Source organism: Asterias rubens, chromosome 3, assembly GCF_902459465.1.
Source record: "Asterias rubens chromosome 3, eAstRub1.3, whole genome shotgun sequence".
NCBI lineage: Eukaryota > Metazoa > Echinodermata > Asteroidea > Forcipulatida > Asteriidae > Asterias > Asterias rubens.
In genome coordinates this window covers 19,062,588-19,350,945 of record NC_047064.1, presented here as the reverse complement: position 1 = coordinate 19,350,945, position 288,358 = coordinate 19,062,588, and the positions used below count along the sequence as shown (strand labels likewise).

The 288,358-nt window shown below is 39.1% G+C and overlaps 11 protein-coding genes and 1 non-coding gene across 16 annotated transcripts; 6 read left to right on the top strand and 6 right to left on the bottom strand.

Moving 5' to 3' along the window:
- The first annotated feature begins 19,307 nt into the window (after positions 1-19,307).
- LOC117287731 (NAD(P)H-hydrate epimerase-like) lies at positions 19,308-22,676 on the top strand. Its single transcript, XM_033768236.1, has 3 exons — positions 19,308-19,527; positions 21,262-21,520; positions 22,362-22,676. The coding sequence occupies exons 1-3, from the start codon at positions 19,375-19,377 to the stop codon at positions 22,577-22,579; spliced, it is 630 nt and encodes a 209-aa protein (XP_033624127.1). The 5' UTR covers positions 19,308-19,374; the 3' UTR covers positions 22,580-22,676.
- A 4,060-nt stretch (positions 22,677-26,736) lies between these two features.
- On the bottom strand, positions 26,737-33,247 carry LOC117288535 (kelch-like protein 29). Its single transcript, XM_033769431.1, has 2 exons — positions 33,134-33,247; positions 26,737-31,105 (listed from the first exon to the last, which is right to left on the bottom strand). The coding sequence occupies exons 1-2, from the start codon at positions 33,147-33,149 to the stop codon at positions 29,127-29,129; spliced, it is 1,995 nt and encodes a 664-aa protein (XP_033625322.1). The 5' UTR covers positions 33,150-33,247; the 3' UTR covers positions 26,737-29,126.
- Positions 33,248-38,101: 4,854 nt separating this feature from the next.
- LOC117287771 lies at positions 38,102-63,730 on the bottom strand. Its single transcript, XM_033768287.1, has 11 exons — positions 63,563-63,730; positions 61,072-62,668; positions 59,355-60,668; positions 48,569-48,988; positions 48,172-48,254; positions 47,178-47,352; positions 46,633-46,738; positions 44,181-44,227; positions 42,035-42,671; positions 39,395-39,556; positions 38,102-38,554 (listed from the first exon to the last, which is right to left on the bottom strand). Exons 2-11 carry the CDS (start codon positions 62,585-62,587, stop codon positions 38,383-38,385), a joined length of 4,632 nt encoding a protein of 1,543 aa, XP_033624178.1. The 5' UTR covers positions 62,588-62,668; positions 63,563-63,730; the 3' UTR covers positions 38,102-38,382.
- Positions 63,731-68,703: 4,973 nt separating this feature from the next.
- On the bottom strand, positions 68,704-74,767 carry LOC117287770 (CREB/ATF bZIP transcription factor-like). Of its 2 annotated transcripts, XR_004518840.1 has the most exons (3): positions 74,691-74,767; positions 72,177-72,257; positions 68,704-71,497 (listed from the first exon to the last, which is right to left on the bottom strand). XR_004518840.1 is itself a non-coding variant. In XM_033768285.1 (2 exons), the coding sequence occupies exon 1, from the start codon at positions 74,525-74,527 to the stop codon at positions 73,526-73,528; it is 1,002 nt and encodes a 333-aa protein (XP_033624176.1). In that variant the 5' UTR covers positions 74,528-74,684; the 3' UTR covers positions 68,704-71,497; positions 72,177-73,525. The 2 variants fall into 2 exon arrangements, 1 of the variants encoding a protein (XP_033624176.1); XM_033768285.1 differs by lacking the exon at positions 74,691-74,767 and having other exon boundaries at positions 72,177-74,684.
- Positions 74,768-79,347: 4,580 nt separating this feature from the next.
- LOC117287769 (cullin-1-like) lies at positions 79,348-98,628 on the bottom strand. Of its 2 annotated transcripts, none has more exons than XM_033768283.1 (20): positions 98,439-98,628; positions 96,237-96,631; positions 95,177-95,342; positions 94,070-94,237; positions 93,439-93,489; positions 92,665-92,755; positions 91,925-92,088; positions 90,474-90,636; positions 89,735-89,865; positions 88,586-88,693; positions 87,957-88,112; positions 87,106-87,237; positions 85,907-86,101; positions 84,553-84,684; positions 84,213-84,305; positions 83,292-83,339; positions 82,254-82,321; positions 82,020-82,125; positions 81,206-81,319; positions 79,348-80,521 (listed from the first exon to the last, which is right to left on the bottom strand). In XM_033768283.1, the coding sequence occupies exons 2-20, from the start codon at positions 96,380-96,382 to the stop codon at positions 80,441-80,443; spliced, it is 2,313 nt and encodes a 770-aa protein (XP_033624174.1). In that variant the 5' UTR covers positions 96,383-96,631; positions 98,439-98,628; the 3' UTR covers positions 79,348-80,440. The 2 variants fall into 2 exon arrangements, with proteins under 2 accessions (XP_033624174.1, XP_033624175.1); XM_033768284.1 differs by having other exon boundaries at positions 98,443-98,628.
- Positions 98,629-98,943: 315 nt separating this feature from the next.
- Positions 98,944-99,015, top strand: Trnaq-uug. The gene has a single exon. It is a non-coding gene; the product is annotated as a tRNA-Gln (tRNA).
- Positions 99,016-102,848: 3,833 nt separating this feature from the next.
- Positions 102,849-104,533, bottom strand: LOC117288428 (forkhead box protein C2-like). The gene has a single exon (XM_033769288.1). The coding sequence runs from the start codon at positions 104,250-104,252 to the stop codon at positions 103,110-103,112; it is 1,143 nt and encodes a 380-aa protein (XP_033625179.1). The 5' UTR covers positions 104,253-104,533; the 3' UTR covers positions 102,849-103,109.
- A 4,348-nt stretch (positions 104,534-108,881) lies between these two features.
- Positions 108,882-145,732, bottom strand: LOC117287809 (dolichyl-diphosphooligosaccharide--protein glycosyltransferase subunit STT3B-like). 2 transcript variants are annotated; one of them, XM_033768329.1, is made up of 19 exons: positions 145,411-145,732; positions 137,245-137,353; positions 135,706-135,815; positions 134,751-134,839; positions 130,221-130,309; positions 123,952-124,017; positions 123,333-123,432; positions 122,528-122,626; positions 120,910-121,056; positions 119,782-119,830; positions 117,989-118,143; positions 117,380-117,606; positions 116,844-117,028; positions 116,115-116,286; positions 114,987-115,160; positions 114,491-114,604; positions 113,797-114,003; positions 113,245-113,364; positions 108,882-109,161 (listed from the first exon to the last, which is right to left on the bottom strand). In XM_033768329.1, the coding sequence occupies exons 1-18, from the start codon at positions 145,725-145,727 to the stop codon at positions 113,245-113,247; spliced, it is 2,529 nt and encodes an 842-aa protein (XP_033624220.1). In that variant the 5' UTR covers positions 145,728-145,732; the 3' UTR covers positions 108,882-109,161. The 2 variants fall into 2 exon arrangements, with proteins under 2 accessions (XP_033624220.1, XP_033624221.1); XM_033768330.1 differs by lacking the exon at positions 108,882-109,161 and having other exon boundaries at positions 111,765-113,364.
- Positions 145,733-152,655: 6,923 nt separating this feature from the next.
- LOC117288199 (RNA polymerase II degradation factor 1-like) lies at positions 152,656-157,704 on the top strand. The gene is made up of 2 exons (XM_033768945.1): positions 152,656-155,641; positions 157,666-157,704. Exon 1 carries the CDS (start codon positions 153,906-153,908, stop codon positions 155,613-155,615), a length of 1,710 nt encoding a protein of 569 aa, XP_033624836.1. The 5' UTR covers positions 152,656-153,905; the 3' UTR covers positions 155,616-155,641; positions 157,666-157,704.
- Positions 157,705-162,026: 4,322 nt separating this feature from the next.
- LOC117287859 lies at positions 162,027-191,692 on the top strand. Its single transcript, XM_033768417.1, has 2 exons — positions 162,027-164,505; positions 191,654-191,692. Exon 1 carries the CDS (start codon positions 162,497-162,499, stop codon positions 164,477-164,479), a length of 1,983 nt encoding a protein of 660 aa, XP_033624308.1. The 5' UTR covers positions 162,027-162,496; the 3' UTR covers positions 164,480-164,505; positions 191,654-191,692.
- Positions 186,958-191,331, top strand: LOC117287860. The gene is made up of 2 exons (XM_033768418.1): positions 186,958-188,838; positions 191,296-191,331. The coding sequence occupies exon 1, from the start codon at positions 187,080-187,082 to the stop codon at positions 188,814-188,816; it is 1,737 nt and encodes a 578-aa protein (XP_033624309.1). The 5' UTR covers positions 186,958-187,079; the 3' UTR covers positions 188,817-188,838; positions 191,296-191,331.
- A 35,906-nt stretch (positions 191,693-227,598) lies between the features above and the next one.
- Positions 227,599-260,602, top strand: LOC117288233 (divergent protein kinase domain 2A-like). 2 transcript variants are annotated; one of them, XM_033769006.1, is made up of 6 exons: positions 227,599-228,197; positions 237,312-238,130; positions 245,297-245,438; positions 254,020-254,329; positions 255,698-255,913; positions 257,920-260,602. In XM_033769006.1, the coding sequence occupies exons 2-6, from the start codon at positions 237,397-237,399 to the stop codon at positions 258,072-258,074; spliced, it is 1,557 nt and encodes a 518-aa protein (XP_033624897.1). In that variant the 5' UTR covers positions 227,599-228,197; positions 237,312-237,396; the 3' UTR covers positions 258,075-260,602. The 2 variants fall into 2 exon arrangements, with proteins under 2 accessions (XP_033624897.1, XP_033624896.1); XM_033769005.1 differs by lacking the exon at positions 227,599-228,197 and adding an exon at positions 230,654-230,831.
- Positions 260,603-288,358: the final 27,756 nt, after the last annotated feature.

The following is a 288,358-nucleotide window of genomic DNA, read 5'->3' as shown; positions in this document are numbered from 1 at the left end:
TAGTTACGAAATGTGTCCACTGCCTTTAAGACATACATAATTCTGTTCAAGCTCTGGAAGCCTTGATACATGCTGGCAGCCCAGCGGCGTGTGTGTCATGAATAATCGTCAGCTTGCCCCGATCCATGCATAAAACCTGATCTGTTGTCTAACTCTTAGACACCCTTACTCAGAGGGCACCTACCCTGTTTAGTGTGAGAATTACCGATCGGTTACGACAGCTTCTGAATGAACTGGGGCATCAGGCAGGCGCTGCTCAATAGTACAAATCAGGCATGCGTTACACGGGGGTGTCTCCGTCCAGAATATTTATGAGTTTGCCAAAAGAGTTTAGTATGGGCATTGGGGGACCTCTGGCCGTAATTCTTGCATCTTGATGTTTATCTCAGTTTACGAGGGATGAGTTTGAGTTAGTTATTGGGGAGTTTGTTTCTCCAGGTGTTTTTTTTTTTTGCGATGAGGCACATCAATATAATTAAAAAGTGGATAAAATATGCCAATAAAGTAAAGACACATATCAATTGGGTGTGAATCTTTTAGCAGGCAGTCTCTAAATGCATGGAGTGAGTGCTTGATGATACATGACAGTATATTGACATCTGTAACCTTTGAATGCGCACAAACAGGACCGCACATCAGCCTGCACTTTGAGGCTTACATCAGTGTTTTGGGGGAAATAGTAGAAACTTCATTCTCCTTCTAGTTTTCAAAGGGCACACCATAAAAACAACCTTTGAAAATTGTCTAAATACGTTTGCTGAAAATAGTGCAAACTGGTTTTGTGAGGGATTTTGTGCTTTGAGTATCAGTAGATCCCCAGTGCCCAGTTATACAGAAAAGCACAACTGTACCATCTGAGACTTTTATCCCCTGCGCTTAGCTACCTTTATGTTTAAGCATACCCTGGGCACCTACCCTGTTTAGTGTGAGATTTACCGACCGGTTACGACAGCTTCTGAATGAACTGGGGCATCTTGATGTTTATCTGCGTTTACGAGGGATGAGTTTGAGTTAGTTATTGGGGAGTTTGTTTAAAGCCAGTGGACACTATTGGTAATTGTCAAAGACCATACTTCTCACTTGGTGTATCTCAACATATGCATAAAATAACAAACCTGTGAAAATTTGAGCTCAATCGGTCGTCGAGGCTGCGAGATAATAATGAAAGAAAAAAACACCCATGTCACAAGAAGTTGTATGCTTTCAGATGCTTGATTTCGAGACCTCAAATTCTAAATCTGAGGTTTCGAAATCAAAATTCGTGGAAAATTACATTACTTCAGAGGGAGCCGTTTCTCACAATGTTTTATACTATCAACCTCTCCCCATTACTCATAATAAAGTAAGGTTTTATGACAATAATTATATTGAGTAATTACCCATAGTGTCCACTGCATTTAAGCAGCTCTATGTTTAATCGTCCCATGTGGAATAGCGTCACTAATCACATGCTTCCAACTTTGCCATTTTGGTGATCACCTCCAAGCCTAGTGACCTCACTATAAGAGAAAAATTTGATATTCAGAAATTTCGTGAATATTTTTAGTTTTAAAGAAATATCTCCATGTCTCAGACCTTCCTTGGTTGCTTTTAATTTGATTATAAACTCTATTCTCTCTTTCGCATGGCTATTTTCAACCAAATGCATAGGTCATGGAATGCTCTCAGAGTCAAATCACATTATCAAATTTTATTTTTGTCTTCTTCCTCTTTGATTAAATGAAACACAAACATACCCCCCCCCCCAAACAAAAAATAAAAAGACTGACCATTATTTTGAGACATAGACACAATCACAGTTTTGAATTAAATTGAGATGTAGAACAAGGAGCCATTCCAACAGCTTTGTTCCACATACTGCTTCTTTTTGGAACTCCCTGCCTGGTGCATGTTTCCCTCCACCCTACAATCTAGACTGTTTTGAGGCATATCAATTCCTACCTTCAGCTCCCCTGAATTATTTTCACATTAAATATTTTTTACTTCTTGTAGTAGCCCTATACCAAGAGTGGCTTTCAGCCTTGTTTGGGGCGAACTTGCATTAAACAAAAATTAATAACTAGGTACCCACAATTCAATCACTGTTTTTTCCACTTTTGTTCTAACCATTTAAACCGCCATGGAGGTAGCCCCAAGTCTTTCAGATATTCTCTGCTTTTTGTGTGTGAAGCACTTTGTAAATAATTAAAACTTGAGGATTGAACTAAATTTGCTCTCAACAAAACAAAGCTTGCAATAGCAGGCCTGGCGTCCCCTTGAAATGTTGATTTTGTTTTTACATTTTCCTCATAGGGTGTTTACCAACGGAAAAAAAAATGCCTTGGTGCCCCTGGCCCCTTTAAAAAAAACCTAAGCATCAGGCCTGAATATATCAATTTTAGTGTGATACATAAAGTTTTGACCAACTGCTGCACCCATTTCACAAACTCATATGTGCTAATTTCAGGGTAAATTGAGGGTTTTTTCAATTTCAAAGTTTCAAAGGCATGCTATGTCTGGATGTGATTATAACATGTCAACTTGTATTTTTTTGAAATTTTTATACCCATGCACCGATTTGTGTTAGCACTGTATACTCAGTACTTTCCCGAGTCCTGTGAAAACATATAACAGGCATGTTACTCGGGTGGGATTCGAACCCACGACCCTTGCAATTCTAGAGCAGTGTCTTACCAACTAGACTACCGAGGTTGCCTGGTCGCTAAAGGCAGTTCGAATCCTATGTTTTGGCAGCGGGTACCGCAGCGATATCAGAGATGTTAAATTTGCATCGGGATAAACAATATTATTTTGTTATTTTATTTTTTTACCCATGCACCGATTTCAACTTGTCTTTACATTGTGTATTGTTTTTATGGCAACACAGCTTTATCCCTGCACTGTCTTTTCTCAGAATGTAATTTTTTCGAGTTAGGCTGTTACTGATGCCATAAGCCTTTTGAGGTATGGCGCACGTGGTTGAGTGTACTGTTTGGTTTGGGTGTAAGCATACAAATTTACCCAAACCTTATAATCCTTTTTGAAGTATGGCGGACGTGATACGCGCGCGTCACATGCGGCGACTGATGCCACGCTCACTATGTTGGTGGTCATTAGGTTTATGTGTAAACGCCGCGTCGCCTAAAATGCGCACTTCACTGAATAACATACGTTCTATTTCTATGGTCAATACGCACAAATTTACCACAACTTTACAGTGTTGTAGCATTGTGTCCGCCATATCTCAAAAAGGCTTATATAGTGTTGTAACTGTGTCAGCCATAAAAAGGCATATGGAAGGGCCGTGCAGCTTTAAAGTTGTCTGGATTCAGAGAGAAAATTGCAAGGGGACTTGGAGACTGTTTGTTGCCAACACGAATAGAAGAACTTGACTCTCTATAAAAAAAAGGTCAAATTATTATGCTCCAATCGACAACACTGTGTACTGCACGGATGTACAAAATGAACTCTGTATGTGTGTGTATAATTGAGAGAATTGTAATGTATTGTGTGTCATTCAACATTGAATCACTGACTATGTTTACTCGCTGGTTAGTGCTATCATCAACTCAGCCAATTTAATTTGCTTCGCTTATCGATTTCGTGGAGAGCTGAAATATTGGACTTGTACTGTATATATGTTGTTAAAGTGGATGATTTTGTTTTATTTAGAAGCTGAAGTATTGTAGGTGGGAGCATATAGGGCTATCAAATAATGTGTGGGTATGAGAGAGATTTGTTTGGTATTTGAAAAGAATAATGGTATACTTAAAGGTGGGGTTGTACTTTGGTAAAGACCCAGAAAAGAAATTGTGTAATGGTAGTAAACATCCTGCAATTGTTTTTTGTCTATTTAATTAATGTCATTTTTTATTTAAATTCAGTATTGAACAAATTGGAATCGTCAAAGATCACCCGCCGACGACTTTTTGGAGGGGGGGGGACGGTCATCATGTGTGCCCCCAGCACATACGTTGCGCTACTGTACAGAGCTTTTTAGGAATATTGTCTTTGATCCACACTGAAGAGCTTCAATTATCCCAGATTCTGCAGGCAGTTTCCTGAAAACAAACAAATCTTTCCATATCAGGATGAACAAATTTGAAAATCTCCCTGGTTATGGAAATCTGTTTCCCTATTATGTTGCATACATGTAACTCTCAAAATCTGTTGGTAGCTCTGCTTCACTGGTGAACTTGAGCATATAATTCAGCTGCAGACAGTCATGATAACAGTTCTCTTCAGCGCCGGTAGTTTCAGATCAAAGAAGTGGGTGGAGGTTGCTCCCTCATTGTGAATGGGCAGGATGTGTAAATATGGAACGGACAAAACCAGGTCAGTTTCTCTCTCCCTGGAGAAATTGCCATGTAAATTGAGGAACACCCCAAACAAAGGGGTTACTTAGGAGTCTTAAAAGACTCGCATGGAAATGAGGAGTTGATGTTTCGACCACATCCTGGTAAATAATGAGACTGGTGAGCTGTGTGGATCATGGTTATAGGCCGGCTGCTTAGCACCCCCCGCCTGACCGGGAAAATGGCCACTTACTTTTTCAGCTTTCATGCTGTTGTTAAAGGGATTTGGTTGAAACATATGGCGATTTAAAACAGTTAAACTACACTTTCTTTGCTAGGCAGTTGTCAACGGCTAACTCTCTTCTTTTTGTTCAGAATTTAGTAACAGTTGGCTCTGAAATTAAGTCTATTATGTTGTAAAATTCCAATCATCTATAGTTTCTTTGGCTGTTTTTGTTTCAAAACTAAGTTGTCATTATTAACAATCATTGCTACCTCTATACGGCAGATGGTTTTTGTAAAAACCTTTCCTTGCAATATATGCATAAATCGAAAGACTCTTTTAGTTTTATGTATCACCTCTCAATACGATACTTGACATCCTGTCCCATTATAAATATCGTCATCATCACAGCATGAGCTCAAAACAGACAGACGATCATCTGCAATCTTGGATGATGAACTCCATCTCGGATTCCGTATCGTGACGATACCCAATCCGCATCATTTTCTCTGACAGAGTTTCCTGCGCCGACAGAGCAAATACTCACACCCGGCGAGATAACATGCCTCAAGGGGAAACTCTTACCGTTGGATTCCCATCCTTAACATAGCGGTATTTTATTTCTGACTCAATCCATCTTCCTCTGTCTCTCTAACTGGGTCCTTATTTTTCTTTCTTACTGAGACGCCTGTTTAAAGAGGGCGACACATTTCTTTGAACTTGATCATTGACTCGGATTCTCACCTGCAGTGAGTCATAGAATCTTTTACTGCAACCCTCCCCCCGGGCTGTTTGTTTTAACCGAGGCTGTACCTATCAGAGAAGCAGTGAGGAGCATAATTTACAAACCATGAGATCTCATCGTGTAAATTTTAAGAAGATTCACACTTTGAGAGAGCTATGATTGTCATCAACTGTTCTCACCTTTACTAGATCCTCCTCAACTCTATTGGAGCATCAGCAGCAGTGGGCGTTATCCTGCAGATGAGCAGAGCACACTAAACAAGACAAGACATTGAGAGTTTCTCATTTCCTCTCAGAATCAATGTTTTTCTCAAGATTTTATCTCGCATAATAACTATTACCCGCATGTGCAAGTCTTGTGCGTTTTCAAAACAAAAGTTTGGAAGTTGGTTTCTTTCACACATTAAAGCAATGTATATGGGACCAAAGCAAATTATGCTCAAGACTTGCACACAGTCTTATCGCAATCTTAAGATCTTAAGTGTCAACATTGTGATCGGCAAACTTAGAGTTTTGCTATTTAGTTTAGAGTCAGTTTGGTTGAAATTCAAAGGATTTGAGAAGTACAATGTTTTTTAATTTAAGAGGAAAGAGTTTTCTTCCAATATCAATGGAGAATAGCTCCGAACAACCCTGTCAAATTATTTCTCCGTTTGACTTTAGGATCTGTGTTTGTTGAAGTCAATGATCAGAGTGAACGAGCTCTAATATGAGCCTCCAACCTCTAATTCTTCATCCGTCGTCAAGCTTTAAAGCACCCCCAGCCCCAAGTGTTCCGATTTAAGGACAAGCGATCGAAAAAAACAACTTCCTACACGGTGTGTTCTTATCTTTTAAGTGCCCCTCAGCACCTTATGAAAACCTAAATAATTTTTTTCAGATTTTTTTTATTCCTGGCCACGTAGGAAGCCTTCATGCTAATGCTTTCCGAAACGCTTTTTGTGATCTCGCAACAATTTTGATGATGAAATTCTGCCGGTGGCTAAATTTCTGATTACTCAAACAGAGTTGGAAGTGCTACAGGTCATCGAACTCACTCAAGTTTCCTGAATATAAAATTGAGAGATTTTCTGTTGATTCTCTCTCCTCCAACAGTGTAATCTGTTTTTACTCTATCCCCTTTCCCTTCTTATCTCCAAATCGTTTACTAAAATCGTCTCCGTCTTTCTTCCTGTCGACTAAAATCATCAGTAGATAACTCATCTTCTCATCCGCCCCTTGCAGGCCTGAAAGCTGACTCCCAAAGGGGCAAGGCTCTTGTTGTCATTAAAAGCGCCCTCTATTCAATATCGTAATGTGTTTGATGCAACAAGGCCAAGACTAGGGCAACAGCAATCTTGAAGTCTATTCCATTATTTTCATTCATTTAATACTTAGTGTGACGGAGACTTCTGCCTCTGGAAGAGTGATGCCAGAGCAAGGATTAAGCCGCTGGCGGAGTTGGACAATGGGATTTCTTCTGTTGAACTCTTTGTAAACTGTTCAGTGATCTGACGAACTATCGCGCGCAATTGTTGATGTATAACATTGTATATCATATTGATGGGAGATTATCCAGGTACGCAGACCGGATGTGTTGTTTTGGCGCCCTTTCTAGCAATGTAATGTGTATGATTAATTTGTGTAGACAGACCAAATGCTGAGTTCAGTGAGTGAGCGTCCAATAAGTTTTTGTTCTCGAAGAATAAACAAATCAGTGTGTTTCATATTTTGTTTTCTGCTTGCGATTGGCTACAGAGCAAACCAGGACCTCTTGGCAGTACATTACACTAGTAATGGTCCTACATGTAAACCACATAATTTGTAATTTTTTCTTTGATCAACCCCAACCCAGTCAGTTTCCTTCGTGGTATGTCTTTTTTTCTTGATCAATCCCAAATAATTTATAAATTGGCATTATATAAATTATTTCTAAGACACAAAATCTCCCTTTACTACATGTTCAAGGCTATACTAAAAAAAAACACACTATTTTTTTACCATACAAATACAAATTGTCAAACGGGTCATACAAAGCACTGATTGAACAACATGATTCCCTGCTTGTTCAAGGAATTGAGTTTGTCTTTTATAACTGGGCAAGCTCAACAATTTAATACCTAAGATATTTTTCAAAAGGGTATAAGTTTGAATTCTAGCATGAAGTGAACGACGACACCATATTAATTTGAAAGTGCCAAATGTTTGGAAATAATTTGGTGCAAAATATTCTCTGTTTAATCAGCTGACCTTGCGGCAGTCTTGCCTCGACTTGGAATGAGTTTTCCCGCTGCATGCATCAATCTCAGTGTTATTGCCTATCTTAGATGCCACACTGTCATCAGTGACACTTGTAATGTCAATAAACCTGAGGGGGTACCACGAGAGAAAAAGATAAAAAAATCATGACGGTTCTCTAAAACATATACTCAGTCAACATGAGTTTCATGATGTTCATAATGGCCCGGGAATATGAGAGAGAATGGGCCTCTAGGGGGTCCTGAATAATTCTCTCTCAAGTCGGGTTCTTCATCATAGCGTCCTTCGGCAGCGGCAACCATTTGTTTCATGGAATCAAAGACAGTTCTCCTGTGAATACCCATGACCCCCCTGAACCATCGCTCCGGTATGGTAAAAACCTGGGGCATTTTCCTCCGCCCTGACTACACTGTAAGACAAACTCAATTGTCTATCTTGTCTATATACCCTCACAGAATAGAATCAACAGCAGCCATTAGCGGCTTGAGGAACAGAGCAATTGATCACAAACACATTTAGAGGGTGACAGTTAAACTTTTAGGGGATCTTGAAACTGATCTGGAAGCTGGGGGTGCTCATCTTAGAGGAACTGGACACTATTGGTAATTACTCCAAAATATTGTTAGCACAAAAACTTTTGGTTACAAGCAACAGATAGCTGTTGGTTACTATAAAACATTGTGAGAAAGGGCTCCCTCTGAAGTGTTGTACATGTACATGTAAGAAAGAAGTAATTTTCCACTAAAACATTTGACTTTGATTTCAATACCTCACCTCAGAATTAGATTTTGAGGTCCCGAAATCAGCATCAGAGAGCACACAACTTCGTTTGACAAAGGGTGTTTTTTCTTCCATTATTATCTCGCAACTTCAACGACCAATTGAGCTCAAATTTTCACAGGTTTCTTATTTTGTGCATATGTTGGGATACACCAAGTGAGAAGACTGGTCTTTTACAATTACCAATAGTGTCCAGTGTCTTTAAAGGGATGGGCATTGTTTGGTTCTTGGCCACAGGTTGAATACAGTGTCATCAAAAACTCCGCTCTGTACAGGCTGTCGCCTCGCTAAACCTGGATAGATGCAGAGTTTTTGATGACACTGTATTCAACTGAAACCAAGAACCAAACAGTGACCATCCCTTTAAGATAAGGTTTTGATGGGAGTCTCTCTCGAAGCCTTCGAGAAAGACTCTGCTAGGGTTAAAAAGTCAAGCCATTATTTGTTTGTATCTTTCTAACAACTAGGCTTTTGGATACATAATTATTGTACTTTTTTATATTACCAAAGTATGACCTCTCAGATGGTCTGTATAATACTTGGGAGTTAATTACCAATTAAAACACACTCGGCCTAATTTCTGACTGTGGTGACATCTCGCTACATCCTCAATTAGAACTAGGCTTTTCAACATAATTATTGCACTTTTATCTGGGTCATACGACCCTATTCTATGATTGATCAAAATATTAATCTGGATTGCTGCTTTGTTTGAGGTTTTTTTTTTAACTCGGGAGATAATTACTAATTAGCACACGCTCAGCCTAATGTCTGACTGTGGTGACATCTCGCTACATCCTAAATAAGAACTAGGCCAATAGGAGACTTTCCAACGCTAGGTGGCAGCAGACATACCGGGTAAATTTCCATTGTTTACGTAGTTCTGAACATACGCATAATTCTGAGAACAATGGATTTACCCGGTAAGTCTGCTGCCCTCTATCGTCCCAGAAAGTCTCCCATTGCTGATCCAAGGAGTGTAAGACTAAAGATGATCATTTTGTGCGCTCTGTTGATTTCCTGATTGTCCAACCGGAAATGTCATTTGACATCATCACAAATAATATAGATACATTTGCAATATTTTTCACAATGAGAGCATGTGTGAACCAGCTTTACAAGCGTGAAGATAATTTTTGTGTGATGAAAAAGAAGTCAAACAAACTGTTTTTGCCATTGTTAGTATTATTATTACTACTATCTATTTGCGAAAAAAAAATAAAGTTTAATGTTCTCTTCATGTTTTTTTTTTGTTTGTCATCTAGCCTTCGAGGCAGACTCTGCGAAACTTTTATTAACTATTTTTTGCATTTATACCTTAGGTCCTTTTGGTTTGTAAGCAGTTTGCAACAGCTAATTTTATTTTCTCATTATTATCTATTTGGTCAATAATACAAGAAAACATCATACAGCAGGCCTAAAATTAACACATGGAATCCACAACAATTTTTCCAAGGTGGTAGAGCGCCGACACATTTATCCATAGGTCCCAGATTCAAACCCTGCTCTAGTTAACTTTTCTTTATTTAAAGGCAGTGGACACTATTGGTAATTACTCAAAATAATTATGAGCATAAAACCTTATTTGGTAACGAGTAATGGGGAGAGGTTGATAGTATAAAACATTGTGAGAAACGGCTCCCTCTGAAGAAACATAGTTTTTGAGAAAGAAGTAATTTTCAACGAATTTGATTTCGAGACCTCTGACTTAGAACTTGAGGTCTCGAAATCAACCATCTAAACGCACACAACTTCGTGTGACGAGGGTGTTTTTTCTTTCACTATTATCTCGCAACTTCGACGACCGATTGAGCTCAAATTTTCACAGGTTGGTTATTTTATGTATATGTTGAGATACACCAAGTGAGAAGACTGGTCTTTTTTTGAAAATTACCAATAGTGTCCACTGTCTTTAACCCCTAAATAAATTCATTTCGTTCAATTCAATTCATAAACACATTTATTTCCAAATTTCTGTGATAAAATAACAAAACAAGAACCGTTAACATCTATTCACCCAAATACAAACATATGGGGTAACCAATAAGCAAGGTAAATAATGATAAATAGAGCTTTGATGTTTTGAGTGGGTATCCTGGAGTAGCCACCAGCTGTGCACAATTGCAATAGTGATGAGGCCACTCGTTGCAGAGGTAGATTTCTCAAGCTTGGAAAAGTTCTACAGTGGCAATCTGTGGCACTGATGATCACACGTACAGATATAGTGACAGGTAAGTGAGTAACGTTAGTTACTCCACTGTCGTTTTGTAAAGCATATGGGAGATTTTGAAGTATACGCCTCGTAAGGCGCGACGAAGCACTCACTGGTTATAATGTCTTCATGCTTGTGCATATTCTATGACGATTAATGAATGGCTTTGGGAAAGGAGCATCCATTTGCCTCGCCTCCAAACTAGAGTATGTTTCTTCAAATCATTTCTGACATGTTGTCAATTTCATAGTGATGACTATTTGTGGGGGCAGACAGTGTTTTAATCAGAGGGGGGGGGGGGGGGGGTTGTAGCCTGTAGGAAACTTGTTATGATGGTTGATAAACTCATTCTGGTAAGCATAATTTTGTTGTGTGCTTAAAGCCATTGGACCCTTTCGGTAAACAGTGTTGTCCAAGACCCACACTTTGTGTACCACAACTTCTATATCAAATAACAAACCTGTGAAAATTTAGGCTCAATCGGTCATCGGAGTCGGGAGAAAACAACGGAAAATCCCATCCTTGTTTCCGCGCGTTTCGCCGTGTCATGACATGTGTTTAAAATAAATCCGTAATTCTCGAGAATTTATATTGTTTTGCTGTTTTCTCAAAAAGTAAAGCATTTCATGGAATAATATTTCAAGAGAAGTCTTTCACCATTGCCTTCTGTAAACCCTGTAAGTTATTTGTAAATCTGTGATTTTTTTTTTTTTTCTGAACCGAAAGGGTCCAATGGCTTTAAGCTACTTTTTGTGCTTTATGCTTTTCTATAGATTTTGTTTCAGTAGTGAAACCAAGGATAACTCAATAGCAAACTTAATCATTGTCACTTGAAACAAGGCCCTAGGAAAGCTGTAAACAAGGGTGCTTGCAAGAAACCAGAAACACTTTGGTAAACCCCTACTCTTCCCCAATCACTGTCTTGGATTTCCCACATGCACTACCTCTCCTACCAACGGCTTAATGTCCCATCTGATGGACAACTTCAGCAGCTTTGGTAAAAGTGTCTTTTCACTGGACACAAGAATATTGGCCAATCAGAGCCCAAGACCTAAGCTACGTAATGGCTGATTTTCCTGCATGAGTTTCTATTTCATAGCACCGCTAACTGTAAGCACACAAAAAGGTATACTAATCTTTTTGCCCTTACTGTATGTAAATGAATAAAATAACAATGCGAATACATAGTTAATGTGCAAGATGGCCATCTTACTCTTGCTTCCCTGTGAAATAGCAGGCTTAAGCAGCAGTAGGCTTAGATTTATGCCCACGCCCTATGAATTTCAAACACTTTAAACCGCTCAGGTACATTGTACACTTTAAACCGCTCAGCCACGGCCCTTTTCCATTTATATCATAATCCACTGTGACAGAATGTAAGTGGGAGGTACAAGATGAGATTTGTAGATAACAAGACTTACCGAAGACTCAGAACGAGATACATTAGGGCCCTTTGCGAAACCACCACTTTGGCTTTTGATTCGGCTTCGGGCTCACGGATCCTTTCTCTCGTCTAAAGCCCTGAGTCTGTATACGCAAAGCACGCGCAAAATGTCAAACCACTCACGTGGCCTAGCTAGCCTGAGCCGAATCTGGAGCCGAAGCCGTGGTTTTGAAAAAGGCCTGTGTCAGAAAGGAATTAGTTGACTCCATGTTTTGCGCATCACTTGCCCGTTAGACTTCATTGTTAAAAGGTCATGGTAATTTTCACCCTTGCAAATTGCATTTCTGTTCGAGAAATATGTCAATCTCTATCGGAACCTCACAAGATGTACAATGGAAAACCGTGGCATAAATAGTTGCACTTTAAGCAATCCTTTTTGGTTATAATTCAAGGTTCTTTATCTGGACAAGGACGCTCAGCACAATTTTGTTTTCTTGTCCTTTTTAAGAAAGTCAAGGATAATTCCTTGATGTGTACACAAATGCATCCTCTTCTGAAGCATTTTTTTGTTCTTTCCTTTGTTCCTGCACTTAACAGTTTCACATAGACTTAATTTTGTAAACAAATTTCCTCATTGAGCATTCCAATCTTTAGAATTCCCCTTTGAAGTCCTCTTGTTTCCCTTTTTTGATTTGTCATTGGTCTCGTTAAAGGCAAAGGGGTCGATTTCACTTTTTGTGAAATCCTAGGAGATAGGATGATGAGTAACTCGTCCTAACTCGAGATAAGCCTGTCTTAACTCTTTATGAAATCCACCCCACCTTTTATAATGGTCAAAGATCAGTATTCTCCATTGATCATCGAAGTTGCAAGAGCATAATGAAAGAAAAACGCCCTTATTGCACAAATTTGTGTGCTTTCAGATTCCCAAAAAGGCTTCAGGCCTGATTAAATATTTGAGTGAGAAATAACCATCTTCTCAAAAACAAGTAAGTTTTTATGCTAACAACTATTCTGAGTAATTACCAGTAGTGTCCAGTACCTTTAAGATATCAAAAATCACCACCAGTGGACAAACATGTTTGTTTATTGAGTTTGTGTATGTGTGTGATTTTCCTTAGTTAATCACCACAAATCCCAGTCAGATTACTCTGAATTAACATTGGAAGCTTCCATCCAATATTTGTCTTCATTTCTAGTTGCATCAGACATTCATACCGGCACATTCATCTCACGCCACGTCTGCAGCCAACATCTTATTTCACCAATCGAATCCGGATGGAGACAGTGTGTCATTTTAATACTTGAACGGAATTTTTGATATTTTCCCTCTAATTTCCCAGTGCCATATAATTACAACACTCACGCACAAAATCTCTGACAATTTCAAGACAATAATCTAGTCAAGACCCCAGAAGCCTCTTCTTGCTGTTTCTTAACCTCTTCATCGATCCTGGTGCCCATTATCCTCCCAAAGAGAGTATACGTCAATACAATTAAGGAGCCCGGAAGAAGAAAAAGAAGAAGAAGAAGAAGAGATTGGTGGTGTTGCCCTTATTCTCAGTGGGTTTACATCAGTCGAGCTTTGTGGCTTGTAAATTGCTACAGTGTTAATCAGCACAGAGTTCATGTGATCTTAGAAAGTAAGAAAATGTTTCAGAAAACCTTACAGCTCCAGTTTGTTTCTAGTTCGGAATGTTTTTGTTTTCTTTCCCAATACAAGGAATGCACAAGCTGATAAGCGATACGGCATGATGATTGTATTTTTTAGATACTGACGTAAATCCTGAGCAAATATTGTCCACGCAAGAGGAATAATCCCTATTAAGGAATACACAATCTGAGAAGCGATTCTACATCTCGGTTTCAAAAGGTGGTCATGTTTTTGAGATGTTATCGAAAGTCCTGGCGATTATGTCCATGCAGGAGAAATAATCCCTTCGAAGGATTAGACAATCTGAGAAGCGATTTTTATTTTATTTTTATAATTTGTTTTTATAGATATAAACGAAAATCATGAGCATATAATAACTTCCACGCAAGAGGAATAATCCCAATAAGGAATACATAACTCAGATTCAAAAGGTGGTTACGTTTTTGATGTCGCCGAAAATCCTGAATATAATGTCCACACAGGAGGAATAATCCCTAATAATAAGGATTACAAAATCTGATAAGCGATACTGCATCTCAGATTCAAATTTTGGTGCATAAAAACTGATATCTTTATACATTAGCCACATTACTCCACAGTGGAATTTTCTCAACATATTACACTATCAAAAGCTGCTGTAGGCTTCTTAAGGCCCGGTCCCACTGCAGCGATAACGAGAACGATAACGATAACGACGCAAAGAGAACGCATTCCATTGGTTGAATGAGCGTGTGCGTATTTTGCGTAGAGCAATTCAACCAATTCAATGCGTTCTCTGTGCGTCCTGATCGTTATCGTTGTCGTTATCGCTGCAGTGTGACTCGGCCTTTAACCAACAGTTTTTATTTCCATTAATTTTAAGAGTTATTTCCAAATGTGTAACTTCCCTTTAAGCCTCAGGCAGCAAAAAGGCAGAAATAACTAAAGCCAAACCAAACTAACATCTCTTATAAAACCAACAATCATTTTGAAGATGATTTACACGTGCACAAAAACTTAACTGCAAAGTATAATCACGCTTCATTTATATCAATTTATCAATCCATGCACACTCATCTAAGCAAAAAAACAACAGGCCACAAACAGTTTCATTCCGTACACCAACACTTTCCTCCGTAACTATGGGCCGGGCTCAGACTGACTGACGACTGTCGATGAGTCTAATGGTGGACTGGCGGGCGGCTTTTGATGAATGTATAAAACGTACGTGTGCCGTCATATCCAATCAGAGACATGCTCACAAAAATCAACTATTTGATGGAACTTAAACAGTACTCTAGGTGATTTTAATTGAATGCATCAATGCAATGTGAATTGTTTTCATAATTTTGAATGACAGATTAGAAATAAAATGCATCTTTCTTTTTACTCTTTTTAAAATTCCTAAATTCAAAACAGCATTATGAAAAATTAATTGACTAATTGATACACAAAAATTAGTGAATCAATGGAGATCTGGGCCTAATTTCATAAACTTGTTTAGTAGAAAAAACTTGGCAAATTTTGAGTGGGGCGCCAGTCATGACTACAAATGTAAACTAACTTAAAATATAGCTTTGGCTGGGTTTCTATTTCTGTTAAGCAATACTTTTCTGTGCTTAGCAAGTTTTTGTGCATATACATGGCTCTGCTTACCACCTTTCTTCGCTTACAGGGCAAGCGCTGATTTTCTGTGCTAGCTTTGTAAGACACTTTCAAAAACAGTATCCATAACATCTGAACAGTGAGGTGATGTTCACCATCGAAGATATCCATTACATCTGTGATTTTTTTTTTCCAGTTTTGTTTTTTCCCCCCCGAGTATGGAGCAAACTAATAAGTTAAAAGTAGCACGTATCACGTCTGCAACTACAGCTTGATGCAAACACAGCTTATACTGAAATGAGAGAATGGTGCCTTTTTAACAACGTAATGTCTCTCTTTTAAGTGGGCGAGGATGGCAGACTGCAAGATGATTTATAAGTAATAACCATATCATCTTGTGGCGGATTGAAGATGGGCTATAACATGTCAAGATTTCTTCTTAAAGGGTTTAGGGTACTTTTTGTACGACACAAAAAAGAATGTTCACAGATTTACATACAACTTACGCGGTTTGAAGGTAATGATAATAGGAGGCTTCCATTAAATTATTACTTGCTGAGTTGCTGTAGTTTTTGAGAAATTGGTAAAACAAAAACACCAAAATAAAATCAAAATTTGGTAATCATATCCGCAAAAGAAAATTTGAGTTAGCTAAAGAGGTCTAGACTTCATCATGAAAAACCCCACAATGGATTTCCACAGGGGACATCTAAAGAGAGGGACGCCCCACAAGGCATTTTGTATAATCATCTGCAGTTATCATGGTGTTTGATCACACTTGACTGGCGTCAAAGCTCTCATTATTTTTTATGATACAGAGCAATGTTTGCATTATGAGACCTACATGTATTTACATATCTTCTTGTTTAGATTTTTATAAGGTAATGCGACGCACTCTGCAGCCAAACTGCTTCTCTTAAAGCCATTGGACCCTTTCGGTAAACAGTGTTGTCCAAGGCCCACACTTCGTGTACCAGAACTTCTATATCAAATAACAAACCTGTGAAAATTTAGGCTCAATCGGTCATCGGAGTTGGGAGAAAACAACGGAAAAACCCACCCTTGTTTCCGCACGTTTCGCCGTGTCATGACATGTGTTTAAAATAAATCTGTAATTCTCGCATCGAGAATTTATATTGTTTTAATGTTTTCTCAAAAAGTAGAGCATTTCATGGAATAATATTTCAAGAGAAGTCTTTCACCATTACCTTCTGTAAACCCTGTAAGTTATTTGTAAATCTGTGAACTTAAAAAAAAAAAATTCTGTTCCGAAAGTGTCCAATGGCTTTAACGATAAGTGTACTGCTGGGTTCTTTAACCTTACGAAATACACAGTTTTTAAAGCCCTTTCACATGACAGCTATTTAACGAGGGTCACTTGTCTAATTTTTAGCATGGTTGCAAAATTTTACAAAAATGCACCCTGTGTGTAAGGACAATCTGTCAATTAGGTATGGACATTTTGAGAAGATGTCACGGACCTTGGACAGTCCAAACATTGTTTTCCTTTCACACAAAGTGCAACTTGTACAATTTTACAACCTTGCTCAAAATGATTATAACCCCTGATAAATTGCTGTCACTGTAGAAAAGAGCTCTATAGGTTTACGCCCCATCCAAAGTTAGAAACTATGATACGTGTCTTGCTCAATTACACAAGTGCCATGACCAGGGGTCGATTTCACTAAGAGTCCGGGCTAGTCTTATCTCGAGTTGGGACGAGTTACTCTTCCTAACTTAGGACTACCCTTAAGTTTTTAATATCTCCTAGGACTAGTCCTAAGTCATGACATCACCATAGCTTGAGTTCGGTGCGCTTATCTGCTGAGCTATGGCACTATCTCACAAAGTTGTATGGGAGAAGGAAAACATATAGTAGGATGAACACTTCAGGTTGTTAATTTTTTTTTCCCCCACTTGAGGTTGTGTTTGTCTTTGTTTGTTTGCTTGATTGGGGGCGTCAGGGGAAATATTTTGTTTCTTGTTCTGAAAGAGATTTTTATGATCCGGGTACAGTTTCTTCGGCTCTACTTTTCCTAAGTGAAACATACTCGCATAATGGAAACATTTGTCAAACAGGTTAGCAAGGAAGATTTGTACTGTATGTGCGTACTTCACATTAATAACAAGAATTAAATATATAGGATTTGAGGCATTGCATGGTGAGGTATCAATGTATATTTGGTTCCCTAAGAACAACTCTACCTGGCAAGTAGATACACACATGGTGTTACCGCAAACCAAATATACAAGAATTAAATATTTAATACTACGCACATGTCCGAGTCCAATCACACCCAAGGTGCACAAAATTAAAATAAAAAACTGGAGAACATGAATCAGATGCAGACAACAGATGAAGTGTCTCTAGTTATGAGAAAGATTTCTTGAACGGAAAAGTCTTCAACTAAGACTTGAAGCTGTGTAGCATACTCATATTACACACCGTGTGCAGAAAGATTTGGCTTCAGCCCTGTATAGCGGAGAATAGTGACCGTAATTGAAGAATGCTGCGGTAAGGGGAGCCATAAAATTGGGCGCCAAAAAGGGATGAAATGTACAGCTGTTGTAATTGTTTTCATAAATTCAATGTACACATTGCCTCAGCTTGAATTTGAGGGAGAAATCTATAAGACCTCAGAGTTTGTGGCTCAAAGTGTCTACTGGACCAGAATTTAATGGGAGACTTTCTGGGACGATAGAGGGCAGCAGACTTACCGGGTAAATCCATTGTTCTCAGAATTATGCGCATGTTCAGAACTACGTAAACAATGGAAATTTACCCGGTATGTCTGCTGCCACCTAGCGTTGGAAAGTCTCCTATTGTACGAGACCAGATTCAAAGTATGAACAAAATTCCTGACACAGTTAAACACGCAATTAAGTTTACTGTTTTTTATTTGGTTTTTTTTACCAAAGGTTTTAAACAAATTGTCATTCCCCATGAATGGGGAGAATAATATACTGTTATATTTTTGTTTGTAGCGAGGAGGGGAAGTATAGTAACTACGTTTAACGACGTTGTTGTTCATAAATAAAAGATTATCATCGTAAAAAAAAAAAAAAAAAACTGTTTTTATTTGAAGGAGTGCTGAGAGATGTAAGGGGGATAGATTTCTATTAATTTTTGGTTTTATACCCATACACCGATGTGTGTTCGCACTGTATACTCAGTACTTAATTCCTGATTCATATGAAAAAATATCACAGGCATATGTTACTCGGGTAGGATTCGAACCCATGGCCCTTGCAATTCTAGAGCAGTGTCTTGTCAACTAGACTACCGAGTTCCCGGTAGCTAGAGGCAGTTCGAATCCTATGTTTTGGCAGCGGGTACCGCAACGATATAAGAGATGTTAAATTTGCATCGTGGATAAAGAATATATTAATAAATTTCATTTGTCTTTATGGGTATTAAGTATACCTCATTTGATTGAAAGGTACTTTATTAGACTGACAATAATAGTAAAACACCGTTCTTATTCCACATAAGAAGTCCGACATGTGGCATGAATGGCTAAGGTGGATAAAGGCACAGTACAAGTTTGGTAGTTGTCAAAGACCAGTCTTCTCACTTGGTGTATCCCATCATAACCATAAAATACCAAGCCTGTGAAAATTTGGGCTCAATTGGTCATCGAAGTTGCGAGAAAATGATGAAAGAAAAAACACCCTTGTTGGACGAATTTGTGTGCTTTCAGAGAGGAATAACTAGAAGTCTTTTAATATTTTACCTCTTTCTCAAAAACTATGTTTCTTCAGAGGGAGCTGTTTCTCACAATGTTTTATACTATCAAAAGCTCTCCAATGCTCGTTACCAAGTCACTTTTGAAGTTAATATTTGGTTTGAGTAATTACCAAACATTAAGCGCTCGCCTCTCATCATCAATGTGGCTCTGGTTAGATTCTTGACTATAATGCCATATGAGGGTAGAGTTGTGTGCCATGATCTCTCCCATGCCATGAAAGTTTTTCTGCCCTCCGATTTCCTTCCTCCAGAAAATTCAAAGACTTTTGATGTATGGCTGTGTTCTGTGGTACTAGGCTGATGTTGCTGGCTGCCTAAAGCGTCTGTATCATGCCTGCTGCTCAAACACCGTGAGACACATCCTTTGCAATTTAGTTTCTCAGTTGTTAGGACGAATAATTATCCTCCCATATTAAAATGAAAATGAAAATTAAAATGTTTCTTTTTTAATTTTTTTCTTCTTCAGCCAAAAGGAAGCAATTGCAATAGATGAAGAACTCTTCTCAACGTACTGCTACAGTCTAGATCAACTGATGGAGCTAGCGGGACTGAGTTGTGCCACTGCCATATCAAAAGCATACCCCATCAATAGTCTCACCAAGTCAGAACCTACAGTGTTAATATGCTGTGGACCAGGCAACAATGGTGGGGATGGGCTGGTCTGTGCTCGACATCTCAAACTCTTCGTAAGTGAAAACACGAATAGCTAAGAACCATAGAGTTATTTATAAGAACTAGAGGGCGCACTGGTGTTGCTGTGTGCACAAACGCAAAGGGACCGCAAGAGGACACGTGCGGCATTTGAATATGAAGTAGGCATACACGTCGGTGTGTGTATGATAAATACACGCTATGTGTTAAGAGTGGTGTTTTAGCCTTGTTTGGAACAAACCGCATTAAACAAAATTAAAATAAAATAATAATAGTGAGCTTTGGCTTTTCTGGTTATGCCCCCATTTTCAATTCTCCTCAATACTGTTCTTTGTTATTTTAATTTTGATTATCTGTTGGAATGGAAATAAATGAATACCAAAAATGCTCATACCAAGATGTGTGAAAAAGAGAGAATTACTTGATTGACTTAGACGGATATTTGCCATACAGTCAAAATGACTGCCGTATGATTTGCCTCTCATGAGACATCTAGGCACTCAGTTTATAGCCTCCACGTTATTATGTTCTAAAGGGCGTGTCCAAAATGGCAGCTGCAGCTATGGGCCTCCTATGCTTCACGGCATGATCAAGCCGTAGCGGTAGTGACCACTTTGGACATGGCGTTTGATTGATCAAATAAGTACCTCATCAATCATTTTGTTAATTTCATTTCCCTGTTTTTCTTTAATTATGCTCTCTAGAGACGATGTAACCTGTGACATCACATGTTTACAAAAGAGCCACAGAGCCTGTGTACACAGCCTAATGGAACAAATTATAATTACTGTTCAATTCTTATCAACTTGTCCAGCTTTTACTTTCATAATTCTTGGATTTATGTGGAAATTATGACACACAATGTCAACTTTCCCATATGACCTGTGTGCAGTATCCTGCTTGCCAGGATACTAAAAGAATGCACAAGGTCACACTTATTGTAAACTAAGTTCACATGGTCTAAAATCTTGCAAACAATTGAAAGAAAGACTACTTTCCCTTCCTCTCCCCAAGTTTGCCAAAATAAGCAAAATCAGTTTGGTTTCATTGTTTGGAGGAGAACAAAAATAAACTTCTACCTTTACCTAGGTCGAACTACTGTTATCTTATCAATCTGTCGCGATATGCAACGAAGTGAGTCTAACCTGGGCTATAGAGTTCTACCCGCCATACATCACCAAGCAAGGCTGCGCTAAAGTAGTGATGAGGTTTGCACAGTTTACAATCCACTCTCATTTAATTCACTCAATTACTCGCTTACACTGACCCTGTAAATGATTAACAGGCTTTCAGGATGTCCAATAAGCAAACATCGCAGCGGGAGTAGGCGAACATCATAAATGCAAATGGTCGACATTTACGTGTTTGTCTTCACTCTCATCTCTCGATCCTGGAACACTACTCTACATCTACAAAGCTCTCAATGATCTGTCGCTGGTCTATCTGAAAGATTGCATTGCCACCCATGTATACCATCAAGGGAAGGCCTACGATCGAAACCGGGACGTTACTCGTCTTACCATCCTAAAGAGTAACAAACAGATAGGCGATGGATCGTTCAGTGTTTCCGGGCCGACTCTCTGGAACCAATTACCACAGACCATAAGATCCTCACCAATAGTTGATGCTTTCAAACGCAATCTCAATACCTATTTATTCTAGTGTGTTATAATTGCTAATGTTGTTTTTTGTTTGTTTGTGAAGAGCAACGATCATTTTTGGAACTGCGTTATATATTTAAGACCTGTTATTATTCTCCCAATGCTCAGGGTTACCTGCCATCCATCTACTACCCGAAACAACGGGACGCCCAACTCTTCAAAAGCCTCAGCACACAATGCAAGTACATGGATATCCCATTCCTATCCTACCTGCCCTCGAGCAGCCTCATCGATATGAGTTACAACTTTGTCGTCGACGCTATATTCGGGTTCAGTTTTTCGGGTCAAGTGAGGGCGCCGTTCGATGATGTGCTCAAGTTACTGAGAGGCACATCAATTCCTCTTTGCAGTATTGATATTCCGTCAGGTATGTTGAGCCGGACGCTCCTTGGTGGCATAAAGCCAAGTTTTATCATCTTTGTTGGAGATTTTCCGAGTCCACTCAATAGAGTATACTGAAATTTCAATGATTGCTTTAAACTAATTATTTAACGCTCTTTATAGTGAGGCAAATAAAACGGGGGTTCCCCCCTCTAACATGAAGACCTTTCTCAGTGGCATTCTCTGTGCCTGCCTCCTCCCCCCTCCCCCCAAATACAATACTTTATTTTTTCTAGAATTTGTATGCTGGATGTTTTCATTTGTTTTGTATTAATCCCAGCAGAAGATATCCCCCCCCCCCCCAAATAAAAGGCGATATCCTATTTGTGTTATATTACACAAAAATATGCTTTTAAAATAGATGTTTTTAGTTCTGAAAGTAAGAGATGCTGAATCCTACCCCTGATCCTTGTTTTCTTGTCCACTTCTTTTCCCAATTCAATGAAAATTTGTTTGATGTTGTTCCCATCAATCTGCTTACATTCCCAAATTAATTCTTACTTTGGTCTCACTCTCTTTATTTCCCTCCATCTCAACCCCTTGTTTTCTTTAACCCACTCATCTTCCACCCTCACCTCCCTACCCTCCTGTCTCCTCACCATCATTTCTTGTTTATTGTCCCCATGTAAATTGAACGTTGATTTGCATAACATTGATCCCATCAATCTGCTTACATTCCAAAATTAAATCTTTGTTTTATTTCATTCCCTCCTCTAAATCCTCCCTGCTTTCTTAAACCCACTCACCCTCCCCTCCCCATTCCTGTCTCCTCACCTTCATCTCTTCCATCAATCTTCTCCCCCCCCCCCCTCGTATTTCTCCCCCAGGTTGGGACGTCGAGAAGGGAAATGAGGACGGCCTGAAGCCAGACTTCCTGATCTCGCTAACCGCTCCCAAGAAAGCAGCCGAACACTTCAAGGGAAAGTACCATTATCTAGGCGGACGTTTTGTACCTCCAGAGTTGGCCCACAAGTATCAACTATCACTCCCGAACTACCCAGGGGCAGACTGTGTCGTGGAATTGACAACAAAGTCATCAATTTAACAAACAAGAATATTCAATTAAATTTCCCTGTGTAAATATTTTCTAATTGTAAAAGTAGATCCTCTCTTTCAATGCTAGCCATTATGACATGAATTTAGTGTCAACATAACATAGTAAAAGAAAGGTACAACTTTTGAAAAAAGACAAAACATTCCCTCAAAAACAGGCATGGAATTTCATCTTGGGAGGGCAAGGCCATTTTCACACTTCCATTGGAAAATCTAGAAGTCTGCGGAAAACTTTTGAAGGGGCACCAAGTCCAAGAACAGTGCAAGTTAAGACATGGCCTCTGTGAAATTCCAGGCCTGCAAAAATATAGATGGTTCCCGTCAACCTCGCTACCATGGGCAGCGCGCCGTATCACGCCAGCTCTGCGTACGTCTCTAACCCCTGGGAGGGAAACTCCAATCTGGGTCTTTGATTGGCTGTCATATGCGCGCAAAATTTGAAACGCTGTGCGTTTTCAAAAAGCTCTATACGCCAAAACGCGTGCGTATATAAAGATGTGCGTGTTCACGCAACACTGAACGCCAAGGCAAGTTTATGACTTTTATTACACACAGCGCATCCAGCGTGTGTGCGACTAACGCCCAACACAGAACGGATCAACCACAGGACTAATTGTAATATCCCTTATATTTGGATATTTTTGAGTTACACTTCCAGGGGTTACGATCAAGCAGGGCATGCTGGGAAAAAAATGGCGCGGCGAAATTGATCACCCCTGGGAGCGAGGTTGGGTTCCCGTGTAACCGCAGTGTAAAGTCCGCCACCTTAACAGTAAAATCAGACATGTTATTGTGCACAACTATGCTTTAAGGGTTAAAGGCAGTGGACACTGGACACTATTGGTAATTACTCGAAATAATTATTAGCATAAAACCATACTTGGTGACGACTAATGGGGAGAGGTTGATAGTATGAAATATTGTGAAAAACGGCTCCCTCTGAAGTGACGTAGTTTTCGAGAAAGAAGTAATTTTCCACGAATTTGGTTTTGAGACCTTAGATTTAAAATTTGAGGTCTCGAAATCAACCACGCACACAACTTCGTGTGACAAGGGTGTTTTTCTTTCATTATTATCTCGCAACTAGACGACCAATTGAGCTCAAATTTTCACAGGTTTGTTATTTCATGCATATGTTGAGATACACCAAGTGAGAAGACTGGTCTGGAATCCAGGCCTCGTTATTGAAATGATGGCAATTCCACCTTTTGACAACCCCTGGAGTTATAGAATCCATACAAGGAGCTTTAGGATTAGTATGCTCAGCACTAAATAAGTACACCAAGAGCATGACTTATTTTATCTGGAGAAAAGTACAGCAGTTTTTTGTTAACCAGCAGACTTGAAAAGTCTAAATTCAGATAAAAGTCTGAAATTTCTCATCCCTGCCAAAACCAAAACCCAAGCTGCCCGTAAAGATGGCGTCTATTGGGAACTATCTATTAACCTTTCCAGAAAAGTGCAGAGATCCAATGCTGAGCTCCGCTGCTCACAATATGTGTCCGTTAATGTCAGCTACGATTACAACCCTATGTTCCGACAACTCTATTCGCCCCTATGTTCCGTCACCCTTTGATTGTATGTTTCTAAACCCTAACCCCAACACTTGTGTAAGAATCACAAGTTTGTTTTTTTGAGAATCACAAAGTGTTTTTTTTTTTTAAGCAGAGGAGTATCGGAATATAGAGCAGTCGCCGTCAGCTTTCCGTGAGATTTCTAGACCATTGGTAACAAATCATTTTGATACACAGCCAAACTGGCTGCATGCATATTTCCCTCACGGCAGACCCAGTTCTTTTAAGACAGTTTGAGCTCATCTGCCGCATAATGATAATGATAGTCCCTCAAAGTCTAGATTTGGAAGCCTGTGGCCAGACACAACTCAAGTTTGATTACTTCTTATTGAATCCTAATGATTTGGAGAAATTACATTGTAAAGGGATGCAAAATTTGATAAATATTCTGGACATCTCTTTCTGAATATATAGACAGAAACATTTCTGTATCCTGCCACCACCATTTAATTTGTTATGAAATCAATTAGTATCTAGTTTACTCAAATTTGATAAAAATGAGAGAAATATTGGTGGCAGGATATGAAAATCTTTCCATATAGAAATTATAAATGTACCAAAGGTGTCTCCCTGTCTCATAATTTCTGCGAAGAATTCAACAAAGTTTTAATTTCTTTTTCAAATGGTTCTTAATGGGTTAAATTGTAGCATACATGTAGATGTGTCGAGGTTTTCTTTAATTACGGTGTAAAAATAGAGGGCTTGTTGTGGACATTTTAGGTGAAGGTATAAAACATTTATGAAATTCTGTAAATTTGTAGACTCATGTACTGTCAAAATAATATGTACATGAACCATTTTATTATGATCGTTTTGAGAACATTTTATTTTGTTGTATACACCTTGGTCCAAAAACATCAAAGAGTGGGAGTAAAATATGTCTGGTCTCCTCTTTACCTTGAGGTGAAATTATGTCGAGAAATTGATGCAGTCTTTTAAGAAAGTCCAAAGAAACTTTTGTCATTGCTAATATCCATGTTAGAGTAATATGTCAGTTTACTGTTCAAATCACCAGTAAGTTGAAATGTAAACAAATTTGTTTTTACAAAGTACGTATGGCAAGTCTCTTTTCCAGGTATTCTATCCATTGATTAATGTAGTAATAACTTTCTTTTTCAGAATGGAAATGGAATCAAGGTATTCAGGATCCTCAAGATCGGGGCAAAATTTCATGGTTCTGCTTACTGGCTAAGCAAAAAATCTGCGCTTATGGAAGCAGGGAATTCCGCGCTTACCTCTATAGCATATTTTACAGGTTAGCAGGACCTATGGCTTGTGCTAGGCATTCTTTGCTTACACAGCTACTGCAATTAGGCGCATGCACCGTAAGCGGAGATTGGTGATTGAAGCAAAGTTATCGGCAGTAAGCAGAGCCATGTAATTTGGCCCGGTTCTTGGCATTGGCATAATATGGGGACTCTTTGGTTAAGGTGGGGGGGGGGGGTACAGATAGACGTGTACTGTTAATTTGACTGACATTTTAAAATAAAGAAAAAACACGAATACCAATTGGTAATACCAAGTACAGTGTTTGTTTAACTTTCCTTGTCAAGTGTTTTTTCTTCTTGATGTGCCCAAGTCATCCTCGCTGTTTTGCCTTAATTTTGGAGGGCAGTTGCCCCTGGTACGCCCCATTTTTTCTTCTGTACAGGATCAAACCAAACGGTTCTCTTCAAACTTTAAATGCAATCTAGTAGCTATTTGCACTTGGAGTGTGCACACAGCTTTGCTAATATTAGCTGAGAACTTGATCCAGCCGTAGCTCTGATTCAGCCGTAGCTCTGATTCACATGTTTACGACAAAACGCCGCTGTGTGAACAACAATCGGAACATGTACCCAGCTTTACTGAAGTTCTGGTTATTAACTTGATGGGAGATTCAAACGAGTAGGAGAGTAAAGTGCGACTCATATTTAATCTTTCTTTAAGCAATTACTACCTGTGTGGCAGGAGATTCTGTCTCTATTTTTGCCAAACTTAAAAATTTGCCAAAATTTGACAAAAATGCTGGACTTACCCCTTATGATTTTTTCAATTTTTTGCCTATTTTTCAAGTATCAATATTTCCCAAAATAATTTGAAGTCAAGTTTTATAAACTGGCATCAGTAGAGCATACTGCATCATTTTAGAGACTAAAATTTAAACTTAAAAAATTGCCAAATTTGATAAAAATGCTGGACTTGCCCCTTAAGATTTTTTCAATTTTTGGCCTATTTTTCAAGTATCATTATTTCCAAAAATACAGCTTAAAACTGAAGTCAAGTTATATAAACTGGCATCAGTAGAGCATACTCCATCATTTTAGAGACTAAAATTTAAACTTAAAAAATTGCCAAATTTGATAAAAATGCTGGACTTACCCCTTAAGATCCTTTTCAATTTTTGGCCTATTTTTTAAGTATCATTATTTCCAAAAATACAGCTTAAAACTGAAGTCAAGTTATATAAACTGGCATCAGTAGAGCCTACTGCATCATTTTAGAGACTAAAATTTAAACTTAAAAATTTGACAAAATTTGACAAAAATGCTGGACCCCTTATGATTTTTCTATTTTTTGGCCTATTTTTCAAGTATGATTATGTTTTTTTTCTTCAATTTTTGGCCTATTTTTCAAGTATCATTATTTCCCCCCAAAACAGCTTAAAACTGAGGTCAAGTTATATAAACTGGCATCATTAGAGCCTACTGCATCATTTTAGAGACTAAAATTTACACTAAAAAATTCGCAAAAATTTGCCAAAAATGCTGGACTTTCCCCTTATGATTTTTTTCTATTTTTTGGCATATTTTTCAACTATCAATATTTCCCAAAATACAGCTTACATCTTAGGTCAAGTTATATAAAAAGGCAACAGTAGAGTCTACCGCATCATTTCAAAACATAAAACTGAAACTTAAAAATTTGCCAAAATTTGCCAAAAATGCAGGACTTACCCCTTATGATTTTTTCAATTTGTTGGCCTATTTTTCAAGTATCAATATTCCCCAAAATACAGCTTAAAACTTAGGTCAAATTTATATAAACTGGCATCAGTAGAGCATACTGCATCATTTTGGAGACTAAGATTTTAACTTAAAAAATTGCCAAATTTGATAAAAATGCTGGACTTACCCCTTATGGTTTTTTTCAAATTTTTGGCCTATTTTTTAAGTATCATTAGTTCCCAAAACACAGCTTTAAACTGAGGTCAAGTTCAAATAAACTGGCATCAGTAGAGCCTACTGCATCATTTTAGAGCTTAAAATTTAAACAAAAAAAATTGCCAAATTTGATAAAAATGCTGGACTTACCCCTTATGATTTTTTTCAAATTTTTTGCCTATTTTTTAAGTATCATTAGTTCCCAAAATAAAGCTTTAAACTGAGGTCAAGTTCAAATAAACTGGCATCAGTAGAGCCTACTGCATCATTTTAGAGCTTAAAATTTAAACAAAACAAATTGCCAAAAATTGATAAAAATGCTAGACTTACTATCCCTTATGATTTTTTTCAATTTGTGGCCTATTTAGTACAGCTTAAAACTGAGGTCAAGTTCAAATAAACTGGCATCAGAAGAGCCTACTGCATCATTTTACAGCTTAAAATTCAAACTTGAAAATTTGCCAACATTTGATAAAAATGTTGGACTTGAAATATGGCTCAAATCATACATGTTGGTCAAGTTATATAAAAAATGCATACTGCATCATTTTAGCATTTTTTTTAGTTTTTTAATCTTGCAACATTTCAGATGAAACAATTCACAGGAAATTTATTCCGACATTAGTTTCACACACAATGTTTTGAGAAATAAAATTAAAATTTTTTTAATTTTTTTTATAAATCAGAACAAATATGTATCACATCTTGGAAAAACCCCAATATTTACATTTATGTATAAACGATGTACTAATCAGTACATTATTTAAAAAGTGAATAAAAAAAATAGTTCCAAAGCTAAATTGAATGATTTGTGTAGTGTTTACAATTTGTTACTGAATATTCATTTCAATTTTGTTTATCCTAACGCTGATGTGTGTTAGCAAAGTAAACTCGATACCTTCTAGTAGGTTCTGCGAACAAAATCACAGGCATATTACTCAGGTGGGATTCAAACCCAAGTTCTTTTTCGCAATTCTAGAGGAGTGTCTTACCAACTAGATCACAGCGATTGCCCGATAGCTAGAGGCAGTTCGATTCCTATATTTTAGCAGCGGGTACCGCTCGAAGAGTATACAGTGCTATTACACACATCAGGGTAAAAAAAAAAAAAAAATTTGGTTTACTTTGAACAATATTTCACCAAATAAAGGGTCAAAGGAATTTGAAATTTTTTCTTTTTCCCCGATGTTAATTTAACAACTCTGAAATTATGATACTGATGTTAAACATCAACTGGCTAAGGAAATGGTCCTCTTTATTTGGGGTTTGTTTGTGAGGTTAATAACGCCAATCCAGAAAGAAGAAAAAAACTGTTGGTGAAACCAACCACTATATATCCCTACAGTTGTAGGTAGGTTAGGCACTTTCGGCCTGTTACAAGTCCCATGCCAAAAGTGTCCTTTTTTAAAACTAATGATGGAGCCTAACCTGACGCTATGGTTTTGAAAAGGGCCGTGAAATTAGCCAGAGACACTGGGTGTCTCGGGCCGTATTTGATTTGTCCACTAAAGCTACAGCTACATTTGTTACTAAGGAGGTTCTATACTTCACTGCAAGACAACACAGAAATCTAGCTGTAGCCGAAGCTGTAGTAATTCGGACTTGGCATGAGAGTCTTTTCCACCGCCCTGTTGTGAAAATGAACTCACTACTTACCTCAGCAACCAGGTGTTTGTATAGCCCTCCCACACAACTCCGAACCAGCAATTGAAAGATGCAAGTATTAACCATTTGAGAATGCTTAAAAAAAAAAGACTTTGCCAATGAGTTCAAACTGAAGAAACTAATTATGTAAAAACACTTGAACAATAGCAATTTACGGCTACTCTTGAGACACCACGATGATATCTGTTTCCCCTCTTCCTGGAGTTCTTGGAGTACCCACAGCATCTTGGCTGGCCTTTGGTTCCTCTGGTTCATTGTAGGGCGGTCCTAAATACTTCCTCACACCTACACACCCATGGAAGCATAGACCTTTTGGCATGGAAGATACCATGCTCCATGAATTAGCGACTGCATCAAAAACCTCCACCTTGTCCAGATGGTGTCTCAGCTCCCCACCCGTGACATAAAGACGACGCCCGACAACAGCAACGCTCGGCGTGTTGCGTTTATACCGCATCGGTTCCGCTTTGGCGGACTGGTAAGTGTCTGGATCGTAAATCGCAACCTCTTTGATTCTGCTTCCTCCGAGAATGTAGATGGCATCTTGGAAGGCGACGACGGGAAAAAGTTGCCTGTTGAGCCCCGAGCAAGGCTGTATCATGCATTGTTTGGTTTCGAGGTCAAAGCATTGGACAGCACACATTAATCTAGTATGCACCAACCAGCCAATTATGTACAGTTTGTGATTTAGACCAGCCACAGTCAGGTTACTCTCCGTGGGGTTGGCTTCACCAATGATTTCCCATACGTTCTTCAGGGGATCATACCTTTCAATCTCGGTGACCCCAGCCTCGTCTGTTTCCCCGCCAACTACGAACACTGCTCCATCTAGACCGATGGATGTGTGGTTGAACCTCGGAAGTTTGAGGTTTGGGAGTTGGAGCCATTTATCCTGTGCCGTCCTGTAGCACCAAACCTCGGACGTTGCATCACCCTCTTTAAAACCGCCACTGATGTAAATATTGTCGTCTAGTGTAGTGACGCTGTAGTCAGTTTGCTGGAATGGAAGACTAGTCAGTGTCTCCCACGCGTCAAAGCGAGGGTCGTAGTAAACGACATCCTTCACCCAGTGCCTGCTAGTCTCCATTCCTCCCACTACGACCAACAAGTCACTCATCAGTGACGGACGTGGCTTAAGTGAGTCATTGTGCATCTCTTTCCCTTTCAGTGCCGAGTCTCGTAGATTTCTAGCCTCCTTCACAAGCTGTCGACACTTATCACTGTTGATAAGGAGAGGGTTGGATTCAAGACTGCTTGAGAAGAGTCTATCACTGAGGAGAGGTAATCTAAGATGCTGTAAGATCCTAGGTAGATCCGATGCTCGGTTAATCTCATCGTGTCTTACCCATCTCATAACGGCCTCATAAACTATGTCTTCAACTGTTACATTCAAATCGTCGCATGATATATACTCAACAAGTTGGTCGACGGATATCTCCAAGAACTCATCCTGGGCGTAAACGTCAGTTGGGGATTCGAGGGCAATCCCCCAAGCGGACTGATGGAAGTCGACGCATCTGCATTCCAAGGCGAGATGGGAGAACCCTAGACAGTTCCTCGGGGATATTGCTTTCTGGAGAAAGCTGGAGCACAGTTTAATGATAGTTGGGTATTCCAGCATGCACGCCGCTCTTAAAACACTAGGTGCCGTTTCCTCTCCGAGGTCGAGCCTTGACGTATACACAAAATTAACAACTCTCTGAAGAGCATCAGGCTTCAGATTGTCCAGGCAAACCCGATTGTCACTAACTTTGCATTTGGAGATCACTCTGTCAAAATAGGGACTACTGGCTGCAAGGACGCATCTATGACACAGAAATATAACGCCATTACATTCAAGAGAGAAATCCACAAATTTACTCTCTGCTCGCTGTCTGTTAAGTTCTGAAAGAATAAAATTACTTTGGTCGTCCTTTGAGGTGCCAAGAGTGGTCACCTTTCCCACTTGATATACTTCTGATGCTGGCTGGATGACGCCAACTTGTTCAGTGGTGGAGGCGTTGGTCGTTTCTTGATCGTCGAGGTCAAGTTGAACCAGACTGGTATCAATGTCCAGATCTGGATCGGGTGCTTGAGGGGTTCGAGGAGAGATTTCCACTAAATCATCCATTCTGTTGCTGAGTGCATGTAGACAATCTATGAAGGAAAATAAGTCAGAAGTTAATATTTGAGATTTAGAAATATTGATCAATAGTTTAGTTTGGGTAACAATAAGCAAAGTATTCTTTTTTTTTTAAGGTATAGAGCGTGCTTAAAAACCTGAGAAAAAAAAACTTTATTCTTTGTTTTGTATACACTGTCCCTTTTGTGGGTGTTGCTTTGTTCAGTGCACTTAACATATTTTTCAGCACTGAATCATTGTTCAAGATTTCTGAGGGTTGGTGTAACTGTTCACGATGATCACCTACAGTCTATCATCCATCAGATCACAGATAATAGTCAACAGTATTAAATTCACTCTGTATGTGATTGAAACAATTGATAATCCATCCTTTTTTATATTAAAATGACCCGTAATTGACGTCGATGATGATAGTACCATGACGCCAAACTCTTTAAAAGTTCGCACATCTCCAAATCCGTATCAGTATCAAACCCCCCCCCCCCCCAGGATTGATATTCAGCCCAGGTAGTGGTAGGAAGTATTGACCTATTTTGGGAGTCAAATTTCCCCTTGTGCCATACAGTTTCCATCAATGCTGTGTTTACAATGCTGTGTTTACAAGGTTACCATACATTTTAAATGCAATTTGACTCCAAAAATGGGAAAGCAAGGTAGACAGATATTGAAAAAAAAAAACATTGTTGCAAGCTGCGATTGAGGTTTAACAAACTTTGACAAAATTTGTATATTATAACTACCATAACTCTTGCACCGACCTGGTCACACGCGGCTACTGTCTGTTTGCCTAGCTCATCATATTAGAAGTCAAACAGCACTTCAAAAATTATGGTAAGCTTTTAAACTCTGCATTACAGATTGAAAGAAAAACCCTAGCCCTACAAAAGGCACAGACAATATGCTTGTCATGTGTGGACATGACGTGACTATGGAAACCCTTACAGAGAGAAGATCAGGTTGATACAAAATAAAAGCACAGTGAGTTATTCATCTGTGATAATTTTTGAATAAGTTCTTTTCTTTCCCCCGCAATTTAATAGGTCTAAATGTATGGTCATTCAATATAGCTGTACACCAGACGCACAAGAACCATGAACTATAGCTGGCACTTTTTGTGCTTTGTGTACAAAACATATGTCCACGCGTATGGGAACCACGAAGCTCGCACAGGGTACCAGTATGTGTACACTTTAGATCTAAGTGGTTCCCGGACGCCTGGACATGTTTTGTACACAAAGTACGGATCGGGTTCTTTCCAGGACGAACGTGTGCAGATAATTCTCCACGTACATGCTGGGGAAAAATAATACACCCACGATTGCACGTGTAGTGAATTCGCGATGCGTTCGGGGGTTCGTAGTGTAGTGGTAAAACGGAATAGATGGGGACTGAATTACAGTATTAATTTTTAACAATTTTTGAGATTGCGGAGTGATTTTTGTGTACCTCGTCCTAGGTCAATGAGAGTTCAAAGAACACGTAGAGCCTAATTTGGGCGAGATTTGATTTTAAAAAAGAGAGATTTTATTACCTCATTATCGAAATGCAAAAAAACCCTCGTTTTTGTTGTGAGACATGTCAAGTCAACCTATGCTGCTAGATGTTCGTGGAGATGATAGCCGAACGAACCTCTCATAGTTCTAGCTAGGAGTACTACCACTTTTACCAGGGCTAAATTCGAATCAGATTCAGTGGCACTGGGCCACTATACACTAATTTAGTTTTATAGGGCAGATAAATTGGTGGCGAGGTGCGGGAAATTATCCCAGTGTGGCAATTGGAAAACAATGACCACACTAGTGAGTAGTGGGGCTACAAAAGCCACCAACCAAGGGTTAGAGTTAGACCGCAGAGTCGAGAAATGTAAACAATCAACAAACAAAACACGCGATACAACGATACAACAACTACGAGTACGACTCGTCTTACTCTTAAGAATAAGAGTCTTAGTCTTACGTCACACACAATTACAATATCATCAATAAACAAGTTAAAAATATCACAATCCAAACGTGAATATATTATGAAAATGACAGACATACATGGAACAGCTTTCATACGACATGCACCTTGCAGAATGCTTGAGGTTGGCTGGTTATTTTGATGTCTTGACGAGATTTGCACGGAGGTTTCATTAATTTCAGACAGAGTCTACCATTTTGTTTAGTTTCGTCTGCTATAAGTGGGTAGCGCCCTCTACAGTTTGGTATTTATACACCACAATCAAACTTTCAGCCACACAGGATCGGAGAGTACTATTTTGATAATGTATAGGGTAGGGAGGCATGGATGGACATGTGCATATTGGGGAGAACAGTTGATTTGCCAGAAATTTTACAGATTTAAAGAATTAACGATTGTAATATGGGGTAAAACATGCCTTCGCCCCCTTCTGTTTCTGTGGAATTTTTTTCTTCTTCTTGCATTCTGTGCCAGAACTTGTGTTATACCCACCTAGATTGTTCGCCTGTGTAGAAGAATTGTTTTTGAAAGTGTAAAGGAAGAAAAGAATGTAAGAACAAAGCAAACAACTAGTCAATCACCATTCTGTTGAGGGAACAGGGGGGGGGGGGGGAATAACAACAATAATGTACCCCTATGAAAGAAACTTTGCCACTAGTTTTTCACAACTTTTCCCCAAGAGAAAAATATCATTTGAGTAAATTAAACACTAATTCGTTGAAATTTATTTCCACCTCTTCCCTCAACTTATTTAATAACAAATGAAAAAGTGGTGGCAGGATACAGATTTGTTTTCCTGCTTTGCATATTAAGAGAGCTCATAACTTAAGAAATAACTACTCCTACAAACAATGGTTTTAGGTTCTGCTACATTCACTGTTTTATTTCCACTGAGTCCATTCCTGAGATCTGTCACCATTTCATTTCAAATTGAATCCATTCTCCTGATTACAAAGTTTAAAATGTTACATTTTTTTCACATTTTATGTTATGACAATAATCTACACTCTGTTAGCTCAGGAGCAGACAGACACAATACAAAAATAATAAGAAAATAATTAATGACAACCCTAAAATCTTTCTACAGTAGCTTTCAATCTTGTCCCTTTTAGCTTTTACACTAATTGCATTTACATTCACTTTGTGAGCTACAATTCTACCATCGTTAATTTTAACCAAAATAAGTTATTGAATTGGCTATCATTAATGGTACTTTTCCATCACAACCAATTTGCACTTACATACATTTTTAAAATCCACTTTTGTGGCATGTCGTGGTCGAGTGATCTATAGTCCATAGGACTCAAGCTCCGGTGCCCAAATCATCACGGTGTGGGTTTGAATCCCGGTCACTCACTGTGTCCATGACTAGTCTTCACAGTTGGTGTATCTCAACATATGCATAAAATTTGAGCTCAATCGATCGTCGAAGTTGCGAGATAATAATGAAAGAAAAAACACCCTTGTCACACGGAGTTGTGTGCTTTCAGATGCTTGATTTCGAGAACTCAAATTCTCAATCTGAGGTCTCGAAATCAAATCCGTTGAAAATTACTTCTTTCTTGAAAACTACATTACTTCAGAGGGAGCTGTTTCTCACAATGTTTTATACTACCAACCTCTCCCCATTACTCTTCACCCAGAAAGGTTTTATGCTAGTAATTATTTTGAGTAATTACCAATAGTGTCCACTGCCTTTAGCTTAACTTCCTGCTCTTCACCCAGAGGTAAATGGGTACCTGTTAGGGCAGGCAGAGGTGGTTCTACTGATTGATTTAGCTTGGTGTGCTACTCATACTGTATAATTCCCAGGGAACTGAGATGGCATGAGGAATAAAAACAAATGGCCCAATGCAAAGTTAAAATAATTGAAGAGCTATTATTATTTTTATATAAAAAAACAAAAAAACAAAAACGAACCCGATTGCAACTTTGCATAACTATACTGAATTGGCCAACCACTCTTCAAGTGACAAAACCAAATCAGTGAACAGCTGTTGCATAATAATTAGTGAACCCAGCCCCCAACTGGGTATTTCTTGAAATCTTGATTAATAATGTCCCATAATAAACCCTCCCTATATTTCTGCAGATGGTAAGTAAAAACCCAAAAAACCAAAAACCACTACAGTCACATTGAGCATTCAAACAAAATAACATACAACTCAATGTGGAGTTAGTTTTGGCGGCTGAACCCAAAAGAGGTTTTAGGTTGGGCTTAATTATAGTTAAGTTTCAAGAACCACGAAATTGCTTTTGGATCAACTGCCAATATGCACCCCAGTGGCGAGGTCACAAAGATAGCAGACGATGCATTGGTATGATCAACACGTCCTGATTTACAGAAACTAATTTACATGTAAATAACTATGTAAGATCTGATTTAACTGTACAATTCTAATTTACAATTTTACACAAATCCGGGTGGTTACCGTGGATGTTTGTCCAATGGAGAGACATTTGAAGCAATTAAGACTACTTAAGCTGTGCACGTTTCTCCTTCAAACTAATTTGATTTTCAAATTGTTTTTTTTTCTTGTCTAGTACTGGACTAAAGGTTTCTTCACTGAATTGATATTTTTCTCACCAGGGGTCAAATCAGCTGTTAATAAGCTGATTTTGTGCTTACTGTGGGAGTTTTCATTTCATATCGTTGGAAACTGTAAGCACAAGAAAAGGCATGTTACCTTTGGTGCTTGTTGAGCTTCTTTACAGAAAATAATTCTCGACAACTGATGGGCCAATTTTATAGTTAAAATTATTGCACTTGTGTAGTTTTATGCAGAGAAATGTTTAAAAAGGATGACAAATAATACTTCTACCTACCACAAAGTCATGGCATAACGAACTTTCAGCAATACATGTATAGGAAAACCATTACTTGTATTAAGATAAAACATCATAAAAACGTTAAACGTTTAAAGTATTTGATCTAAAATACTAGATTGAAGGGGTTTTTATAGAGCGAAGTTAATTGAATTGATTTGGTAACATTGATTTGAATGGGAGAGAACAAAGATGTCTGCAACATGATCAACTTCAAAAAGCTGTATCTGTATTGAAGTGTTTGTTTGGTGGCAGCAAAGTGCCAGAAGTTCACAGTTTGTTTGCTTGTGACCGAATCATAAATAACATTCAATCATGCCAGTGCCCAAAACACCCTGTACTGGCTTGAAAGCAGCACTTTACAGAATGAAATGCGCATTTATATTGCCACTTATCATGGCTCAAAACAAAATAGATAAATGCATTTCAAAATGTCACAATCTTGCACATCGTCAAAGGAATGCCAACATCATTAATGGCCTGAATCCATTGAGAAGTACAAGTGTGTTAATCTGTTCTGATGTCGATCCAATTTCAGAGCTTGATCTGGTTTCAAAAAGTCGATGAGCAGAATTTGTTTTCAAACAAATTGATTTGCTAAGCACAACGATGTAGCAGAGTACCAACTAGTCACAATATTATGGATGTCTAGGTATTTTGCCTGACAAGCTATTCCTGTGCTAAGCATATTTTACTAAACAGCTTAAAGATATTGGTTTGGCAGAAAATATTGCTTAAAATACTTCAAATTCAACCTTTCGTTTTTAGATGACTTTGGAGTATTGAGGCAGTAGGGATCCTACATAACTCAGTGATTCTTGAATATTGGGGCTATTTCCTGCAGATACAAAGCAAAGAGAAACTCACAAATAACATGCGTCATGAGAGACATTATATTTAGCTGTAAATATTTGAAAACATTTTCAGAAACAATGGGTCCATGGTTGCTTGTAAAGTTAGTAGTTTAAGTCAGACGTGTAAATATTATATTACTTTATAAATAGATTACATTGTTATGAATTGGGTTATTTTACACTGTGCACTATAATACAGTGTGTGTGAGTTAGGAATACTTTACAAGGGGTGAACAATGTTTAACGGCTAGCAGATTTTCTTGTTAGTACACTCAGGTTAAAATTGATCAAACTTATTATAGTTTTCAAAGTATTGTAAGTCTGTTTTTAAATACTACTGCAGACAATCAAACTTGAAAACTGTAGCTCATGCAAGCTTTTTTGCACATCCACACTGTTAAAAAGCAATAGATTAGAACAAATGAAGTCAGTGGTAAATACATGTTTAGTAGAGTGTTTTAACATTACAGATACAACAAGTCCTGTCATTACATATCCCACAAAGTGAGAGAAATTTGCATATATTCGTACCGACCAAATCTTGAATACCAAATCTAAAGCTCTCAATCTATTGGATAGGAATTTAAAAAATTGCTTTTTAATTTTTTTTTAAAAGAAGGGCAAGGAATGATTTGGCTTTAAAAACCTCCTACTAGTAAGTAACTGAAAGCAGGGAACCAGTTCCATGCATTACATGCCAACTTCACTGGTACCCATTTATTCTATTAAAGCAAAAGTGCTTGTCTATGTAAGTGAATGCGGGTTAAAAAGTATCTATTCTTATGCAAGTTTGTACGACTCTTTGTTCATGGTAAACGAGATACTAAAGATAAAACCTTAGAAGTTAAAAGTGCTTTGCAGTTATTTAGCATGCTAATGTTAAACAATGCCTTTCACATTATTTAAACTTTTCTAAGAGATTCATGCTCTTCTAAACTTAGAAAAAAAGGACAGAACTGAACATGTGCCACCAACAATCTTGCCAGAGTAGAGTTTCAGGCGAAGTTAAGAAAAATAAATACTTAATTTCCCCAAGTACTTCAGTAAAAGCCAGCAAAAACTTTAAACGTCCGTATTACCCATTTCATTGCTCATGCTACTTTTACAAGTCTTGAAAATGCAAAAAGTCCAGAGTTTAAAATTCTTGTGCAAAAGATCTCCAGTCAAACATGTCTTCTTCCATACCTCACAAAAACATGAATTATTTTCCTAGTCCCGTTTTATTTTCAACATTGAGGATCTTTTTAAATTTATAACATCACACACATATGCAACTGTATGAAGGGTGCTGACCAATGGGAGACTTTGGAATGCTAGGTGGCAGCAGACTTACCAGGTAAATGTCCATTGTTAACGTAGTTCTGAGCGTGCGCACATTACCAAGAACAATGGATTTTACCTGGTAAGTCTGCTGCCACCAAGCGTCTCAAAAGTCTCCCATTAACCGTCAAATAAAAATCAGGTGACTATCAACTACTTTCATCAGACAATAACAAAAGCGGAGCCAGTTTGTGTGGCTTACAGTAAAGTTACGTCACACGAACAGGATAGCTATTTTTATGACACAACTAAAATAACAAAATGGCATGTCTGCAATACTCCGTTTGGTAATAAAAAAAATAAAAAAAGTCTAAGACATTGTGAAGAGGTTACTCCATTCCTTGGACATAGTCGATGTGAACGAGTCCTGATTGGTCGCCCTGTGAACACATCAGCCAATCAGGGTCCACCTGTTCTTTCACCGTCATGATGGAGCCTTTGGTGAAACTGAGTTCGTCTTCGGACATGGTCACATGATGGCACCGCGCTTTAACTGGACTCCTAAGATTAAAAACACATAGTTCCAAAATGAATTATTTATTTATGTATTCATTCTGATTGGTTGAAAGGATATCATGTTTAAATGTGCAGGGTTGGATTTCACAAAGAGTTAAGACTAGTCTTATTTTTCGAGTTAGAACAAGTCACTTGCCTTACTTATGACTAGCCTCAAGTTTTTAATATCTCCTAGGACTAGTCCTAAGTTAGGACTAGTTAAAACTCTTTGTGAAATCAACCCCGGTGTGGATTTCACAAAGAGTTAAGACTAGTCTTATCTCGAGTAAGGACAAGTTACTCGTTTCACTCTTTGTGAAATCGACCCCAGTACATTTATAAACACGGTGAGGATTGTTTAAGCATAGCCTGAGGAATCAAGTCAAAAGAAGGCACTACAAGATGATGATTACACAGAGTCGCAAATTTCACGTCCCAACTTAAGTTGGTAGTTGCCTATTTGGTCTAGATTTTTAGGCCATAGTTTTAAACTAACACACAAGTTTGTAACTTAAGCACCTAAGTTCAGAACTTCAGAGCCGATGCTAAACTTGCTGGTTCTCAGCATTTTAAAGGCTTTTGGATGTTTTTTAGTGGAGATATTCATGAACAGGAATAAAAGAGTGGTGACTCAGTCTTAAATGGCGGTTTAAAACCTTGCAGTGGTCAGGGCCAAGCGGCTCGGTAATTTATCCAACAGCCACAACCATGTCGGTTTTAAACGTCCGGTTAAGACATCATCACCTACTGTTTTTTTCCCCCTTATTCCAAACTACAGTGGATGATATTAATTAGTCACACAGTAGGAGGGTTAACAGCGACTCTTGAATCAATACTGGTTCTTACCCAGGACTAACAGGACTCGCCGGTGATCCCATCTTCCTTGAAGAATCTTGTCGTACCAGGGAAACCGTCGGTTCTTTCTCCGGTGTTCTGTTAGGTGAATTCGGCTGGGTCGAACTCTGAGACGTAGAGGTGTTACTGATGCGGTCCAAGGCCTTAGACAGACTGGAATCGAATGAGAAAGGAGGGAAGTGATAAACATGGATTATTGGTTCTGTTGGAGGAGACATGGTGAGTTTCTCTAGTAGTAGTACACACGGCATCATTAGCAACCTCTAATCCAAACTCATACGCACAGTACCAGATCACCCAATGAAAATTGTTATCCAAGACCTTTTTTGCATACAAGGCATACTGTTTTGAAGACAGGATGTCTTTTTCACCACTAGAGGGCGACAGTGGACCGGCCGGGATTTATCTTCGCAAAGCCGGAGTTGAAATTACCATACTGGAAATTAGCACTTCAACCCCGTCTGTCACAAACCATAACAGAAACTTGAGATGCATTCCTTCATTTTAAGGATGGAAATATGATTGCCTTTGCACGTGTCAAGGCTGCAACCAAGCCAGCCCGTAGGATGTGTCAATTTTTAAATATTTTCACTGCCAAGAGTGGTTAACCATCTCATAAATCTGGAAGGTTTCGATGGCCTATGATGACAGGTGAATTCTTTCTTTCAGTTAAAGGCACTGGACACTATTGGTAATTACTCAAAATAATTACTTGGTAATGAGTAATAGAGAGCTATTGATAGTATACAAAAAGTGTGTAAAACAGTTCCCTCTGAAGTTATGTAGATTTTAAAATCACACAAATTTGTGCAACAATGGTGTTTTTTCTTTCATTGTTCTCTTGCAACTTCGCTGACCAATTGAGTCAAAAATTTTCACAGTTTTTTTTATTTTATGCATATCTTGTGATACACCAAGTGAGATTACTGGTTTTTGACAATAACCAAACAGGTCTACAATTGACTCAACATGGATGTGGTTTTTTAAGTGAGCATAGGACTCATCAATCAACTAACTGGAAAATGTTGCCACGGGACGTTCGTTTTATTCCCACTGGAAGCATCAGTTCTTGTCTCCAATTTGTTATTGGTTTATCTGTCAACTAAGCACAAAACCAACAACGGCTTTGACGTCAGACAAAATTGAGTCATTCAAAACATTGGATATGACAACTTTTGTAATTTTGTAATACATGTTACAGGGGTGGGGGTAGACTTTTCGTACTGCAGTAGCATGATTTCATAACAAGCATAATATTTTTTCAAAAGTGAAACTAGACTGAGCTGTGATGAGTGACTCTCCAGTGAGACAAAACATGCCTGCATGTCAACTGCCGTAATAAATGGGTGTTTCCGACAACTACTGACTGATACAATCTACACTTATGAAATCTTAATACTCCTAACAATGATGTTGCCACTTAATCAGTCTTAAAACATTTCCCTTTCAATTTTGAGTACGGAATTGTTTTTCAAAGTGCCTTTATTTAAATATAAAGGTGCGAGTCTTGGATATCAGCCTCCTTGGCCCAATTTCATAGAGCTGCTTAAGCAGAAAATATTGCTTAACATTTTTCTGCTTGGCATAACTAAGCATAATACCAGTTACATTTTAAATATGTATAGGTATTTTAGCTGGTAACCTTAATCTGGTAAGCATAATTTTGTTGTGCTTAGCATTTTTTATGCTTAAGCAGCTCTTTGAAATTGAGCCCTGATCATGGAAGTGTTAATTATGGAGCTTGCTAACAATATGTCTCCATCGCCCGGACGGGATTCTTGATCATGTTTGTTGTTTCAATTATCGGAAAATTATAAACAATCACTTTAGATTTTGCAACAGTCCAGTTGAACTCTGTTATTAAAATAAAAGAAGGGGTCTCTAAATTTAAAAAATGTTGAGGAAGCCAAGAACATTACCAATGTACATAATTTGTCAATTGTTGGCACTTTATCAAGTTCTGTTAACCGTTTAGAGACCATAGCGGCCAGAAACGGCGTGTACCAAAATTGCCCATTGCCATGATAGCAACCGTAAATGATTGCAAGATCTGACCAACGGCAAGGCTCCCCACTATACTTCTGAACTACTTCAAGTTTACACTCCGTCAAGAAATCTTTGATCAAGTTCCATGCTTGCTTCTCCTCATTGAACCCAAGTCTCGACACTCCTGGGATGACAGGTCTTTTTTTTCAGCTGCGCCACGCATATGGAACTCTCTACCACTTAATCTTAGATCTTGTCTTTGTACCACAAAATTCAAATCTATTCGCAAAACTTATCTTATGTCACAGGTTTTCAAGGACTAATTTTGTTGTGTCTGGTTTTTTATTCTTTAGTTTTTTTTTTTTTACTGCGCCTTGAACACCCAGCAGGGTGGATATGTGCACTATACAAGTAGGGGTGTAGGGGTGTTCTTATTATTATTATTATTATTATTATTAATAGTATCTGTTTCTGAAAACCAAAAATCTGCTTCATTTTATTTTTTAAAAAGAAATTTTTCTACAAGAACAAATTGAATTGAAAAATCAACATTACTGGCCATATCTGGACGTACAGAAATGAATGGTCTCTGAAGGATTAATGGAAAAAAAAACTAATGCCTTGTAATAAAACTGCATAAATTACCTGCTGCCAAATCTGCTCCATGAAGACCCTGACGATGTCATGATTTTGCTACTGCTCACCCCCGTGTAAGAACTGGTTGCGTCCGTAGAGGCTGCCACAAATCCTTTGATCCAATCAAGGGACCAGTTGTTGGCCGCCTCCTTGTTCATTGATAAGTCTTTGGTTGATTCCACACCTCGAGTAGGGGTGGTATTTTCATCAGTCTTCAACAGCCCAGGATCAGGCTGTCCTGAGGACCGACTATTTTTAGTTCTCTCAAATGACCTCTGATCTTTGGAGGTCATTGCCCCTCTCAAGGTAGGCTCTTGTGTCTTAGGTTTGTCCGTCATGCTCTTCCACAACAAGTTGGCTGTTCCTTTCAGCCAACTTCCACCCTGTGGTGCATGGCTCCTTGTCATGAGTGTGCTGCTGCTACTGCTACTGCTTGCCTTTCCAGAGTACAATTCCATCAGTTGTTGCTTCTCCCTCTGTTGGATCTGCTGTTTCTCTATACCCTGGTGTTCAAACTTGTAGTCCAGATCAAAGGGGAGAAGCGTGAGTGGCTGAACAGCGAGCAAGAGGCTGTTGAAGAACGTCTTAGTGGCACCGTTGCATAGACTCAGGAAAGCGTTCGGTTCATACAGACGCCGGACGATATCTGTGATCAGAAAAAGGAGTAATTAATTGTGAGCAAAAAGGTCATGATCCGTTTTGTTTTTTAGACATCTGGTCTATTGATAATGAAGTCTTGAACTGGCTCTGATTCAGTTCCCATTCATGAGTAGAAAAACAAATTGCTAACTGGCACCGCTTTAGTTGAACTGCCCAATTTTTCACCAAAAGACCAAAACAATTAGAATCTCTCATGCGAGTGAATTTAGACAGATGATGTTTCAAAAACACAATTTATTTTCTTGTATGTCACGCTGAATGCACTTTTTACATGCAAATTGTTTGTACATGGCTACTGCATGGTAAGGTGTTTGAGATAGCGTGTGGTTCCAAAAATAACCAATTTGTATAATCTTAATTACAGGTTGAATGACTTCTGACAGGCACCCCAAACAAAGATATTAACAAAATAGTGAGTTCGTCAACATATGGGCTAGATAGCTCAGTTGGTTGAGAAATAGGTTACCAGCCAAAATTACAATTAATTGTGACTGGTGCCCGACTCAATTTTTTTTGGCAAAATAAATTTGTCAAGCAGTATTTTCTGCTTAACAGCTTTATGAAATTGACCCCAGGGCTCTACATTCTTAAAGGCTCCCAATCTATCTCAAAGTTTTCCACAGTGCCCCTTGAACAATTATAGCCTGCCGAGGTGACTCAACGCCGACGTCCACACCGACTTCCTGATTGCATTTTCCAGAACTCGTACCACCCTTTTTGGCTTTGTGAAGGACGGCGCACAAGGGGTGATTAAATAAAAACACCCCAAAACACTGTAAGCATTTACTGATTGAGTTTGTCATGAAGAGGAAGGCCATAGGTGTTAGAGTGTTTGGTGGGAACAGACAGATCATGTGAAACATGTGATTCTGACTCTTTCTGAAAACAAACCCTTGAAAAAAGCAGCTTTGAGTGGGCCGATATTTTGTCTCTTTAATCTGTGATTCTCATTCTGATTCACTGTGATATGGTGTAGCAAAACGTCCACAAGGGTGAGATGACGTCTTGGATGTCATGAAGACATCTCTGTGGGCATCTACAATTTAGAGACAGGCAAACTGTCTCATCATAGAAAACCTTGCTTGGGCTTTATACCTAAGGTGACCTCAATCCTCCACTATTCTCTTACCCTATGTCACTCCATACCAACATGTTTGGACCAGGATAAGATTGGAATGCCTGACCCAGTGATAGGCACTTGAAATTTGGGACTGCAGTCCTCAAAGCTTCGCAATAAGACATCGTCATAAAGAGGGTTTGTTGAGGGTTATAATTGAAAAGGTATATAAATACATAAAACAATGGGGTAAACTTTAGGATAACTGATGTCATGTCATGAAAGGCTTTGTTTTCTACCCATTGAAACCAATGTACTTCATACCGAGGCTGGGTGGTAAATAAGTCTGGTCCCTTTTTTGATATCAGTGACCATGACTGCTATTGAACACGGGGTACCTGTCAAAGATGGAAGGTGATGGGGACACACTGTACATACCTGGATGCTCTCTGATATGCTCCAACCACAACTCAAGACACCGAATGCTGTATGCAAGAAAGGGCGTAGAAAAAGGAGTCAATGAAATGGCACCGATGGCAAGGAATGAGATGGGGCTAGGCAAATGGAGATGTGGAAATATAACAGTAATAATAGTGGCTTCTTATATAGCGCGCATATTGACACTCAGTGAGGCTCCTGGCACTTTAACATACAGTATTTCCTGCATGGTATGTGGGACTACATTTGAACTATGAGATCTACTCCTTTAACATAGCACCAAGTAATGGTTTACAAGGTGCTGTGGCGCAATATGCTGCCAATCAAACCAGGAACACCGGGGCGAACCCTTTCTCTATCTTCTGCTTACTTCAATTTGAAAAGGGTAGGAAGTGAATATTGTAAGAAGGGGTACGGGAACCACTACCAGTGGGAGGGGGGTAAATGTAACAAGACAAAGTTGAAAGGAAATAATGAAAATGGTAACAAGAAACACAATATTATTTTGTTTTTACCCGTTCACCGATGTGTGTGTAAAGCACTGTGTTCTCAGTACTTTCCCGAGTCCTGTGAAAGAAATCCACCGGCATATCACTTGCATGGGAGTGTGCCATCTGAGGGATATAACTTGCATGGGAATGTGCCATCTGAGGGATATAACTTGCATGGGAATGTGCCATCTGAGGGATATAACTTGCATGGGAATGTGCCATCTGAGGGATATAACTTGCATGGGAATGTGCCATCTGAGGGATATAACTTGCATGGGAATGTGCCATCTGAGGGATATAACTTGCATGGGAATGTGCCATCTGAGGGATATAACTTGCATGGGAGTGTGCCATCTGAGGGATATAACTTGCATGGGAATGTGTCATCTGAGGGATATAACTTGCATGGGAGTGTGCCATCTGAGGGATATAACTTGCATGGGAATGTGCCATCTGAGGGATATAACTTGCATGGGAATGTGCCATCTGAGGGATATAACTTGCATGGGAGTGTGCCATCTGAGGGATATAACTTGCGTGGGAGTGATATGCCATCCGAGGGATATGCTTACGGAATTTTATTTTCACAGGATTCATGGAAGCACTGAGTATGCAGTGCTTAATACACATGAGTGTAAGTGGTAAAAAACAAATAATACTCTTTATCCCCGATGAAATATTCTATTTTCGATGAAAACATCTATTCCAGAAATACATGAGCAGAATGAAATGAGTGGAATGAAACTGGCTTGAAAGGAAGAAAAACATTTGTGAACAAAAAGTTGACCCAAGAGTCGGCAAGAAAGAAAGTCTGGGATGAGAGTCAGTGCTGACAAAAAGGTCTGAAACCAAGATCCAAATGTTAGTTAAAATTATGGCGTTTCCACATTTTGGTAACCCCTGGAGTTCAAGGAGCTTTTTGGGTACAGTATCCACAGCACTTAGAGAACTACATCAAAGAGCAGGATTTCATTTTTTTTTTCTGAAGAAATCAACTGCTATTTTCTTTTACCACGCAGACAATAAACAAAGTTGGAATTCAGATAAAAGTTTGGAATTTCGCATCCCAGAGGTGAAAGGTGAATCGGAGAAGGAGATGGTAGAAGTATGAAGGGAATGAGACTGGCTTGAAAGGAGAAATTTAGGAAACTAATTTGAAGACTTTGAGACATGCAATGAAAACTTAAGAAGATGGGATAATGGTGTGGAAGGATAGGGGACCAATACCAAGTCATGTGTCGTGACTGAGCAATGCAGTGCACAGGACTCAATTCAGCAGGGTGTGGGTTCGAATCCCTAACTGGTGCACCGGACTCAAGTTCTGGTGGGTTCGAATCCTGATCTAATCCACTGGACTCAAGTTCTGGTGGCAACATGTAAGTCATCAGGGCGTGGGTTCAAATCCCGGTCAACACACTTGTGTCCTTGAGCAAGATGCTTCACACTAATTGCTTCTCTCCACCCAGGGATATAAATGGGTAGAGTTTGAAAAAGCCTTTGGAGTGCCCCAGCAGCTCAGGGCTGTATACTCCACAGGGAGCTGAGAAAGATTACAGGAATGTTATTAGCCCAAATCGCCTAGAGCACTAATGTAAAGTGGGTTGATTTGTTTTTGTAAAATGCACTAGACATAAAAACTAGTTATTAGTATCAACAATTAAGGACAGTGGGTTATGGGAATAGTTACCCTTCAAGATGTACATGCCTATCTGTGTAGACCATGTCGCCTTGTTTACAATAAGTATGACCTTGCATATGCAGGGAGTTTCCTGGCAGGCAAGATACTACTGGTCATACCGGAAAAATTTACATTTTTGTTTCCTTTGTCCGCTTCAGAAGAGCGAACCAACAAGGATGGCAAGATGAGTAAAAATTGGTCAACTTGACGGAGGAGGATTATTGAGAATAAACAAGGATTAATTGAGGAGGATTTCTAGCCCTATTCATCACAATAAACTCACTTGAGAAGTCCCATGACGAAGGCGTTGAACTTGAGGTCGGAGGTCTTGAGAAATGCCAGCTGGGTCAACTGCCTCACCATCTCGTACAACGGACGCGTGCCTGGACCTGCAGTCAACAAGCAATAATTGTTAATCGTCATGATTATAGAGTAACCGAATTTCAGGGGCTTGTGGGGGTTGAACTCAAACACTTAACACTATACACTTTAAAATACAATTCCACAGATTAGCTGGTTGCAGGAATGGGACCCTACTTCATGGCCAAAGTCACTCATACTGGTTGAATTTGATCAAAAAAGCTTAATTTATGACTCTTGAGCTACCCTTTAAAATAATAAGTTACGCGAAAGGTCAAACAAACTAAAACACCTGTCCCCAAACTGGTGAAAGGGCAAGCGTAGTCTGATCCTTTTTCAGTTATCAGATTGTATTCACCACCACTACAGAACATAGGGAACAAGATCGCGCTAGACTGATCAAGAAAAAATTCTTCTGACTTTTTCCCTCCATATTTTTTTCACCAAGATTTTCAAAGCTGTACATACCGAGTTGAGTGGTGGCCTCTACAGCATTCCATATTGTCGTCTTGAAGCGACCCACAAAGAAGCTGGACATGTGCGGCCGTAGTCCGTCCAGCAGTATGGCCCTAATGGCTGGACATAGGTAGTGAAGCATCAGATGACCAACATCTGGACTATGCGCTGTGCTACCAAGCTGACCCTGATGGTGAACAAATAGATAATGAACTCACGTTCAAGGCACTGGACACTATCGGTAATTACTCAAAATAATTGTTAGCATAGAAACTTACTTGGTAAGAAGTAATGGAGAGCTGTTGATAGTGTAAAACATTGTGAGAAACAGTTCCCTCTGAAGTAAAATAGTTTTTGAGAAAGACTTAATTACTCACTCAAACAATAAACGACTTCAGCTGAAGCTTTTTATTATGCATCTAAAAGCACACAAAGTAATGCAACACAGGTTTGTTATTTTATGCATACGGAATACAACAAGTGAGAATACTGGTCTTTGAAAATATTACCAAACGCGTCCAGTGCCTTTAAGGATGCACAACTCGAGTTAATGTATGCCAAAACATGTTTGTTCTGGGTGCTAGTTAGAAGCCATTCAAGGAAGCCAGGTTGGCGTAGTGTATCTTTCCTCGCCTTCGAACCCTGGCTCAAATCCCGACGGCGGCACTATGTGGATTGTTTTGTCAGTCCCTACCTGACTGTGTTGGCTAGTGGCATCTTTCCTCAGTTTTCCCTGAAATTTTCTTGGGTTTTCCTCCCACATCTAAAAAACTGACACTTTCTTCTTTGTCTTCTTTCCATTGGGTTCATGGCTAAAATAGTGACTAAGTTTGCTTTTCTGAGAGTCCTTGGCTTCGTAACCAGAATAATAAATGAAACCTGTACCTGCTTTGTAGCCAGGGATCAGACCCATGTTGACGATACAACCTGGAGAGCGGTAGCAGAGAAGAGCTAGGGGATGCAATGTTTTATTTGTGAGTTAATTTGATAATGAGAGAATACTGACCTTTTCTTTGACACTTCTCGCCTTGGACTGAGAAAAGTGACTGAGGATATGCTCAACTGCCGTCTCAACTGACGTCACCAAAGCTGCAGACGAATGATTGGAAACAGTGTTTTAAAAAAATTGTTTAATACAGTTCCAGGCATTCTCCAAGAAGAAAAGGCATTCACATTGAATGTTCCATTTTTTTCTTGGGGATTGTAAGACATTATTTGAAACTAATTTTTGTGCTGATCAAAACAGCTCTAAGAAATTGGGCCGAGATGGCGTGAAGAGAACAGGTTAGGTGAGCCGATTCAAAAATACAGCTATTGTCTGATGCTAAGGGTGTTGCTAAGAATGTCCTATACCCTAATGCATGACGACGCAGCGACCTAGCCGTAGCCGGACAGAGCCTTACCTTTCTTCTGAACCAAGTCCACCTCGTCTTCTCCCTCCCGTGGAGACACTTGCATCTCCTGCGGAGGCAAGCAGTCTGTTGCACTCCCGTCATAGTTATTGGTCACGTCAAGACTAAGAGGGCGCTGTTTGAACCTGGCCTCGCTTCCCTCCACATCGAAATCAGGAAGGTCCCTCCTCCGAGACCCCGACTCCCATGAGAGAATGCGCTTGATTGGTTGTTGGGCCGAGGTGCTCAAAGACGAGGCCTGTGATTGGCTGATTGAGTTGGTCTGGTTCCGGTACTGGTTGAGATTTGACGGCAGTGAGTGTACTCGGTCTGCCCTGGAGTGCATGGAGTTAGTCAGCCCTGGCCAGGCGGTCACAGTGGGAGGCAGAGGGGCCGGGACCAGACCGTCATTGCTGTACAGTTTCTGCAGCACTGGACATAAAAACAAAACATGGTTGAAAAACTCATCAAAATAACCATTTTTATTTTGGAGACATAAATAGCAGTAGAATACCTTGAAGATTTTCTGTTCGGTGTACTGTACATCACCATAGACCGGGCACATCATATTGCACATGCCATGCCCAAATTACTCAATTTTGGGCTACGGCTGTTGTGTTGTGCAAAACTGTACAGCACCTTCATTTTCTATAATAATAATAACATCAAAGACTTATATAGCGCACGTATCTACCTAACATGGTACTCAAGGCGCTTAGTATATACAAACTTTCAGAAAGGTTATTGAAGTGATGAATTCTGAGACCCAATTATGTAGCACCTTATAAGAGTTTACAAGACGCTACGGTGCATTCAGCAGCCACTGCCAGGAACACCGGGGCGAACCCTTCTCTTTTCGATAAGTGCACTGGGTTCTTTTACATGCGTTACACAACACATGGGACCAACGGCTTTATGTCCCATCCGAAGGACGAAGCAATGGTTAAGTGTCTTGCTTAAGGACACAAGTGTCACGGCTGGGGATTTGAACCCACACTCTGCTGATCAGAAACAACAGAGTTTGAATTCGGTGCTCTTAACCGCTCGACCACGACACTTCCATGCTTCCACTTCCTTTCTTTCTAAACACAGTTCGTAAGAACTGCTCAGAACAGTTGTACTTTATCATATTTAATAAATAGCTTCCCGCCAAAATGCCAACATTTCTCATCTCTAAACCAAGTCATATTATCTTTTAGTCGAGTCAAGTCTCAAGTGATTAAGTCATATTTTCTCAGGTCAATGAATTTGTTCTTAGGTCAAGTCAAGTCACAAGTATTGCCTTGTAGGATTCAAAACTTTGCATGGTTTCAACTTGACGTTTCAATCAGTATGCTCTGATCGTCTTCTGGAGACAGAAAAAAACTCTGACCCAGCTAGTCGGACAATTTACGATAAAAATATTCACTTGTCCACATCACAGTGTTTCAAAACTAGCAGTAGACCAATGTTACAGGAATACTGACATCTATATTGGCCTACTAAAGAAAGTGGAGTCAAAATTACTTGCTACTGATCCATGAAAAGCATGCAAGCGTTAAACCAGCTTCTGTAAGCTAAGAAAAAACAGTGTAATTGGACTCTGTACTTTTTACAGACAGCAAATTGGATGATGAAACCCCTCGGGGGATAGAGGGAGGATAGAGGGGGATGATGATGACTGCATCCCCTGGGGATGGTTTGTCCTCCTTCCTGCATCAGTAAGCTGCAAAGACTACATCAGTTGATTGTATACGCGAGGAATCAGGAGGAGATAATGGGGGTAAATTACATTTTGCCTTGAGCTGCGTTCCCTGGATTCTTTCATCAAAACATCAATAATGCAATAAGAGAACACTGGATCGAAAACATCTCTGGCATGCATGGGTGAAACATTGAACGAAAACATCTGGGCATGCATTGGTGTTAAATACAAACAGCTACGTGTACTGTTTGTATCAAACTAATTAAAAGCACACCAAAGGTTTATGCAAATAAAACCTGAGAAAACGGATTTAACTGTTGCAAGCTGCTTACCAACCCAGTTAGATAACCGGGGCCCAATTACATAGAGCTGCTAAGCACAAAGATTTGCTTAGCATGATATTTCTTCCTTGATAAAAACAGGATTACCAACCAAATTTCCATTTGTTGCATACTGCTTGTTACTGGCATTCAGCCGTTGTTTGCTCATCCTGAAAATCATGTGGAAATATGGTTCGTTATCCTGTTTTTATCGAGGCAGAAATTTCATGCTAAGCAAATATTTGTGCTTAGCAGCTCTATGAAATTGGGCCCTGATGTTCAACCCTAGGGCTAAAATGACAACACAATACAATATGTGTAGCAGAAGCAGTCAAGTAGAAATAAAAAGTGAATACAAAAATAATCTTTAACTTGCAACAAATTCTGTGCCTACAAAATGTGCATTAGAGCCTCGCACTTCTCCACTTAAAGCCATTAGGTATACACTTTCGGAACAGAAAAAAAAATTAAAGTTCACAGATTTACAAATAACTTACAGGGTTTACAGAAGGTAATGGTAAAAGACTTCTCTTGAAATATTATTCCATGAAATGCTTTACTCTTTGAGAAAACATAAAAACAATTATCAATTCTCGACAACGAGAATTACGGATTATAGTAAACACATGTCATGACACGGCGAAACGTGCGGAAACAAGGGTGGGTTTCCCCGTTATTTTCTTCGACTCCGATGACCGATTGAGTCTAAATTTTCACAGGTTTGTTATTTTATATATAAGTTGTGATACACAAAGTGTGGGCCTTTGGACAATACTGTTTACCGAAAGTGTCCAATGGCTTTAAACAGTACATAGTATGCCGATTGGAAAGAAATCTATTCTCATTCTTTTTACATTTACCTGTTACCCTCTTACATTTGACCACTGCCAAACTTTAATGAGTTAAAAGCAATTAAAAAAAGACACAAGACAATCAACATTTCTGTTTAATTGTGATTAAGCACTTCCTCCAAATGTCTACAAATCATAGCAGCAGTTTTTGATATTTGAAAAAGAAAAAAAAAACATTAGCAAATAAAGTCTCAATGTTAATCAGCCCTGTTTTAAGAGAGAAACTCGTTTTTTTTTCACAAGCTGAAAAAGACTCCTCCCTTTCCCCCAGACTGCTTTCCCCTCATTATCATCCCTGACATCAATACATCAAGATATGCACTCATCTACATCTGTTTAAATCTTTCAGAAATAACGACACCCACAAATAAAACCAAAACAATATTGCCACATCAATTTTCAATATTATTCCGAAACCAGAAACATGTTTTTTTTTTCTTCACAAGCCAAACAAGACTCCTCCCTTTCCCCTCATCGTCAATCTCTGACATCAAAACATCAAGCCGATAATCATCTGCATGCGTACATAGTCTTCAGAAGAAATAAAAACGGCACCCACAAACAATATCCCTTCAGCAAGGTTTTTTTTCATGAGAAACGCAATATTCCATTTGACTGGCCTGGCACGTCTTCTGTCTGTTTAGGCAGCCTTCTTGCCTAAAAGGCATTGCTGCATAATCATGTAGCACGGAGGATGGTTTCGCAATACAGTAGAGAGAGTGTTTCGCATAAATCAGCATCGGTGACGCATTGAATGTCACACTGACATATGACCGTGATCTGAATATTTTCCCCAAAGGTGTAACGACTCCCCACTGTACGAATTTATGGAAAACATAATCCATTCTATGAATTCATAAAATGATTGATAATCTCGCATTAAAATAGTGGAAGTCATGCTTTTTACTAATTGTTTTTGTTAGCTGAACTAAATCTGTTGGACTTGGGTTTCTGAAATGACTGTTGGCTTGTACTCAAAATGTTCAATGAACCAGATAATTTAGGAACCAAATTGATTTTAATTGAACAAGCACCAATAATAAATTCATTAAATTACTGAGTGATTCATAGTTTCTAATTAAAATATATGCAGTGGAAGTCATGATTTACTTATTTGTTTTAGTTAGCTGGAAACTAAATTTGTTGGAATTGGGTTTCCAAAATTAATATTGGCTTGTAGCTCAAAATATTCACTGGGCCAGAAAATTTGTTGAGAGTCAATTATGAACCAAGTTTTTTTTACTTAACCAAGCACCGAGAGGTTAGTATGGCTTTTGTATACTTCATAACTCAACATAGTTGATCGATATTCATCAGACTAAATGTTAATATTTGAACATAATTTACAAATGAATAAATCCAAATTGAAGTAAAACTTGTGTTCTTCAAAAGTACATGATCGCTGGTTTTATAGAGTCATACCCGATGTTAAATAATTGATCTCAGGCCTGCGGCCCTGTATAAATTTCAAGCCCCCGCTCCTAATCAATATTTTGAATTCATTACATGACTGAGTGACTGATAATCCCTCATAAATAATATTGGACATCGCGCTTGACTAATTTTTGCATTAGTTGTACTACATTTGCTGGACTGGGTTTCCAAGCTGATTATTGACGAGTTTAAATTAACAATTTGTTGAGAAACAATTTGTATATAAATTTAAACATTAATTATTAACAATTTGTTGAGTAATAATTTTGTATACAGTTACAGTAGCACATTACTACAGACAATTTTTTTCTTCAGATTTTGTCATTATTCCATGCAATATTTTCATGTCAAAAACAGAGAAAAATTACATCCATTTAGCGGGAGAAAACAATATTCAACATAATCATTTGTGTTCAGTGTTTTAGGATTGATCAAATTTCTGACAACTAAAAAAAGCAAGAGTTGAAAACCATGGAGGTATAATACAAAACAATATTAAATTTTCATTTCAATTGTTTCAGAATTATTTTGTGAATTTCTGACAACTTAAAACAAAAAACAAAAAACCCATAGAGCTTTTAAAGCAAAACATAGTACTTAACAATTTTCTGCTTAGCAGGATACCAGTAAAGAATTTTACATGATATTTTGGCTGGTAACCCAATTCTGGTAAGCATAATTATTTTGTGCTTAGCTACTTTTGGGCCCTAATGTATCAGACTTTCAATATTTATGCTATTGTCTCAGGTGAGGGGATAATTATGTTTAGGCACACAGCGAGAGCTCAAGCAGACTAATTAAGTCACGCGGTCAATAAATTGCCATGTGAATCAATAGAGAAACATTAACAACACAATGGTGTCACAGATCCTGAACGTTATGACGGAATCGACTATAAATTCCCTTTAAAGGGAAGGTACATGTTTGGTAATTACTCCAAACAAATATTAACTTAAAAATTGACCTGGTAACAAGCATTAGAGCTGTTGATAGTATAAAACATTGTGAGAAACGGCTCCCTCTGAAGTAGCATAGATTTTGAGAAAGAGGTAATTTCTCACTAAAATAATAAAAGACTTCTAGCTAGAAGTCTTTTATTCCTATCTGAAAGCAAACAAATTCGTCCAACAAGGGTATTTTTTTCTGTCATCATTTTCTCGCAACTCCAATGACCAATTGAGCTCAAATTTTCACATGTTTGTTATTTTATGCTTATCATGCTTATGTTGGGATACACCAAGTGAGAAGACTGGTCTTTGACAATTACCAAAGGTGTACCTTCCCTTTAAAGTGCAAGTAGAAAAAGAAGACGACAGTCATTGCTGAAAAAAAAGGTCTGAAGCTAGTTCAGAATTTTTTTTAAAAGGAAATATACAACAATGGCCTTTTTTTTTGTACAACCAAAGACTATTGGTGACAGAATCCACAGTGCCCAGAAAACAAATTCTAAAAATATTTTGGACTGAACATTAATTCCAAGAATTTGGAGCGTGTTATATTTTACCGGTCCAATCTTTAATTTGTAATAACAACTAGGTTTTGAGTGCGCATAATATCGGTTCACTTAGTTCTTTGCATGACGAGGCAGATCATTTTGGCATGAGTCCAACTTAACATCTTATTATGGGATGCAGGATACGTTAATTACTAAGTGCAGGGCGCTGCGACTACACAATCGAAAGGGGGTTGTTATTGCCAAGTATTGGCACATCACGTAATGTAGGAGAGAAATTTCATTGGGAAGTGCTCGTTACAAATGGGGACGGTTGTGAAATTGACTTGAAAAATATACTGTTAAGAAAGGAAGGCAATTCTTTCTGGAACTGAATCAAGGAGGTCCTAGAAGGGGATTCAAATAATCACCTGCTTGGGGACAGCTTTGTGTAGGAATTGAGAACAAATTTATCGTCTGACAGAGGGGCAGACAAGGGAAATATTTGTGGGAATTTTGCTTTTGATGATTAAAGCATTGATTTCAGCACACAGTCAAGAGTACAAAAACATGCAAACACAACAACTACACACATTTTCCTCTTTGTTGTGTTTTTTTTTTTCCATAATTTTTTTGTCATTCTTTCCTAAGATTGGAGACATAGTTGGAAAGCAACCTTTGGCAAATATTGTATTACTATTGGCATCCTCACAAAACCCAATTTTATTAGAACCATTTCCCACAGAAGCATTACTACTGGCTTGGAACTTCATCTTTGAGAAGGCATGACCATTTTCATTTTTCAAATGGCATTATTTCCATTGGCAAATCTTTAAATGTATGTAAAACTTTTTGAAGCAGCCAAACCAAGACCAGGACAGCGGCCCATGGCACCATTGAATTCCAGACATTCTAACTTATAGAAACTAAAGTTAACCACTTATTTGATAGTTATGAAACTAAGTTGTCACCAGTCCACTGACAAGCCTTTCCTTTAAAGTGAATGAAATGACTCTTAAAATTAATGCCAATACAAATGTACTTGGCTAGAAATACAGCAGCTTTCAATAGTATTTTTGAGAAACATTTCACTTCAAAGTAATGCACTTACGTACAAAGAGATCAGTTTTTCAGAATGCATACTTTGATCATGGATTATTCTTCATGCATGGACATAGTCGCTTTGATTTTCGTGCGATATCTCAAAAAAAGTGTTCACAGGTTAATTTTGTTGTATATTTATATAGGATTAAATCAATTGAACAGTTTCAAAAATCAAAGGTATAATCTGCCTTTAATTATGTCTGTGGAATACACTTGGGCTTTAAACATGTCTGTCAAAAAATAACCACAACATCTGTTCACTGTTCAAGTCACCAGATCCATGTGGTAATCACGTAACATTAGCCGTCACACAAGGTAAGTATCAATGTGGACCCTCAAAAATGTTGTCTGGCCTTTGGGTTATCTTGCATCGCTCACAAAGAATTTAAACAAGTTGATGTACATCATGATAAAAACCAAAATATTTTCATTCTGAAACATGGACCATAGAATAGAATCTGTAATGACATATGACATATTTCTTAAGGGTTTTGCCTTAATATTTGGAATATTTTAGAAAAAGTGTTTTATAAACTCCCATAGCAGGGAGTTATCATTTTCTAGTTTGTAATTCGTTCCGCGCCATGAACGCCAAAACTTGACGAATACCGGCAGATTATAAGTGTTCTTATTATTATTATAGGATACAGTGCAAAATGCTAAATATTCAAAAACACTAAACAAATACTTAGAAGTCTCACAGCTGTTTACAGTAAACTGGTTAAGGGAAATTAATCCATTAACTCTTGATCTTTTGTCCTCTACTCAATTTGATACAGGGAGTCCAAAGGCCTGTCAAGTTATTCTCACTCCAAGTAATTTTCCAAACGCTGAGCATCAATCTTGAAAAATTCTCAACACCTCTCGGCAAATACTATTATTATTCCAGGGCCTTTGTCACAAAAAAAACCTCAGGTTGGAAGTCACCAACCCTTAGGTGACAATGGGCAACAGTTTATACTGTACCCCTTTTATTATGCCAACAAATCTGTCTAATATATTTTGTAGAATAATTTGAGAGCCTACAAAACATTAATGAGGCCGACGCTCTGTTTTCTCCCTACTTAGTATGGGTGCACCCTTAAAGGCAGTGGAAACTTTTGGTAATTACTCAAAATAATTATCACCATAAAACCGCACTTGGTAACGAGTAATGGGCAGAGGTTGATAGTATAAAACATTGTGAGAAACGTCTCCCTCTGAAGTGACGTAGTTTTCAAGAAAGAAGTAATTTTCCATGAATTTGATTTTGAGACCTCAAGTTTAGAATTTGAGGTCTCGAAATCAAGCACCTGAAAGCACACAACTACGTGTGACAAGGGTGTTTTTTACCTCATTCATATCGAACAACTTTGAAGACCAAATGAGCTCAAATTTTCACAGGTTTAGATGGTTGATTTCGAGACCTCAAGTTCTAAATCTGAGGTCTCGAAATCAAATTTGTGGAATATACTTCTTTCTCGAAAACTATGGCACTTCAGAGGGAGCCGTTTCTCACAATGTTTTATACCATCAACCTCTCCCCATTACTTGTCACCAAGAAAGGTTTTATGCTAGTAATTATTTTGAGTAATTACCAATAGTGTCCACTGCCTTTAAGGTATAAATATACATTGTCCCACTCTAAAAGCAGGTGATGCAGGGGTACATGTATGGAAACAGTACTATTATAAACTGCATAGCAAAAGGATGCATCAATTTCCCTTTAGCTGCAGCGGGTGCCTGGGTATCACGAGTTTTGCTTTAAACTTCATGAAGCAGAATTAGAAAGATAGTTATTTGTCACCACGTCTGATTTCTAAAATTAGACTAACCTTGTTTCGTACACTTGTGACTGTATGAGTTTTAGCAACAAACTATTTGAATGATTAGCAGAAAGCTACGCAGTAAGCTTAACAGTAAGCTAAACAGTCTCTAGAAAGGTACCTGTTTTACAAATATTTCAATGTTGTACCAACTTTGCTCCACTTGATTTACATGTAAAAAAAATTCAAAAATAAAAATACTGAAATTTAAATGGGCGAACAGAACTTTTTTGTACTGATGTTTTTTCTAAAAATTTTTGCTTTGGATACACATTGACATCATGCATTGCATAAAGTCCACAAATAGAGTGCAAGTTTTGAAATTGAACTTTACCTTATCTGAAGTTATGAAGGTATTTCATCTTCAATGGTTCAATCAAGTTGGAAAGAAATCCATTTTAAAAACAAAAGATCTTAACTTGGTACAAATAAAAACCAAATGACATGAAACAAACACAAGATCCCTCTATCTTTTTTTATTGATTGATAGCTTCAAAGTATTAATTAATTTATGTCATTTTAAAGTAAATGTTTCCGCCACCGAACGTAATTAATCTCACTTAATTTCAGAGTTTTCACATCTCCAAAACATACCTATAAAAACCATCCACTCAGCATTTTGTTTATTGAATTAGAATATGAAGAATTTGTTTTCCATCTTTGCCATTTTTAAAGTAAACTGTTCTGCCATTGAACATAATAAATCTAAATTTTCAGAGTGTGTTTTCACATCGGCAAAACTTAACTTTGAATAATTACAGCTTAGCATTTTGTTAATTGGATTAGATTGTGAAAAAAAAACTGCGTTAGTGTAGTCATTGCACTTTTACTAGTTCTAGCTGAACATTGCTGACGCGAAAACACACAAACACACACACAAAGAATAGAAGCCTCCACTGCGTTCAACTGGTCTACATGTAGTTGTAAGGAAGAACCATCTTTGTGCATTTGACCCCAATGACTTTAAAATCTCTCCCGTTCAGCATTTTGTTAATTGGATTAGAACAACAAAACCCACTGCTTTGTGTATTTGTTTCACTTTTACTAACTTCTAGCTTAGCATCGACCCCTGACCCTAGAAACACGCACACACAGACATGACAGAAGCCTCTACTGACTGGGTCAAACAGGACTCCGCCCCTAACCCCTTCCTGTCCGGAAGTTACTCACTCGCACGCTTATCCTGCCAAGCTCGCAAACAAGCTTCAATCAAATTACATTTGACCAATCGAATGAGTCCATTCCCCCTTTCTGTAAGTTCCCTGGAGAGCACCTGCACAGGACTACTGACAGGGAGAATTAAAGCCATCAGAAGACTTTCAGGGCAAAAAAAGAAAAGAAAAAAGAAACCTTCCGAAAATAGCTCAAAACTAAACTAGGCTTTAACCGTGGACTAGTCTGATAAATATCTTTCCAGGCCAGGCATTTTTCTATAATACGGATTATCCATCACTAAATCAGATTCAAAAAGAATCTGCACAGTAAGGAGAAGGGATTAAAACTGACTTATTTTCTTGGTGGGTATGAAGAACTTGAAAGTAAACCCTGGGAAATTTACAGCAGATTAGAAAAAAATAATCAGTGTAAAAGTAGGTTTTGTGTGAATTCAAACTGAAATCTAAAGGGTGGGTATACCTTGGGTAATTACTAAAATAACCAACGACCATACCAACTGACTTGGTTTAAGAGCACTGGAGAGCTGTTGATATTATGAAATTGTTAGAAAATGGCACCGTTTGAAGCAATGACATTTTTCACCATAAAATTTGAATCTGAGAAAGGATTCAGGCATGAAGCCTTTCTCAGACATCTGAACACTTTTTCTCTTGCAACAAGGGTGTTTTTTCTCTCATTGTTTTCTTGAAACTCCAATGACCAATTGTGCCAACAATTTTATAGGTTTGTGTTTTATGTGAGGATAATTGTCTATGACAATTACCAAAAATATATTGCTCCCTTTAAAAACAAAAGTAAAGCAAATACACATTGAAAATCATGCCAACTAAATCAAAGACAAGCAAAAACTACAAACAAAAAAACATAAATGAAGACTAAAGTAAACAAACTAAATCATGAATGACAAACGAACCGTTTCATGCATCACCACAACTTACACTTCACACCACGATCACGAATACGACACCCCACATCTATAATATCTTGCCAACCTTTTCTCTGGCGGTACTCGGCGTCCACCTGCTTGATTGGTTTCAGGGGTTGATGCCGGATGTACCTCTTGTCTGAGGACGCCGATAGTGTCGAGGCGCCCACGTTCTTGATCTTGACCACCCTGCTGGTCAGGGCGTCGGCTAGGCGAGACTCTTCGCAAGTGACAGTGGTACGGCTGCCGCATCTACCTTTACCGCCGATCCGCCACGACTGAATGCTCCTCTCTTCGCACAATTCTGACAAAGTGTTACTTTCTTTTACTGCTTTCGGTACATCTTTCTTTATTGTTTTGGTATTTTTAACACCCGGTGGTCTTTTACTGGAATTTGGTCTCAGCTGGTCTTTGCTTTTGCACTTTTCATAAGGAACTTTTGTATCACTTGTAACTTCACTCTTCTTATCCTGACCAGACACCTTTGATTTGTTAGCTTTATTGTTTTTGTTTTCTATCTCGATCGACTTAGATCGTCCTGTGTCAACCACATCAGAAGCACAGTTTTGAATTTTGGCACATTGACACTGATCTCCCTGCAAAACAAATCCGCTTAACACATTATCAGTACTCACTCCGACATCTCTGCATTCTTTTGGTGGTTTCTCTTCTGCCACAGAATCTACCTCGTTCCTCAGAAAGTCTTTCAGGAAGCTACTTGAATCAATCGCAGGGGGACTGTCAGTACTGCAACCCCTGGTGCAGGTCTGCAATTCAGGGGACCTCTCGGGTTGTGTATCATAGTCGCTTCTTTGGATGAGGTCAAGAGTTCTCGGGGGCTGCAGGACCGAGCGACGTCGGTCCACATCCGACCAGGTGGTTCTCGGTCCTGGAACCCAGTCCGAGCTGGATTGTGCCCCGACGTCAGATTGAAAATGCAACCTGTCCAGGAAGGAGGAGTTCAAGAATCTGAAATGTCCATTGATGGGACTTTCCCGCTGTAGGCTTTGCGCCTCGGTGGTGGTTGCGTCTTGGGGAATGAAATGGTGATGCTCAGGGATGAAGGTGTCAGGCTCCTGGGGCTCTGTGAAGTTGGCGTTAATGTCCATCGCCAAGACGGGTACCCGAAGTCTCCTTGGCAAATCTCCTTGACCGCCGTATGGATAAGCCATATCTCCCGATCCAAGACCACCATCTATACAGTGTATGTTTCCATTGATCAGTGGGCTGCCGGCAGCTATCTTAGGGCCAGAGCTACCTTCCTGATCTCTGGTGGGGTCTCGTTGAGGAGTTTGGAGGCGAAGGGATTGGTACTGACGCTTCCGAGTCAACTGAGAGATCCCTGTCGTGCTTTGGGACGCTGACGGAAGAAGCCAAGATCCTAGTGTGAATAATCAGAAATAAATTTATAAGCATTTCCATCATCAAATAACTTCTTTGTAAGTTTGCTTGGAAACTTTTAGCACTCATGATGAAAACAGGTTTTTTTAATCACAATGTCATCTAACAGAACAAACAAACTATTGTGTATTTTAATTTTTTTATTATTAGGGGGCATTAGAAAGTGGTTGTTATACTGCTTTTTGATCAAAAAAATATTAATAAAATAATGCAGAGAGTTTAGTGTACATCATGTTAAAAACTACACAAAATTTCTGTGATGTTTACTAAACAAATCACATCAACAGGACATGAACTGCGTATTAGCATCAATAGGATAAAATTGAATTTTGAGTGAATGGTTTGTGTTTTTTATATAGTAACAAAAAAGAGTACAATCTCACCAGGTTTGGTTGAGGAAGATTCCTGACCAGAACCAGCTGATCTTGGGAAACCAAATCCCTCTGGAGCGCTCAGCGTCCTCGTCACTCCCTTCATCCCGGCCACCGACGCTGCCCCCACCACCCCCTGAGTCTGCTCAGGCGTTTGCTGTGGCCTGCTTGACGGCTTCTGTATGTGCCTCAGCTGTATCGGAAGAGATTGCGGTCTTTTGAGGGATTTGGGGACATCAGCTGCTGTGTGAGAATCCACTCGGGAAGAGCTGCAGTCCTCGTTTGGCTCCTCTCTTTTGGGCGTACCCGATACTAACTCCGTCCAGTGGGTAACCTCAGTTGGGAGGGAGTGATGGACTGCCACTTCACTTTTCTTTTTCTTCTTGGCGAGAAGAGCAAATGTCACTTTCTGGGCGGCATCTTCACCTGAATGCGAATCTTCTGGTTTATAGTTCTCCGAGTATTCATTCCAAGGCAAGGCTTCCTGGTGGTACTTTAGTGATGGGATGTCATCACCAGGGACGCAGGTCATATCGAAGCCGGTAATGTCCGCGGGGCTCTCCCCCGACCCGTCAGGGCTGCTGCGCCGTTTCTGGCTCAGCACCTTCTGGAGTTTTGGCGAGGTTCGGTTCAGGCTCTCTAAGGATGAACCTATCGAGCTTCCTTCGCTCTGTCCCCTCTCCAGCTGGAATCTCTCCATCTGGGTGGCAACTTCAAAGCTCTTGTAGAGCAGCTCATAGCTCTCCGGACTGGAGGCGATATCTGATCTCTGTATGGATGGCACAGAAGCAAGACTTCCTGAACTCGGGGTGTCTGCGTCTACGCTCAGGTCGTCACTGTAAACTCTATCTCTCTTCCAGCTACAAGGGGTATCCCGACAACCCGCAAGATGGTTGATAGAGGGCGACAAAGAGTTGTAGGAAGTCGGTTGGTCCAGAGCTCCGCAGAGTTTACTTTGATCAGTTGTCCGCTTGTCGCATCCAGACGGCTCAGAGCGCAACTCTCTCACAAGCTGCAGACACGTTTGGGTAATCTCATCGGTCAACTCGCCGGCCTCCCCGAAGGGTAGGCGATGCAACCAGCATTCAAAATTTGTCGTCTTGCCGCAGGTGCATGTTGCAACCGGCGTCTTATCCTGATCGTCCAGGGTGGCCGTCTCACCAGGGACAGACTCCATGTAGTTCTCGTTCAGACTGTCCAAGCTCATGGTGGACGCTCCTCGTTTGAGCCGATCCCATGGCAGCGGCTTGGTCAGGTCCAGTATATCATTGGTCATCTCGATGGTCTCGCCCATGGCCCTCAGGCAAGGAACGGGATCTGTTGGTAGCGCCGATGACGAGAACAGATCTCCGTTTATTTCCTCTTTGTGGAACTCTCCGAGCATTGCGGACAGGCTCATCTTGTCAAACTCCTGAATCCTGGGAGGGCTGCTGGGTAGGGAGCGCGTGGGAGGGGGCATGCACAACACCCCTGCCCCCATTCCCTGAAGGCCCAACAGCCATTTCTTGTCACTGTCGATAGCTGGCATGGTTTAGGCACACACATACACAAACACACAAGGGAAGACTAATTGCCTACGGCATGGTTGGTATTCTATATTTTTTCACACCTGTTTCAAGAGAAAAAGAAAAGAAAAAAATTAAAAGCTAAAAAATATTTTGTATTTGAAGGACGGCATTTGTTTATATTGAATTCTGTGAATTTTTGTACAAGTTGACAGTCCCCATGTTCAAACACCGATAACTTAAAATACATAATTTCCTTTTACAAACTTATCACAAGAAATTTAGGCCTATTGTGTACTAATAAAATAAATTCATAAATTAATAATAAATTAATAAATTAATAACAAAATAAATGTTGTTTTTGTTAACTTGTAACAGAACTGCTTAGAGTACAAAAATACCTCAAGTGCTATGACCTACAGTGTACATTAGTTGAAAACAAACAAATAATCAGTACAAATGTCAGCCATCCGCCTAATTAAACATTTCCATTATTAATGACTCCTAGAGTCATAATGTCACTGCTCAACATGTAGAGTTATAATCGTAAACATTCCATTTCCTTTTCAGGTTAAATTTGTTTAACAAGGATCAAGGAAAAACAAATTTTAAGGTCAGCATAATTTTATATAATAAACTGCTCAGGAAAGAATATTGTCCGCTTCTTTGTTTTGTACTTGTACAAAACAACTTTTGTTTAGCAATGTATTCACATTTAAATAAAACAACAATCAAAAGTATGCAACATTTAATTTTAGTTACCATGTTGACAACAGGGGTTTCCTTATTCACTTCCTTCAAAATCTGAGTTACATTTTCTTCAAAAACTAGACACAACATATGTCCTTCATAACTTAGGCAGCCATAAAAATGTTAATTGCATGAACATTTCCAATTTAAGGTAAACAACGAAACATCTGCCTCTTAGAAATATTCCCTCAATGAAGTGAAAACTCCAAAACTTATTGAAATAGTGACACATCAAAAACAGTACATACCTTAAATAATTTCTACCAGAAAATCCGCCGAGACGGGGACGAACGAAACACGGACAGTATCCATCCGTCTATATTTCACAACATGGCGTCGGAGAAAAGATTTCAACGACGTCAAGCAAGATGTGCACAAAAAGCCCCCATGTACATGCAAGTACATAGAGCACTACAGCCAAGCACTTTGGCTCTGACTCAGTTCCCAGCCGCGGCAGATTGAGGGGGAAGCGGCCCCTCTCTACGGGAAAGGAATTTGCATACATTAATGCCATGGCCACTGAAATATTAAAACGCGTTTCACTGAATTTATTAAGAGCATACCATATAATACAGATGGTTGTATTTCACTGCTTTCAAATTGGAATGGTTGTACTCCAATTTAATCTGAGAAGTGCACATGGAACTATATGATTTTGTTGATTAATATTTAAAAAAAATAATTGTTCTTATTAGAACGAACTGGGAACTATTTTTATTTGAAGAGCTAGGCAAACAAAATTATGTTAGACTGCTAAATTTCTGTTTGATGTAATATTGTGGTTTAATCCAGGCTCTTGTATACAAAAGGGGGTCAATTTCATAAAGCCTGTAAGCAGACTTTTTCTGCTTACAGAATTTCTATTTCATTTTAGGCCTATAGCTTACCATTTAAGCAAATTTAAAGGCACATTTGCCACCGACACTGGTGCTTGTAAGCAGGGTCCAATTTCATGACTCTGCTCATAATTACCTCCGAATTAAGCGCTTATGGCACCCTGTATAATCTGTCAAGCACATACATGGGCTGTAAGCGCATAGTTCCGTGGTAAGCAGTAGCCAGTAAATTTTGCCTAGAACGAAAAGCAGCAACAGCACAAATCTATTGTGAACGAACTGTAAAATCTTTTTGATCATCTCTTAGATTAATACCCTTTGGGCAAACATGTCCTTACTGAAAAGCACCCTTTGAAACTACGGTCTGGGTAAAGAGTAAATTTGCTTTAATAGCAGAACTGAATTATCAGCCAAAGTTGTCCTCAATATTCTCATTGGTTGTGACTGGTTACCTGATTAATTTTACTTAGTAAACAAAATAATTTAAGCGTTATTATTTTATGCTAACAGCTTTATGAAATGGAGTCCTGGGCCTAATTTCATAGAGCTGCTTAAGCAGCAAATGCTTTAAATCATATTTTTGCTAAGAATAATTGAGTAAATCAAACGAATGTGGAATGTTATTTTGGCTTACCTTATAAATTCTGGTAACCTTATTCTGGTAAGCATTTAATTTGTTTGTGCTTAGCTGCTTGCTGTTTTTTTTTTTTTTTTTTAAACAGAAGATCCAAGACTCTTTTTACACAGTGCCTCAATTGGGTTGAACAAAGAAAACTTTACTGCCAGGGGGACTTGAACCTACGACCTCTGGATTAAACTGGGCAGCGCTAAATCAAACTGAGCTAAATTGCCCTATGTCATGAATGTTTGCAGTCTCCCTCTTTGTTTGTTTGGTTGTTTGAATGATCTTCAAAGGGAACTCGGCAAACTCCCACAAGGGGATAATTTTGTCATTTTTGTCAACTCGGTCTATTTGTGGTTTATTGGGGCCTACTTGATAGTAGGCCTAATTGTGAAATTGTGTTTTCCAACCAATTTGTTGATTTAAAAAAAAAAATTATACAAGTCGCCAGAAGGCCTTCAAGGTGTGGGCTACAATTAATTCTTGCCAGGGGCCGTTGCCACCCACTTCTGTGGCTGAAACAGGGTTACCCCCTTTACAGTCCATATGGATGTAGGCTTGGGTATCATCATTCAGAAGCCTGGCTGGTAGAGCAGAAAGCACTACCTCCCCAACTTGACGAAGCAATCATGGTTTTAGTGTCTTTTTACCTTGAAATCTAGAACATCAAATCCAATTGAAGACCCACTACTGTACATGTTGCGACGATAATGCTGAGTGATCTCGAACAAGAATGAGTGATCTCAAAACTCTGCATTAAGTTGCCCACCAAAGTCCACCCAAGCTTACAAAAACTTGAATGTTATAAAATGCATTATAAACACTAACACAAACTACTATATATAGCCTACTGCTACTTCTAGAAACTATAAGGCTCCCCCGTGACCCTTATAGTTTCTAGAAGTAGCCTACTGCATCATACAACTTCTAGCTACAAAAAAATTAGAAAATCTAGATTAAATCTAGTGTAGAAATGGGACCCCATTTCATAACTTTGAAACAACAGCAACAACTTTTTTTTCTGGCAAGGTGCTGACACAATGTAATTGATGTTGGTTACCGAGACTGATTTCAAGGAGCTTGACAATTTTTAGTGCCCGCAATAGGTCCAACATTTTTTTAAAAAAGAAACTAAACAATGAGGTATTATGAACGATAGTTACTGTTATTACTTAGGCAATTGAAAAACACAATACTTGCTTGTCCAGTTGTGATTTTACTGGCCCACTGCTAAAAAGTACTGGCTTCTGGCTACTCCTTTTAGAACTATGAGGTTTGTTCCGCTATCCTCCCAAAACATTCTGTTTGTGGAGACAAAAGCGGAACGAACCTCATAGTTCTAGGCAACTCCTACTAACAACAAATAATTGTTACCCTCTTGCGAGGGTCCACCTAATGCCAGAGGGTAAGTCCTTTGTAACTAGGCTACTCCTAGAAACTATCGTTCCGCTATCGTCTCCACGCTATATAGAACTATGATAAGGTTCATTCCGCTAGATTGTCTCCAGCTAGCCCACCTTGTTGAGCTGTTAATGGCTCCGCTTTTAACATCGGTCTCATCACTGTCGCCATTGTAATTGCGACAGTGATGAGACTGATGTTAAAAGCGGAGCCATTAACAGCTCAACAAGGTGGGCTACAGTGATGAGACCTATGTTAAAAGCGGAGCCATTAACAGCTCAACAAGGTGGGCTAGTTTCCAGCTAGAACTATAATGAGGTTCGTTCCGCTGACATGAGTTAGCGGACGATAGCGGAATGAACCTCTCATATCGTACTATCATAGTCACTCGTAAGGTTTATCGCGAACAGCACACCTCAAGAGAGGGTGCTGTTGAACCAACACAGATATTAGGCCATGGGTGGGTGCGCACATTGTGCATGACAACATATACCGCAGTCATGAATGCCCCCCTCTGCCTACCAATAGACCAAGTAACTTGGCGCTGTAACTGTACTCCATTTTTCATTATCGGTTGTACTGGCTACTGCTGATGACAAAATTTCGGAAAAAGCAATCTCGATTATTTTGAGTCCACAAGTTTGAACAAAGGAGTACAGCGCCCCAGTTTCTTGGTCTATTATTGGGCTAAAATAATATAGGTTGCATAGCCACATAGGGGATAGGTTCTGTTCTGAATATTAAGGTTTATCGCGATTCAGAACCACAATGCATTGTGTTGTGGGAAGGAATATGGGGTGGTTTCTATGCAGTTTCTACGACTCAAGCACGCAACGCCTATACCTTTGTGTGTGTTCAACAGCGCCCTCTCTTGATATTTTGCTATTCGTGATAAACCTAATGGTTCGAGGAGTAGGATTTTTAAGGAAACGGGTGCCATTATTGCTTTCTCAAATAACTGTTTTATTTGTTGATAGCATTGACTCAATAGTCTGCACTGATCTGTTGTTGAATCAAAAGGGTTGATAACTTGATTGCTGAAACGCGATTGCACATTTCACATTTTGCAGCTGGGTTCCTTCCCCATTTTGTGACGTGCCTTCTAATTTCTTCGGCAATCTGTTTTCTTTTCAATGCAAACTGGATTTAAGTTTTTCAAGTGTAAAGAACACGTGTGTCAAAATCATATCAACTGTTATTAAAATTACATACCTTGTTCTGTTGCAGCTGTGCAGCTTAACTCGACGTAGTTTTTTATTTTACCATCAACTGAAATTTAGAACAATTGGTTTCCTTGTGTTTTGTAAAGATAGCCACCAATCTCTCGAAAAGTTTTGTTTACTCTCCTTTCTTTCCCCAAAAGTCTTCCCATACGGTGTTGGTTGACAGCGCCCTCTGTTGATTTCAGTGTTTGCACAAGGTCTTTTCTTTTTTTACAACAGATGGGTGCAAAATACTACTTTGATGGAGGTGTCACTTCCAATAATTTTAGGGGGGGGTTGTTTTTATTTATCCACTAGATTTGTTGATTTCGTCGCAAGGAGTTGATGGTGACAAACGAGTCCAGAAAATTGAAATAGTATGGGCTAAACATTTTTTACAAGGGACTAGTATTAATGGATGGGGCGGCAAACATAAGAATCTGCTATTAATGGGTAGAGAGGTCCTGGAGGAATTGCCACACCACGACATTTAAGCGTTTCATTCGCACTGAACCCTCATACCCAAACCCTCTCCAGATTCCATAGACAGCTAATTTCCCCGGGGTTCCTCCAAGCTTTCTGGAAGAAGCACAACACTGTCAATTCCATAAAGCTATCGAGCAGGAAAAAAACTGCTCAGCAAATTTATTTGCTCCAAGGAAAAAAATGAGTAGGCCACCGGTTGCAATACTGTAAACCATACATTATTTTGGCTGGCGAGCAAGTTTCTGTTGAGCAAATTCTTATGCTTATATTGGGCCCAGGATACATGATGGTGTCCAGGGCCGAATTTCATAAAACTTGCCAAGCACAGGAAATAATAATCAGCAAAAAAAAAAGATACTAGACAATATCCCCATTACGTTTACATTGTAGCGACTGGCGTCACCTCCCACTCCCCCACACGCCCCCCACTTTTTTGCAACACAGCTTCATGATTGCCACCTCGTTAAATTCAACTGTGAATTTTTTTTTTTAAAACCCTCCTCTGTAAAAATAAATACATGTTCATCAAACTAAGCTAAGCGCAAGTTTAAGATCAATTGGAAAATGGGGGAAGGGGGGCGACGATTGACATTGATAATAATCTGCGATCACCAGCCTTCATGTGCATGTTCTTATGTCAATCTAGATATAAAAATATTTTTCCTTGCCAAGCTCTTTCAAGTACAGGGAACTTTAATAAAGTCATGGAGTAAAAAAATTTAGAACTTTTTTTTCATTTGGAGGGGGTAGGGATATAATCTAGGAAACATTTCTTAATATTTTAACCACAATATTTATATACAACACCAGTAAAACACCAAGGCTACTGTTGGTTCATTTTCATTAGAATATTTTTGTTTTATTTGTACAGTTTAAGTATTTTCTTTTTACATATTTTACAACGTTGTGTTTAGAACATCATCAGTAAGTTTTTAACAGTACTACGATGCTTTAAGAAATAACACATTTACAAGGGCTCCAAATTCATATCCAGAACCAACCAGAATATTATGCTAGTGACAAACTTCTCCATCTGTCCACAGTGCAAATACATGTAGTGTTTTTTTTGCACTGCATTTATGCTACAAAAGCAAATATTTGTCCAGTGGTTACGTCCATAAATACGACAAACCTATGTTCCAAAAACGCCCAAATGATTTACAGATAGATTTTGGGTAACATTTAGGAATAAACACCCAAGGTGTTGGAATATAAAGATGTCGGAACATAGTGGTGTAACTAGTCCAATAGATCCCCGTACTGATGAAGTCATGGTGTCGACCACATTGCACAAGTGCTGCAACATTGTGCAGAGGCAAAACGCATATAGATGGTTTCCCATTCTTCTGAAAAGTAGTAAACAAACTGTGACATCATCAGTAGTAGGCTCATTTAAAGACAATTTCTGCAAGGACAACTTTTCACAAAATAATCAGTGTCTACCGGAACCAATTCCATGCACATTAACATGAAATCTGGTTTCCCTTTTCATTTCAATAAAAACAGATGGTATGTCAATTTCAAGTGTAAAATTTATAATTTTTTTGGTTTTGTGAACCTTGGATTCTTGTTACAATGGTCCATGTGTAGCAAAATAGTTTTAAATCTTATTAACAACGAACTATCTTCATAAATTATTACCAGGAAATCATTCTTTTAGATACGCACTTATACAATTCACCTTCAGTTAAAGATGTCATTTCAGCTCTCGATTGAAGTTTCCGATGCTCTCATTGAGTCCAATGATCGTTTTTTTTTTCCAGAAACTTTATTATCGAGGAAGGTAAAACACCAACTAGAATGCAAGTGCTCCGATTTAAAATAAACACAAATATGTCGTAAAAAAATAAAAATAAAAGTCAATATTAAGCAAATAATGTTGTAACCGATTCTTTTAAAAATTTCAGAAGTTTTGATGAAATTGTGCCCAGGTTAAATAAAAAGCACAAACATGATTCATGTATTCCTTGCTGCTCAGGCAAAGAGGTTACACTGCCATAGAGACTGAATGAATGTGCAAGTTGTACTTTGACACAAATAAGAATCAACCTTTCTAAATGGTAATGGTTGGAAATTATCCAAGATTTTTTTCTCTGAAAATAGAATTACATTGAATTGAAAGACATTGTTCTGGTTGGTTCTGGATAACATAATCACGACACATTCAATTACATCAAGTTTACATACCTGTGTTTTCTCCAAGGACCACATGGTATTGCAACTGAGTGGACTCCTATATGAAGCTTGATGTTGTCCGAATTAAGCCAAGCAAAAATGGCTAGCAACATTTTCAAAATTTGTACATCAACTTCATACTAGACAGTTTGCCTAGACGGGCGATAATAATTTATACAGCATTGATTTTTGAAGACTTGTGCAAACATGAAAGACAGGCCGACCATTTTAAACACAAAATGCCACCCAGTGAAGCGGGGTCCCAAATGCATCATCTCAGCAGTGCTTACTTTCACTGCAGTTGATTGAAATTAGAAGAGTAATACTAATGATGAGTCCTTTTTATTTGTAGAAATTTGTTAAATTGGGAAGCCATCAGTTTTAGGCCTTATCAGTTGCACTGGCTGAACAATCTGTGACCAAAGAAGATTCTACAACTGCACTAACAAAACAGCTCTTCTCCAACCGGTCACCAATTGTTAAATAATGAGCAAATTTGTGTCTAAAAAGACACGTACTAAATTAGAGCCAATTTGCGATGATTACAAAAACATGTGAAAAGCAGTTGAAATGTATACATGTTTTCCGTAATTGACCACGCCTTCAACAAAACAACGTGTACCATCATTTCTACCCAACCCTGGAAATGTTGATCAAGTCCAAACAGTGCAAACCAACGAGGTCCTTGAAGTTGAATACCTCTTTAATTAATACTTACATCTTTTTGACTGCTAAAAATAAACAAGAAATGCGAAAACATTAGAGCCTTTAACAAGTCTGTAAACAAAAAACATGTAACACTAACAGCTAAATTGGGATTCAGACACGTGGGCTATACAAATTGAAGGTCTGTAATTCGCACAAATTGAAGGTATGTAATTTTCTTGATGTTTCAGCCATGCAAAATGTTGGGGTACAAGTGATAAATAAAGCATCATTTTTGTACAAACAATACTGAACATTTGAAAAGTGCCTATGACAACTTGTACGTGGGTATGAACTTGATCTGAACATTCCACTTCTCTGAAGACAAATAAAATTAAAGATTTGTTTTCCCATTAAACTGTTAAGCTCAACCCAAACATTCCTAAATACTCAACACGCCAACGTTTTGCTTGGTTCAAACATTTCCATCGTGAACGTAACATTATAAAGTGGCCATCTTGGGTTTTTTTTAAGGAAGAATTTGTTCAACTTTTCAATCAAAACTTTTGCAGCAGAAAAACTGCCAACCTCAAATCGGCTTGTATAAAGAGGAGTTATATTCTGAAACAAAACTCAAGATGGGCACAGCATATGAAAAAAAAAAAATTCTAATTGACCTGGTGAATATGTGTATACGTTACCTTTAATTAATACTACCTTTTGAGTCTTAAAAGTTGATGAAATTGTAAGAAAGTCCAAGGGACCACACCAAGCTACCACTTCTCGGCTATACTGTCCAAAACTAGCCAGCTCCAGCTTCACGGGCGGGGAAAAAATAAACGAACTATCAATAGTATGGCTTACAACCACTACGTTGTTTACTTAATTGTCTTGTACCATCAAGGTTCCTCAAAATATTTGTTTTTTGTATTATAATCGTTTAACTTTATTTATGGATCATTAACATTAATTTCTGTCTAATTCTGTTTTCAGAAAAAAGAAGATAAGTTTGGAATTATCTTTCTCCTTTAATATGCACGTTTGGTCCCCCTTCTTGTTTTTTTCTTCTTCAATTTTATATACATTCCTATTTCCAATCATCTGTTACATAATAAACTTTTTCAACACATGAACAACCAAAAACTCACCCAATTTTCCAAACTTTGGCAGTTAGTTCAAAATTAGCACAAGTTTTTCCGCAACTGATTTTTTTGTGTTACACTAAACAGACCACCTACGGTGCATTTGTTTCAAGTTTTTTTAATATAAAATAACAAACCCCAAGAGAGACCGACTGAGTATATTTTTAGTGATTGGGGTTGAACAAAAGAAATATCACAAACTTTTTTAGCCTTACTTTGTATAATATCTATTTACAGTACTGCAAGTAAGGGAGTATTTTTGTTTACATTTTTGTTTAATTATTCTTTCTTTATAGGAATTAACAAGTTTGTGGCTCTTTATTCTCAGGCAATGTGTAGTAATTGATGCTTACCAAAGATCTTAGTTGGCAAAAGGTGCAGGCCAACTATGTGCAAAGGTCTTGTAAGCCATCAACCATACGGTTAACGCTTTCCTGTAATTCAAACACAATGTAACTCCATGGGTTAGATTGGCTTTTCAGACAAAGTAGAAAGGCTTCCAAATATATGATGGAATTTGAAATCAATGTCGCAGAGATTTTACTTCCAATAGGCTGTTTGTGCTCGACACAAAATCCAAATCAAGAAGTGTTTTCCCCCACACCTGAATTGTCTGCCTCACATCTTAAATCTTTAAGTCAAAATTGTGACAATTGATTCACATCAAATTCAGCTCATACTTTTGGAAACCTTTGTAAAGCAACCCTCTTCAGTACATTTAATTCATGCATGCAGCGCCACAATTTCTGGGGGGCCAGCAAGTAGCAGCACAACGTTTCGTACACAAAGACATGGTAAAAATTGGTGACGTTTGATTTCATGTGATTTGGGCATCTTCCCCAATTTGTTCAAGCACCCCAGCAATGATGGCGCGGCTTGCAAGTGCCCATTTTGTCTTGTGTTCACCGTCATGCATTATCACCACATAGTTACAACCACTTACCAAAAAGCACATAATTACCCCTGCACTTTCACAAAGCATTTGACATTCGGACAACATATTTGGCAATAGTTCATGAATTTGAAACCCCCTGCTTTTTATCAGTTTCTTTACAACTTATCGAGTCACACTTTTTTGTCCGTACAAAGAGCTAGAAGTTGATTTTATGCTGTCTGATAAGTGGGTGATAATATTACCAAACACTTTTGAACAGTTTCAACACAACTTTAAGATTTCACATTTAAAACATAGTAACTTTCTGCTTTTAAAGCAAAACCAACTTCTCATTTCACTTCAACTCGTAGTCTAAGTACCTTTTAGAAAAAGAACAAAGAAAATATTAATTTAAACAAGATTTTCACAACAAAAACAAAGGCAAAAAACAACAAAACTGTTCTTTTTAGTTTAACTAGAATTAAGGAGCAATTTATAACCTGCACACCAAAAACCTGCAGTTTTGATATGTATTTAGGTGGCAATTTGGAGTAGTATTAAATTGCTCCTTAAATCTGTTACAATTTTTGAATGTTGGTCTTTCTCCACCCGTTGAGAACTCCTCTTGCTTGCTTCGTCTTGATATGAAGTCCTTGGATGTCTGTCATCTTAGAACTTGAAAAGATTCTTCAGTTTCATCTTGTTCCATCTCCTCTTTAGCTCTCCATCGCCTCAGGTCTTCTTGCTTGGAGGAAAAAAGTCTTTGATACTTACATTATACATGGTAAGGTTTTTTATTTAACATGTATTGAAGTGTTTTGGTTCAATTCAAGGCTGGTCATCTCGAGCACATCTGGCGCACATCTTCAGGGTAGCATTGGTGCCGTTAACATGAAGACATACACCTCCGCTGCAAGACGGTGAGCCTCCTTCCTCCGTCTCGTCTCCAAGGTGGCTGGTATTGAGTCGGACTTCTTTCTGATCGACTTTCTTGAGTAAACCCGCCAGTGCACTTTGGTTGAACAACACTTTGTGGAGATACTTGACCTCTTCCTCCAAGGAGCTGATCTTCTTCTGGACTGCAACAGCTTCTTTATTGAGAGTAACGTTCTCGTCGGTGAGCTCCTTGTTGGCATCTATCAGGTTCTGTATGAAAGCCTTTTTCCTCTGGCGGTTTTCACGTGCCATGATGGCGTTCTTGCTAGTGTTTCTCAGTTTGGTGTTTCCCCACGGGCCTTTCTGCTTGGAAACACCCCGGGTGGCATCATTACCATCATCATGGGCCTGGCCACGACTGCTGCTGCTGCGTGTTTGCCTCTGCTGTCTTGTCCTGGACGAGATGTTGGACAGATCCGTTGGTAGATCTAATACTTTCGGCAATTGCGGCTCAACCTTGATGCTCGAGTCTTTCAAAAGATACTCGAGCAAGTCATCTCCACCACTGTCATCAGAGTGGGATGATGTGGGACTGCGTGGCTCCGAACCCGACATGGATGCTGTCCAGGACATCGGGGATTCGCCGCCAAACGTAGTGTGCCTCTGCAAGTTCAAGTTAGCCTGCTCTTTCGGTAGAAACTCTGTTTTAATCAAGTTGCTTTCACAACTTCCAATACCTTCAATTTCAAAATCAAGACTGAAGAAATTACGTTCTTGCTCACTTTCGTCTGTGTTTAGTCGGGTCAGAGTGACGTCAGAACCTGGCATGAGAGCACTAGAGTCTGTGTACTCAAGAACTGACGGTTCTGAACCCTCTACGTCTATAATCTGACATTGATCGTCGTAAAAAGACGGTACATCATCGTCATCAAAGAAATTTGGCATCGACGCCATTTTATTTTGTTTTTTGGGGGTTTGAAATTGAAATGAAAATTTCGATAAGTTTGACGTCTGAATATCTCACTCAATGGTACATAAAAATGACAATATTGTACTGTTTTCTTATCCACAAACTCTCTTACGAACAATATTGTACATGCAATCCATCAATTCTTACCAATGTTTGAAGAAAAACGAGTTTGTTCAACACTCGCTGTGGCAGAATCCCTTTCGAAAGACCCAATCACTTTGGCATTTAGCAATGGAATGAAATTGGTAGATTGAGCGGGGGCGAAAATTGTCTCAAAAACGTTGATTGATTGGCCAACATGGATCACGTGCGAAATTCTCGAGAATTTCATTGGATGTTATTTTTTGTTGCATGACGTCAACCTCAAAACGTTGGAGAAACGTTTCCAACGTTTGTAAATCGTCGTCTTCGTGCAGCTAGCAAGCTGCTGCCACATGCATGCTATTTTTATCCATGCCCCCCCCTAAAAAAAAAAATAGACTTAATGCTAGTCGGTTTTGCGCTTTCTTTTGAATTCTGAATTCATCATTCGAGTGTTGTTGATGATTTTTGGGGCAGTTCGCTCCAGCTACCTTTCACCTGAAATTGATAAGAGAAATTAACTAGGGAAATATTTATCAGCGGGTTGAAGGCTCTGGATCGTTCCCATGGCATAACCTGCCCATAACCAAGCATTATGAGAAAGATTTGGGTGACTCTTTGTTTGGGTAAAAAATAACAAAAACTCGAAATGAATGTCCTCCATATGAAAAAAATATGAAATTGTATTGAAATTTCCCCAAAGAAATTATAATACCCAATAACTTACCCCTGAAAAAATGCTTTCACACTGGAATATTTCCCACTCTACAAAGTGTACAAACCAGAGCCAAAACTAAGTTAAAATTAAAGGGGGGAGCTGGGCAAGGATATTCTTTTGTGGGGCCCAGCCGGGGTTGGGGGGGGGGGGGGGGGGGGTCACTTCTGGCCAGTTTCAACTGAAGTTTCGGTTTGTATGTTTTTAAAAACAAGCCCTGTTTGAGTGCTTTTATGTATACTATACTATTTATAAGATATTTTGATATGAGTGAAAAACAAACACCTCGTCTGCATAGAAACATGGAATTTACAGATTTGTTATTTCAAAGGTCCAGATTTCATACGGACGACAGACATAATTATTGACCCCTTAATTATGCAAACAAATACAATACAACGTCTCATAACTTCCATTCAAAAGTTTAATACAGATTGTGCAATATGATTGCAGAATGTACAACTCCACACAACTACATGACACATTTTTATCTTTTTATTAATAATTAATTAATATTATTACAATAATAACAAAAACAAAAAGGCTTTACAAAAAATTCAGAAGGAAAAAAAACCCCAACCCCCAACTCATTCTTGGGCCGTATCCGAATTGACAGCTTCGGCTACAGCTGTTGCTAAGGGTGTTGCTATGGGCATCCTTTACTTCAACGCATGCTGACGCGCTGATCAAACAGTAGCCGTAGCTGAAGCCATCAATTCGGATATGGCCTTATATTCATATCAAATAAACAGTTAAATAATGATTTAAAATCTAATATAATGACCCATGTACAACAACAAACAACTGCCAATGGGAGACTCTTTAGGACACTAGATGGCAGCAGACTTACCAGGTAAATGAATTGTTCTCGGAAAAATGCGTATTCTCAGAACTACATAAACAATGTAAAAGTACCTGGTTAGTCTGCTGTGCAGTGTTTAAAGTCGCCCATTGCAACGGATTTTACTCAAGCCAATAAGTACCAAATTCTGGTAGTGAGGCCTAATCAACTATTTTTTTTTCATTTGGGGAAAAAGTTGTCAATCTTGGCTTTCTTTAAAAGAAGTGTGTGGAGACCTGTATGAAAACAATATTTTTCTCTGAAAGATATTCAGACAAATGTAAATTTCTGTCTTGGTAAGGCAGGGCAGTCACTCTGTCGTTCAATAAACAGACTGAGTAGTTTGTGTGTTAGTTAATATTAGTCGGCCAACGTACAATGGGTACCACTGGTAGACTTTGGGGGACTCCAGGTAAATATAGTTTTCTCTCAGAAATGTGCGCATGCTCAGACCTACCTAAACGATAATGAAACTACCTGATGTTTCTTACCCCAAAGTCTCTCAGTGATTTTAATGCCTAAAAACATTCGTCTGTTTAGTAACAGAAAACAAAAATCATGTTGTATCAGATCAAACTGTTAACGCCTTCTGAATGGTTTGGTATGTCTGTAGGAAAAAGTACACATTTGCTACTGTAAAACATTTTATTTATAGTATTTACAATATGAAGGAATACCATCAGAGACTAAAGGCCCGGTCACACAGGCCCTGATAACGAGACTGAAAACGCAGATTATAAAAATGCACGCCCTCGATTGGTTGAATAAGCGTGGGCCTGTTCTGCGTGGAGCAATTCAACCAATAGAATGGGTTCTCATTGCGTCCTGATCGTTAACGTTTTCATTATCGCTACATTGTGACTAGGCCTTTAGCTTTTTTTTTCAAGGCCATTGGGGCTTGGACAAAGCTGTGTAGCTGCAAAACCTCAAGAAATGGAGAACACGTGCGGATGCGCCAGTGGAAAACACCTTTTCCAACTTTATTTTGCATGGTTTTTTTTCGCAGTTGCATTATTCATAACAGGCCTCAAAATAACTTGGGCACACACAACAGTTTTTGTGGTGCTCTTGCAACAATCCAATAAAAATTGGATTTTTTATTGGATTTTTTTGGATTTTTTTTTTAAATCCAATTTTCATCATAGATACGCCCCTTACCAGAGGAAAATTGCTGCGCCCCTTCAAGAACAAAATGTATAACTTGTATGCAAACAAGTAAAGTGCTAAAAGCTTAACCAATCACAAGGCATAGTAGGTTTATGCTGACCTCATTTCTTTGATTGGTTTGGAATGTTTCCTTTCCTCCGGAAGGTAGACAAATTCTGAAAAACATTCAAAATTCGGGTTTGAAAAGGACCTCATGGCTTTGCTACAAGCGCGTTAGGTCTCTGGTTACACTCGCTTTGCGGCAACACAGCTGTCAAAACCACAAAGGTGTTGACGAAAAGCTATCAAAGACTGCGCCGATGAACTGTTTCCATAACAACAGGTATGTATTTTACTATACAAGTCCGATGGTACAATAATCATGAATGTCTTATCGCTGAATTTACACATAGTTTGTTCTCTTTCTTTCAAAGGATTTTAGTTTGGATTTGTAAAAGCAGTTTATTAGCACCAGCGAAGAACAAAACTATCTCCTTGAAAATAAAGACTGTTATTTGCAGACTGTAAAGTGGAAATTTTAAGAGCTGCTCTGCTTTTGAATACCCTGTTTTTCTGGGGGTTTTCTCAAGGATTTACACAATAAATAAGTCCTGGAATTACATGCGACCATGGAGGTAAGGGCCTTTGTTGTCCTGGGCCCAATTTCATAGAGCTGCTAAGCACAAAAATTTGCTTAGCATGAAATGTTTGCCTTGATAAAAACAGGATTTCCCAACCAAATTTCTACGTGATTTTCAAGGTAAGCATTCAACAGCTGAATACCAGTAGCTAGGAAATGCAAAAAAATGGAAGTTCGGTTGGTAATCCTGTTTTTATCAAGGAAGAAATTTCAAGCTAAGCAAATTTTCATGCTTAGCAGCTCTATGAAATTGGGCCCTGGTCTTGGTGCCCTTTCAAAAGCGTCTTGTAGACTTCAGTGGAAATGACATTTGCAAAATGAAAATAGCCTTAAACGTATTGCTTAAAAACTTTCTCCCAAGGAAAAAAAAGTCGGACACCAGTCACAGATGCTACATGTGTCATAGTATGCTGGCTGGTAAACTTTATTCTGGTAAGCAATATTATGGTGGGCGTAGCTACTTTTTCTGCTTAAGTAGATGAAATTGGGCCCTCGTTACAAAGTGAAACACTTTGAATGTTGGTTCTTAAGACTCAAGACAGTTTGAGGTAACACAAAGGTTTTTACACAAATACATAAGAAAAGGCAAGCCAAATATGTTATTTATGAAAAATGTGTAGTGACCAAATGATTTCCAGGCCTTGCTAGTGTGGATATTAAAACTCAAACTGAGATGTTAACACAAAACATGGCTTTCTGGAATTACATTCCAAATTCACATGCCAGTCGATTTTAGAAGTGCACATCGAGAAAAAGTATCTTTTGAATACAATTTGAAAGAATCTTGGTAAATTTTAAATCACCCTACTTTTTTCATTGTTTTGATACTTTTTATCCAATCAAACACAGCCAATGTTCCGAGGGAAAAAAATAATAAAAAATGCAATTACATTGCGAATTAGACCTCAAAGCGTTGTTCAGAATTGAGAACAAGCAAATCATAGTTGCATAAGGCACAAGCAGAAAGATTTTGACAGTGCGGTTGCAGGGCCTAATTTCATAGAGCTGCTTAATGGCTGGTTTTGTGCCAACTGCGCGAATTTCCATTTCATTGGGCTGTTAACCGTAAGCACGCAAAAAGACATGTTAACCTTTCGGTGCTTACTGAATGAAATTGAATAAATTAAATTCATGTTGAACACACAAACTGGCCGCTTAATTTGTTTGCTAACCTGTGAAATACGCTAACGCTTAACCAAATTTGTCTGATATAGTTAGCACAAAAAATGTTCTTACCGTTAAGGAGTGCTATGAAATTGGCCCCAGATAACTAGGCATCTCCAGACTAGTGTCTGGTCTCCTTGCACAGGCTATTACATACTACAGGGGGACCAGACTAAGTAGGGAGGGGAGGGGGTTAGGGGGGAGCGGGTTAGGGAGATTGGGGGGGGGGGCGATGACACAGTATATAACAAGGGACATGTATTACCTGCCCAAACATTGTTCACAGCAGATAAAGCCTTACAAATTGTGAAACAAATCGCCATGCGTGCCTTTCTTAAATTTCAGCACCAGCGCGACTGTGTTACTGAAAAGCTGTTTCGCCTACAAAATTCAGAAATGCTATAAAAAGACTTGAAAATGACTTATGTCGTTATGAAATGACAACTACGACAAAGAACTACCCTTTACCAGGGGTTGACCCTCCTCATGTGACGCCATGTTATTGTTCCGCCGCTCCATTATTTTGCACTAATGGCACGATGGGTACGTGTAAAACAATATCACGCAATTCGTGCAAAATAATGGAGCGCTGGAACGATAGCATGGTGTCATAGGTGAAGGTTAAAGCCCGGTTCACACTTCCTGCGAATGCTTCACGCGAAGCGAATTTCATTGCGTCACAAAAGGAAGTTGGACGCGTACTGATTGTTGCGACACCAAAATTCGCTTCGCTTTCGCATTCGCAAAAAGTATGAAACGTGGCTTTAGTCGATTGCCCTCGGTGTATGCACCTTTCGTGGGATCAGATTGCACGCACCACAGGCATAATCCTATACAAAACTGCCAGCGCCTCTTATTAAGAACCAAGTTCAAGGCCTGAAAATGTTGCTGCTACAGACAGCCAAAGAGGTCACGGGGTGAGGGTGTTGCCTAAACAATTTTGTTTCACCCTACCTAACTTAATCCTTGAATAGCCAATATCCTTTTTCCGTGCATGATGACAACTGCTTCCCATGTTCATTAAAACTGAATGTGTGTTTTACAGTATTTTTTTTGTATCAAACCGACCCCTAAGTCATTGCACTTAAAGCCAACGCTAACACCTGTAGAGTTGACTATTGTTTTGCATTCATACATTTAACCCAAACTTGTGAAAAAAGAAAAGAAAAAGGCCTTCAAAATATTTGACAAAGACAGAAGATCCGTTGCGCGTTTATCAGTTGACTCATTAATTTGTCAGCGAGTTTTACAGGGGGTACCTTTGACTTGGGGGCAAGCCGGGAGGCTCTATTGATGGGGCTTGGGGAGGGCTATGCCAGGTAGCTGTACATGTCTTTTTCCCCGTCCACTCTTTCCAGGTATTCCTTCTCTATTAGGATATCTATGCATTTCTGTAAAAGAAAGAGGAAAAACAAAACAATTAAATGATCAGAGCATTACATTTGATTGCATTTTATTACAATTTATTCCATTTTGTTCTTAGCCAACCTCAGGTTGACCTGTGTTATGCCTGCATTGCAGAGGAACTATTGAGATCGAGCAGAAAATTAACATTCAATTTCAGGTCATTATGAATGAGGAATCGTGTGATCGTGTGGTTGACAAGAATGAAAAATTATGATATATTTTCTGGATGATGTTTTGTATTTGTACCTATACATGTACATGTTTTTTTTAATGTAAGTCAGTGTTGTGATAGTTTGTTGGTGTGTTTGTTTGTTTGTTTGTTCGTTTTTTGTCTGTCCGTAGGTACGGGAACAAAAGCCTTGCTTCACCCTATGCCTAGTTGTTGTCCTGTTTGTCATTATTTACTCAACTTCCGTGTAAATTGTTATTGTCTTTCCTACATCTGTGGTTTGCCATTATTTATTCATTATCATGTATATTAAATTTAATGATGTACACAAATGTAACTTTATGGCAACATTGAAATAAATGTATTGAAATCGAACTCAACATTTCAATCAATATGCTCTGATTGACTTCAGGACAATTTGCTAACTAACAATTTGAATGAACTTTGACTTATGTTGACCTTTGACCATTGTTTTTATCCAATGAGGAAGGTCTCTTACCTTGATTACAGGCACTCTAGGTTTGAAGCGACTCGAGAGTTGGTTCAGTACCTCCCCAAGAAGCTGCTGGTGTCTCAACGCCTTGCGCATCTTCATTATTCTTACAATAGCAGCCTATAGAAAAATACCAAACACAATCACATGAATAATTGTTCCAGTTCCAGTTCACCAGACCAAAGCTCTGATTTTGTCAGCAGCAGTTTGGGTTCGATACCTGGTCATGACAAAAGTGCCCTTAAGCAAAGCACTTAATCATGGCTGCTTTGTAAAGTTGGGAAGGTAGTGCATCTGCTCTACCAGCCAGGCTCCTTGTGGATGATACCCATGCCTACATCATTACAGAGCTCAAATTTTCACAGGTTTGTTATTTTATGCATATGTTGAGTGTAAGTGTGAAGGCTAGTCTTTGACAATTACCAATAGTGTCCACTGCCTTTAATGAAACCATTTCAACTCATTAGGTGTACCCAGCACAGGCAGCCAACAATATCATCACTTGCACAGGTACCCATTTACTCTTAGGTGGTAACTCATCGGAGACTCTGTACCATAAATGTTGAGATGAGTCAAAGGTTGCAGGCTGACAGGAGAGTGTTTGAGTGACTGTGACTCAATAACTCACACTCATCAGTGACTCTGTACATCTCAACGTACACGGTACAGAGTCTCTGATGAGCCTTCTCCCGTCAGGCTGAAACCTCTAATACATTTTAACATACTCGGTACAGACTCACTGAGTGTGTCATTGAGTCAGTCACTCAGTGACCGTTATCCATTGATATAAACACGCATCAGTGACTCAATTCTAACTCACCTGGATGAGTAACTTGCGGTCCTCCTCAATGTGTTTGTGGGTTGACTCTTGTTCCTGCCTCTGTTCTGCCTTCATCGGAACGTTGATATTTACTCTGAGCTTCTTACTGCAAAGAAACAACACATGAGATTGGAGTTGATGAGCCAGTCTGATTTCTCAAGAACACACTTAATAATAACCTGGTTGGAAATTAATTTGAGATGGTTTGTGAGGGTTTGAACCAGAGACACTTACTTTTTGTATCCAGTGAACAGCCTGAGTTCTGAGGTGGGTTTGAGGTCATCTTCTCCATCTTCGCATTCCTACAAAAATAAGAATTTATCAAAATCGTGACCAATTCTTTTTTATTAAAGACGAACAAGTATTTTTTCAGAGTTGATTGTTTTAAAACAATGTACTTAAAACTAGCGTAGTAAAAGTAGATTTAGCTAGTTCACTTTGCCTGCATGACTGGGAGCATAAGTAAAGAAGTTTGGCAAGGTCACTGTGCCTGCCTGGACTTTAACACTACCAGTGAAGCAGCAGCAAAGAGAAATTTCTCCAAAGCCTTAACAGTTCTTTGATTGGTACAAACAAAATCAAAAATTTGAAGCTTTGCATGGCGTTGAGTAGTTTTATTTGCGGGTTAAATTTCTGTAGAACTATAATAATTCTGGTTGGAAGAACTGGGTCTTGAGAAATAGTTTTTGATTCTTTTGAGTTCATTTCTATCAGACTATATCTTATTCATTCTTGGGTTTGAGTATGTGCGGCGCATTTTTTCACCTTCCCACTCTGTCTCTGAGAGAGATCTAAGCCTGTGCGTAAAAGGTTGTTTTTGTAAACTTAAAACCGTTTCTGAAATGGTCGGTTACTGTCCGTTTCATAAAACAAAATTTCAAACTGTAAAAATGTAAATGTATACGGGATGATCGGTCGGTTAAAAGGCCCGGTCACACAGGCCCCCGATAACAAGAACGAAAACGAGAACGGTAAAAATGCACACCCTCGATTGGTTGAATAAGCAAGCGTGGGCGTATTCTGCGTGGAGCAATTCAACCAATCAAGGGCGTGCATTTTTATCGTTATCGTTTTCGTTCTCGTTATCGGGGCCTGTGTGACCGGGGCTCAACCATGTAATTGACACAGGCTTAGAGAGAACCGGCCTGTTTTTAATTCACAGCTCTCTAGGAATGCTAAATTGGAGGGGCGCTAGTGTTTAACAGTCAATCAATCGTTGTTAGATCGTAAAGTGTGAGTACAGTTGTTAAAATTAGAACCTTCCAGGCTTACCAATAGTTTACATTTGACTAAAATCTGCACAACTTGAAGTAGCATATCCTGTAGAAAAACAAAACAGGAAGAACTAAGTTAAAACTTTCTGAAGTTACAGGCAAAATCACTGATAATAATTGGGGGGGGGGGGCTACTGGTATTTTACTGAGGCCCACGGGGACATTGTCTCTGCCACCCTGGTCTTGGCTTGGTGCTCCCCAACTCATTTTCAAGCAATTATGGTAAAGTGTCTTGCGCAAGAACACAATAAACGACCAGCACCCAATCCCACACCCTCACAACAACAGGGCCCAATTTCATAAAGCTGTTAACATGTTAAAGCCATCGGACACTTTCGGTAAACAGTATTGTCCAAGGCCCACGCTTCGTGTATCACAACTTATATATAAAATAACGAACGTGTGAAAATTTAGGCTCAATTGGTCATTGGAGTCGGGAGAAAATAACGCGACAACCCATCCTTGTTTCCGCACATTTCGCCGTGTCATGACATGTGTTTAAAATAAATCCGTAATTCTCAATATCGAGAATTGATATTGTTTTAATGTTTTCTCAAAAAGTAAAGCATTTCATGTAATAATATTTCAAAAGAAGTCTTTCACCATTACCTTAAGTTATTTGTAAATCTGTGAACTTTAAATTTTTGTTCTGTTCCGAAAGTGTCCAATGGCTTTAAAGCAGAAAATACCGCTTGACAATATGATTTTGCCAAGCACACATTGAGTGGGGCACCAGTCACAACAATGTAAAATTATGTAATTTTGGCTGGTAATAAATTTCTGTAAAGCAATTCTTTTCTGTGCTTAGAAATGTTTTCTGCTTACTGACTTCATAAAATTGGGCCCAGAGCTTGAGTCTGGTGTACTGGACAGTTCGGCCACAACACAAACAACAACGCATCAAAGTAAGGAGACGTACCATTTTAATCTGAGTGTTTTCTTGTAGTTGTTGTATCGTATAAGAATCAGACACGTTGAACTGTAGCAATACCGACATCTGAAATGTGGACGCCTAGAAAGATGAGGAAACAATATTTTGTTAACTTTGTGTATAAGAAAAACCAAAGCAAAACTGTTTAAACTTGAACTTGTAAAAAACAGTTTCTAATTGTGTGATGAAACAGCTGTCGAAAGACCAACGTGTGTGGCAGTCTTTCTACTTAACTGTAGCGTGTATCTGTTCTTAAACTTGTAAAATTCAGTTTTTTAATTATCTAAAAGAACTGCCTGAAGACTAAAGTGTGTGGCGGTGTACTTACCTGTAGTGTGTATCTGTTCTTGAAACAATTTGTGACCAGTTCTCCCTTGGACATCTGGAAGACCCACATGAGTTTCCTACCGCTGTGTTGGCTTGCATAGAACGTTGTGAATCGCTGAAAACTACGCTCCAACTGTGATACAAATTGGTTAAAGAAAAGGTTTATTTTCTGGTTTAAGAGTTTTTTTTATGCAAGTCGCCAGACACAAGGCCTGAAGGCTACTTCAAGGTGTGGACTACAATTATTTTTGTCCAGAGGCCGTTGCCACCAACTCCTAGGGCTGAAACAGGGTTACCCCTTTTACATACCATACGGATGTAGGCTTGGGTATCATCAGTCCGAAGCCTGGCCGGTAGAGCAGAAAGCACTACCTCCCCAATTTTATTTAGAAAGTGTCACAACCGGGATTCGAACCCACACTCTGCTGATCAAACACCAGAGCTTGAATCCGGTGCTCTTAACCGCTCGGCCATGACATGTTAACGTCGTTAATGTAAGTTAATGTCGGAATGGGTGGCTCCAGCTACGGCTAGATTTCCCTGTCATCATACATTGAAGTATTGAATGTCCTTAGCAACACCCTAAGAAACGGTCGTAGCCGTAGCTGTAGCCAATTCAGATTAGACCTAAGACAGGGGAAACAAGTTAGTTGCATGTTCACTTGCCTCTTATGCCTGGCTTAACACAGAGGCCAAGACCTCTGCTGCCCCTGGTCTTGACCTTGGTGTCCCTTTAAAAGTTTCCCCAAATATTCCTGCGTTTTCTTAACCTAAACCTGTTAAATTCTTACTACAAACTTCTGTCACTTCTCTTATAAACTCTCTTAAAGTTAGGATTGCCGTACACCCAAGATTTCTTCTGGCAGAGCTGCCAGCATTTGCATCTTGTAATCAGAGAGACTTTGTACAGAAATCAGGGAGATATTTAAAATTACATTCAACATCAGTCTCCTGACAATGACTATAGCAAGCTAGTCGAAACGTTGAGACCAATTTAAGAACTCACTCCGCGGTAGTAGTTAATTACGATCCCTATAAGCTAAAGTAGTAGTCCCATCCTATTTTTATACCATCCATCTTGGTAATAGTTAAAAAGCAGGACAGTTCTTTTCAGAACTGAGAAGTCCCCCGAACCCCAAACATCTACTCCGCGGTAGTACAATAAAGCAAGACAGTTCTCTAAGAACAAACTCTACCTGGCAAGTAGATACACACATGGTGTTACCACAAACCAAATATACATTGATACCTCACCATACAATGCCTCAAATCCTATATACATCCAACATAAAAAAAAAAAAAATCATCTCCAAGAGATGGTGTTTCCGTAGAGTTAGCCGTCTCCATTTTCTTACCTCACTTGGTAGATTGAACGTGAACCCTTGCTGGAAGGGCCAAGAGCCCGAACATAAGACCTGAATGCTGAAGTCAATGTCTAGAGGCTCGCTGCTCGTCAGGTGGGACTTGAACTGCTCGTTCAGATCCTTGCTGACTCCGATGTCTTGGAACATCCGCTGGAGCTTGGAGGTGTACTCAAACCCACAGGCTTGCTGTTAATGTTAAAGATTTTCAATTGAATCAGATTTAACCAAAGGATTAAATGAAGCAATAGTTTAGTTGTTATGAATTAAGAAATTTATTATGGATCTGAAAGATCTCTAATCACAAAGTTTGCTACATTTACTCTCTATCTTGTAGAACAAAACAAAATTGAAAACAAAAATTGATCTGAGCGGGATCTGACATGCTACCTCTGGATTAATGTGCCGGCGCTCTACTAACTGAGCTATCATGCCTAAATGTTGGGGGTCTCCCTATTTTGTTCAGGGGTGCCAATCACAAGTCATTTAACCTGTGACTGCTGGGCAGCCAGGGATCAAACCCAACCTACGATACAACCTGGGGAGCGACAGCTGAGGGATCACCTTCAGGTAGGAGTGCGACTTTTGATTTCTAATATCAAGTAATAAACCACAAGTAAGAAAAGTTTAATGCAAAATCATCCAAAACCATATTACATCGACAGGAATCATTTCTCAAAATTGTTTATCCTGTCAACAGTTGCTGTGCTTCTCACTCAATTTTGTATAGTCAACAATTTGTTAAAGGAACATTACAGAATTGGTTTTGCTAACAAAACAGTGCTGACAGTGTAAGCACTTTATGTAATCCACTATATACATAAACTGACAAACCTGTACAAGTTTGAGATAGATCGGCCATCTGGGTCACGAGAAAATAGTGACAAACCGATTACACATTTTGCATGACATCGATGCAAAAACAAAAATGAATAAAACGCTCCCTGAGCGATAAACTCAAAACGGTCAATAAGAATATTGATTTTGCATCAAATATGAAATTTCAGACAGAAATATTTCAAGGGATGTTTTTTACTATCATCATCATTAGACCATGTAAGTTTTATGTAATTCTGTGATCTTCACGGTTTTTGTTTCTTACCAATTCTGTAACGTTCCTTTAAGTATTTACCCTAGTTTTAACACAGGGCACTGTTTGAGTTAAACACTCTGAATGTTTTTTTGCATCTCACCTTGAGTTTTGAGATCATGCTAGCCTCAGCGTCATCGCTGGCCGAGTTGTGATGTACAAGTCTCTTAGCGAGCATCTTGGAGTAGAACTTCTGGAATACATCCTTGTCGTCGATGTACTTGAACACAACCATCTAAACCGGGGGGAGATGAGAGGAAGGAAATGAGAGACTGAGGAAAGTCTAGTTGTTACAGAAAGTGTGGGGAAAGCAGCTCTATGAAAATGGACCCTGGGCTTGATATTTAGTTCTTGTAAAAAGTACAGCAGTTTTTCCTTAGTAAAGGGCACCTTCATTTGGGAAATCTCAATTTCTATTGGAACATTTCAACGGGCACCAAACCAAGGCAATGAGCTAGTGCATGAAGGCAAGCACCGAGGCAATTAACTAGGTATCTTACACGCCCTAGCTCATTGCCTTGGTGCCCCATGAAAAAAAAAAATTCCAGTAGAAATTGAAATCGACATTCTTATATCTCTAATTCTTAATTCGGTCACAGTAAAATCTGCCTGGTTTGAGGGCACAACTACTTTTTTCACACACACATATTGAACAGAGACTACTTGATTATGTTTTACAGTTATGAAAACATTGAGGGATACCCTTTGCCTCATAGACCTTTTTCGCAAATACTTGGGCACGCGCATAAAGCTTGGTGCATTGTGGTCTAGCTGGTGATCAAGTTTGATCCATATCTATACCACAATGCACCTCATTCAACAGTCTGCGCTTGCGCATTGGTATTTGCGAAAAGGTCTATATCGGGCATGGTACAAAACATGAAGCGGCCTCGCAAATGAGTGCCCTAAGTGAATAGGTCACCCAAGAAGCCAATGTGCCACTATCTTTCTTACCACTTGGTTGAGGGTATCTTCAAGCTCTGCTTCTTCAGGGTTCTTGGAGCTCTTCTTGAGGAGTGAGTCGCAGTACTTGGCCAGTAGCTCAGGAGACTTACTGGAAGAGTTTGCCATCTTGGTCACTGCGTTGCTGTTGATGAACCTTCCACAGGCCTGACAAGAAAGGACACATATTTTTGTTTAATTAAACGATGCAACTTTTGGTTGTTTTTACCTCAAAATTTAGATTTAAAATTTAAATGGTTATTTTTTTTATAAATTCAAGAAAATTCAAAGCTTTCATTTGAGAAACTGCAAAAAAAAAAAAAAAAAAAAAAAGTGATAATTGGTATTTGAAATTAGAAACTACAAATGAATTATTGTAAGGAACTGAATACTACTATTACTGTCTATATAAAAAGTAAGCTTTCCGGTAGAAATTACTTGATTCCTTTTCAGGGTCATTACCAAAGTTTGACCCTATCTTTGAATTTCAAGCAGGTACGACTGCCGTCTTTGCCTCAACACTTGTTGATGGTGGGAGTGGGGGCATAGCCTTGTAGCATGAAATATTTTGTGGGTGGAGGTGGATCACACAAAGGTATACAAGACATCTTTAAATGCTGTCTTAGATTTCTTCGACTTACCTTATCTAAGGCAGCTACAAAGCCAGAGTCATTGTTGAATGACCGTAGCACTAAGGCGTTATACTTCCTATGGACATCAAGGATTGTTTGTACATACATCTTAGGGTCCTGGAAATGAGAAGAAAATATTTGCCGTGAAATGATTCAGTTAGATGAGATGAGACTATGTTGATTTCTTTTAACCCTTCTACTATCTGTCCATTTAATATTATCTACATTTAGAATGGCACAACAATGCCCAATCCGTGCAGTTATTTGCTTGGATAACTTAAACACATCCAAGCAAATCTGAAAAGAAGATGTAAAACAGTTCAAATGTGTACACTACCACGTAGGAAACACAGTCACGGACAAGAGACAACAATTCAAGGGAAACGTTGCCTTGGATCGGGTGAGTTGGTCTATGAAAATCGTTTGAAACAGCTTATTATGAAACGCATATGGTTAGAAAGAGTAAAATATAATAATCCACACAAATATGCCTTGAAATTGAATGGTTTTCCAGGATACGATGTGAACCAACACTGCACACCAGATTGTGAAGTCAAATTTTTGGCGCACACGAAACGGCACACTGTGTTCTCAAAGTAAAGGGCAAATCATGCAATTTTTAAGCACATTTGTATTAAAGGCAGTGGACACTATTGGTAATCAGGTAATTGTCAAAGACTAGCCTTCACAGTTGGTGTATCTCAACATATGCCTAAAATAACTAACCTGTGAAAATTTGAGCTCAATCGGTCATCAAAGTTGCGAGATAATAATGAATGAAGAAAACACCCTTGTCACACGAAGTTATGTGCGCTTAGATGGTTGATTTCGAGACCTCAAGTTCTAAATCTGAGGTCTTGAAATCAAATACGTGGAAAATTTCTCTTTCTCAAAAACTATGGCACTTCAGAGGGAGCCGTTTCTAACAACGTTTTACACCATCAACCTCTCCCCATTACTCGTCACCAAGAAAGGTTTTATGCTAATAGTTATTTTGAGTAATTACCAATAGTGTCCACTGCCTTTAATAACTGTTTTTACTTTTGAAACATCTTTCTTACCATATGCATTTCATAACAAATGGTTTCAAATGCTTTTCACAGACCAACTGGCCCGCTCCAAGGCAACAAGTCCCTTTCACACAGAAGGAAAACTTACTGATAACGCTGAATCTCCACACTTCTCTATGGCCTCCAGGCCTTGATTATAGATATGCTGCTCAAGCAGGGTCATCAATTCATTCAAGCCATTAGGAACTCGCGACACCAAACTATACATTCTAGCTAAATCTGTATGGATGGAAAGACGCCAAGATCTTATTTTAAAAACCGTCTGTATAAAGAGCAGAAGAGATGTTCAAATGCTGTCTCTCTACTACCCCTTACCCCTCTTTGGAATAAAAGCCTTCCCATTGGATGTAATTCACCTTATTTTTGACCGCGTAAGGGCGCTCTCAAAGGCATTTTTATCACTTCCGGGGGGTATACGCGATTCGTCCTACACAGTTTTAATAGGCATTCTCTCACTTTTGTTGCGCCATAGTTGCTTTAGAGGTGGATTATAAAAACTCTTTTAAAAGTCTTACTGTTTGTGCTGGATATGATGTCTGTGGTGGTAATGTGTTCAAGTCTTTAATAACTGTTTTGGGTAAGAATGAATATACCCCCCCCCCCCCGAAGTGATACAAATACATTTGAGAGCGCCCTTTTTCTTTGTTCAACCCTACATAGAGTACAAGAGCAAGAGTTGGACCTGCGACCTCTGTATTAATTGCCTTAGTTGGTAGAGCACCGACACAATAATCTGGATGTCTCAGATACAAACCCTGCTCTAGTCAATTTTTCGTTGTTGAACCTAACATAAAGTAATAATTAAATAACACGAAGTATGGACTGACCTTCGTTCTTGTCTGCATCTAATAAATTTTGGAATTCCGAGTGGAAGATATCGAGATGCTTCTCTATAAGTACCCGCTCGCATCGTTTGGCTAGCTCGTCGTGAGTGCTCTCGTGGAGGTAAACCTGGACTCTCCGCCTCTCCTCCATCAAGCGGATTTCAGCCTGTCATCGAAATGTGGGCAATTCTTTTGAGTCTTTCCCATTAATCAAATGCAAGTCTGATAATTTGATATGTTGTTAGGGGAAAACAGTTTTCTTAAAGACACTGGACGCTATTGGTAATTGTCAAAGACCAGTCTTCTCACTTGGTGCATCTCAACATATGCGTAAAAATAACAAACCTGTGAAAATTTGAATTCAATTGGTCATCGAAGTTAAGAGATCAACATGAAAGAAAAAACATCCTTGTCACACAAAGTTGTGTGCTTTCAGATGCTTGATTTCGAGACCTCACAATCTAATTCTGAGGTCTTGAAATCAAATTCGGGGAAAAGTACTTCTTTCTCGTAAACTACATTACTTCAGAGGCAGCTGTTTCTCACAATGTTTTATACTATTAACAGCTCCCCATTACTCGTAACCAAGTAAGGTTTGATGCTAATAATTATTATGAGTAATTACCAATAGTGTCCACTGCCTTTTAACTAAGAGGCCCTCTATTACAGGGAAAAGGACATTTCTTCTGGAACATTCCATGGGGCACCAATGCAATGACCAAGGGCTTGGTTGCAAAAACCTCCATCAGGTTCAGGACTATAGGGTCGTTAGTGCAGTTTGCAATGAAATTTATTTATCAAGAGTGGTTTCCGAAGTAAAAGGAGACTTTCTGGGACGATAGGTAACAGCAGACTTACCGGGTAAAGCCATTGTTCACAGAATTATGCGCATGTTCAGAACTGCATAAACAATGGAAATTTACCCGGTAAGTCTGCTGCCACCTAGCGTTGGAAAGTCTCCCATTGGTGGCAAAAAAGGAACACTCAGGGGAGTATAAAGCCTGGGGTTGAATTCACAAAGAGTTAGGACTAGTCCTAGGAGATATTAAAAACTTAAGGCTAGTCCTAAGTTAGGACGAGTAACTCGAAATAAGACTAGTCTTAACTCTTTGTGAAATCCAGCCCTGTGCTGTCAAATCTGTAGCGCACCAAGCAAAATCAATCACAACAATCACTGCCCTAAACAGGTATCCATTTACCCCTGGGTGAAGAGAAGTAATTGCAGTCAAGTGTCTTGCTCAAGGGCACAAGCGTCATGCTAAGGATTCGAACCTATATCCTGATGATTTCCACCTGCAGACGATTTCACTTGGCGTAACTGCGCAAGTCCACTTGTGCAAGATTTATTGTCCAAGTGGTGCACAACTTATGCAACAAATTGGCATGTGGACTTATGAAATTGGCCGAAGATCTCGAGTCCCATTCACTAAACAGCTCGGCCGCGACCCGCTTACCTTCTTCATGTACTCTGTGACCGGGTTCTGTTGAAGGAAGTCGGTGCTCTCCGTCATGTAGAAACACTCCGTCTCCGTCAGGAACTGACTCTCAAAGGATTCTTTGTAGACGCTAAGCGTTGGGCCTCGGCTCGTCACCTCGTCCTCGTTCAGACCGAGCTCAACTGAGGAGAACGAACAGGAAAAAAGTTACAACAATAATAATTTTAAGTTCCTATATAGACCTTTATCACGGTGTGGTCATCTTGATTTTACTCCATTCCAACTCATTGTAACCAAACTGAGGCTGGACGAAATAATAGTCTGATGCCATGTGCAATGAATGTTGATTACTGTTATTCAGAACAGGGAACATGACCAAGATGGTGACAGCCTGATAAAGGTCTATTGCGCTTTATCACATCCCATTGGATATCAAAGCACTCATTATTTTTTTCTAAACGCCCTGGCCTGGAGTTACACAGAGGCTATGGCGCTGTTACCACATTCTTTGCCTTGGTGCCCCATCCAAAGTTCCCCATAGACTTAAAGTTTGTCCAATGGAAGCATACCCTTGGCAAAATGAAACTGGCTTGGCCTTCTCAAAGATGAAATTCCACACCAGACGCGTACGGAAGGTGCATGGAAGTTTGAGTACCAAGCCACAGACGGCAACGCATGTCCGAAGTAAACAAATCTGCCCCCTGAACAAGATGGTGCATATTACCGCAAAGATGTTTATTGTCTGTTCACTGTCTTACCATAGCACTGGATGACCCCGCTAACGAGCCGTGTGTTAATTGTTTCTCCATGTCTCTCTCTTTCAATCAATTTTAGCACAGCATTTGTAACCTGGGTACAAAAAAACAGATATACATGTAGTGAGACTCTTAACTTGATAGAATTAGACCTGGCATCATCTCTTAACTCCTTAACGCCAGTATTATCAGGCCTCAATGCCCGGCTAACACGCATGACTGCATAGCAGACTTTGTTCCTTTGGAACCCCCAGCCGTGACGCAAGACACTTAACAATTACTTCGTCCTTCGCATGGGACGTAAAGCTGTTGGTCCCATGTGTTGTGTAACGCGTATAAAAGAACCCAGTGCACTTATCGGAAAGAGAAGGGGTTCGCCCTAGTGTTCCTGGCTGTGGCTGCTTAATGCGCCGTAGCACCTTGTAAATCCTTATAATGTGCTACACAATTGGGTCTCAGAATTCAGAACTGTTAATAACCTCTCTTTCTGTATAAATGTATACATACTAAGCGCCTTGAGTGCCTTGTTGGTAGACACGTGCGCTATATAAGACTTTGATATTATTATTATTTGATATTATGATATTTGGTCTTTGGAAAAAGTAGGAATGTCTTGTCGAGTACAAGGGTGGACCTACATACCTGAACAAATCAGGGTTTGACCAATGCCGGATGAAACAACAGCGGACCAGCTGAACTACCTTGCCAAATGGTCTGGTTCCCAAGTATTTATGGAATTATTTTGTCTATTAAATTAAAAACTATTGTTTACTTTACCTGTTTGTTGAGCGGTCTGAAGAGATGCTCTCTCCATGTCACAAGAGCGAGCTGAAAGTAAACAAATTGTTTATAAATCAACAACGAGACCCAACAAGCCATGCTTTTATCACTGCTACCCTGATGTTTCCCCATGGAACATTTTTTCGCAGTTGAAAAAGCTTGGTTTACTTATTTTGGGGTATTCTGGCAGACAACTTGTATAATGCTTTGCAACAATTTGTGCTCTTTGTGCTAATTCAAATAAGGGTTTATTTGGTGTCAAAAAAAAATTCTGTCAAATTCAGGCATGCTCAAGGGGAAGATTTTAATGAATTTGGACGTAGTTACATGGGGAAAAAAGAGATATTTTTAAATATTGCTGAAGATTTGAAATACCTCTAGCCACTGGGCAATCTTGGTGGTCTAGTTGTTATGACACTGATCTAGAATTGCAAAGGTCGTGGGGTCGAATCCCTACGAGTAATATGCCTGCGATTTGTTTTCACAGTACTCGGGTATGTACTGAGTAAACAGTGCTGACCCTAACCCTAACCCTAACCCTAACCCTAACCCTAACCCTAACCCTAACCCTAACACACAATGAATATTCTTTATCCCCGATGCAAATTTAAATTGCTGAAGTTCTCACCGAGTATATCTCATAGATGCCTTTGCGGCCCTCGTCGCACTCTCTGCGCACCCAGTGACGATTGAGATATGCGCACACACCGTCTAGAACTTTACTAGAGAACTGATAGTCTTCCCACTGCTTGGTGTAGAAGGTAAGTACACTCTCGTCCATCAGATCAGATCCATCCTGAATATAAAGAAGAGTATTTCATCACATCAGTGAAAATACATGGCATCTTGAAGTTTTATAAGACAATTCTTATACACTATTGGTAATTACTCAAAATAATTATTAGCATAAAACCTTACTTGGTGACGAGTAATGGGGAGAGGTTGGTGGTAATAAAACATTGAGAGAACTGGCTCCCTCTAAAGTGACGCAGTTTTCGAGAAAGAAGTAATTTTCCATGAATTTGATTTCGAGACCTCAGATTTAGAATTTGAGGTCTCAAAATCAACCATCTAAACGCACACAACTTTGTGTGACAAGGGTGTTTTTTTTTTCATTATTATCTCGCAACTTCGACTGCCAATTGAGCTCAAATTTTCACAGATTTGTTATTTTATGCATATGTTGAGATACACCGACTGTGAAGACTAGTCTTTGACAACTACCAATAGTGTCCACTGGCTTTAAGCAGAAAATTGTGCTAAATTACTTTCTGTTAAGCTAGACTTAGCCGGAAACTGGTCGCAGCCCATTTGGAATAGTAAGATTTAGGTCGGATATAAAGTATTCAAGTATGTGCACATGAACCAATCTTTTTTTTGCCGGATTGTTCAAGTTCAAAATGCATCTATTTACTCATGTAAGATTGATCCAGTAATTTTGGCAGGGTTTTGCGGTCTTGAGGAATGTTCTGACGTTCCATGGCCAATCGATTTTGAGTTCATGCCCATAAGCACGTTCTTTTGCAAAAAATACAGATAGATATGAAAATGAACATTGCTTGAAATCAAGGTCTTTCAAAGACATGTTAAAAGTACTCTTTTGTTGCCACTAGGAACCTGAACCAGCATTTGTGAATAGCTCACCTTTACTAGAAAACAGTCCAAACATTTTCTCAACTTTATTTTTTACATTCACATTCTGGATACGCCACAAAGTCACAAGATTTCTACTCACCTTCAATAAGTTGACAAGATAAGTCTTGAGGAAGTCTTTTAAGCGTTTATAGAGCTCCAGGCCAACAAACTGTGCCCCGCCCTGGGCGGGGCCCTTCTTGCTCTTAGCCGATGAGCTCCTGGCTTGCTGTAGCTGGTGTACATTTGTGCAGTAATTATACACATGCCTGATAAGGGTGTACAGTTAAGGATACTAAAACAATCAAAGGAGTTGAACCATTTTTCACCAGATTATCACTTATATAGATGTGGTGTTCAGTTTAAATACTGACAAAAACTAGCCAACACTGAATTGAAACCTTTTAACATGTTCAATGGGGGTGTCGTGGACGAGCTGTTCAGCAGAGTGTGGGTTGGAATCCCACTCGTGACACTTGTGTCTCTGAGCAAGACACTTAACCATTAGCTTCTCCACCCAGGGGTAAATGGGTAAGTGAGGGCAGAGTTGGTTCTTGTGATTGATTTAGCTTAGTGCGCTGCACATTTGGCGGCACATGCTGTATACTCCCCGGGAGCCGAGATGGTTTAAGGAATGATTTAAGGCCCAGTGACCAGGGGTAATAATGTTGAAGCGCCATGAGCGTCACTACCCAAATAACAATATCCTACTTCTTCAGGCACACGGCTGTACAGTCCTTTTATAGCTCTCATCACTGCCTCTTGTCTCTGACCCCAATTTTCTCAGGGAAAGTTCAGAAGCGGTTAATTCTTATTCTTACAAAGCAACTTTTTAGGTTCAAACCATTTTTGATGTGTAATGAGTTACTTTATTTTTCAGCACTCAACTCTTAGAGTGATATTGCTTGGTGCCGAATTTGTTAGTCAAAAAAAGGCCGGTGCCGACATTCTTGGTGGCGAGTGGGTGGCGAGTGGGTGCCGGGTTTGCAAGGTGCCGAGGTTGCAAATGCCGAGTTTGCGAGGTGCCGAAGTGTCCGGTATTCCTCTTAACTGCCCGGCCACAATGAGTGAATCATTAGGATACCTCTGAATTTTCCCAATCCTGACTTTGCAACTAACAAAATCTATAGAGAAAACTATCTACTGCTTATTAAAAAGGATACGTGTAAAGTTCCATATATCTCTTCTTGGGCATGGCGTGTTTGGAGTAGACATGTTGGATGCCAGATTTGAGGTCGTCCCAGATGTTATCCAGGCTGGTCAGTTTGAGTCCATGGGGGTTTTGACCCCTTCCAGGTCCCCTAGACATCCCTGTCAGGATTTAGGGGAGGGGTGGGGGAACGTCTATTCTCCTGATTTCAGCAAATCAGGAATATACTACTTGTTTTTTCTGTCACTCAGCACCAAGAGTCAATCGAAACAGGGAACGGCAGAGAATGTACAAATCAAACTGTCAATTTTGTGAGCGATGGTGGGTTGTTCTTTTCAGCCGCTCATGACAGTTTGTGATGTAAAGAAAACTGTCACTTCAAATTTGTCTGAAAATTTCCTTGAATCCCTGTAAAAAAAAGTAGAAAGTTTCAAGATGGGAATTTGTCATATTTAATTGGTAACAAGGAGGAAATAGTATGCATGAACACACTGTAAAGAAAGTTGTAACTTTTTTTTTTTTTTTTTTACGGCACAGATGCAGCTTGGTTTATACCAAATACAGAGGTCGAAATTATCGAAATTAAATTTATTCTCATGGTAGTCAGCAGGGCTAGTTACTCTAAATTTTTAGTAGCCCTGACGAGATTTTGGTAGCTAGAAAAACACATTCCTTCTTGAGTCAAGGCACAAATTCGTCACCGAAAGTATTTAATTTTACAATATAATAGGCACAGTTCAATATTGTTTGTGATGTTGAATTTTGCAAAATTTTTCCACTAGCCGGCCAGGCTATCAAACTGGATAAAAAATGAGTAGCCCGGCTGTAATTCTGGTAGTTGCGGGCTAGCGGGCTAGTGGCAATTTCAAGCCCTGCAATTATCACCCCAGATCCAGTGTTTCTAAATGTGGGCAGGCCTGGAACGTCATCTTTGAGGAGGCAAGGTCATCTTTATTTTGGACTTCAAATGGAAAAACAGAGAAAGTTTTTTGGGGAAAGTTATGACATGCTCTGCAGCATACAACAGGAGCGCAGACAGGCTCACTGTATTTACACTGTCTGATACTTTGTTCAGGTTTTCCTTTGTAAAAGAGGTCTCCCTGATGGAAGGGACACTACTAAGGAAATGACCATGTCATTGAGTCATTGTCAGATGACAATATATCTGCCTAATTTATTCGAAAAAGAATTACTTTTAAAATTTAGTTAGAGGGACTTGTTTTTCTTACTGGATAGAGTTTGGAGCACCCTCAATTATTTTCAGTCAGGATGAGTATGACCATGGGCTACCTCCATGGTATGACGACTGACGAGAACAACCGGACATTACATTGTTTAATCACGGAGGTAGTATTAGAATTTAATTCTACCTCCATTGACCATGGTTTAATTAATCATGTGTAGCCTGCACAGGACAGAACATACGTGCATGTTCCTCCTACCTACTAATAATAAAGCCTGGAATAAAGGGTCATATCCATCATGTTTTATGACATACAAAAAGTCATTATTACTATTTGACACTTTGTTTCCCCCTGTACAAATGGGGGCAGCAGAAGGGACTGGAGCAATTGCTCGTAATCTCCCTTTTTAACGGTAATTCCCAATAACAGACCCTTGTCCTATTGTCATACAAATGTAGCACACACATGTAGACCCATATCAGGACTTGCTTGAACAACACGAAATGCAAATGCATCTAAAAGTGAGGGTGCAATTCTCAGTCAGGAAAGGAACTTTAGTTTTTTAACAATAAGGTTTATCACGAATAGCAAAATATCAAGAGAGGGCGCTGTTGAACCCACACAAAGGTATAGGCGTTAAGTACGCAAGTCGTAGAAACTGCATAGAAACCGGCCCATATTCCTTCCCCACAATGCGTTGCGTTTCTGAATCGTGCTAAACCACATATTCAGTTCTTCAAAATCAAGATTCGCCAAAAAAAAAACACCAAAAAAACCCCAGCAACTTGAATCGAACTGATGTTCAAAGGCTCCGGTGTCGACTCTAGCTCCAAGCAAATTATTCTAAAACAACACAAAGTCCATTGTCAGTGTGTTTATGGACACGGTGTGATGATATTGAATAACAAAGTCTTCACCCCATACAAAAAGATACAAAATAAACAGATTACTTTTATTTTTTAACAACTGAATTTATGACGAGATTGTTCCAACACACAAGCTCAGAATATCACAACAGATGACATATTTACCTACATAGAAGTGCATATTCTCACCAATCCACCAAACAACAGTCACTATGTTAAACTACAGATTGGGTTACAACTTGAAATGTGACGAATTCCTTCCTTCAGTGCAACGGGACGTTCGTAAGCTTAGATGGCCTCTCTCATTTTTTTTGATCCGCAACACACACGATCTCAATTTTTGCGTTGAAAATGAAGTCTGGTGTACGACAATATTTTTTCGTAGGAAAACATCACTCGAGGCGGGCCCCAGGTAAATGTACAGTAAGTGACGCCCTCAACGCCGATGAATAACCACCCATCAGTCACTACATGACTCAATGTTACCCCCCTCAGATAACAGTCATTTTACAAAAATTATATCTGTAAAAGTCTCTTGTTTTGAATCATATTGCCACAAGTGCACAACAATTGTTTAAAACAACTTTTTCATTGGGTTTCTTAACAATAATAAAGGACAACGTTCAAACTTACATTATAAATTGTTTTAAATGACCGACAATTTTCAACCGGTCTTATGGTGTAATGGTTAGCACTCTGGACTTTGAATCCAGCGATCCGAGTTCAAATCTCGGTAAGACCTCTCGATTCTTTTGAAAATCTTTTCTTCACAAATAAAAAATGCTTGTTAAGGATTATATTTATGGCACCTTTGTCCTTAAAAACAAAACACTATTTCCCACGTATTCTTGTTGTGCATTAAAAGTTACCTTCCATTAAAAATGGTGCCAGTTCTATGCGCACATGCGCGACTGACCGGCCTTTGTGTTGTTCACAACAAATGGCCATATAAGGACATTAGTGTGTGGTGTTGACTCGCCTGCCACACAATGAGTAAGAGCTTAATATTTACATGACTCACCAATTCAACCTCACTGGACCATATTGGACTCACCTGACTCAGCGGATTTGAGACATAGTAACTGTTAAATGGTTCAACAACGATATAGCTACAGTTGTTGATTGTCATCATCTTTCAGTCTCACTATGTAATTAAGGCTATAGACTTTTATCAAGCTGCCTCCGTCTTGGTCATGTTCCTCGTATCGAATAACAACAATGAATGCTAAATAATAACTTTGCTAATAGTAACCAGACTATTTTGTTCTTCCAGCCTCGGTTTGGTTACATTGATTTCAATGGGAGAAATTCAAGATGGCTGCACCATGATCATAGAGCTATATAGCTGTATGACCATGATAAAGATCTTAAGGATTATTGAATGAACATTCAATATTATCTGAGATTATTGACTCACCCAAAACTTTTCTTGAAATTATTAGTAAAGAACTATTGTTAAATTAAATTGTTTTTATATATATATTTTTTTGATTTACGAAACAAATAGTCCAGGGACTAAAAATAAAAAATAACCATAGCCTAAAAAATAAACTGTGGAGAAAACCCCATCACCAAGACGCTTCGCCTGCTGAATTCTATCAATCAATGAGACCAATTTATGTATCACCTTTTGAAGGAACACGTTGCCTTGGATCGGTCGAGTTGGTCTTTAAAAAGCGTTCTGTAACCGTTTGTTATAAAATGCATTATGGGTAGAAAGATGTTGTAAAAGTAGAATACAATGATCTTCACAAATATGCCTCGAAATTGCGTGGTTTTCTTTTTGCCTCGTCGACTAACACGGTCGGCCATTTATGGGAGTCAAATTTTTGACTCCCAAATTAATGGCCGGACTCCCATAAATGGCCGACCATGTTAGTTCGTCGCGACGTAAAAGGAAAACCGTGCAATTTTGAGTGATACTGTCTTGTGTGTATCATTGTATTCTACATTTAAAACATCTTTCTAACCATTATGGATTTCATAACAAACGTTTTCAAACACTTTTTATAGACCAACTCGTCCGATCCAAGGCAACTTGTTCCTTTTAATTATTATTTTGTTTGTGCTTTTAAATAACCACAATTAAATGGATGTTTAAATGCTGGTCACCTTTGAAAATCAGTGTTCACATTGAAAGGTTCCCCAGGGTAATTAAAGGCAGTGAACACTATTGGTAATTGTCAAAGACTAGCCTTCACAGTTGGTGTATCTCAACATATGCATAAAATAAGAAACCTGTGAAAATTTGAGATCAATCGGTCATCGAAGTTGCGAGATAATAATGAAAGAAAAATAACACTTGTCAAACGAAGTTGTGTGCGTTTAAATGGTTGATTTAGAGACCTCAAGTTCTAAATCTGAGGTCTCGAAATCAAATTAATGGAAAATTACTTCTTTCTCAAAAACTATGGCACTTCAGCGGGAGTCGTTTCTTACAATATTTTATACCATCAACCTCTCCCCATTACTCGCCACCAAGAAAGGTTTTATGCCAATAATTATTTTGAGTAATTACCAATAGTTTCCACTGCCTTTAAGAAATAGATCAATAAATAAATAGAACTCCTGACTATGTCGACATGACTGTGGTGTGCCATTATGGGTGCGTTCGTTTAGCTTCCCTGGGTCGACCCCGTCGTGTGGCGTTTTTTTTTCTAGGACGAAAGTGTGCAGATAATTACCCACGTTCGTCTTGGAAAAAAACCCGCCACACACTGGGGTCGACCCAGGGGAGCTAAACGAACGCACCCAATATAAGCCGATGTCCCAGGGAATTCTGTCCGCCGGAGATTAGGTCCCCCATTGGGCTGAGGAAGAGGATTCAAAAGAGGGCGCTGTCAGAAGAAGTTTGTACACAGGGCCCAATTTCATAGAGCTGCTAAGCACCCAAATTTGCTTAGCATGAAATTTCTTCCTTCATAAAAACAGGATTATCGCTTGATACCGGTATTCAGCTGTTGTTTGCTTATCCTGAAAATCACGTGGAAATTTGGCTGGTTATCCTGTTTTTATCAAGGAAGAAATTTCGTGCTTAGCAAATGTTTGTGCTTAGCAGCTCTATGAAATTGGGCCCTGTTTGCCATAATATTATGGGGAGACCGAATCTCCGGGGAGGGGGAGGTCATGATCTTCTCACACCGGTGACCCAGGGTATTCTGTCCGCCGGACTGTCCCCATTATGAGAAATTAACATGGGCCGTTAGAGGATGATTCAAAAGAGGGCGCTATACCAGAAGAAAATTGTACACAGATCGCCATATGGGGCGGGGGGGGGGGACGACAAATCTACCGGGGGGGCTGGACAGAATCTCCTGGCACGAACACCAGGCTAATAAAATATAATTATTTTTCAACTACTTGCTTTTCAAAAAAATGAAGGGGGAAACCCCAGTTCTGATTGACAGACCTATTGTTATAATAGTTTACGACTACACATAAACACCTGACTAATTGCATCCAAAATATTATTACAAGTTGTAGTAATTAGTTTGGATCATAACAAGTAATCAGCTATGACTGAATGAAGGGGGGGAAGCTAATTGGGAGTTAGTTGTATCGAATCTTGGTCTTACACTTTCTAGGGAGATACAAAAATTAATACGGTCACTCATCAAGCTCAAAGGTTTGTTCTATCAGTGTTTTATTCGGTCACAAAGGCTCTGCTTCTTTTCACAATCAATTCAGCAAAAATATATTAGGCAAGCATAATATTTTTAATATCAAAACATTGTTAAGTAATAAGGAAGTAATCATCATGGGCTTATAGTTTAGAAGTATTGCCCCATAACGAAAGCTGGGCAACAAAGAGTTTTCAATTTCATTTAAAAATGGCACTATGGGCAACATTGTTTTAGTTAACTTTAGTTAAAGGCAACGTAATTGTTTTTTGGGGAACCGTTCGATTGGGCCAACTCTATGGGAAATACAACAAGTTGAACACATAAAACGTTTTTTTTTAAATTCGTTTTGAAAGCTGGTGTGGCATTTTTCAATATTTTTCTCATAATGTTATGGAGCATATGGGCGTAATAATACAACTACCCAGTGAAAGTTTCAAAAGTTTACAATGTGGTAAAATTTTTAATTTTCGCTTAAAATCTGGAGCGGTTATGGCCACGCAGGGAACATTCTAGGTTGAACGTTTCATGTGGAAGAAAAACCTCTCAGATTGCTAATCTTTTTGTTTAGTATTTACCAAAGACATACTTTCCCTTTTATCGTTATATATACACACACAAACTATTCACATTTGTTTGGCACATTTACTTTAAACACACAATACACACGAAGAGGGAATAAAGGTAAATGAATGCAGGCCAATAATGACTATGTATTCGTGACGAATGCGCTCCAGATTTGACACATACTTGTTCACAACCTAATTTTATATTTCGAACCCCCCCCCCCCCCCCCCCCCAAAAAAAAAGAGGAATAAATAACAAATACAATTGTAACAGTTATAGGTGAATTAATAAATAAATAAGAATAAATAAATAAACCAAGCAAGGTAAATGAACAAATGAAATAAATAAGTATACATTTAAATTGGCAAATAAATAAATAAATGAAGACGGAACAAAAAAGTATTCATGAACAAACAATTAAATAAACATTGGTGAACAATTTTAAGCCCAATAATAAATACAATTCATTGTTTTGGTCATCGAAATTAACAGTACATAATCAAGAACTTGGGCAAGTTTTTGAACAAACAACAATTTGATTGAATAATCAAAAATACTCGATTGTCAAACAGGCAATGTTTAGCATGGTTTTAAGAGTTGTATAATTTTATGAAATTGGCATTTTAAAATAATTGTAAAATTTGAATTCTCAGAAAGTAAAGTTCTGAATACTGACAGACAGGGGATGTTCAACTGGTACCTTCGGCACAAAGTACGAAACGGCTGCCGGTTCAAACACTGAGTCATCCAGGAGGGTGTCTGCTAAGCATGGTTGTGGGTAGAAGAACTGTTCATCCGGGGTTCCTTGATTAGCAGGTTCCGAATCGTCCAGCCACCCGAACCCGTCCAGGAGGTCCGTGCCCGCTCCGCTGTCAGGGCTACCGGGGAAATCGTCATGAAGGACGGCACAGATGTCTTGCACGCTGAGGCGGGGAAGCGGACTGAGGCCGTCGTCTGGAAGACCGGGGGACTGTGATTGAAGGGCATGGTGTTCCGAAAACGAATGTTCAGGAATAAAAGGGCTGGAACGATCCGAGCACAGACTACCATAGTCTGATTCCGGGGTGACTGGCGGTTGAAGAAGAGCCCGGAGAGTTGTAGATGTTGACGGGAGGCAAGAGTCATTGGAACCGATCTTTGGAAGCATGAGGGAAATGCTCGCTAGAGGCGATACCGTTGAGAGAGCTGCTGTTGGAGAATTAATCTCGTGTTTCTTCGTCTTGGTTTTGGGTTCCTTATGAGATCTTGATTTCTCGTCGGCCGGGGAGTTCTTACTTTTCCTTTTCTTTGCACCGGAAGTCCTGTCCCGGATTTGTCTTGGGATAAGAAGCTTGGAGCTGTCGGGAACGGACACCAGGGCCCAGCGAGGATTGCTCCGTAAATTCCCCTTAGCCTCTCTGATCCGATCTTCCTCCGTGTCGAGCCTCTTGAAGCATTTATGGAGGGTCAGGTTGTGACGGACAGAGTTTTTCCAGTGTTTGCGATTTTTGGTGTAGTACGGGAAAGCAGCGGTTATGTACTCGTAGATTGCTTTCAAGTCACATTGTTTACCTGGTTGGTGCTGTAGAGCCATTGTGGTGAGAGCCAGGTAGCTGTGTTTGGGACGAGAGTCATCGTCGTCCAAAGTCGTAGGTTGGGCTACCTCATCCAGCTCGCAGTTGGGCTGCACTGGGGCTGTCGAAGTACTCACAGTCATCGGAGGTGAGTTTGCAAAGCTGTCCAAGATCGACTGAATGGTTGACATGTCTGTGACTCCACTGTCAGCCTCTCTTGTACTACACGATGAAAACATTACAGTAGTTGGCGATCTCTGCACTCTGATATACAATGTTTCTTCACAACAAAGTGACAGTCGTTACGTGGAACATGTACTAAGACGATTATCAAATCAGAAGTGTTCACTATCCAAAGGATCAACGGTTCAGCTGAATCAACTTACTGTGTACTCGTGCAACTGGAGAATAAAGAGGAACAATTCGGAGTCACTGCTATTAGCTCGTCTTGACAACTAAAGACGACCACGGTCTACCAATCTCTGCCGTGTTTCACTGGATGAGTGCCCCCGAATGAAGCGTCAAGTGGCCGGGCTCGCTCGTGCAGACAAACCAGAGCTGTCAAAATTCGCGCTGCCCTGGTTTTGTTGGGAGGGACGCTGCCACCTGCAAATTGATTGGGTATCTGTCAATTTGCATAACAATATGACAACAGGCTGACACCTGTGGTGCATACCTGTCCATGGTTTGCATACTTAGCATGAACATCTGATTGCATACCTGCAGTTTGTAGGAAAGTTAATAGCTCAGGGTTTAACAATAAATAAAAAGGGCTACAAAGATACACATGTACATTTGATAATGACTTTTGGTGTTGGCTTATGTTGTTTACAGTAAATAAGTATTCGCTTTGATTTTATTCACCAAGACAAAACAAGTATGTTTCTCATTTGGTAGCTGTGTGTCTCACAGTTTTGGACATTAAAGAACCCCAGTACTAATATTTAGGCATAAGCCTATTTGAAATAGGTATCAGTTCAGCAATGTTCAAAGTGAAAAAGTCCAATATTAGTTTAGAAAACAAATAAAATGTCAATGTGCGTGGAACCCTTGCTCTTTGTGGGAACCATGTTTCAGCATTTGATAACAAGATCGCCCCAAAAAATGTGTGCGTTTGTTCACTACGTGTGTTAATTAAAGGCAGTTTACACTATTGGTAATTACTCAAAATAATTATAAGCATCAAACCTCACTTGCTAATGACAAACAGACCTAGGGATCCGTCAAAATTGTCCCTTTAGTTGATTAAGTATTCCACGATACTTCTTCACAATCACACATGGGTTGCCGATAATGTTTTCCATCCGTGTTACAATTTTTTTCCTGCCAGAGATATTTTTATAGCGTCTGTTTGTTACGGCGCAATATCATTGGCCAACCAAACTAAATTCTTAATGAAAAAGAGTACACGATCGCTGCATTTAGTTTTTTGTTGGCTTCTCCTCGATTATAACAAATGAACCTTTCAGAATATTAAAGGCAGTGGACACTTTGGGTCATTACTCAAAATAATTATTAGCATAAAACCTTACTTGGTAACGAGTTATGGGGAGAGGTGGATAGTATAAAGCATTGTGAGAAACGGCTCCCTCTGAAGTAATATAGTTTTCGAGAAAGAAGTAATTTTCAACGAATTTAATTTCGAAACCTCAAATTCAGAATTTGAGGTCTCGAAATCAAGCATCTGAAAGCACAACTACGTGTGACGGTTTTTTCTTTCGTTTATAGTAATTTGGTTATGCGGATTTGGTTGCTAAATTAAAGTTTTATACATAAATATGATTGTTTTAAAAACTTACATTTCTTGTTTGAATATATAAAAGGGAACGTATACATTATTTTTTTGAACAGGTAGAAAGTACACTGTAGATAATCTATATTAAAACTAACACGTGAACATCAAAAGGTAATAGCGTTTTTGTGAATGCACTGGACAGTGTATCTCAACGATATGCGTAAAATAACAAACCTGTGAAAATTTACACTCAATTGGTCGTCGAAGTTGCGAGAGAATAATGGAAGGAAAAACACCTTTGTGGCACAAATTGTGTGCTTTCAGATGCTTGAATTCTAGACCTCAGCTGAGGTCTCGAATTGAATTCAAATATTTCAGTGAGAAATTACTTCTTTCTCAAAAACTAACTATCAATAGCTCTCCATTGTTCGATACCAAGAACGTTTTTATGCTAAAAAAAAAATATTTTAGTAATTACAAGAGTGTCCAATGCCTTTAAGTGTATTTATGTAAAGACGCGTTTTACACAATCAAAAAGAGAGTTTTTACTATGAACGTTGCCATAAAAATATACTTTTTTCAAACTGAATAGTAGATCTTGTTTGCTATCAATTTCCAAGATATATCTAATCCACTTATCCAGGACAAGCTAAGATGTTAATCCACCAGCCCAAGTAGTGACCTGGTAATCCCCGTCAACAATACACTAATTGCGGAGTTGTCCACGCGCGAGTATCATCACCCAGCCGAGGAATTGTTCACTAACTACGGGGGCGTCCTGGGATCACGCTGCGGTTAAAAGGGGAACAATTAATTTGGGAATTGTTTGGAAACCTATTGTAAAGCGTTTTGATTAAGAGTCAACATAACAATTATTGTTACATGTTGATGGACACAACATTTGGGACCAGGATTTCAGAGTTGTTTCAGCCATGTATGCATGCTGTGTTTTTTTTTGAAAGGGCGAGGGCACCCTAGATGAGGAAATTGTAAATTTCTACTGGAGCATTTCAAAGGGCACCACAAGATGACCAGGCGGCATGGAGGCAATCGCCTTCGTTGCCACCGTTAAGTATCAGGTCTGCTGTTTTTAAGGGAAAAGTGATTCACCATCGTGGGTAGCTTCGTACATCAAACTTTATTCTGGTATTAAAAATTCAGATGAAATACTTGCACATTATGAGGGAAATGCCCTTAAACAGTCTTTTGGGGTTTTGTTTCTAATGATGATTTGCCAAATTGAAACAATCGAGACAATCTCTGCGGAAAAAAATCAGCAACAATTTAAACAATGATTTTCTGAGTGGTTATACCATACACAGTTCACAAAAAGTATATTTTTTTATGAGCCCCTCCAAAAATAGCCTGTACAAAACCCGAACGAATTTACACAGCAAACCAACAAACAAACAAACAAACAAACACACAAACAAACAAACAAACAAACAATGAGATGAATGAAACTGAAATCTCTGTGAAAACACAGATTCGTAGAATAACTTTTAATTAAATTTTCTTTATTCTTAACGTCAATAGATCCAGACACATTGTACTCCATGAGTACATCAAAAATTAACATTACAACTAACATCTTTGATATTTTTTAAATTTAACAAAATCATTTTTTTTTTTCAGTGTAAGCCATAATTATTATTCTATTATACTGACAAAAAAAACACATTCCTGGTTTCATTATTAATTAAAAAAAATCTAATTTTAAAGAGTTTCTACAACAGAACTTGACAAAAATATCATAAGACACCAAAAGATTATGCATACAATTCACCACTTGAGGTGGTACATTAAAGTGTGAGGTTGAAGGAGGTTGGTGGGTAACAAGGGATGGCATTTTCACAGCATTTGTAAGCATATAATGCTACTCTTCAAAAAAAAGAAGAAGAAGAAAAAAGGGTATTAAAGTTACAAACAATATGGCGAAGAAAGATGGTGATAAGGTCTCCGTTCCTTACGGAAAATCTTTGTCACAACTTTGCACAAACATTGAAGCAGCATTGTTTCTTGTACTGATTGAAGTGTTTTCAAATCATTAGGCATCTTAAAAATAAACAAACCCCAAATAGAGTATTCTGAGGTTTCCAATTTCTGACGTTTCCTAAATAAAGGAAGAAAAAAAGACCCCAAAACATTCATGCTCAGACTGATATTTGACTGCCACCATCAATCATATAGAATAATTGTTTTGGCCATAATAATTGTCATATGAGTTGGTTAAAAACAAATTACATTCAATTTTTGGCAATTATCAAACACCAGTTTCTGAACATTTGTAATGAAATAACACAATTTATGCCCAATCGCAGTCACCACAAAATAGTGAATACAAAACAAAAAACACTTCCCTACACTTTATTTAGGGACCTATGTTTTCACTTTTTCAAACACTGAGTTTTGGTCTTGTGCGATCAAAACTAATTGTTTGACTAATATCTAAATAACATTACTAAAATCCTAAAACCCCACACAAAAAAAAAAACCCATGTTGAACGTTCCCAATTGAGAACTCTTCAAACTGAAAACTAGAATCCACAACAAGTACAACTTAATCATAATGATGCATTTCTCAGACCATGTGGGATTTGGTGAATGGGAATTACGAATTGGACAACCCGATTGAGTCCCTCTGACCTCTGAGGAAGGACCTTGTCACACGAGGCAACTTTTATAGGTAACTTGGAGGCAACCAACTGCAGGTCAACTTTCGTACTTAGTAGTTTTTTTTAACCATGTCTCATGATCCCCAATCTTCTTGGAGATTGCCTGGAACTGGTTGCCCGTAAAATGCATCGTGTGACATGGCCCTTAAAGACTAACTTATTGCCCGTAAAATACATCGTGTGACATGGCCCTTAAAGACTAACTTATTACATTAACTATTATGAGCTTTCCAAGCAACCACTACTTCATCAGGTGCATGGCTTTGAAAGCTCCATCAGTCTGTTATGTAATTAGGGTGTGTTCGTTTAGCTTTCCTGGGTCGACCCCGCGGTGCTCACTCGGGTGAGCCCCTGACAAGAGCTAATCGTATTCTCACTTGGTGTATCTCAACATATGCATAAAATAACAGATCTGTGAAAATTTTGACTCGATTGGTCATCGAAGAGAATAATGAATGAACTTGCCCTCTCGTGGTGATGGCATGCACCTCAGGTCAACCCCCAGTGACCCACTCCACAAGCAGGGCACTAGGGGATCACCCGGTCGAGCCCAGTCAAAGCTATTTGAACATACCGGGGCAGACCAGGGTCGACCCTGGGAAGCTAAACCAACGCACCCAATGTTAGTCTGTAAGTGCTACAACTACCTTACTTGTTTTATCTATCAGGCTAACACAGCTATTGATCACTGAGGATATAACATGCAAAGTGCTTGGCCGACATCAACAGCACCAAGATCTACAGTGAAGAAAAATGTGTGCAAAGTACAAGAAAATTATCCTCAAAAGTTGACCAAATGAAATACACAGACCAGACAAGTTGTGAATGACTTTTGACCCCGAGCGGCCATTTTGAGTTTCTTTTCATTTAGCATCACCGAATTAAAGGCAGTGGTATATCTCAACATATGCATAAAATAACAAACCTGTGAAAATTTGGGCTCAATCGGTCATCAAAGTTGCGAGATAATAATGAAAGAAAAATAACCCTTGTCACACGAAGGTGTGTGCGTTTAGATGGCTGATTTTGAGACCTCAAGTTCTAAATCTGAGGTCTCGAAATCAAATTCGTGGAAAATTATTTCCTTCTCAAAAACTATGGCACTTCAGAGGCTGCCGTTTCTCACAATATTTTATACCATCAACCTCTCCCCATTACTCGTCACCAAGAAAGGTTTTATGCCAATAATTATTTTGAGTAATTACCAATAGTGTCCACTGCCTTTAAGCCAAATCAGAATGGCGGATTTTGCTATGGCTACAACTGTTGCTAAGGGTGTTGCTAAGGACGCCCTGTACTTCAATGCATGACGATCAGCCGTAAGTTGAGGCTGGAAACTTAAAATAGCCAGGTCCCTTGCACCAATCAGAGTGTTCAATTCATAACCAGTTATTGTACCAAAGGAATATGAGAAAGATGGCAGCTTTACACTAAAGAACTATAGGTACAAGACCAACCCGAAAAGTATGCGAGCATAACATTTTTTACTCCCATAAATTTTAACACTAGAACATAATCTACGCCACTTATATTAACCACCTCCGTACCCAAGCAAATAAGACAGAGTACAAAAATACTTTCTGGAAAAATGTAAATACCTACAAAATGAATTGTAAGACTACTGTTTAAAGGCATTGGACACCTTTGGTAAATGTCAAAGACCAGTATTCTCACTTGTTGTATCTCGTAAAATAACAGATCTGTGAACATTTTGACTCAATTGGTCATTGGAGAGAATAATGAATGAAAAAACATCCATGTTGCACAAATGTGCGCTTTTATATGCAAAATAAAAGGTTTCAGCTGAAGTCTTGAAATATTTGAGTGAAATTATCTCTTTCTCAAAAACTACGTTACTTCAGAGGGAGCCGTTTCTCACAATGTATTATATTATCAACAGCTCTCCATTGCTCGTTACCAAGTAAATTTTTGTGCTGATAATTATTTTGAGTAGTTACCAACAGTGTCCAGTGCCGTGAAGTGGAGTTAAAAACACTCGTCTATGTAGAAATTAACATTCATAAAAGTTGTCAGAACTGTACAACTGGTTTTCGAATACTGTTTTTTTTCTTTTTCTAATGCTCTGGAAATGTGTACCTAGGAGCTGGTAGATGGTTGAGCTTTTTTTGTAACAACTTTATTTCAGTGATCGTATTGTCTTGAATTGCTATTTTGATAAAATACATTGTGTTCAATCACACAAGGACATTGGGTAACGTCTGCGGTCAAACACAAGAACATTTGAAATAACTAGAGTATAAGTACCACTTGCCAGTAAGTATTTCTTCAAATAAACACCACGAAAACGAGAATTTAACAACAACCCAGAGATTAAAACAAACGGTCTGCAGAAAGATTTTAAAAGAGGTACATTTTAAAAGATGTACCAATCTTTGTGGATTTATTTGGTAATTTAATTTTCATCTTCTAAAATTAATTTTATCCTCTAAACCTCGCGTCAATGTATTATACTTAGTGTTACCACCCTGAACATTTATATGTTTTAAAGGTCTTTAAAATTAAAAAGAAACATAAAACTGGATGGATACTTGCCAAATCTTGGATTAAGAACAAATTGCACTTAAAAATGCAAGCATGCAACTTGTTTACAAAAGAAAGAAGTAAACTGCCTTGACAAATATTTGTGGTTTAGTTTTTGTTTTGTACAAAAATCCAAGAAAAAAAGGAAATCAACTACTCTGCTGCATGGCTGTAGTTTCAATCCATTATTATTTTGCACAACACTCTGTGCTGTACTCTAAACTGTAGAAAACTAAAACTAAAACTAACCATCCAAGTAGATGCTTGTAATTTAAAGCATGCTTCAATTGCATTTGAAAAGAATCCAATGTACAACATTTTATACATTTTATAAAGTAAGATTTGATACTTAGCATGGTGCATGTAAGAAATGATTGAGCCAATACGTCCCCGAAAAACAAATTTGTGTACACCGGTCTTTACCTTGTTACTTATCATTGAATCAAAAAAAGGCATAGTTAAAACAAAAATTCAACAAATCCAAGCACCATTTTTTGATCCTGCACAGGTAAAGTGACACCTCCTCGTCCCTCGCCCACTTAACGCCCCTAACCCACCTCTGAATAACATATCGGGTGATGTTACTCCTTTGCCTAGAACCAAATGCTAGGACTTGGGTCCAATTTATTTCATAGAACAAATACAACTTGGACAGAAAGACAGACAGACAGTACAGACATACAGACAGACAAATATTATTGATAGGTTATAGTCATTTAAACCTATTTACAGTTGTGTTAACAAATTCCAAATACCTGTTGTTCTCAGATTCCAGAAAAAATTGAAACCCCTCTCCCCCCCCCCCCCAAAAAAAACCCTGAAAACAACTACGAAAATACAGACAGAAAGTGTACAGGCAAGTTTTTCCTGAACACCTTATGCTTACAAATTCGTTGAGACCCATTCCCTTCAAAAGGATGCGTTCTTTTTAGTCAGCAATTTGGGCGGAATACAAAATTACTCGGGGTATTTTCACCAACAATGAAAAAGCAAACCAACAAAACGGTAGGCTTACTCATTCTCTAAACATCATCTTCTTCAACGGTGCTACACAAAATAGTTTTTTTTGTTTTTCTAATGTAATTTTTCTAACCACCTATTGTCAAAGCCTGAATTTCAATGTGTACTTCTGTGCGCACTAAAAATAACCTTTGCAAACGATGTCACAAGCTCAAACAGCGCCCTCAATGAGACCAAAGAAGACCCTACCTTTGGCCGAAAGTTCAACATGGACAATTTAAAAAAAAGGAGGACAGGTAAACTTAATTACAATTCCTGTCTAAAATGTGTTTTTCAATCAACTTAAAGTTTCCACACACCTGAAAAGGCCTTACGAGGTAAAGCCCCTGAAGTGTGGATTACTAATAAGGATTTAGGGGCAATTTCTTACGGAGCAATTTTAAGCAAAATTTATTTAAAAAAAAATACAAATGGTGCTTAACGGATTTTGATTACCGGCAAGATTTCTGTAAAAATAACCTATGCATTGTTTGTATGTGTCAAAGAAACAAAACACGATTCAATAAAGAAGTAAAGCCAACGATGGCAGAAATATTGTGCGGTGAAAAAAATTGGACAGTACAGGGCTTACTGTCCTTTTGTATTGTGAACAATGCAGAATACATTAACCATATAACCTGTTTAAATGTTTATAAACAAGCCATAGAGCCAGCCTTCGATTTCACCAAACTCTTCCTTAACTTAGGGTTAATCTTAGGACTTAGGACGAGTTAAGCTCCATATTCATAGATGTTAGGACGAGAGATAGGATTAGTCCTAGCATTTCATGAAATCACCTGCTGGACTTTCTGCAGGCACGATTTGTTCACAGCTCAATTAAAAAAAAAAAAAATAATCATCTGGAAATGTAACAATCTCAAAGCTTGTTCAGCTGTTGTTTCTACATTCTTATGACCGTTGTAGTATCTTGCCTGCCAGTAAATGCCCCGAAATGTACAAAAGTTCACTGTACAGAGCAAAGGGTCACTTGCCGTAAACACGGTCATATGATCTATCATTCAGAAACATTCAAACAATGAAAGGGCAAGCTTATCTGCAAAGACAACCGTCGTCAAAGTAAAGACAAGCTCTGAATCAGATACAAAAAGCTGAGAAAACATTCTTTACACTCGTTCATTTTCAAACAGACTACCAGCCAAAAGCTATATAAACTTTGCAATTAAAAGAGGTATGGGGAACCAGCCAAGCTCCAGCAGAATCTGTCTGTGCTTTCAGCACTTCTGTAAAAGATGGGACGCCTAGTGTCTGGGGATAGCTTACTTAGTTGGAGCGTTGCTTCTTGGTTGACGTCTTGGTTGACGTCTTGCGTGTGGGCGTCTTGCGTTTACCTTTCTTGATGACCGGTTTGTTCTTGATGGACCCACGCTTTCTTTTGGATGTCTGCAAGAGAGATCAAAGAAGAGAAATACTGTCAAGAATTCAAACTCCTTTTCCAAAGCAGGGTATCAGCACACTTCAAAAGTCAAATTAAAGACCTTTTAAGACCCTTTTTATGCTACCTTTAACACAATTTAAGTGCAAAAATAAGTGAATAAGGCAGTGAAGAACTAGCTATACCCCCTCAAAATTTATGTTACCTTTTCTACTCACACAGCATAATTTGGTTGTTTGAGAGCTGATTGAAAAATTCATTACGTGCTTCAACAATTTGTTAGGACATCAAGTAAGTGAATTCAATCCTTTTAATGCCTTTTACGACCTTCAATTTGGATAGTTCAATTTACAGGATCTGCAGAAACCCTGCAAGGAGTCTTCTACTTTCTTGTCTGCTTGTCTATTTTTTCCCTATACAAATCAACGAGCCATTCATACCTTCTTGGAGGCAAATTTTTTCTTGTTAGATTTCTTGGTGGTTGTCTTCAGTATGGGCTCTCTGTTGTCCAAGGGTTTGACCCTGTAAATGCGGACCAGCCAGTGCTCCGTAGTGTAAGCTTCCTCTAAATGCTGGAAGGAGATGTCTTTGTTGCCGATCTCGGCGTTACGAGTCCGGTCGTAGCCTGGGGGGCTCCTGAAATCCAGCTGATAATGAAGATGATTTTGAAAGGGGGACGGCATAAGTATAAGAATAACTTAACGTTTTTTGTATAGGCAGAGGACAAGTTAAATGTTCTTTAACTACATTCAAATTGCTTCATAAACAAGTTCACTGGAGGCACAACTGTGTTAGAAAAGTAAAGGCATGTAGTTTGGTGTCTTTCTTAAAAAGGAAAACACAGATAACTTGAAAATAGGTGTGGTATGAACAAAAACAAAACAATCAAACAGACAAGCACCCCCAAAACCCATTACAAAGCCAAACAAACCTGCAACCCCAACACTGCTATGTTAAACAAAGCAAAGCAAATAAGAGACATACAAAAAGACCAGAGAAACATGACAAGTTTTGAACAGTGTCCTCTGGACACACTCTAAGATTGTGTTCTTTGTTCCAGTAATGTACACATTCTTCCCTAAACAAGACTACTTCAAAACAATTTCCTTCAAAATATTTCAGTAAAAACCAAACCTGCATTTCACCAAAGCGGTAGTAGCACATCTTGTACATGAGGCAGTTGAGTAGAGTCGGGGAACCAGAGCTGTCCACACGGAATTCTCCATTCACAGTGAAATAGTCCGACTCCTAAAAATAGCAAAAGAATACACATCAAGTCAATAATATAGTCGCCTGTGGATTTATTTTTACAGGACTCAAGGAAAGTACTGAGTATGCAATGCTCAACACACATCGGTGTACAAACAAAATCACAGTCTCTAACGTCAAGCAATGCAGGGATGTGATGTCTGTGTGTTAACAAAGTGTGAGCGTAAAGTGTGAAAGCTTGCGGGCTCAAAGTCTGCTTACATACATTTATCTTTGGTTTTGAAAGCCCTTCTCTGTAATCTGTGGCTTTCTATATGTTTTTTCCCCATGTTATTATGTATTTCATCGTAATTATACAATTTATTATTATTATTATTTTTTTGAGAAGGGGGGGGGGGGTCATCAAAGTCTATGCACTTACTCTGATGTCCTTGGGATGTTCGCCCTCAGCGATGCGAACCATCCACAAGAATTTGTTGATGTCATCACCTGAGTAGCCAATCACACCGCCGAATATAACCAGGACATAGTTGACGTCCAATTCACGCATGATCTTATAAGCCTCCGTCTCATTGGACGACATGGCCTTGCCCACCTGTACATTCAGTAGGTTAAGAAGGGTAGTTAATGCAACTTGATTCTTGAGGAATGTCTTCAATCACACCAAGTTGTTTTCAAGAAAATATACCTTAGGCCACATAAAAAAAGAAACAATTGTTGATCATCATTTTTTTTTTTCTGGATGGGGGAGGGAGGGAGTTTTCTTTTTTTTTTAAAGTTGTCTTGACATGCCAAATATGAAATCAAGAATAAAGAAATCATCACAATCACTATAAAACAGAGAGTTTTGATGTTTTCAATAGTTTTGTCAAACAAATTTAACTCCTAGATGACATTTTCTGCAGACTTTTTCAAACAACTAAGCACAGTGTAGCCCAAGTAAATATTTGAAGAATTGTTCTTGCTTTGGCAACATGAACAAAAACCTTCTTTAAACATCTTTTCAAACCTGTACATTTTGAAAAAAAATATCAGCTGAAAAATCTGGGCAGTAAAAGTATAAAGAGATATTCAGACATGTTTTTTATGATTGAAAAAAAAAATAAATAAATAAATAAAATGGGGTCGGGGGGTTTTGAACGGTCGGGCGGGGACGATCAACAATTATTTTTTTAGGTGGCCTTAACTTGTTTAGTGCTTGCTTTTTTTAAAGACTGTGTGGACGTGTGCAAGTCCACCACACAATTTTTCAAAACCCTGCATTGTTTGGACCTTTTGTTCTCAGGTCCACACTTTATGTGTAATGCTTGCCCGCAATGCACGCAACATTTCTAAGGTACGGGTTTCTACGAGCCTTTTAAAAAAAAGTAGGAATATTTTCTTGAGTACAAGGGATGACCTACATGTACATGCACACATGGTGTAGGCTTTAATAGACTTTTCATTCCAATTGTCAGTATCAAATTTTTCTGATTTTTCTAAGGGGAAAACAAAATCAGAAACCTAAGTAGGAAGATTATCATGTCTGTGTTTACAAGGCAAAACCTACCAATGCAATATGACTATTGTTCCACGTATTGTTATCAACGAGCGTCGTCCTGTTGGCCATTCCCGCTATCTGGTACCCATAATCCCACCAAGACATCACGCGGTCGCGATCTCCGGTGTTCTGACGCAACCAGTAATACGCTTCCCGAAAGTCGTCTAAGATATTGCGAGTACTGCAAAGAAAACAATTATTATTTATGAATTTGATTTTAAAATGTATAAATCCAGGGCGTAATCTATGCCTTAATACTGTTAAAATTTTGGTTCAAAAGTTGTAGAAACACCAAAAAATGTAATATATTAAATCTGAGAAAAATTACTTTAAAGTCAAGTTGTGTATTGAAAATCAATCAGCACATTTCATTTTCAGCTCTAATTTTAACCCCCTTTTTGATGTTATTTATCAGGAAGGAAGTTGCCGATATAAAACAAAATATTCATTTAAATTCACAAAAAGAATTTTGTGTAACACTTCACCCATATTTGCCTATTTTGGCGTGATTCTCCATGCTGATATTTCCAACAAAAGACTTATTTTTGCTTGATTGTTTCACATATTATATTTACGGATTCAATCCAGAGCCATTTCTCACAATGTTTTATACTATCAACAGCTCTCCATTGTTTGTAACTGAGTAAGTTTTTATGCTAACAACTATTTTGAGTAATTACCAATAGTGTCCAGTGCCTTTAAACAAAAATTTAAAGTCTCTGGAGCGTTAACTCTTACCCATCGTTGTTGTATGTTGCTAAGACTATACTGGGACTAGAGTATGCATTGCTAGTCACCCATGTACAGTGAACGGCAAACATCATCAGCATCATCAACATCGCCATGATGACGAAACCCTTCAGGTTGGTCCCTAACGTGCTGTATTTATCTTGATCCAGTTTTGGCTTGCGCACTTTACCGGCCTGCATCGAAAGGGAAATCAAACCAACAATTTGAATTTTAAATGGTTTATATTAAAAAAAAAAATAGATAAAAAAGACCATCACAGGCAAAGGCTGAATTGTATTAAAACTACAAGGGGTTAATATCGATATATTAGCAAAGAGTTCAAAATACATATAAACATTTTTTGTAACAATATTTAAAAAGATGATAATAACAGTAGTGCTCCAAGAAGTTTCAGACCGAAACTGCCTCCAATTGGGACTACCAAAATCTACAAGTGTTCCAAAGTCTCCCATCTCAAACTAAATCTGCTTAAAAGCAGGAAGTGGTAGTCAAACAATTTCGGTCTCTTTGACCTTAAGTCTGACCTTGTCATAGAGCTTCCTGTTCTTCCGATCCACCTCCTCCTCATCCTCCTCAGTCTCCTCCGCCTCCTCTTCATCTTTCTTTTTCCTCTCCGAGTCATCGGCGAGGTACTCCGTCAGCGTCTTTGAGATTGAGATGGCCGCCAGGATGCAGACAACCGGGGTGAGGGTGAGCATCAGGCGTACCATCACGCCGGCGAAGTAGACCGCGCTCAGGGCGTATAGGACAACTGAGAAGAAAACAGGCAATAAGAACAATTATAACAACTGTATTTACTACAGCACCCAGCATTAGCTTGTCATTTCACAAGTCAGCCAGCCTTTCCACTGGTCCACATTCAAGGATGTGATAGGCTGAACTATAAGCGCAAAACGTGAAAGCTTTGGAGCATTAAAGCTTCCAAGCACGAAGCCTGCTTAAATTCATCTATCTTTCGCTTAAAAAGCCCTACTCTGAAATGTTCCATACGGTTTTATCTTCATGTTCTTGTGAAGTTGATCTAAGTTATGAAAAAAACAAGTGTAAATTTTATATTTTTGAGGGGTAGGCGAAAGTTTAAAAATCACATCCCTGTAATTGTGATGATCAGACCCAAGAATTCTGGCACTTACTAAAGACTCTCTCATCGTTGATCTCCTTAATGACGAACCAGAGACCGGCCGGAAAGAAGCAAACCAAGATGTGGAGGTCGAAGAAGAACGAGACCCACGTAGTCGGCTGGTGCTCCGACACCGACGCTATGATGGGAATGTGGATTTTTGCATATCTACAGACATCAAAGTAAAACAGTTATAGTTTCAAATGCTCTGGATCAGCGGAAACCAAAAACACTAAATAGTAAACTTGCGAGTACAACCATGTGCAAGATTTCTTTTGAAGGATTGTTGGCTCTGAAAAAAGCAGGTGTAGTTTCGAACAGTACACTCTGCTTGTCTTCGGGAGAATATTCTGGATCAAGTTGAAAAAAAAAGTGACTCAGCGATGTTGTACTATTTGGGAAGGGTTAGGGGGGACTTGGTCATGATTTGTTTATGCCTTGAATGCCTTAAGGCGACCTTCTGAAATTCAATTTTCTAGGAAGTCTCGCTCAACCTAGATGGATTTGACATTCTTGGTGAAAATACTGCACATTATTTTCTAGTAGCCACTGTATCCAATAAAACTTTAACATCATCATCATCAGTCGTCATAGGCCTCTGCCCGTTGACGCAACAACCGTCCACTTCTCCTGGGTTGTGTGGCTGGTGCAGGAGTGATTTTGCCTCGCTGTAGGGTGGTCGCAGTTAGTTTAGCCACGCTGAGCCCACCCCAAACTTTCACAGGTGACTTTTAATTGTACACTCCTTGATATTATTGCCTATAAGTCATCAATATGTTGACAAAAATGACACTACTGATCAATCGGTGTGACCCTTTTTTTGTGGAAAATTACCAGCCAAAAACAAAACACAAACTTGTTACTTTAAACCAACTCATTTTTCTGTACACTTCAGGCCTGGAATTACACGCAGGTCACAGAGGTCATGGCCTCTATTGCCCTCGTTTTGGCCTTGGTGCCCCTTCAGAAGTTTCTCATAGACTTAAAGATTTTCCAATGGAAGTGCCCTTTGCAAAATGAAAATGACCTTGCCCTTACAAAGGTGAAGTTCTCGGGCCTGTACTTATTCCAGAACAGAAAGTACAGTATTTCTTTAAACCCCCTAGGGTTCGGAAGCCTTTACAATACAATTTAAAAATGTATGAGGCATCGATAAACAAAAGTGTTTTTATTTAAGTGGAAATTTTAATAGGCTGAGGCCGACACTTTCCGAAAACTCGTATAACCTCCACCCACGGCGTTACCGCTGGGATTGGTTTATTAAATTTTAACCATCCTGGGAATAAGTAGGAATTAAAGGAACGTTTAACTTTGGTTTTCGGAACCATCCGATTGTTTTATGTTAAAGCCATTAAACACTTTCGGTACAGAAAAAAAAATAAAGTTCACATATTTACAAATAATTTACAGGGTTTACAGAAGGTAATGGTGACTTACTTCTCTTGAAATATTGTTCCATGAAATGCTTTACTTTTTCAGAAAACATTAAAACAATATCAATTCTCGATGTCTTTAAAGGCAATGGACACTATTGGTAATTGTCAAAGACCAGTCTTTTCACTTGGTGTATCTCAACATATGCATAAAATAACAAACCTGTGAAAATTTGAGCTCAATTGGTCATCAAAGTTGCGAGATAATAATGAAAGAAAAAACACCCTTGTCAAACACGCTCAAACAGAGGGACTCAAACAGTCCTAGTGAAGACTGCACTCGTTACCAAGTAAGGTTTTATGCTGATAATTACTTTGAGTAATTACCAGTAGTGTCCACTGCCTTTAAGTGAGCGACAGAGAGCATACTTACCCTGTATCGTACAGGGAATAGAACCGCCCACTCCAAGGTGCAATATAACCTGAGGGAAGAGGTAAATAAACACAATTATGCAACTACGCACCGTCAGAGTCTTGATTAACTCCGACTTCACAAAAAGTTTGATGTTTGCATGTGCAATTCAGAGTTTAACTGCGATACATGTTTTAATAAACCATTTTTGGTTAATAGAACCGCCCACTCCACGGTGCAAAATAACCTGGGAGAAAAATAATAAACAGAATTATGCCACTACGCATCTACAGAATCTTGATTAACTCCCGACTTCACAAAAACTTTGATGTTTGCATGTGCAATTCAGAGTTTAACTGCGATACATGTTTTAATAAACCATTTTTGGTTAATAGAACCGCCCACTCCACGGTGCAAAATAACCTGGGAGAAAAATAATAAACAGAATTACATGTATGCCACTACGCATCTACAGAATCTTGATTAACTCCCAACTTCACAAAAACTTTGATGTTTGCATGTGCAATTCAGAGTTTAACTGCGATACATGTTTTAATAAACCATTTTTGGTTAATAGAACCGCCCACTCCACGAGTTAATACGAAAACCACGCAATTTCGAGGCATATTTGTGTAGATCATTGTATTCTACTTTTACAACATCTTTCGAACCATATCAATTTTATAACAAACGGTTACAGGACGCTTTTCAAAGACCAACTCAACCGATCCAAGGCAACGTGTTCCTTTAAGAGCAAGGGACCAAAGTCTGAGTGAAGACTGGGCTTGGCAAGTTGATTGTGCTTAGCGAGGGACCAAAACAGATTGAGTGGCAACCACATAGCCAACTGATCAAGCTATAACAAGGAACCTAAGCAGTTCAAAGAGTTCTGGGATGCCTTAAATGTTATAATTGTTAAAGCCGATTGTGGGAGTGTTTCAAGGAAAGACCTTTTTTACCCTGTTTTAGCGCGAGGTAAGGGACTCTTATCTTACTCTTTCTATTTCTTGGGGACTCCATCTATTGGAAAAATGTAAAAACTAAATATTTCTGAGCATCCTGGAACTGCTCTTAAAAACAGCCAAACAGATATATCATTAACTAGGTCTAACTCCAGCAAGCCTCCCAATCCTTTCAAGCCAGTCTTACCTGCATAAGTAAGAAGAACGACCGCTAGGAACACAACGCCAGCAGTTCCCACAACGCCAAAGAAAAACAGCGCCCTGAACTCCTTCTTGGACAGGAATTCTTGGACGTATTTCAGGAAAGCGTAAGCCTGGAGTAACGCAAAGGTACCTAGGTGGTGTTTGAGACAAGAAATCAAAACAAAATTACGACAGGCCGTGAGAATTCATAACAATTCATAATTACGATTAATTTCCCCAGAGTCGCTTCAAAATCTTTTATAACTCCTGGGCCCAATTTCATAGAGCTGCCTAGGCACAAAAAACAGCTAAGCATAACAAAATTACGCTTACTAGAATAAGGTTACCAGCCAACTTACCATATCACAAGGTACAATTTGTGACTGGTAACCTGCTCATTCCTGCTAAGCAGAAGAATTCTTAAGAACAAAAAGCACCTAAGCATAACAGATTTATGCCAACTAGCATGAGGTTACCAGCCACACTACTATGTCACAAGTGCATTTTACGACTGGTACCCTCATTTCTGCTTAGCAAAAAATTGGAAAGCAACATATTATCTGCTTAGGCAGCTCTATGAAATTGGGCCCTGGAGTGTGAGACAACACCTAACATTAAAGTCGACAGCAAGGCTTTTAGCAGGGAAAAAGAGAAAATCCTGCTAAAAACTTAGCGTAACTCCTGGTTTCTATGTATGTGACCACACAGCCTAAGGCTTTGACTTTTCCACAGTATGCATTTTGGATTCTTTTCCCACCTGCTGGATGTCTCACTGACTAATCAAATTGTACTACTTAAATTAAAATGCATATTCAGGAATACCACTTTAGGGCTGTAGGAAATGCGTATGCGTGAAGGTGGATTTTTGTCACCGTCTGACAGGTGTTTCTTAAAGGGAGTCTTTTAAGGGAGAATTTGAAATCAACATTAACACTCATTCATTTCTGAACTGGGCATACTGCGGAAATGGTTTTTAGATCTTGTTTGGGTTAATTGACTTACAAAAAGATTTTCTAATTTTTTTTTAAAGACCCCCCCCCCCACAGAAAAAAAACCTAAAAAAAAAAACCCCTTAAATCAAGTATCCTCAGTGTTCTTGATTTAAATGTTAGCAGGTTACTTGAGAGAGGGAAATAGAAACTGGACAAAAAAAGGAAAACAAGGTAAAAAAACAACAAGTTTTGCGAATAAATATGAAGTGGTCAAGTGGTTCTTTGTAATTTAAGCAGGAGACCACGGTGTCTTTCCTTTTTAACAATTTTGATGGTGTAATATGTAATGATGTTTTTAAAGAGCAACTATAACCATAAATATGAATAGTAAACTTGCGGGTACAACCATGGGTAAAAACTCTTTTGTAAGGAGTGGTGGCTCTGAAAAGAGCCGGTTTGGTCTCGACGTTTTGAACAGTATACTCTCCTCGTCTTCAGGAGAATGTTTTTAAACTAATACAGCTTTTTTACTGAGTGCCTCCATGAAAAGCAGTGTGGGTGCTGATTGGAGTTTACCCTCAATAACGATGACGTAAATAAATATTAAACAAAATATTATGCTCAGCTAATGAAATGGTGCACCAAAAATTTATCAAAAGTGATGACGTCAGGTAAGTTTCAATTACTGACCTGCTGCTGCCATGTGCTCACTGGTGCGTACAGGCTGGAACCCAACAAAAGGCACCTGCATTGAAAACACTGTCCCTAAGATGTAGAACACTGTAAAAGCTGTAGACAAAAAAGTAAACAAGAAAAGAAGACACATTAAGCCGGAGGTCACAGGTTCTTGACAAAGCGGCGGTGTATGTACATGTGTACGTTCAAACCCCAATTTTCGTTTACATTATACAATTGTTGCACGCTGTGGCGGGGTCCATGGCGTTTTGTACACCTGAGGGGGAAAATGGCACCCAAGTCGAAACCATGGTGCCATTTTCCCTCGAGGGTGTACATAACCCATGGACCCCAGTCACAGCGTGCAAAAAATGTTTTGTTATACCTTGGTAACATTATTATTCCTCTTCTCAAAGTTCTGTTGTCATCATCAAACAATATTTACGACGAGTATATTTATAAGAAACAATTACTCACTGTTCCCTCAAACCCGCGGCCGTTTCGTACTTAGCACTGGAAATCGTCCAACGCTGGGAACATTCCAGAATGTACACTGGTTAACAAAACTCATGTTACCCGCCGCGCCATTGTACATGCGTTTTTGTTGCACGGCACGTGATTGGTTCTCGACCAATCAAACTTCACAATTTGTTACTGAGGTATAACAATTGTTATTGTTCAACCCCAAAATATTTAAGTTTACCCAGTCAGTTTCTCTTGTGGCTTTTAACTTGATATTTGAAATAAAAAGGCCACATCCCCTTATTTTTGGGAGTATTTGCCAATCTACGACCCTTCCACTAGAGGTCAATGTACTTACCTACATAGATCCTGTAGGAGAATCTGCCCATCAGCAGTAACACACATACATGAAGGGGAATTAAATTGATGATGAAAACGTACCCTCCCCATGCCGACACCTGCATCAACAAAAAGTATCAATAATTAATGCCAAAAAATCTTGCCATGATAATTGTCCTAAAACATTTAGAATTTCAAAGATAATTTTCTCGCCTGGGGGCCCAATTTCAGCACGAAAGTAAAGTCTGACGTCACAATACAAACAACCATGGTAATCATGGTAATACTGACAATAGACCTTATGCATTGACGTCATCCAGCGGCCATCTTAGTGGAAAAACGGTGACGAAACAATCAAAACGCACAAATTTGTACGCGCGGCGCACAGGATTGGCCAATGAACAACCTCCTTTTGACCTCTAGGTGAGGGCGCCCTACTGAAATGACGTCACGAGCATAAGGTCTATATGTCTTGCGATTAATTTTATTGCTTTGTGAAATCGTCCACAGGACGAGTGACAGAGGGAGAATGAATGAGGCAATGAAGGGCGAAGGCCCCTAAGCCGTTGAGGACACGATAAATTTACAGACAAATTTTTGTAAGAAATTAAGGGTTTTGCGGACTGCTTGAGACTTACCATATAGAAGTATGACAGTGACGTGGCCGCTGCCCATGATACTGAACCAGTCTTGACAGCTTTCAACTGTGAAACGCAAATAAAAAACAATACCAAAAAACCATTAAACACATGTAATTATATCTTGTTCTACATTTAGCTTGTAAGCACAAAAAGTGCTTAGCACAGAAAAAAACTTCTTGGAAGAAAACAGTTACCAGCCAAATTACAATGTAGTGCATAATGTTTGTGACTGGTTCCCTGTTCATTTTTGCTTAGCAGACAATGTTTTATACTATCAACAGCTCTCCAATACTTGTTACCAAGTAAGTTTGTATGCACTAACAATTATTTTAATTTTTAGCCAAAAGCGTCCAGTACCTTTAAACAGTCTTTTTTTCCTTTATGTGGGAGAGATGAAAATTAAATAAAAAAATATGACGAAAGTTTCACGATTTATCTTCAACTGGAAACAATCAAGTAGTTAATGCTGTCGTGCAACAGCTTACAAAACCCACACACCCCAAACTGAAACTAGATACTTGAACTAGAGTGCTAACTTGACCTGTGTTTTTTATGAAAGCGATTAAACGGCTGCACACATTTTGTGTGCGTCCAAAACCTTTGTAAAAGCTTGGCACAATTATTTCCATATCGGTGCTTTAATTAGTTTCCTGTGCATTATAATGGAATCCACGAATGAAACGTGAGTAGCATAAACCTTATATGCATGCATGTAAGTTTGTTTAAACGGCTTCAACAAATTTTGTGTGTGTCCAAACCTTTGTAAAAGCTTGGCACAATTATTTCCATATCGGTGCTTTTATTAATCTCCTGTGCATTATAATGGAATCCACGAATGAAACGTGAAATATTAAGTCTTGCGTGAGTAGCACAAACCTTACTAAATGCATGTAAGTTTGTTAAATAAGGTAAACAACTCCTTATAAGGGAATGCTGTGCGCGTCGCGCGTATCGCGTGATGTGGCACAACTGTTTCAGCCGTTGCTCTCGACCAATAGGAATGAAGAAACTGTCTTCTAAGAACATGTGCAAGGTCGCGTGTCAAGCCCATGAATTTACACTTTTTACCGGTCATAAACAAAAGGTTTATACACACCCACGTGACGCGCTCTCCACCAACAGGAATAGCGAAACTGTCTGAGGTATTTATAAATTCCTGTTTTAAACAGTATTCCTGTGTTTTAATAGATTTAATGCCAATTCCATAAACACTCATGCCACAACGACCACAGTGTACAGAATCCTGTTTTTTCTGAATAATTTTGGTTACCGAGAACGTTTTGTTTATCTTTTTAAAGCAAGTTCGTCACAAACCAAGGCTTAAAACCACTCGTGGTTAGTAGCTACCAAAATGATAATATCTTAGAGGAGATGAAGGTAGGAATTGATATTCCTCTCAAAACAGTCCAGACTGTAGGATCAAGAAGTGGTAATTGTACACAAAGGGAAAAATACTGACTTAGGTTGTCTCTTGGGGACAAGATGTAATGCTCCGAGCTTTCAGACTGTCACATTTTAAGAGGATTTACAGACTCTCCACATCGCCACAAAGGGAAGTCTATTGTGTTTTTTTGAACACACAACGGGCATTGTTTTTCCTCTTGTACAATGTCAGCTCGCATCTTAAATATAAGCTTGAAGGACAACAAATTTATATAAATTGGATAAAAATTGATATCTTTGCCCCTAACTATAGTTGTCTGAAGTAAAATAATTCTCAAAATGCATTCTACATACAAGCTACTATCTAAAGTTGCTGTTCTTCTAACCGACAAAGATTTTATTTGCCATTAATTGTTAGAAAGATAACCAAATGTATACCTTGTCTTCGAAGTCTTATAGCGCACATATCTTCCAACAAGGTACGCAAGGCACTTAGTATCACTTTTTACAGAAGATAGGTCATTGAAGATATGAATTCGCTTACATTCGGTTCACAATTATTTTTTTTACTAATGCTGTTAAAAAAATGGGGGGGGGGCGGGGTGACAATGCTAACAACTTTAATGACAAACAGACTTAGGGATATAAGATTTGAGGCATTGCATGGTGAGGTATCAATGTATATTTGGTTTGCGGTAACACCATGTGTGTATCTACTTGCCACGTAGAGTTGTTCTCAGGGAACTGTCTTGCTTTACTCTACTGCCGTGGAGTAGATAATCAGAGGTTCGGGAGACTTCTCAGTTCTGAAAAGAACTGTCCTGCTTTTAACTATTACCAGGGCGGATGGTATAGAAATTAGACTGGACTACTACTTTAGCTTATAGGATCGTAATAACTGTACTACCGCGGAGTCAGTTCTGAAATTGGTCTAAACGTTTCGACTAGCTTGCTCTAGTCATCGTCAGGACTTCTGACGATGTTACCGCAAACCAAATATACAGACTTAGGGATCTTAGGGATCTGTCAAAATTGTCCCTTGGATACTTCTTCACAAGTCACACATGGGTGGCCGATAATGCTTTCCATCCGTGTTACAGTTTTTTTCTGCCTAATATTTAGCGTCCGCTTGTCACTGCAAAATATGAATGGCCAACCAAACTAAATTCTTAATGAAAAAGAGTGCACGAACGCTGCATTAGTTTTTTGTTGGCTTCTCCTCATTTATAACAAATGAACCTTTCAGAATATTAAAGGCAGTGGACACTTTGGGTCATTACTCAAAATAATTATTAGCATAAAACCTTACTTGGTAACGAGTTATGGGGAGAGGTGGATAGTATAAAACATTGTGAGAAACAGCTCCCTCTGAAATGGCGTAGTTTTCGAGAAAGAAGTAATTTTCCACGAATTTGATTTCGAGGTCTCGAAATCAAGCATCTGAAAGCACACAACTTTGAGTGACAAGGGTATTTTTTTTCTTTTTGATTATTATCTCGCAGCTTCGACGACCAATTGAGCTCAAATTTTCACAGGTTTGTTATTTTATGCATATGTTGAGATACACCATGTGAGAAGACCAATAGTGTCCAGTATCTTTAAAGGTATTGTACAGGATCGGGTTTGGTAGAGCAGACAAAAATGAGCCTACACTTGTCTTGTGTGATCAGCCATTGCATGAATTAAAGCCATTGGACACTTTCGGTAAACAGTACTACCAAGGCCCACACTTCGTGTATCACAACTTATATATAAAATAACAAACCTGTGAAAATTTAAGCTCAATTGGTCATCGGAGTCGGGAGAAAATAACGGGAAAACCCACCCTTGTTTGCCGTGTCATGACATGCGTTTAAAATAAACCCACAATTCTCGATATCGAGAATTGATATTGTTTTTATGTTTTCTCAAAAAGTAAAGCATTTCATGGAATAATATTTCAAGAGAAGTCTTTCACCATTACCTTCTGTTAACCCGGTAAGTTATTTGTAAATCTGTGAACTTGTTTCTTTTTTTTTCTGTTCCGAAAGTGTCCAATGGCTTTAATAAACCTGTTAACATTTTGGTTTATCACGTTGTGTGACTCTTTATTCTGTTGTGTGACCATACATAATTTTCAGCATGTAAATTCATTGCCCTAAATTTTGGTTGTATTAGCATTCTAGAATACAACTTCATTTCAGAGGGAAAAACGCCTCTAGTATGAACTTCATAATCAATATCTTTTCTGACTTAAATGAAACAACAATGTTTTTTTTATCCACAATCCTGTATAGTTTGTGTAAAGGCAGTGGACATCTTTGGTAGTTGTCAAAGACCAGTCTTCTCACTTGGTGTATCCCAATATAAATGCATAAAATAACAAACATGTGAAAACTTGGGTTCAATTGGTCATTGAATTTGCCGCTATGTGAATGTATTGATGAGCACCAAACACAGTGGTTGTTCAACTTATAAATATAGCCCCAGATGGCTCGGCTCAGACTTCCTGGTAGGAAGGCTGTGCTGCAGTACTATTGAGTGACAATTTTATGCAGCCATTAAATGCACATTATTAAAAACCACATATTAATTTGATGCTTAAAAGACATTTGCATTTGGTGCCAAGGCCTAGAATTAAAGACAGTGGACACTATTGGTAATTGTCAAAGACTAGTCTTCACACTTGCTGTATCTCAACATATACATAAAATTACAAACCTGTGCAAATTTGAGCTCAATTGGTCGTCAAAATTGCGAGAAAACTATGAAAGAAAAAAACACACCATTGTCACACGAAGTTGTGTGCTTTCAGATGCTTGATTTCGAGACCTCAAGTTCTAAATATGAGGTCTTGAAATCAAATTCGTGGAAAAATACTTCTACTTGAAAACTACGTCACTTCAGAGTGAGCCGTTTCTCACAATGTTTTATACCATCAACCTCTCCCCATTACTTGTTACCAAGTAAGGTTTTATGCTCATAATTATTTTGAGTAATTACCAAAAGTGTCCACTGCCTTTAACCCACGGCACCCACAGCAACCTGTGCTTTTGCTGTGGTGCCTGGTCTCAGAACAAATTTATATTTTCCTCATGACGTGCCCCATTTTTGTCAAGGCCTGAGTGCCCCTTTAAACTTACCAGTGGAAATTCATACTTCTGTTTTACAATAGAAGTGCCCGTTATTTACACGTATGAATGAATACTACAAGCACCTTTCCTCTTCAACTATTGACCCGATTCACGGGGCCAAGTGCAAAATATTCACAAAGGAATTGGCAGAAAAATTTGCGGAAATGGTAGATGCACATTGTGCGGAGGCACGTTTTGCATCATGCAAGGGGGTCAGTATGTAGTTTTAATATCATCAACGTGAGCTTACTTACATGTACTATTTAATATTACTAAGCAAGTAGATAAAGCGTCATGTGCAATGTTTTTAAATTTAGAGGAGTGGCTCAACTATTCCACCCCATTTTTTTATATTACAAATTTGCCTCCTATTTAATTTCAATTTTTAAATTAATATAAAATTGTTGTAATTCAGCCTTTGAGCTGCGAGGACAGTTTTTTAATAAACCATTTTATCTATCTATATATCTATCTATCTAACATAAATTCTACTTTACAAAAAAGCTTTAAAGTTATTGGACACATTCGGAACAGTAAAACAAATTAAAAGTTCACAGATTTACAAATAGCTTACAGGGTTTACAGAAGGTAAAGGTGAAAGACTTCTCTTGAAATATTATTCCATGAAATGCTTTACTTTTTGAGAAAACATTAAAACAATATCAATTCTCGATATCGAGAATTACGGATTTATTTTAAACACATGTCATGACACGGTGAAACGTGCGGAAACAAGGCTGGGTTTTCCCGTTATTTTTCCCCAACTCCGATGACCAATTGAGCCTAAATTCTCACAGGTTTGTTATCTTATATCTAAGTTGTGATGCACGAAATGTGGGCTTTACACAATACTGTTTACCGAAAGTGTCCAATGGCTTTAAGTGCAAGGCCTGCATATAAATATTTATATTTGCAATCTTAACAATGTTGTGCAAGTCCTTCTAGAGTGAATGAATGGGTGCTAATATTACGCCATGTGTGCAGGTGTACTATGACTACATGTATGCCACAATATGTTTTTTTATGTAGTTATCAATTTGAACACATTTTTATGCCAGCACATACACTGTCTGATGACATCAAATTTTAAAACAGTAAAATGCAACGGATGCAAAAATATCTTTCACGGCTCAATCCAATTTTTTTTCTGGCTTTCATAGAAAATATTTTGCAGACGGCTGCAATACACAGGCATCTGTCATGTCGTTGGAGAGAGATATATTGTTTTGCTTTTCCCCTTGGATTTCTATTATCCCTTTTTTTAATCTTCTTGTGAAAAACCAATATGGGGTTAAGCCGATTAAACCAATAAATTAAGAAAAAACTCCCCCTTGTGCCCCTCCCCAAATAAGCTTTCACAAATTAATAAGTAATTAAATAATTCCAAACCCCCCCATAATTAAGTCCTGCCCCCACTCGCCCCCTCAATGTAGAAGTAAGATGTTGTTGTTGAGACAAGTGACCATAGTGTTGAGGATTGAGGACTGTAATAACAATTGCCGATCTCTCAATGGGCCAAACAGCCCGCGGCCACGCATACAAATCTTTTGCTGGTCCAACTATGTTGGTGTTGAGTTACACAAGAGTGGACGAAATGTATTTTAATATAATAATAATATTAATAATATTAATAATAATAATAATAACAATAAAGACAACACTGTAATGATCCCCCCCCAAAAAAAACCCCCCCCAAAACCTGGCACTATCAATCAATATTCATTACTTTTGCATAAATATGCATTCCTGACACACAACGCCATTCCTTACCCACAGATAATAAGTGAAGAGCAGAGCAAATATGGCAATTCCCTCGTTGTCATAGGAACCAGCAACTGAGCGAGAAATGTAGCCGGGCACTGTAAAGTAGAAGAGAGAGAAAATATTTATCATGTGAAAAAAATAAAAAAATAATAAACCAAAATAAAAAATAGAAAAAGACAAAGTTTGTCACATTTTGCACTTTCAGCTATTTGCATCTGTTGGTTTTTCTGGCAGAAAAAAATGACAAGGATCCAGGCATAAAGCATTAATCCATTCGGCTTGCTACTAAATTATTACAATTACCTACTGTGAACTTTGAGCATGGAGCAAACAGGTTTAAGTAGCCACTGAGACAATGGCCGGTGCATATTTAAAGACAGTGGACACTATTGGGAACTGTCAAAGACTAGTCTTCACACTTGGTGTATCTCAACATGTATGCAACAAATAGCAAACCTGTGAAAATTTGAGCTCAATCGGTCGTCGAAGTTGCGAAATATTAATGAAAGAAAAAACTTGTCACGCGAAATTGTGTGCTTTCAGATGCTTGATTTCGAGATCTCACATTCTAAATTTGAGGTCTCGAAATAAAATTCATGAAAATTACTTCTTTCTTGAAAACTACATCACTTCAGAGGGAGCTGTTTCTCACAATGTTTTATACTATCAACCTCTCCCCATTACTTGTTACCAAGAAAGGTTTTATGCTAATAATTATTTTGAGTAATTACCAATAGTGTCCACTGCCTTTAACATCTATTACAATTTGTTCTGGTACCCCCGATGAAAAATACGATTCCAACTGCCTGTAGCTTTATCAAATAAATATTAATGGTTATTAATTCAGAGTACATGTTGGTACCCTGCTTTTAATCAGTCATTTTCTAGCTATAGTGCTATTTTCTAGTTATTGACTTGCCCCACCTCTGAATTACCAGTTATGGTCATTAATCAGAATAGGTACAGTGTTGGAAGAGAATTATTTACTTGCCCGACCTCTGAATTACCAGAAAATTTTGACATTCAAATGTACAGATCATGGCTGAATGCCTTGTCCAACTGTTCAACGCAAAAATGCCTCTGGGTTTATCTACAAGTTGTTTTATCCAATTTGTCTTTAGAGCGGATAACGAGTGAGTACATGACTGTGCACATCATGCACCAATAACCATGACAAGTCGTATTAGTGGCTACTTAAATAGCGCGCATATATCCATCACACAGTGACGCTGTAACATACAGTATTTCCTGCAAGGTATGTGGAGCTACATTTGAATTATGAGACCTATTCCTATATAACAAGATGCTTTGGCACAATATGCTGCGGATCAGACCAGGAACACCGGGACGAACCACTTGTCTTTACGATAAGTGCACTGTTTTTTTTTTATGTGCAACACACAACACACGAATATGCGTCACCCGTAGAACTGCCAGCACTTCCTAACGTTGGTTTTACACTTGATCAAGGAAGGGGGGCTATAGCCCCTGTTCACACAAGAGCAATTAAGCAACGGTCCCTGACCAAAGAACATGTGCGAAATCATCGTTTGAAGATGACCTAAGCCACCATGTAAATTTACATCACATTGACATCACATGGTGATTGGTGAATGCATCCAAACAATACACAGTTCTGTGAGCCAACTCCCCCCCCCCCCCCCCCCCCATTCACGCACATAATACAAGAACAATTTAGCAACGGTCCCTGACCAAGGTCGTGCGCGAAATCATCGTGTGAAGGTGACCTAAGCCACCGTGAAAATTTACATCAAATTGACATCACATGGTGATTGGTGAATGCATCCAAACAATACACAGTTCTGTGAGCCAACTCCCCCCCCCCCCATTCACGCACATAATACAAGAACAATTTAGCAAGGGTCCCTGACCAAGGTCGTGCGCGAAATTATCGTGTGAAGGCGACCTAAGCCACCGTGTAAATTTACATCACATTGACATCACATGGTGATTGGTGAATGCATCCAAACAATACACAGTTCAGTGAGCGAACTCCCCCATCCCCCCCCTCCCCCCGTCCCCCACCCACCCATTCACACACATGACACAAGAGCAATTTAGCAAGGGTCCCTGACCAAAGGACGTGCGCGAAATCATCATGTGAAGAGATTCTAAGCCACCATCTAAATTTACAACACTGTTATAATACACGGTGAATGCATCCGAACAATGCACAATTTGAGGAAACTTTCTTCCCTCTAGTCACTGATCGTTTCAAATTGGCTCGATTGATAAAAAGCGATTATGCCAGCCTACAATGTTCGCTATGGTATCATGTGGTGAATGTAGACCTGAGGCTTCGCTCTTACAATGGCAAAGAATACCTGTGGTTTTTTAAACTGTTTTGAGAAAAATGCTCCAATTTAAAAGCTCCACGCATCATGGGCATCTTTTTTTCTCCCATTTATTAAAAATAATTTACAGAAATTATTTACCCCTCATGTTATCTCTCGTATTTTATTTGTTTTTATGAAGGCACTTCAAACATAAATAAAAGCAAAGTTATGACAGTTAAAACAAGAACTGTGTTCAGCCCTGATACTTCACGACGGCAACGACGGCAATTGCCGTCGTTGCCCCTACCGATTGCCGCAATGCCCTTCAAAAAAACAATTTTTCACGGCAATGATTGCCGTGCCCTTTTCTCATCATTGCCGCCGTGCCCTTCCTCCCGAAAACAAATTATATTCAACGTTGTCAAAGTTCGAAAATAAGCCCAAAAGTCCCGATGTCTGTGTAAATTTCACGCAACGAAATATACCCCAATTTCACGCACGTAAGGCACAACAGCAGATTTCAGGTCCGTTAGTCGTTGTTCTTTGCGTGCGACAAAAAAAATACTTGAAACATCGAACGCTAGAGGGCGTTTCGGAACAGAGCGATAGCGTGAGATTAAACGCCCTCTAGTGGTAAAATTACGCGAACCAACGCTAAACGCCTTGAGAAAAAGACTCGACGTGTCTTTGCATGCTGGGATAGTGGTTTTCCCCATGCTTGGTACATGTGATGTACCATCATGTACAGCATAGGCGTCGCGCACCGCATGCATTTATTCTGTCAACATCGTGTCAAAATGGAGCAGTTACGTGGGAAGTTTAGCGTCTCTACGAAAAACTACACAACGTGCATGACCAATAGTAGGATTACGTATGAACAAAAATTATTTATTTTGTATTGTAAGTAGTTGTTCTTTATTTTGTTGAATTAGATGAATGCTTTCTTTTTTCATTGGGTAACAGTTAGATTAGAAAATGGAAAATTTTGGAAGAACTATTTTTTACAGGCAATTCGGAGGTTTTTTTTCAAACTGCCGTCGTGCCCTTCGCAACTTTTTATGATTGCCGTGATGCCCTTCCAAATTTTTGAAAATTGCTTTGGTGCCCTAAATTTTTACAAAAAGTCAAGGCAAAACTGCCGTGCCCCTTAAAAGGCGAAGTATCAGGGCTGTGTGTTACACTGTCGACCTTGTCGATAAACAAAAAGAACAGACACACAGTATGTACGAATATCAATCAGTCACGACTAATTGACCACTCCTCTGTCCAATGTAAAGTGATGCTAAATGGTGCGTGATGAAAACAAAAATTGATAAAACCATCCACCAACAAAAAGCCTGGAATTTCATCTTTAAAAGGGCAAGGCCATTTTCATTTTGCAAAGGGCACTTTCATACTTCTTCTCCTTCTTCCATGTAAGTACAGACTCAATTACGAGCTAATTTTTGTGCTTAAATAACAGCGGCTACAGGATAATCTCAATATTTTAACTATTACCTTTTTTGGGCCAAACAAACAATTTATATCCATTTTACGCTTAAAATTTGCATTTAGTAATAAGTAATTCAAGTAAAAAAAAGCACCTCTCCGCACGGCTTTTTCAGCCAAGAGTCAAAAACTGCTTATCTACAATGTATATGATAATGATATGCAATGACCCCTTGAAGTCATTGGCGCTTTTTCCCAATAGCGTTCGTACACAGTTCTCCAGTTTTGGCCAACTGAGGGGGGCGCTATTTTCCAAATCAAATAGCGCCAATGACTTCACGATTCCTTTGTAGCGCGGGTTTGTTTGACCTCACGTTTTTCACAATTTTGGCTTGGAGTGTTTCGGAGCAAAACCATTTTTACCACGTTTTAACATGAGGTGAGAGACTCGTTATATATTTTGTCTGTTTCACACGAACTGCATCTATTACAAAAATGTAACAACTATATATTTCTGAGCATTGTATCCCGGCCTTTAAAGCAGCTCTTTGAAATTGGGCCCTGCCAAGAGTTACATGCACCAAACATTTATCTGTTGTTCATGATTTGGTGTCATGAGCGCCTTGAGTACCTTGTTCGGTAGATACGTGCGCTATATAAGACTTCGATATTATCGTTATTACTATGTTTTTCATGAGTTGTAACAAAAAGTGAACCCGTAATTGTGGCTGTGCGTATGTGTGTTTGTGGGGCTATTGTCTGCTGGAGGGGGTCTAGAGGGGGGGGGGGGGGGAATGGATGTAGGACTTACCGATAGCGATGAAGCACGCAGACAGCAACCCTGCTCCCGGACTCCACAACTCTTTGGTAAGGCCATAGGCAGCCAGTGCAGTTAACCCACTGAGAAAACAACATGGGGAACAGAAAAAAACAAGGTTTTCATTAAATACACGACCAGAGTTTCATCCAATACCTTCACTAGACCAAGTACATGTAGATTGCAGGTCTTTCTTCTCAGATCTTTTGTCGGACATTTCCACAAGACGGTATTAAATCTTTCTTTCTTCTTCCGTTCTGACATTTGTGACTTTTTTTACTGGCTTGAGGCTTCAACCCTGGCAGATATTGCCATTTAGCCTTTAAGATAGACTCTGCTAGGGTATACAAGGGAGGCCATTAACAGTTACGCTGCACTTGTATTAGGGGTAATTTTTGTTGGTGAAGCAGTTCAGCTCATTCCACCTTCACTTGTTCTTTCCATTTGCTGAACTTCCAAAATAAAGTGTTCACTTGTTGAGAAAAAAAAAAAAACTGTGTCAGCTGATTTTGATCAAGAACATCAAAGCCATCAACAGTTGCCGCATCTCTGGCCCCACTTTTCACAAATGGATACCAAGGAAATTTGAATGTCTGAAAGTCACCTTCAGGCGAACTTTGGAGATTCAACATTTTCAACATGACTTTTATTGGACACTTCAGAATACGTTTGCAGTAAGGGAGGAGTGAAGAAACAATATATTTTTATTAGGTGAGGTTTTCTTGTTTGAGTAGTGTTTGTTCTGAAAAGAACCGGTGGTTGACAACTCAACGTTTCGATCATCGGATCGTCTTCAGGAGAATGAAGTTGATGTGTAAAATAAGACATTTTGGAGGTAAATAACAAAGAAGGTTTTGGGAAAAAAATTACACAAGTTTGTTTTCAGAGTCATTTCTACAGTATGTACATGTAGCTTTCAAAACACAACTGTTGGATTTCCAACTTTTACCTGAATGCCGGAGCTAAAAATACGCATATATCTCGTATGTGGACCGGGATGTTGAGTAAATGAAGAAACCAGTGGATAGCTCCGGAGGTTACCATCAGCCCGGGGTACACCTAGGGGTAAAAAACACATACATTACAATACATATATTATATAGTTTAGGGTTAGACTGTGGAGTTACCATGTCCAGGGTACACCTAGGGGTAAAAAACACATACATTACAATACATATAGTTTAGGGTTAGACTGTGGAATTACCATTGGTCCGGGGTACGACTAGGGGTGAAAAAGACACACATTAGAATGCATAGGGTTAGGTTACCATTGGCCCGGGGTACACCTACATAGGGGTAAAAAATACATACACATACATCAGTTCAGGGTCAGACTGTGGGGTTACCAGCCCGGGTACACCTAGAGTAAATTAATATAGGGATACAAACACATCCAGTACATCACTTGCGGGTTACATGTAGACTGTAAAGAAGATGGCATTATTGTCTAAATGGCAATTTGAAAAACTTCACACAAAAATAGATTTGTGAGTTCGAATCCCACCTGAGTAACATGCCTGTGATATTTTTTCACAGGACTTGGGAAAGTACTGAGTATACAGTGCTAACACACATCGGTGTATGGGTAAAAACCAAAATTAATATTCTTTATCCCTGATACAAATTTAACATCTCTAATGTGTACGTTATTGTTAATTCAGCCAAATTGCACTTAAATCAATGTCAATTTTTTAATTTATTTAAGGGACACGTTGCATTGGATCCGGTGAGTTGGTCTATATAAAATGCGCATAATCATTAGAAAGATCATGCTTTAAAAGTGTTTTTTTTTTTTACTTTGCGAACTAACCTGGTCAGCCATTTTGTAGAGGGGCTGAGTAAAACATTTGACTCCACAAACTGGAGTGCCGTGTTAGTTCACAAAGTATCAGGAAATCCATGTAATTTCCAGGCATATTAGTGTGGATCGATGTTCTACCTCTAAAACATCTTTCTTACCATGTGCATTTTATAACAAACGGTTTCAACTGCTTTTCAAAGACCAACTCGCTTATTCCAAGGCAACGTGTCCCTTTAAAGCCATTGGACCCTTTCGGTACAGAAAAAAGTTCACAGATTTACAACAGATTTACAAATAATTTACAGAAGGTAATGTGAAAGACTTCTCTTGAAATATTAGCCCATGAAATGCTTTACTTTTTGAGAAAACAGTAAAACAATATAAATTCTCGTTAGCGAGAATTACGGATTTATTTTAAACACATGTTATGACACGGCGAAACGCGCGGAAACAAGGGTGGGTTTTCCCGTTATTTTCTCCCGACTCCGATGACCGATTGAGCCTAAATTTTCACAGGTTTGTTGTTTTATATATAAGTTGTGATACACGAAAGTGTGGGACTTGGACAATACTGTTTACAGAAAGTGTATAATGGCTTTAAGGTGAACAATAATGACTCCCAGATTCAAAAATTCAGACCCCCCTGATTCTTGAACTCGGAAAACAACAGGACCAAAGGAAACTTACTGTGCCCCCGACGATTCGCCCCAGAGGGTACCACGCCCTCTCGTCAAACCAGTTGAGGAAGTTGTAGAACCCATGGGATACAAGGTGATGAGTTGAGCGATAGTTGAACCTGAACACACAGTGAGAAAAATACTAGGAGTTAAAGAAAATAGGTAAAATGTACATTAAAAACTTCTGCTATCTTCACTTTAAAGTTTAACACAGCTAGCAGCATAGAATCCCTAGTAACGCGGAGTATGCACGGGCAAAGGCCAAAATATCGCCGCTAACCTGTGAAATACGCTTGCCGTAAGCACGGAATTCCCTGCTTCCGTAAGCGCTGATTCTGTGCTTACGGTAAGCAGAGCCATGAAATGGGGGCCCTGTGGCTAACCCTGTAAGCAGAGAATGGCGCCCTGTAAGCACAGAATTCAACAGTAAGCAAAGCCATGAAAGAGACCCCTTGCATATAACACCACAAGCCCAAACCAGCGCCCCTATTAATGTCAGTGTCAAAGAGCTATCATTGGCTGAGAGTTATGCCCGTCGCAAACGCACATTGTGCGCGTTTCCATTGTTTGACCTCAGTGATGGATAATCTTTCCAATGGTATTGATCCTGAAATTTAGGGGTCTACATTGTAATGTTACACACAACCAACATGCTTCGTTCTTGAAAGGGCAAGGGCACCAAGGCATTTTCTCCTTGGTAAAGAGTACCCTAATGTAGATGAGAAAAATTGTAAATTTCTACTAGAGCATTTGAAGGACACCAAGGCAATGACCAGGGGGCATGCAGGCAATAACCTTAATTTTCTCCCGCTCAGTGAAGTATCAGGGCTGAACCAAAACGCTAATATAACAAATACACTACCAGCTGTTTATTTTTAGTATAACAAAATGAATACCAGGAAATGATCTCAAATTTCATAAAAAAAAATAAAAAATAATACCTCAATCTACTTATCAATTGCCTCCTCTAGTAAAAGGGTTGTGTCATGATTAAAACATGCCTGTGGCTCTACATGGACTGGGAGACTTTTAGACGGTTATTTTTCACAGTTCTTGCCAGTAGTGCGCATTGTCAGACTTAAGGGCGAGTCACACTGCAGCGATAACAAAAATGATAACGATCATGACGCAAAGAGAACGCATTTTATTGGTTGAATGAGCGTGTGGTATTCTGCGTGGAGCAATTCAATTACATGTAATAGAATGCGTTCCTCTTTGCGTCGTGATCGTTATCGTTTTCGTTATGGCTGCAGTGTGAATCGGCCTTTATGCATGCAATACTGAGCGTGTGCACTCACGTTCAGAGCCGCAAAAAAGTGCCGTTATGTTTGCTGCCAGGTCTGTGGATTTCAATGTTTTTCTTGTTTTTACTCAAAAGGTCTTCTTTATATTATTTTAGGAAATATTTCTGGACACAAAAGAAAATTGAACAAGATTCTCTCTTTTAAAAACAATTTTGCGCAAGTTTTGTGGGAAAGGCCTATTCTAGCCAGACTAAAACCAAACCCTTAAAATATCTAGTGAAAGCTCAGTGTACACTGACTAATAAAAACTGTTGTATGGATGGTAAAGTCCGTTTCTTAAATTCTCACTAACAGCGGTTTACTATCGTTGATGGGTAATGAATAATACAAATTTATTTCACCAATAAACCAAATTGCAATCGTCATCATTAGCCCTAACTCCCTAGGGTAATTTAGTAGGATCATAATGAGCTACAATCTTTAAAAGCTTGATATTCTGTAAGTGCTTCCCACAAATTTGTGTAAGGGCAAGGCCAAATTAATATTCTTTATCCCTAATGCAAATTCAACATCTATTAAAATTAAGTATAGTCCTTTATTTTAAGAGGATTACCCAACGTGTACCTTCCCTTTAAAGGCAATCAGGGAAGCCCTCTAGGTAGCAAGGTTCATTTGACTGACCCTATCCTCACAGTGTTGTGACGGCTAGTGATAAAATAAGCACTGTCAAGTCAAATTTAACGTTGTATACCTCCAGTGAATGATTAAAAGGGGAATGTAGCGTTCACCGATGACTGCGTACTGTCTACTCCCTCCCTGGGCGCACACACGATGAACAATGTAGGTACATTAATTTGCCACACTGCAGAATGCTTATTTGCTAATTATCATTCATTGCATACTCATCAAAATATAAAAATTTATGTGGAGGAGTACGATCGTTAAAAGACCACACGCATAAATTATTTCACTCCTGAACAAAGAAATTTAAATAAATTAATTTACATGTGTGTCTTTTCTCAAACCGGTGCTGAAAATTGGTGTTTGTTTTGGGTTATTTGGCATTATTTGGCAACGTTTTGGGAGGGTTTTAATCGAGGAAATATTTTGGTTGTGAACCCTGGGATTTAAATTGGATGGTTGTCAAGCATTTGAATTTTTTCTTTAACAAGACCAATTTTACACAACAACAAAAAGATGGAAATACAGCATTTTTATATAATCATGTGCAAATATCAAAAAAATTATTCCTTTCATAAAAAAAAATTAAAAAAAATTATCATTTTGTGTCCTTTCTTTCGTGCGCATCAGACCTTCCAAGGCTCTTGACTGCTTTACTCAACATCAAACACAGTGTAAGTACAATGCTCTTGAACGTTGAAAGGCAATACTTTGCTTAATTTCAGAGTTTTTTTTTTTCCTGTCCTGGATATCAAACTCTACTGATCTAATGTGTGGGAGACTGATGTTAGCACTCATTGTAACAGCACACTCAAGTCAACTTAAATAGTCTGGTGTTACCCACAGTGCATAATATGTTTGTTTTTTGTGCACCTAAAAAAACTCTTCTACTCTTGAATGTTGAGTTGAACAAAGACAAATTGACAATAGACCAGTGTTGGAGGTCTTAAAACCAACCGCTGCCTGACCTTGGCAAGGGCCTCAATAGAGCTGCTTTAAAGCACAAAAAGCGGCTAGGCACCATATAGTTATAATGCTTACCAGAATACGGTTTTACCAGCCAAAAAACCATGATGTCACATATACAAATTGTACCTGGCATCCTGCTCGTTTCTGCTAAGCAGAAAATTGTTTTGCTTTTAGCAGCTCTTTAAAATTGGGCCCTGTATGCTAACAGCACTGTAATGGCCTGGACACCTTCTGGACCTAAGGAACCAGCCGAGGCTGGTATGAGGCCGCCAATTTTGACTCAAATTTTCGACCATTTATATTTTACATGTACATGTACTAACCATTCACTTCCCCCATAAATGCTATCGTGGAAGTGGACCTGAGAATTCGCCGACCAAAATTCTGACCGTGAAAGACGCATGCGCAACGGAAACCCAAAGATATCAAAATTTGAAATAGATCGGCTCCTGCTGATAAATTATTTTCTTTATTCTTAAATTGATACATGTGATAATGTGAAGGAAAAAAAAAGAAGCCAAAATACATTTCGATACAAAATGCTGTGGAAAGCATATTAAGCTTTGCAGTCAATCATCAAGCTTTTATGTCTCTTTTGATAAACTCAACCAAAAATAACTCTGACTTTCTGATTCACAGGTTTTGGGTATTACTTGAACATGTCGACCACAAGGAAGTTGAAGAGAAGAGACAAAGCAAACGTAGTGCCAGCTGCAGCCTCATGAAAATGTAGGAATACGATGGAAATTCCCAGCAAAAGCCATCACTGCCAGAATTCTTTTCATATTCAGGAATTTTAACGAAGATCTAAACATCTGGAACCTTTAATTCGAGTCACAACAAAACACTGAGAATATATTGTACATTTTATAAATAAAATTGAGCAGTGAGGAAAATGAAAGCATTTTATTTGACATACAAATATACGTAAAAATACAAAATCTTTAAGTAATGTTTTTTTTTTTTTTTACCTGTCAGGCCTTGCTCTTTTAAGCTATGTAATCAAGTCTTTTATTTTGCTCCAGAAGACGATCAGAGCATACTGACCGAAACGTCAAGTTAAAACCAACGATTCGTTTCAGATCCACCCCAACTTAGAGATATAATTTAGAGATACATGTAGTCATTACATAGTGTTACCGCAAACCTTTCTATATCGTATTTCCACCATGCAAAGTTTCAAATCCTACTTACATTTTATAAATAAAATTGACATTTGACATACAAATATATGTAAAAATACAAAATTTCAGATTCACCCCAACTCATTTAGAGATAGTCATTACATAGTGTTACCGCAAACCTTTCTATATATCGTATTTCCACCATGCAAAGTTTCAAATCCTACATAACCAAGTCTTGGTTTACCTTACACATGGGGAAGTTTTAGTAGACCTGATGTAACTTAGGCCTAATGATAGCAATCACAACCAAATAAAGTTACACTCAAACACTTAAAAATAAATTAACACAAAAGATGTATTATTCACATCTGATTGGAAGAAATGAGCTCTTTAAAGCCATTGGACACTTTCGGTACAGAAACAAATTTAAAAGTTCACAGATTTACAAATGACTTACAGGGTTTACAGAAGGTAATTGTGAAAGACTTCTCTTGAAATATTATTCCATGAAATGTTTTACTTTTTGAGAAAACATTAAAACAATATCAATTCTCGATATCGAGAATTACGGATTGTTTTTTAAACACATGTCATGACACGGCGAAACGTGCGCGAACAAGGGTGGGTTTTCCCATTATTTTCTCCTGACATACATGTACGATGACCCATTCAGCCCAATTTTCACACGTTTGTTATTTTATATAAGTTGTGACATGGGTAACACTGTTTACCGAAAGTGTCCAATGACTTTAAACAAATACACATACAGGTTAGACAGTAGCCCACAGGGCAAGTTGGGAATGTTTACTAGCCCGCAGTAGTTTTGACTAGACAATGTATGTCTGGCTAGTGTTAAGGGCAAACCCTGCTTACATAGTTTGGCATAAACTGGCCTTGGCCTTGAATGCTGCGACTCAACCTTAACCTTAACCTTGGAGACCCAGGACTCAGCTGTACCTGGAAGGTCTTAGACGAGACAAAAACACTTAAGACTTGAACCCACTACCTCCTGCTTACAAAGCTCTACCTACAGAGCTATCTAGTCCGATATTGGCGGTCTCCCTAATTTGTCAACATCCTTCTTAGGGGTGCAAATCAGAATCCATACAACCATTACCTGCTGTGAAGCCAAGGAAAACACCCAAGTTTACGGTGCAAACTGGAAAATGGCAGCCCGGAGATCGGCTAGTTGACCCAACTGGCAGAGAAGAGCACTGGCACATTTAACCATAGGACATCCGTTCAAATCTTGCTCTAGTCAATTTTTCTTTGTTCAACCCTAAATCATTAAAGATCTTACCCCGTCAGTTTCCCTTAGTGGTTTTTAACTTGGATAAATTATAGATTTTTAATATATGGCCAGGGATATTGGAATTGAAGACCTACGGGCTATAGTTTTTTGGTAAACTTTTTCAATTCCAGGCATATGTCCCTGGCTTTTGTATTGTTTTGATTATGTTTGTATTCTGTATGTGTTTTTATACAGAATAAATAATTATAATAATAAATAATACCGTAAAGATAAGACTAAGATTTAAGAAAAGACACGGCACTTGAATCAACGGATTTCAAGTCGGCAATGGGGGACAGGAAGGCTTAGGGAACCATCGTGATTCGAGGACACCACTAGACTTAAGCAAGTAAGCAAGGAACCAGTTCATTCACACACTCGGCCAAATACACAAGGTTAACCCCTGAACACTGTTTTAGAATGTACTTTGTTCAGTGACATCTTAAACAAAAACACAGTTTCTTCTCAAAATATTGGAAGAGTATGAATCTATTGATGGATACAGACCACATGAGACTACATGTACAAGGCAAAATTGTCATTCATTCAAAATAAACACAAATTTCCATCGTCAATGGGCCTGGGAAAATCCAAAGTCAACAATTATTACTAAGTTCAAATATGAGGGGTATATTCTTTTTTGTAAATTCTACATACTGGCGCAAGGGTGGGGGGCGTTCTTGTTTTCCGTCCCAGAGGTATTAGGAATCGTTGATCAAACACAGACATTTGGTTGATTGCTTTTACACACAGTTTAGTTCAGCAAATTGCATATTTAACCCTCCTACAGGTAGCAATCAATATTACATGTACATGGATGGTGGCCCTGAAGGGACACCGCATCACAAAAAATGTGTGCATATATGTATGGGATGGCGTCTGTGAAATGTTTTCGCAAATATGTGCGGAAATGTTCGTTGAATAGAATCACAGGCCTGGAGTTACACGCAGGATATTATGCCATGGCCTCTGTTGCCCCTGGTCTCGGCCTTGGTGCCCCATCAAAAGTTGCCCATTGACCTTAAGATTTTCCAATGGAAGTGCCCTTTATTCAAAATTAAAATGGCCTTGCCCTTTCAAGGATGAAATTCCAGGGAATCATTTTCTAATATGCGCACTATGTATGCATTAAATGCAAACAAAGCAATGACATGAATTTTGTTGTGATCTTTGGATTAAATTCCTGATGATCTGCAGTGTTTCTTAGGGGAGGCCCTTATTTCATGGACCTGCTTATAAAAACATATTGCTTACAATTTTCAGCTTAGCAGGATACCAGTCACAGAGGGTACAGGTACAATGTATGTGACATGATATTTTGAATGGGACCTGGGCCCAATTTCATAGAGCTGCTTAGCACACATTTTGCTTAGCATGAAGTTAATTCCTTGATAAAAAACAGGATTACCGAATAAAATTCTGTTTGTTGCATATTGCTTGTTGCTGGTACTTAGCTGTTGTTTGCTTATTCTGAAAATCACGTGGAAATATGTTGGTAAATCCTGTTATTGTCAAGGAAGAAATGTCATGCTAAGCAAGTTTTTGTGCTTAGCAGGTCTATGAAACTGGGCCCAGGCTAATGTTTGAAAACAACTTTGCTGAACTTTCCAGGCAGGGCTCAACATTTGGCAGTGTTTGGGGCAAGTCATTAAGACTGTAAAACTTACATGGTTTTTAGTGCTAAGTTCTTACAGCTGTGCTTTAATTTATCAAGTTTCCATTTCATAGCGCTGCTACAACTACAAAATAAGTAAACAAAAAGACAAGCTAACCTTTTGGTGCTCACTGTATGAAAATGCATGACATTCACTGTAAACATAACAATGCAAATCCATGGCCTGTCTTAGTGTTAGCGTAGGGTTATAGTCAGCTACAAAACTATACTGATTGCAATTTGTTTACAGTCAGCTACAAAACAAATATACTGATTGCAACTTGTTTAAGTGATTGTCACAGAAGTGAATCACCTGGACCAGATTAATTTAATTAAATTATGCGACAATGTACTTAAATTTATTCAAGATTGTTTTATTTTTTATAATGGTGTTGGCCACTTATGACATTCGATGGGCATGGACATCCCACTGGCACTATCAATTGACTGATTGAGAATGTTTTGTTGGGTATTGCTTAGATCATTAGAATGAGGTTTTTCAAAATTTGCAACAGACGGAGGACAATCATTTTAACAATTTTGTGCGTAATTTTGTTTTTAAAACAATGCAAACAAATATGAAAACATAAATTAAAGTCCAATCAGTAATAATTTATCAGACAATACAAAGATCATAGACATACATAGAGTAGTCAGTACACAACAATAGAACAATAGGCCTAATAAATAAATAATTTAACGCAGGATTTCACAAACATGTTTTAATTTTCATGTAGGCCTATTTGTTACTTTTGAATTTTTGTTCTTTTCAACACCACCACATGCCATGCAAATTAAAATTAAAGAAATGAATCAGGAATTGTCATGATTGAATGAGATTATTATTATTAATAACGTTTCAGTTGAATGCAAACAAAGATGTAAATAAAAAGAACAAGATACCATTTATGATTTGGAAAAGTTACTGGAGAATCCCATCGTCACTTTTTCCAAAACAAAAGTCTTTGTTTTGTCTTGTGTGCAACAATATATCCAGTGAAGTGGCAGTGCTGTGACCTGTGTGTGCAGTGTGTAATTAATTGGAGTTTGATTTGAACCAGGTCCATGTTTGATTTGAACCATGTTTGAACAAAGATTTCAAGAATAAGATCACATACACTGGACAGTAGTCGAAAGATGCAGAGGCAGATGCATAGAGAATTATACAAATTGTCAAAGAATTACATATAGAGAAACAGAAACATTTTCTCACCATGGATCAAACTCGTGAATGATGCTCTCGAATCGGATCACTGCAAACAGACGGGAGCTGAACGCAGCGAGGCAAGCCAAGAACAGTATGACAAACGTGAGTAAGCCCTGTACCGCACCCGACATGGACGTAAACTTCTGCGTCTCAGACCCATCGTAGGTGACAATTTCCACCTCCTTACCCAGCTCCTGATTTTTGGTGGATTTCTGGGCCTGTTTGTGGCGGTTAGCGGAGCTCTTGACGGCCATTGGAGCCTGATTTGGGCTCCGTTTTCCGGGGTGAGTCGGAGCGTCGTATTGACCGGTGTGTTCCGCCATTTTGGTTCGATGCACACATGTATATGGCCTCAGTCACAAACACTAAAACACGCACCCTGATGTTGCCTTCAATCAAATCTTTACACAAATAAAATATGTTTTATAAAACCTACCCTCAGCTAAATCAATATCTGAGACTCAATTTATGTAGTAAATCACATTAATTCTGCTAATGTATGCGATAAATCAGAATTAATGCAAAGACTTGCGAACGAGGCTGTGATAGCTAGACCAATCATGTTTGGCGTCGTGTGAAGGAGGTAGCGCATACCACGCATGCACTAAATGTATGGGAGGGGCATATTATTAATAATTTTCGTCTATAATAATAATTTTTAGTTTGGAGGAAGTGCAATAACAATAAACCATTTATAACAAAAGCACAGATAAGGTAAGACACAGGTAAGCGCGACTTAACGGTCTTGTTGCGATGGCCCAAAATTATACATAATTTCTGCTTGTCTTTCGATCCTTGCACCACGTGCATGCATACACCACCTACTCGATTTAGTTAATTGTATTTCATTGAATAATAAAATAAGAGAAAAGAAATAGGCTAATAAAACCATTCTTTCAGAAATTTCTGCACAATTTTTGAGAAAAAAAACTTCCCCCTATAACCAAACAAATAATACAAAAAACCGTTTGGTTTTGCCCTTGCCTACGCGGCTCACCTTTTTACCATCATTAACTGAATAGAATGGACGACAAATTAATGTGTACAATTCCTATTTGAAGAAATAAAATTTAGTGGATTATCTATCTAGATACATCCCTGCCCTGCAATTGGACCGATTAAGTGTTTTGTGTATTAAAATGTCGCGATCACAGACATAAAGAACGGTTCTTTATGTCTGTGATCGCGATCCATTGAGCAGTAAGTTATCTGGCGCCCTCTTGTGATTGGACATCAGTTTACAAACACAATACAGTAGGTGCTAAAATATTATTATCTAAAGCGATAAAATGAACATGAAACAGGTAAAAAAACATTTTTTTTTACAATCAATAATTTAAGAGAAATTATAACATGACAAGTGAGGTGTGTAATTAAATTAATACTAGAGAACAATCAAAATAATGGAAAATAATGGAAAACCAGAATAATCGTCAACAAGACTGGGGTGCTGCTCTCTTCAAACCAAGCTTCGCTTCTACAATTCCAACGTGCTTTCTACTTTACTCTATGGCTGCGAAACTTGGAAATTAAAATCAAGTCAAGAGAAGAAACTTGATGCCTTCGACTTAAGATGCCTAAGGAAGGTCTTTGGCATTAAGTGGGATGACTTCGGGATGGGATGACTTCGTCTGCAACAATCTGTGGGCGGCGCATGAACTGGATGGACCATGTCCCCCCCCCGCCCCTTCGAGACTCGCCAATCATGTCCTGTGGTGGAGAACCCGCCGGGAAGAGGGAGGAGAGGCCGACCTAAATGAACTGGCACCAGCATCCAGCGGGACCTTCATAGGGTCAAATAGAGGCTGGAGCTACGTCAGGTCACTGACCGCTGACCGATCCAACTGGAGAATGTTGACTGACATAATAGAACTAGGCACAATTATTAAAGGCAGTGGACACTATTGGTAATTGTCAAAGACTAGCCTTCACAGTTTGTGTATCTCAACATATGCATAAAATAACAAACCTTTGATTTGAGCTCAAATTTGAAATCAAATTCGTGGAAAATTACTTCTTTCTCGAAAACTATGGCACTTCAGGAGGGAGCCGTTTCTCACAATGTTTTATACTATCAACCTCCCCCCATTACTCGTGACCAAGTGAGGTTTTATGATAGTAATTATTTTGAGTAATTACCAATAGCGTCCACTGCCTTTATTAGCTTACTTTTAAACATTCAAAGAAGTGGCATTAGTGAGAGGAGTGTTCAAAGAGTTCCAGCTTTTAGGGCCTGGGTATTAATACGTTTGTGAGAAAGAATGGTCCAATGCAGCAAAACATTTTGTCTGTCGGTTGTGGTATCATTAAAGACCCAGGATGGACACTAATGGTAATAATTGTCAAAGACCAGTCTTTTCACTTGGTGTGTCTCTACATATTATGCTTAAAGGCAGTGGACACTATTGGTAATTACTCAAAATAATTATTGGCATAAAACCTTACTTTGTAACGAAGTAATGGGGAGAGGTTGATGGTATAAGACATTGTGAGAAACAGCTCCCTCTGAAGTAACCTAGTTTTGGAGAAAGGACTAATTTTCCACAAATTTGATTTCGAGACCTCAAGTTTAGAACTAAACGCACACAACTTCGTGTTACAAGGGTGTTTTTTTCTTTCATAGTTATCTTGCAACTCAGTTATCTTGCAACTCTTTTCACAGGTTTGTTATGTTATGCATATGTTGAGATACACCAAGTGAGAAGACTGATCTTTGACAATTACCAATAGTGTCCATTGCCTTTAAATTAACAAACCTGTGAAAATTTGACCTCAAGCTGCCAGATTAATTGAAAGAAAAAAAACCCCACCGGTTTCAGGCTCGATTTCGAGACCTCAAATTATAATATAAGCAAAGGCGAAAATTAAATTACGGAAAACAAAACAAAAACCAAAACAGAACACAAGGTGATTGAGCTGGAGGGGGGTCATAACAAGAACATCTTGTCGAGTATGCACCCCCAAACGAAGCAATGAAGCAAAACTATAGGTCACTGGAAAAATCATAACACAATATTGATACACACACATAACCAAATAATGCGTTATAATGTCGCATTACTAATAGGCTTTATTACACACCTCTTGCTTGTTCTGTATTCTGGTTGGCTGAAACACGGTCACGTGGGATGAACTAATATTTTGCGGGAACTAGTTCCCGAGCGGGCACTAGTCTTTGAAAATAGTGCCCGGTGAGCGCCCTCTCTTGACTTGAACCGTGAACAACAACTACAAAACTTCCTTTCTTTTCCTGATTTCTGTTCTTATTTCACATTTAGGACCGAGCTGTGTTATAAAACACATGTTGAATGGCATAATTCGGTAACTAGTGTACGTCTATTCCCCCTCGGGCCTGTGAGTGACCAGAAGAGGGGCCAATGTATAGGTCGCTCTTCTGGACACTCAAAGCCCTTCGGGGGAATAGACGTACACTAGTTACCTCGTTGCCAGTCAATTTGTATTATGGTGTATAACAATTCTAGTGTGCTGCGGCCGCGTAATGAGCCTGGTTTAATAATGGTTCCCCTTATCATGATCCCAAAGATGGTCAGTCAAAAAGCAATTATTTTCCCCAAGTTCATTAAGCACACAACCATCACTAATTGATTTCGTTATAGTCATGTTGCTTCCCGTTTGCTTTCGTGTGACTTTGAATCATCAGTCTATAATGTCTATCCGGGGCTGGCGGAACGGGTGGGGGTAGACTTGATTCAAGTCCCTTTATCGTGTGAGGTCCCAAACATGTAACACGCCAGCAGTCACATAAGACAAGTGCGCCACCATCGTCAAAATGTAGTTATTGGCAGCAGCGATCAAGCGGAACAGGTTGGGGCCTGGAAAACAATTATTTCCTGTGGCGCTGGCACGGGATTGGGACTTGAGTCAAGTCTAGGGTTGGGGCGATAAGAAGGGGGGGGGGGGTACTACATGTGATTGAGCAATCAGGGAAAACCCCTTATCGGTAATATTAACTTTTATATAGTTCGAGCATTTTAATGTGAAGGCAATAGTGTTCAGTAGTCGTCACGGGGACTATGTGATTGGGCAACACTGGAAACCCCCAGGTCAGTAATGTTAACTTCTATATAGTCTGAACAGTATTATTTATAGGCAATACTGTTCAGGTTGTCAGTATAAAGACGATCGGCAATCAGTCTACCGACTGCATTGCAACTCAACATTCGTGGCAAACTGAACACATTCTGTACAATGGATTTCAACTCTGATGACGATGGCACTCTTGCCGAAGAGGCGTCAAAATATTTCAACCAAATTGCCAGCAATTATTTCACGTCTATGTACTCCCGAAGCTATGCCGACGAGGGGCAGACACTTCAGTCATGTTTCCAGTCCATTCTGTCGATCTACAAGAGGGGCCTCGGGGGTCAGGGACCCAGACCTGACTGGAGTGACGATCACTATCGAGCCACTTTCATGTACCGTTATTTCACGCTGCACTGCTACATGGTCTACCACAGTCTACAGATATCTGCAGAAGAATTGAAGAACGTGTGGAGGTACAAATGCTCTATCCGTGCATGCTGCATAGGCGGGGGTCCCGGCTCAGACGCTGTTGGGTTGAGTAAGTTTCTCACCGACACTCAAATTTCATTATTTTCGAGGCGTTTATCAAACTGTACTGTTCTGGATCTTCACCCGGAGTGGGAGCAAAGCTGGAAACAACTCGGCAAAGCCAACCCAGATGTGAAATTTCCAGTGCTCTCTTATTTCTCCGGCGACTTGACGCGCACAGACACCGGTTTGACGTACGGCGAGCGCTGTGCCGTGAGGTCGGCAGACATCCTCACCTTCGTGAAGTCGTTCTCCACCGTAGTGGCCTTCATCAGGGGCGACGATTCCAGAGGAAACCTACTCGAGGAAATCTTCAAGGAGATGAAGTCCGGAGCTGTGGTGTTGTACGTCGACAACTGGTACGGCAACCAGACGGAGGAGTTCAAGAAACTCGCTTCAGCCGGTGGCGTCACAGAGACACTGTTTGAGCTAAACTGCGGCATCAGGCAGCCTGCGATTGAGAAGTCTGATTCTGTCAGACTTATTGAGAACGAGACTAACTTCGAACCTCTCAGTTCATGTCTATTGTCCATCATGCTATTGAAGAAACTATAGGGACATGATCTCACAACCCCTTTGTTTCCATTCGATTTTGAACAACGAATGCACTAAACAAACGGATACATGAAAAGCCACCTGTTTGTGATGGCCCCTACTTGTCGACACCCCACCACGCCCACCTATACCCACCACGCCCAGTGAACACAAAGGTTTTGTTGCCAGTTGGATGGTATTAGACTGGTCCCACGTCGAGCTCGTGTATTTAGAATCTTTACCATTATCTTACCATTCGAAATGCTTTGGTACCATTCAGGCTGAAAAAAAAAGCCTGCCGTAGGCCCACTATTAATTTTTAAAGGCACTGGACACAATGTTTATTGTCAAAGACCAGTATTCTCACTTGTTGTATCCCAACATAAGAAGATGCATACAACAACGAATCTGTGACAATTCGCAACCAATATTTGGTCATCGAAGTTGCAAGAGATAATGAAAGAAAAACAGCATTGTTGCACAAATTGTGTACTTTCAGATGCCCAATAATGCTTCAAGCCTGAAGTCTTTTTAATGTTTGAGTGAGAAATTACCTCTTTCGCAAATGTTACTTCATAGAGGGAGCCGTTTCTCACAACGTTGTACTAGCAACAACTCTCCATTGCTCGTTTACCAAGTAAGTTTTTATGCTAACAATTATTTTGAGTGATTCCAAATAGTGTCCAGACATTAATACACTTATATAATTTATAATCCTTGATTATGTTGGTATTAGCTTCTAGCCAGAAGTCTTGTATTCCTATCTGAAAGCACACAAATTCGTTCAACAAGGGTGTTTTTCTTTCATAATTTTCTCGCAACTTCGATGACCAATTGAGCCCAAATTTTCACAGGTTTGTTATTTTATGCTTGTGTTGGGATACACCAAGTGAGAAGCTGGTCTTCTACATTTACCAAACGTGAACCTTCCCAATAATTGCTCTCAACCACCTTACTAAAAAGCATCTGCGTCGTCCCGCCATAGGTAAACCTATACTTAAAGAACTTTTTAAAACGTTATTAACAAATAAATGGGTTTATTTGATTAATTCTTAGTAAAGTATACCTTTATAAAGCAAATTGTTTTGTTATTGCTGTGAAAGCTTATAATACCTTCGAAGATTATAACACTGAGTAATTACTGAAACTATTAACTAATCACAACTGTAGCATAAAACCTTTTATTTGTGAATTTTTGAAATCCATGAAGGAGAGTTGTATATTTTGAAGGAAGTTTTATTGTTTAATGTCATAAAATGTTCATTAATCGTCGGTTCATGAAATAACTATTATAAGCTGTTACAAAATCATGTCTGAACTATTCTTTACGTTCTTTGTTAGGTACACAATATTGACCTCAGTAGAAAAGTCATAAAAAGGTAGTGTTTACTTTTATTCAATATTGTCAAAGACCATCTGCACTTGGTGTATAAGTAGAAAATAAGAAACCTGTGCAAAGTTGTCATGGTCCTTGGCCCCTTTATTGACATTCCTTTTTTTTTTTTTTTTTTAAATCACCATTTTGGTGAGTGTGTAATATTTGGTAATGTGAAAAGTGTTAGAAGTACGTTTCAACTAATTTCTAGCACGGCCTGAATAAACTGAATATTGTGAATGAAAATATTAAATCGGAATAATTATTGTCAATCAATAGTGTGCACCATCTCAGAAACAATCCCCCAATAATTTCCCGAGGGTTACTTTCTTGGCATTTCATTTCAAAAATAATAGAAGAACAGACAGTAGTATTGTTTGATGTAGTATTTAGGCCCACTGTCTCATCGCATTAGCCACAACCTTTTTATGCTGACTTTAAAGGAACACGTTGCCTTGGATCGGACGAGTTGGTTTATAAAAAGCGTTTGTAACTGTTTTTTTTATAAAAATGCGTATGGTTGGAAAGATGTTTTAAAAGTAGAATACAATGATCCACACACATTTGCCTCGAAATTGCGTGGTTTTCCTTTTACTGTGCGAACTAACACGGTCGGCCATTTATGGGAGTAAAACATTTGACTCCCATAAATGGCCGACCGTGTTAGTCGACGAGGTAAATGGAAAACCACGCAATTTCGAGGCATGTTTGTGAAGATCATTGTATTGTACTTTTAAAACATCTTTCTAACCATATGCATTTTATAACAAACGGTTACAAACGCTTTTCAAAGACCAACTCGACCGATCCAAGGCAACGTGTTCCTTTAAATTGAAAATGAACGAGGGTGGGAGGGGCAAATGATTGGTCTGAAGCGTTAAAGTGACTGTAATCAGTAATAATCAGCAGCTATGACTTATAATCTCATAAAAATTATTATGACCTTATTAGTGCAAGGCACGTTGACTGTTATCTCACAATAAACTAAGGTTTCAAGTTCAGGGTTTATACAGGTTTTCTTCATGTCACAACTATACGTTTTCATATTTTTCTCTCAACAAATTTCTTTTCTAAGCAAAAATTGGTTGTTTCTTCTAAGCAATTATATGCTTAGAGATTTGATGTGCTTACAGGCTTACAGGCTTACAGGCTTTATAAAATCGGGCCATTGACAAGTAGACATACAGTACAGTAACACATAAGCCGTAGGCCAGTGTGTTTTTTGAAGAATATAAAGAACATGAATTTTCAAGCAATTGAAATTTTGTTTTTGTCTGCTCCCCACCCACAATGCAAATTGTATACATTGCGTGACATGGGACTCTCCCCGTTCATGCAATCACACATGAGTCATTCGGGGAACTTTAGACTCAAGCTCAAGATGTTCTTATCATTGTGCGTTTTTTGAAGGTCACATAAATTATGATTAAAGGGTACAATGTCGGAGCTAACGTGGGCGGAATACGACTGAGGCTGAGGTGGTTAACGCAAGTGGGTTTGGTTATGAATTCGACTCAGGGACAGTTGGGTAAGGGGGTCACCCTACCGAATGTTCCCCTTCTTGTTCCCCGTATGTGTGTTTCTACGCACACAGTAGTTAAATAATCCAATTTCAGTACGTTCCTATAATATTTTATTAAATTATTTTACATTGAAATCAGACGATCCATTATCACCCAGTATGGCAGTTGCGGCGCGTGTTAAAAATCAAACCTTCGATATTACTGGCTTTGCTTGGGTTAAATTTGGGTTGTTTTGATAAAAATGTTATGGAGGGCTATAAATACATTCAAAGAAAAACAAATCGTAAACAATTCTGGGAAATTTATATATATATGCAACATTGTGGCCCTGTGTTTAGAGATTTTGGCTTTTAACATTATCCGAAACAGTTAAAGAATGTTTGAGGGAAATAAACGACATATACATAAGCAAACTTGATACAACAGAAAGGACGGATTGGAGTGACGAATGCTACAGATGTGCCTACGTGTATCGCTTCTTTGCAGTACATAGCTATATGGTCTATCGAAGTCTGCAGCTAGCATTAGCGAATGAAGAGCATCTCAAGGAAATATGGAAAAACAAGCCGTGTTTCCGTGTGTGCTGCATCGGTGGTGGGCCTGGATCAGACGCTGTGGGCCTGACCAAGTTTCTACGGGACACTGGACTGGTTTCAACTAACCGTTTGGAGTGCTCGATATTTGATCGGTATCAGGAATGGGAGGACACTTGGAAAAAGATTACACAGAGCAATGCCAGTGATGAATTTCCACCGATGACGTATTTCTCCTGTGACATGACCCGTAGTTATACCGGTCTGAGCATGAATGAGCTGGATAAAATCAGGTCGGCTGACATTATCTCCTTTGTCAAATTTTGCTCCACTGTGGCTGATTACATCGGCAGCCACGAAGAGTGTGGCACCTTACTGTACGAAATTTTCCGGGAACTTAAACCAGGCGCTCTGGTGCTTTACATTGACAATCGTTATAGGGATAGAGATGAAGAGTTTAAGGAAATGGCTGAATTTAGAGGAGTTTCAGAAACGCTGTACACAAGCAATCAAGACTTCAGTATGCCCGTGGCGAATCGCTCAGATATATTGACTACATTTGACCGAGTGACTGGAAAAAATCCCAACAATGTATTCCCAGTGTCTGTCATGCTCCTCAGAAAACCATCCGAAGAAAAAACACTGTCCATATCTACATGTACATCTCCCATTGTCCACACTGAAGCTGATAACGCACTACCAGAAGCGGAGCCTAACCACACAGAAGCTGATAACACACTACCAGAAGCGGAGCCTAACCACACAGAAGCTGATAACGCACTACCACAAGCTGAGCCTATCCACACCGAAGCTGATAACACACTACCAGAAGCTAAGCCTATCCACACTGAAGCTGATACAGCACTACTAGAAGCTGAGCCTATCCACACTGAAGCTCCTCTACCAGCAGCTGAGGTTATCCACACTGAAGCTACTAATGCACTACCAGAAGCGGAGAATAACCACACTGAAGCTGATAACGCACTACCACAAGCTGAGCCTATGCACACAGAAGCTGATAACGCACTACCAGAAGCTGAGCCTATGCACACCGAAGCTGACGAAGCACTACTAGAAGCTGAGCCTACCCACACCGAAGCTCCACTACCAGCAGCTGAGCCTATCCACACTGAAGCTACGAACGCACTACCAGAAGTTGAGCCGACCCACACTGAAGCTGATAACACACTACCAGAAGCTAAGCCTATCCACACTGAAGCTGATAACGCACTACCAGAAGCTGAGCCTATCCACACTGAAGCTGATAAAGCACTACCAGAAGCTGAGCCTATGCACACCGAAGCTGACGAAGCACTACTAGAAGCTGAGCCTATCCACACTGAAGCTCCTCTACCAGCAGCTGAGCCTATCCACAATGAAGCTACTAACGCACTACCAGAAGTGGAGTCTATCCACACTGAAGCTGTTAACTCACTACCAGAAGCAGAGCCTATGCACACTGAAGCTGATAACGCACTACCAGAAGCTGAGCCTTTTCCTTCAAAAAGGAGCATCAGTCCACTTGTCACTACATCTGAAGCGGAGTCTGTTCCTTCAATGTCAACTCACATCAAACCAGACGTCCAGCCCCATGACACAGATGAAGCGACCACGCCGCCGAAACTCCAAGTCAGACGCAAACCCCAAAGCAGATGTCGCTATGCTCCTTATTGAAGTCACTGATGTAAGACAAACAAAAGGTTAGAAACAATTTCTTTCTTTACCAATACAAATTTTGTATTAATGATAGAGATAGCCGTGTTAGCCTGATTTAAAATAAAACAAAATTTGTCGTAGTAGCACTGTTTATAGGCCGTATCTGATGAGCACATTAATGCCCCAATGCGCATAATCGGCGCAAAGGGTTCTTGGTGAAATCCGAGTCCATGCGGTAACCATCATGGAGCACCGCAACACCATATTTTCTAACGTTTTTGTTCTTTAAATAACCGTTCTGCAACGATCTGCATCATGAAACTTACAGATCTAATGCTACGATACTCGAACTTGTAGATAGCCCTATACGCCTGGATTTGTAAAAAAAAAAAAAAAAAATCTACAGTACACAAGCGGCAAAGTTCTATGTAAACTATACGATTGGTGTCCTTCTTGACAGCTTGGTTTGTTTTTCAACCGTACTCGGTTTCCCAAAATGCATTGTGGTATATTTTATAGATGACGTTTGTGCATTATGACTCTTGGCGGATCTAGCTATGGCTCACGACTGTTGTTACGGTACTCAACGCATGACGAGATGCACCCATAGCCAGTAGCCGTAGTAGCCGCCATTGAGAACATGGCCTAAAGACTAAAATCATACAAAAACTGTATAGTCATCCTTTTTTTTTTCTCTCTGACGAACGTTTCTTAAACTTTGTATATTTGGGTACTTGACTTGTGCACTGTTTGTTGACAACGTTGTCTCTTTTCTGTTACCTTTTACACTTTATGAAACTTTCTTGTATTTTAAACTTTGGCGGGCATTTTTTTTAATACCTTGTGTATTATGTCTCAAGAAACATTTGGACTTTTTCGAGTTCCACGCGTCAAAACTTGAATGAAGCAAACTGGATCTGCCTATGTATATAACGTTTGGTAATAACTGTGAAATTAATGGCAACAACAGGTTACTTGATAGAAAAGTACAGCAGCTTCGGATAGTAATTTGCAGTTTGAGAAATGTTTCACTTTGAAGTACTGCGGTTATGGAGAAAAGGTTATTTCTTAAGGCCTTTCCCCAAATCCGAGAAGCGTTACTGACAGTGACGGTTCTCATTCCAATGGGAAAGTTTTGGGACGCTTGGTGGCAGCAGACTTACCAGGTAAAATCCATTGTTCTCGATAATGTACGCATGCTGAGAACTACGTAAACAATGGAAATTTATCTGGTAAGTCTGCTGCCACCTAGTGTTCAAAAGTCTCCCATTGCAGAGTATTCTTCAGATCTTGCGTTGACATTATATTCCCGCACCAGATTGTAAGCAATTTCTCAAAACGAGATGCAAAATCTGTTCACCTTCTGAAAATGTTCACCATTCAGTTTTATGGTATTATATCTACAACTAATATAACATTATTGAAACGAACAGTGGGTTCCAGTTACCAAACGTATATACAATTGCTTAAAAGGCAGTGGACCACATTGGTAATTACCCAAAATAATTATCATCATAAAACCTCTCTTGATTACGAGTAATGGGGAGAGGTTGATTATATAAAACATTGTGAGAAACAGCTCACTCTTAAGTGACATAGTTTTCGAGAAAGAAGTAATTTTCCACGATTTTGATTTCGAGACCTCAAGTTTAGAATTTGAGGTCACGAAATCAAGCATCAGGAAGCACACAACTTCGTATGACAAGGTGGTTTTTTCTTTCATTGTTATCCCGCAACTTCGACGACCAATTGAGCTCAAATTTTCACAGGTTCGTTACTAGTCTTTGACAATTACCAATAGTTTCCACTGTCTTTAAAAGGGCGAAAGAAGACACAATCTTTGTTTTCAATTAAAATGAATACAAAAAAGGCATTTGCTGTAGTTTTTATTAATTTTATTTATATAGGTTTGAGGCATTGCATGGTGAGGTGGTTTGCGGTAACACCATTATTTGTTTATACTTGCCAGGTAGAGCGGTAGGCTATAGCCAGACATGTTTTGACACTTGACCTTTACATTGTAGTTATTTTATACTGATGTTTGTGCTCTTTTTGTGAATAATATTAGGAGCAGGAGATTAAAGGAACACGTTGCCTTGGATCGGCCGAGTTGGTCTACGAAAAGCGTTTGAAACTGTTTGCTATGAAATGCATGGTTAGAAAGATGTTTTTTAACTGTCGTGCGTTTCCCTGACAACGGGATTTCCCACTCTTCACCTGTGTGATTGTGGCACCGCATCCAATGAACCTAGACTCCAGCTCAAGTAATTTTGGTTTGTGTTCTTTTTGAAGGTGACATTATTATTATTATTATTATGAGCATGCAAGCGTTGCAGGAAATGATTGATGGGCTTGTGCTGTGTGTGTTTTTTACTTTTAGTTACAACTCTGTGGTTACATCGGAAGGCACCAACGCGTGGTTATAAACACAGGGGCTTGGACACTATGATGGCTCCACTATTACTGATTCACAATCTGTTATTTACGTATTCGAATCCGTTATTACGGATTCACAATCCGTTGTGGTCGAGTAGTGAATTATGAATCTGTTCAGTGATCACGAATCCGTTCTTTAACCACTTTGAATCCGTATAATGGATTGTGAACACGTTATAACGGGTTGTAGATCTGCAATAAGGGTATGGAATCCGGAGGTAACGGATTGTATTAAACAAAAAATTATTGGCTTTTGTAGATTTAGATCAGACATTTTAAAATGATAAATATTGCCTTGTTAATCTAATATAATCTGATATAACAAATAAAAAAAAATAAAAAAGTGTGGTAGTACTTTAACAAAATGGTTCCCAAAGGGTGTGGCAATATATTGGTAGCCCTGATACTCATGATTTTTACTATCAAATCATTCATAAAAATCAATCACCATTGAGTTTAGAATGAATAAGACCGAGCCATTTGATGTAGTCATTATAATTGAAATAATCAAGAATATTAATGAGACAATTTATAATTAATATATCCCTCGATGAGTTGTGTTTTTAACAAATCGACGTTTCCATCAGTATGCTCTGTCATTTTTCAAGACATTGAAACAAAAAGTGCCTTTCTATGTAGTACATTCCTAAGTTGAATTCAGTGCGCAATAATTGTCTATTATTATCTAATAAACACTGGGCCCACTCGATCACTCTGCGCGTGCCCCCATGAAGAACTCCTCGCACTGTTTGCATTAAACATAAAACAAAAATGCCAAGCCTTTTTTAAGCTTATATTTTCAAGATGTTTAGTTTATAATATTCTCGTTTTAAAGTTATTTTATTAATTTGATATTTTTCATTAAATTTGTTTTTATTATCAATTTTATTTGTTTTAATCTAGTTGTAGATATTCTATTTAATCTGGTGTGAAACCTTATAATACCTCCGATGAATTATAACACTGAGTTATTGAAACTAACAACTATATCACAATTGTAGCATAAAACCTTTCATTTGTTAATTTTTTAATTCCATGAAAAAGAGTTGTATATTTTGGAGGAAGTTTTAGCATTAATGTGATAATGTTCATTAACGGCTGTTCTTGAAATAAGCTATTACAAAATCATGTCTGAAATATTTTCTACGTTCTTTGTTAGGTACACAATTTTGACCTCAGAGAAAAGTTGTAAAAAGGCAGGGTACACTGCAAAAACGTTGGTCAAATCATTTGTTGGGCAAAGTAACTTCAACAATTATTGGTCGATAATTGCCCAACAAAACCAATAATTGGTGTTGGACAAACATTTTGTTTGCCAATTTTTTGTTTAAAAAGGGGAACAAAATTTGGGCAAGTGTTGGGCAAATAATTCGTAATCTGAATTTATCATAACTGTTGGTTACACTTTTGCTTATTTATTGGAGCAACTTTTTTGGTAATTTTAGTTAATTTCGATTGTTGGTTAAAATGATGCACATTAATTGGTCAAAATCATCCGATCATGCGTACTACGATCAAAGAGTTGGCCAAAAGTTGGCCAAGGTATTAAAAAAAACATAACGATATTTTCCAACATGGCGAGTGGCGGAGTGGCTCTGACGAGCGGGGTTTTCCAGTAGATATAGATCAAATTTGAAGGTTAGTTTTTAAATAAATATGAAGTTGTGTTTTCTATTCAGTCGTACATAGTTGTGACAGTTGCAGAGGGAGCAACAAAGTGACACTACTGTTGAATTAGTTTCAGTTTTTAGTTTCAGTTTGATCATGCCATTATGTGCAACGCCGGTTGTGGCATGTATGCGTGTGTTTGCGCTGCAACTGTCACGACTGTGTACAACAACTGAACAGGAAACAAACTGTTAGTTAAAAACCAACCTTCCATAGCATCTACAAACCACTGAGCACCCTCTCGATTTTGAGAGAGATGCCAAGGTCACATCTCACTACCGTTTGCCATTGTGGAAAAGATATTTTCTATGCCTGGTTGTATGACGTATCACAAAAGAAACTGTAAATCAAAGGGTTAAATATATTCACCATTTGTTGGATAACACCGAAAAAGGTTAAATCATTAATAAAATCATCGCCCAATAAGTGGGTTATTGATAATGTATTAAATACCCGAGAAAATGGGTTAAAAAAAAATTACCCAACTGTTGGTTACCAAAATATACCCAACTATTGATTACCCAATTGATTACCCAATTATTTTGGCGATCAGAGTGCCTAACTTTGATGGGTAATATTTTGCCCAAAAGTTGGAGGAGTTCACTATTCGCCCTTAATTGGGTAAAAAATTTGGATTTTTTTTACCCAATTTTTTTTTACAGCGGCATGAAGAACTCCTCGCACTGTTTGCATTAAACATAAAACAAAAATGTTAAGTCTTTTTAAGCTTACATTTTCAAGATGTTTAGTTTATAATATTCTCGTTTTAAAGTTAATATTTTATTAGTTTGATATTTTTCATTAAATTTGTTTATATTATCAATTTTATTTGTTTTAATCTAGTTGTAGATATTCTATTTAATCTGGTGTGAAACCTTATAATACCTCCGATGAATTATAACACTGAGTTATTGAAACTAACAACTATATCACAATTGTAGCATAAAACCTTTTATTTGTTAATTTTTGAATTCCATGAAAAAGAGTTGTATATTTTGGAGGAAGTTTTAGCATTAATGTGATAAAATGTTCATTAACGGCTGTTCTTGAAATAAGCTATTACAAGATCATGTCTGAAATATTTTCTACGTTCTTTGTTAGGTACACAATTTTGACCTCAGAGAAAAGTTGTAAAAAGGCAGTGTATACTTTTATTAATCATTGTCAAAGACCATCTTCACTTGGTGTATGTATAAAATAAGAAACCTGTGCAAATTTGTCATGGTCTTTTGCCCTTCATTTTGTTTTTTTTAATCACTATTTTGGAGTGTGAAATATTTGGTAATGTGAAAAGTGTTAGAAGTATGTTTCAACTAATTTCTAGCACGGAATGAATAAACTGAATATTGTGAATGAAAATATTAAATCTAAATAATTATTGTCAGTCAATAGTGTGCACCATCTCAGAAACAATCCCCCAATAATTTCCCGAGGGTTACTTTCTTGGCATTTCATTTCATTTCAATAATAGAAGAACAGACGGTATTATTGTTTGATGTAGTATTTAATGTAGGACTACTGTCTCATCGCGTTAGCCACAACCTTTTTATGCTGACTTTAATGAAAATGAAGGGGGGGGGGTGCAAGTGGTTAATCGAAAGCGTTAAAGTGACATTGAAGAGGGAGGGTGGACACGAAAGTAATTTTTATGACGTGATGTCTAATCAGTAATAATCAGAAGCTATGACTTATATCTCGTAAAAATTAGTATGACCTGAGTACAAGGCACGTTGACTGCAATCTCACAAGGTTTCAAGTTCAGGTTTTATAAAGGTTTTCTTCATGTCACAACTATACGTGTTCATTTTCTCTCAACAAATTTCTTTTCTAAGCAAAAATTGGGTGGCTGGTAGCTTGTTTCATAATGCTTATAGAGATGTATTGTGCTTACAGGCTTTATAAAAATCAGGCCATTGACAAGTAGACCTACAGCACAGTAACACATAAGCCGTAGGCCAGTGTGTTTTTTGAAGAATATAAAGAACATGAATTTTCAAGCAATTGAAATTTTGTTTTTGTCTACTCCCCACCCACAATGCAAATTGTATACATTGCGTGACATGGGACTCTCCCCGTTCATGCAATCACACATGAGTCATTCGGGGAACTTTACACTCAAGCTCAAGATGTTCTTATCATTGTGCGTTTTTTGAAGGTCACATAAATTATGATTAAAGGGTACAATGTCGGAGCTAACGTGGGCGGAATACGACTGAGGCTGAGGTGGTTAACGCAAGCGGGTTTGGTTATGAATTCGACTCAGGGACAGTTGGGTAAGGGGGTCACCCTGCCGAATGTTCCCCTTCTTGTTCCCCGTATGTGTGTTTCTACGCACACAGTAGTTAAATAATCCAATTTCAGTACGTTCCTATAATATTTTATTAAATTATTTTACATTGAAATCAGATGACCCATTATCACCCAGTATGGCAGTTGCGACGCGTATTAAGAATCAAACCTTCGATATTACTGGCTTTGCTTGGGTTGAATTTGGGTTGTTTTGATAAAAATGTTATGGAGGGCTATAAATACATTCAAAAAAAAAAATCGTAAATAATTCTGGGAAATTTATATATATGTACAACATTGTGGCCCTGTGTTTAGAGATTTTGGCTTTTAACATTATCCGAAACAGCGCCCTCTGTCGTCAATATTTCGGGGATTCCCCGTTTAACGTTGCAACACCTGTTTTTACATTTATTTTGAGTGAATTGGCCATTGTTATACTCAGTCAGTTTATGCTGGGCTCACTTATTTTCCGAACGCTGTAGTGTAAACATTGGTTTCCAGTTAAAATGACGTCTGTAAATGGTGATGTTTTTCGTTTAAATAATGACAGGCACTCGACAGTTATTAAAGCCAATGAATATTTTGAAAGTGTTGTTAGTGAGTTTTTAAGATCAAGTTCAGATCAAAATGCCTCAGAGAAAGCCAGATTAGTTAAAGAATGTTTGAGGGAAATAAACGTCATATACATAAGCAAACTTGATACAACAGAAAGGACGGATTGGAGTGACGAATGCTACAGATGTGCCTACGTGTATCGCTTCTTTGCAGTACATAGCTATATGGTCTATCAAAGTCTGCAGCTAGCACTGGCGAATTGGGGGCATCTCACGGAAATATGGAAATACAAGCCGCGTTTCCGTGTGTGCTCCATCGGTGGTGGGCCTGGATCAGACGCTGTGGGCCTGACCAAGTATCTACGGGACACTGGACTGGTTTCAACTAACCGTTTGGAGTGCTCGATATTTGATCTCCGACCTGAATGGGAGGACACTTGGAAAAAGATTACACAGAACAACGCCAGTGATGAGTTTCCACCGATGACGTATTTCTCCTGTGACATGACTCGTAGTTCTAACGGTCTGAGCATGAACGAGCTGGATAAAATTAGGTCGGCTGACATTGTCTCCTTTGTCAAATTTTTCTCCACTGTGGCTAATTCTATCCGCAAAAACAATGACTGTGGCAACTTACTGCGTACAATTTTCCGGGAACTTAAACCAGGCGCTCTGGTGCTTTATATTGACAATGCTTATAAGAATGAAGATGGAGAGTTTAAGGAAATTGCTTCCTTCAAAGGAGTTCAAGAAACGCTGTACAGAAGCATTCGTTGGTTCAGTATGCCCGTGGCGAATCGCTCAGATATATTGACTACATTTGACCGAGTGACTGGAAAAAATCCCAACAATGTATTCACAGTGTCTGTCATGCTCCTCAGAAAACCATCCGAAGAAAAAACACTGTCCATATCTACATTTACATATCCCATTGTCCACACTGAAGCTGATAACGCACTACCAGAAGCGGAGCCTAACCACACTGAAGCTGATAACGCACTACCAGAAGCGGAGCCTAACCACACAGAAGCTGATAACGCACTACCACAAGCTGAGCCTATCCACACCGAAGCTGATAACACACTACCAGAAGCTAAGCCTATCCACACTGAAGCTGATAAAGCACTACTAGATGCTGAGCCTATCCACACTGAAGCTCCTCTACCAGCAGCTGAGGTTATCCACACTGAAGCTACTAATGCACTACCAGAAGCGGAGAATAACCACACTGAAGCTGATAACGCACTACCACAAGCTGAGCCTATGCACACAGAAGCTGATAACGCACTACCAGAAGCTGAGCCTATGCACACCGAAGCTGACGAAGCACTACTAGAAGCTGAGCCTACCCACACCGAAGCTCCACTACCAGCAGCTGAGCCTATCCACAATGAAGCTACGAACGCACTACCAGAAGTTGAGCCGACCCACACTGAAGCTGATAACACACTACCAGAAGCTAAGCCTATCCACACTGAAGCTGATAACGCACTACCAGAAGCTGAGCCTATCCACACTGAAGCTGATAAAGCACTACCAGAAGCTGAGCCTATGCACACCGAAGCTGACGAAGCACTACTAGAAGCTGAGCCTATCCACACTGAAGCTCCTCTACCAGCAGCTGAGCCTATCCACACTGAAGCTACTAACGCACTACCAGAAGTGGAGTCTATCCACACTGAAGCTGTTAACTCACTACCAGAAGCTGAGCCTATGCACACTGAAGCTGATAACGCACTACCAGAAGCTGAGCCTTTTCCTTCAAAAAGGAGCATCAGTCCACTTGTCACTACATCTGAAGCGGAATCTGTTCCTTCAATGTCAACTCACATCAAACCAGACGTCCAGCCCCATGACACAGATGAAGCGACAACGCCGCCGAAACTCCAAGTCAGACGCAAACCCCAAAGCAGATGTCGCTATGCTCCTTATTGAAGTCACTGATGTAAGACAAACAAAAGGTTAGAAACAATTTCTTTCTTTACCAATACAAATTTTGTATTCATGATAGAGATAGCCGTGTTAGCCTGATTTAAAATAAAACAAAATTTGTTGTAGTAGCACTGTTTATAGGCCGTATCTGATGAGCACATTAATGCCCCAATGCGCATAATCGGCGCAAAGGGTTCTGGGTGAAATCCGAGTCCATGCGGTAACCATCATGGAGCACCGCAACACCGTATTTTCTAACGTTTTTTTGTTCTTTAAATAACCGTTCTGCAACGATCTGCATCATGAAACTTACAGATCTAATGCTACGATACTCGAACTTGTAGATAGCTCTATACGCCTGGATTTGTAAAAAAAAAAAAAAAATCTACAGTACACAAGCGGCAAAGTTCCATGTAAACTATACGATTGGTGTCCTTCTTGACAGCTTGATTTGTTTTTCAACCGTACTCGGTTTCCCAAAATGCATTGTGGTATATTTTATAGATGACGTTTGTGCATTATGACTCTTGGTGGATTTAGCTGTGGCTCACGACTGTTGTTACGGTACTCAACGCATGACGAGATGCACCCATAGCCAGTAGCCGTAGTAGCCGCCATTGAGAACATGGCCTAAAGACTAAAATCATACAAAAACTGTATAGTCATCCTTTTTTTCTCTCTGACGAACGTTTCTTAAACTTTGTATATTTGGGTACTTGACTTGTGCACTGTTTGTTGACAACGTTGTCTCTTTTCTGTTACCTTTTACACTTTATGAAACTTTCTTGTATTTTAAACTTTTTTTTTAATACCTTGTGTATTATGTCTCAAGAAACATTTTTACTTTTTCGAGTTCCACGCTTCAAAACTTGAATGAAGCAAACTGGATCTGCCTATGTATATAACGTTTGGTAATAACTGTGAAATTAATGGCAACAACAGGTTACTTGATAGAAAAGTACAGCAGCTTCGGATAGTAACTTGCAGTTTGAGAAATGTTTCTCTTTGAAGTACTGCGGTTATGGAGAAAAAGTTATTTCTTTAGGCCTTTCCCCAAATCCGAGAAGCGTTACTGACAGTGACGGTTCTCATTCCAATGGGAAAGTTTTGGGACGCTTGGTGGCAGCAGACTTACCAGGTAAAATCCATTGTTCTCGATAATGTACGCATGCTCACAACTACGTAAACAATGGAAATTTACCTGGTAAGTCTGCTGCCACCTAGTGTTCAAAAGTCTCCCATTGCAGAGTATTCTTCAGATCTTGCGTTGACATTATATTCCCGCACCAGATTGTAAGCAATTTCTCAAAACGAGATGCAAAATCTGTTCACCTTCTGAAAATGTTCACCATTCAGTTTTATTGTTTTATATCTACAGCTACTATAACATTATTGAAACGAACAGTGGGTTCCAGTTACCAAACGTATATACAATTGCTTTAAAGGCAGTGGACACTATTGGTAATTACCCAAAATAATTATCATCATAAAACCTCTCTTGATTACGAGTAATGGGGAGAGGTTGATTGTATAAAATATTGTGAGAAACGGCTCCCTCTGAAGTGCCATAGTTTTCGAGAAAGAAGTAATTTTCCACGATTTTGATTTCAAGATCTCAAGTTTAGAATTTGAGGTCTCGAAATCAAGCATCAGAAAGCACACAACTTCGTATGACAAGGGTGTTTTTTTCTTTCATTGTTATCCCGCAACTTCGACGACCAATTGAGCTCAAATTTTCACAGGTTCGTTACTAGTCTTTGACATTTACCAATAAATCCACTGTCTTTAAAAGGGCGAAAGAAGACACAATTTTTGTTTTCAATTAAAATGAATACAAAAAAGGCATTTGCTGTAGTTTTTATTAATTTTATTTATATAGGTTTGAGGCATTGCATGGTGAGGTGGTTTGCGGTAACACCATTATTTGTTTATACTTGCCAGGTAGAGCGGTAGGCTATAGCCAGACATGTTTTGACACTTGACCTTTACATTGTAGTTATGTTATACTGATGTTTGTGCTCTTTTTGTGAATAATAAGAAGCAGGAGATTAAAGGAACACGTTGCCTTGGATCGGCCGAGTTGGTCTACGAAAAGCGTTTGAAACTGTTTGCTATGAAATGCATGGTTAGAAAGATGTTTTTAAACTGTCGTGCGTTTCCCTGACAACGGGATTTCCCACTCTTCACCTGTGTGATTGTGGCAACGCATCCAATGAACCTAGACTCCAGCTCAAGTAATTTTGGTTTGTGTTCTGTTTGAAGGTGACATTATTATTATTATTGTTATGAGCATGCAAGCGTTGCAGGAAATGCTGGATGGGCTTGTGCTGTGTGTGTTTTTTACTTTTAGTTACAACTCTGTGGTTACATCGGAAGGCACCAACGCGTGGTATAAACACAGGGGCTTGGACACTATGATGGCTCCACTATTACTGATTCACAATCTGTTATTTACGTATTCGAATCCGTTATTACGGATTCACAATCCGTTACAAGGAGTATTGGATTATGAATCTTTTCAGTGATCACGAATTCGTTATTTTCCCACTTTGAATGGCGTATAACGGATTGTGAACACCACTATTACTCACTTCACAATCTGTTATTTACGTATTCGAATCCGTTATTACGGATTCACAATCCGTTGTGGAGTAGTGGATTATGAATCTGTTCAGTGATCACGAATCCGTTCTTTACCACTTTGAATCCGTATAATGGATTGTGAACACGTTATAACGGGTTGTAGATCTGCAATAAGGGTATGGAATCCGGAGGTAACGGATTGTATTAAACAAAAAAATTGTTGCCTTTTGTAGATTTAGATCTGAAGTTTTAAAATCATGAAGATTGCCGCGTAAACCTGATATAAAAAAATAAAAAATTAATACCAAATCATTCACCATTTAATTTAGAATGAATAAGACCGAGCCATTTGCTGTAATCATTATAATTGAAAACATCAAGTATAATGAGACATTTATAATTAATATATCCCTCGATGTGCTGTGTTTTTAACAAATCGACGTTTCCATCAGTATGCTCTGTCATTTTTCAAGACATTTAAAACAAAAAGTGCCTTTCTATGTAGTACATTCCTAAGTTGAATTCAGTGCGCAATAATTGTCTATTTTTATCTAACAAACACTGGGCCCACTCGATCACTCTGCGCATGCCCCCATGAAGAACTCCCCGCACTGTTTGCATGAAACATAAAACAAAAATGTTAAGTCTTTTTAAAGCTTATATTTTCAAGATGTTTAGTTTATATTCTCGTTTTAAACTTATTTTATTAATTGAGTGTATTTAATTAGATATTTTGTATTAACTTTATTTATATTATCAATTTTATTTGTTTTAATCTAGTTGTGAGATAATTTAGTTGTCAGTAGTTTTAGTCTATTTCAGATATTCTATTTAATCTGGTGTTTTAATTATTTAGACAATGAAATAGCAAAGGCCACACAGGGAAGGGCAAATGACAATCCAAAGCGGTAATGATTAAATTTTTACATCCCGAGACGTTATCTACGGAACCCCAAAAGAGCCACATAAAAACAAAATAAAAGGTTAACAAATATTACAATTATTTCGTTCCCTCGAAATTATTTCTAGGGAAGGAAATAGTATTCCTAGTGAAACTTCGGGGAATGAAATAACATTTTGAGGGGACAAAACATTGCTGACAATTTCTTTTTAACTTTTCCATTTTGTTTAGTTTGTCTCTTTATATGCTCCGTAGTTTTCAAGGCTCCGCGGATTTCTCATCGGGGATTCCCCGTTGACACGCAATCACACATGCAAACACAGTTAGCCTTTAGTCAAGGCGGACGAGGCATCCCCATTATTATATCTCACACGAACACAGCGCAGCACTACTAACGGCTGGTATTTTCGTGCGGCATATGTAGGGGTGCTGCATGCGCCTTGACGAGAGGCTATCGAATTATGGAATGATATTCATGACTCTGGTGCACCTTATATCTATAATTTGTTTGACGAAAGAATTTCCTATGAATTTTACTGGACATAAAATTCAAGCGACCCTATCGATAGGTTTCTAGTGTCTTCCTCCATTGTGTGGATGGCTGGTAATTAAATACGTGGCTTGGATTTCGTGCCATGGGGATTTTTTTGCTCCATGGCAGTCACGCACGTGATTGTGATAATAGACTCAAAGTTCAAGCCGTTTCTTCGTTCATTTTTTTTAAAGGTGTCACATTATAATGATGAGTTTTATAACGGCTGTTTCATAATGGATGTTGCGATAGGGTAGGCAAGGGGGGGGGGGCGGGGGGTGGGGGTAAGGCCTAATTCTATTTTCTTGTTCCCAAAACCTGACAATCAATAAAACTGATAAGTCGAGTGCATTTTGTGCACGCAGTAATGCAATTGTCTCCTTCTATTGATTTTGTCAGACTTCGTCTCACATCATTAAAGGAACACGTTAACTTGGATCGGGCGAGTTGGTCTTTGAAAAGCGTTTGTAACCCGTTTGTTATGAAATACATATGATTTTTATAGAAAGATGTTTTAAAGTAGAATTATAAATGATCCACACAACTATACCTTGAAATTGCACGGTGTTGCGTGTACTTTGGGAACAACACAGCCGGGCCATTTCCCACAAAATTGCGTGCCGTGTTTACTAGTTCACGACATAAAGGAAACCCGTGCTATTTCGAGGCATTTGTGTGGATCAAATCTTCCTTTTGCATTTCACAACAAACTAAAACGCTTTTCATAGAGTGGACCAACTCGCCCGGTCCAAGGCAACATTATGTTCCTTTAAAGGGAAGGTACACGTTTGGTAATTACTCAAAACAAATATTAACTAGCTACAAGTCTTTTATTCCTATCTGAAAGCACACAAATTCGTCCAACAAGGGTGTTTTTTCTGTCCACATTTTCTTGCAACTTCGATGACCGATTGAGCCAAAATTTTCACAGGTTTGTTATATGATGCTTATGATGGGATACTCCAAGTGAGAACACAATTACCAAACGTGTACAGTGCCTTTAATATCAGAACCTTAATCTCCATTAAAGGAACACGTTGCCTTCAGATTTCACAAAATTTCACGTTTGAGGGTGTTCCTTATACTTATTAAGAGTTGTTCTTGCAATAAAACACATTTAATGTGTTGTAATTAGTGAATGTTAATTAAAAAAAACAAACAGTGACCTCTGACCCCGAAACATGCCCCGCAAAATATATACGTTTTTCAAGCCGTCAAAACGATCGTCCGTTTATGCGCGATGCACAGCAGTTAGGCTGGCGCCGTAGCCAATGGCCTGGTAAACCTACCAGAAGAACACGAGGTAATATACCGTTCTCTACCATAGACCTTATTGCAGATAGCAAAAATCCGACGTCCCGCAAAGGATCGTGGGAAATATTTTGCACCTCCAGTTATACGGTCGTCACGTAACGTGTTCTACAAAGTTTTTGTGTAAACAATAAGTTTGTAAACATTGACATTGTTTGTGGTGGACGGTCATGCTTCTGTGGCGGAAGACAGTTTCAGCCACGAATGGGTGTACCTCCATGCTTTATTTAGCCATGTCAGATGTGTATTATTAATATAAAAAACTACGACAATAATGCCATCGGACCAGTGTGCTTTGCGACTCAACGGAAGAAGTACGTACATACGTAGGTAGGCCTAGGTCCATGCATGTTTTTTTTTTACTTTGAATGAACACAAAATAGTTTAATAAAATATCAATAAAGCTTGTTGATGATTTAATCATGACCGGGTCATGATTAAATCATCAAGCATGTCAAGCCCAACAAGCTGTAGGCTACAAATTGAGTATTGTATAGGCTAGATGTTTATTGTATGTGTGATTGGTGGTAGAAAGAAACATTGGCCTATTCAATTCTATATTCCTCAACTTGTTTTGGAGATATTGATATTATATTCAGAATATAATATCAATATTCTGATAATGATACTGCTCATTAATTAGCTCATAGTCATATTGGTCATGACTGACTTTCAGGGCAGAGTGTTTGGTAATGATTTCCAAGGCAAAAGATCATTCATAAATACCTCAATCAGTTTCACTACTGCATTCCTGTTGTGGTGGAGAGCGCTTCACGTGGGGTGGGAGTGTTTAAAGTTAACGAGTGATAAAGACCAGCTGGAGCTGTTTATAACCGGTTGTTTTCGGATATGTTTAGATGCATAATATGCGCTGGTCTTGGTGCTAGATGTTTCACCGTTACGGGCGATGTTGGTGAGTTGGCCGCGCTGGGTGTGAAAGCAAAACAAGAAACATCTTGCACCAAGACTAACTACGCACACACCACACAATGCATCCGAAAACTGTCTCAGTCATTAAAATGCAATACATGTCAGGTCATCAAATAAGATACGTAAAAGAGGAAACAAGAGCGTTGAGAATATTGATCCAGATCCAGATCCAGATCAAGGGCTGAACGACCACGACCCTGCCTGTTTTAAACGCCTTTTTAAGAACTTGTAACCACTCATTTATTCCCTTAGTTTTTGTCTGCTTTATCTTTCAGATAATTACTTGTGCATCAACATGCTTCGTGACAGCACTCATATTGGAAGCAGTTATTTTCCCAGTTCTGTGTTCACTCCAAAGATGTGATCTGTACTGTTGTTTTGTGGACTCGACCAACCACATCCTACTTCTTTTGCTGCAGGAGAGCTCATTGACCATCTTCTGAATTGACTAAAGGCTGTGTGTGACTGTGTGTGTGTGTCTTCATGCTCTTGAGGCCATTTTTGACTGATGACACGTAAATTGGCGATGAAGAGATAAATGTTAATTGCAGAGTGAACTGTGACGCAAGCGTTCTGTCGGCTGTTGGGCTTTGAAAACACCTAAGGTATCGCAAGTGCTTCTAAATATGCCTGTGCGTGGCGTCCTGCGGTTGTAGGCTACAATTCTCAGAGAAAGTAGAAGTGTACAATACAAACAATAACACTGTCCAAACGTCCATTTCCACTGTCTTGAAGAGTTTAAAGCTTCATTTATTCTGGTTACTTAAATCATACAATAATACTTCATAATGCAAAGATTTAAATAATACCAAGGGTTGCAATTGCAAAGATCTAGAGGGTTGTAGTTAACCGCCTCAGTACAGTCAACATGAACAATACCTGAGGCAAACAAGGGTAGATAATAATTGAGTGAAGTAAACTGCAATGTAAGTGTTTTTAAGGGGCCATGAAAATACCAAGTGTGTGTGACGTGAGACGGAGTTCACGTCTATTTTGTCTCATTTAATTATTGTGTATTTCTTCCTAAACAAGTAGAAAACTTACCTTTGAGGTGTAAAATTTAATTCATGTAAAAACAAGTGATATAGATCCGTACAATTCTCATAGATTACTTTAGTTCTATGCGACGAGATGATCGTTGTATGGGCGCCGCCATTGCACACTCAGTTCATTAATATTCATTAGGTCTATGACTCGTGATTCGTCATACCAAATAAGGGAGACGCTGTTAGGACTTTCTTTCCTTAAATTAAGCTTGTAAAAGTGCAGAAAGACCTGGGGTTATTCATAAATAAGTTCACAATCATTACTTGTCTTAATCTCGATTTATAAAACCTTACAACTTTCCTTTTATTAAGGGTTTTATTGCAAATGTTGTCTGTTTTTTTCGTAGCGCGCGAATCCTATTTTGCGTGGCTGCCTTCAGCCAATCAAAAAGCGGTAAGAAATTCGCGGCCTATATAAAGGGAAAGTTTTACAATGTATGTTCAGTTGCTGTAATAGAAGCTGCCCTAAATTATCAGGTTAGTGTTGGTTTGCTTATAACTTGAAATGAAATGCACCCAAAATGATTTATTTACGACAAAATGTTTGACGATTGCTGGAAATTATAGTGTCATGTTATTTTACATCTCAACACTCAATATAAAAGATTTGTGGCTTTTTGTGTGCTGTATTTTACGTGAATATTGCTTAAATAAATCTCTCTTTATAAATATTGTGTGCTGAATTATCGGATATTTTGGGCCACTCTTTACTGAATATCAGGAGAAAATTATCGGGTTATTGTGCATAAATTATGCTGATTATTTAGTCAGTTGCTGTAATAGAAGCTGCCCTAAATTATCAGGTATGGGGACAGTGGCAGCAACTCACTCACTCACCCTTAAGTACGGACTCCGCATTTGGAGTTACTCAGCAACCGACTCCGCATTGCGAGTCGTAATATCAACTATATGCTTTGGGGCCGAACGTTAATTTATATACAATGTATCAACTCCGCATCGAGTCATTTAGCTACTATTAGTGCAGCTGCTAAGGTGAACAATTGTGCACTTTGTGGTAAAAGCATGAAATTTGCTATGATGGTTGGTATTGGGCTAATAATCAATTTTAGACTTGGACCCACCTTGGGTCTCTCCTATTTGGGGGCGGAGCCTCATTTGCATAAAAAGGGGGGTCTTTGGTATAAATATTGGGCAAAATCATACTTAGAATAATTTTTTTTGTTCTTTTGACCAGAAATATAAACTTGAAAATCATAATTATAAGTTAGAACATAAATTAGTAAAAAAAAATGCCCTTTTGTGGGCGGAGTTTCAATATTTCTAAAAGTGGGCGTTTTTAAAACAAAGTGTTATCTTTAGTGAACTATTACTGTTTTTTAATTGTTTTTTTTAAGCTGATTTATGTTATTTGAATAGAAATACTATAAAAGAATACATTTTTTCCATGAGTTTAAATAGTTTCTTTATTTATCCCCTCTTTTGTGGGCAGGGCCAGAGTAGTAAACGAGGGTTCGCTAAATTACACATGTGTAATACAGCCAAGAATGCACAAGCAGCCAACAATCTCATCAACAATACAGGAATAAAAGTATGTCCTGGGCCGGCAAAATCTGATACATGTACATACATGTACTGTAAAATCGTCGGTTATGTATACTATGGCTATGGCAAACTCAAGCTCTCAAATCACACCATTATACCCACACAGTGTGATCTGGCATCATGCCATGCAGGCCAGAACAATAAGTAAAATTTATATTAGCAGTTTTTTTTTTCAATTTTGAGAAAGGTTTTCAGTTAAACATATGGCGAAGAATCCACTCATGCAGTGTAGTTATTCGGTTGAGATGTGTTGGAATGATCACTGAGCTGTAGCATACATGTCAGAATACTGAAATAGGTAACATGTACAGGGAAAAGGAAAAGTGGTGAGTTGGTATTTGATGAGGCCATTAGAGAGGCCATTGAAATCTACCAGTACGACCCAAGTTAATGGGGGTTTAGGAAATGTGCTGTGGATAGAGGGTCGATATCCATTGGTCAGGAAGAGTAGGAGCCAAATGTCACTTAGGTGGAGGCTGATGTTTTGAAGAAGGGTGTCGTGCTGGTAACTGCAATGTCCTCTAATGCATTCGCGGTGCCAAGGCTTCTTGTTCTTCTTATCGTGTCCACACACACTATATATTATGTTTCAGCCAGAACTGGACACAGTTCCTAGCAAGATCGTTGTACTCTGCAAAGTCCTCTGGTCTGTATTCCTGCTCCATAGTTTGTGGCTCTGTCTTACATATGCAGGTAACGTCTTCAGAGTCTAGATATCCCCACTTCTTGAGAGACACGTTGCACCGGCCAGTTGATGTTCCAAGTCTGTTGAGGGACTTCTATTCAGCCCAACCTGAGTCAGCATCAGGGGGGAGTTCTTCCGAAGCACGTATGTCAATGGATGTTCTAGGTGGAAGTTTACCAAGTCTCTCATGTCACATGGCAGTTCGAAGAGCCCCGGCTTCTGCACTTTGTTTGTATTTGTTGAGGAAGCTTTTCCTGGACCGAGTCTATTCTTAGCAGGTGTGTGGCTGAATGGAGGGTTTCGCTCGTGGTCTGGCTATACCAGAAAGTTTGTACAGGCTATCAGTTGGTGTTGGTCTGAGGCATCCAGTGATGAGTCGGCATGTAGCATTGATGGCTGGATCAATCTTCTTAGCGTGGGTAGATCTTTCCCAGACTGGGCACGCATACTCTGCAGATGAAAAACAAAGGGCTGAGGCTGTTGATCGAAGAGTGTCTGGGCTGGCACTCCATCTTGTTCCAGTAAGTTTGCTGACAATGTTGTTTCTTGCACAGACTTTGGCTTTGGTCTTCGCAACATGGGTCTTAAAGGAGAGGCAGCGGTCTTGGGTGACACCTAGATACACTGTAGGGTCACAGTTTTCAAGAAGAGCCCGAGACCAGGAGACGTTCAGTTGGCATTTGGCTTCTCGATTACAAAGATAAAAGGCTGAATGAGAGTGATGACCTCTGCAGCACTATAGTCAATTCGGTAGTCGGTTAAAGAATCCCTCGTTTTATGATGAAGTTTCTTGTGAGCGGAGGGTATATTGGCCTTATGCCTGCTTGATGGAACATACACGGAAGAAAGTGAGTAGTGGTATATGGTTGACCTTGGGTATGGGAACATATAGTTAAGTTTGGGGCGGCTTGGTGGTGTTAATCTGGTTGAAACTGTAGCTGTCCATACCATTGCGGTGACCCTACAATTGCCTTTAAAACTCCTCCACAGAAGGTGACTGTCAAAATTGGGACCAGAAACAATATGATCCACAATCTCACTGGTAAATTCTTGGTAGCAAATGCCGAAACACTTTGCTCATCGGCGCTAGCTATCTGCCACTGGGGGCTGAGTATTGTGATCCAGTTTGGAGAAACTCTCAAGCCTACTCGATATTCAATTGAACAGCACCATGAGGACCATCGCTGGTGCTGTTAGCTGCACAAAGACTGATTGGCTACCAGTCCTGAGTAAGGCAAATTTCCCTATTCAGATGATCAAAAGAGAGTGTGCCATATCAGTGATGGTTCTCTAACGCTAAAGCAGAAGAGCGGCGCACGCAGTGGCAAGGTCCAGACGGCACAAGTTCCTGATGAAAAAGGATCGCACCATCCAGTTCCCGGGGATAGACCTTCCCAATGGTAAAATGTACCTCCTGAACCGGTTCCGCACTATTAAACTCGTCACTCCAACTAGCCAATTCTCTTCACTCTGACTCAATTAATCAACTGCAGAGACAGCAAAGGTCAGTCGCACCGATCTCCTGTGTCCACGTCCTATAGAGCTTTGTGGTCGATTTCACTAGGCCAGGCAGTTGTTTACCCCAAGATGATCTTGGACGGCCTCTGGATATTTTCCAGCCAGGAGCTGGTGCTAGGCCTCCCCTGGAGTTGCTGGCGATGCAAAGAGCGTTTTTAGCTGGGGTGTTGTCAGCCAGGCGAGCGACATGACAAAAGAAAGCAGAACGGCGGCATTGAGTCACTCAGACTGGCAAACCCACAACTCCAACAGACCAACTCACAACTCCGACAAAGGCTATCCTGTCCTATATATTGAACACCATAGACACAAGTTGTAGGAACCTTGAACAAGAGGGTGTGTTTAGATGCTAGGGTAATGAAAGAAGAACTGGTGTACAACGGTCAATGTTGGTTATTTTTCATTGGAAACTGTGGTGGAGGGTGTTGTCTTGTTTCTTTGTGGTGGGGATCAGGCATAGACAGCTATTGCCAGATTGCCCTTGTCCCATGGTGAACACGGTGAACTTGATGCTTGGGTGTTGCTGGTTGAGGTATCTGTATAGCATTTTTGGGGCTGATGGGTAGAGTCGGGCCACATCATCAGTTCGAATGAGCTCTTGTGGGAATTTGGAGAGGCACAAACTGTATAAGAATACTCAACATTAAGGCATCACTGCTGGTTCGATTTGTTTAGCACCCAATCGTTTACTCTCAAGAGGGAGCAAAGAAGTGCTGTGAGTAAATTGTAAACGCTGTTACTGCAAACAACGATGTAGTGCATACTGAAAATGTAGAAATATTGTAATTAAATGTCTATACATGTATTTACACGGTTTTGCATGTATCAGTACAACAATCAAGGGGCTAGAATGGCATGTTTTATTTTATCCCCACTTTAAAAAAATGTGACTCCCCCCACAAAAGGGGCAGGAATAAAGACAGTTATTAATTTTTAAATAACTGTTTTACTGTTATTATGTATTTTAGTCTAAAAGCTAAAAGAATGAGCAGAGAAAAGCAAATTTAGTCAAAATTAACATATTACATTTTTTACCCCCACTTTCTTAAAAATACGACTCCGCCCACTAAGGGGCAGAATTCAAGACAGTTATGAATTTTTAAATAATCATTAAACTGTTATCATGTATTTTAGTCTAAAAACAATGAGCAGAGAAAAGCAAATTTAGTCAAAATTAACATTATTACATTTTTTACCCCCCTTCTTTCTTAAAAATATGACTCCGCCCACAAAATGGGCAGAATTCAAGACAGTTATTAATTTTCAAATAATTATTGAACTGTTATCATGTATTTTAGTCTAAAAAAATGAGCGGAATTGTTTTTCAAATAGTCAAAACTGACATTAAATTTGTTACCCCCCACTTTCTTAAAATGTAGCCCCACCCCTAAAATGGGTGAGATCCAAGATGGGTCCAAGTCTTAAAATGATCTTTAGGGTGTATGTAACAACTGTAGGAAGTTTCATGCTTTTACCACAAAGTGCACAATTTGTCCACATATGGGCCTTAGCAGCTGGACTATATGGGGTCGGCGGAGCCACAGTATAAATCCAGCCGGGGGCTGAAGGTATAGCTTAGGCTAATACTCGTCATAATGACTCCGCATCAGTATGATTAACTACTATGGGGTCGGCGGAGCCACAGTATAAATCCAGCCGGGGGCTGAAGGTATAGCTTAGGCTAATACTCGTCATAATTACTCCGCATCAGTATCATTAACTACTATGGGGTCGGCGGAGCCACAGTATAAATCCAGCCGGGGGCTGAAGGTATAGCTTAGGCTAATACTCAATATGGTACGCATCAATATTAACTACTGTGGGGTCGGCGGAGTCACAGGATAGTTGCAGGCGGGGCTGATACTCGTCATAACTTGACCCGCATCGGTATTATTATAACTACTTGTTTAACGGCTCAGGGAGTCAAGGTTTAATTCCAGTCAGGGACTGAAGGTGGAGCTTGGAGCTACTACGCGTTTAACGACTCGGGGAGTCAAGGTTTAATTCCAGTCAGGGACTGAAGGTATATTAGTTATCATAGAAACTATTAGTACTCGTCTTTTACTCCGCATTTTGAGTCAGACTAGATGATTCGGCGGAGTAAACACAGTTAATGGAAAGGGGATCGGCACTAGCCATCTATAACCAGTCCAAGAACTAGAAGAGAGTAATCCCAGCAAGGAGCTGATAGTAATATGAGTCAAGGTTTTAATTCCAGTCAGGGACTGAAGGTGGAGCTTGGAGCTACTACGCGTTTAACGACTCGGGGAGTCAAGGTTTAATTCCAGTCAGGGACTGAAGGTGGAGCTTGGAGCTACTACGCGTTTAACGGCTCAGGGAGTCAAGGTTTAATTCCAGTCAGGGACTGAAGGTGGAGCTTGGAGCTACTACGCGTTTAACGACTCGGGGAGTCAAGGTTTAATTCCAGTCAGGGACTGAAGGTATATTAGTTATCATAAGAACTATTAGTACTCGTCTTTTACTCCGCATTTTGAGTCAGACTAGATGATTCGGCGGAGTAAACACAGTTAATGGAAAGGGGATTGGCACTAGCCATCTATAACCAGTCCAAGAACTAGAAGAGAGTAATCCCAGCAAGGAGCTGATAGTAATATGAGTCAAGGTTTAATTCCAGTCAGGGACTGAAGGTATATTAGTTATCATAAGAACTATTAGTACTCGTCTTTTACTCCGCATTTTGAGTCAGACTAGATGATTCGGCGGAGTAAACACAGTTAATGGAAAGGGGATCGGCACTAGCCATCTATAACCAGTCCAAGAACTAGAAGAGAGTAGTCCCAGCGAGGAGCTGATAATAATATGGGCGGAGTAACACGTCCTACACTTAGTGTGTGCCAGTGGTTTTTATTATAAATGATGTAAATAGAGAGACGTCTCACAGCAGTTTCAGAGTTAATAATTTTGATGGTTTTATGAGTTAAATAAATAATTGTTGAAACTGTTAGACATGTGTCAATTCCAAGTTTTTGAGTCCATTTCTTCACTTAATAATTGTAAGCTGCCTGGTTATATATTTTAGCCCAACGGACTTGGGGAAGTTAAATTTATTTGTATCACGGTGATAAGTGGTAGGAGATACTGTAGAGAGAGACAGCGCCCCCACCGACCGCCGCGTCACATGTGTTATAAAGTTAATATTACCAATTTAAATATTTGAGGAAAAAAATTAAAGGATGGAACTTGTAAATAAAAAATTGTTTGTAAACAAATATATGGAACAAAAAGTGTGACAAGTTTGGATTTATTTTCAGCAAGAGTTAAATTATGTGTACCCACAGTTATTAATGAAACCTTTAAACTCTCACCATAAAATGGGTCAAATAATTACAGATGCTGGTTAGATTGTGAACAATTGTTTTCACACCAACCCGGGAGTTAAATTCACAACATGCATGATATAGCATTCACAAACTAGAATTTGTCACAGGGTGTAGCAGATAGTCTGACCCTTCTTCTAGAGTCTTTTTGTGAACAAGGACTCTGACATGCATGACGTGTTTGCCAAAGTTGGCTGCAGCTTAATAAAAATCAATCGTTTTAATGTTGGCTTTGTGAAGTCATTACAAATTGCCTCTGGCAGTACTGAACCCATTATTACATATTAGTGGGCCCTGAACCACCTGACCACAGTGCCAGTTTACTTGTTAATTTAAATCCAAATTTTGAAGATGCAGAGTTTGCAGAGAATCACATTTAAGTGCTCACAATACTTCTTCTTTGATGGCAAGGTTTGAAATGATTTTTCCCCCACTTAAACTACAAAATGAGACCTATCAGTATATAAATTTAGAATCAGGTTTAACAGATGTACAAATATAGCCTATTATTTATAAAGAATATAAAAGCGAGTTACTGTATACATAGTCCTCTCAATATGGCTTTTTATTAGTCTATCATAACCAATTACAGATACAATCGAATCAAGACAATGTAACCATTGATGGGCTTTATCCATAGAGCTATATCTAGACTCTAGTCTATACCAGGAATAAGAAATGATTGTATTTTTTGTAAAACAGTCATGACAGTCCTCGATCATCATGACCTTGGCAATGTTTCTCTGTTTTGTAACAGAAAAAAATGTCTTACTTTTGTCATGGAGGTCGTCCATGCTTTTGTCGAAGTATTTATCAGCACAAATCGGAGTCATTGGTGGGAAGTTTTGGTTGTTATTTCCGATCCCTCGAGGGTGACTGATGGTTGCGGGAGAGGGTCACTGATCCGTGTTGCAACTTCTCGCCATTGACCTTGTCAATGTCAGACGCCCTACAGACGTAGACGGGCAAACCTAAAAACAGTAATTTTATCGCGAAAAAATGTCGCCTTTGGAGTTTGTCTTTAACTACTGTGTCTTGGCACATTCACTTTAGCTAAAGATTACCTTAGTGCGTCTATGGCAGAACTATTTATTTTATCAAGCAGCTCTTTCTCGGTCACTCCTGCCACATCCATTTTGCAAACCGATCGATCGTGTACGAACGTTGAACGTTGTTTACTTTTTTGAGCGAGGTGCCAAATTTTTCCCACAGTCCTTTGCGCGCACATGCGCAGTTGTTCAAAATTGCTATCTGCAATAAGGTCTATACGACGTTGTGTGAAATGTAAACACACCATTTTTCTGTCAAAATGGATCGCCGAAAAACACAGATTCAGCTCATTGCTCTACGCAAAGAGATGATTGAAGACACGTCCAAAAAGAAGGAAAGGACACCTCGCCAATCAGGGTAAGAATAATGTAGTGGGACATGGACTAGCCGACGAGAGAGAGAGAACGGACCGTGATTGTTTATACCCAATGCAATGTTATTGTTAGTTATTATTGTGGACATGACACGTAAATTCACAGCCATGAGACAGCCGCAGCACTGAGTTGTGAGAGTACATAATGTACATGTACTATGACTAGTTTACATATAATTTTGTAGATCTATTCACTTGGTGCATAGATGGGGGTGGGGATTTGAATCGAGTGCCCAGCGTACTAATGACTTGGCATAATTTACCCTAATTTACTTTGATGCTACAATTAAAAGAGTCGTTTATCTGGCTGGGAAGGTGAGGGCTTTTGTAAAAATTGTAGAAGTACATTTTAAAAATAGTACAGATTTATGAAATGTTTTTTGTATATTTTTAACAGTTTACCCAAAATATTGTACCCAAGTCAACTCGTACACAAGTCAACCCGAATTCTTTCAAAGAAGTGTGACCTTTCAAACAATAAAAAATAAAATTTTCGAGAACTAATATAATAAGTTATATCAATGGTTTTCAATTTCTTGTTGAAGGTACTATGTGAGCAGATGCCAGGACTTGGCGTAAACATCTTGGAGACCTCATCAAACCCGGCACCTCCAAGTCCACATTCATCCACCTCCGCAAAGCTCTTGCCAAGCTGGTGGGTTTGTACCAACTGTAGGGAGATGCCAACACAACAGGACAGGTCATGCTGCAAACAAAGGCCGGATGAATACTTCTCAAACTTGGCTGTAAGAGACTGATTATTTCATACTGTCAATGGCATGTGCATGTATAACAATATACACATGTACTGTCAAAGCAGTCCAGTTTTGTTACATGATATTTTGATCTGTGTCCCCCCCCCCAAAAAAAAAAGGAAACAAAGTAAATGTGTAAACAAACATTTAATAAGGAAACACAAATTTAAGCTTTCATTCATTGTAGTTACTTGTAAACAGCCTCCTTAGCCAACGTTGCATTACCAAAATACTTCACACTGAACAGCCACATCCTAACAACATCATGTCTTTGACCAGCAGCCGATTTCAGGAAACTTTACGCAACTGCGTAAGTCCACTTGTGCAACGTTTATGGAGCAACTTGCGCCATTAAAATTGCGCAAGTGGACTCACGCAGTTGCGTAAAGTTTCGTGAAATCGGCTGCAGGGAGGTAGTATTTGCTAAAATGTCACTTTAATGAATCAACATCAAGTGCATGGGTTTTATATTCCATATACATGTACAAATAACCAATTTTTATTTTGTTAATTGTTTCAAAAATGTTTGTGTTTATATTTGAAAAGATCTTGAGGCACCTTGTTCTGGACCACCATTAGAGTTGGCACGACATCACAGGAATGACATGTACACCAGGGCAGCATGATTTACACAACAAATGACTTTGCCACCCAGCCAGCCTTCACAGACAACATGTGTCATGTCAGAATGGTACTGGAAATAGAGTAACACTACCTGGTTACTGTGTTTGTAAAATCAGGGGTATATTTCCAGATAGTTTCAACTTTCATTTACACATGATTTATGCAAAACAAGTTTAACAAATGGCAATATTTCCCGTTGTCAACAAGTAGATTCTTATTCCTAAATTAACACATGTCAATACTTAAACTTATTATTATTTTTTTTTTGCACATTACTCATGTCAACAAATCATTGAATGTGATGTGAGCAGAGTTTGTTTTCATCACAACGACATATGATTAAGTTTAATTTGAAGTACATGGCCAATTGTTTATACAATCATATTTATTGTATTATTTGAGATTTTGATATTTTGTAACAAAAAACACCCAAGAACAACAAAATGCAAAAACATAAACAATCTGTATTCAAATAAATTTATCTGAAATATCTTTATTCTGTATTCATAAAGAGACATGGATCATAGATGCAACAAGTTTGATAAACACAGTGCCATTTCAATTTTTTAACCTTAACCCTTGCAAGTGTATTTTGATTTCAAACCACATGCCTGTTATGAAATGCATGGTCAGAATGATGTTTTAGAACTAGTCATATTGTTGACTAGCAGACCATGTTAGTTCGAATAAGTAAAAGTTTTAAAGGAAAACCACCCAATTTCAAGTCATACTTGTGTTGATCATTCTATTCTACTTTTAAAACATCCTTTCTAACCATACAATGCATTTTACAACCAAATCACTCGATTTAAGGCATTGGTCTCTCTAAAGGGACTTTATACCTTAGACGTTGGTAATTACTAATTTGTGATCATAAAACTCACTTGATAAAGTCTACATGATGAGAGGCATGTCAAAGGACTTGTAGGGCCACTGATTTTCCGTTTCAGAAAAGTGCAAATTCCGTTTGGCAAAAACATGAATTCCGTTTCAGGCACAAAAAATTCCGTTTCATGTTTTTTTAATTAGATAAAAGGTTGTTTAATACCCAGGGACACACTTATAAAAATCAATTTGAGATAAGTTGCACTGTTGACTTCGTAAAATGTTCATTTGAACTGACAAATTTCAAAAAAATACTTTTTTTTATAATTGTTGATTATTTTGTATACTGCTGTTCTAAAAAGGTTGCACTGTGACTGCAGTATCAATGCACATGATGTGATAGACTTGATTCCAAGTCTAAAACTGCAGTTGATTCTCTGCATCAGCCACATTGTAGGCTAATGACAGGAGTGTATCCACAAGAGGGCGCTGTTTCAGCATGATCAAAGACTTGGGAACAAGTCTATGGACGTGACCATTCTCCATCCACAAACAAAATGTCAGCCATTTTGTTTTCGCTTTGGCGACAGAATGTTGACAGTTTACGGTTTTATTTTAGACCTTTCCGAGATGAAAAAACATTGTATGTGTTCTTATAGATCATAGGTAAGCTAGTTTGTGTATTATTGTTGGTAAAAGAGAGGGAGAAAATGCAATTTGGGTGAACAAAAAATGTTTAAAACGTGCCGCGAATAATGCCCTTCGCTTAACCATGTTAACAACGTGTGTACATCATGTGTGTAAACATTGAGGATGGTGTGAAGTAGAACAGAATGATCCACGGTTACGATCTCGTACTTTTTAATGGTCTGATTTCTGATGCCTTTTTAGTTTAACAAAAAGAATCTTAATAAAGAATGCAATTTCAATAGTTTTGGCGTCAAGAAAAAAAAAAAAAAAAAAAAAAAATCAAATTTTCTGAAATCCCGTTTTCCGTTTCAAAGGGCGGATTCCGCGAATTCCGTCCGTTTTCCGCGATCGCGGAAAATCAGTGGCCCTAGACTTGTTTCTATACTGCAATGGTGTTTTTCTTTCACTGTTTCTTGCAGCTTTTATTGCCAAATTTAGCCCAAATTGTCACAGGTTTATTATTTTATGCATAAATATTGAGGAGATACACCAACTATTACTAAGGATACTGCATGGGACTATAGTGTTCTTTGACAAAGGACAAATTTAATTAATGTTTGCAAATACATCGTGTACTGCTGTGAATTTTAAAAACATGTCTCAATAAATTGACCATATTGTTTTATAAAGTTCCTATAAATTTGTGACAAAGATTCTATTTGATTACATACAAACTCTAGAACTTGCCAATAATGCTAATAATGCACTGACCTTATGTCTTATGCACACCTGTACAGACATTTTTGTAGCCAAATTGTGGAAATTAAATTTAAGAAGTGGAAAATCTGGATTTGTGTTTTGCTACAAGTTCTTCTGTTGGTAGTAGTGGTGGTGGTATTAGGGGGGGGGGGGATGGCGGCTGTGGGTAGAAGCCATCCTTGCACCATTAGCGGTAAGCCTGGGCGACTAGTGTTGGACTCCAACTATTGAATCCTTAGTCGAGTCGCGACTATTGTTTTCAACTATCCGGTTAAACGTGCTACAAAAATAGTTAAAAAAAATTGTGTCTACCTGTTTGGTAAACCAATTTAGTCGCTCATTACTATTCATGACAACATAATTTACTTACAGAACACAGTCAGACATCAGTGACACAAATCTTCAATCTTTTCCGCTTGAATTAGACTATATTGTGCTTGCGGCACACATTGCCACAGTGCATCGTGATAATTAAAAATTTGTCGCGACTAGTGTCGTAGTCGCAACTATTGGATGGAGGTGCGACTAGTCGATTAGTAATTTTCACTGGTTGCCCAGGCCTAATTAGCAGAGTTTTCCTGTCCTGGGAAGAAGCTGGTTGTCATCTAACCGTGCTTGGAAAACTTCTTTGATGTACGTGTACTCTTTCTTGTCCATACCGGCTTCAATAATCACATCACCACCCAACTTTCACTGTGACCTGGCAATCAAGTATCAATACAAAAATGTTAGAAAATAATAAAATTGTTCCCCGTTTCTGATTTTGTTTTGTAATTTTTGAAAAGAGTTCTTCTAGACTATGGCCCTTTTTGAAACCACGGCTTTGGCTTTGGATTCAGCTCGGGCTAGCTTGGCCCCGCAGATGTTTGGACAATACTGAGCGTGCTTTGCGTAAGGATTCAGACAACAGGACGGAGTCTGAAGCCGAATCCAAAGCCGAAGCCGTGGTTTCGAAAAGGGCCTATGGAAGCTTCATTTTTGTGGACAAGAGTATTACTTTATTTTAGCTTTCCTTGCCAACTACCATTTGCAGTATGTGCTCCCTGTTCAGATGCATCGCACAGTAAATTTTGCTGTCAAATGATTCTGAGCAATGTAAACAGGAGCTACCTCAAATAGTACCGTCCAAGACCAAGGTCAAGGAATTACATCCCCATAATAGACATAAACATTATTTTATAAAACAATGAATGTATACCCCGAAGAAAGGATCATGTTGGCAAAGAAGACAAGTGACATCTATCCTATGGCGATGGACTAGTATTAGATAGACACCACTGTTCTGTTGCCCTGTGACTCTACATGTACATGCAAACAGCATAGAGAAAGAACAGAGAAGTGAAGTCCCTGTAATTTTGTATCTAAAAACGAACTGTGGGGTATATGTGACTCGCAATTGCATACTATACTTACACGGTAAACGCCTCTCCGACATGTCTGAGCAGATGTTTTATGAGAGGATGAATTCTCTAGCTGTAGTTTTGTTTCAACTCCACTCGCTAGTTAGTATTAAATAATCTCGTCTTTTTGCTGCAAAGGACCGAGGCAAAAAGAGACACACGACTACAGAATCGCATGCACTATTAGTATAAGTAAAACGGGTACTAGACATTCTTTCGTGTACAAAGTATTCGCATTACTAGACTGGCCCCGCTAAAATCCTACATCGTACGAGCAAGAACGGGGAGTTCAGTGCGTCTGGGGAGGTCTGGCCGCGGGGGATGATGGCCCGCTGGACGGCAGCCGCTCGGCGGCAGCCGCTCGGCCCCGGGACGTGGGCTGAACTTGCTGCTTAGATAGATTTATAAAAAGTTAATTCAACGTAGGCCCTTTTATTTTTGTTCATGAACTGTTTTTTGTTGTTGGTAACCATGGAGGAAGAGATAGATACAAATGGGGTTCGTAAAATGGTTAATAATTGCTCAGTCGTATAGTTCAACGGCTGCGACTGGAAATAAGACTAGTGAATTTGGCGGCCATTTATGGGAGTCAAAATCTTGACCCCCATAAATGGCGGAGCGTTTTGTTTCGAGAAAGTTAGCAAAAGCGAAGCATTTCTAAGGCATGTTTGTGTAGATCATTATATTCTACTTTTTTAACATCTTTCCAACCGTAATCATTTTACATCAAACGCTTGTCATAGCCCAAAAACGCCCAATAAAGCGCAACCTGAAGCCAACGTGTCCCTTTAATTCTCCATCTCTCTCCCTCTCTTTAGTCGACCGAGGTCGGAATCATGTTGAGGCTTGCCCATCCCTGTCTATGGGTGCGTTCGATTAGCTTCCCCGGGTCGACCCCGTTGTGTGGCGTTTTCTTTTTCCAGGACGAACATGTGCAGATAATTACCCACGTCCGTCCTGTGAAAACAAAACCGCCACACACCGGGGTCGACCCAGGGAAGCTAAACGAACGCACTGTTTACCAGCTTAAACGGTAATTATTCGAAAAGTTGTTTAGTTTTTGGGATTTTTTTTATAGTCGTGATATTGGACCATCATTATCAGAAGTCACAGCTTACAAGAATTGTCTTTGTACAAACAATAATACAAACAAATCACAATGGGAATTTTTTTAAAGAATGACCGATCCTCGAGCGTTTGGAAAGAACACCGGTGGTGCGTGGTGTTTTTATTTGGAGAGAGAATGACTCTGCGAGCCCTGGGACTCCCCAGAGCAGATGTTAAAAGATCAGGGTCAATTAATATTTTCTCCCTAAACTGTAACAAGCTATGTTCCGTGTAGTTTTGAATGATTAGCAGTTTGCACTGTACTAATAAGGGAATTTATTGAGTGGAGTAACCGTTTTAAGAAATTCAGCACTTCAATGTTACAGTTCCTCGACTTTATGTAATGCGAAAATGAGTGAGTAGATACCATTTTTGTGCAAAGGTCAAGTGTGTGTCATAACTGTAGTGCACATAATAATAATCTCTTGAATGAGGTGTTTCCGCAACAATGGTCATGTTTACCATGCAGCGACTATTATTGTTTGATTTCTGGGCACGGGATTCCCCCTCCGCACGCAATCGTAGCTTACTCGTCACAACAAACATCTCATCAACCACTATGAACGACAGAGGACGGACTGTGCTCCTTGATTCTTGATACCCATCGTGCTTTTCGCAGTTTCAGAATTTGGAAGCGTATTGATGAAATTAAGTAATTGAGGCCGCAGTGAAAATGACGTCTCCGAACTCACAATCAACTGAAGCCGCACAATATTTTAACAATATTGTAAGTAGGTTTTTAGCCTCAATTCCCACTATTGATGCCAACGTGCTTGCGAGTTGTTTCCAAAACATATCCCAGACCTACAGGAAAGGGCTGCACAGACTTGGGATTAAACTAGACTGGAGGGATAACTGCTACCGTGGCGTTTACGTGCATCGCTTCTTCGCTTTGCACAGCTACCTTGTGTATCAAAGTTTGCACTCGGCATTGGCAGATAAGACATATCTCACAGAAGCATGGAACAACGAGCCGTGTTTCCGTGTGTGTTGCATCGGTGGAGGGCCTGGATCAGACGCTCTGGGCCTGACCAAGTTTCTACGGGACAACAGACTGGTTCCAACAAACCGTTTGGAGTGCACGATATTTGATCGGTATCGGGAATGGGAGGACACTTGGAAAAAGATGACAAAGAGCAATGCCAATATTGAGTTTCCACCGATGACATATATCTCGCGTGACATGACCGGCTGTACGGCCGACCTGAGCATACTGGATAAGATAAGATCAGCAGACTTCGTTTCCTTCGTCAAGTTTTTCTCTACTGTGTCTGCCGCCATCGGGGCCGATGCAACTCGCGGAAACTTACTCAGAGAAGTTTTCCGAGAGCTAAAACCAGGCGCTCTTGTGTTTTACACTGACAATATATTTGGCGATAGGCACGGAGAGTTTAAGAGGATCGCTTACTCCGGCGGAGTCACGGATGTGCTTTTCGAAAAAATACACTTTCCGATTTCTCTGCCAGTTACAGAGCGTTCAGTTAGCAGTAAGTCATTCGACGCTGCTATCCAAGTTGCCCCCTTACTAAGCTGTTCGGTGACCGTCATGCTTCTGCGTAAACCTCACATGGACAACGGACAGAATATATCATCAGAAGCTGAACCTATCCACACTGAAGCAGAGAACGCACTGGAAGCTGAGCTTATCCACACTGAAGCAGATAACGCAGCGGAGCCTATCCACATTGAAGCAGATAACGCACTAGAAGCTGAGCCTATCCATACTGAGGCTGACGAAGCACTACTAGAAGCTGAGCCTATCCACACTGAAGCAGATAACGCACTAGAAGCTGAGCCTATCCACACTGAAGCTGACGAAGCACTAATAGAAGCTGAGCCTATCCACACTGAAGGAGATAACGCACTAGAAGCTGAGCCTATCCACACTGAAGCTGATAACGCACTAGAAGCTGAGCCTATCCACACTGATGCTGGCGAAGCACTACTAGAAGCTGAGCCTATCCACACTGAAGCAGATAACGCACTAGAAGCTGAGCCTATCCACACTGAAGCAGATAACGCACTAGAAGCTGAGCCTATCCATACTGATGCTGGCGAAGCACTACTAGAAGCTGAGCATATCCACACTGAAGCTGATCCAGAAGCTGAGCATATCCACACTGAAGCTGATCCAGAAGCTGAGCATATCCACACTGAAGCTGACGAAGCACTACTAGAAGCTGAGCCTATCCACACTGAAGCTGATGACGCACTAGAAGCTGAGCCTATCCACACTGAAGCTGACGAAGCACTGCCAGAAGTGGAGTCTATTCTATCAATGACCACTGCTCCCATTGTGGCACCAGGCGACATCAAATCAGACGTCCAGCCCCAAGACACAGATCAAGTCTCAGTGTCTCTGAAACTTGGATCCAAAGTCAATCCATCTAGGCGCTTTACTCCTTATTGATGAAGTCACTGAGATAAAAAAGGTAAGAAACAAAGTGTTTCTTCATCATTTCGAAATTCGTTTTAAAATTATAGAGATAGCCGTGTTTTACCGTTTATACCAATTTTTTTAACTTCATAAAAAATGTTCATCCATGTTTATTGTTTAGGCCGTATCCGGTTTGCACATTGTTGCATGATCCAATGCGTATAATCAGCGCAAAGGATTATGGGTGAAATCCGAGTCCATGCTTAACTAACATGGAGCGCAAGTGGCCCCTTTCGAAAATACGGCTTCGGTGTTGGATTCGGCTTCAGGCTCCGTCCTTTCGTCTGAAGCCCTGAGCGCGTACGCAAAGCACGCGAAATATTTTCAAAACAACCGCGGGGCCAAGCTAGCCTGAGCCGAGTTCAAAGCCAAAGCCGTGGTTATGAAAAGGGCATAATGTGAACTATACTTTTTCCCAAGATGCATTGTAGTATATTTTTAAGATGGCGTTTGAGCACTTATGGCTATCGGAGGATAGCTATGGCTCACGACTGTTGCTAAGGTACTTAAACGCATGACGAGATGCATCCATAGCCAGTAGCCGTAATAGCCACCAATACGATCAAGGCCTAAGACTAAAACAAAAAAAAACTGTAAAGTCATTATTTTTTTTATATTCTCCTGACAAATGCTTCTTAAACTTTGTATATTTGGGTATGTGTCTGTATAAAGCTTGCTCGACCTGCCCTGTGCACTGTTTGTTGACAACGTTGTCTCTTTTCTGTTACCTTTTAGACTTTATGAAACTTTCTTGTATTTTAAACTTTTGCGGGCAATTTTTTTTTTAATACCTTGTGTATTATGTCTCAAGAAACATTTTGACTTTTTCGAGTTCCACGCTTCAAAACTTGAATGAAGCAAACTGGATCTGCCTATGTATATAACGTTTGGTAATAACTGTGAAATTAATGGCAACAACAGGTTACTTGATAGAAAAGTACAGCAGCTTTGGATAGTAACTTGCAGTTTGAGAAATGTTTCACTTTGAAGTACTGCGGTTATGGAGAAAAAGTTATTTCTTTAGGCCTTTCCCCAAATCCGAGAAGCGTTTACTGACAGTGACGGTTCTCATTCCCATGGGAAAGTTTTGGGACGCTTGGTGGCAGCAGACTTACCAGGTAAAATCCATTGTTCTCGATAATGTACGCATGCTCAGAACTACGTAAACAATGGAAATTTACCTGGTAAGTCTGCTGCCACCTAGTGTTCAAAAGTCTCCCATTGCAGAGTATTCTTCAGATCTTGCGTTGACATTATATTCCCGCACCAGATTGTAAGCAATTTCTCAAAACGAGATGCAAAATCTGTTCACCTTCTGAAAATGTTCACCCTTCAGTTTTATGGTATTAATATATCTACAACTACTATAACATTAGTGAAACGAACAGTGGGTTCCAGTTACCAAACGTATATACAATTGCTTAAAAGGCAGTAGACACTATTGGTAATTACCCAAAATAATTATCATAATAAAACCTTTCTTGATTACGAGTAATGGGGAGAGGTTGGTTGTATAAAACATTGTGAGAAACAGCTCACTCTTAAGTGACATAGTTTTCGAGAAGGAAGTAATTTTCCACGATTTTGATTTCGAGACCTCAAGTTTAGAATTTGAGGTCTCGAAATCTTGCATCAGAAAGCACACAACTTCGTATGACAAGGGTGTTTTTTTCTTTCATTGTTATCTCGCAACTTCGACGACCAATTGAGCTCAAATTTTCACAGGTTCGTTATTTTATGCATAAATTGAGATACACCAACTGTTAAGACTAGTCTTTGACAGTTACCAATAGTTTCCACTGTCTTTAAAAGGGCGAAAGAAGATACAATCTTTGTTTTCAATTAAAATGAATACAACAAAGGCATTTGCTGTAATAATTATAATTGAAAATAATCAAGTAATGTTTGAGGATCAATAAATCTTTCGACGAACTGTGTTTTAAACTCGACGTTTCGATCAGTATGCTTTGACCATCTAAGAGAATACAAATAAGATGCGTAAGATTTATATTTTTGCTGTGCAAATCGAGAAGAGTGACCGAAATCCCTTATTTCAATTCACTGTGCAATTATGATGTATATAAATTTTCTATCTATCTCTTAGGCTTACTCAATCACTTTGTGCACGAAGCACTCCTATGAACTGTTTGCATTGAACATAATCAAAAATGCCAAGCCGTTTTCTTTTTAAGCTTACATTTTCAAAAATATTCAATTATTTTACCCTTCTAAATTATTTGATTAATTTAATCTATTTTATTTGTAAGTTTTTATTAATTTTATTTATATAGGTTTGAGGCATTGCATGGTGAGGTGGTTTGCGGTAACACCATTATTTGTATATACTTGCCAGGTAGAGCGGTAGGCTACAGCCAGACATGTTTTGACACTTGACCTTTACATTGTAGTTATGTTATACTGATGTTTGTGCTCTTTTTGTGAATAATATTAGGAGCAGGAGATTAAAGGAACACGTTGCCTTGGATCGACCGAGTTGGTCTACGAAAAGCGTTTGAAACTGTTTGCTATGAAATGCATGGTTTAGAAAGATGTTTTTTAACTGTCGTGCGTTTCCCTGACAACGGGATTTCCCACTCTTCACCTGTGTGATTGTGGCAACGCATCCAATGAACCTAGACTCCAGCTCAAGTAATTTTGGTTTGTGTTCTTTTTGAAGGTGACATTATTATTATTATTATTATGAGCATGCAAGCGTTGCATGAACTATAGCCAGACATGTTTTGACACTTGACCTTTACATTGTAGTTATGTTATACTGATGTTTGTGCTCTTTTTGTGAATAATATTAGGAGCAGGAGATTAAAGGAACACGTTGCCTTGGATCGGCCGAGTTGGTCTACGAAAAGCGTTTGAAACTGTTTGCTATGAAATGCATGGTTAGAAAGATGTTTTTAAACTGTCGTGCGTTTCCCTGACAACGGGATTTCCCACTCTTCACCTGTGTGATTGTGGCACCGCATCCAATGAACCTAGACTCCAGCTCAAGTAATTTTGGTTTGTGTTCTGTTTGAAGGTGACATTATTATTATTATTATTATTATTATTATTATTATGAGCATGCAAGCGTTGCAGGAAATGCTGGATGGGCTTGTGCTGTGTGTGTTTTTTACTTTTAGTTACAACTCTGTGGTTACATCGGAAGGCACCAACGCGTGGTTATAAACACAGGGGCTTGGACACTATGATGGCTCCACTATTACTGATTCACGATCTGTTATTTACGTATTCGAATCCATTATTACGGATTCACAATCCGTTACAAGGAGTATTGGATTATTCAGTGATCACGAATCCGCCCACCCGAGTAACATGCCCGTGATATTTTTTCACAGGACTCGGGAATGTACTGAGTATACAGTGCTAACACACATCGGTGTATGGGTAAAAACCAAAATTAATACACTTTGAATCCGTATAACGGATTGTGAACACGTTATAACGGGTTGTAGATCTGCAATAAGGGTATGGAATCCGGAGGTAACGGATTGTATTAAACAAAAAATTATTGGCTTTTGTAGATTTAGATCAGACATTTTAAAATGATAAATATTGCCTTGTTAATCTAATATAATCTGATATAACAAATAAAAAAAAATAAAAAAGTGTGGTAGTACTTTAACAAAATGGTTCCCAAAGGGTGTGGCAATATATTGGTAGCCCTGATACTCATGATTTTTACTATCAAATCATTCATAAAAATCAATCACCATTGAGTTTAGAATGAATAAGACCGAGCCATTTGATGTAGTCATTATAATTGAAATAATCAAGAATATTAATGAGACAATTTATAATTAATATATCCCTCGATGAGTTGTGTTTTTAACAAATCGACGTTTCCATCAGTATGCTCTGTCATTTTTCAAGACATTTAAAACAAAAAGTGCCTTTCTATGTAGTACATTCCTAAGTTGAATTCAGTGCGCAATAATTGTCTATATTATTATCTAATAAACACTGGGCCCACTCGATCACTCTGCGCATGCCCCCATGAAGAACTCCCCGCACTGTTTGCATTGAACATAAAACAAAAATGCCAAGCCTTTTTTAAGCTTACATTTTCAAGATAATTAGTTTATAATATTCTCGTTTTAAAGTTATTTTATTAATTTGATATTTTTCATTAAATTTGTTTATATTATCAATTTTGTTCGTTTTAATCTAGTTGTAGATATTCTATTTAATCTGGTGTGAAACCTTATAATACCTCCGATGAATTATAACACTGAGTTACTGAAACTAACAACTATATCACAACTGTAGCATAAAACCTTTTATTTGTTAATTTTTGAATTCCATGAAGGATAGTTGTATATTTTGGAGGAAGTTTTAGCATTAATGTGATAAAATGTTCATTAACGGCTGTTCTTGAAATAAGCTATTACAAAATCATGTCTGAAATATTTTCTACGTTCTTTGTTAGGTACACAATATTTTGACTTCAGAGAAAAGTTGTAAAAAGGTAGTGTATACTTTTATTAATCATTGTCAAAGACCATCTTCACTTGGTGTATGTATAAAATAAGAAACCTGTGCAAATTTGTCATGGTCTTTTGCCCTTCATTTTTTTTTTTTTTATCACTATTTTGGAGTGTGAAATATTTGGTAATGTGAAAAGTGTTAGAAGTATGTTTCAACTAATTTCTAGCACGGAATGAATAAACTGAATATTATTGTGAATGAAATATTAAATCTAAATAATTATTGTCAGTCAATAGTGTGCACCATCTCAGAAATAATCCCCCCAATAATTTCCCGAGGGTTACTTTCTTGGCATTTCATTTCAATAATAGAAGAACAGACAGTATTATTGTTTGATGTAGTATTCAATGTCGGCCTACTGTCTCATCGCGTTAGCCACAACCTTTTTATGCTGACTTTAATGAAAATGAAGGGGGGGGTGCAAGTGGTTAATTGAAAGCGTTAAAGTGACATTGAAGAGGGAGGGTGGACACGAAAGTAATTTTTATGACGTGATGTCTAATCAGTAATAATCAGAAGCTATGACTTATATCTCGTAAAAATTAGTATGACCTTAGTACAAGGCACGTTGACTGCAATCTCACAAGGTTTCAAGTTCAGGTTTTATAAAGGTTTTCTTCATGTCACAACTATACGTGTTCATTTTCTCTCAACAAACTTCTTTTCTAAGCAAAAATTGGGTGGCTGGTAGCTTGTTTCATAATGCTTATAGAGATGTATTGTGCTTACAGGCTTTATAAAAATCAGGCCATTGACAAGTAGACCTACAGCACAGTAACACATAAGCCGTAGGCCAGTGTGTTTTTTGAAGAATATAAAGAACATGAATTTTCAAGCAATTGAAATTTTGTTTTTGTCTGCTCCCCACCCACAATGCAAATTGTATACATTGCGTGACATGGGACTCTCCCCGTTCATGCAATAACGTATTGAGTTATTCGGGGAACTTTAGACTCAAGCTCTAGTCGTTCTTATCATTGTGCGTTTTTTGAAGGTCACATAAATTATGACGAAAGGGTACAATGTCGGAGCTAACGTGGGCGGAATACGACTGAGGCTGAGGTAGTTAACGCAAGTGGGTTTGGTTAAATATACATACAACGTACTGAATTCGAAAGGGACAGTTCGGTAAAGGGGTCACCCTACCGAACTTTCCCCTTCTTGTTCCCCGTATGTGTGTTTCTATGCATACAGTAGTTAAATAATCCAATTTCAGTACGTTCCTATAATATTTTATTAAATTAGTTTACATGGAAATCAGATGACCCATTATCACCCAGTATGGCAGTTGCGACGCGTATTAAGAATCAAACCTTCGATATTACTGGCTTTGCTTGGGTTGAATTTGGGTTGTTTTGATAAAAATGTTATGGAGGGCTATAAATACATTCAAAAAAAAAATCGTAAATAATTCTGGGAAATTTATATATATGTGCAACATTGTGGCCCTGTGTTTAGAGATTGGCTTTTAACATTATCCGAAACAGCGCCCTCCGTCGATAATATTTCGGGGATTCCCCGTTTAACGTTGCAACACCTGTTTTTACATTTATTTTGAGCGAATTGGCCATTGTTATACTCAGTCAGTTTATGCTGGGCTCACTTATTTTCCGAACGCTGTAAGCAGATGAAAAAATGACGTCTGTAAATGGTGATGTTTTTCGTCTGAACAATGGCAGGCACTCAACAGTTATTGAAGCCGATGAGTATTTTGAAAAAGTCGTCATTGAGTTTTTATCCTCAAGTTCAGACCAGAATGCCTCCGTGATCGGCAGATTAAAGTCATGTATGGAGGAAATACGAAGAGTATACATGAAAAGTCTCCACAACACAGCCAGACCGGATTGGAGTGACGAATGCTACCGATGTACCTATGTGTATCGCTTCTTTGCCATGCACAGCTACATGGTCTATCAAAGTCTGCAGCTAGGATTGGCGGACAAAGAGCATCTCACAGATATATGGAAATACAAGCCGTCTTTCCGTGTGTGCTGCATCGGTGGAGGGCCAGGATCAGACGCTCTGGGCCTGACCAAGTTTCTACGGGACACTGGACTGGTTCCAACAAACCGTTTGGAGTGCACGATATTTGATCTCCGACCTGAATGGGAGGACACTTGGAAAAGATTACACAGAGCAATGCCAGTGATGAGTTTCCAACGATGACGTACTTCTCAGGTGACATGACTCGTACGGCAATTACAAGTCTTAACAAAGTCGAAATGGACAAAATTAGAGCGGCCGATATCGTCTCGTTTGTTAAGTTTTTCTCGACAGTCTCTGCTTTCATCAGGAGTGATTTAACTCGCGGAAATTTACTGCGTGAAATCTTCAGAGTGCTGAAGCCAGGCGCTATGGTGTTGTACATTGACAATAGTTATGGGATAGAACACGCTGAGTTTCAAAACATTGCGAGCTCTGGAGGAGTTACAGAAGTGGAGTATATGCGGTCTTCGAGCAACTTTAGTATGCCCGTGACAAAACATGTGGCAACGTTGAATTTGTATGACCAACTGGCTGGTAATAGAAAAGCCTTCAAAATCAATAAAGCGTCTGTAATGCTTCTCAGAAAGCCATCCGAACATGGCCTATCAATCTCTGCATCTCACTCTGACATTCACCCTAAAGTTGATTTCCCTTTACCAGAAGCGGAGTCTGTTCCTTCAACCAACACACTTTCCATGGCCACAGCAGACGAAGTAGAGTCTATTCCTTCAACAAACACACTCCTCATGGCCACAGCAGTCGCAGTGGAGTCTATTCCTTCAACCAGCACACTTCCCATGGTCACAGCAGACGAAGTGGAGTATATCCCTTCAACAAACACATTTCCAATGGCCACAGCAGTCCCAGTGGAGTCTATTCCTTCAATCAGCACACTTCCCATGGCCACAGCAGACGAAGTGGAGTCTATTCCTTCAACCAACACACTTCCCATTGTCACAGCAGACGAAGTGGAGTCTATTCCTTCAACCAACACACTTTCCATGGCCACAGCAGACGAAGTGGAGTTTATTCTTTCAACAGACACACTTCCCATGGCCACATCAGTCCCAGTGGAGTATATTCCATCAACCAACACACTTTCCATGACCACAGCAGACGAAGTGGAGTCTATTCCTTCAACCATCACATTTCCCACGGCCACATCAGTCCCAGTGAAGTCTATTCCTTCAACCCGCACACTTCCCATGGTCACAGCAGACGAAGTGGAGTCTATTCCTTCAACCATCACATTTCCCATGGCCACATCAGTCCCAGTGAAGTCTATTCCTTCAACCAGCACACTTCCCATGGCCACATCAGACGAAGTGGAGTCTATTCCTTCAACCAACACACTTCCCATGGCCACATCAGTCGCAGTGGAGTCTATTCCTTCAACCAGCACAATTCCCATGGTCACAGCAGACGAAGTGGAGTATATCCCTTCAACAAACACGTTTCCTATGGCCACAGCAGTCACAGTGGAGTCTATTCCTTCAAGCAGCACACTTTCCATGGCCACAGCAGACGAAGTGGAGTCTATTCTTTCGATAAACACACTTCCCATGGCCACATCAGTCCCAGTGGAGTCTATTCCTTCAACCAGCACACTTCCCATGGCCACAGCAGACGAAGTGGAGTCTATTCCTTCAACCAACACACTTCCCATGGCCCCAGCAGACGAAGTGGAGTCTATTCCTTCAACCAGCACACTTTCCATGGCCACAGCAAACGAAGTGGAGTCTATTCCTTCAACCAACACACTTCCCATGGCCCCAGCAGACGAAGTGGAGTCTATTCCTTCAACCAGCACACTTTCCATGGCCACAGCAAACGAAGTGGAGTCTATTCCTTCAACCAGCACACTTCCCATGGCCACAGCAGATGAAGTGGAGTCTATTCCTTCAACCCGCACACTTTCCATGGCCACATCAGTCGCAGTGGAGTCTATTCCTTCAACCAGCACACTTCCCATGGCCCCAGCAGACGAAGTGGAGTATATCCCTTCAACCAGCACACTTCCCATGGTCACAGCAGACGAAGTGGAGTATATTCCTTCAACCAGCACACTTTCCATGGCCACAGCAAACGAAGTGGAGTATATCCCTTCAACCAGCACACTTCCCATGGTCACAGCAGACGAAGTGGAGTCTATTCCTTCAACCAACACACTTTCCATGGATACGACAGTCCAAGGGGAGCCCTTTCCTGGAAGCACAAACACACTGGCCACGATGGACGGCTCATCAGATGCCCAAGACGTAGATCAAGGGACCACGCCTCTGAAACTTAGATGCAGAATCAAATCATATTGTCGATATAATCCTTATTAGTGAAGTTCTTCATTGACAGGTTGTACAAATATGTACTAACTGTATTTCGTCGCCAATACTGATTTCGAATTCGTTAGTTGGGGGATGCCGGTGTCCCAGGTAATTCTGTCCGCCGGAGATTCGGTCACCACAGTGAGAAATGAACACGGGCCAAGGAGGAGGATTCAAAGAGGGCGCTTTCAGAATAGGTTTGTACATAGTTTGCTATTATGGGGGGGGGGGGGGGGGCACCCAATCTCCGGGGGACAGAATCTCCTGCCACACCATCCGCGCAAACATTTTCTGACGTTAGCCGGTGGGACTGAAAATAAAAGGACTCGCACGGGATTTGGACTTGAGTCAAGTCTAATAGCGAACGGGAGAAGTCGGAGCCATGATTTAATTTCAACACCAGGGCCCAATGTCATAAAACCTGTAAGCACAATAACTTGCTTAGCACAAAAATATTGCTTAAACAGAGAAAATTACATGAATTCACATCGCTGTGACTCAGCGGCCATCACCGGGAGGGCACACCAGGTACACCCGTAAGTTACAATCCGATGTCATCCCCTACAACTGCGCGACGTGTCGTGGCAACCAATCAAGCACATCTATCGTAGTATAGGTTCGAATCCCGCACGCGTTCATAACACTTAATATGTGTGCCCGGAAGAAAGACGTAACAATGACCGGCAAAAGGTCGAAGGAACTACTGTCACCAATTGTATTTCAGTTATAGACTGGGGGTAAACGTTTGGTAATTTTTTTACCTTTGGTACGTGTACATGGAATTTAAATTTCGCATGAGAATGCGATAAAATTATCTTGAGAGTAATTTTAGCAACAAGTACAACACTCGTGCCTTACACTCGTCGGCTTCAAACTTTCAATTTGCACATTGCAAGAAAACGTTTTCAAAAAAAGCATATTAAAAGTTTCAGGGCACACATTGTCTCCCTTCAATCGAGTGTGTTTTTTATGTCATTATTTTTTTGCAAATAATATGAGCCAAAAATGTTCACATAATAGTTATTTATGCATAATGTTGTGATACACACCAAGTTTAGAATACTGGTCTTTGACAATTGTATTAACCTTAACTAGGACTTATAGGACGAGTCCCATAACACAACCTTGCATTTTAACATGTAAACCTATAGATCAATCCTTAGTTAGGACTCGAGATATGATTAAATCTAGCGTTTGAAGTCGGCTGCAATTCCTTCAAATCATCTTTATTTATCAGAGAAACATTTTAATTTTTTTAGGCTAGTTGAATCAAAGAGAAAGATGTTGTGTATTTTGTATGTGCGGGTATTAGCCAGACGTGTTTTGACCCTTGACATTCGTATAGTCTTGTTATAATGCTGTTAACACTACACGGTGCTCTTTTTGTGAACAATAAATTAGTAGCTAGTCTTGGTCCACAACGTAAACGTGATAAACCGACAGAGGCGCATTTTGGGTTGACGTGAAGCTGGAAATTGTCGTGTTTTGTGTCGTACAAAAAGTACCGAAAATCTTGAATAATGCTATAAAATATTTTAAGGCGGAGTTTGTGTTTGCATGGAAGATTTTCTGCTCACGCCATTTCGAATTTTTATTTAATTTTTTTTTTAACAGTAGGCCTAAATGCAAATAGGAAACTTCCGCATTTTTCTCACGGGTTTCCACGTCGCATAAAGGAAGCGATTCATTTACGGCTTTAGTCTACTTCTCATTTTGAATTCTAAAATTTATAGAATTGTATAATACTCAGGGGTCGATTTCACAAACTTAGGATAAGTCATACTCTTTATGAGTTAAACTTAATAACAAAGGCTAATCCTAGTTATGACGAGTAACTCGAGATAATACGAGTCTAACTCTTTGTGAAATCCACCCCAGAGAAACATTGTATTTTTTAGGCTAGTTGAATTGGGTGTTGTGTATTTGTATCCGTACAGCGCCAGCCAGACATGTTTTAAAGGCAGTGGACACTATTGGTAATTACTCAAAACAATTATTAGCATAAAACCTTTCTTGGTATGGAGTAATGGGGAGAGGTTGATAGTATTAGTGAGAAACAGCTCCCTCTGAAGTGACGTAGTTTTCGAGAAAGAAGTAATTTTCAACGAATTTGATTTCGAGACCTCAAGTTTAGAATTTGAGGTCTCGAAATCAAGGATCAGAAAGCACACAACTTCGTATGACAAGGGTGTTTTTTTCTTTCATTGTTATCTCGCAACTTCGACGACCAATTGAGCTCAAAATTTCACAGGTTCGTTATTTTATGCATAAATTGAGATACACCAACTGTTAAGACTAGTCTTTGACAATTACAAATAGTTTCCACTGTCTTTAAAAGGGCGAAAGAAGATACAATCTTTGTTTTCAATTAAAATGAATACAACAAAGGCATTTGCTGTAAAAATTATTATTGAAAATAATCAAGTAATGTTTGAGGATCAATAAATCTTTCGACGAACTGTGTTTTAAACTCGACGTTTCGATCAGTATGCTTTGACCATCTAAGAGAATACAAATAAGATGCGTGAGATTTATATTTTTGCTGTGCAAATCGAGAAGAGTGACCGAAATTCCTTATTTGAATTCACTGTGCAATTATGATGTATATAAATTTTCTATCTATCTTTTAGGCTTACTCAATCACTTTGTGCACGAAGCACTCCTCTGAATTGCTTGCATTGAACATAATCAAAAATGCCAAGCCGTTTTCTTTTTAAGCTTATATTTTCAAAAATATTCAATTATTTTACCCTTCTAAATTATTTGATTAATTTAATCTATTTTATTTGTAAGTTTTTATTAATTTTATTTATATAGGTTTGAGGCATTGCATGGTGATGTGGTTTGCGGTAACACCATTATTTGTATATACTTGCCAGGTAGAGCGGTAGGCTATAGCCAGACATGTTTTGACACTTGACCTTTACATTGTAGTTATGTTATACTGATGTTTGTGCTCTTTTTGTGAATAATAAGAAGCAGGAGATTAAAGGAACACGTTGCCTTGGATCGGCCGAGTTGGTCTACGAAAAGCGTTTGAAACTGTTTGCTATGAAATGCATGGTTTAGAAAGATGTTTTTTAACTGTCGTGCGTTTCCCTGACAACGGGATTTCCCACTCTTCACCTGTGTGATTGTGGCAATGCATCCAATGAACCTAGACTCCAGCTCAAGTAATTTTGGTTTGTGTTCTTTTTGAAGGTGACATTATTATTATTATTATTATGAGCATGCAAGCGTTGCAGGAAATGCTGGATGGGCTTGTGCTGTGTGTGTTTTTTACTTTTAGTTACAACTCTGTGGTTACATCGGAAGGCACCAACGCGTGGTTATAAACACAGGGGCTTGGACACTATGATGGCTCCACTATTACTGATTCACGATCTGTTATTTACGTATTCGAATCCGTTATTACGGATTCACAATCCGTTACAAGGAGTATTGGATTATGAATCTTTTCAGTGATCACGAATTCGTTATTTTTCCACTTTGAATGGCGTATAACGGATTGTGAACACCACTATTACTCACTTCACAATCTGTTATTTACGTATTCGAATCCGTTATTACGGATTCACAATCCGTTGTGGAGTAGTGGATTATGAATCTGTTCAGTGATCACGAATCCGTTCTTTACCACTTTGAATCCGTATAATGGATTGTGAACACGTTATAACGGGTTGTAGATCTGCAATAAGGGTATGGAATCCGGAGGTAACGGATTGTATTAAACAAAAAAATTGTTGCCTTTTGTAGATTTAGATCTGAAGTTTTAAAATCATGAAGATTGCCGCGTAAACCTGATATAAAAAAATAAAAAATTAATACCAAATCATTCACCATTTAATTTAGAATGAATAAGACCGAGCCATTTGCTGTAATCATTATAATTGAAAACATCAAGTATAATGAGACATTTATAATTAATATATCCCTCGATGAGCTGTGTTTTTAACAAATCGACGTTTCCATCAGTATGCTCTGTCATTTTTCAAGACATTTAAAAAATAAAAGTGCCTTTCTATGTAGTACATTCCTAAGTTGAATTCAGTGCGCAATAATTGTCTATTTTTATCTAACAAACACTGGGCCCACTCGATCACTCTGCGCATGCCCCCATGAAGAACTCCCCGCACTGTTTGCATGAAACATAAAACAAAAATGTTAAGTCTTTTTAAAGCTTATATTTTCAAGATGTTTAGTTTATATTCTCGTTTTAAACTTATTTTATTAATTGAGTGTATTTAATTAGATATTTTGTATTAACTTTATTTATATTATCAATTTTATTTGTTTTAATCTAGTTGTGAGATAATTTAGTTGTCAGTAGTTTTAGTCTATTTCAGATATTCTATTTAATCTGGTGTTTTAATTATTTAGACAATGAAATAGCAAAGGCCACACAGGGAAGGGCAAATGACAATCCAAAGCGGTAATGATTAAATTTTTACATCCCGAGACGTTATCTACGGAACCCCAGAAGAGCCACATAAAAACAAAATAAAAGGTTAACAAATATTACAATTATTTCGTTCCCTCGAAATTATTTCCAGGGAAGGAAATAGTATTCCTAGTGAAACTTCGGGAATTAAATAACATTTCGAGGGGACAAAACATTGCTGACAATTTCTTTTTAACGTTTCCATTTTGTTTAGTTTGTCTCTTTATATGCTCCGTAGTTTTCAAGGCTCCGCGGATTTCTCATCGGGGATTCCCCGTTGACACGCAATCACACATGCAAACACAGTTAGCCTTTAGTCAAGGCGGACGAGGCATCCCCATTATTATATCTCACACGAACACAGCGCAGCACTACTAACGGCTTGTCTTTTCGTGCGGCATATGTAGGGGTGCTGCATGCGCCTTGACGAGAGGCTATCGAATTATGGAATGATATTCATGACTCTGGTGCACCTTATATCTATAATTAATTGTTTGACGAAAGAATTTCCTAAGAATTTTACTGGACATAAAATTCAAGCGACCCTATCGATAGGTTTCTAGTGTCATAAAAATCAATCACCATTTAATTTAGAATAAATAAGACCGAGCCATTTGCTGTAATCATTATAATAGTATAATGAGACATTTAAAATTAATATATCCCTCGATGAGCTGTGTTTTTAAAAAATCGACGTTTCTATCAGTATGCTCTGTCATTTTTTCAAGACATTTAAAAAATAAAAGTGCCTTTCTATGTAGTACATTCCTAAGTTGAATTCAGTGCGCAATAATTGTCTATTTTTATCTAACAAACACTGAGCCCACTCGATCACTCTGCGCGTGCCCCCATGAAGAACTCCTCGCACTGTTTGCATTGAACATAAAACAAACATGTTAAGTCTTTTTTAAGCTTACATTTTCAAGATGTTTAGTTTATAATATTCTCGTTTTAAACTTATTTTATTAATTGAGTGTATTTAATTAGATATTTTGTATTAACTTTATTTATATTATCAATTTTATTTGTTTTAATCTAGTTGTGAGATAATTTAGTTGTCAGTAGTTTTAGTCTATTTCAGATATTCTATTTAATCTGGTGTTTTAATTATTTAGACAATGAAATAGCAAAGGCCACACAGGGAAGGGCAAATGACAATCCAAAGCGGTAATGATTAAATTTTTACATCCCGAGACGTTATCTACGGAACCCCAAAAGAGCCACATAAAAACAAAATAAAAGGTTAACAAATATTACAATTATTTCGTTCCCTCGAAATTATTTCTAGGGAAGGAAATAGTATTCCTAGTGAAACTTCGGGGAATGAAATAACATTTTGAGGGGACAAAACATTGCTGACAATTTCTTTTTAACTTTTCCATTTTGTTTAGTTTGTCTCTTTATATGCTCCGTAGTTTTCAAGGCTCCGCGGATTTCTCATCGGGGATTCCCCGTTGACACGCAATCACACATGCAAACACAGTTAGCCTTTAGTCAAGGCGGACGAGGCATCCCCATTATTATATCTCACACGAACACAGCGCAGCACTACTAACGGCTGGTATTTTCGTGCGGCATATGTAGGGGTGCTGCATGCGCCTTGACGAGAGGCTATCGAATTATGGAATGATATTCATGACTCTGGTGCACCTTATATCTATAATTTGTTTGACGAAAGAATTTCCTATGAATTTTACTGGACATAAAATTCAAGCGACCCTATCGATAGGTTTCTAGTGTCTTCCTCCATTGTGTGGATGGCTGGTAATTAAATACGTGGCTTGGATTTCGTGCCATGGGGATTTTTTTGCTCCATGGCAGTCACGCACGTGATTGTGATAATAGACTCAAAGTTCAAGCCGTTTCTTCGTTCATTTTTTTTAAAGGTGTCACATTATAATGATGAGTTTTATAACGGCTGTTTCATAATGGATGTTGCGATAGGGTAGGCAAGGGGGGGGGGGCGGGGGGTGGGGGTAAGGCCTAATTCTATTTTCTTGTTCCCAAAACCTGACAATCAATAAAACTGATAAGTCGAGTGCATTTTGTGCACGCAGTAATGCAATTGTCTCCTTCTATTGATTTTGTCAGACTTCGTCTCACACGTTAACTTCGTCTCACACGTTAACTTAGATCGGGCGAGTTGGTCTTTGAAAAGCGTTTGTAACCCGTTTGTTATGAAATACATATGATTTTTATAGAAAGATGTTTTAAAGTAGAATATAAATGATCCACACAACTATACCTTGAAATTGCACGGTGTTGCGTGTACTTTGGGAACAACACAGCCGGGCCATTTCCCACAAAATTGCGTGCCGTGTTTACTAGTTCACGACATAAAGGAAACCCGTGCTATTTCGAGGCATTTGTGTGGATCAAATCTTCCTTTTGCATTTCACAACAAACTAAAACGCTTTTCATAGAGTGGACCAACTCGCCCGGTCCAAGGCAACATTATGTTCCTTTAATAGGAAGGTACACGTTTGGTAATTACTCAAAACACATTAACTAGCTAGAAGTCTTTTATTCCTATCTGAAAGCACACAAATTCGTCCAACAAGGGTGTTTTTTCTGTCCACATTTTCTTGCAACTTCGATGACCGATTGAGCCAAAATTTTCACAGGTTTGTTATATGATGCTTATGATGGGATACTCCAAGTGAGAACACACTTACCAAACGTGTACAGTGCCTTTAATATCAGAACCTTAATCTCCATTGATGTAGTACCGCTAATGACGGTTGTTTTGCTACCAGGAAGTAAATATTATAGTCTGCATGATTGTTTCGTTCGACTCACTCGTAGGGAATGTGTTAGTTTGGTATTGTGCTGTGGTCACTTGACAATTAAGACCTTTTATGAACGCTTACATGGCAGACACCAACGAATTATTTTGAATAAGTTGTGTATAATAAAATAGGCGTATTATTGCAATGGAGACAACTGATGATGGGGCCGCGGCTGCCGAATATTTTGACAGAATTGTGAGTAAGTTTTTGAATTCAAGTTCAAGGCGAAATCCCAACGTGATAAGACACTCCAAATCATGTATGAAGAAGATTACAAAAATCTACATGAAAGGACTTCATGAAACAGCTAGACCCGATTGGAGTGATGAATGCTATCGATGTACCTACGTATATCACTTTCTCGCGGGGCATAGTTACGTAGCATATCGAAGTCTTCAGTTAGCACTAAGTGAACACAAGCATATTACGAGATTATTTCAATTAAGTCAGCCTTTCCGTGTGTGTTGCATCGGTGGAGGGCCTGGATCAGACGCTCTGGGCCTGACCAAGTTTCTACGGGACACCGGACGGGTTCCAACAAACCGTTTGGAGTGCACGATATTTGATCGGTATCGGGAATGGGAGGCCACCTGGCGAATGATAACAGAAAGCAATGCCAATGTTGAGTTTCCATCGATGACATATTTCTCGGGTGACATGACCCGTAAAGACACGGGTCTGAGCTCGGACGAGTTATTGAAAGTTACATCAGCCAACGTCGTTTCGTTCGTCAAGTTTTTCTCCACAGTCTCCGCTTTCATCAAGAAAGATTCTAGTCGCGGAAACTTACTCCGTGTGATCTTCAGGAAACTAAAACCGGGCGCTCTGGTGTTCTACGTCGACAATTGTCACGGGAAGAGACATACGGAGTTTAAGAGCATCGCGAGTTCTGAAGGATTCACGGATGTGCTGTATGACCGGCGTAAGCAAATCCGTCTGCCAGGGACGAAGCGTTCAGCAATTCTCAAACGTTTCGACGAAAAGACAAAGTCAAGGATCCGCAAATGCTTCAGAGTGTCCATCATGCTCTTGAGAAAGCCAATCATAGTACATGTACCGGGATCAAGGGTTGGACTTCGTGCCCCATCCGTGTCAAAGCTGACGACTCAGTCGCAGAGTATCAGAACTAAGAAGCAGAGAACTCAGAGAGATACAGAGTCTATTAACTCAGAGGAAGAGTTTGACTCAGAAGAAGAGAACTCAGATACAGAGAACTCAGATACAGAGAACTCAGATACAGAGAACTCAGATGCAGAGAACTCAGAAGCAGAGAACTCAGATGCAGAGTACTCAGATGCAGAGTATAACTCAGAAGCAGAGAACTCAGATGCAGAGAACTCAGATGCAGAGTACTTAGATGCAGAGTATAACTCAGAAGCAGAGAACTCAGATGCAGAGAACTCAGATGCAGAGTACTCAGATGCAGAGTATAACTCAGAAGCAGAGAACTCAGATGCAGAGTACTCAGATGCAGAGTATAACTCAGAAGCAGAGAACTCAGATACAGAGAACTCAGATGCAGAGTACGACTCAGATGCAGAGTCTTCGTCTTCAGGAGGGAGAACAGCTCACCCTGCTCAGGCCAAGCCATCCTCCAAACGACCTGGTCAAACGGGGCACCTGCCGAAACAGTCCACCGGATCAAACCTTCGCAAGTCATCTTATTATCGCTATACTCCTTACTAGCTTTTGTTTATGGCCACAAAACAATTTTCATTTTTGTTTTACGTAATACACCGATGTGTGTTAGCACTGTACTTTCCCGAGTTCTGTGGAAAAAAATCACATGCATATTACATAGGTGGAATTCGCACCCACGACCTTTGCCACTCTAAAGAAGTGTCATAAAATAACAAGACCACCGAGATTGCCCGGTAGCTAGAGGCAGTTCGAATCCTAAATATAATGCCTGGTATTTCTTTACACAGAACTCGGGACGGAACAGTACTAACACACATCGGTGTACATGGGTAAAACCAAAATGGATATTCTTTATCCCCGGAGCAAACTTAACATCTATAAAGAGCCATGAAACAATTTTATTCAGTTGGCAATCAGCTCAAAATATTGACTTACCGGTGTATTGGACTTATAGCCTCTAGTTATCAATGTTTTGACGTAAAGAAGCCCTCTAGTGACTGAGTTGTTTGACATCTCAAGCAATAAGAACAAAGTTTTAAAAAAAACTCTTATCACTCTGAAGATTTCCATCATTAGATCAAAACGAATCATGAAAACCTTCATGCTTGATGGACCTAATGCATTGAGGTCATCGCGCCGCTATAATTAGAGGTAATGATGATGAATAATAATCTTAATTATTGATGGACATCAATGATCCAATGGAAAACTCCAAGTGTCTATAAATACGCGAGTCACACATAGCATCAGCCAATAAGCTTTCTTTTGTTGACATCTAGCTGAGGGCGTCCTACACAAACTAGTCCAGTTCGATTTCACAAAGAGTAAGGACTAGTCCTAACTTAGGACTAGTCCTAAGAGATATCAAAAACATACAGCTAGTCCTAAGTTAGGACTAACTCGTCCTAACTCAAGATAAGACTAGTCCTAACTCTTTGTGAAATCCACCCCTGGAGAACTGGACATGAACCGTGACATTGAGTACAACTAACATTTTTTGCTGAAATGAGTCATCCAGGGGGTCCCTTTTAAGAATCTGATGCATGCCCAGCTGGTCAGGGTTGAGCATTTTTTGTTATTGCAAAAAATCACTTTTCCCATATGTTTGTGTACAAACGCTCATCAATGTGTTTTATATGATAACGGCGGAACTCTTCACATGTTTTTTCGACAAGGAATACTTTTAGGTGTGTACTAACCAGATATTACACGTAGATATTAATTCCGACACGTGGTTAACAATATTATTTATTTACTTTTACCTCACTTTGGTGAAATTACGTACTCAATAGGTTACTATGTTTCTGATCTGACCTTTGACCTGGTGCAACATTTCTCAACATTTCTATATATTTATAGCAAACGCTCATCAGAATCTCCTCTGACCATGGTATCCCTTACTTCGTCTCATCGGTGAGGAACAGTCACAGTTGAAGGGTGATTTTAAATACCAGTCACAAGCAATGTATAATGGCATGAAATTTTTGCCATTATCATGTGAAAAATAAGCCAGCTATTTTCGTGCTTAAGCAAATTTGCTTAAGCAGCTCTATGAAATTGGCCCCAGGTCTTAGGGGTCGTAAGAGAGTAGGCCTACACAAGCTCGGTGGGAGAGGAAAAGGCATAATAATTTATTTCATTTCATAGAAATTGGTGATAATAAGATTTTTATCACGAAGGATATGGACACTGTATGCTCTTAAACTTGTTAGTTTATTTATTTAATTATTTATTTTGATTGCGCATCCCAGCACAATTAGTGCAAATAACAGGATGGATAGGAACCGAGAAGAAATGTTCAGTTTTAGATGTGTGAGGAAAACCCCAAGGGGAAAACCCCAAGCAATCGGGTAAGGACGGGAAATTAAAATAACACGAGTAGCCATTTTCACACTACAGAGCCATTTCCCGGAAAGCACCCCCCCCCCCAAAAAAAAAAAAAAAAAAAAAAAAAACAACTCCGGGAGTTCTTAACCCCACCGCCACCCAAGCAACCGTTCTCACAATCCCAATTTGTTAACCACCGGGAGTACTATTTCCCGTGAATATGCATGGTGTTCTCGCGAAAAAAACCCAAAACGTGTTACCCCGGGTTTTACTCCCTTCATCCTTTACCCCTGAGCAGGGCTAATTGTTTCCCGAGAAAAGGGTGAAAAGGGCTTAATTTCGAAATTGATAAACAAGGAACAACATTGATTGCTAAACCATCTCAATACAATTTTAGTATAATCTTCTTATTTAATCATAGACATAATGAACACAGCACTATTATAGAGTGTTAACACATTATGATTGTACATTATATACAACATTATACAACATATACATTATATATTCAGACCAAAGTTTAAAGCCATTATACACTTTCGGTAAACAGTATTGCCAAGTCCCACACTTCGTGTATCACAACTTATATATCAAATAACAAACCTGTGAAAATTTAGGCTCAATCGGTCATCGGAGTCGGGAGAAAATAACGAAAAAACCCATTCTTGTTTCCGCGCGTTTCGCCGTGTCATGACATGTGTTTAAAATAAATCCGTAATTCTCGCTAACGAGAATTTATATTGTTTTAATGTTATCTCAAAAAGTAAAGCATATCATGAAACAATATTTCAAGGGAAGTCTTTCACCACTACCTTCTGTAAACCCTGTAAGTTATTTGTAAATCTGTGAACTTTTATTTTGTGTCTGTACCGAAAGGGTCCAATGGCTTTAATGATCAAAGGTTATTACAAGTCATTTCGTGATACAATTATAAACACATTGACTTTACAATAAGCAAAATGCGCATAACAAGCTCAAAATCAAACCCCAATAAAAATACTACTTTACTGTACTTTCTGCTTATAAAATTATACGAGAATTTCGAAATATTATAATGACTACCAAAATTAAACATCACAATTTTTGGAAATTATCTACAACATCAGTGGCTTTAAAGTTGTGATTTGGAAAGAATATTTCAGTCTGAACTACCTTTGAATTGTAGAAAATTGAATTCGATTCCCGCCACCCCCTCCCAAGCCGGAATCACCAATATGCTTATTTAAGCTTCCTCATCAGAATGAGCACGCCACCACAAAACAGTTTTCGAAAACGGTCAATAATAATTCACTCATGATTTGAGGCATTTTTGATTGCATAGTGAGGTGTCAATATATATTAATTTTGTTTGAGGTAAAACCTTGTGTGTGTTTACTTGACAGCTAGAGTTTGTTCTTTGGAGAGCAAGTAGACAAACCAAATATTATATAATAATAATATTTTAGTTAGGTTTGATCTTTTGGAGGATGGAATAAACTCCTTAAATTTAATGATGTAAAATACGAGTAAAACAACAATTTTACGCATAAAACCTTCAACAGAATGCCAAGTATACTCTTTATAAAAACGCAATAGTAATGCTGCAACATAAACATAATTATGTGCCCAGTCATCATTGTCTATAGAAGTAGGCTACACAAAGTTCATCGATAATATTATACTATTGCAGAGGGATATTTTATGAAACCGTACGGTGGATTAACAGGACAATGAACATTGTCGGTTTCTCGAAAACTAACGAGGAGGGAAAATGTTTGCTTTGAGTCGATATTTGTCACACTTGTCTTCAAAATGACACATAAAGGCATTGGACACTATGGTAATTACTCAAAATAATTGTTAGCATAACAACTTACTTGGATGTGAGCAGCGGAGAGCTGTTGATAGTATAAAACACTGTGAGTAACGGCTCCCTCTAAAGTGAAGTAAATAGTTTTGAAAAAGAAGTAATTTCTCACTAAAATATTTGAATTTAATAATATCTGAGACCTCAGCTAATGTCTCGAACTCAACGCACCTGAAAGCACACACAACTTCGACGACCAATTGAGTCAAAAATTTCACTGATTTGTTATTTATGCATTATGACAATTACCACTAAGGTATCCATGCCTTTAACAGAGGATGTTTACTAGTCTTGGTGCAAGACGTTTCTCGTTTCCCTTTTCACGCACACCGCAGCCAATTCACCGACAGCGCCCGCACCGACTCACCGCCGGTGCGGGCGCTGTCGGTGAATTGGCTGCGGTGTGCGTGAAAGGGAAACGAGAAACGTCTTGCACCAAGACTAGATGTTTACATGTTATTCAATTAAATTTAACCCTATTCAATTACTCTTTATTATATCCCCCCAAAAAGGTTATTCCAATGCTCGCATACATGTGGAGATTCGTTTCCTTGAAAATAAAGACTTGACTGAAAATATTTAAAATACTGAATGTTTATGAGTGCAATGGTGAGAATATTTTTATGAAGCCAACGAGGCGAAGCCGAGTTCAATAAAACATTCCATTTTCAACGAATAAAAATAATATTAATGAACGCTGCATGACCTGAATCATCCTACAAAAAAAAAATCACTTGGATTTACTGGAATGGATGTTATGACAGTATTGTCAACCAACTTTTATTTTTACTTTTTTCCCCTCGTTTTCTTGGTTTTTGTTTTTGTGTTGTTGGGTTTTTTTTGGTTTTTCTTTTGGAGGGGGGGGGGGGGGGTGACTTTTTGTATATTTTTGTTTTGAAATGTAGGAACATCTTTACAACTTAAAGGGACACATTGCCTTGTATCAGGCGAGTTGGTCTATGACCAGCGTTTGGACCATTTGTTATAAAATGCATATGGTTAGAAAGATGTTTTAAAAGTAAAATATAATGATCCACACAATATGCCTCGAAATTGCATGGTTCTCTTAAAAATTGGCGTACTAACGCGGCACGCCATTTTGTGGAGACAAGTTTTTGAATGGCCGACCGTGTTAGTTTGGAAATTATTAGGAAACCATGCAATTTCGAGGCACATTTGTGTGGATCTTTGTATCCTACTTTTCGTATAGACCAATTCGCCCGATCCAGGGCAACTTTCCCTCTAATACAAAGCTAGCGTCGAAATTCGGCACTTGCCAAGCATTATTGTCATAGCAGATAGAGAGGGGACATATCAAAAGGCCGACTAGCAGCATGATATTAAATATAAAACTTAGCCCAACGCGAGTCTCGTGTGTGTGGTTTTTGTAGGAGCATGACGGACACTGTGCAACGGTCAAGCGGTTCGAATCCAGTACGCTGCCGGATGGACCTCATCATGGTGGACGAACCTGAGCATGGAAACCTCATCTCGCCATGCCATTCGTATAGTAGTTCGGTAACTCCTCCAGCACTAGCCAGACGCCTGAACTCTCCATGTTGGTCAGCGTAACGATTGTCAATGTAAAGCACCAGAGCACCCGGGCTTAGTGCTCTGAAAATTTCACGGAGTTGATTTCCGCGAGTGGAATCGCTCCGGATGAAAGCAGCAACTGTGGAGAAAAACTTGACAAAGGTGATGATATCGGCCTCGGAAACTGCAAGGCGTCTCAACTCTGTGAGAACATGCCCTGGCTGTGTTAGGTTTACAGGGCCGTATGTTATACTTGGAAACTCCCCTGGATTGGAGTGTTGTATCTTTTGCCAAGTTGTCGCCCATGCGTAGTACATATCGAATATCGTGCACTCCAACCGGTTTGTTGAAACCAGTCCGGTGTCCCGTAGAAACTTGGTCAGGCCAGCGACGTCCGACCCGGGACCTCCGCCGACGCAACACACACGGAGTGCCAACTGGTGTTTCCATGGCATCATAACAAGTGGCTCATTCAATAGTGCTAGCTGCAGACTTTGATAGACCATGTAGCTATGCATCGCAAAGAAGCGATACACGTAGGTACATCGGTTACCGACGTCGTCCCAGTCTGGTCGACTGCCCGTGCTGCGGAGCCCCTGCCTGTATGTCCGCGAGATTGACTCAAAACATGACCTGAGATTATGTATCAAATTCACACCACCTTGTATCGTCGTCAGCCGGGAAAAATACTCGCCAACTACTCGATCAAAATAAGCTGCTGCCTCGACTGACCCAAGTTCAGCTCTCATGAAGGCGAACTCGTACCGAGACGCCATTTTGTAAAATGACTGGTGTGTCTATCAACAAGCCATATAACCAAATGAAAAATTATGTTTTTCTTTGCGACTATTGTGTTGAAAACCATTTGCGCAATTGTTTTGGGAGTTCCCCACCCCCACACTCCCAATAATTGTGTCATTGTCTATTTTAAGCCGGGGTTGTAGTGACGAGTTAGACTGGTCCCCTGTCTTTATCCTTGTATATAGGGACAGGTATTGGTTTAACGGAACCAGTGATATAATTGGATGTGTGTACGTAGAATACGACTGCGAAATGAAAGCGAGATAAACGGTACATCCATACCACGTGACCGTCAAGATCTTGACGTAGTAGGCTACGGGCCAATCTCTGGCGTAAATCACAAGCCTCGGAAGTGTGACCTCAGATGATCAAATGAGTAACGAGTGAGCTCGAGATTGCGTGCAGAGGGGGAGTCCCGCGCCAAGAAATCAGCGGATAAACCAACAATAGTCGCTGGTACATGACCAATGTTGCGAGACAACCTCATTGTACACGAACACCCCGCACTACAAGTATGGCACACACCTGACCTTTGCTAGACTTGTGGACAAGTCGTTAAATGTCTTTCGCGGTGATAGCGTTCCGACTATGTTCCGAATCTCCCGCGATTCCCGCGGTGTTCTCGCGAGACTGCTGGACACTCGCGACTACTGCTCTCACGACTACGGTCGGCAACCAGCAGTTTGCGCGAGAGCAGTGATCTCACGAGAGCACCGCCACAATTCGACTATCTCACCGCAGTAGACCATTAACGACTTGTCTACAAGTCTAGACCTTTGCACAAAAATGGCATCTACCCACTCCTTTTCGAATCACATTAAATCGAGAAACTGTACAAATTCAATTCAATTCAATTAAAAAACTTTAATCATCCTCAAAAGGCAATTACATCAGTTGGCCAGCTCCATATAAAATCATTAATAGATATGGCTAGAAATAGACAATATACAATTGTTCAAAAATATAAAGATTATTTAACAAAAAGACAATAAGCAGATATGTAAAAGTGGTTGAAATCACAGCAATTATATACAAGTAAATACACATAAAAAACATTAATCGAATGAATGCCGGCAGATTATAAAGTAAATTTATTGATACAAAATCCAGAACTCAAGCAACACTTGGATGAATTAGCACAATGACAACGTGTGTGGAATTTTGATTCAGTTGTAATCAATGAACTTGTCTTAACTCTATTACCCACTTTTCTTTTAATTGTTTGCGCAAAACCGGTGTGACATTGAAGGCATGGTATACTCTTTTTGTCGAAAATCCTACTTGGTGTATGCATGCCAACATATGCATACAAAACTTGACAATTTTGAGACCAATATTAGTCATCGAAGATAAAAGAAAATAACGAAAGAAAAACAATTCCATTGTTGCATATTGTGCATTCTTTCAAAATGCCTGAAGTCTTTTCTCAAAATCAAGTTTTGGGGTGAAAATTACATCTCTCTTTAAAACTGGGCATTTTAAGGGTGTCGTTCAGACAATGTATAGTTATGTTGTGTAATTATTGACATCTTCAGTGTTCTTTGCCACTAAAGGTTTTATATGACCAAAAACTTGTGGAAAAATACCAATAGTACACTTTACCTATAAGAGTGTGACATTCGTATCGCGTGATGTGACAAAGGTGTTCAAGCCTTTGCTCTCGACCAATAGGAATGAAGAAACTGTCTTATAAGCACAGGTGCAAGCTCGCGTGTCACGCCCATGTTGTAAAACTTAAATGTTGTCGACCAATCAGAACAGATGAACTGTCTTAGGTATTTATGAATATTATTTAAAAGCACTGCATGGAGACGTTTGGTACTAATTTTTTCAAGTACCAGTATTCTAACTTGGTGTAGGCCTATCCCAACATGCATAAAATAACAAACCAGTGTGAACATTTTGGTTCAATTGGCACAATTTTTTTATTTTTTATTATGCACCATAAAAGGCTTCAGCCGAAGTATTTTATTATTCGAGTGAGAAATTACCTCTTTCGCAAAAACTAAGTTATTTCAGAGGGAGCCGTTTCTCACACAGTTTTATACTATCAATAGACTTGTCCACATGTCTATACTATCAACAGCTCTCAACTGCTCGCTACCATACCAAGGAGTAATTATCAATAATCGTGTTCAGAGTTCCTTTAACGACGTATTTTTTTTCTAGTAAGGAACAAAGCGATTTGGCGGCTTGCCTCGGTTTGCCCTGACCGGGTAGCGTGGCGTTGGCCGGTGGGCACTATCTCCCTCATCAGTGGGTTGGCCGATGGGCGTGATGTCCGTAGGCGTGGCAATGGGGTCGGGGTCTCTTAGTGGTAGTCCATCTCCTGGTGGTATATTCTTTCCGTTGTCCATGAGTGGTTTACGCAGAAGCATGACGGTCACCGAACAGCTTAGTAAGGGGGCAATTTTGATAGCAGCGTCGAATAACTTACTTCCAAGTGAACGCTCTGTAACTGGCATAGAAATCGGAAAGTAGATGTTTTCGAAAAGCACCTCCGTGACGCCACCAGAGCTCGCGAGTCTCTTAAACTCTCCGTTTTGATCGTTAAATTTGTTGTCAATGTAAAACACAAGAGCGCCTGTTTTTAGCTCTCGGAAAATTTCTCTGAGTAAATTTCCGCGAGTTGCATCGTTCCTGATAAAAGAAGCCACAGAAGAGAAAAACTTGACGAAGGAAACCATGTCTGCTGATCTTACTTTATCAAGCTCGTGTATTTTCAGACCGTTCAATTGCCAGGTCATGTCGCGTGAGAAATATGTCATCCGTGGAAAGTCTGCATTGGCATTGCTCTCTGTTATCATTCGCCAAGTGGCCCCCCATTCCCGATACCGATCAAATATCGTGCACTCCAAACGGTTTGTTGAAACCAGTCCGGTGTCCCGTAGAAACTTGGTCAGGCCCAGAGCGTCTGATCCAGGCCCACCACCGATGCAACACACACGGAAACACGGCTCGTTGTTCCATGCCTCTGTGAGGTGTTCGTTGCCTGCCAATGCCGACTGCAAACTGCGATACACAAGATAGCTGTGCAACGCGAAGAATCGGTGCACGTAAACGCAACGGTAGCAATTATCCGTCCAGTCGGGTCTACTGCCAGTGTTGCGCAGCCCTTTCCTGTAGGTCTGGGATATGGATTGGAAACATGCCTCAGCTCTCGCTCTCACATCCACATCAAAAGTGGAAATTAAAAACCTACTTACAATATTGTTAAAACATTGTGCGACTTCAGTTGATTGTGAGTCCAGAGACGTCATTTTCACTGCTGCCCCAATCGCCTGATTTCATTAATAGATTGCAACCTGCAATGACATTATCTCTCATTCGTGAGAAATCGCACCAAAGCGCCAATTTGTAAAAACATTACTGCGTTTCTATCAACAAGTCATGACATGTATACCCTAGACAATGGTGCTTGATTTTGGATAGTGTACTACGCGCGGGTGAATCGCCAAAGCGCACCCGCCACGGTATGATTTAGTTAACTGGGAGCTTGAAATCTAGACTACATTGGCAAGCTACCCAAATAAATATATACCTTTTTTTTTCTTTGAATAGCTTTGGGAGTTCCCACTAAAATTACGTTCTTGCATATTATGGGACTCCCGTCTAGGTTTGGTCACTTATAAAGTGCAGTTTGAAAAAAAAAAATATGAGGTGCGGCCCACAAAGACAATTAACTTCACGACAAGCTACCTACTTCAGTTTGGGTTTCAGTTTGTAAAGTGCTTACTAAATATGTGAATCAAAGCTTCCAATTTCTGATTACCGGTTAAAAAAACACTGTGAAAAGGATGGATAGCAAGAACCAAGGGGCAAAGTCCGCCCTCTGTCGTTCATAGTGATTGACGAGACATTTGTTTTGACGAGTAAGCTACTATTGCGTGCGGAGGGGGAATCCCGTGCCCAGAAATCAAACAATAATAGTCGCTGCATGGTAAACATGACCAATGTTGCGGAAACACCTCATTCAAAAGATTATTATTATGTGCACTACAGTTATGACACACACTTGACCTTTGCACAAAAATGGCATCTACTCACTCATTTTCGCATTAACTAAAGTCGAGGAACTGTAACATTGAAGTGCTGAATTTCTTAAAACGTGTACTCCACTCAATAAATTCCCTTATCAGTACAGTGCAAACTGCTAATCATTCAAAACTACACGGAACATAGCTTGTTACAGTTTAGGGAGAAAATATTAATTGACTCTGATCTTTTAACATCTGCTCTGGGGAGTCCCAGGGCTCGCAGAGTCATTCTCTCTCCAAATAAAAACACCATGCACCACCGGTGTTCTTTCCAAACGCTCGAGGATCGGTCATTCTTTAAAAAAATTCCCATTGTGATTTGTTTGTATTATTGTTTGTACAAAGACAATTCTTGTAAGCTGTGACTTCTGATAATGATGGTCAAATATCACGACTATAAAAAAGAATCCCAAAAACTAAACAACTTTTCGAATAATTACCGTTTAAGCTGGTAAACAGTGCGTTCGTTTAGCTTCCCTGGGTCGACCCCGGTGTGTGGCGGTTTTGTTTTCACAGGACGGACGTGGGTAATTATCTGCACATGTTCGTCCTGGAAAAAGAAAACGCCACACACCGGGGTCGACCCGGGGAAGCTAATCGAACGCACCCATAGACAGGGATGGGCAAGCCTCAACATGATTCCGACCTCGGTCGACTAAAGAGAGGGAGAGAGATGGAGAATTAACGTGGGCCGGAGGAGGATGTTTTAAAAGAGGGCGCTATCATAAGTAGTTTGTACACAGCTCGCCGTATGGGGGGGGGGGGGGGGACACAGAATCTACGGGGGACAGAATCTCATGCCACATCGGCAGAATGGCAAACAACCCATGGTGTAGAAAATTTTTGGATTTCTTCATTGAGAATTACATTCATCTCGAGTGTTTTTCTCCAAAAAGCAGTCAGCTGCAAAAACGAAAACGGCCAAAGTCCACTTAAAATGTCTCACCAAATTATTGCAACAACAAATGTATTATTAGGTTTCCGGTGTCCCATGGAATTCTGTCCGCCGGTAGACTTGTGGACAAGTCGTTAAATCGGCCCCACGCGGTAAAATAGTCGAGTTGTAGCGGGGCTCTCGCGAGATCACTGCTCTCGCGCGAACTGCTGGCTCCCCGATCACCGCTACAACTCGACTATCTTACAGCGTGGGGCCGATTTAACGACTTGTCCACAAGTCTAGTCCGCCGGAGGTACTGTCCCCCATAATGTCCAAAAAAAGGGCGCTTTCAGAAGAATTGTGTACATAGGTCGCCATATTGGGAGGGGGGGGGGGGGGTGTCAGAATCACCCGCTGGTCTCGGATGGGTGCAGCACACTCAATAATATGCTTTAAAAATACTCAACAAAATTAATATTTATAGTCCTCCAGCCTCTTGAAAACCAATCAACTATGAGTCCAGACAACCAAACTTCAATTGTTTGTCAATTTTCACAGAAAAAAACACCCGAAATTCAAAATGTGCTTTTTCCAAAACCGACTTGCTGCCAGTTGTTATTCGAGGTCTCTTGAAAACCAATCAACTATGAGTCCAAACAACCAAACATCAATTGTTTGGCAATTTTCACAGAAAAAAACACCCGAAGTTCAAAATGAGCTTTTTCCAAAACCGACTTGCTGCCAGTTGTTATTCGAGGTCTCTTGAAAACCAATCCAACTATGAGTCCAGACAACCAAACTTCAATTGTTTGGCAATTTTCACAGAAAAAAACACCCGAAATTCAAATGTGCTTTTCCCAAACCGACTTGCTGCCAGTTGTTCTTCGAGGCCTCTTGAAAACCAATCAACTATGAGTCCAGACAACCAAACTTCAATTGTTTGGCAATTTTCACAGAAAAAAACACCCGAAATTCAAATGTGCTTTTTCCCAAACCGACTTGCTGCCAGTTGTTATGAGGCACTCCTCCAATGGGAGACTTTCTGGGACGATAGAGGGCAGCAGACTTACCGGGTAAATCCATTGTTCTCAGAATTATGCGCATGTTCAGAACTACGTAAACAATGGAAATTTACCCGGTATGTCTGCTGCCGCCTAGCGTTGGAAAGTCTCCTATTGTCACAGCAAGAGACACACGGAGTTTAAGAGCACTGCGAGTTCTGAAGAGTCACAGAATGTGCATGAGTCCTTGTCCTTCACAACTGTAGAATAAATTAAATTAAATGAAGAACCGACTCCCTCTTTTGTTGTATTCCCTTAGTATTCACTGACTGCCGTGAAACTAAACAAGGGCTCAGACTTTGCTGTCCTCCCAGCCTTGCTTTAACTTGGATCAAAGTCTGTATGGGAGACATGTGATTTGACTCCCATAAATTTAGGGGAGGGGTCTTTAAAAAAAAGGGGGGTGCATATTCCTGTCTTCCCATACAGCACTGTATCATTAGGGTGCACCCCACTTTGCCTTGGATCGGTCGAGTTAGTCTTTGAAAGGCGTTTTAAACCGTTTGTTATAAAATGCATGTGATTAGAAAGATATTTTAAAAGTAGCATACAATGATCCACACAAGTATGGGTCCAAATTGCGTTGTTTTCCTTTTAGCTCGTCGACTAACGCGGTCGGGCATTTATAATTTTGACTCCCATTTAATAGCCAACCGTGTTAAGTCGCAAAGTAAAAGGAAAACCACGCAATTTCGAGGCAAATTAATTGTGTGGATCATTGTATTCTACTTTTAAAACATCTTTCTAACCATATGCATTATATAACAAACCGTTACAAATGCTTTCCAAAGACCAACACGACCGATCCAAGTTTGTACAGGCTCTAACTATAAAATAAGACAATTTGAGGCCCAAGAAAAGGGATACAGTTAAAAAAGAAAAAAAAAAAAAAAAAAAACCCAACCCACTCCAATTGTGACAAGGGGGTTGTTGACTTTCAACTTGAGGTATTATGGATGACATTTGCCCTGAAATAAAATGATAACTGCCCACTGTGTTTGGACAAGTACACCGGTGTAGTGGTGTTTTTATTTGGAGAGAGAATAAATCGACGGGCCCTCAGTGGTACTCCCCATCATTAACTGAAATGTACTCTTGACAATATCGGTAATTACTTAAAATAATTGTTAGCATAACAAGAAATGGAGAGCTGTTGATAGTTAAAACATTGTGAGAAACGGCTCCCTCTGAAGTAACGTAGTTTTTGAGAAACATAATTTTCCACTTATATTATTTGATATCGAGACCTCAGCTGATCGGGGTCTCGAATTCAAGGCATCTGAAAGCACAATCTGTGCGAAAAGGGTGTTTTTTCTCCATTATTCTCTCGCAACTTCGACAACCAATTGAGTTCAAATTTTCACAGGTTTGTTGTTTTGTGCATTGTTGAGATTGTTGTACTGTATTTTTTTTAAAAGATCAAAAGTCAATGAATAATTTATCCCTTACTGCGAAAAGCTATTTTCTGTAGTTTTTGATACTAGCATTTTGCACTGTATTCTGATGTGGAAATTTATTAAGTGGCTTGCACGTTTAAGAATTGTGGGTAGTAACCGTTTTTGTGCAAAGGTCAGGTGTGTTTGATAACTGCAGTGCACATTATTTCTCTTCATTAAAGGCAGTGGACACTGTTGGTAATTACTCAAAATAATTATTAGCATAAAACCTTTCTTGGTGACGAGAAATGGGGAGAGGTTGGTGGTATAAAACATTGTGAGAAACAGCTCCCTCTGAAGTGCCATAGTTTTGGAGAAAGAAGTAATTTTCCACGAATTTGATTTCGAGACCTCAAGTTTAGAACTTGAGGTCTCGAAATCAACCATCTGACCGCACACAACTTCGTGTGACGCGAGGGTGTTTTCTTCTTTCATTATGATCTCGCAACTTTGATGACCGATTGAGCTCAAATTTTCACAGTTTTGTTATCTTATGTATATGTTGAGATACACCGACTGTGAAGGCTAGTCTTTGACAATTACCAATAGTGTCCACTGCCCTTAATGAGGTCGTCATGTACCCTGGCGAGTATTATTGCATGATTTATGGGCACGGGACTCCCCCCTCCGCACGCAGTCGTAGCTCACTCGTCACAACAAACATCTCATCAATCACTATGAACGACAGAGGGCGGACTTTGCTCACTTGATTCTTGATATAATTATATAATCGATCTTGCTTTCTGCAGTGCATGAACTCACAATCAGCTGAAGTAGCACAATATTTGAACAATATTGTAAGTAAGTTTTTTAGCCTAATCAATTTCCACCGATGCCGATGTGATCGCGACCGAGAGCTGAGAATTGTTTTCAGCACTTCATTGTAACAGTTCCTTGATTTATTTTGATGCAACCGGGTAGAAACCACAGACATAAAGAACCTATAGACGGACAGTAGTGCTTTTAGTACACGTTTTGGTATAACCTTGAGGCAGTGCCCGCACCGTCTTAATTATATTTTTATAAATTTGCATGAGATGATGATCCGTTGCGGGATTTTAGCCTTAATATGTAAGACAACACTTCATAAATAATCCATATGACTGTTTGCAAATGTTGGGCGTTGAGGTTGAACTGTTAAATTGTCATGGTTACAACTTTTTCCCGGAAAATCCAGTCTAAACTCGCTTTGAAACGCCAGTTCACACTGTAGCCCCCCGTGTTGCGTACGCTCGCGTTGAATGCACACCAAACAATCGCGTATCAGTAGCACGTAAGTCTATGCGGTACGCGTCATCAGCACCCGGCGCAAAACACGCACCGACGCGCCTTTTTGTCGGAAAGTGTGTGTGACGAACATATATTTTTTGTTTAATTCTTCCAGTTATTGCCAATGCAGGCGTTGTGCCTAAATAAAGCGTTTGCAAAGCGATGCGACAAGTTCAAAATATATAAACCTGGGAAATCGCTCCGGGATCTGGTAAGTTTTTGTCCTTTTTCTTCAAAAATATGTTTTGACTTGTGAGTGTTCATTAGAGTTAGACATTGATTGAGGATTAAGTTTCATGATTTTTTAAAAGTGGTAAAAATGGGGCAAAATCTGGTGACTAGCTGTCGAAATTATACGTGTTGAACCAGATTGTAATTAATTGACGATCAAAATAATCTCGTAACCCTCCGGCCTGGCGGCCGTTGGGAGGAGGGTTACGTTATCGCAACTAGTAGTACGTGCAGACATGGTTTCCCTGGAGATGACCCCCGACCCTGACAAGTTGCGTCATGCTCTATTTTTAACCGTGGGTGATACCTGACCTAAGATTTTTAACAAGAGACGTCCAGGAATCTTTGGTCAGGTAACCAGACTATGGCGTTTGCCAACCAACAGGGTCTGTACGCATGCGTGAATGTGATTAGCATATTTCATGGGAAGGGTCCATTATATCACTGGTTCCGTTAAACCAAAACCTGTCCCTATATACAAGAAGAAAGACAGTCTAACTCGTCACTTCGAACCCGGCTTAAAATAGACAATGACACAATTATTGGGGGTGTGGGGGTGGGGGACTCCCAAAACAATTGCGCAAATGGTTTTCAACAAAATTGTCGCAAAGAAAAACACAATTCTTTATTTGGGTACATGACTTGTTATAATAGACACAACATGGCGTCTCGGTACGATTTCTCCTTCATGAGGGCCGAACTTGGGTCAATCGAGGCAGCAGCTTATTTTGATCGAGTAGTTGGCGAGTATTTTTCCTGGCTGATGACGAGACGAGGTGGTGTGAATTTGATACATAATCTCAGGTCATGTTTTGAGTCGATTTCGCGGACATACAGGCAGGGGCTCCGCGGCACGGGCAGTCGACCAGACTGGGACGACGTCGGTAACCGATGTACCTACGTGTACCGCTTCTTTGCGATGCATAGCTGGATGGTCTATCAAAGTCTGAAGTTGGCACTGGAGGGTATGCCACACATAACGCGCACATAGAGAAACCAGTGGGCATTCCGTGTGTGTTGCATCGGCGGAGGTCCCGGGTCGGACGTCGCTGGCCTGACGAAGTTTCTACGGGACACCGGACTGGTTCCAACAAACCGGTTGGAGTGCACGATATTTGATAAGTACTACGCATGGGCGACAACTTGGCAAGAGATACAACAGTCCAATCCAGGGGAGTTTCCAAGTATAAGATATGCACATGGAAGCCTAACAACGCCAGGGAGAAATCATCTATTAACGTGGAGCCACCATGTAGTTTCCGAGGCCGATATCATCACCTTTGTCAAGGTTTTCTCCACAGTTGTTGCTTTCAACCGGAGCGATCCCACTCGCGGAGACTTACTCCGTGAAATTTTCAGAGCACTAAGCCCGGGTGCTCTGGTGCTTTACATTGACAATCGTTACGCTGACCAACATGGAGAGTTCAGGCGTCTAGCCTGTGCTGGAGGAGTTACCGAACTACTATACGAATGGCATGGCGAGATGAAGATGCCATTTTCAAGAGGTTCGTTCGACATGAGGTCCATCAAACGACGTGCTGGATTCGAACCGCTTGACCGTTGCACAGTGTCCGTCATGCTCCTAAGAAAACCACACCCGCAGTTATATAGACCGTATTACAAAAGACCCACATGGCTATAAGTATGGAGGACGGAAAGTGGCCATCTGCTTTTCGTTATATGAGAAATTTTCTCCTTTTCTACGTTTCTGCTACCTGAAAAGCAGATTGAACGTTTTGTGAAACTGCATTTTCTACGTTTCTAATTTTCTGTTACCAGAAAAGCATGTTTTACTTTTTCTCCTAATGCTTGCGGACGAAAAGTGGTCATTTGCTTTTCTGCTACCAGAATATTAGAAAAGCAGATTTAACGTTTTGTGAAAATGCAATTTTCTATTTCTCTGCTTTTCTGCCACCAGAAAAACAGATTTGACTCTGGCGGCCGAAACTGTGGTCATTTGCTTTCCTGCTACCAGAATAGTAGAAAAGCAGAACGTTTTGTGAAAATGCAGTTTTCCATTTCTCTGCTTTTCAGTCACCTGAAATACAGATTTTACTTGGGCGGCCGAAAAGTGGCCATCTCCTTTTCTTCTTTCAGATACCGACCGGAAAATCATATTTACCTAGGCAGTAGGTGGCCGAAAAGTGGCCATTTGCTTTTTCGCTTTCAAAGGACGGCCCGTGAACGTGAACCATAAAAATGCGCACGCACAATGCACGACGCCGAACTGTGTTTGTGTTTGTGTTGGGGAACCAATCACGTCAGTCAGTCGATACTGGAAGAAGTATGGCCTACTTTTGTGATGACCGCGCCATTGGAAACCGAACTTTGGAATTTTCTATAAGTCAATGTAATTTAGACTGAAATATGATAAAACTTTAATACCATCGATGCTTTAGAGTATTATAAATTCAAAAATTGTTTTTGAAAGCACTGAAAACAGAGTTATTTTTTGGGGGTAGTCATAATATTCACTTGTCATTTTGCAATTCTCATAATTATTATACATTGCATTAAGTATTAAAGGCACTGAACACTAATGGTAATTACTCAAAATAAATGTTAGCATTAAAACTTACTTGGCCACGAGCAATGGAGAGCTGTTGGTGGTATAAAACATTGTGAGAAACGGTTCCCTCGAAAGTAACGTAGTTTTTAAGAAAGAAGTAATTTCTCACTAAAATATTTGAATTGAATTCGAGACCTTTCCAACATCTGGAAGCACACAACTTGTGCGACAATGGCGTTTTTTCATATATTATTCTCTCGCAACTTCGACGAACAATTGAGTTCAAATTTTAACAGGTTTGTTATGTATTAGCATAATGTTGATATACACCACGTGAGAAGACTGGTCTGGCCTGAATATTATATAATGTAAAATTAATGTTGTAACAATAATGTGTTAAAACGTTACAGTGTTGTGCTATGCCAATGATTTAAGAAGAATTTAGTTATAATTGTATCTTGATGTTTTTCTTTTTAAATCTGCAAAATCATTTTACTCTGACTGTATTAAGTATACTTTTTAGTAATGTTTTCTGTATTCTCAGTTTAATACACAGTACCATATTATGTAAAACAGCCGTTGTGCTGTTATCTGTGTGCTGTATAAAGATCTTTAAATAATAAATAAATAGTAAGATGGTTTTTGCAATCAATCTTGATCCTTGTGTATTATACAGTTTCAGTTGTAAACAAAGGCTTTGTGAACGTGCAGCAATATCATCCTTATGATTTTGTCTGCAATCGAAGTTTTTATTTTGTGTTTTTATTTGTTGAGTTAACACTATCTTTGTGAAATCGACCCTAGGCTTCATACAGAAAATGTTGGACACTTTTGTAGTCGAGTCTTTCATGACTGGCTGGATCGTCACTGTGTGTACGTAAACAACCCATTATGTACGTAAAAACAACCCATTATGGTGAAGAAAAGTAACCTTTAATTTGAATGATGATTTCCTCGTTGTAAATTACATTCAGCATGTTTTCCCCTTCTCATAATAATAGTCAGTTCAGTTGCAAACATAAACGGTCAAAGTCCATTGACAATCACAATAAGTTAATATTAATTTTTGTGCATAAGTTAACATTAACTGCAACCAATAGCTAATCTATTTGGGTTTTTTTCCCAACAGCCCTTTGTGGCTTTTCCCCGTCCGTCTCTGGATTCGAATGTGCGCCCTCTATTGTTGAATTATGCCTAAAAAGTAAACTGCCGTGGCTTCTTATGACAGTCAGTTGTCACCGTGCTTTGAATAATATCTTGGTCAAGCAGGTCAGCCATTTTGATTTTTGTTTGCTAAATCCCAGAAAGAAATCGCCCCGAAAATGTGTTTTTTTACCAAAAGCGACTTGCTGTTAGTTTTCACGAGGCACTCCTCCATTAAGCACATAGAATGGCAATCTTAAAGCCTAAATTTATCAACATTTCTCCCAAGTTGAAACCTAGACCCCAAAATTGTGATAGATTCTGATAATTTGCATAATTTATGATCGCTAATACGTTAATAATAAAAAGTAACTAGCTTGTCGCAAGAACTTTTCGGCTTGGCGCACCCCCCTGATCTCAGTGGGCACACCCCTGTAAGTTGGATGTGGCGCCCTCTATTGTAGCAGTATACCCGACGCCCTCTGTCCCCATCAGTCGTCGGCCTGGAACAGTAAACTGCTGTCGTTTTTTATGTCAGGCCGTGTCCGAAACGGCGACTTCGACTACAGCTACGGCTAGATCGCGCGCGTCTGCTATTCTTCAACACTGGTAGACGCGCTGATCTAGACGTAGATGTAGCCGAAGTCGTCGTTTCGGACACGGCCTCAGTTTAACTTAAACTTTGCATTCCGAAACGGCGACTTTGGCTTGAGCTTTTTTCAACACTGGCAGACGCGTTGATCTAGCCGTAGCTGCAGCCGAAGTCGCCGTTTGGGACACAGCCTTACGGCCTCGTAAGTATAAAGATGGGGGAAATTTCACCGTTGCATAGTCTTATATAGCCCTTTTCACATTCTAGTTATTTCCCGGGAAATTCCCGGGAAATCGATCTTTGCACACAACAAAAACTCCCAGGAATTTGTTATACCGCAATACAATTGTGTATGCATGTCGAATAGACCTGCACATTTAATTTTTGGACATCATCGTTTCTCAAAATCTATAGTGATAACTGGGTCACTAGAATAGTTTTGTCGGCCATGGAAATTGTAGGGCCTACATATTACTATTCACCGACCATTTTTGCACCCGGGTCGGAAAATTGAAGTCGGCGACGCTATTAATTCCGCCGTAAGTAGAAAGATGGGGGAAAGTTCACCGTTGCATAGTCTATAGCTCTTTTCACCTAGTTATTTCCCGGGAAATTCCCGGGAACTTTTGGTCCATTTTTTCACACTACAACACACTCCCGGGATTTTCCCGGGAAATAAATTATCCTAGGAAATACTTAACCCTGCTCAGGGGTATGGTTTAGGGAGTTAAACGAAACGACCATGCATTTATTCACGGCAGATAGTACTCCCGGGAGTTACCAAATTGGGATAGTGAGAACGGTTGCTTGGGTGACGGTGTGGATACTGCCGGGATTTTCCCGAGAGTTAACTTCCCGGGAAATGGCTCAGAAGTGTGAAAAGGGTTATTGCAGCCCAAAAACATTTTCACACAACTCTATCTCCTGGGGTTGCCCCGGGGAATAACGGACGGCCCGGTTCACACTTTCTCCCGGCAAATGGGCATATTTGGGAAATAGCCACCTCCTGATCTGGAGTAGGGGTGAGCGGTAAAACCCGGGGTATTGGGGTAAAAAAAGTTCCTGGCCTCTCTCTTCAGGAGGGCTGTATGCCTATTTCAAGGGGATAAGAGTTAGTATGAAAAGATACAACTGGTTTTCAATCTCTAATGAGATGCAAATGAGTCATTATAATAGTCTGGTAGTAGAGCCACATAGACAATCTTTTCAGTTTCATTCCGGAAGCTAAAGTTGGTCATAATTTGTGGAGCAGTACCAATCCCGTACCAAAAGTATCCTGCCTTTACAGCGACTCCGTCCGTTTGGTTTTATTATAAATACTGCCCTCACTCGGTCAGCTGTGATGGGGAGTTGGTCGTCTGTTTCCAGTTTACTCTGCGAAGAAAATATTGCCCGATACTTTACTCTCTCTGTTGAGTCTTTGATTGTGACACCGACTTGCTCGATCTTCAATGGCATTTTAAAACAAATATTGCAAAAGGGCATGCCCACCCTCAAATATGGATTTTAATGGTTTCCCTATATACCTTTGAATATGATAGTTTTCCTTCCCCTCGCCCCTGGTCAAAAAGAATAAAAACTTCTATGGCGTGGACTCGGGGGTCCAACACCATTAAGTCCCAAATCTATAGCTGGCCCGTCGAAAGGGACCACAGCTTTTCTTCAAACGTAATGAAAACACAAAGAGTGCCCGGGCAAGTTTTATGGCTTCACCCAATCCCAGCTCGTTCTGTTCTTGTTGTACTGTCAATCCCCACACGGAGCATCCTCCCGTGGTGGTCTTAAGGGGTTGAACAAAAGCTCTCTCCCAGACAATCCTAGAACCGGTCCAGTGACATCACTTTGCGGGAGATTAAAGTATAAAGCTTTTATCCTTGCTTTCTTGTCTGCATGAAGTGCTAACTTCACGTCTGGTGTCATATCATCGCGTAGACCCATGGGTATTGGTTTACTTTTTGTTCATCACCTAAACCTCCACGTATTAGAGTGAGGGTCTCTTTTTACACACAGGGGATGGTCTGCCAATACTGAATGAAGCAAATGCAAGAGAGGAGATATTTTTGTTGCTTTCGGTGAAACACCGACGGGAAAGAATTCGACAACTCAACTCCTCGTTCGATCACTTTGTATGGTGTCTCAATTGTGTTCGATCACTTGGGTGTTTGATCATTTCGCGGGCTGTAGTTGTGAGGCATTATTACCAGGAAATGTCAGAAACCTACACCAGATGTACGTGGTCAGAAACAAACATGTTGTGGAAGTACTGTTTGTGACTTCATGATCTTTTATCCAGCCCTGATGCATTGAGACAATACTTGTGTATGTTCATGTGGTTTATAGCTACGAGCAGAGAATGGTATCATGCACTGCAACAACGTGTTTGCAGTATATCCACAGGACACTGTCACACAGTTGCCCGTGAGGGTAGGCCTAAACTCGTTGTCTCGAAGTGGGTTTATCTCGAAGTGAAAAAAGGCAACAGGGTCGTCTCATCGTTTCTGATTAAGTCAGGTAAGAACAAAATTTAAACAAATCTGCTTTTTCGGTTTCGTACTTTGTTGACATGTTTTTGTCTCTTTGACCATTTTTTAAATTATTTTTTATTATTAATTATTATTATTATTACCATGGAGGTAGATACTACCTCTATGCTTTGACAGTCAACATAATTCAATGATAATTTCAATTGATTTATCTGTCAGTCATGATGTCAGTGTAACAGGAAAGCTGTCAACGGAGAGCAAAATTAACGATCTTTCAAATCGAACTCTCAATTTGTGTTACAATTTCGATTGGTAAACGTCGATTTGGTATGACCGGTGATGCACATCAAACAAAAACACATAGGTCGGTATATTTTCGCCAACGTCACCATAAATTATGTTAAAAACCCGTCACAGCTTTTATTGTTATTTTAAGTTTTTATTTGAGGGTTTGAAGCACCAACCATTAAAGGTAGTGGACACTATTGGTAATTACTCAAAATAATTATCAGCATAAAACCTTACTTGGTAAGGAGTAATGGGGAGAGGTTGATAGTTAAAAACATTGTGAGAAACGGCTCCCTCTGAAGTAACGTAGTTTTCGAGAAAAAGTAATTTTCAATGAACTTGATTTCGAGCCGTCAAGTTTAGAAATTGAGGTCTCGAAATCAAGCATCTGAAAGCACACAACTTCGTCTGACAAGGGTGTTTTTTGTTTCAGAGTTATCTCGCAACTCCGACGACCAATTGAGCTCAAATTTTCACAGGTTTGTTATTTTATGCATATATGTTGAGATAAACCAGATGAGAAGACTTGTCTTTAACAATTGCCAACAGTGGCCAGTGTCTTTAACTATCAAAGCCAGTTTCACATCTTAATTTAGGACAGTAGGTCTAAGCTTCTACCAAGACTTTGTTCCAAATTTGGATCCTTTGCCCAATATTGCTATAAATAATTTTCCTCCATGGTTATTGCAACAAAATAGCGCCCGGACGAGTCATGTGTTCTAATCAACGGCGCTCTATGATCTTTGGTTTTCACCAAACGAAAACAACAATCTTCCGGTTCGAAAATGCAAAAATAGACAACGCTTTCCAGAAAGAAAAATCAATCATCTTCCTATAGATTGACTGTTGATTTGAAAAGACAAATAATCGGTAACACCCCCACTCACTAACATAATGGGAACCCAATCGGATTAACGTGAGGATTATCTGGGATAATCCCTCACATGGATACATTTTTTTTTAGACTCTGAGCTAACATTGTAAATGGACAAATGTGAATTGTCTACATTGTCTACATCATCTCAACGCTCAATACAATCCGAAAGGTAAAGAAACACTTAAGTCACGGCACACGGTTTTATTGACAACCTCAACTCCAAAACCCAGTTGCAGTATTCCACCCCACCATTGCGATGTTTCAATTATAATACGACCATACGACAGGTACTTACATGTATTAATTTCATGTACATGTATGTTGTAAGGGCCTTGTCACAGTGATTAGCAGGCAATGGAGGGACGAACCAACCGCGCGCAGTGCGGGCTACAAGATCACTTTGCATGCCTTCTCATCGCATCCATGCCCCCTGATCATCGGCTTGGTGCCCTTGAAATGCTCCAGTAGAAATTTACAATTTCCTCATAGAGCTCCCTTTTACCAATGAAAAACGCCTTGGTGCCCTTGCATTTCCTTAAAAAGGTGACGCAAGAAGCATATACAGTAACTTTTCAAACAATGTCTTGCGGTCACAAAGTTCTGTGAACGTTCAAATTTGAATTGATTATCTTTTTGGGGGATTGTCTTGAACTGGTTGCCTGTACATTTCCTCCTGGACATGGCCCTTTTAAGACGCACCCAGTTCGTTTGGAGATAACCTTCTTTAAACCGCAATTCAGATGGAAAAGTTATCTTCTGCAAAATCTGATCCTTAGGGTCAGGGGCCTACAGCTAATTGTTGTTTGAGTGCAAAAAACTTGACAACACTTTCAAGAGCAGATTTTCATGGTTATATAAAGCAGACAATGCTTGTATCGGTAACGAATCTTTTTACTATTATCTTTCAAGTCAATTAAGCAAGACATTTGGGATGAATAAGACAATTAAGCCTTCAATCCCTTTGTTTTGAACATCCCATTCTGTGACAAGTTTACAAAACTCAAGTCCTGTACTTATAGCCTGCATCTAGCTGTCTTTTCAACTTCGGGCAGAATATTATTCTCACAAATAATTAGCAGACGATAACCAAACAACTGTGCATCAAAAGTGATCAAAATTTATGCTGACCAACGAGGCCCTCCTATTGGCCAAGCGATCTGTAGAACACGCCTATTTATATTAGTTTTGTATATCTATTGGACGTGGGCAATGATTGACAGTTGGAACGCCAAAACTTTTGCATGCATTTTATATCTACGCGCACGTGATAAAACACACGAAGCTTGACTGTGACAAGTTTGTCTGTGTTGGCCGTTCATTGTGCAGTGTGGATTAGTTTCATATGCAGGTGAATGCATACAATTCCAGGGGATGTGGGTCGAGATAGACCATAGACATACAAACACGTGCTGACACAATTCGTTGCTGGGAAAAATTAAACCGTGTTCGTTGAAGAAAACATTGCAATATCGTTCTTGACAGAGCTAAAATCAGATGGTAAGTCACTTAATCTTGGGGATGGTCATGAACTTTACCTTTTCCCCACGTACTGTATGCTTTTAATGGTTGGCAATGGTCCCGAACCTAATGCATGCTACAGACTCTAGCTACAGACATGACAGACGTTTGGGAGAGGCATATCTTGCTCAATTCAAAATGCTTCTCAACTTAGCTCAAGTTTAAGCATCTATCACTACTGTTTGGGTCTACATGCCCTAAATTGTTCGTTCACCAAGCTTGACAATAGATGAACAGTTGGGCAATGCAAACCGTTTGGTGGATGGGTTTGTTCAACCTTGTCGGGGTTCTACCCTTGTCGTTTGTTGAACGTGGACAGTTATACAATTTGAAAGATTCATTTTTGTTTGTGCGGGTTTTTGTTAACTTTTGTTTGGTGGGGAATATGCCACTGGTTTGTTATTGAACGCAACTTCAATGGGCCAATCAATCAACTCAAGTTCAGCAAGATCATATCACTAGATTTTGATCGATTTAACATATGTTTTTACAAATTGAATTTTGAGGGGTTGTCCTCGATCTTTTTGCCAGTAAAGATAAGAAAATAATTGACTCTCAACGTGCTCTCAACCCTGCTGTTGAGTTGTTGTAAACCACTTAAAAATATGATTGATACTCCATCAAAATATAGGCCTACAATATCAAAGTTATGTCAAACTTTTAATATAAAAACACAAAGGGAAAAATATAAAATAATTGCAAAACTAGAAGAAGAAAAACAACAACAAAGTTTTTATTTAAATCTTGCTTTTCCTTGATGGAAAGCTAACTTAAAAATCGCATCTGTATTTCAACAGTTATTGTTAAACCCTTAACCGTACAGTTTAGATTTGAGTAGGACAATTTCGCTTCAATTACCATGATTTGCAGAGTGCAGCCCTTCAAAGTTCCATGTGGTCAAAAAATTACACTTTGAAAAAGACCAAGTACAGTGATAATCTGTTTTGCAATACTACCGGGGCCCAATTTCATAGCGCTGCTAAGTACACACATTTGCTTAGCATTATGATTTCTCCCTTGGTAAAAACAGGAATGTCAACAAAATTTCCACGTGATTTTCAGGACAAGCAAACAACAGCTGAATACCAGTTAGTAGCAACATGCAACAACTTGAAATTTGGTTGGTAATCTTGTTTTTTTTTTCAAGGAAGAAGTGCCATGCTAAGCAAATTTGTGTGCCTAGCAGCGCTATGAAATCGGGCCCAGGACAAAAGTCCCTTAAAGGCAGTGGACAAAAGTCCCTTAAAGGCAGTGGACACTATTGGTAATTACTCAAAATAGATATTATCATAAAACCTTTCTTGATTACGAGTAATGGGGAGAGGTAGATAGTATAACACATTGTGAGAAACAGCTCCCTTTGAAGTGACGTAGTTTTCGAGAAAGGATTAATTTTCCAAGAATATGATTTCCAGATATCAGATTTAGAATTTGAGGTCTCGAAATCAAGCATCTGAAAGCACACAACTTAGTGTGACCATGGTAAAGCTCAAATTTTCACAGGTTTGTTATTTTATGCATATGTTAAGATACACCAATTGTGAAGACTAGTCTTTGACAATTACCAATAGTGTCTACTGTCTTTTTAAAGAGGCCGAGATAGGGCATGTTATATTCACATCCATTCAAAGTCTTTGAAACTTTGAATCAGAAAAAGGACCCACAGTTTACCCAGAAATGGTCTGATATAAAAAACCTACAGTTTTGATCCAAGGATTGTATTGCCATTGGAAGGGCTGAGTGATGGCAATGCGTTTTTTAGTGTACATTTTTGTGCAAAATAAAATCTTGACAGTTGGAATGTCATTATCAGTTGGCACCTGTGAATATAGCAAATTTTGTTGTTATCCAATGGAAGATAACAAATTCTGATTACATAAAATCAACAGAAAAGCAAGATAACTCAAGCAATTACAGCCATTAATCAGTACTCAAAACACTTTGGTCAGATGTATGTCAGCAGTTAATAGCAGGAGAGGGCGGGGCCAGCATTATATGGTATTGTCGAACGCTGATAAAAGAACTTGTTAAAACACAATTTGTCTTCTTTTTAACCACATTAGTAGTAATGCAATTTGCTGTTTTGTTTTATGGAAGCCCACCGTGTTCACAAACTACGTAATCTATCTCCTTTTTGGCTTCAAACACTTGACAGTTTTTTCTTTATAATTAGCAAAACAAATGTTTTGATAAACCATTAAGTTATTTTCAAGCAATGGGGATTTACTGTTTAAAAGCATTGTCCAAATTAAGCACATCTTTCTTATTTGAGAGAAGAAATACAAACGGTTCTTGGTTGCAAGATAATACAAAAATAACTATGTTATAAAATTTAGGTACATTCATGTTTTGTTCTGTCAATTTTTTTATGTGACTGAGTTCTTGAAACAATGGTTGAGATTGTTCATCAACGTGGGAGGCAGGAAAATGTTAAGAGTCACTTTTCACTCTGAACATTTGCAGCTTGTCAGTGCATTTTAGTTGCCATAAATTATAACAATTTAATGGCAAGTCAATATATAGCTAGGTTTATAGACGTCACCGACCATTACCCCATTTAGTGTGAACAATACATATATAGGTGGATGTATGCCTTTATTTTTACCAACCAAAGGGACCTATGGTATAAATGAAAAAAAATATTATGCCTGATGTTTCGACCCTACATGTAGCAGAGTTTTTGCTCTGCTAGCAAGGGATGAAATGTCAGGCCATTAGTTATTTTTCGCCAATTTTTTTATGTTCATCAATGTCTGGATGCACCAGTCATGGCCATCTTTCGGAAAAACAAAAATATCATACTAGACTAGTTATCATGGTCATCAGCAATGTAAACATTACCATTTGTAGGGAACCTAGTTTTTATCAGCTTCCTTTGTTGATACAAAATGGGCTTTGTGTGTGTTTCTATAGCAATGGTCATTGGTGATAAGGCTCATATCAAACTTGCCAGAGGTCCAGATAGCGCACCAGCAAACACCACAAAAGAATTTTAAGTGACCCTGAAAATTTGTCTAATATAAATATTTGTTTTATAAGCAATTTTATAAAAGGAGTGCTTAGTGGGAAACGCTTGTCTTTTTAAGTGAACTGGAAAGTAGTGAATGGTTTGACATTGTGTAAAACCATTTAAATAGCTAGGTGTTATACCCATACATCATACATTTTCATTTTATGAATATTACTCTGATCTAATACACTGTAAATCGTTCCTGTGAGGAAACTTTAAGTTTCGACTGTAACATTTCAAAGGCACCAAGGCAACGACCACGGGGCGTGGAGGCAATCGCCTTTGATGCCTTCGTGAAGTTTTTGTTTGTCTGGAGTATCATTTCACTCAGAAGTTTTCTTGGTTTGCTCTGAAACAGATGGGGCGGTAGACTGGGGCCAATTTCATAGAGCTGCTTGCAAAAAATTTGTTTAAGCACGAAAATAGCTCGCTTGTTTTACACATGTTACTGGCCCAAATTTCATGCCATATACATTGCTTGTGACTGGTATTTAGCTGTTGTTTACTTGCATAACAATTCAATGGAGTCTTGGCCGGTAATCTGATTTTACTAAAGCAAGGATTTTTTTGCTTAAGCAAAATTTTGTGCTTAAGCAGCTCTATGAAATTGGGCCCTGGTTGGTAGCATTTCATTCGTGATGCAGCATTTGTTGTATACAAATCAGGTGGAAGAACTTTGGTGATGTTTTTGGACCATTCCTTTTTTAAATCGCCTTGGTGTCTGTTCGCTATTATGCATCCTCCTGTAAAGCAAGTATTCAAAGTACTTAATTTACCAGTAATGTACTGAAAGATTAGCATTCCTGCAGTATTTACATGTAAACTGTTTGCCATAATGGGAATTCTTTCTTAGAATTCCTACAATTATAGGGATGCAGCTACGCGTACAGTCGTACCTAATACCCATAAGCTGGAAAGTTTACAACCAATTTATCCATTGAACAAAAGCAACAAGCATGATTTCCAGGGACAATACCTGCTGCACAAAGTGGTGACCACCTATTGCTACGGGCAGCAGACTAAATTGGTCGAATAGATTGACAACCACCATAAAATGGATTTAAGGAAGATCCACGAATTATCCTTGTTTTGAAGTGAATTGAGGAAGAAGTAGATCTTTAATGAGGCCGGATAAAGTCTGTCATTTACAAATTGATAAATCAGCAGCTATGATTGAAGAAGCTTGTAATTACATGTATTCTTGAAGTAAAGTATTGGTGTTTTTATTCAGAAAGGCTTTACTGCATCCCTCCTGAGTTGTATCTTTCTACTTAAAAGAATGTCATTTTGAACAAAGTAGGTCATTTTGATCTGATGGCCATAGTGATAATGTCATCAAAGTTTGTGACCATCGTTGTGAAAACAGCAATCAATGAATGGTTTATAAAAAAAGTTGTGACAGAATTAATTGTGTGTATCTGGGTTATTTCAATTGCAGCACTTGAAAAAGGCAAGGCTTCAAACGCTGTTTTCTTAAATAAATTTTCTCTTGAGGATCAGGGACTGGTATGAACTATAAGTGATATTCCAGATTGAACCTAATAACACTTTTATCCACAAGTACAGCACATTCAAGGAACACGTTGCCTTGGAACGGTCGAGTTGGTCTTTGAAAAGCGTTTGAAACTGTTTGTTATAAAATGCATATGGGTAGAGAGAAGTTGCAAAAGTAGAATACAATGATCCACACAAACATGCCTCAAAATTGCACGGTTTTCTTTTTACCTCGTCAACTAACACGGTCGGCCATTTATGGGAGTCAAATGGCCGACCGCGTTAGTTCGCAAAATAAAAGGAAAACCACACAATTTTGTGGCAAATTTGTCTGGATCATTGTGTTCTAAAACATCTTTCCAACCAATGCATTTTATAACAAATAGTTACAAACACTTTTTATAGACCAACTCGTCCGATCCAAACCAATGTGTTCCTTTAATATTTTGTACACAAACATTATGAAATAAACTTCTTTAGCCTATTTTGAGGGTACATGTACGTTTCTTTGAAACTACATTAGGATTAAAACTGTACTCTTCAGAAAACAAATAGGTCACCTCTTTAAGCATGGTCACCAGATTCTTGTTAATATATTGCAAAGTCTCCAGTGATTTCTAAGATCAGACAACCTCAGATGTCCCGTTAGATGCTTTACTTTGATGGACTCCATGTATTGTCTGGGATAACTATCACCCATAGATCAGGAAGTTCAATTTTGTTTGAGTCACTTCCCTGCGCAGACCTGATAACCATACAGGTGGCCAAAACAAACAGTCTAGTTTCTGTCTGGTGTATAAACCCCAAACACCTCCAACTGAATCGTATTCACATGAAATTTTACGCTGCTATTATTTCTTGTGGTGCAGTGTTATTTTGACATCCTTGAAAATTGTTATTTGGAAAAGACATAAAAAATGCTAGTTTTATAAACCTCTGGTTGTAACCCATGGGGTTCTCCTCTTTGTTCAAGTGTAAATATTATCATAGTTGAAATTTCATACCTTCAAGGATCTCAGCTTGTTGGTTCAAGGTCCATCCAAATGCTGTCATAAATCTAGAGCCAGGAAAGACCAGGGCCCAACCTGCTAAATTTTGCTTTTAAAGCAAAAAACTCCTTGCTTAGTAAAATCAGATTACCGGCCAAGACTCAACTCAATTGTTATGCTATGCAAACAACATCTAATACCAGTCACAAGCTATGTATATGGCATGAAATTTTGGCCAGTAACATGTGTAAAATAAGCGAGCTATTTTCGTGCTTAAGCAAATTTTTGGCTTAAGCAGCTCTATAAGCCTTTTTGAGATATGGCGGACACAATGCTACAACTCTGTAAAGTTGTGGTAAATTTGTGCGAATTGACCATAGAAATAGAACGTATGTTATTCAGTGAAGTGCGCATTTTAGGCGACGCGGCGTTTACACGTAAACCTAATGACCACCAACATGGTGAGCATGGCATCAGTCGCGGCGTGTGACACGCGCGTATCACGTCCGCCATACCTCAAAAAGGCTGATGAAGTTGGCCCCAGGGTCCAGTTTCATAAACCTGCTAAAGCACAAATTAGTGTGCTTAGCTTATTAAAAATCTTGCTTGGCAAACAAAGGCAGCCAGCCAAAAATGTTGTGTCATTTATGCTACTTGTGACTGGTATTTCCCATATAATATTATTTGCTTACAAAATTGACTTGTTAAGCAAGTGTTTCTGTTTCACAGCTTTGTGAAATTGGGCCCAGTTGTGCACAGAGTCTATGGTTGGGTTTTAAAAGAAAAATCCATCAAGGCAAAAAAAAAAAAAAAAAAAAAGAGTAAAACTAAAGAAGATAAAATTAAATTTGACAAACCATCTGGATAGTTTTTAATACCATCTACAAAATTCACAAGGTGCCAGACTTGTTCAACTTGCAACCCTAAACTTGCTTCAATCTAAAAAATTCTTGTTTTTAATTATAGAATTCACCTTGACCCAACGCTTCCAGGCAGTTCTCAGATGCCACAGATGTTCAAAGCATGATGTTTTAAACAGACTCTCGACAAGATGCGAACTTTTCGGCTGAGGAGGAAGCTCACCCATCTGATAGGGCTTCTTCTATGCTGTTTCCTTGCCATACAGTTTATCAGCGTCAGTTTTGGATCGTATGAGCGCGAGGTCAAAGACTCTCCTAACCTTGCCCTGCCAACTTCTCTAGACCCATGGAACATTGAAACCAGGGGAGAAGGCGAAGGAAGAAAAAACGTTGGCAGGGATCTGAATTTATTTCGAGCTGGATTATTAGAACAAGCGCGTTCGTACGAAGATAAGAATTTAATAAGTGAAACTTTGGAAGAGTCAAAGAAGGATGAACATATTGAATCATTGCAAGCTTCTAAGAGGGCTCCTTCAACAATAAGACGGTTTTCTAGGGTACCACCAGCAGCCCTCCAAGAGGAGACATGCCCAGGCTGCTACGGCACTTCACTCTGTGATAAATTTTACGCTGGAAACATCACGCTGGATATGGAGACGGTTGGTCTCACCAAGGAGAAAGGCGTCTTTTACGGTGAGATGGATGGACAGAAGATCGTCGGGAAATACTTGGCGAACCAACAAGAGTTCAAACGTTTGGATCATTTTATTTGTCAGAACAGTAGCCGTAGAGTCCAACCCAATCAGCCGTGTGATGTGAGCTGGGATGTTCTACACTCTCATCTTGCTAAAAGGGCAGCGTTAGATGTCCGGTATATAAGAAATGATTTACACAAGGTGGCGCAAAAAGAAGCATCTTCCTTGAGGTAAGTCTTTGAAAAAGTATGATTGTCTATCAAAATGTTTACTTTGGACAAGCTTCCATTCATATGTCTGGGCTGGAACGTGGGAGGCCACGGAGGCCATCTGTTGCCCCTTGAACTTAGCCTTGGTGCCCCTTCAGAAGTTTTCAATACACTTTAAGATTTTGCAATGCTAGTGCCCTATGCATGATCCAGATTACCTACATTTTATGCCCTCTCAAATATGAAATTCCACGCCTGTATTGTACCAGCTATAAATTGCTGTCAGTTAAAAAAAAAGTTTTTTAGTTTACTCTTGTTAAATGCATTTTAAAAGCAATTTCAATTAATCAGTTTTGTTTCTATAGAAAAGGTGGGTGTTTTCCCTATAGTCAAATCCTATGGTGATTCTTGATTGAAACCACCTTGGACTTCCCTGGTCCCGAGTATTTATAAACTTCTAATGTCTGAAAGCAAAATCAAAGCAAACAAATTTGACTTTAACAATGACAAGCAGACCTTCGTTTCCCATTGTTGACATCAAGAAATCCACTGGCTTTGGTTCAAAGCCTGTTATTTAAACCAGCCATCCTGACGGCATCAGTGAAAAGGGTCAAATGCAATATTGATTTAATTGGTCAGTTGGATCCTTTTTTTAGGCTGAAAGAAAGAGGAGGGTACAAGCTTTAGTAACACTACAGGGCACAGAAATGTGATCTACATGTATATACATCAATATCAAAACAGGAAACTTGTATAACCATGACTTGACAGGCTTTCAGGGCAGGTTGGCAATTACAGGTTCTTCAGTCTAAAACCATCACCTGTGAAGGTTGTTGGTGCTCATTATACTTCCCCTGATGGTGAACTCTTGCAGTGAAACAAATAAATTGAATTTTATGGATGAATGTTTTTGTATCATGTCCAAGTTTCAATCTCCAATCAGCAGGAAGTGAAACTGTTGTACACGTATCGCAATGACATTGAGTCTTCCGGTACCATCCATGAAAGGAATTGGTAAAGGAATTGGTAGTGTCTGCTCAGTGACCGCTATGGTTTGCATGTGTCTCGTGGACCTTAAATTTGTAATGACTACCACTGGTTTGATCAGCCACCTGTTTTAAAAATTCAATTCGTTACAGAGATCGATTCAGTGAAAGAATTCACACCCACAAATTTTGCGGTTTCTTACATGGCTTGTTATCTTTGATTGAAAAATACAAAACAGCAAATTAAATTCCAATGGCAACAAACCCTTGACTTGGTATTTATTTACCCTTTTTCCTTCTTTTTTGTTGTTGTTTGGGGGGGGGGGGGGGTGACAGGGTCCAGAATTAATTGCATGAGCTTTCCAGCTTGTTTCTTAGGTCAACCTTTTAGATGGGGCTTGGAAGAGGTATTTTAAGTTTTTTATCGATGGAGTGACATCAAATAATCGGACACAAAATCTAAGGCTAGATTTCTGTCATCAATCTGAAACTGAAGCATCAATCACTGCCGCCTCCTTGACATTCAAAAATAAAACTTACTGGTTTCTTTTTTGATTTATTTCTCACCACTGTAGTTTTGTAACGTCAGTTTTTGTGAACCACACAACCCACCTTTTAAAGCGTTGACATCTAGATGTCTGGTGTTGGGTTTGGTTCATTGAGTGACAACTGACAAAAACATACATTAATACCCTCCCTTTTAACACCTGATATTCAGAGGTGTACCTGTGTTTCTATCTAGACAACCTGCAATGCTATGCCATACAGGGCTGAAATTTTACACTGGACTTCTGGCCTCGGCCAGTATTTTTAGTGTCAGACCAGTAAACTAATGACTGGACAAATACATTGGTCTTGTGTTCTTTTCCTGTTGAAAAGGAAAACTCTTGTGATGTCATGTTCAAATGTTGACTTTGAGTCTGAAAGAGTACTTTTCATTTCTCTTTAGGAACAGGGTAGGTTGACTGACACTTTTAACGACTCACTCATTCTCAAGTTTAGTGTCGACTTTAATGTATGTCATGGTGACAGCGAAATGGCTTATAGTGCTTAGTTTCGTGAGGATATAGATCTTTATCATAGTGCAGCCACCTTGAATTTATCCCATTGATGTAACCAAACCAGTCTGGTTCTGTTTGCAAAGTGATATAATAGCATTCTTTATCGTCATTCGATACGAGGAACATGACCAAGATGGAGGCAGCATGATAAAGGTATCTTAGGCCGTGTCCGAAACGACGACTTCGGCTACAGCTACGTCTAGATCAGCGCGTCTACCAGTGTTGAAGAATAGGCAGACGCGGGCGCCCTAGCCGTAGCTGTAGCCGAAGTCGCCGTTTCGGACACGGCCTCAGTTGTGAGACAGCCATTTCAATATCACAACATGACAGACATTTTAACAACTTTCAAGTCTCATTCTGTTTTTTGTGTGTGTCTGCAGAAAGTGTGGATGATCTACGAATATTTTGTCTTTCTAGGCAGGGAAGGTGTATCTCTGTCCTTACTCTATAAATGCACTTACAACATCTCCTTTCTTGTGGCATGTTAGGATTTTCTTCCTTTATTTGTCTGCATGTCTGTGGTGAGAAAGTGACCACTGTCACCCTGGCCATGTCCCAGAGGAATCCGTAATCCCTAAGGATCCAACAGACCCAATGGGCCTCTAATGGCTACAGTATTTTGTAAACAACCCCACTGGGTGATGACAAAGGAAGTCAATCAGACCATTGGGTCCAGGAACAAAGACTAAACAATAGGTTTGGTTGAAAGCTGAGAATAGCCAGAGAGGAGATCTAGAATTGCGTGGGCTTGGGAGGTAGGGAAAGTGGGTTGAATGACCCCTTGGGTGTGTGTGTGCTTAGGAAACGTCTGTGTCTCATCAGTAGGTTTACATCAACTGATTCACCGAGGTTAATTGACAAGGGATTAGTGACAATGTAACCCTCTGGGCTGGGAAACCTGCTTCATTGGAATTGACAGACTTGGACAGAGAAAAAAACACATGAGAAGAAGATAGACATGTCAGAAAATGACAGGAAATTTCTTTTGCCATGGAGTAATTTATAACACTAACAAACCCCATTTCTTAGGGCACAGACAATGTCAGACTAGGCACAATACTTTTCATGTAGGTGACTCTACTTTCCATTCTTGTTTTTCCGGATGATGGGATTATTTACCAACTGGCCACACCCAAAGGATCTCAAAGGTTTATGCCCTGGGGACCAACCTATTGATTTGGGAAAGTGAGTACCAAGAAAGGTAACATTTAGTACACAATACTGGCTGGATCTGTTGTGCCAGGGGATTTTAAAGGCCTTTCTCTATGCTACAATTAAAGGCATTAGGGTTACAATTGTCCGGGATGGTACAACAGAAGCTTTACATGAAGGTTCCAATCAATCCCATCCCACCACAATATAAATAAATGAATACTTCCCATAAATATTTCATTAGTACAGCACTGCCTGCTTATTATTGAGATAACAAGTAGCCGCCCTTAGGGCCTGAATTTGACACCAGAACCAGGGCCAGTGATTATTGCCCAGGGCCAGTAACCTCATAACCTAACAAGTCTGGCAGTCTTGTTTGTGTTTTTCAATTGAAAAATAACTCCTCACTGTGTATTGCTTTTAACAGAAAGATTGATGTTCAAATGTTGCATTTGAGTTTGGCGATTCAGTTCTGTTGAGTATCAAAATGTACTCGCCATATTAAGACACAAATGAGAAAATACAAACTGAAACAATTTACATAGAAAGGTCTTTCTTATGAAGATTGTGGTCTTGTTTGTAAAGTAATATTCCGGTCCAGTAAACATTTTGAGCAACTACAATCCCTTTGGTCTTTTAGAATTGTACTTGTAATTTCACTTGCTCTTGTATATCTGGAAGCTGGAGTTCAAATTGTACTGTGCTGGTAGAAATTTTTTCGTTGTTCACTACGAAATTAAAAGTTGCTTTACACAAAGATGTTTTTTCACAGGCTCTGTACGTCAGTCACATTTCCTTCAAGTAGTGTTAACACATTATCCCTGGCTAGTTATTTCACTGATTGAGTTTGTTAATTGGTGAAATGTCTTTCTAGATATTATTTCTTTTTTTTTGCAAAAATAAACCTTTCTTTTTTATGAGGATATTATTCTATTTCACCTTCAAATAGTGCAGATTTCTGTGTATAAATACTTTTAAGTAGAATGCGGAGCTGCAAAGGTCATTACATTGGGTGTGTATGTAATTGTAGTTAAAACAACAAACAAGCTCTAGCTAGCCACAAATGGTTCTGTTTTTGGGATGTGGTTGACAATCTTTTTATTTGTACAGCTTCCTTGACGTAAGATTTATAGCAGGATTGTCTTTCAGTTTATGGATTCTAAGAACACCCAGAATTACTAATGTATAAATAATCCAGCCAGCCACCATTGTCAAGCTGAAAATGGACAGCCAAGTTGGTAATTTTTTGTATTTGAAGTGGGTTTTCATCCCCTTTAGACCTCTACACAATTCGCATTCCAGATTACCGGTAAGATAACATTGGAACAGGAATAAAAGAATGTTAAGCTCTGGGGCCCAGCTTTTGACTCAAATTAATGTTGTTGGGTAACAATTTTTTTGCCTGGGTTCTCACACAGTGAGTCATCAAGTGTACAACTAAATAAACAATAAAATCGCAGAGGGCTTATGTGAAAATAGTAAAACCCAGGCCACGGTCTCGACAACTTGTACTTGAGAGAACAATAGTTGCCATGGTTACTTTTGAAACATAACTTTTTTGTTATCGCCTGGATTCTAGACTGATTTTGGTTCAGAGCATGGGAGCTAGACGTCCCTGTGGGGTTGTTTGACTAATATCTTGTGGAGTGGCATTAAATTTAAGTGATCCATTGTTGTGGGAAACCCACTGTTACAAAAGTTCTTTTTGGTGCTGTGTAGTTACATTTTGTCGGTATAAGTGTGCTTTTCTTTGACAAAGGGTGGTGAACCTTCACCGAAGGGAATTTAAAGTGACAAATAAAATCATTCAGGGCAAAGGGGAATAGTAAATGGTGGGGAAAAAATGGATAATGACATTTTAGTTTGACAGACTATGGAATGTATTTGACACCTTCATTTGAGTTGACTATCACAGGTAATACATGGAACATGCAATTCTCCTCATGAATGTTGCAAACAAAATTAAATAATGGGCAGACAATCTAATTTCACACCAGTTACTTTATTGAGATTACAGGCCTACAAAAGCCGACGAAACCCACAGCAATTGTCGTGGTGCCCTGTGCTTTTGCTGGTGCGCCCTTTGCGAAGTTTCAATACAAGTTTACTTTTTCCCTCATAAAAGTGCCCCTATACCAGAGAGAAATTGGCCCTTCAACTTCAAGAGGGAAGTTCATGGTCTGTGATTATACACTATAAATCTACAGATCTTTAAATCACAGATCTTGGGTAGATCTTGGGTAAAAAAACACCTCTGATATTACAGCTCATGCGATGATCAAAATTGCTATTTTATAAGACGATGTTGTGATTTTGTTCCTGTGCAAACATTTCACACTCTGGGTCAATGTCTCTAGAATTCTAGTTTATAGCGTGTTCATGAGTGAAATGTGTTTCAATCCGAGGTGTTTGCCAGAGGGGTGTCTGGGCATCGTTTGGGTTTGTTCGGCCCTGGGTTTTCGATCATGTCCCACTTTATCCATTATTTAGGCTACATGTAAAAGTTGTGAAAACTTTTCCACAAATTTTGACACCCAAACTCTTTTTTCAGATCCTGGTTTTACCTCTTGTCAATCTGCCCACGGACTGACCATACAATATTTGTGGCAGGTGTTGACGCTAACCATTTACATGTAGCTTGTGATCATCCATTTGGGGGAAAGGAAATTACCACAGAAGTTAACAGAACTCTGTGATTGAGCACAGCAGCACAGCACTGTATTTTGAGCAGAGAGTGACCTGTTCACACCTGCCAAGTCTATTGTGTAATTGGATTATTAACTCGACCCTTTTTTTCAAAGGCTGAGCGAATTATTTCGGAAGGTCACAAATTTCACAGGGTTTTAAGGAAGATTTAATTCTTTGACAGGGATTTGTTGATTGTGTCTCATTCCGGAAATAAAATACTTTGGAAATTGAGGAGTGGGTTTCTGTCCGAGGGCCTTTTGATGTCATGCGATCACCCCTGCCATCAATGGCAAAGTGACAATGGTGACTTCTAGGTTATGATCCACTGAAAAGAAAGTTTTTTTTCTGAGTGAACTAAAGGGATTTCTGAAATCTAAAGTTGCGTTAGAATTTGCCATGAAAAGCAGGATTTGCATTTCGTTTCCCTCTCTTTGAATCTGTGGCCTGTTTATATATTACAACTTTAAAGGTCATTTTTTATATTTTATGTTAGTGGAAGTTTGTCTCAAGCAAGGCTCAATACCAATTCACAAGAAGAACACAATAGTATGAAAATAAACCCGAAAAGCTGAAGGTGGGAATTGATATTCCTCTTTACAGTCTAATTTGATTGTTAAATGGGGACAAAGAGATGCATTATGTGGAAAGGCTCTTCGTTCTACATCTTAGCTGTTTGGATCAATTTGAAATGAGTACTATATGTGAAATGAGAGTTTTTCAAGAAAACTTTGAGTTCATGTTAAAAATAGGGATAGGTTACAGGACTAGGATTTGTACCTTAGATAGATCACAAAATTTGTGCTCATATTTCTATGGTAAATGCATTAACTTCTTTCAAAACTAATGCTATGCTCCTTTGACCTTAAACTCTGAAAATGGTTCGTGTAAATAGAGTATGTGGAAGTTTTTGTGAACCCAGATCAATAAAGTTCATTATTTTGCGACTGTCTTGGGAGTGTGCAATCCATCGGTAAATATGGAAGATATTTATTGTGGCATCCAGCCCATGGGGCCTGAACCATATTCCACAAATTCCTAGTCATTTATTAATACCGAGTGGTAGAAGGTCATAAATAATGGGAGGAGGATATGTCAATTCATAAGAATCCATAAAAACCACCAAAGAAACCATGGTTGAATTTTATTAATTTCCGCCTTTTCTTCCTTTCAGCATAGCATTGTGTGTGATCGTTTTATGGGTTAGCTGAAAGAGTTCACCTATATTGGAATAACAATCCATAAAAACCACTAAACCATGGGGTTAATATTATTAATTTCTAACTCTTTTTTTTCCTTTCAGCATAGCATTGTGTGCCAGTGATCGATTTATGGGCGAGTTGAAGGAGGTGTACGGTTTGAGCAGGTGGAACCGAGAAACTTCCCCTGAGGTGGCTACCCTTATGACATCACTTCTCCTGAACCCAGAAGGGTTACTACTCAAGGTAAAATGCTCACTTGACAGCACCCTGGTTCTTAAGAACCAAGACTTAGGCTGTGTGTCCGAAACGGAGACTTTGGCTACAGCTATGGCTAGATCGCGCATGTCTTCCTATTTTTCAGCACTGGCAGACGCTCATGTACATGTAGCTGTAGCCGAAGTCACCGTTTCGGACACGGCCTAAACTGAGAATGGGTGGCTTTTGGGATGCTAGGTGGCAGCACAGTTAAAAATACCAGAAATTCATTGTTCCATGTTCTCTTTAATGTGTGCATGCTCAGAACGTCTAGCAATGACTAGCAGGACTACTTATACAATGGAATTGTTTAAAAGTCTGCTTTACTGCTGTACATTAGAGGGAGGGCGTGGTGGCCAAGGAACAGATTCATTCTTGGGCTATATTGAGAAGATTGGATGCACATCTGCAGGCCTTATACTTCGCAGAGGCAACAAAGACCATTGCCTATGTGCCCCCTGGTCATTGCCTTGGTGCCCTTCAAATGCCCCAGTAGAAATGTACAATTTCCTCATAGGGTACCCTTTACCAAAGCGAAAATGACTTGGTCTTCTTTGGAGTCCATCCTCTACTCTAATTCAAATGTTTGGCCAGGATTGGGCGCATCTCACAGCCATCTCGTTTGCTGCCATCAGATCATCTGGGCAGCACTGCTCCTCCAGGGCTGGGCATCGTAGAAGGTGTGGCATAGATTTACTTGGTGTCCTTGGCTTTTCAATAACGAAGTGTACACAGGCCTGCATGAGGGCATCAACAAGTTTGGTCATCTAGAGGAGGCATGGAGTGGTTCATTGATGAGGGCTCTATTTTAAGAATGTATGAGGATGCATTGTTGTAGATATTCCAAGAAGAGCTGGCGAGCAACAATATACATACCTAGGGTAGGCCATAAATAAGATTTTGGTGAGAATAGTGGAGAGGGGTTGGACAGAGGCACAAAAGGCTTGTCAAAACATAGGGTGTGGTACATGAATTCATCTTGTGCTGAACAAGCATATGGGACACTAACCTCCATTCCATCTATTGTGATAGCTCAGAATCACCTGATAGAAAATATATGCAGGGAGCAATTAACTGAGTTAACTGGATTCCAATGGGAGGTATTTCTCAGCGAGAGTGCTGTTTAAAAAAAAAAATAAAGCTTTGTATAAAGCTTTTTCTGTATCTTTGTTTAGAGTATGTGATCCTTGTCATCAGCGTGTGTACACCGTACTTTGGTTTATTCTCATTCTATAAAGAGCCCGTATTGAAACCACTTGTCTAACTGTTGGGATTTTTTTCCTTTTTAAAGTTAGATTTAGGAATTCGGAGTAACAAAGCTTATTGTTTGGGTTGTCCAGATCAGCGATTGATATGCTGGCTGCTGTAGGTTTTCACAAGCCCACATTGAGTGGTCGTGTATCAGCATTTATAGCATATAATTAGTTTTGTCAGATCCATTTAATAAAGAGAGGTACTCTATAGATTTGTAAATTTGTGAAGAGGGACGTACTCGTGGGTGGGTAAAAAAAAGGGCTAATGGAAGATAAGGTAATACAGTGAAAATTCACTCTGTTTACTCTGGTGACACAAGTGGCTACTTGAGATGACACGTTTATGGTGTCAACCTAGGACTTCTCTTTGTTCTCCCATTGTTTAAGACGTCCCCATAGGTTTTGTACACGAAATCGAATCAAGGACGTCCTCGGTGTGACTTATCCCATATTATGCCTTTTTTTTTTTTAAGTCCTTGGTTTGAATGCATAGACATGATACACACGCCACACATCACCATCACTTTTGTAGGCTGTAGTTCATCTTAGTATCCAAACCTGGATCTTTTCTTTCATCATCTTCCCCATGTTCTTGCTGCTTGGTTTTCGGTGTTTTGATTACAGAGAAAATTGGTTCTATGTAAAACAACAAGTCATTTCCAGCCTTGGCTGCAATATGGTGTTTATAGTGAATATACAAACTCAGGAAAAAATGCAGTTGCATGTGTTTGTAAGATAAACCCTAAGTGTTGAGGAAAGAAACATGCCCCAAAAGATATAAGATTGTATCATGGGCAGGACTAAGAGTAAACAAAACTTTTTCTGAGAATTATTCAACTTCTACATCATGGGCACATTTATAACAATAATACATAAAGTGCACATCTCCTATACAATGTAGGTAAATAAAGAATCAACACTAAACAACAGTTAAGTGTTCAACAGTTTCTTGAATTTAATCAGTGAGTCAGACTGGCAGACTTCTGGAGGGAGTTAATAACCAAAGGTGCCCTGACCAACCAGTTTATGGGGGCAATCACAAATTTGGGGGGGGACATTTATGGGGGCAATCACAGTCAAAACCAGACTAATTTCGGCAGAGGCCTGACTACACAAGCCTCTTTATCTTTAGCCTACGAGTAATTTCAGACCTGGTGTTTTAAAAGTTGTACAGTTAAAGGAACACGTTGCCTTGGATCGGTCGAGTTGGTCTTTGAAAAGCGTTTGTAACCGTTTGTTATAAAATGTATGTGATTAGAAAGATATTTTAAAAGTAGAATATAATGATGCACACAAGTATCACTCGAAATTGCGTGGTTTTCCTCTTGCCTGGTCGACAAACACGGTCGGCCATGGGAGTCAAATTTTTGACTCCCATAAATGGCCGACCGTGTTAGTTCGCAAAGTTAAAGGAAAACCATGCAATTTCGAGGCAAATATGTGTGGATCATTGTATTCTTCTTTTAAAACATCTTTCCAACCATATGCATTTTATAACAAATGGTTACAAAACGCTTTTTATAGTCCAACTCGTCCGATCCAAGGCAACATGTTCCTTTAACCTGATTAATAAGTAGGGCAACATGTAATGCTTGGTTGCTTACACTTTATCCAGCGGCATGCTTTTATCTGTATCCATAAGCCCCTGCTAGACACACACGCCCCTTTCTCCAGATAATGAGAAACTTTATTACTTTAGTAAACTGAGTGGGCAATCATTTCTATTTGGGGGAGGGGGGCTTTAAGTGCCGATTCAGGAAAGTTAATCATGCTTGTGGTAAACTGTTTGCTTTTATGAACAGTTAGGCATACATCTGATATTAAATTTTGCTTAGAAAATGACACAAAGCTATGTCCATAAATGTGCATTATGCCATTATCAAATGATAAGTGCAAAGAATGGCATTTTTTGTTATCACAGTAGTCTACAGAAAGATGAATTCAGCCCGGTTCAGAACAAGCTGGATTGGATTCTGAGTGGCTGACTTACACACTCATTTAAAAGGCACTGACACTGGGTATTTAGCAATGGAGAGCCATTGATAGTGTAAAACATTGTGAGAAACAGCTCTCTCTTAGTTTTTTTAGAAATTGGTAATTTCTCACTCATATATGAAAAGACTTCAGGCCTGAAGCCTTTTCCCGGCATTTTAAAGCAAACTTATTTTGTGCAACAAGGTTGTTTTTTCTTTCATTACTATCTCGCAACTTTGATGACCAACTAACTGATCTAAAATTTGCACAGGTTTGTTATTTTATGTACAAACCTGTGAAATGAATTTTGACTTAAAGGAACCTGTTGCCTTGGATTGGTCGAGTTGGTCTTTAAAAAGCATTTGTAACAATTTATGGTTAGAAAGATGTTGTAAAAGTAGAATACAATGATCCACACAAATTTGCCTCGAAATTGCGTGGTTTTCTTTTTACTTTACGAACTAACACGGTCGGCCATTTATGGGAGTCAAAAATTTGACTCCCATAAATGGCCAACCTTGTTAGTCGACGAGGTCAAAGGAAAACCACGCAATTTCGAGTGATACTTGTGTGGATCATTATATTCTACTTTTAAAATACCTACTAACCCTATGCATTTCATAGTAAACGGTTTTAAACACTTTTTAAAGACCAACTCGACCGATCCAAGGCATCGTGTTCCTTTAACCATAACTAAGATATTAAAGCCTACGTAAACCTCAATAAAATTTGTCTGCTGTTTTACAGTGGAGAAAATAGCCACAGTATTACAAAGCATGGTCAGCGTTTATCTCATCTGTCACTACAATAATCCAGTAATTGGCTATTTAGAGACTTGTCCTGAGCCGTTTAAGGTCAATCCGAGGTCATTAACCAGGTGTTAACTGATCCTATTATCTAGCCCCTGGGACCATGAGGGTGGTAGAACCTTAATTTATGAACAACCAGAACCAATAGGGTCAGTATAGGAAGCCCTTGAGGGCCCAACCAGGAAATGGAACTTAATATGCCTTATGATTGCAAATTTTTCCCCATGGGCAACTTCATGCAATAACATTCCCATATGGGTTAAAAACACTGGCCATTGGTGTTGGAGTATCCAGTTCCACCTTATTACTAGCTCCATGCTTCCTTCCCATTATGATCTAGGCTGTAGTTTTTGTCAATCTAGGCAGTGGCTAAAATATGATCTAATAACAGTCTTCAGTCTAGTGACAACCTTATCAAGTTGTAGGCCCCTAACTTGCTACAGTTTCCAAGTACCCCAAAGTACAACAACAAATAAAACTATTACCCGTTAGCATTCTTAGCAAAAGTAAAATATTTTTGTGCAAAGATCAATGGTTATAATTTGTATATCCTGTGTCTCAATGATTTCTGCCCTACTTCTTCCCTCTGAAATTCTGCCTCGCCCCATTTAAAAAGTTATCTACAGGCAGAGGTCTTTGCAAAGTGTTCACTTTCTAACACCTTTGCAGTCCAGTGAAAACATTACCAAGTGGTATTCGTTTCCCAAAAAACAATTATGATTATAGCAACATATCTTAGAAAAAAATTCCTCTAGGTAATCCAACCAACAAATTAAAATAGTTTTGTGCAAAGAGTTAATTTGAGCTAATCAAATGCTACAGCTATGCCTGTTGAAATCATTCAAAAGAAGTACAACCCAGCTTGTTCAATGGAATTAAGTGTACTTGGATGATAAGGTTGTATGCTGAATGATGTTTTTCTTCCCACAACAGTTGAGGGGAAGTTTGCTAGGTTTACAACCAGTCATGAGTAAATTCAAATTTACTTTATTGCCCCAGCTTGCGTTATTATTGGGTATATCGTTTGGGCATGATGTTTACCACGATATTGTTGCACCCTAGTGAACAGTTGTTTACCAATCGCTACTTGAAGTCTCAGTTGTTATCCTTAATTTAAAGGCATTCGTTGAAGCCAGTTTTTGAACTCTGTTTTAAAAAAGTGTATTCTATGTTTCATTTTGAATAGGATTTTTTGAACAGTATGTTATAATGCATGTTGACAATTCTACTTTGGGGAGAGGAAGGTGGCTCTTGCATTCTGCTTTCTGAGGAACCTTGAAGCTGGAAAACGTTGGAATCTTCAATGACACAACAACATACCAAAATAGAAATTGTAAAAGCTCTCAACTTGTCATCAACTTTTGTTTTGAGGATTTGATGTCTTTCTTGTTGATTGATCTGCTGCTTAACTATTCTTAGAATGAAGGATGGTGTGTTCTCAATAATGACTGTACTGTGTAGTCTGACTCATCAGGCTGTAAGAGGCCGCTCATTTCTGCAAGGTTATATTTTGTCTAGAACAGGCCTAGGCACTGGACTTTATTGGCAATTACTCAAAACAATTGTTAGCATATAAACCTACTTGGCAATGAGCAGTGGATAGCTGTTAGTATAACACACTGTGACAAATGGCTCTCTCTGAAGTAATGTAGTTTTTGAAAAAGAGGTAGTTTCTTACTCAAATAGTAAAAGACTTCAGTTGAAGCCTTTTATTGTGCACTTGACAGCACACAAGTAATGCAACAAGGGTGTTTTTCTTTCATTATTCTCTTGCAAATTTTATGACCAATTGAGCCCAAATTTTCACAGGTTTGTTATTTTTTCATAAATATTGAGATACACCAAGTGAGAATTACTGGTGTTTGACAATAATTATTACTAAACGTGTCCAGTGCCTGGAAATTGGAAAAAGTCACATGACACATGAAAATCACATGAAAAACTTCACTGGAGATATGTTTTTCAAAGTGGGTTGAGCTGTAGCACGAGTATATATTAATCATCTAAAACAATTACTTCTTGAAGCTCATTCCTAGATACTTTGCAAGATGTCTGGGTCTCTGCCCTTGCTCTATGGCTGAGGGAAGTGGCTGATCCCACTGGATCCCCAAGGATGTTGTCAGAGAGAACATTAATGGGGTGTGAAAGCACTTATACTCCTCAAGTCCGAAAGTCCGAAAGGATTAGTGACTTGCCAAGATCTTTTTAATTGATGATGGGATACCCTCCGGTTTCCTACACTACATGTAGCTCATATCCTGATCTAGGGAAGCGGAGATCCCAAACTAAAATCTTGCTGAGGACCGAGGTCATTTAAAGGAGTTGAAGAAACAAAATGAGAAACCAGGTCGACTAAAATTAACTCTAAAGCCTGGTTCATACTTCCTGCGAATGAGAATGCAATACAATTTTGACGTATCAAATTTGCAAAGAGTAGCTTGCAACAGTTGAGCTGTGATCAACTCCTGCCAAACATTCACTACGGAAACAGCCATGTGACGTCAAAACATGCTTTGCATTTGCATTCGAGGGAGTATAAACCGGGCTTTAAGCCCTTTTCAGACGACATCAATTTAGCAAGGGCCCTTTGCTTATTTTTTAGCATGGTTGCAAAATTTTACAAAACGCATCTCGTGTGAAAGGTAAACAATGTTTTAACTGTCCATAAAGGACCGGAAATTTGAACATGTTTCACTGGGGACCTTTGACACAAAGTTCAACTTGTAAAGTTTCATAACCATTTTGAAATAAAGCATGGGACCCCTGCTAAATTGTTGTTGTATGTAAGGCAACAATACTTTACGGAGGCAGTGTAGGCGATTGTCTCCATGCTCCGGTCATTTCCTATGTGCCTTGAAATGTTGCAGTAGAAATTTACAGTTTTCTCATAAGGTGCCCTTTACCAAGGAGGAAAATGCCTTGGTGCCCTTGCCCTTTCAAAAATGAAACATACAGGGTTAATAATAGGGCTAAAATGTTTAAGTTAAGGATGGTAGAGTGGTGGGCAAGACAGATATTTGGAGATAATGAGATGCCATTCCAGTCCCACACCCTGGGGGAACATGGCCCTGTAGATTCCCTTCAAAAAAGGACTAATCTGTCTGTGCTGGATCATTGAATGGGAAAGTGATCAGCAGACCAAAAGATGCTAATCCTCTAATGCTCTAATCAGCTTGTGATGATCCAGTAATCTACAATGACATCACAAAGCTAACCTCCTAAATTGGTTAGAGACATCAATGATCAACCATTGCCCTTGTCCACTGAATGGGTTATTGTACTTATTGTGTGGTAAATTTGTAATCAACTTCAACCCCCTGTCTGTGACAGATAGAAGAGAACCATTTCTTGTCAACAGATAGAGCCAAAGAAAAAGGTGTCTGAGAAAGTTGTCATTGATTTCAAGGGACTAGTACCACCTGTTGTAATGTTCAATAAGTTAAGCTGCATTTATCTTGAGTCTGTCAAGGGATCAGTAGTCTTTTGGATCTTTAAGATGGTCTTTTATTAGTCACAGCTGGAAGGTTATTGAGTAGGAAGAAAAGTTTCTCAGAAGAGGCTTTTTGCCTACCGTAATTTCCTGTTCAGCTCAGCTCGAGCGATCGGTCATCTCCGACAAAAGGTCTTCTGCAGTCAATCTCGATTATCCTGCAGTTTCTGAGAGACTTTATTTTAATTTCAGTCAGTTTTAGGTTTAACAACTGTTCTGGTAGAATGCACTTGTTGAAAAGGAGCTGGAACAAGCATGCATGCAGCAACTTAAGAAAAAAGTCCTGCATAACCATCTTTTTTCTAAGACATTGTTATACAGAATTTATTACAGTCTTGGACCAGATAAGATTGATCTCCTTAGAATTGAAAGAGTCAGGTATTCCTGAAAGGACCCACGGGGGAAAGACTTTCAGTCCAGTTCAGATAGAGGATAGGAGATTAAGATTAATGAGGGATTTGTGTTTTTCAAATCATGCAGAAAGTTAACAGAAAAAGCATTGTGAAGTGATTTCACCCTTCATCAAATAAGCCTACCTTTTGTGAACACTAGGAACACCATATATTAGACAAAGGAGAAATGATTATTTATGTTCTTCTAACCTAGAAGTTTCCACTCAATAAAGTGTTCACATTGAATGACGGTACTTTCCCCTTTTCAAACACTTTTCATCTTTTCAAAACTTTTCCCCTTTCTTGTGCCTATGTGCAATTACTGTTGGTTAAAAAGTAAACTATAATTGCAAAGATGGTTCTTGTGATTGATTTGGCTGAGTAGCGCATGTTAATGTAGCACAGGCTGCATACTCCCCATCAGAGAGCTGAGATGGTTTAAGGAGTGATTTAAGACCCAGTGACGAGGGATAATAATGTGAAGCGCTTTGGGACTCCCTTTGGGTGTGAAAAGCGCTATATAAAAAACGGGTTATTATTATTATTTATTATTAAACCTGAACGCTTAAAGATTTTAAGAATTCTTGGAGCAACCTCTTTTTTACTAATCTTTTGAACTAAAATTAGTCACTTTTTTTCTTGTCTTTATAGTTCTTTGAGCAGAAGGTTCCAGAACTCCAGAAGTATTTCCCTGCCTACCTGGGAGAGTGCGGTCGGATGATCGTAGTGGCGGAAGCCGGCGTACCTCTCAGCGAGTACCGCAATGCGTCCTGGGACATCCGGGCAGATCTCGCCAGACAGATCTTTCAGATGATTCACGATTTCCAGCACGCCAGTCCCGACTGGATGGTCATACTGGCTGATTTCAGCTTTGATAACTTTGCTGTGACGCCAGACCGACGCATCCAACTTCTGGATCTGGAGGATATTTCAATCGTTGATAAACAGGAGATTGCTTCAGGTTTGTTTGTTTCATGTCAAGACGAACCATTAATGAAATGATTAACACTTACAAGCACTGGACACCTTTGTTCTCACATGGTGTATCCCAACGTATTCATAAAAAACAACTCTGTGAAAATTTGGACTCAACTGGCCATCGAAGTTGCAAGAGAATAATGATAAAAAGAAAACACCCTTGTTCCACAAATTTGTGTGCTGTCAGCTGCTTAATAGCAGGCTTCAGCTGAAGTGTTTTATTATTTGAGTGAGAAATTACCTCCTTCTCAAATACTATGTAATTTCAGAGGGATCCATTTCTCACAATTGTTCATACTATAAACAGCGAGATCTCCATTGCTTGTTACCAAGGCAGTTTTTATGCTAATGATTATTTTGAGTAAAAGTGTCCAGTGCCGTGAAGTACATTGTGTAAATGATTCCAGATGAGAATAAGAAACCTACACTTACAACTTTTTTTGTACAAGTTAGTTAGTTCTTCTCATTTCCTATTTATCCTGTTATTAGTGCTAATTTTGCGGTTAAGCAATCTTCTACATAATTAATTTTACTTTTATGTTATTTATTTATTACTCATCCAAAAGTGCAAATAACAGGATGGATAGGAAATGTGATGAAGTGTTGAGTTTTAGATGTGGGAGGAAGACTCTCGGGGAAAAACTCACATGATCAGGTAGGGAATGAAACCAAATCCACGAGCAAGGCCCGGGGTCTGAAGTGGGATTCGAACCAGGGTTCACAGAGGTGAAAGGCAGGGAAAGAAACCACTGATCCCATGTATCTAAATTGCAACAAATGTTAGAGAAGAGTCTCACTGACAGGTTTCTAGAAAACTTACATGGAAAAGTTGAGAACTTGGGCAAAAAGATGTTGGCTATACTTTTCAAAATATAACGTCTGCCTGGCAAAACTTTCCCATATTTATGAATCTCTGTATTTGGAACACAAATCAGCCTTTGGCAGTGATGTTTGAATATTTATAATAAACAACAATAATAACATTCATCCCGAACAGAAAACAGGTGTTGTATCAATAAATTCTTGCCTTGGACTAATTTTCTGCTCATGTTCTTGTTAAAACAGATATGCCACGTTGAAATTGCCCTTTTCGAAATGCCAAATGAGTATTTTTACCAGCTTGGCATTAAAGCCTGAAAACAATTTCCTGCTTAAGTCACATTATTGACAAGTTATTAAACACTATAGCCTTGTCATCTATAAATATAAACTTCTTCTAATCCCCAGTGGAAGTGAAAGTGTCAAAGTTGAGCCCAGTGTCAAACTTTCCCTTGTAAAAGTGTCAAAGTTGAGCCACCTATAAATACATAATTGGTAGAAAACTTAAATTTGTTTTTATTTTTCACCTCAGCCAAGAAACTACCTCCCTTCAAGGAGCCGTGCAACGAGGAATGCTTCGTGAGTTTCGTCTCAAATCTATACCAGAGTGGTGGCAAGGACTGCGCTCATGTTCCTATGTATTCTCAGATCATGCTGCTTCACGCTTGCCATAGACTCCTATCCGACTTAGAATCCACCAAGTACCTACGGTTCTTCTATCCAGAGAGTGAGAAACAGAAGCCTAAGGGTGAGATTATTAGTAAAGGGCTTTTATTTTGATGACAATATGGGAAAAGAAGGTGGGTTGACCAACATTTTTGGGGGGCCAACCTGATGGAGTGAGTGAGAAGGTTTTTTTTGCTGTGGAGTCTGGGGCCCGCTTAAGGGTCCGAAATTTGCATTCTAAGTGGCCAGTTGGTGACATAATTGACAAAGGAAATAGAACAAAAAAACCTTCAAAATTCAAGCTGTAGAATTTGGGCTTTTGGGGTGTGGGCAACACTTTAATTTTCATCTTGAGCAAGGTGCAGCATCAGTTAAAGATTTATGCAACACAGTAGTCAGCATAAGGTCTCTCAAGTTGTCCCCCCTGGATCCTCCCTTGGGTTGATAAGAGGGGGGTCTTTTGGCACAACATTGGCCCAATTTAAAACAATTGCTACATGTAACCATAAAAATCAGCGCATACACGATCTCCCAGACTACGCATGCACTTTTCCTTTGTTAATACATCAAAGATGGCAGTCGATGATGCGTATTGCAATCCATCTATAGAATCATGCACTTTTACAGGGCACAGTAAGCGCTGAGGTCAGCGCCATCAAATTGGGACCATCCTCCATTCAACCGCAATCTAATTAAACTTAGTCCGGGCTGAACTAAAGAAAAAACAAATTATCATTTTCATTTTGTATCTAGGAAATTTGACGAAGATAGATGCAGGTAGTGACAGGAACGTGTAAAAGGAGGGATGGGGAGCAAAGTCATAACAAATTACTTCCATGTGCTACTTCCCCAGTTGTAAAATGTTTAACAATGATGTTGTGGCAAAACGTTGGTGGGGATGGGATGGGTGTGTAGAATAGCTAGCTTTTTAAACTGGTCTGGTAGGTTTAATGGCTCTCACTAGTGTTGTAGCCACGGTGGGCGGTGCCGCAACTAACAAATTTTGCCCAGCACTCTGAGCAGAATACACTGTGCTGCCCCCAGCACAGATTTCCCCATGATTGCACTTCAACAGTGATGGCCCCATTTATTATAACATGAATAATTTTGTTGAACTGCTCGTCCTTGGTGGGCTGAATTATAGAGCCCCCCACTAAAATTGTTTTAGCTACAACAGTGGCTCCCACCCCCGTCCCATTCCTCCACCCCAAATCCAAGGGTACTTTAAAACATTTCAACTTACTTACTTTGGCTCTAATGTCATAAAATTTCAAAAAATCAAGGGTCAAAATTACAAATTTTCATAATCTGCTTTTGGAGGTCTTTTCTTAGTCCTCATCAGCCAGGCTGCTCAACCCTGGAGTAAGGGAGAAATGGCCTTGACCTTTTCAAAGTAAAACCAGGAAGGGGAAAAACAATCCGTCCTGTTGAAAAAATTAGCCCTCTACATTAACCACACTTTTCAAAATTCAACGAAATTGATCTAAAATTAAATCTTGTTCTTCCCACTAGTTTTGATCCGTTAGGGATCCAGGAAGTGTCAAGTTAACAGTGTTTTTATAGCTGCATCAAGGAAGGGCAGTAGGAAATTAATTATCCAACATCGCAAAAAAGCCTTGCAGAAATTAAGATGAATGTTCAAAACTGTTTTCCTTCTCAGATGTTACTTGTTTTGCTGTTTGTTTGAGATATAATTCGCTTATCCACAGCATCTCTGAAGTAAACAAACTCTGCAACCTGATTGTGTTGATCATGTGAGATTGTCAAAGTCAGCTTCACCCGTGACCTCCAACAGGAAAATAGGTTCAGTCGAAACTCAAAGTTTAGGTAATAGCTGTACTGCCTTGTAGTATCCACAGTTCAGCTTGGGCGACTAGTGAAAATTACAAATCGACTAGTCGTGCCTCAAATGGTTGGAAGTATTTTTGTAGTAGTCGTGGCGGCACAATTAACCAAGTAGATGAAAAACGATAGATGTGACTCGACTAAGCAATCAAGTCGTGACTGCGAGACTAGTCGCACTTGTTGCCCAGGCTTATCTACAGTGTAGTGTGGTGTACTTTGACATTTTTTTTCTCTCCATTTCAGTCGGTCTTCTCCATGACATTCCAGATGTTCTTGAGCCGAATCTGTCCAACCTTCTCTTCAACTGTGTCTTTGAATCAATACCAGGACAGAGGCGCCAATCGGCTAATATTATTAAAAGACTTCTGGAGGCAATTGGAAGACATCTTACACAGTGAGGTCCTCAAAGGAATGGATGTATATTGCCGACAAACTATGCCCTTTTTCCGCTGGTAAATCTCTGATGTTTTTTTTTGAGCCTCGAGGGCTCAATCGAATTTCAGTTGTGCAAAAAGTAGTTAATGTACAAACCTGACGTTTTGACCCTAGCAGAGCCTTTCTCACAGGCTAAATGACAACACAACAAGAAAATCATCTGTGGTTGGCATTGTTGATACACCTTTTCTCTTAAGAACGCTTAGAGATTTTCTCTTGGGAGAGTTCAGGTAAACTTGGAGAGGAAAGTGAGGTCCAAGAAGTTGTACATCACTGCTTGACTACAAATAAACTGCGTTGAAACTTTATGTGAAGTTGGTAAACTTACCAAATGAGAGTCGTACAGTTTTACAAATCTGGTTTTACAAAAGAATTTAAATATCTTTTGAAATCAGTAGGGAAAAACTTTGAGTGCTGGATTGGTTTTTTTTAATGCCTCCAAAAATTGGTTGTATGAAAGCTTATAAGTAGGGTGATTGGTTGGTGTCTTCCAACATAGATCACATGTGAAAGTTCTTTTACATTTCCTTTCATTTGAGAAAACAACAACACAACTGTCTATTTACCAATCTACCTTTAGTGATAAAAAAAGATAATTTTATTATATTGCAAATCTTTCTCAGAAATGTTTGTCACAGGTTAATTTGGTAAGACCATGATAAGTTTTTACTGTTTTCAAGCATGCTGTTTTGGAACCTGCGAGATTAAAACTAATTGTTTTATCCATTTTTCAAAAACTGTAGCATTTCAAGCGAAAATAATTCAAGTGAAGGTTTCCACCATGGCCATCTTTATACCATGTAAGTTAGGTTCAGATCTGTGAAAATTTTTATAATTTTTTTAATAATACCAAATGTTGCACACCTTTCAAAGTTAAGTTATAATTTTGTTGGTGTACCACCTCTTTCTGTTGTGGTACGTCTCAATTATTTCAGGGTTGAATTTGTATTTATTTGTTGACATGTGCAGCTTGACCGATTTGTTTTTCATAAACATGAAATTATGATGAATCATTTTGGAACTTCAGAATTGGAGCGTGAGTTCGAGTCATAAATCAAACATTTATACTAGTGCTGAATAGCTGTCACCACTAATTTCACTTATCCTGGCTCACTAAGCTAACCAACAATGAGACCTAACACTATGAAAAGATATCACAAAAAGCTGGGAAAAGAATTTTTTTATAGAAAGTAAACTATTGTTCCCTTTCGGAATGCAAGAAAAGGTGCAACAATTTGTACAGGTGCTAAAAATGAAAAACATATATTTGAAATAGTTTTGACACATGGAATTTCTTTTGTTGCTTTGAGTTGTTTTGTATTTTTTTATTTTATTTTGCTTTTTAACCATGGCATACCATCCCAAAAATTCATTTCCATTTAGTTTGATGAAATGGACATGATTTTGTTCCGGATTGACCTTTTCCATTTTAATGGCATTCATTAATAAGTAGTTTGTGGTTGCCCAACTTTTTGTTATAGTTTTGTTTATTTGTTTATGTTTCTTTGGATTATGCACGCTTGGAATAACACAGAGGCCTCGTATTCGCCTTGGTGCTTATTCAAAAGTTTCCCATACACCTTTTTGTTTTTAGGGAAACCCTTTGGAAATTTGCCTTGCCCTTCGGAAAATGGCCTTGCCATCTCAAATATGAAATTCCAGGTCTGGGAATGTAAAGATACTTTGCATGCCAAAATTGTTCTACACTGATGTTACAAATAAAGGTACATGTGTAACATCACACCACACAGTTATGATGTGAAGGGGCTGTATGGTCATGATAAAAGCAGGCCTGTGGATTTATTAGCCCCTTGTTATACAATGAAGAATGCACTTCTGCATGTCGAGGGCCAATTCTGGTGTGTTATTTTGACTTCCAAAACGGCAGACAGTAGGTCCCCTATTTGGCAGGACTTAAAAGGCGTTGTGCATTGTGCAAGGTGCAAGGTGTCAATACAGCACTAATAAAACTCTTGCTTAGTTCCTGCACGCCAGCACAGTCTCCACAGATTTGGATGGACGAAGCGTGTGTGCAGTAACGCATAATTTGTTTATTTTTGTTGATTTATTTGTTATATCTGCACTTATTGTTTTGGTGTGCATTGATTTACTTGTTATTACAAGTTCCTTTCAGTTTTGTATACTAAGTGTGGCAGAGCGTGTCCCCCGAATGTTCTAAACTTTTCTGCTGATTTCCACTTCTTTTTTCAAAACAGTGCCATAGAAAATGACTAAAAAAACACTACAAAAATCAAGCGTGGTCAGCCATTTCTTTTTTTTTGCAATTAGAAAGTTGCATGTCTGATACTTAAACACACTCTTTTAATCTTGTGCAGCTAGAAGTACCCTCACAACAATTCATGAGACTTCCATAACAAAATGAAGACAGAAAAGACAGGGGATCACCATATCAAGCATTTTTGTGTTTATTTTGTGTATTGGAAACATGGCATTAAAGGCAGTGGACACTATTGGTAATTACTCAAAATAATTATTAGCATAAAAGCTTACTTGGTTACGAGTAATGGGGAGAAGTTGATGGTATAAAACATTGTGAGAAACGGCTCCCTCTGAAGTGCCATAGTTTTCGAGAAAGAAGTAATTTTCCCACGAATTTGATTTTGAGATCTCAAGTTTAGAATTTGAGGTCTCGAAATCAAGCATCTGAAAGCACACAACTTCGTGTGACAACGGTGTTTTTCGCAACTTTGACGACCAATTGAGCTCAAATTTTCACAGGTTTGTTATTTTATGTATATGTTGAGATACACCAGGTGAGAGGACTGGTCTTTGACAATTACCAAATAGTGTCCACTGTCTTTAAATGCACTGGTTTTCAAAAATTGTGTAAAGACTGATAATACACACACTGAGAACAGAGTAAAGCATGATTCTGAAAGGGGGGAACAATGCCTACTGCAAAAGTTTTTTAAATGTAAATATTACAAGGGAATATAGAATTATATGGTCTTCTTCTAGCCCTTTGCTACAGACTTTTATGTCAACTGGAATTATGACCGTTTGTTTGATGCACTTTTGATTATTTTTATCAATCTTTGAATTATTTATGTATAAATTTGCCATATGAACAGTACTTTATAATAATTTTAAGATTTTATGTACAGTGTTGTTGGTTTTTTTGTAAATACAAAAATGTAATTTTTTTTAAATATAGAAGTAACAGGGTTTGATTTGAGTTTACTCATATAAATTGGTATTACCATGACCCCTGGCAATTGTGTAAGAGTTATGATATAGGCTTATAGGGTTAAGCCACATCGGATTATCACAAAGGATGAAATATAAAGTTCTTGTTAAACTAACAATGTGTTGGGTTGATATTTCTCAAGGTGTTGAGTTATTTTTTAATTGTTACTTATCCTTTTGATCAGATTTTGAGCCATTTCATTTCTTTGATGAGGTGTATTAGTGTTGCCCAAATCCTTTCATAATGCTTCTCTAGCTTTTGGGTGTTTGCCCAAGTACATTTGCATCCCCTCCACAGAGTCTTCAAGACACAAAGCTCTGTGTTGCCTACACTCAGTAGTGTGGACATTATTTTGTTCAAGGTCCAAACATCATCAAATTATTATATGCATCCCTGTAGAGCATTCTATTGTTCTTTCATTTGTCCCAGTACATAGCATCTTCCAAGGGACATACAATTTATCCGTTTACTTCCCCCCTTTCTTTTTGTCCCATGGTCTAAATGCACTGAATACTGACGTATAGAGTAAGGGTACACGTTATACAGTCGACCCTCATAACAATTAAGCCCGGTTCATACTTCCTGCGAATACGAATGCGAAGCGAATTTGACGTCACACCCTTCTTTCGCAGCAATTATTCGCAAGGGAGTTAGCAGAGGGCAACTGCTGCGAATTTTTCGTTGCGAATTTGTGACGTCAAGATTCGCTTCGCATTCGCATTCGCATTCGCAGGAAGTTTGAACCGGGCTTTAGTAGGCTGGGACTGGCCTTATTAATATTACCTCTTCATAGCAGGAAAGTTGATATAAGAGGAGAGCAAAAAGAAGAACGAAACAGAAATGAGAGTCGGGTCTTCAGAAAGCTTAACCCCCTTTAGGTGCTGTTTATACAAGGGTTGACTGCAATTCACTCCAAAAAGGTGTCCTCTGAATAAAATTGTTACTTTCTTTGTATTTCTTCAGGGCATGTTGATTATAACAGATAATTCTATAGGACAGAGTTGATAGGTATAGAACCTAGACAAGCAAGACGGAGAGACAGACCTGGACAGATAGAGGTCAAAGTAAGTAAGTGTTTTTAATAACAAGGAAACAAAAGCTTTGGATAATTCAGATGGCAGGAGGAAGTAAAGTATAGTCGACTTTTTAAAAAGTACATACATATGGTTGTTCTTATAATATTCGTGTGGGCATTAATGTTTTTGACAGCAGCAGCTATAGCCGGATCTTCTATGTGATGTCTTTGCAGCCATAGCCGTTGCCACAGGCGTTTTAAGCTTCGTGACATTAAATCAAATCGAGCCAGAATGGAAAACGGTCTCTACCCCAATTTCATAAAGCTGTTAAATGCTAATGTTTGTGCTTGCTAAGCAGAACAAATCTGCAAGGATATGTAATTTCACAAACGGTCGAGACGAATTGACAGCGTGGTTCTCATTCATAAATTAATTTGCTTTTGTTGGGTGGGTCACTTGTCTGCCATCAGTGGTAAGCTATAGCTTGACCGGATTCGAACCCACGACGCAGTGACTCTACATGTCCTGCAGTCTAGCCGCCTGTGCCAAATTTCATAGAGCCGCTTAAAACCACAAAAGTAGCTAAGCACAACAAAATCATGCTTACCATTATAAGGTTACCAGCTTAACTATGATGTTATAATAATATTTATGTGGAACTGGAGACTGGTATCCTGCTCATTGTTGCTAATAGCAGACAATTGTTTAGCATATTTTCTGCTTAACCTTCTTCCTTCATGACCTTAAGCAGTTCAATGAAATTGGGCCCTGACCTCAGTATAGTTGTAACATGGAGGAATAAATTGTAATTACATTATAAAAAAAAAACAAGCTGGCTTGAATATTCACAACAGTATATGATTACAGGAGTGGCTAATTGGTAGAAGGGGTTTGGAGTTCAAGGGACGAAGCGCGTACTTGTGAAGTTCAGTGAACTCATCAGCAGCCATTATCCACACAAATTTAACTGTTTCCGAGACGCCATGTCAATTAACATCGACTTCATGAAATAATGAGACTGTAACTTCTTTAGTATAGCCGTAAGGGGGTAAGGTAGGTACACCCTCTGGGTGGGTTAAACCCCCGTAAAGCCGTCTCGTCCATTGCCAGGTGAACCTCATTGCCAGTTCAATTTGTACTTAATCCCTACAAGTAATGACTTTAAAAGACCTGCCGAACTCGCGTGTCCCAGTGAGGGTATTGTCCAAATTAAGAGGAAATTGTTGCCGGAGGATAAGGATTTGACATCGGGCGCCCGGCTGGCGGTGCTCTTTGGGTTAGAATGGAAAAGCCACTTTAATTTGAGAGCGTGCCAATTCGACGTAGACAGTGTGAGTGTAAAAGAGATTTAAAAAGTCGTTACAAAGTTCTATAAGGTTAACAACTTGAATTTGATTTCCTTTGAAAGCCCGTTTTGTAATTTGATGTCGCCGTCATACTGGCAAGCCATTTTTAAAGACACGTGGGGGCGCCCTATATATATTTGAAATGATTTTGTGTTGATCATTCCATGGAAATGCATTTAAAAGGTATGTCAAGAGTTGTCTGACAATTTAAAATCTTCGTAGTTTTTTACCGATCTTTTTTCTCGGCAATCACGGACTGACATAGTAAGCAGTTTGTTTAAACGACATTCATACTAAATTCTACCCATAAATTTTCTTCACATATTATTTGTCTCGAAATAAAATAAAACAATTTACAAATGATGTTATTTCCCTTTTACCTCAATGAAAATGAACGAACAAATTCAGTGTAGTTGTTAGACGTGGTAAAATTGTTTGTTGTTTTTGTGTGAAAAAAATCCGTATTGGTTGAGTAAGGTTAACTTCAGCTTGGGCTCCGTTTACCAAAATAACTGAGACAGAGCCTAAGGCAGGCCTAAACCCAAGCCGTCGACATCGGTCTTATGGTAGCCTTTATCGGCTATCCAGTGTTAGCCTCAGGTTATGAAAATTGTTGTCTTAACGTTAGGAAACGACATGTAGAGATATGGTATCAAAGATAAATGTAAACATAATCTATAAGTGGTTTGGCGGTGCTTCATAAGGTAATTATACTGTATCCCTTTTCGATACAGGGTATCTAATTGAAAGGGAAGCGATGACGGACACATAATGTTATTTAATTGATGACGCCTTAACACACTACCGGTAATGATTAGAACATTGAGACAGGTGCAGTGTGGGGAAAACAATGTCATTAAGCTGTTAAAGAGACTGGACCCTAATGGAAATTGTCAAAGAACAGACTTCTAACTTGGTGTATCTCAACATGCATAAAATAACAAACCTGTGAAAATTTGAACCCAATTGGTCGTCGAAGTTGCGAGATAACTATGAAAGAAAAAAACACCACACGAAGTTGTTTGCTTACAGACGCTTAATTTCGAGACCCAAAATCTAATTTTGAGGTCACGAAATCAAATTCGTGGGAAATTACTTCTTTCTCGAAAACTACGTTACTTCAGAGGGAGCCGTTTCTCACAATGTTTTATTATCAACAGCTCCCCATTACTCGTTACCAAGTAAGGTTTTATGCTAATAATTATTTTGAGTAATTACCAATAGTGTCCACTGCCTTGAGGCAGAGACTTCTGCATAGCACATTTGGCTTAGCAAGAAATGACCAAGATATCAGTTGCCCCATTACCGGACTAGAGATAATTTTTGTAACATCCCTTAAACATCTTGTGACGCAGTGGTGCCCTGTCCAAGGCATCAAACACCATTTAAAGGAGCAGTCGATATTGCATTTCTTGTTAGTGCATAAAACGCACGTAAATTTAATTAAACAAATTTAATTAAAATATATTGGCACTTTTGATACTTTGAATACTGTTGGGAGGATTTCCTGGTTTCAAGAGACATTCGCATGAAAATTTGATGTGACATTGATTTCAATTTCTACAACTATCAGGGCGTGTGCACACATACATAATACTAATAGTGAAAACAGAGGCGAGAGCGGACATTTTTTGTTTATGCAAACTATGCATAGTTCTTGAACTTCCTTCTTTCTACTTTGTTATACTTTGTTTTGAGGGGGTTCAAGAAACTTTTGAAAATTTGATGTGAAAAAGAGATAAATTACATTACTATTATATCGGGCGTATGCATGCAAACATAGTGAAAATAGATACGAAACGTTAATTTGTACTTTATGCAAAGTATGCATATTTCCCCTGCTTACTTTAAAATGTCCTACTATTTTTTTGATATGTTGTTTTGGAGGGTTCAAAAAGACTGTTGCAAAACAAATTGTTTTGTCTCGGTTAAACAACAGATTGACTAGACTAGAACTATAATTGGTGGTTCTTTTGCTTGTGGTTTTTGTTGTGAGACGGGGAAAGGAAGCGGGGCGTTTTGTCCTCCCGTGGGAAAGGCGTTACGGCTCATAGGTGAGGATTTGTCGCACCATAGAGCAAATAAGTCAAGGTCATTGTAAATGCACTATATTGACTTCAATGTTGCTGTGAAAAACTAATGTTATAATACCCGATGAACTGTTTGAAATAGTGCATCTTTTATCTGATTGAGCTCACTCAGGAACATGCAACGTGACACATATAATTGTGGCTTTGTTCAGGTCTGTATGTTTCATTTGTGAAAAAGCAAGGGTATCAAAGGCATTTTCTTCTTGGTAAAGGGCACCCTATGGGAAATTGTAATTTTCTGTTGTAGAAATTTTAAGGGCACCAAGGCGATGATTATGGGCAAGGAGGCAATTGCCTTCGTTGCCTCAGTGACGTATAAGGCCTCCCATCCCACTCTGAATGTCGAACAGCATAACAATTCAGTACCAACTGGTCAGTTTGTGAGCGATGATGGCGCCCTTGCAAACCCAGCAAACTGAAAATGTCCTTGCAGAGCATTTTTTGCCGGTGTCAGATGCAAATGTGTCCGCCATGCAATACTGTCCGCTCCGGACACTTTTGCATATGCAATCGTGTCCGGGGCTATGTGAAAACCGTCCGGTGGACACGATCGTACATGAGTAAGCTATGCAGCATGACTATTCACGTATATGTTTGCAGCGAATACCCAACGGCCGAACATTTCCCATGTCATTCATGACATGCACTTAGCTTATAAAACAAAAAATGACGAACGTGTCCGTCGGCCAAGGGCGTTTAATTCACTGTAAGGACGGTTTTTGCACGGGGGCGGACACAACTGCATAAATGCACATGTGTTCGGGCGGACACGATTGCATATAAAAAACCGCCCTGCGAACATTATTGCATATGCAATAAGAACTCCAGAAAGTATTGCATAAAGGACATAATTGCATGCGACACCGGATAACCCACAATAGTGCCTGTGACTTGAATTTACTTTGTTGTTTTACATCTCCACATTTTGTTATTTCTATTTAGACCTTTTAGTAAATTGTTTGTTGTTGTTGTTCCGAACATGATCAATGTCTTAAGTTATTTAACTTCTTTTTCCGCATTATTTTTATATCGTCTGGCTGGTGTTTCTGCTTTCATTTGACAATAATTATTTGGGGTCTTGGTTTTAATTCGGTGGTTGTTGTATTTTATCGTTTTGGTATCTCTTTTATTACTTGCAATATTGTTTCCCCTTTCCCCCCACTAAAATATTAGATTTCTGCTTTCTGTCTTTGTATATAAAATATTAATTTTTACTCTTTTTGTGAGTAATGTCTGGGAGGGCGTAACTAAGCGTCGCAGAACAGCGTAAGCAACTTTCCATAATAAACCAATCAACAGAGGGCGCTGTTAATAGTTCTGAAACAGGGCCGTATTGGATCCCAATAGTTCGACATTACTCGGGAGTCTCCGAACTTCTTAGAGGAACTGTACTTGAAGGGAGATATGTATTAGCCTCTTTTCTGTACCAATAGCCACCTCAACAGACAAAGGATAAAGGATTTATTTAGCGTTGAACAATAGTTTACAAATTATGGGGGGTTTGGCGCTCAATTGGGGTACCTCTGGCAAAGTTACACTGTCAATTTATTGATACTGCAATTTTCTAAACAATCCGCCATTCACAATCTTGTTAATATTCTATTTGCTATATTTTTGATGTATGAGACAATAATGTGTAAAAAGAAACACACCGTTTGATTGTAAACATATACAATATGTTTATCTCAGGAGTGACGTAGTTGTAATGTAACCCATCACTTTGGCAAATGTTGAGTTACACACCTTGCTCGTGCTTTTACACCGGTGTGTGGCAGGGGATTATGTCCCCATAATATAATTTCGGGGATATGTGTACTTGCTATAGCGCCCTCTTTTGAATCATACTTCTCCAGTCCATGTTAATTTCCCATGACAGACTGTCTGGAGGACTGACACAATCCATGGGGTGCGTTTTGGCGGCTGTATTGTTTCTGACGTCATAACCAAAACGGTAACCGATCGAGCTCACAACTCGGTTATCTTTCAGTCTGAACGGCAGAATCAACGACCAACAACCGAAACAGCTTTTGGTTGGGGTCGCCAAAACGCACCCCTGTGTGTGTGGCAGGATGATTCTTTCCCCCTAGAGATTCTATCCCTCATTTTGGCAAACTGGGCACAAATACTTCAAAAAGCGCCCTCTTTTGAATCCTCCGGTCCAGACCAAGTATAAAATTTCCAGATAAAAAGAGGGCCGAATTGCCTGGGCCACCTGTGTGGCAGGAGATTCTGTCCCCCAATAGATTTTGTCCCTCCTTTGACAAACTGGGTACAACCTACTTCAGATAGCGCCCTCTTTTGAATCCTCCTCCCCCAGCCCTTGTTAATATTCCGTTGATGGATATCATCTCCAGCTATTGGCCGCTACCCTCTCTCAGAATATAAAGGCTCCACGATGACGTCATTAAACTACACCCCTCGTTGTAAACACTAGTAAAGTCAGCCTATACACAAAGCCCCTGGTTCGGTCACCATGGATACTCTGTAGTAAACACCACGTCACTTATTATAAACATTTAACCAATAAGAAAGCTGCAAAATAGCGTGCGACGTGATCGCTCCACTGATTGGAGGAGAGCTCAGTAACCGTCACATAGAGTTTATTTGTTGTGTGGTTTACAATAATAACAATGTTTTTCCAAGGGCTGGTGGTTTGCATCATCGCTTTAATAGCAAACTGATATTCTAGGAATGTGGGTGCGTATAAAAAGGTAGCCAGGTTGAAGGTCTTCATGTAAAGCTCCTTTTACACTAGAGCAATTAAGCTAGGGTCCCCTGGTAAACTGTAACATTGCTGTTATTAATGCTGAGCAATATTTCTCATGTGAAAGGACGAACATCTTTGTTCTGTCCAAGGTCCCTTGCGAAATCTTGCCAAGTGCTACATTTTACAACCATGGTATAACATTTATCAAGGTATCCCTGTTGAATTTATGTCATGTGAATAGAGCTGAACCTACCAACCGACAATGGAACACTATTTTAAAACCCACGTCAATCAAAATGAACACCAGACTAACTCCCATATCTGCTCCAACAGGAGTTCTTCCCACTTTTGATAAATTCGCTAGTTCATAAAGCATGCAGCCTACATTGGTAATCGTCAAAGACAAGGGCCCAATTTCATAGAGCTGCTAGTCACAAACATTTGCTTAGAATGAAATTTCTGTGCTTAGCAGCTCTATGAAATTGGACCCAGTTTCCACTTTTGGCCCACGCACTTGGCCCAACTTGTATTGTGAACGAGCCTGTGAAAGTTTATGGAGTCACAAGAAACCGTAACAACTGTTTTGAAGCATCGAATTTCGGACTCGTAAAATCAAAATGCTAATTTAACTCTCAAATGTTTAAAGTCTTCCCGCCACGTACATGCATGTTCATATTATTATTCTGTAAGTTCTGTCTAGATTTATGAGCGTTTATAATTTCAGAGAAAATAGAACCTGTTGCAAACAACTTATCAACCAAATTGACCGATGGTATAAATGCAAGAAATAGTTAATGGCCTGACGTTTCGACCCCAATAAAGTCTTTCTCGAAGGCTACATGACAGCACAACAAACATGACTGAGTTACCTAAGTAATACACAATTATAAGTAACTGGGGGTAAACTGAGTTTACTTAGTCATCTGTTCATGTTTGTTGTCCTGTCATTATTAGCCTTCGAGAAAGACTCTGCTAGGGTCGATCCGTCAGGTCAATAACTATTTCTTGCATTTCTATTTTCAGTCCTCACGTGATGTGTAACATACAACCTTTTGTACGAGGTTAAGCCTGACATTCATACGTTGACTGACGGACTTTGTACTTGGTTTATACTCTATGAGTCATGGCTTTACAGTATAATACTAGTAATGTTACTATGGGGTTAATAACCCTTTTCCATGGTAAACTTAGAACCGTAACAAAAACATGTCTGGACCTGAAATGTTGATTATTTCTTTTGGTGACGCCCCTCTCTGTTGGTTTCAAGGCCAGCGGTTGGGCGCCACAGCAACCGAAATACAAAATATCAAACAAACAAGAACAGCAAAAACAAGTTCGAACAAAGAACAAGAAGTGTTTTTGAGTGATACAACAAACAGACCATCAAACAGACAAACTTAACCATCAAACAGACAAACACAACCATCAAACAGACAAACACAACCATCAAACAGACAAACACAACCATCAAACAGACAAACACAACAACACCCACAACAAACCAACAGCCACTCCAACGCCCTCAACGAACCAACAAACAAACAAACACCCCAACAAACTCCCAAAAACTATTGGTGAATAGTTTTATGAGCTAGCTGACTGTGATCCACACCACTTGGAGCTTTCATCAAAATCATATGTTCTGATAGAGCTACCCGGCAGTTACTTTATTAGCCCTTTTGATGATACGGCGGACTATAATTATACCTTTATCGTGGTGGTGCAGCCATCTTTAATTTATCCCATTGATATCACTGTTACCAAACCGAGGCTGGAAGAGCAAAATAGTCTGGTTCCTATTTGCAAAATGAATAAATGATACTTTTAAATGTATAGGCATGGAGTTTGCATATAAAGAAAGAAAACTTCACAAGGGTACCGCTTACCCCCATCCAAACAGACTAATAACTCACATAGAGAAAGACGTGTTTAGTATATCGAAGTGTGCTTTTGAGCCTGAATACTTTGACCCAATTCTTCACTGAGGAACACACACAGCTATATCGAAGAAAGAAAAAAAAAATCATAAAACAGCATTTGATGGATACAACTATATATAAGTTCACGGGTTTCACGTTTTTAAGTTCGTGGTGGTACCGACAGAAGCAATGTTTCCCCATTTAAAGCATTGAAATCGGTTGATGAAACAAGGTTATACACAATGTAATCAGTGTTAGTACAGACAATAGGGGCGGCTTATCAAAGGATTGGCAATTTTATTTACACGTCAAAAACCAGGGGCCGGTTTCATAGAGCTGCATGAGCATAACATTTGCTTAAAGTTGTCAAAGACCAGTCTTCTCACTTGGTGTATCCCATCATAACCATAAGATAACAAGCCAGTGAAAATTTGAGCTCAATTGGTCATCGAAGTTGCGAGAAAATAATGAAAGAAAAAATCACCATTGTTGGATGGACGAATTTGTGTGCTTTTAGATAGGAATAAAATACTTCTAGCTAGAATTCTTTTGTTATTTTAGTGAGAAATTACCTCTTTCTCAAAAACTATGTTACTTTAGAGGGAGTTGTGTCCCACAATGTTTTATACTATCAACAGCTCTCCAATGCTCGTTACCAAGTCAGTTTTTAAGTTAAAATTTGTTTTGAGTAATGACCAATTGTGTACCTTCCCTTAAAGCACAAAAACGGCTTGGTAATATTTTGCACATTGTTACTGGCCGAAATTCCATGCCATATACATTTTTTTCTACACTGGTATGTATAGCTGCATTCACAGAAATGGATCAAACCAGGTAGTTTTTAGAGAGTATACTTGGTACATGTATACTTTTTTTCCCACAGAATACAAATTCAGTTCTGCAATGCACTCATTTGCCAATAGATGTATGTTTGTGTATCACATAGAAACAAACTCAAGTCTCTAAAAGTCACATACAATTGTGTGAAGTGCCGTTCTCTTTGAAACTCGTACAGAGCGAAATTTTAAACAAACTTACTATGGATTTCAGAAATGGATCAAACCAGGTAGTTTTTAGAGAGTATTTTTGTTGCGTGTATACTTTTTTTCACACAGAAGACAAATTTAGATTTTCAATACACTCTTTTGCCAATAGATGTATGTCTGTAAACTCAAGTCTCTAAAGTCACATACAATTGTGTGAAGTGCGGTTCTCTTTGAAACCCGTATACCAGAGCGAAATTTAAACAAACCTTTGGATTTCAACAATAAGGTTTATTACATGCCCCCCATACTTTTTGTCCTCAGTCAAATGTCAAATTCAATGCCGTTTTGATTGAAAATCATGAACATCGATGCAGGAATGACCTGTTTAAAAAGTACAGACGCATTATATTTGAAAATGTGACGTCATTGGATGTTTTTAGATGTGACGAAATCTGGCACTGGTAGGCTGTGCATTGCAGTGTCATTTAACACTGTTTTAACTTGGAGTGACGTCTTTTACAAGTGTCCAGGGGTCGATCTCACAAAGTGTTAGGACTCGTCTTATCTCGAGTTGGGACGAGTAACTCGTCTTAACTTAGGATTAATCTTAAGGTCCGCATGCTACAGTGCAGGCTTGGGACTCGTCCTAAGTCCTAAGATTAGTCTTAAGTTAGGAAGAGTTTTGTGAAATCGACGGCACTTCTATCACTATTGGTAATTGTCAAAGACCACAGTCTTCCCACTTGGTGTATCTCAACATATGCGTGAAAGTTTAAACTCAATTGGTCGCGAAGTTGCGAGATAATAATGAACGAAAAAACACCCTTGTTACACGAAGTTTTCAGGTGCTTGATTTCGAGACCTCAAAGTGGAATTCTGAGGACTCGAAATCAAATTCGTGGAAAATTACTTCTTTCTCGAAAACTACGTTACTTCAGAGGGAGCCGTTTCTTACAATGTTTTATACTATCAACCTTTCCCCATTACTCATTACCAAGTAAGGTTTTATGGTAATATTTATTTTAAGTAATTAGCAATAGTGTCCACTGCCTTTAATGCGCATCGGTGTATGCTATTATATTCACGTGTGAAAGTTTCAGCTTAACTGTGAAAGTTTTTACTGTGTCTGGTTCACGCATGCATGAGTGTGCCAATCCCACGGAATTTGAATATAAATGGACGCCATACTCACAAAAAAGTGATCACATTCGGTAACTGTATAAAGCATGGCCCAATTTTCATAGAGCTAACTTTTAACGCAACGAAGCACAACACAATCTGCTTAGTAGAGAAAGGTTACCAGCCAAAATACCATGTCGTTATGCACACTATGTGACTGGGTCCCTGCTTAGTTTTACTTAGCTATGATATAAGGCCCGGCCGCAATTTCTTTTTCCACTGTACATCAAAAATGTCACGGTCGTAAGCTTTTTCAATTTGGGATTTTTTTTCCCTCAATCGATTAAAAAAAAAAGGAATCCTTTAAAGAAAACATTTCGAAAATTTGTAGAAAAATAATAATTGCCGGACCATAAAAACGAGTGAAGCTTAATTACATTTATGCCATGCAGTGGCATTTCCATCAGTTGTTCCTAAAGTATGCAAACATCTTCATTAAGATTTATCGAAAACCACAGTCCAAGAACTATTCAAAATTCAAATTAAAGAACTTATACCTGTGACTTAACAACAAAAATGGCAGAGAAGTTTTAACACGTGTTTCGGTGCAAATACATGTTTTGTTGAACTTTCTTTAGACCACATATCTCCATCGAATATAAAGGCAGCACTTTTTCAATAGCAGCCTACAAACAACAATAAAGCAGGGGGAAAATACTCCACATTCCCGTGTTGGTTTTGATCCAGTCTATTGTCAAGAGTTGATGAATTGTCGATAACAATAATTATTTAGGAGGAAAAAAAGGTTAACCCAACCAAGGTAATTTGAATACAGCGGTACTGCTATTCAGAGTTCCTCGTCTGGTGCTTTGTGGCGTGCGTGACCCGGTGACCCTGCGTGGGTCTTGTGCGTGCCTGGCACGCGGAACAGCCATGCGACAGTCACACTAAACCCCCATAAAAGAAAAATCTTGTTTTTATGTGGACAAATGAATTTTCTATTTGGCCAAATATGTACTTTTCGTTTTTGAAGGGTATTCAAAGTCCTGAAATTGGTTTTTATCAAAGTAGAGAATGTTTATGTGGATGATAATGATGTATACCATTGGGGTTTTACCCAATATACACCGATTTGATGTGTGTTAGTGCCTTTTCGAGTCCTGTGAACAAAATTACAGGGATATTGATGTAAGAAATATTTATTTGAAAACTTAAAAAATCTTCAGAAAACACCTAAAATAACGTGTGTTTTTTGCTGCTGCCCCGTCTCTTATTAATTTTCCGGGGAAGGGGGATTGTTGCCCCCGTACGGCTGCTTAAAAACAACGATACTTTCAAAGTTAACACGTCACTAAAATGTGACCTACATGGGATATGGGGATACATTGTAATGTTGGGTGGCGAATTCACAATCAAAGTTGGCCTAGGTACATGTTCTTGTATAGTTGCCTCCCCGTGGTGCAGGCGGTTTTTCTAAAGCAGATTTAAAACCGGTTTTGACGCCGAAACAGTACACACGATTTAATTGCTGTTAAAAAATTGCATCATTTACAATGTTTTGAGTTGTTTGTCCTGCAACCAGCAATTGGTGTTTTTCTAATGTGTTCTGTGTGTGTTTACAATAACAGTACAGAGCAGTAACCAAGTCAATAGCACATTTTTTGGTTATGTTGGAACACATGTTTTTTTTATTACAATGCTGCAAGTAGATCCCCTGCTGCGTTGGCCGCCATCTTTGATGAATAGTGCACGCGTGTAAGGCTTTCGTAAGGGAGGTTTAGTTTCACGTTCCACGAACAACGTGAACGTGGACGTGAATGTGAACGTCAGAAAACGTCACGCTTTTAGCATACGTGAAGTTACCACTTTTCACGTCAGGTACGTACGTGCCCGCAGACGTCTTACGTGAGAATGCAATAAGCCCAAAGTGGTGACGTCACCTAGAAACAATACGCGTAACGTGCAGCTAAACCTCACTAGCGAGGTATAGCTGCACGTTACGTGAGCAAAAACGTGTCATTTCTAGGTGACGTCACCACTTTGGGCTTATTTCATGCTCACGTATGCACGTACCTTACGTGAGGAATGGTATGCTTAACACGTGAGTCTTTTACTGCAAAACTGTCCGACGTTCACGTTCACTTACTCGCGTAAACGTGCAGCTAAACCTCCCTACTATTGGCTGAGAGTTGTGCGCAGCGCGTACACGCGTGCACTTTTCAGGAAAGATGGCGGTCACTGATGTCATTGTGTGCCTTCCATCCATTGATGTCAATAATAATATAAACCAATTAATCCACATACGGCCGCAGACAAGCACTTATAAATCGAGACTGCTTTTTTGGTGTCGCACACTTGCTGAACAAGACAGACAGACAGTCTATCATTACGCCATCCGTTTATTTTGTTCAAATCTACTTTTGGGTTTTGACAATTAGATACTTAACAATGGATGCACTTTTTAGTCTAGGGTTTACCAAAGATTCTTGTCTCTCTCTATAGTTGCCAAAAACTTGTTTAGGTGATTTATTAGGATTTACTTCTTTTTAATTTGCCGTATCTTTTGGCCCATGAAGTCATCTGTCATTTTGTTGTTGTTACCTTTCCTTTTTATATAATATATACAATTATCTTATAAAAGGCCATATCCAAGGATGATCCACTTTTACAGTCCCCCAAAGTGAATACAGTCATACATAGCGTTGCTTCCACAAAAAAACTACGAAAGTTAAACAAAACCCACACTATTTTTGTATTGTGTGTATGAGAAACATCAATTGCATCGCTTGACTAACAACAAGGGTGTTTCGTCCAAGGTTTGTTGCTATACAGACTGGTTAAGTTTTGGAGGCGGGGGGGGGGGTTGAGGAAAGGGGGGGGGGCTTTTGGATTGCTTGCATGGATCTCTTACAGAAGAAAAAATTGTATAAGATTCCGTCGAATAGATTGGTTTCTTATTGCCTAATGTGCTTGGTTTATTGATATAGATTGACGTGCTGGTTTGTATTCCCAGTTAGAATCATTCTTACATTTCTCACTTGAGGGCGCCCTCAATAATCTACAAGATAGCTCTTTGAAAAGTTTGATCTTGTTGTCGGGTTTTGTCACGCTATGTGTCTTCCTTGTAAAGACCGTGTGTCTGAATTTGTGGCTACGGCTACTCTCTGAATGGGTGCGTTCGTTTAGCTTCCCTGGGTCATCCCCGGTCTGCCCCTGTGTGTTCGAATAGCTTTTGACGTCAATCCAGGGGCTCACCCAGGTCAGCCCCCAGTGCCCTGCTTGTGGAGTGGGTCATTTGGGGGCTGGCCCCAGGTGCATGACGTCACTACGAGAGCGGTGAGTGGTCGTTCGTTTGGCTCTTGTGAGGGGCTCACCCGAACGAGCACCGCGGGGTAGACCCAGCAGGGAAGCTAAACGAACGCACCCATAGTAAAGAGTGAAAAAGCACTATTTGAAGAGCCATATATATGAAGGACAACTCTTTTTCGAGTGGTGTTCCATTCTTTTTAGATTGAATTTTGCATCTTTTTGAGTGATTTTTCACTCTGTCCTTGAGTGATAACCACCACTCTTTTTGAAGAGCCGCATGGAGGACAGCTCGAAATGTAAAGAGTGGTGTTTTTCACTCTTTTACATTTAGAGAGTACGTTTACGACTTGTCGGGATTCTGATAATGTTTTCAAAATAGTTGACGTGACAAGCAGGTCCTAATTTCATTTATCTGCTCAAAATACTTGTAATCATAAAAACTTACTTGGTAACAAGCAATGGTGAGATGTATAGTATAAACATTGTGACGTAGTTTTTCAGAAAGAGAGGATTTCTCATTCAAAAATAGTGAAATACTTCAAGCCTGAACGAATTTTGTTCAACAGGGGAGTTTTTTTCTTTTCATTATTCTTTGGCAACTTCGATGACCAATTGAGTCTAAACTTTCACCGATTTGTTATTTTATATGCATAGGCATACACCAAGCGAGAATACTGGTCTTTGACAATTACTAAACGTGTCCAGTGCCTGTATACATAGAAACCAGTAACGGAACATTTTCATAACAAAACTCATATTTTTCTGTATAAACTGTATTTGACAAGTTTCCATGGTGTTTTAACACAAAGAAATCGCCTTTTATGGACCAAATGTACCCGATACACTGACTTTGTTCCTTTTTATTCAGGGAAGTTCCACTCGATGACATATTTTATTATTTGGAAGTCATGCATTTCATATTTTGTGTGTAAAGGGTGACAAGTATACACCTCACTCAAGTATACACCCCCCCAATTTTTTTTTCGCCTCCGGCAAAAGCCCAACTCTTTGTCAGTTAGTACACAAGTCGTGTTCATAAAAAGCCACCAAAAAGTTAAATTCCTATTTTTTGTTTGTAAAAAAAACAAGAAAAAAAACCCAATTTCAATATTTCTTTTTCATCGTCCAAAAGTGAATGATTAACTATCTTAAAATTTCAATAGAATATTCGTGTAATTCACGGTCTAAAGGGTTTACCAGAATGCAATTTAAAGCTAGGAAAGTACACATAAACCCCTAAAACTTCGCCTTTGATCACAAACCACCAAAATATTGGTGTATATAGAGCAAGCCAGTCGAAACGATGAGACCAATAATTGAGAACTCATTCCGTGGTATAGTGAAGTTTGAAACTAGAACTCCCTCATTCAACCAACTAAGCTAAATAAGTAGTCCTGGCCGAGTGTCTACAGGCAGTTCTTTTCAGAACTAAGTAGTCTCCCGAAAAATCCAAACATCACAACTAAATAAATTATGCTTATGGTAAAAAAAGTAACCAGCGTGTCACAACCCAAACACCATGTAACTTGTGACTGATCTTTCCCAAACCTGTGGAAATTTGAAGTCAATTGGTCGTTGAAGTTGCAGGATAGTAATGGAAGAAAAACACCCCGAAGTTGTGTGCTTTCATGCTTGATTCCGAGACCTCACGCGTGAGGTCTCGAAGTCAATTCAAATATTTTACTGAGAGTTTACTTCTTTCTCAGAAACTATACGTTACTTCAAACTATCACGCGACTCTACGGTTTTTAGAAAAATTCTCAAAAACGGCTAATTTTGATGACTTTTTTTAGGGACTGCTCTTTTCCATTCCTGGAAAACCTTTGAAGTCACATCTTAGTCTATTTTATAGCCCCAATAGCCCAATTCAGCCCAAAAAAGGAGATATCATGCTTGTTTTGTATACACGGATACATTGGTTGAGTTCACTCATGCAATTTACGGAGAAACAAAATATATTATAATAGGCCTCATATAATTTTTTTACTGTCTCACTAAAAAAAGTTTTACGGAAATAAAACCACATCATATTTTTTATAAAAACCTTTGACAAAAATATTTTTGCCAAACATTTTATCACCCGGGGTCATACACTGTAACATACAGAAGGACCATTGTTGCTCAATCTATGACTGATCTAAGGTTTTTTCCCCCCACTGAGAGTATAATTCTCAGCACATTATAGTAAAATATGTTGTTATGTTTCTAGGCAACGATTTGTTTGGATGAACACAGAAAAGAGAAGAACTCGGGGAAATCGAGGGACACTACCTAAGTTGTTCCCAAGCCTGTACACTCAAAGATTGTTTGATACATTCTTATCCTGGGGCGAAAGATTAAACCCTGGATTGGTTGCGACTATAGGTGTGTTCGTTTAGCTTCCTGGGTCGACCCCGGTCTGCCCCGGTACGTTCGAATAGCTTTGACGGGGCTCACTCGGGTCAGCCCCCAGTGCCCTGCTTCTGGAGTGGGTCACTTGGGGGTGACCTGAGGTGCATGCCGTCACCACGAGAGGGTGAGTTTGATCGTTCGATTAGCTCTTGTCAGGGGCTCATCGAGTGAGCACTGCGGGGTCGACCCAAGGAAGCTAAACGAACGCACCCAATAGAGAGAGATAGAGAGAGAGGTATTGGTATTGTATACGGAGTATCGTTATTTTAAAGGGTTTTCTTTAAATTCTTTGTACCTTTTATAGATCAAGTTTTTGGCCATGACATGAATCCCTATACTTACATGTAAATGAAGGTGTATGTAATATTATGTACACTCTAAAAACTAAAAAGTTGAATCCATGCTTGCATGAGTTCGGTGAGTGACTACACTTTGAAAGTGCTGGATCCAGCGTTTTGTTGGTTAAATCTAGCATTTCAAATTTTTGATCCAACGCAAAAAAGGTTAATGCAACAATTAAAAGTGTTATTTCAACATTTCTCAAAAAATCCCTTTGAATTGTTGGATCAGCTTTTTAAACGTTAAACTGGCACTTACATTGTTGACCGATTACTTTAAAATGTTGGAATTAACATATAAAATGCTACATTCAACACTTTCAGAGTGTAGTCACTCACCGAACTCATGCAAGTGTTGGATTCAACTCTTAAGTTAATTTCAGCGTCATTTGATAGTCATCAAGTTTTGAGGGGAAAAAAAATGAACATCACAGAGCTATGTTTTCAGAAGAGTCGCGTACATACCAGTATCGTTGCACTTACTGAAACAATTTTCGTTTCCTGAGACGAACATTATTTTCATGACATTGTTTTACTCACTTCTCTCAAACCCAGCAAGTAATATTTGAAGGGAAGCTTTTTACCACCACTATCTTTGAACCGCGCAAGTTCAATGTGAGTATGTGGACATTGTGTTTTGTGTCGTACAGAACCCAAACTCTCTACACAAAAGGAGCTCGTGTACGTTATTTTGCGGAAATACGGCCGACCCTTACACGCGATAGCTAGCTATACGTTAAGGACGAGGTTTGCAAAGCAGTTGTAGAGTATAGTTAAGCGTTGGTTAGGGGAACAGTTAGAGCTGGTGGTTGGTGTGAAGAGGGGGGGGGGGGCTGTTGATGATCAAGGATGTTTCAGATCCCAGTTTCTCGAATGCTGCATTTGTAGAACCTTTCTAAATACCACTCTAGTTGCCATGGATGGTCGTATGCCGACACATGTATGCCTGAACGTATGCCGACACATTGAATCGTTAAAGTCACCTGGAAGTCACTAATATATGTGTTTTGATGAGTGGAATGTGAATAAACAGTTAACTAAGGTTTTAAAATCAGTTCTTATGTTATTTACAAATTTAAGAGTAGACCCCGACCCGAGAGGACGCTGTTCGTGACGTCAATCGAGGCAGACTTTGCCTGTAATGCGTAGAGTAAACACAATTGCAAAGTACATGTACGGACCAAGTCGTGAGTTTGTACGTTTCAAAAAAACGTTTTTTTTTTTTTTTTCCGGCAATGCCGACCAGGTGTATTGCTTCTGAATGCAGAAAAACACTTTTTGAAATGTACCAACTCGCGACTTGGACGTACATGTACTTTGCACGTGTGTTTACTATACGCATTGCGGTGCACATCAGTTCGGTTCAGGGTTATAATATAGTATTTTTGAAGCGATCTGAAAAAAAACCCCAAAACAACAACAAACAAAAGCAACAACAACCGTAGGGGCCGAGCTCATTTTTGGGTGGGTAGGATACATGGCGAGCTAGCTGCAACACACAGCGGTTCCGGTGCCAGCTTTGTTCAAGTTATTTTGCCAAACTTAATTCGACCAGAAACTTGTTTTTCTTTAACTCCCTTTATATCAGTGGGCGTTCGTGAAACTCGCTCTTTCATATATATAGTCCAGGAGAACTGAACATGAACCGTGACATTGAGTACAACTAACCGTTTTTTTGCTGAAATTAGTCCACTAGGGGGGGTCCCTTTTAAGAATCTGATGCATGTCCAGCTGGCAGGGTTGAGCATTTGTTGTTGTTGCAAAAAAAATCACTTTTCCCATATGTTTGTGTAAAAACGCTCATCAATGTGTTTTATATGATAACGACCGAACTCTTCACATGTTTTCTTGACAAGGAATACTTTTGGGTGTGTACTACATACCAGATATTACACGTAGATATTAATTCAGATAAGTGGAATCATACGGGAAAAGTGATTTTTTGCAATAACAAAATATGCTCAACCCTGCCAGCTGGGCATGCATTGGAATTGCATACTAGACACCTTGAAGAAGATATTTCTGCAAAAAAAAATCTTAGTTGTACTCAATGTCACGCTTTACCTAAAGTTTCGGGTTTGGCTCCTGGACTAATAGGATCCCTAAGTACAGGTAAACAACCTTTTACCCAAACTTTTTTTTGGCTATCATAATTTCAGAGTATAAAGGGTTTTTGCTTGTAAAGTATGGATGGAATGTATACAAATAAACTAAGTGGGACATGAGGTATCGTCACTAGAGGGCGCCGTCCATATAAAAAGTCACTCTGAGGCGTAACGTATGAAGTCGATGTGATTTTAAACCATATTTTGCATAACCCTTTTGTTTATACATGTATATGGAAAAGTAGTAGGGCTACAAACACAAGCGTTGATGAAATATAGTAGGTGTGGTGACGAAAGTAAACGAAGCGAAAAATTCAATTTCATATTTTTTTTTTCGAGTCCATAATATCATTGTTCGGGTATCTCGCCATCTCAACATGCCTTTCTGCCTGCGTGAACTTGACACAATGAAGGAAAACAAGATATTTATCTCACGGTAACGGGATTGATTTTTTTCGTGAGGGTATAATTTTTGCGTGAAAAAAAATAACAATATGAAAGTATGTGAAACTTGTTAGTAAAACACTGCAGGTTAGGGTGGTGTTGCCCAATGGCATGACAATGTAAGACACCTTACGAAGGGCGTGTCGGCATTTGCCGAGTGGATTTATTCACTTGCGCACCAACGAGTATTTTGAAGACCGATTGTAGAAAGATAGTGAATTTAAAAGGAATGTTTGGAATATTATGGAAGAAAAAACACCCTTGTCACACAAGCTGTGTGCTTTAAGATGCTTGATTTTGAGACCTCAGCTGAGGCATAGAATTCAGTTCAAATATTTTAGTGAGAAGTTACTTCTTATTTACGGCACTTTACCTGGCACCCTAGCTGCCAGGTAAAGTGCCGTACATTTTACGGATATTTTTAGCTGTTCCGATCCAGTCGGAACAGCTATTGTTTTCGTCGAGATTTTTATTATTAGCTGTTCCGATCCAGTCGGAACAGCTATTGTTTTCGTCGAGATTTTTATTATTTTTATTAGCTGTTCCGACCGTCCGTCGGAACAGGTATTGTTTTCGTCTAGATTTTTATTGTTAGCTGTTCCGATCCAGTCGGAACAGCTATTGTTTTCGTCGAGATTTTTATTATTTTTATTAGCTGTTCCGATCCAGTCGGAACAGCTATTGTTTTCGTCGAGATTTTTATTATTTTTATTATTATTATTCTTTGTTTCTCCCTAAATCCCATAGTGTTTGTACACGTTTTTGCGGCAGCCTAATCTCCTAAACCATAATACGAAAGAGTGAGTTTATTATACCAAACTGAAGCTTAGAACATAAGCTTAATTCTTATCGTAAAAAATGTAAAAAAAATTAATTAATAAGCCTTAATTAAGCTTGTGAATATTTAATTAGCAAACCTAGTTAACACCATATCTCAAAAATTAGACCGCCGATCCTGAAACTTTTTTCAGCTATACACTAGTCAGGTCCTGTTAATGTGATTTCCGACATAAAATTCTGGACGACGTCACCATGACGTCATGTAATGCACGTTTTGTGTCTGTGCACAAACACAATGGCTCTTCAAATCTATACTTTAAACTGGTCAAAAACACAATAACTTCTAAATAATTTATTTGTTAGTTTCCTAAATATCATATTATGTGTAGAAAAATACACTGATTCTAATAAGATTTGTTTCAGTCCATAAAAGCAATCAATGTTCGTCTATTAATTAATTAATCAATTAGAATATTGGCATCATGGGTACAACGTAGTACTTCATAAGTTGGGTGCAGTCACTTTCATTGCAATGTTTAAACATCTCTATGGCTCTTACAACACACTGCGGACCTGTATGGGTTGAGGACTCTTGGGGAGAGTCTGAGAAGACGATGTCGTGATGTTTGCATCTTTAATTTGTTTTTGAAAAATGGCAACTAGTAACTAATTAACCACATGACCCTCATTTGCATATTCAATCAGAAAATCTTTGCAGCACCATATCTCAAGAAGTATACAGCCGATTTTAAGACTGTTTGTTGCTAAAGACTCTTTGGGGATTGGAGATTAATTTTGAAAAATCGTGACCTCAAGTTGACCCCTACTTCCGGGTCGGCCGGAAGTGGGACCATATCTCAAGAACTATACACCAGATTATAAAACTTTTTTCAGTTATAAACTCCTTAGGCATAAAAATATAACTTTTGACAAACCGTGACCTCAAGTTGACCTCTACTTCCGGGTCAACCGGAAGTGGGACCATATCTCAAGAAATATACAACCGATTTTCAAACTTTTTTCAGTTATAGACTCCTTGGACATTCAAGATTAGTTTGAAACACATTTGACCCCATGTTGACCTTTACTTCCGGGTCGACCGGAAGTGGGCCAATATCTCAAGAAGTACAAAGCCAATGTTCAAACTTCAGTTATAGACTCTAAGGCAATAACTATTAACTTTGAAAAACTGTGACCCTATGTTGACCTCTACTTCTGGGCAACCGGAAGTGGGACTATATATCAAGATCTTCACAACCGATTGCTTAAACTTTTTCAGTTATAGACTCCTTGGCATTGCAGATTAGTCTTTGGTAGCTGTGGGCCCATTTTGACCTTTACCTGTGGGTCAACCGGGAAGTGTGACCTAATACCAAGAGCTACACAACTTTTTTGAAACTTTTTTTTCCAGTTATATTTTTACTTAAAGTGTCATTGGCTCCACGTCAGGCGGAACAGCTCAAAGTATTCACTGAAAACCCCACTAGCGACCCGTTTGCGATAGAAACAGTGCGGAACAGCTCAAAGTATTCACTGAAAACCACACTAGCGACCAGTTTGCAATAGAAGGGAATATGTACCATACACTAACAACCAATTGTAATACCAAAATGTACATGGAGTATATCATTAGCTTTGTGTTCGGACAATGTCTGTTGCGAGGAGAGAACACAAGCGTGGGAAAGGGATTCATTAATAAATCTAGAAACTTGTTTATGTAATCCCTCATGTCTACACATCGACAGAAATATCAACAAAGTTTGTTTGAAACGCACCCAACCGCATGAGGTGATGGCGGTTCCGCGTTGAGTTTCAAAAGATTCCCAAAACACAATGTACTCACAGAAAGTAGATTTACATTGTGAAATTCTCAAAAGATCACAATCTACCCAGCAAGACACGTTCTCAAAAGAACATAATCTACCCAGAAAGTAGATTTACACAGGTGTAAGAAAAGTTTTCAAAAGAACACTATCTACCCAGCCAAACACGAATGAACACAATCTATCAACATGGAAAGTATATTCATGGGACACAAGTTGTCAAAAGAACAGAATCTACCCATCAATACAAGTTCCTCAAAAAAGAACACAATCTACCCCCAGCTTCTGGTATAAAGTACACGTATGATGTTTAACCGCGAACCAACTACGCAATTTGTTTCCGTATAGATTAATCAAGCCGACCTTGTCTTTCAAATTTTGGCAGCTTAAAGGCAGTGGACACTACTGGTAATTACTCAAAATAATTATTAGCACACAAAACCTTACTTGGTAACGAGTAATGGGGAGAGGTAGGTGTTTTTAAAACATTGTGAGAATCGGCTCCCTCTAAAGTGACATAGTTTTCGAGAAAGAAGTAATTTTCCACGAATTTTATTTCGAGACCTCAGGTTTAGAACTTGAGGTCTCGAAAACAACCATCTAAACGCACACAACTTCGTGTGACAAGGTGTCTTCTTCTTTTATTATTATCTCGCAACTTTGATGACCGATTGAGCTCAAATTTTCACAGGTTTGTTATTTAATGCATTTGTTGAGATACACCAACTGTGTAGGCTAGTCTTTGACAATTACCAATAGTGTCCACTAGCCTTTAATCTTGCCGCTCACCTTTACCGACACCCCCCCCCCCCCCCACACACACACACACTGCGATATCATTTTTTACAGTCTCGACTGTGGTGCAAAACGTTGTATTGTTGTTGATTGGTTGTCGAACAGAATTGTCAAATAATTCTTGTGTTACCGTATGGAACAGATCGTGTGAGAGCCTACGCGCTATACAACAACCCCAAGCCCCTCACAGCTGAGCGACGCCGAAACAAACTTCTTTTGTTGGAATCTCCCAAGGAAAAAAAAATAAAAAAAAAAATCAAAAATTTTAAAGAAAACATAGGACAACGTGAATCCAGTGAGACGGTTAATTACTGAAGGGGGTTTGTAATTTTTCCCACGGCGGAGACTTCGATCGATCCAAGTCCGTTTGACCATGAAACACTCCGACGATGACAATAGGCACTTACAAACAGTACCGTTAAATGGAAATTTATTTTGTGTGTAGTTAAACAAAATCAAAAATGGGCGGACTGGAGCAAGTCTCTCTCTTTTTTTAGCAGCGAATTGCCTCTCCCAAAACAAGACTGAAGTATACTCATTTTGTTTTTACACCGATGCGTGTTAGCACTGTATAGTCAGTACTTTCCCAAACTCTGTGAAGACAATCACATGCATATTACTCGGGTGGGATTGAATCTATTTTGTGTGAACAAAAATTTGGCGGGAACACTAGACAGACTGGTACAAGTCTCCTTTTTCAGCGATCCGCCTCTCCCAAAACGAGACTATTTAGAGTAAAATCATTGCACGAACACCACTATGAAATTTTATTCATAAATACCTAAGACAGTTTATCCATTCTGATTGGTCGAGAGGCCATCACAAGGGGTTGTTTGAACGGATGATATAACATGGCGTGACACGCGAGCTTGCACCTGTGCGTATAAGACATTTTCTTCATTCCTATTGGTCGAGAGCAACGGCTGAAACAGTTGTGCAACATCACGCGATACGCGCGACGCGCACAGCATCTCCTTATAAGGAGTTGTTTACCCGAGGGCCTTACCTTTTCAAAGCTGGAGGGGTGTTGTGTTGAAAGAAATAATTGAACAATTAAAATTTTTGCATTTATTTTACCTTTTGAACCAAAAAGTGTTGATGTTTTTGACCGAAAAGGTATTTACTAATGGGAATCAAAGTGTGTTTAATCGGTTTTCAACTATAGTGGTTTAAACCCGCCGAGGCCTGCAGCCGATTTCACGAAACTTTACGCAACTGCGTAAGTCCACTTACTTGCGCAACGTTTATGGCGTAAGTTGCGCCATAAACGTTGCGCAAGTGGACTTACACAGTTGCGCAAAGTTTCGTGAAATCGGCTGCTGGTTCTTGATAATTTACCACGACTTCGTCTCGGTAAAATTATCAAGAACCAGGCCTCGGCGCGGGTGTAAACCACTAGTTGAAAACCTCTTCACCACACATTGATTCCCTTATTTCAAACTCGACCAGAAAACTATACAACGATTAAAAAGATCTAAAAAGATCTTAACTATTAAGTTAATGTTGATCTATATGACTAGCTATGGGGGCCTCGGGAGGGTGTGTATTAACCTAGTCGAAACGTGACAACAGAGTTCAAGGTTCTTTAATTGGACTGTCAAAGTTAGAAGGAAATGAGTAAACAATTATTGTTATCGATGGTCATGCTTCAAAAATCCACTCAACGTAAAAAATTACAAAACCGCTAAAGACACACCTTTCACTTTAACAATTGCCTTCAATATCGGTTGGTATTTGAAGGACAAAACTTACTTTCCTTTCTATTTACTTCTGGACTTTCGAAAAGCCGAATTAAAATAAGAAAAGATTACAAACCATTTCAGCGTAAAATTTGGTTTAAGCGCTTGATTAAGTGGATGCCAACATTTCCATTTACGTCGATAATTTTGGTATTCAACTTTGCATGACTACTGTGCTTATGAGAAGTGCATATAATAAACCCACATCAATCATGTCTCTTGTATCGATATGTGTGATTAAAAGACCAATTCTGGTTTGAATAAGTAATTTTCTGTCATCGATTTATCAGTTGAGTTTGGTTTTTGTTTAATCTTCGGTTATTAAGGCATCACGTTTTGTGAAACGGTATTGAAAGTCTTTTGTGTGTTTGTCCGTTTAGATGATCTTCCTTTTGAGGGAACTCGGCAAACTCTCACAAGGGGGTATATACACAAAGCTTGCAAAAACCAATCTCTCTCATATACAAACATTGGTTTAACGTCCATGATAATGAATTGCACAAATGAAGATATTGTGATTTAGTAACTAGACGACAATATACTTGTTCTAGTCATTATATGAAATCAGCCGTTAGCTGGGGGATTCGAACCCACAACCTTGTAGTTGCAAGTCCTGCAATAAAATATTTGTGTTCGAAGCAAAACTGCTTTCTTCTGCGAAGCAATGTGGGGTAGAATGTGCACAACACGTATGATTGAAAGTATACCTGACAGTATAACTGCACATAACTAAACATTGTATATAGATGGTTATGGTTAGAAACTTTGCGGCGAACATTATTTCCTGAAATGTACAGTTTTTTGACAAATTAGTAGAACAAATATTCGTTCTGATCTCGTCAGTACAAAAAAACACCTGTAAATGTGAGGTTTTTCGTCCATGTGTTGTTGTGATTCTGATGACCGATTGAGCTTAAACTTTCATTCATAAATACCTCAGACAGTTTCGCTATTCCTTTTGGTGGAAACCTTTGTTTGTGACCCGTAAAAAGTGTTGAAACATGGGCGTGACACGCGAGCTTGCACATGTGCTTATAAGATGTTTTTTGACCGAAAAGGTATTTATGAATGGGAATCAAAGTGTGTTGAATCGGTTTTCAACTATAGTGGTTTAAACCCGCCGAGGCCTGGTTCTTGATAATTTACCTCGACTTCGTCTCGGTAAATTGTTTAAGAACCAGGCCTCGTTGGGTTTAAACCACTAGTTGAAAACCTCTTCACCACACATTGATTCCCTTATTGTAATTTCATTGTAAAGACCATGTGACATATGTTTTGATGGTCATTCATAGTGAGTACGAAGGGTGTACCCTCCGTTTAAAACACATAAGGGCCTACACTTAGATGGAAATATATGTACGGTAATGCAGTCAAACAACAAACTTTGGTATGCGTCAAAAATAAGGTTGCATTTGCGAGAGTCAATCTATACATTGAATGAAAAACACCATATTTTTGTGTATAACAGCCTTAACGTCAGAGAAAAAAACGCAACCATTTAAAAATAAATATCAACCCATTTTAAACAAATCTTTTGATAAAATCACTGTATGTTGACTTGCCCCTAAACCCTTCAATTCAAACACCTTAAAAAACTCCTGAAGGCCACGGCACGCCTCACAAGTTCTGTTGGAATTCTCGTAAGCGTTACTAACTTTTTTTGAAAGCCATCTTCTTAGTCAACAGAGTGGTCCTTGGAAGGAAGCCACATCCTCTGCTACTTTATTTGTGGGTCATTGTTATTCCATTCGTGACTAATGCGGTCAAGGTTGTCAGCTCTGAAGGGCACATATCCTGGTCGTGAAAGGAGACAAGAAGGAACTTGAAAGAAAAAGAAATCTCAAAGTTTATACCCGACATTGTTATAACAAAAGCAACCCATCTGTGTTATTATTATTATTTTTAAATTGAAGTACAACAAATTCCTGGGTTGCGTGCGTGAAGGTGAATGCCACCCATTCAAGCGGATTCTCTCCCAAACCAAACTTCACGCCCATTTGTCTAAATTGTATTTCACGGATAACTGCTGATCTAAATTTGGAATTGAGGTTTTATTTATTGGGGGCGAAGGTACCCCTGTACTTTTTATGATAACTCAGCAATTTTGCTGATTTCAGTGGCGTAAATCTGCC

What these genes read in the sequence shown, in the direction of transcription:
- LOC117287731 (XM_033768236.1), top strand. Translation starts at nt 19,375, where the DNA reads ATGGAGCTAGCGGGACTGAGTTGTGCCACTGCCATATCAAAAGCATAC. An exon ending in CTCGACATCTCAAACTCTTC is followed by an intron (nt 19,528 to 21,261) that starts GTAAGTGAAAAC and finishes CCCAATGCTCAG; the next exon opens with GGTTACCTGCCATCCATCTA. An exon ending in CAGTATTGATATTCCGTCAG is followed by an intron (nt 21,521 to 22,361) that starts GTATGTTGAGCC and finishes TTTCTCCCCCAG; the next exon opens with GTTGGGACGTCGAGAAGGGA.
- LOC117287771 (XM_033768287.1), bottom strand. Translation starts at nt 62,587, where the DNA reads ATGCCAGCTATCGACAGTGACAAGAAATGGCTGTTGGGCCTTCAGGGA. An exon ending in GGACTTGGTTCAGAAGAAAG is followed by an intron (nt 48,255 to 48,568) that starts GTAAGGCTCTGT and finishes ATTCGTCTGCAG; the next exon opens with CTTTGGTGACGTCAGTTGAG. An exon ending in AGAGGCCACCACTCAACTCG is followed by an intron (nt 46,739 to 47,177) that starts GTATGTACAGCT and finishes TGTTGACTGCAG; the next exon opens with GTCCAGGCACGCGTCCGTTG.
- LOC117287770 (XM_033768285.1), bottom strand. Translation starts at nt 74,527, where the DNA reads ATGGCGTCGATGCCAAATTTCTTTGATGACGATGATGTACCGTCTTTT.
- LOC117287769 (XM_033768283.1), bottom strand. Translation starts at nt 96,382, where the DNA reads ATGTCTAGGGGACCTGGAAGGGGTCAAAACCCCCATGGACTCAAACTG. An exon ending in TTGTAGCTGCCTTAGATAAG is followed by an intron (nt 88,113 to 88,585) that starts GTAAGTCGAAGA and finishes CTTTCTTGTCAG; the next exon opens with GCCTGTGGAAGGTTCATCAA. An exon ending in TAGTCAAATGTAAACTATTG is followed by an intron (nt 82,322 to 83,291) that starts GTAAGCCTGGAA and finishes TTATTTTTGTAG; the next exon opens with GAATGCGAAGATGGAGAAGA.
- LOC117288428 (XM_033769288.1), bottom strand. Translation starts at nt 104,252, where the DNA reads ATGTTTTCATCGTGTAGTACAAGAGAGGCTGACAGTGGAGTCACAGAC.
- LOC117287809 (XM_033768329.1), bottom strand. Translation starts at nt 145,727, where the DNA reads ATGGCGGAACACACCGGTCAATACGACGCTCCGACTCACCCCGGAAAA. An exon ending in CACTGTCATACTTCTATATG is followed by an intron (nt 123,433 to 123,951) that starts GTAAGTCTCAAG and finishes TTGTTGATGCAG; the next exon opens with GTGTCGGCATGGGGAGGGTA. An exon ending in TGAGCACATGGCAGCAGCAG is followed by an intron (nt 121,057 to 122,527) that starts GTCAGTAATTGA and finishes AACACCACCTAG; the next exon opens with GTACCTTTGCGTTACTCCAG.
- LOC117288199 (XM_033768945.1), top strand. Translation starts at nt 153,906, where the DNA reads ATGGTCTATCGAAGTCTGCAGCTAGCATTAGCGAATGAAGAGCATCTC.
- LOC117287859 (XM_033768417.1), top strand. Translation starts at nt 162,497, where the DNA reads ATGACGTCTGTAAATGGTGATGTTTTTCGTTTAAATAATGACAGGCAC.
- LOC117287860 (XM_033768418.1), top strand. Translation starts at nt 187,080, where the DNA reads ATGACGTCTCCGAACTCACAATCAACTGAAGCCGCACAATATTTTAAC.
- LOC117288233 (XM_033769006.1), top strand. Translation starts at nt 237,397, where the DNA reads ATGCGAACTTTTCGGCTGAGGAGGAAGCTCACCCATCTGATAGGGCTT. An exon ending in TAAACAGGAGATTGCTTCAG is followed by an intron (nt 254,330 to 255,697) that starts GTTTGTTTGTTT and finishes TTTTCACCTCAG; the next exon opens with CCAAGAAACTACCTCCCTTC. An exon ending in TGAGAAACAGAAGCCTAAGG is followed by an intron (nt 255,914 to 257,919) that starts GTGAGATTATTA and finishes TCTCCATTTCAG; the next exon opens with TCGGTCTTCTCCATGACATT.